Genomic DNA, 221,076 nt, shown 5'->3' with positions numbered 1-221,076 from the left:
CTTCTTCATACCTCTAGCACAGAAATGTGGTGGCTGCAAAACTGTGCTGACAGGGAGCAGTGGCCTTTCTGTACCCACACACAGAAATCCTGTGACTCCCAGAATAGATTGGAGAAGGGGTAAACACGCAGATCCCGTCTCACGTTAAAACCTAGGCACGCTTCCTAACACTTTCCATCTCCTTCTGCCCTCCCCATCTTTAATACTTTACAAAATGCTTAAGGAAAGCATCTGGAGATCAGCCAGCAATAAAGCGTTGTCATCCCAGGCTGGTTAATCACCATTATCTCCAGTATCAGCTAAGAGCCTGTAATAAGCTCTGAACTTCTATTTCACTGAGGTGTCCGTTCTCATCCAGACTAATGCAGATTATAGGGGTGGGATGAGCTCTCCCTCATGCTGGAAGTGGCACAGTGAGTCACGGAGGGAGGAGAGTTCCATCTCTCTGCATGGGAAGAGTCACCCGCCAGTGAGAGCTGTCAGTTTTCTAGCACAGGAGTCTTCACACCTCCGGAGAAGTGGAACTACGCTCTTTCAGATGAGTAGCCAGACTAGCTCCTAGCTAAGGGAAGGACAGGGTGTATTTTGGGGAGAAAGATTAACTCTTTGGGTCCTGGGTGACTTCAGCAGGAGGTCAAGCACGGGAATCCTGTGTTCTCCATCAGGGGTGTCAGGTCTCTGTTTCAGGGGTGAGACGCTGACTGTAACTGGATATGGGAGATGGAGACCTGTTTTTCAGTCTGAAGGTAAGTAATTTAGGTGATGTCTTCCATCTGCTTCTTCACATGCATCTTGTTAAGTGTCTGTTACTCACTTTCACATCCTTCCCCTGCTCGCAGACCAGTATGAGGTCTGTTTCTCTGACTCACTGAGGGAACAGATAGGAGCAACCTGCTCTGACACCTCCATAGGAGAAACCATCCCCTGTTTCTTTCAGGAGTAAATGAGGAGAACATGTTGGGAGTGGAGCCTCCAGAGAGCCTGGAACTGCAGAGCTAACCAGAGCGTGAGCTAAATTCACCACTGAGAGAGCTGTGGCATTGCCCTTGGCTTCACTGGAGATGGGTGATATCCTCAGCCTGATGCTTTTCACGCCGTTAAGGAGAAGTCACAGCCCTTTATTTCCCAAACTCACCTCTACCACTGTTTCAGGACTTTGTCTCCAGCTATACCTAGAAACTCAGGTAGGAAGATGCAAATGTTCTGGGTTAAAAGTGAGGCAAGATGTGCAGGCAGAAATAACACCTTTACTAGGTCACCAAACAACATTGCAGGTGAGCTTTGCAGAGAGCACACAAGCATTTGGGCACAGCTGTACAGCCAGAGCAACATCGCTGCTGCTGGAAGGAAGAGAAGGACGTTTGCTGTTTGAAATAGAGACCCCGTGGCATGAACTAAAGAGAGCCAAGCTAAACAACATCTTCTCCTAAGCTGGTCAAGTAACACAGCACCTTTCCCACCACCTGTAACCCTCAGAGACCAGATGCTGCCCCAGATATTCTGACCTGCAAAGGGCTTTTGTGCCTGAAAGTGTGTTTGTTTTTTCCCAGCTATATATCCCTTGGGATAACCAAAGGTGCTCCCTTTCCTCTCAGCCACACCTTGTGTATCTCCTCATTTTTCCAACAGAAGGTTTGCAAGGTTTGCTGGCAGCTTAATACCCATCAGCAACCTCCCAGCACAGCACACTGATGTAACCAAGTGCTTGTGGGCAGCCCGATGCCAAGCCAGACAGTGAGATAATACGGGGGCACTGGGAGAGGAAACCAGCTGGAGCATCTGAGTTGTGGTGTGTTGGACACTTGGGCTTCTTTATGGCTCCACACATGAGCTCCAGATGCGAGCTAGATGGCTGCTGCATCCTTTTCCTAGAAATCATCATTAATGCTGCTTTTAAGCTTCTCTTTTGCATTTCTGTGCTGAAAAAAAGCCCCAAACCAACCCATTATCTACTCCCTGGAGACCACTGTACTAGCTGAGTGCCGCAGAGACATGAAGACTGCACAGGGACTCAGGGATGTCAGGGTAGTTCATCCTATGTGTAACGCTGGGTTCAGTGGAAAGCAAATTTAGCCAGTTTTGTCTTTGGTTATAAGCTTTTTGAACGCCAGCATTTGGAATCATGGATACACAAAGAGCTTCAGCCATAGATATTCAATGCATGGATTGAAGCTGTGTTTCAGCAGCCAGTGCACATCTTGGCTCGCTCGCTCTGCTCAGGTGTGATGGATGCACTCCTGACCAGCATCAAGCTTGACTGGGGAGCCTGCAGGGCTGAAAATCAATGTTCCTTCATGGCGAGCCAAGCGGCAGCTCATGCTCGAGCAGAGCAGCAACATCTGCAGCATGTAAAACATCTGCGCCGGGTGGTGGGGTACACGTGTGGTAGCGCAACGGCTGGGCCTCTTCCCCGAGAGAGGAGCTCACATCTGAGACATGCACAGCACATGGGGCCTCCCTGAGCCTAAAACCTCCAGGAGAGCAAGAGTTGTTCCTACTGAAGACTGAGCGGAGGACCAGGTTTTAACTCCTTCATTCCATGCTCCTTCATAGGCCAGTTCCAAATCCTTTGCAGATTCTGGTGCAAAGATCCTATTAAGCTCTTCCTGCTTCCACTTGCAACACAGAAACTTCCCCTACAAGAAACTCACAGCTTTATCCTGCCCTTTATCTGCATGACAGCCTCAATGGGAGGTGTCACATCAGTCTGAAGCTCCTGTACTAACACAAGTCCTGAATGAAGAGCAGAAGGGGTTTGAAATCACTGCTCCTCCATAAAGCTACCTGTGGATGAGTTCACTCTCTGTGGACTTCTCCATTCCCAGGACTTTCCACCACAGCCATGCTCCTCGGCATGGTGCAGCTTTGCAAACTGCTGTTTAGGACACTTATGCACAAACTTAAGCTTTAAAACAGAGGGTTTGGTTCCAGAGGTTTATTAGATGATGGCTATAGCCAGTGCAGAAACCACTTTGGAAACTGGTATTAAAGAAGTGACTGAGCTGAATGTAGTTTACACACCTCTTGCTCATCTGTTACCATTCAAATACACTAAAAGCCACTGGAGCTAAGTAATAAGATATATTATGCACAGAATGTCCCTCTGGAGTTAGTAAAGGCTCAGGGCAAAACCATAGTACAGGAAGAGTACTTTGTGGTGAGTCTGGCCAAACCAAGCAAACACCACTTGCGGTCATGGGGATGATCCCTTCTCACATCCGAACACGAGGCTTTTCCTGCTGGAGAGCAAGGATGAAGAGTCCCAAACCCCATGCAGCAGAACCACCAATGGCCAGCTGCAGGTTCAACCCCAAATAAGCCCTCCGGTGAGCATTGCATCACTTGAAGATGTAGGACAAATGTTTCCAAAGCCTGGATTTACTGCCTGGATTAGGCAGGAGTGCCTGAGCCAGTATGTCAACTAACACAACTAATTAAGCATTTTAAGGAGATGCAAATGAAGGCACAGATAAACAGCAGGTTTTCCCCTTGCTTTGCACTGCCGGGTGCAGGAACTCCTTCCCATCTGCACATCCCAGATGTGCTGCAGCCCCTTAGCAGGCTGCACACACTTCTGCTCTGCCCAATGGCCTGTGTTAAGGGGAAATCCAAACTGTGCTGGCCCCTTGGGAATGGGTTCTCTATGGATCTAGACAACGTGGGCACCTTCTGCCTGCAGAGATGTGTCCCCTAAAGCCTCATCAGTGGCTCTTAGTGGCTCCATCGTGGTGGCAGCACCCTGCTGAGCGCTTGCTGGCGGCAGTGGGGCATGGGAGGGTGGCCTGGATACCAACATCACCGATGGAGACCTGTGAGCTGTCCCAGTGTGCCGGCACTCCCATCACAGGTATGAGAGCCCTGGGAGGGAGCCTGCCCTCCTCACGGTGCCCTGGTGCACCCAGAGTCACTCTTGGTGCTCTGCTATAAACCACCTCGTTGTGATGGGGCAGAAAGCACATGCACAGACACACACACACACAGAGGTATGGAGAAAGCTGACTTATTCAGCCTGATTATACAGTGAAATACACTATTTAGATGTGATTTGCTGCAGCCGCAAAATGGGGTGAACAGTGAATCAAAAAGCAACTCTTCTCCGTGCCAGCAGCGTTGATCAGGCAGCATCCTTACCTGGGGGAGGCAATTACTGGAACAATCTCTTTGCACGTTCCTCCTTTGTTCCTGTTCTTGCAGGGGCTGTAACTGTCTTTTATATCTTCTGGTTTTCCTTGCTGCAGTTTCACTGTGCATGGGATGTTTCACATGCACTGCACAGATGTTCTGACTTCATTTCCCTGTGCCCTGTGGTTTGTTGCTCCTTGTGCACCAGCAGGAAAGTCCCCAGAGGGGGATAATGCTCTTTGGCCAAGGTGCTGCTAAGCAGAGGTGCTGGCACCACTCAGCATTTACAGCCTTTGGCTTGATGTGAGATATCTGCCATGGGTTTGTGACCACCTGAAGGCCACTGCTCTGGGGAGGACAGAAGGTTGCACATAGTTATGGGTCTGGAGGATCCAATGCGTTGGCATGGAGCCACCTCACTCTCTGCAGCCCTGTGCTAGGATGAGCACACACAGGCTAACACCACCTATAAGTGCTTCAGGAGCCATTTGACAAGCAAATTTCAGTCAAGTATAATATCAGAACAGGTAATGAGCAGAAGAAGATGTCTCATTGTCCCTTAATAGGGGAACTGGTGATTCACATCACTGCCTGCATCACTCGTGGATGGTAATGTGAGTGCCCTGCAATGACGTATCTGGAACAGAGGAATGCAGATGTTCACCCCTGGGATCTCTGGGGACAAATTCCATCCTGCCAAGGAGTAAGGATCATAGTGTTTGGATATATTGTTAGGGATTGCTGCATGCCAGCCCAGTGGGGTGAAGCAATGCTGGGGCTGAGTGGGGTGAGGGTAGCCCTGGTGACCCCTACCCCATGTTGTCTGTGACGGAGGCTCAAACCTGCTGCATGCGAACCAGCCCTCCTCATGCCTCAGTTTACCACTTGTAAACCCACACAGTGTCTGCAGGTAGAAGGGGCTGCCCCTCAGCTGTGCTGGGTGGCTGCTGAGCACACATGAAGCATGAATTCCATGATGAAGCTTTGCATGAGTCCCCGCAAGCCCGTGTAGGTAAACCCTGAGCTGTTTTGGAGCCAGCAAGGTGAGTAGCTGCAAGCAGTGCAGGAGGAGCAGCAGCCCAGCATTCAGCTGCTTTGTCTGTGATGCTCAGCTGTAGCTTAAGAGCATTGCAACAGAGCAGTGAGGGTGCACAGCAGTAGCACAGCGTGGCATGACTGTTGATCAAACAGGTCTGTGATGAGGAAGTGTGCCTGAATCCAGATGCCGGTCACACGAACCACCCTGAACCGCAGATCAGAGCGTTCTCAGGTTGTTTGATATCCAGGTAGTCTCATGAACGCCGCAGGGTGAAAAGATCCAGCTGGAACAGGGAAAGGAGCAATATTGGTGTTTGACAGAGAGGTGAGGAGAACTGAAGTGGTCACAAAACAAGTGTGTGGTAGAGATCATAGAACCACAGAATGGTTTGTGTTGGAAGGGACCTTAAAGCTCATCCAGTTCCAGCCCCTGCCTTGGGCAGGGGCACCTTCCACTAGAGCAGCTTGCTCCAAGCCCCTGTGTCCAACCTGGCCTTGAACACTGCCAAGGATGGGGCAGCCACAGCTTCTCTGGGCACCCTGTGCCAGCGCCTCAGCACCCTCACAGGGAAGAACTTCACAATAAAGAATTCCTTCCCAGTGTGCTGCAGCATGGGCATGAGCAGCGGTGTCCCACCCATGGGGTAGTGATGGCAGTGGTGGTGGCATCCACAGGGTACAAGTGTGCCATGCATGGGGTACCTCTCATGGGCTCTGAGCCTGGTATCAGTCTCTCCAGGTCCCTTGTCCCCTGGGCCCCGAGTGACCTGGCTCTGCGCTGCCCGACCCTGTGGAGCCCCGACCTGAGTCCACCCAGCCGTGCTCACAGACCCGCTCCCGGCACTCGCACCGGGAAGCCGCCTCCTGCACAAGCCGCCGGCAGCCGCACGCTGCCTGCGGGGCGGGGAAGGGGGGGAGCTGCTTTTGACTTCTTCTTCCTCTCTATTCACTGCCTTTGTGTTCCCCCAGGACCGGGACCGGGACCGGGACCGCGCTCCGAGGAGCCGGGAGCAACGCGGGGCCGCCGCCCCGACGGGACCGATGGGCGCATCCCCCCTCCCGCCCCGCACCGCCCCCGGCCCCGCCCGCCCCGCGGGCCGGGCTCCGCGGGAGCCGCCGCTCGGCCGGAGCGGGGCTGGAGGCGGCGGGTGAGTACGGCGGCGACGGGTCCGCGGGTGGCGGGACACGGACACGGGCACCCCGCGATGGCCTTGCCCGACGGGAGGAAGGCGGCGGGGGCAGCGCAGCCCCCGGCCCGGGGGTGCCACCGGGTGATGGGCACGGCTCGAGAGGGGACGCGGGGTTCGCATCGCCGCCGTCGGGGCGGGAGAGGCGGGGACTGGTCCTCATGGAGCACGGCGGGGGTACATGCGCTTTGTCCTGCGAGGGGTCCCCTCCATCAGAGCCTGCCTTTGGGAGGTGGTGGCACAGCGCGTCTCGGATGCTCCTCTGGAAGCATCGTTATTACTGTGGTCTGGATGGGTACCAATCCCCTAATTGATAATAGTAATATAGGAGTAGTAGTAATAATAATAGTAATAATAATAATACCACCAAATTCAGGTAGAGGCAGGGAGGAATCTCCCTAATGACACCCTCATGCTTCGCTGTGTCTCTCCCTGGTGTTCCTTTTGGCACATTTAATGTCTTCATCCGCATGGCGTGCGGCAGGACAGGCTGTCAGCGCCGTGGAGGGACATGGGCTATGGAGGTGGGTTTTGTCCTGGTGGCACTGGGGGAGATTCAAAACTCTTTTCGTTTTCTCTTGTAGCTGGAGAAGAGTGTTTTTCTGAGTAATGCTTAGTAGACCCTATGAATCACCATCTGCATAACTTTATATGGGGGATGCTATTCTCAGCATCTTAGTAGAACTATGTAAACTATTAACATTCGTAGTTGTTTGTACATGCAACATACAAGTCTATTTCCTTGGAAAGGCTATTCCAAAGCAGGTCAAAGGAGGAGACAGGAGAGAACAAAACGTTGGAGTGGCTCAGCAGGTAGAGACGGGCGTTTGGGAGCTGTCTTTGGAGGAGCAGCCGCTCCTTGGAAGCCTCACTGGGATGCTGAGTGTCCCGCAGTGGAGCCAGGGGCAGGCTCAGGGAGCAGGAACTCGGGTCCTGTCCTGGTCTCACGTCTCGCTTCCTGCTCTTTTGCCCCGTTCTCCCGAAGGTTGCTGTGCTAAGGAAAACGTGGTGGCTCTTGGAAAGAGGCTCAGGAGAGCTGTGCCAGCCCTGGCAAGGGGCAATATCACCCTGCACGGAGGAGCCACCTCTGCACACGCATGGTGGGAACACGAGTAGGCTGGGGGAGCGTTCAGCGCTGCTCCCCGCGGCGCTGGGTTTGTCAAGAGAGAGGAGTTTATTCTCTGGAGCTGTCAATCCGTCACTCCCAGAGCTCCCCGCCTTCCCTCCACATCCGCCTCCCCCTCACTGCCACCGCTCCCAGATGTGCGCAGCGCCGGGGATGCAGAATTCCCTGTGCTCAGGCAGCAGCTTCCAAAGCTCACACAGAGAATCGCAGAATCTCCCAAAGCTCGCCAAGCTGACCCCAAAACATTCCAGCTCTCGGTGCTGCTCCAATCCTGGCTTTCAGTTTGGGTTGACTTGTTGTTCCCATGCAGCTGGAGCGAGAGATGTGCCATAGGGGTATTTTGGATTGTGGCTTACAGGGCCTTGAGCAACCTGCTCTAGTGGAAGGTGCCCCTGCCCGTGGCAGGGGGTTGGAACTGGGTGGGCTTTAAGGTCCCTTCCAACCCAAGCCAGTCTGGGATTATATGAACACTGGCTGAAAACCTGCCAGGAAGATGTGATGCTCTCAAAAGGAGTGGGATTCATGGGTCAGGTGAGTCCTTGCGCTCTCCTCAGCATCTACAGCTGCAAGGCGGTGTAAGCCCAGCTTGTCTGCTGTGTGCTGCTCACATCAGGAGGTGAGTTGGAGCATGCTGATCCCTGACAGCACCTAACAGCATCTCTGACAGTCTCTTCTCTGTCTCAGCTCAGCCAAGCCCCAGCCATTCAGGAGGGAGCATCTAAACATGCCCCCTCCTCATGGGGGGAAGCTCTGCCTCCTCCCAGCCCAGGAACACCACCTCCTTCCCTGTGGGTCCCTGTGGATGTTGCTGGGGACCACTGGCTGGGCATCAATTTGGGATCATGACCACAGGACGAGCATTCCAGAGGACTGGGAGGACACAGGGCTCCCAGTCCTGCAGCCTTCCTGCAGGTGTCCTAAATCCCACTTCTCATGGGATTCCTTCATTAAAGGTAGATTAGATCAACTGGTGTGTCTTTCACTACAAAGTAATTTGTCCTTTCCATTTCGTGGGCCCATCTGATAAATAATGGTTTGAAATAATGTAATTCCACATGTCCTTGATCACAGCAAGTGTGTGCTGGGCTCTGCTCCCTGCCCGCTCCAGATGGGTGCTTCCAGATCTCAGGGTGCAGTTTAAGTCCCTGCTGCAGGAGGAGAGCCCTGCCTGGAGGAATGGAAACCGAAGCCACCAGGTTATCCTCATTTCACTGACATGCAGGCAAAGTGATGAAGGCAGAGGAGGGGATGGAGCATGGATCCTTCAGCTTTCCATTCACCTTTGTGCTTGAGCCCCATCTCCATCCTGGCTGTGCCCTGGTGTGCATCCTCTCCACTGGCACTCCCACAGCTCTAAACCCTCGCAGAGGAGTCACCCAGGACTGGATCTCTAAGGGGATGCTGGTGCTTGATTCCCACATGATCCAAAGCTTTTTGTCCATCAAGAAGTGGGAACTGAACCTGCACCTTGTTGCTGGGCGGTGAGCAGGGCCAGAGGGGACGTGGTGGGTCCTCTTTTCCATCTGGTTAGCTGGGAGCTGAGGATCCCCAAGCCGGGATGCTTGTTGTTTGCTGCTGAAGGCAAAGGGGAGTAAGAGCCCCACAGAGATCAGAGCTGAGCAGTGCCAACCAGCAGGAACACGTGGCATGGCCTCATCTCTTTGCTTGTCAAACCAACCCCAAACCACCCTGCTAGGGTAATGAAGGCGGTGATGACACCTATGGGATCGATAGTGCTGGGGAGCTGAGAAGGTGTGTGTTGGAGCTGACCCACAGGAGCGAGACTTTGTGTACAAAGGCAAACTTAGATGAAGATTGAGCAGCCTTGACAGCATCAGGGTGTTTATCCCACCTTCAGAATAAGCCTCCCTGCTTCTGGGGTGTCCCAAAGTGGGTTACTAAGAGCCTCATAGATCTCAGTGCTCTGCTGCCTCAGCCACCCCAATCAGCAGAGCACAAACACCTACTTCAGTGGTAAGTCATACCCTCTCCAAGGGTTTAGCTTGCATCCAGCACATTCCTGACTTTTAACGGAGGTATGGATGGATTCCTGCTCCCATCCTCGCCCTGAGCTTGGCTGTGGCAGGGAGTGCAGCTATAGCAGGCCACATCAGTGATGGGAATGCTCACTGGGGTCCCTGCTCACTGGGTGTCTCAGGAGCCATCCCTAAGTGAGGTCCCTCTGCCTTGTCAGCACGTGAGGGGGTTTTTCCCTCCTGAAATAGCAGCCCTGTGGCTTTCAGAGATGTGCTTGGCTCTTTTCCCTGAGAAAGCCCCAAGTCCCCTTGGGGCTGTGGGCTTTGGAGCAGGGATGCCAGACACCTCCTGTCACCGCAGCGCTGATTTACCCCCGGTTTCAGAGGAGAAGCCATGTGCACGGATAATGCGGGAGCCATCACATCTTAAATTTATGTCCCTCTCCTTAACCTCTTCCATAAGCCTTGCTTTGATCAGAAACCCTGCTGGCGTTCCTCCAAGCTCCGGAGGAAGTCTGGAATAGAACCTAAAGGCAAGAGCTATGCAAGTCCCTGGAGCTGCCTCCATAGCTCCCCTGGCTGGGGCTTCCATCCTGCCTCTGTGGAGCGTTGCCTTGTAATTGAAAATGAGGATGTTGGGAGGTTTATGCATCCAGACTGGCATCCGACTTCTCTCCGCACAAGGGCTTCCCATTGAGATGGGGAAATGCCTTTTCTGATGGCCAATACGTGCTGGCCAAGTGTCTGCAACCCACAGAGAGGTCCTAACTCCGTCTTTTTCTCCTCTAGCAGCTCTTCCTTGACCTTATCCCTCTCAACTCCTTTCTTGTCTCGCAGGACTCGGGCTCTCTCATGCCTTGCCTCCCTCTTCCCCCCTGCTAAACCCTCCTTCCCAAGGATGGCAGCCGCCTCATTCCGCTACGGCATGACCATCACCGGGGCCGTGCTGCTGGTGACGGGGACGCTGTGCTTCGCCTGGTGGAGCGATGGGGAAGTGGGATCATCAGCCAGCACCGGCGCTCACCTCCTGCCTCCCCGGGAGGCCGAGGCCGTGCCCAGCTCCTCCTCCTCCAGCGCCTTGCTCCGCTCCATCAGCTTCTTCTGCTGCGGCATCGGCGGCATCCTGCTCCTCTTCGGGCTGCTCTGGTCCGTGAAAGCCAACGCCAGGGTGGTGTCCCGGCGCTACCAGTACCATTTCCCCAGGGACCTGCAGTACTTCACCGCGGAGCCCCCGGAGAAGTGGAACTGCAGGTGGGTCCCTGCATAGTGGTGGTGGGGGGAAGAAGGTGAGGGTGGGTTTGACCCAGCACTGCCATGTACCAAAGCCTGCTCATGAGCTCAGATGAGCCGTAATGCCACTGTGCTGCCCCATTCTGGGCTCTGCTCCTGCTCCATGAGCAGATGCTCTTGGGGTGATGGTTTTAAACTGAAAGAGGGGAGATTTAGGCTGGACGTTCTTTACAATGAGGGTGGTGAAGCACTGGCACTGGTTGCCCAGAGAGGCGGTGAATGCACCATCCCTGGCAGTGTTCAAGGCCAGGCTGGATGCAGTTCTTCATCCAGTTGAAGATATCCCTGCTCACTGCAGGGGATTGGAACAGGTGAGCTTTGAAGGTCCCTTCCAACCCCAACTATTCGATGATTCTATGGTCCTCTCCTCCTTGCAGGCACTCTCCATGCCCACACTGGCTGCTCCCGCATCCAGCTCAGCTGCAGATGGCTCTCTTTGCCCTGCAGGGCCATCACCAGCCGAGGCAGCATCTCCTTAGCAGAGCCACCAAGCAGAAAACTACATTGCTTTTCTGGAGGAAGGTCCGGATTTGGGGGGAGGGATTTGTGTTATCCAGACCTCCGGCTTTGAAACCTTCCCCAGCACCACAGTTCTGCAGTGCTCTGTGAGGACGAGGGGGTTTATGGCACCCTTAATGGAAGCAAAGTCTATGTTAAAAGGGAGTTAAAAGGCAAAAGGAGCAGGACAATAATCCTTGGATTGGCATTAAACTGGGAGCACAGGCAAAGAGTCCTTCTACAAAGCCTCTTTTGGGCTGTGGAAAGACCCCTCACTGCTTGTTGTGTCCCCAGACTCCCCCTCCGTGAGCCTGAGCTTTATTCCCACTTCTCCATGTAAAAGCTTTCTGATCAGAAGGGTTTCTTTTCCAGAGGCTGCTGTGGAAGCGGAGCCAGCCGGCCCTTCCCAGTGCTGCCCTATGGGGTCACAGCAGAGATCTTGGCTCCGGCATGAATCGGGCTCTGGGGAAAAGCAGCACAAAAAGAAACTCTCAAGAACATGAATCCATAAAAATTCAATGGGAGTGGGAAGCACGTTCCTGGTTCTCCAGGGGTTTCAATGCCCATCGGAGCATCCGGGGGTGAGAGCCTGAGCCGGGCTGGGGAGGTTTCCTCCTCCCATGGTGGGCTCTGCTGGGCCTCCCATGAGGAATGTCCGCTTCCCAGAGCTCCCAGCTCCCATCCCAATGGGAAGGCAGCTTCCTGGCACTGCTGGAGCTGTGGCAGCTCCTCCAGCCCCAGCTGTGCTGGCACTCACTCAGCAAAGCATCCTGTGCTGGGAGAAACCCTCCTCTCTGCATTGCCAAGGCAGCATTCCTCTGTGAGCTGAGGCCATGGTGCGGATGCTTGGAGCGGTAGGTGTGGGGTATGGGACTGCCAGTTTGGGATGGAGGCATCCCAGTGGAGCATCACAGCTTTCCCTTTGGACCAGCTGTGCCTCTCCAATACCCACAGCCTCCCTGAGCGCACAGCACTGGGTTTCTATGTGTGAAAGCAAGAGGATGCTGGGTCGCTTTCAGAGCCTCCTCGCCTTTGGGGCTGCACCCAGGGTGCTGAGCAGGACCTGGCACAGGGCAAAGGTTGGTGGAGGCTTTCCCTGTACACAAGCTGTGTTTGCTCAGCAAAGTGCTGCTGAAGTGGCTCCAGGCCGTGCATGGAGGGCTCTGGTGAGTGGGATCACATTGAATCGGGATGCCTGGTGCCAAAGTGCTCCTTTGGCAGCCTCTGTGCTTTGGGGGTGGCTTTGGGGTTGGGCAGGTGATGAGGATGCTCTCCTGCCCAGTGCAGTGCACAACTGGGGGGGGGGGGGGGGGCAGATGTCCCCAGAGCCTTCACCTCTGCTGTTTTGTGGCCATCACACCTGCAGCTGTAGCCCTTAATGCTGGTGGAGGCAGCTCTTCAAGGCTGCCTTGCCAGGCTGCCCTTCCTCTTGTTGGGTCAGGGGTTATAAACACAGTGGGAACGGGGTGATGTGACCTTGTCACAAGGTCTGATGAATGGTCCCTTCCTCCTGCATGGTTCCCTTCCCTTCTGGTGCTGGGAATTGGCTGACATGGGCTTGCCTTGACCCTGGGCATGCAAAACCTGCCCAGGTGCCATCCCCAAAACACATGTGCCTAGCATGCTCAGGGATGCTCCAGCAGATGGGGGAGGATGATGGCTGAGAGGCTCCAGTTGATGGGACACAGGGATGATCTGATTGATAGTGCTACGGGATACTCTGGTTAATGAGCACCAGGATGCTCCAGTTGATGGGACATGGGGATGTTCTTGTTGACAGGGCTCTGAATTACTCCAGTTTATGGGTGCTGGGATGCTCCAGTTGATGGGTGCCAAGGTACTCCGGCTGATGAGGCTGTCCCTGCTTGATGGAGCACAAGGATGCTCTGGTTGACAAGCACTGGGATGCTCCAACTGACCTGGTGCACTGCTGTGTTTCTTCCCTTGCAGCTCCTGGGACGCCAGCGCCATCCCCACCTATGAGGAGGCTCTGACCTGCAGACCTGCCCACGACACCGCAGCCTACATCCACCCTCCGGGGAGGAAGGAGGAGGAGGAGCTCACTCCGCCCCTGTACCGCTACCTGGAGGAGGACGAGGGCTGGCAGTGCGGCCGCCGGCGCAGCTCCTCCGACAGCGCCTTGTTCCGCCCCAGCCCGTCCTGGCTGGAGACCCAGGACCCGGGGGAGCCGCAGGCAACGCCTCCCCCCAGCTATGAAAACATCAGCGTGCGGGGGGTCTGAGCTGGGGGCTTCAAACCCAGCCCCTTCCTTTGCTTGTGGGTGAGGAGGGGAAAGGGTCTGCGGCTTCGCGGGCCGTCGGGATTGCGGGTCCCTTGGGAATGCGTTCGGAGCGGGAGGGGGGGAGTGTCACGGGCATGTTTGAAAGCCTTGGTGTTTGTAATAAAACCACTGCTGGTTGCACATGCTTTGCACCCCCTGCTCTGAGCCTCCCTGGGGCTGCCCGCCCAGCGCAAGAGCAAGACCCGCAGCAAGACACAAGGAGTCTGGCAGAGAAAAAGCAGCCCCGTGCTGCCCCGTTTGCTCCTGCGCCTTTGCAATGCCCCTTCCAGCCGGATCCATCCCTTCCACCTTGCTTTCCCTGCACGCTGACTTCCCATGCATCGCTTCATTTGGTTTGGAGATGTTCAGTGGCTCGTGTGCGTTTTCAGAGCATCCAAGCGCGCTTGGTATTCCAGGCAGCATCCCATGCAGACACCCTGAGCACAGGGCACAGCTCCCTCCCTGCTTGCCACGGCCGGGTGGGCAACATTGCCCAGAGGAAACGTTATTTCTCCTTATTTTGGTGATTAAAATACAGATAAGAGGGATAGGACAAGGGCAATGGCTACAAGTGAAACGGGAGACTGAGATGAGCTCTTAAGGCAGAAGTTCTTCCCTGTGAGGGTGCTGAGGTGCTGGCACAGGGTGCCCAGAGAAGCTGTGGCTGCCCCATCCCTGCAGTGTTCAAGGCCAGGTTGGACACAGGGGCTTGGAGCAAGCTGCTCTAGTGGAAGGTGTCCCTGCCTGTGGCAGGGGGTTGGAACTGGATGAGCTTTAAGGCCCCTTCCAACCCAAACCAGTCTGGGATTCTGTGGATGGACAACTGTCCCGGGGGCTGCTGCTGCTGGTTGCTCCATCCCACCACAGTAATGAGCTGCTACAGCCAACACAAAACATTCTTTAGGATACAATAGATTGCTTTTCAGAAGCCGGGTACATGTGCTCCCGTGTGGGCAGCAAGCAAGGGATCAAACTGAAGGGGGATTAAATCCACCACCGCTGTCGGCTGTTGGATGTGTGGTGTGAAGGGGACACCTTCCAACGCTCCAGCTCCATCTTAAGCAAACGCAGGGCACGTGGACCAACCCCATTCCATCCTTCCCTGGCTTTAGCCTCTCCTTCACAGCCCCACTGCTGGCTCCCCAGCACCCTGTCCCAACCCACCAGCCTCCGTCCAGACCCCGGCGCGCTCCCTCCTTCCCTGCCGCAGCCCCGCAGCCCTGGAATACGCGCTGCATCCCTTTATTTGGGGCCCTGCCAGCTCCCATTACCTGGGGCTCTGCCAGCTCTGATTTATGCCCGAGCCCAGCTCCAGCCCCCAGAGCTGGGAAAGTCCCATTGGGCCCAGCCACCCTCCATGCCCCGCTCTCCCTCCCCATCCCTTCCCGAGGCGCGGGGTCCATCCGCGTTGTGCCCGCAGGGAAGGTTACCCGGACACGTGCCGGGCGGCTCCACTGGAGTGTGAACGGCGGCTCCGTGTTTGCATTCATTACAAACCCGTTAAGAACCGGCTGGCTCAGCCCTGGGCAGGACCGGGCTCAGCCCGCAGCCGAGCCGCAGCCTCCGGAGCAGGAAACCTCTCCTTGCCTTCCCCCCCGCCCTGCCCCCGGAGGGGTGCTCAGCACCCGCAGCCAAACGGGCTTCCCGGCATCTCTCCTCGCCTGCTTCTCCCACCCGGAGCCCATGGCCGAGGAGAAGACCTTTCGCTACGGGTTCATCGTCCTGGGATTCTTCCTGGTCATGACGGGGATGTTCATCATGAGCGTGGAGAAGCCCCAGATCTACATCACCTTCTGCGCCCTGGGCGTGCTGCTCGTGGCTGTGGGCATCACCTGGAGCATGTGCCAGTGCTACCCGAAGGTAGGGTCCGTCCTGTCTCTGTGCCATCGCGGGGGGGGGCTCGAGGGCTCACCCGGGTTTGGGTTTGCAGCCTTGGGTTGCGCTTTGGTTTTTCCATCCGTTGGCTGGGATAGAGGCAGATCCCAGGGGAAATCTGAGTGATCCAGAAGGGAAAGGGTTGGTGTTGGAGGCTTGTGCCCTGCTACGCCTCCCTGCTGATGCCTGCAGGATGCGGCCCCCCTCCCTCACCCCCTGTACCCCTGCACCTCCCCAAGCCTGGGGGCTTCAGTGCCAAGCAGTCAGTGAGGAACAAGCCCAAGGAAATCATCTCGTATTCATCTCTCCCATGCAACCCCCAAAATGCTGCTCCCCCCATGGGGTTCAGGGTCTTGGTGGGCTCCCAAAGAAGGGGCTGTGGTGGTCATGGGTGCCAGAGGGTCCTGGCCCCCGAGCACACCCTCACCTCTGTGTCTCCTTGGCAGAGGGCACAGCAGAGCAGCCAAGCATCCCTGCCCTGGGACACAGGGCTGGCAGGAAAGGCTTTTCCCAAGGAGAGGCTGTGGCACTCACCTGGGAGCTGCCGGGTGGCCCATGGCCGTACCCCAAAGTGTGGGGTGGCACAGGGGAACCCAGCACCAAATGTAACCCCTGGGACCGTCTGGGTCCCCATGGACCAGGGTGAAGCTGACCCCAGCTCCCCCCAAAGCCGAGCTCAGCTCCAGTGAGGAGGCAGATGTGGCTTTGTCACCGTGCTCAGGGCTCAAGGACAGGGCACCCTTGGTGCTGTCCCCTATGGGCCCCGGGACCCCCCATGGCTCAGGGACACGCATGACCCCCTGGGGACAAGGTGCTGAGAGCGGGGCCGCGCTGGGTTCATTCAATCCTCATTGATTTCCTGCAAAAAAAAAATCCATTTCCAAGCAAGCGTGCTGGGAAAAGAGCAAATTCCAGGTGAAGGGACACTGTCCTGAAGGGACACGGTCCCTTTCAGTGCTAACAAGGGCCGAGGGCCCCCTCGATACCCATCGTAGGGCAATGCATTTCTTTCCCCCCCCCAGATAACATTCATCCCTGTGGACCTCGAGGCTGAGCGGTTCCTGGAGCACAAACCCATCGTGCTGCTGGACAAGGACACCCGGTAGGTCCCAGCACCCTGCCCCGGGTTTCCCGTTGGCGGCGGTTTACCATCGGTACACACCGCTATCTGTGTGCCTTCGGGGACAAGGGCAGTGTCCGAGCTCACTGGCACTGGGGACAGCTACACCTATTGCAGCAAAGGATGACAAGCAGGGGCCTGGGTGCGGGAGGCAAGGGATGAATGAACCCCCACCCCAGGGCTGGAGCCTGAGTGATGCTGAGGGCTTCAAAGCATCCGGATGTGCTCTTGTGGGTACCACCTGCAAGGACTCACAGGCTCTGCTGCTGTGATGTGGCCTCGGTGGCCCCTGAAGCACTTGATGGTGTCTTGAGTTCGTGTCCCTGAGCATCTCCATAGGGGTCCATGTCCTGCTCATCACCCCCCGTCCCTCCTTCACCCCACAGCTTGCTCGCACCCGCCACCAAGCAAGAGGTCGGTGACGCCTATGAGAAAAGCCTGCCCTCCTATGAGCAGGTCCAGAGGCAGGGGGTGGGCTCGGCCCTGCTCCCCCCTGCCCAGCACAGAGCCCACGCCTGCTCCCAGCCAGCCCTGCAGGCCAGAGCAGAGGTGCACCAGGAGCTGGGGGGGGCTGGGGACCCCCCCAAAGAGCTGTCCCCTCAGCTGGAAGCAGCGCCCAGCAGCTGGTATGTGATGCTCGTGGGATGGGGATGTGGGGTGAAACTGGGGGGGGGGGGGGGGGTTGGACCTCTGGTATGGAGGGAGGGAGAGGAGGAAGAGGGGTCTTTGCTGCTTGCACAGCCCTGACCCCCTTGGAATTCCAGCCCTCAGCCCATGGGGAGCCTCAGCACCAGGTTGTTTACTGGGAGGAAATCTGAATTGCTTTTGGTTGTAGATTGCATTTTGCTTTTATTTCAGTTTATAAATACAAATACAAACAATGCCTCTCACTGGAATAAATCCCAAGTTCCTGGTCATAGACAGAAATGAGATGCTCAGTACATATCCTTCAGATCAGACGCCACATCTGATGCTCATGCATTGGGTTGGGAAGTCCCAAAAGTGCTTTGCAGGCAATGGGGGCCACCATTCAGCACTGGGATCTAAGACTTGGGCACCTCCTCTACCAAAGTGCAGCTACAGGTGGGATGGGAGGCTCTGCTTTCTCCCTGGCACAGCACGCAAGGGGAATCACTGCTTCATCCCATGGGGAGAAGGAGCAACCTGCAGGCAGGTTATCCCCATAAAGGCAGGCACTGGGGGCTGAGATAGGGCCCCAGCCACCCATTAAGGGGACTGGTGATGCTGGGACCGTGCTGCTGGTCCAGCAGCCCCCGTCTCCAGCTGTGTTTAGTGCAACCCCTCATCCCCATGCTCCCGCAGCCCATCCCAGCCGGCGCTGGGGCCCGCGCCGCTGGCATCCCTCCTGGAGGACATGGACACGCCGTCGCTGGAGGGCTCCGTGCCCAGCAGCCCCGTGCCACGGGGCCGGACCCTGCCATCCACCCGCTCCGGCTGCACCCCGGCGGGGGCACAGCACCCCCATAAAGGCACCACAGAGGAGGATGACCTCTATTACGGGCTGCCGGAGGGGCCGGATGCTCTGCTCAAGGATAACGACTGCCTTTTTGAGCCTGAAAACTGATTTCCTGGAGGGAACGGATGCTTGGCATGGACTCAGCCCATGGAGGGGACACAAATGTCACAGCCTGGAAGAAAGGGGCTTGGGTTGTCCCCCAAAAGAACAGTAACTGCAGCGTGGAGGAGCCCACGGACCCCTGTGCCGTGCTGCACCCCTTGTGCCCACCCAGGTGCTTGGGAGGATGCCATCCATCAGAACCCAAGGGGAGCATGGCCACATCCTTCTGGAACCCATTGGGTGGACACGTGAACGCTGGGCTGGGCAGGATCTGGGCTAAATAATGTGCTTGGGAAGGGAAAGCATCAGCTTTGTGATCGGTGTGCAGGTGGGTAAAGGTGTCCTCACCCCAGGCAGGCTTTGTGAGGCAGAGATGTCCAAAAAGACTTCTCCCCACCCATTAAAGCCTCCTGGAACTAAAATCAGATCCTGAGACCCCTGCAGCAGCAGCCTTCATGCTGGGAAAGGGTGATGGGGGGGCAGCCTGCTGGCAGCACGCAGTCAGCAGTGAGAGCTGTGACCTCTGCCTGCCTTCTGCTGCTGGGGGCCGTGGGGATCTGCCTGGCTGAGCCTCTGCAGAGCATCTGAGCTCGGATCAAAGCACCAGCGGGTCCAACAGTGCGGGGATGCTGAGTCCCTCGCCCTGCTCTGGGAGAGCTGGGGTGGATGCTGCAGCCCCAGGAGGTTTGGGAGCACGCATGTGCTGGTAGAGCAGCGCTTCAGTGCCTTGAATCCTGTGTTCAGTTCTGGGCCTCTCACTATAAGAGAGACATTGAGCGGGCCAAGGAAGGGCCATGGAGCTGGTTCAGGGCTTGGAGCTCAAGTGTGATGGGGAAGGGCTGAGGAACCTGGGCGAGTTTAGTATGGAGAAGAGAAGGTTCAGGGGGGACATTATTGCTCCCTACAACTGCCTGACAGGAGGATGGAGCCAGGAGGGGCTGGGCTCTGCTCCCAAGAAACAAGGGATGGGACACGAGGAAACGGCCTCAAGCTGCACCAGGGGAGGTTTAGACTGGGTGTTAGGAACAATTTCTTCCCCAAAGGGTGCTCAGGCATTGGAACAGGCTGCCCAGGGCAGGGCTGCAGTCACCGTCCCTGCAAGTGTTCACCCACCACGGAGATGAGGCCTCAGTGCCATGGGTTAGTGGTGGCCTTGGTAGTCCTGAGGAGGGTTGGACTTGATGATCTTAAAGGTCTTTTCCAACCTAGCTGGTTCTATGATTCGGCAAATTTATGTGGGTTGATGAGCCCAAAGGCAGGGGCAAAGCTATCCCCCAGCACCTGAGGGGAATGGAGGATGGGAGCTGTGGAAACAACGCTCCCCATCCTTTCCTGCACTGGAGGGGGGGACAACCCAGGGCATTGCAAGACATGGCTCTGCCTGGAGCCTCGCTCCTTCCTGGTGCTCCTGCAGCTCCCCTCCACGTCACCGCAGTGCCAAGGGGAAAAGGGCAGGCAGCACCCCACGCTCTCGGGTGTTTATGGGCAACAGGAGGGTGGGGAGCGAAGGTGTTTGCTAAACACTGCCGGCTGGACTGGGAGCAGCTGCCCGAGAGGAAGCGTTACCCAATTGTTTACACTTGCTCGACTCCTGCTTGTCCTTCCCGGCATGGGGTTGGGGGGGGGAGCATGACGGCTGCAGGGATGCTCATGGAGGTCTGGAGGGTGCCTGGGACAGGATGCTGCTCTGGCTCATGTTGAGGGTGGGAGCTGTGTATAGAGCTTCTGCCCATCTCTTGTCCTGGGACTCTACCGTTTATGGCCAAAGAAACTTCATTTTTCCAAAGCTTTTAATTGGGAAGGAGCAGGGGAGAGGGCTGGGATGGGGACCAGAGCATCTCCACCCCCCCAGAGCCCCCTGGATTTGGGTCCCCGCATCCCCCGTGAAGCATCCCTGCCATGCCTAAGGGTGGGATGACCGCCGTGCAGAGGTTGCCGGAGCCGCAGTGCTCAGCTCGGATGGAGGTTAAACATTGTGAGAAGCGGGACATTCCTGCATGGCATTAGAGCTCCGAGAAGCGCAGGGCCCCGCCGCCCGCCCGCTGCAGCCCTATGAGGGTCACGGTCACGACACGGGCAGGGACGGGCCATGCATCCCCCAGGACCGCTGCTGTCGCGGAGACCTCACTGGGGGACTGGAGGGGAACGGGATGTGGAAGGGATGGGAACGGGATGGGGACGGGACGGGAACAGGATGGGAACGGGATGGGGACGGGACGGGGACAGGATGGGGACGGGACGGGAAAGGGAAGGGGTCCCGCTGCCGCTGCTTGCTGCTATCGCCATTGATGCTGCTCAGCCGAGACCAGGGCACCAGCATCGCACCGCACCAGTGGTGTAGTGGTATCATGCAAGATTCCCATTCTTGCGACCCGGGTTCGATTCCCGGCTGGTGCAAAACTATTCGAGTTTTGGGCTATTGAACGTTATCTGGAAGAACGAAATTGCACTGAATTCCCCTGAGCTTCAGGGATGCAAGTGCTGCACGTTTTGCCTCGGGGGCTTCACATCCCAGCATCACCCTGCCTTCTGTGAAGGACCCCTCCAAGCCCCCCTGGTGTTGGAGGGCAGCAGGGGATTTAGGGGCCTCTTTGCCGTTGTTGGGGTCTCCTCTGTTATCTTTTCTGCTCTCTTCTTCCTTCCCCTTCAACAGGACACAGGCACAGCCGGAGGGTACCGCTGCTCTGCAGCAGCAGGAATTGCCTCGAGTAGTGACCCTGTGTGCCAGCATGGCAATCAATCAGATCTCTTCTCTACAAGGGGCAAGTTTGGCGCTATTTCTGAATATATCTTCATTAAAAATACAGTATTTGTTCAGATATCCCCTCCTTCCAGAGGGCTGCGGGGCTGGACATCCCTCACACCCCCTGCACAGGCACTGGGGCTGAGTATTCATGGCAAGACCTCCCCAGGTTGCTCAGCATGTGAGGGTATGTGCAGGGCTCGGGGGGGCTTTGCCACCTTCACCCACCTCCTGGGCTCTCTCCATCCAGCCCTTGGAAATGGCTTGTTCCCCGTGCAAAAAGAAAGTGAGCGACTTTGGAGGGAGCAGAGGACTGTCCCCTTCGAAATGGGGCTCTCCAGTGTGCAGCTGCCCTGAAGGCGTCATAGAACCATTGAATTAGTTTGTGCTGGAAGGGACCTTAAAGCTCATCCACTTCCAACCCTTGCCACAGGCAGGGACCCCTTCCACTAGAGCAGCTTGCTCCAAGCCCCTGTGTCCAACCTGGCCTTGAACACTGCCAGGGATGGGGCAGCCACAGCTTCTCTGGGCACCCTGTGCCAGTGCCTCAGCACCCTCACAGGGAAGAGCTTCTGCCTTATATCTAACCTAAATCTGTCCTCCATCATCAGTTTAAAGCCATACAGATCCATATAAAAAATATAAACGCATATAAACCATGCACATCGTTGTAAAACATATATATCCATGTAAAGCATATACATCCATATAAACCATTTACATTTATATGCATCCATATAAAACACGTACATCCATATAGAGCATATACATCCATATAAAACACATAACCTCCGAGGAGCTTACAGACGGCTAATAAACCCCACTAAACCCCCATTTCCCTCGAAAGCAGGGAAGGGGAAGGGCTTTGCTGAAGGTCACCAGGGATAGCGGGGCCCCATGGGAGCCCGGCGCTGCGGGAGGGGAGGGTTGGAAAGCAGTGGTGAAGAGCCATGGGGAAGCACCAACCTCACCCCCAGTGCTTGCTCTGCGTGACGAGTGTGTAAAAAATGCCCAAACGGGATTAGAGGCTTCCATGGAAATTTACCTCTGAAGTAACCCAGCGAGAGGCACATGAAAGCCTTCTCAAAATAGCCCCTGGGTGCCTGCGCTGAGCTCCCTTCGGGGCGCTGCGGCCCCGGGGGACCCCTTACCCCCGGGTAAAGAGCCCTCGCCCCGTTCCCGTTAATGGTTAACCCGCACGGGTGGGCCGATGGGGCCGGCGGTGGTGGCGTGATCCCCGCCCCGCCGCGCAGAGCCGAGCCGAGCCGCGCCGGGTAAAGCGGCGGCCGCGCTGGGACCGCGGGGTTCCGCGGCTCTGCGGGCGTCGGGCCGGGCTGCGGGCATGGCCCCGCGGGCGCTGGCGCTGCTGCTGGCGCTGCTGCTGGCGCTGCTGCTGGCGCGGACGGCGGCGGAGCTGGCGGAGGAGCTGGTGCGGGAGCTGGGGGACGCCGAGGAGGAGGCAGCGGCCGTCGGGGCCGCCCCGCCGGGACCCGCCGCTTTCCACCGCGCCGCTAAGGTGACACCGCGACAGCGGCGGAAAGGAGGGGGGGAAGCGGGTACGGGGGTGTGTGTGTGTGTGTGTGGGAGCCCAGACCGAAGCGCTGCGTCCCCGCAGGCGGCTTGGCGGCTGCCCGGGCGGTACGTGGTGGTGCTGCGGACCGGCAGCGGAGGGGCCGATGTGCGGGGCACGGCGAGGAGGCTGCAGGCGCGGGCGGCTCGGCGAGGGTACCTGAGCGAGCTGCTGCACGTCTTCCACCTCCTGCCCGCCTTCCTGGTGAAGATGAGCAGCGATGTGCTGGACATGGTGCGTGGGGCGGCGGGGCGGGTGGAAGGAAGCTGCAATGTAGGGGGGTATAGGAGTGTGGTCACACCGCGCCGGGCGCTGGGTCTCCTCCCGCAGGCGCTGAAGCTGCCGCATGTGGAGTACGTCGAGGAGGATGCGTACGTCTTTGCACAGAGCATCCCCTGGAACCTGGGCAGGATCGTGCCGCCGCAGCCCGGCTCGAGTGCCTACAGCCCTCCCAGTAAGCGCTGGGGCATGGGGAGGAGAACCATGGGGATACAGGAGCATCCCAACTGGGACTGGGCTGACCATGGTGGTGGTTTCCTTCCTCTCCCCATCCTGGGCTGTGTCCCTGGTAGATAAAGGTGACCTGGTGGAGATTTACCTGCTGGACACCAGTGTGCAGAGCAGCCACCGGGAGATCGAGGGCAGGGTGCTGGTGACTGACTTTGAGAACGTCCCCGAGGAGGATGGCACCCGATTCCATCGGCAGGTGAGCACCGACGTGCAACAGCCCGGCAAAGAGCATTCCCCTGCACCCACTAAATCCTGGTCGGGCTTGTGGGGCTTCCCAGGACAAGAGGGACACTTGGCTTGTGGCAAAATGCCGGGCAGGACATGCGGGAGCGGGAGCTGTGGTCCTGGGGGATGTTGGGACCTCAGTTTGGAGTGTGGCTGAGCCTGGGGAAAGCAGTTTTGGAGTGCATGGGTGCATGTCAGGGTGTCTTTGTAAGAGGGAACTGAGGTCCACTCCACACCCGGGGCCAGGGCCTGTGCCCTGCAGTGGATGCTAGTGCTGCGTTGCGTGGCTTTATCACTGCTTGCATTAAGGAGCCCAGTGGGAGCACACTGGGAGGAAGGCTCCCTGCATCCCTGTCCGTAAGGATTTATTCTTCAGCGGGGTTTAGCTGGCGCAAAGCACAAGGGGTGGGATGGGGCTGGGGAGGACGCTGTGGGGTTGCAAACCTGCTTTGATGCGATGAGCAGAGGTGTTAAAGCCGTGTTGCCTGCCCCAGGCCAGCAAGTGTGACAGCCACGGGACACACATGGCCGGGGTACTGGGCGGGCGCGACGCCGGCGTGGCCACGGGTGCCAACATCCGCAGCCTCCGTGTGCTGAACTGCCAGGGGAAGGGCACGGTCAGCGGGAGCCTCATCGGTGAGTCACGGGCGCACTCCCTCCGCCTCATCCCCATCCTGTGATGGTTCCCATCCCTCCTGTTGTCCCTTCCAGGCCTGGAGTTCATCAAGGCAACGATGGATGCTCAGCCCTATGCACCGCTGGTGGTGGTGCTGCCCTTCGCCGGTGCCTACAGCCGAGTGCTCAATGCCGGCTGCCGGCGGATGGCGCGGATCGGGGTGGTGCTGATTGCAGCTGCCGGTAACTACAAGGATGATGCCTGCCTGTACTCACCAGCATCCGAGCCAGAGGTAAGGGCTGTGGAGGTCCCTGGGCTTGTCCAAGTTGGCTGGGGTTGGAAGGGACCTTAAAGCTCATCCAACTCCAACCCCCTGCCACAGGCAAGAACACCTTCCACTAGAGCAGGTTGCTCCAAGCCCCATCCTGTCCACATCTCCCTCTGTCACTGCCCTCGCAGGTCATCACGGTTGGTGCTACCAACAGCGAGGACCAACCCGCCTCCATCGGCACCCTGGGCACCAACTTTGGCCGCTGCGTGGACCTCTTTGCACCGGGGGACGACATCATCGGTGCCTCCAGCGACTGCAGCACGTGCTTCACGGCGCAGAGTGGGACGTCACAGGCGGCTGCGCACGTGGCGGGTGAGCTGGGCTGCAGGGTGGCAGCAGGGCTGGCCCTCCACTTGCTGGTCCTGGGCGCGTGCCCCTGCCTGTGCTGGGGACACCTTTGAGTGTTATAGTGCCTTGGGGTTGGCAGGATGGGTGCTACAGCCTGCTCAGAGCTCCCGCATCCCACGAGTGCGGGTAATGGGTTGCAGCGATTCCTTCTCCTGTCCCTTTTGAGTTGTGCTGCTCAGAGGTATTGTGGCCCCTTGTGCTCACTGTGACCCCCGGGCTCTCTGCAGGCATTGCTGCCATGCTGCTCAGCGCCGAGCCCCAGCTGAGCCTCGCCGAGCTCCGGCAGCGCCTCCTGCACTTCGCCACCAAGAACGTCATGGATGTGGCCTGGTTCCCTGAGGAGCAGCAGCTCCAGACACCCAACAGCGTGGCTGGGCTGCCCACCCGTCTGGGGGCAGGTAAAGACCTCACGGGCTGCTGGGTGCTCGGCAGGAAAAGAAGCACCTGGGTGAAAGCAATATGGTTTAATACAAGGTGTCCCTGCCCATGGCAGGGGGCTGGAACTGGATGATCTTAAGGTCCTTTCCAACCCAAACCATTCTGTGGTTCTATGGCAAGGCACATTCCTCACTGAGCTGTGCCAGGGATGGCTGAGCCCAAGCGCAGCTCCATGCAGAGGGCAGGGGTAGACCTGGCAGCGTGGCTGGGTGCTGGGTGCTGCTGTGGGTGCACTGCCCCCCATGTTCCCATTGCAGGGGAGCAGCTGTACTGCCGCTCGGTGTGGTCAGCGCGCTCGGGGCTCACCCGACACGCCACGGCCGTGGCTCGCTGCACCGGCACCGAGGAGATGCTCAGCTGCTCCAGCTTCTCCCGCAGCGGCAGGAGGCTGGGCGAGCACATGGAGGTGAGCAGAGCGTGTGGGGACTCGGCATGGCCCTGGGGTGCCTGCTGGCCTCCGAGGGGTGTCCTCAGGCCAGGAGCACCCCGGTGATGCCGTGCTGCCCCTGCCATAGGAGAAGGACGGGCAGAAGCAGTGCGTGGCACACAATGCTTTCCGGGGCCAGGGTGTCTATGCCATCGCCCGGTGCTGCACATGGCCTAGGGACAAGTGCCAAATCAACGCCAGCTCCAGGGTGGCTGAAGGGGCCAGCTGCTCCCCGAGGGACCACGTGCTGACTGGTAACACAGTGGGTTACAGACCCTCGAGCCTACAGCCTGATGGCCAAGGGGGTTCTTCCTGAAGAGCGTTGGGACCTGGGTGGCTCTGAGTGCTTGGGATGATGGGGAAGGGGGATGTGTGCTGCACGGAGGTGGGGAAGGCTCAGGGAACATCCTTTGGTGATGCAGCACTGGGATGCTGGCACGGGCACCCTGTGCCAACTGCCCCTCTCGTCTCACAGGGTGCAGTTTCCACTCACCCATCGCAGCACTGGGTGACAGTGGCAGACCCGTTGCAGGGCTGGAGAGGGAGCCCAGGCACTGCACCAGCAGGACGGAGGTGATGGCGCATGCCTTGTGCTGCCCTGCTGCCAGCCTTGAGTGCCGGGTGAAGGAGCACACATCCCTGGATGCTGTGGAGAAGGTAGGGATAGAATCATGGAACCTTGGAATGGTTTGGGTTGGAAGGGACCTTAAAGCTCATCCAGTTCCAACCCCTGCCACGGGCAGGGACACCTTCCACTAGAGCAGCTTGCTCCAAGCCCCTGTGTCCAACCTGGCCTTGAACACTGCCAGGGATGGGGCAGCCACAGCTTCTCTGGGCACCCTGTGCCAGCGCCTCAGCACTCTTACAGGGAAGAACTTCCTTATACCTACCCTGTGTCTCCCCTGTTGAAGGATGGTGCATGCTCCTCTCTAATGGTGTCCTCATCTCTGCTTGTCCTTTTGCTGCCCTAATGGGGTTTGGGTTGGCTTTGGCACCCCAATCGGTGTGCCCAGTTGCTGACCTGTACTGGGACAACCCCAGCTGGGATTGCTCCGTGTGACACTGGATACATCACCCCGAGGACCATGAGGGACGGGCAGACCCTGTCCCTTTGCTGACCATGGAGATGACCTTTTCTCCCCCATTAGGTGACTGTGTCCTGCGATGCCGGCTGGACGCTGACGGGCTGCAATGCCCATTCCCAGAGCCCGGGCACCATGGGAGCCTACGGCGTGGATGATGCCTGCGTGGCAGCCGGTGTCCCTGGCAGCAGCACCGCTGTGGTCATTGCCATTTGCTGCCGCAGCCGGCAGTAGGGATGGGCTGAGCTGGAGACACGTGCCCAGCAGGGCAGGGCTGGACCATCAGTGCCCACCTCAGAGCCTCCCCAAGGCTGAGCTGCTGGCAACCTCCGGGCTTGGGCTGCTGTGATGGTGGGGTACAAGCTCATCACCCTCTTGCATAGCAGGGCTGAGGCCCAGGCTGGCTTTGTAAGAGGTCTCCAAGCAGCCCCTTCGCAGGCCTGCTGCATCCCAGGAGTGATCCCAGCATCCTTCCCAGGTCTATGAACACCCCAACTGTATGAGCCATCTCAAAGCTGTTTGCATTATCACCCAGCATGACAAACCCCTCTAGCTTTAAAACAGCAATCCCGTGGTGAGGATTGCTCCTTTCTTTCCTCCTTAGTTGCTCATTACATGTCAGTCAACGCCGCTTTGCACCTGGACAATCATAGTTTAGCTATTTTGGGACAGTTTTGTAATTGCTCACCCATCTACCTAGGAGAATCGATTGCTTTTTAGTCAAGTGTAAGGGCTCTAGTTCAACCAGCCTGCTTGTTTGATTAGATTTTAATCTGCATCGCTACAGTCAGCTACTGCTTTGGTAGTGGGGTTTTTTGTTCTTAAGGCAATGATCTGTTGGTGTTCTGCTTTGCTTCCACGGTTTCCCTTTCAGGTCTTCCCGAGACACCCAGAAGCGGCTGTAATTCCTTTAAAAGACAAGCAAGAACAAAAAGCTCCCGTTGTAGCGTGGTTTTTACGTTTGTACCTTCAATATTTATTTGGAATTTTATAAATAAACATTTTATAAACGTCTTTTTAAAATAAAACTCACAGACCAGTGCTCAGTAGATCCCATCCGTTGTGTGGCTTCATGTACACCCCATGGGGAAGCAGTGTGCAAGGGGGAGATGACACCCACCACCAGGCAGGGATGCTGCTCCCCCAAAACGAGCCCTGATCCTTGCCTGGGGTATAAAGTGCCCCTGGGTGACCAATGGCCCCCTCAGAGGTCAGTGCAGACAGCATGGGCAACCTCCTGCTGGCTCTAGGACTGGTGCAGAGCCCAGGGGCTGAGCCGTGTTGCCCCATGCACATGCAAGAAGAGAACAGTGGGAAGAGCTTCCAGTTATGGAAACAAACCATGACCCAGCTTTCGGGAACGTGCCCTTGTGCTTCTTGTTGCTGTTGCTTAACACTGGGCTTCACTCGACAAGCATCAAAGCCCCATGAAGAAGATAACGCAGAGAAGCTCCGAGAGATGCACAGCAGCAGACACAGGCTCAGAAGTAGCAGAAGCTGGGCTCACTTTGTTTTCAGTGACTAGCAGCCTCCTGGTACTGCAATATGTAATTAGTGTGGTGTTACCTAAGGAGAGATGTAAAACTAAAGCACCAGGTTAACCTGTCAAACTATGGCTATTCGGGGGTGGGCATTTGTCCCCTATCAAAAACACCCTTACAGATCATTACTCCAGCTTCGTCTGGCAGGAGGAGACAGAGACCCAGTAGGAAGCACCGCTCTTTGAAAGGTTGCAATGATTTCTAGCTTGTTACCTCACGATGGCATGAGCCCAGCCCTAATCTAATCATGTAATTATATAATATGCATATAATTACAGCCCATAATTTCATCAGCTATAATCTGAGCTCCGCACGAAGAGGTGGAAAAGAATAAGGGATGTTACAAGAGCTCCTGAGGAGCACTGACACAGCTGGTAATTTCTCAGCAGACTTACTAGTGCTTAAACCTCTCAAAACACACATCAGGTATTTCACCTCTGCTGACGTCCCTGCGAGAGGGGAGGATGCTGCTGCCTGCTCCCAGCGCAAGCTGTGAGCACATTCCACATACAGTAAGCCAGGCAGAGCTTTTGCAGCTTAGCTCAAGCATTCATAAGCCTGATGGAAGAAAACAGAAGATCAGTCCTTGCTTAGTACTGGGTATGGGGGTAGGCAGAAAAGCCTTTCCAGTCAGAAGGCAGCCCTAAGCCCAGGGATGCTGCAGATAGTCCTGTCAGCACAGCATGCAATACCCAGTCTATGCTCCCATGACTGGAGAGCACAGGCTGGGTTGTGCTTGAAACACAGAAGTCCTTGTCCTTAGGGTGGAAGTCAAAGGCAGAGCCTTGATGTCAGCTCTGTCTGAGCTCCTAGTTCTGCTTATGAAGGCAGCATAGGTGAGCAGGACACTGTAGCACAGCTGCGTGTCCAGCATTCGGCACCTCACAAGAGGCAGCATTAATTCAAGCCCAGCTCACCTGCAAATCTTAGTATCTGACACATAAAAGCCAGTCTAGTCCATGACAGCAAGTGTGGGTAAATCACTCTGCTAAGAAGGTCAGGAGAAGAAACTGCACAGAGATACAAATCCGACAGGGCACCTGAACATGCTATGGCATAACGATACAGGCTCCAGGGGCCACTCAGCTGCTTTGATTTACTCTGGACAGGAACCAAAATGGGAATCACAGCAACCTCTCAGAGCTTATCACCTGCAGGACTGGCTTAAGATAAGAGGATCACCAAGACAACAGCGTAGCAGTGTGTGCGCAGTCTAAAGATTACACTAGTTTTCTGTGAAAGGAATAACTTTATTCCATTGACCAGGAATCCCAAGACTGTTCATCAAGACTGCCTATTTTTTCCAGTGCCAAATGTCTGCATGTATGAATTGGAGAGTATCTCCCAATGCTCACAGGCGGGCTGTGGCTGCTCTTCACTGAACATTGTGTAAGCTGTATAAAAACATTTTCATCCAAAAAGATTGGCAGTAAAAATTACAACATAGAAATGCATCACAATTTACACAAAAACTAGTTTTGTTGAACTCTATTTTCCAAAAAATAATCTTCAGCAGGTTCAAATGACAGCAGCTGGAAACAAAAAATAATGGACCAAGTATCATCTTATTGCAAATTATAACCATTGACTTTGTACAAGCGTGAGCAGAGCCATGAAAAAGTTTGTATTGGTTTCAAGTATACAGTGGTGATGAGCCATCCCGATGCAATTCTCTTAGCAATGCTTCCCTGGGGCCCGTGGTGAATCGAGGACGTTGTTTCCATAGGAAATAACAGGAACCTGAAGTGCCAAGTGGTGCCAACCCTTAGGAACGTGACCAGCTTCTTCCATCACCGCTGCGTACTCACTTCTTGTGATGACCCATTAACACAGTATTAGGGGTAGGGAGGGAAGGAAGAAGGGGTTATCTGTTGAGAAATGAGTTACCCAAAATTAAGCGGAAACATCACATTTAAAATGTCCCAGCACATGATCAGAAACATTTATAAAACGCTAACTCTGCCACGTGTCTATGAAGACGTGGCTTGGAAAAAGAAAGTGAGAGGTTCACTACAATGCCACCCTTCCTTCTTTTGCACGTGCAGTTGATGACAACGGCTCCCTTGACCCGCAATAAGTTATAAAGCTGTACAGCTGGAATCAGATCCAATGGTTACTTCCAACAGTGAAATGACTGGTTAATTTCAATATTAGTGCACAGGAGTGAAAAGCTGTCTGCTGCTGCTGGTTTCAGCAGCGGTATGTAAAAAGGAAAAGAAAAAGGCACTTTTTGGCTGGTTGTGCCTTTAACTTGGCAAATTTCTCTCTTCTGGAGGTACCCAGGCACTCCTTAAGATGTCCCCCATTTCTGTGCATGTTTGTTCCTAGAATTTTTCTTTTAAAGTAAGGCAGAATCCATAAATAAAGGCAAAAAGCAGTGCAGAAAATGCAACAAACGCAAAATGTACAACAGATGAAGAGCTATATGGCACAGAAAGAAGCTTACATCCAGAGCCAGAAATCACTGAACTGCACTTGACATGGAAAACAAAACTGTGCTCAAATCATCCCAACTGGTTTCCAGTTGTTTCTGAGCAAACAAAAAGAGCTGTGGTGTTTTAAACGTTGCCTGGTCAAGTGAAAAATATACAAAGAAAGCCAAATCATTCTTTCCCCGTGTTAAAATTGCTATAAAACCTGCACAACAGTGTCTCCAACTCACTCCAGGAATTATTCATCATATACAACCAATACCAACTTCCTCAGTAATTTCAAAGCACAAGCAAGTGATTGCAGATCCATGACCCAGACTGTGTTTTATTCAATATGTCTCCATAGCGTAAAAAAAATTTAATGAGTAAAACTGCAACAGAATTCCATCTTAAAGTGCTTTTTTTTTTCTTTTGAAGTACTCATTAACTTTTTTCTTCTTCTTTAAATTGACCTTTAATAATAAAGACTTGTATGCCTACAGCACAAAGCTTTGCTTTTATGGCCCTTCCCAATCGCCTGTGGTTTTGGAAGGGCACCAGAAAACATGACCCATTCCAGAGCTCCTTGACCAAGCCATTCTGTTCGGATCACTCTCCTTACAGAGCAATCTTGCTGAGCCTTCTCATCATGAGCTTTACAAATTAGCAGGGAGACATATTAAATAGAGAAGTCCTTATGTAAACCCATTCTTCAACTAATATTTTACAATGAAATGTAAGTCATCACACATCTTCACAGAAATTGGAATATTCCTATTCAGTATCATCAGAAAGATTAAAAATCTGCCCTCCATACGTAAGGGCAACCTGTTTGTTTTTGTTCTTTTTCTTGTTTTCCTGTATAAAAACCAAAAGAAGGATTTTGTTTTGCAGCATTACAGAAAAGCAACAGTTTTACATTCACTCATTTAATGTTCACATAAAAATTCAACCACTAGCGTTTGTGTATTTGAGAAAATCTTCTTGACCAACTGTTTTCGGTGTCTGGACTGTCATAAAGCTACTGCAGGCGAAGATGCAGTTTTCTAGAGCATTTATTGATCTGAAGCCTTCGTGGCTAAAGAATGCTTTTAGCTTTCAGGGAAACCACCTCCTCCAGCATTGCCTCCGATCCTACAAAGCCACATCTCTTCCAGACTGTTCTAATGGCATAAGCAACGGGACTCCAGTTTCAGTAGGTACCAGGCATTAAATGTTTTGAGTGGAGCTGTTCTTGTGTTCATAGGTATCCTCTATGGGTCAACATCGTCAAGGTCACTTTTAGGCTCACCAATCATCATAGGAGACTCTGAGCCCTTTCAATACACACAAGGGATGGGGAGAGAAAGATATGGTACGTTACTTTCTAAGGTACATAGTTACTGTGTCTGCATTCAGTGATGGTTCTGACCCAATCCCCAGGATCAAGCTGTCTAACAAAGCAATGCAACAGAAGATAAACATGCCCTCATTTGATTGTTACCTGCTGCAGATGCCTCTCCCCGTTCTCGTTGGCTGGACTACTTTCTGACCCATTACTGCTTCCAGACTGATCTTTCTCGTTTAGCAAGGCTGTGGCATAGGCCAGGGTGTCCTGGGTTGGAAAAAGTCCAAAAGAGTGTAATCAGCCATGGTCACACCTTCATTTCATAATATATTTTGTTCTTAAAGTTGATTCTGAAACAATACAGCTGCTGTATGAGATGGCTGAGTCACCACAGGTTATTGGGAGGTATTGACTAACATCATTCAGCAGTTAAGTTTTTCCAGCAATAAGCCCAGGGTCTGGCCTTCCAAAGGAAAAATGGTCGTAAGTGCACTGGAATACGCTAAAGTTGCCAAAACCAAAGATACTGACTGAAAAGCAAAAAAGGAAATAAACCAAGTTTAACATCATCTCCTCAGAGTGACACATACCTGTGCTGAAATAGTGCGCTGGAAGGTTTTTGCTGTTGATGTTTCATTGGATACGTTACTCTGTGGAGCCCAATAATGTTCAGACATCTGCATAAAAAGGCAAGAAAACCACAAAATTGCTGTACGAGTTCTACATGTATAAAGTCTCATCCACTTGTGATGGTAGGAGAGCTAACAAGTCTGGAGCAAGCTTCCTGAACCCATTAGCAATGAGATGGAGATCTGGGGCAAGAACAAGCATGCACTTTTAACGCAACCAGAATGGTCAGAGAGGCTATTGCCCCTCAGCTGAAAACTAGCAACCATCTCTTTTATTTGGTGACTGTACACGTGTGCAAGTTACTGGGTGTCAGCTGAGCACTGGTGCATTCAGGGTTTATATGAGCCAGTACAAAGTAAAAATGGGTACATTGGGAATATCCAGCCACTGTGTTTCAAGAGTGACAACAGGTTGTGCCAGCTGCACTGCAAGCATGCCACTAATTCTGCTTCCCGTGTTCAGTGCAGTAGGTGTTCATGTATCCAACATCTGCCTGCTGGCAGCTGTCAGGACAGAAATCAGCCTGGAGCTGGGATGTTATCGTGTTGTACGTGCAGCGCTGCGAGACCAAGCATGGCCCTGCCTGACTGCAGGCACATCTGAGTTTTATGTTTCCAAAGCGTCCTTGGGTACTTATTAGAGACATGTTGGCCAAGAACAAAAACTACACGTGTGGGAGGAAAACGCTGTATGTGTCAACAGCTGTTTTGTGCAAAGCTGTGATGATTCCGTAAGGAATCCACCCATTTACGCATTCTCTTGCATCAACACAGGCAAAGGAAAACTGCTTTTTGAAGTGAAACCTTCCAGCATGAATACAGCGGCATTGAAAGCTTCCCCACATGGTAAGGAATAATCATTACAACCATTCATACTCGGTTTTGTTCACTATACATGCATTTATGCCTGAAACACGTGGGGGCTTACTGATGTTCTTACTTGCCATCAGATTTAATTGCATCCAGACTGTCCTTATAAATAATGAAGGGGCTTGTACATCGTCTTTAGAGTCATCTCAGAATCATATAGAGGATGGAGATTTCCTAATTCTCATTGCAAACAAGTGACAGTTTCTCTGTAAAGTTACAGCCAAATTACCTTCTTCTGTAGCCACTGCACAGCCCAACTCCAATGGTGGGAATTCTCCTTGAAGTAATCTTTTGCTGTAGGGCACCTTGGAAATGGAAATGGTATTCATTAGTCATGAACAAGGCATTCTGGCAAACCTAAAAAGAAATGCAAAGACTTCTTTGTCTTTGTGCTGCTGCCCTCTGGATGCACTGTTATCACTGCAAATTCTGTCTTGAACTGCACAGCCCTGTTACTGAGTTAGCAAGAGCAATAATGCCCAGTAAAGTTTACACTAAGTAGTATGCTACAAAGATTCACATATTTCAGAACTATGCATTCCTGGGGCATAAGCCAAGTTCTAAACAGAGAATTTAGGAATCTTGATATTTCAAAGTATGGGACAGTTACCTTACATTTATCTTGGCCTTAATGCTAGGCTCCTACTCTACAGGGTGTACCTGACCTTTGCCTTTATGAACAGCAATTATCACTTGTTACAGAGAAATCCATCTCAGGTACTAATCAGTACAGATTCCACTTCATACTGACACACGTACTATCAAGACCTTTGAGCATCACTTATATCACAGTAACACAAGATAAAGCTGATAAAAAGCTGAAAGAGTAGCAGCCTGAATAGTCACAGAGGGGGCTAAGGTAGGGATGAGGTTAAACTGCAAAACTCATATTACTCACTTCTGAGCCAAAGTAACAAGGAACTTGACACACTGGTAACAACGGCTGCTGTCTATGTGGTTGCTGTGGTGCATCAAGGCTGTGGGAAGAGAAGAAACACACAGATTAGAAACCACAATTCAGATTCCTGTGTACCAGCCAGGCTGAAAACATAACAAAGATGAAGCCAGAATTTTAACTTGGGTGGCAGAAGTTACTTTACAGATGTTAGCATGAGTATCTGTGTTAAACACTGCTGTATTGCTGCCAGTTTTGAGTACTTCCACAACTCTATTGGATTAAAAATAGATCAAAGTGAGAATGCAGTAATTCTTTCAAATGCAGTACCTGAATTTTAAACAGTTCTCTCCTGATGCAGTTCTTTCCCTATAATCCATTCTATATTAGATAATCACTATGGTTACATCTATCTGAAGGGAAAAAAATACTGTCTGAAACCCACATAAATGGACCAGATCACCAGCTTCCACCTGGATCAGAATTTGCATAGCTAGAAGAATGTTTACAGCTTCCTCACACAAACAAGGATAGCAGCATTCAAAAGCCATGAAACTCTTCCATCGAGACTCCAGCAAAACCCCAGGCCATTCCTTCCAGGAAGTTTTCTATACCATGAATTCCCACATCTTTCAACAGAATTGAGTGAGGAAAAGCACAAAGGTTTGCACCAAGTTGTCACAATCACATTTGCCACGCAAAAGTTGCTCTGTCCATAGCACTCGGGGAAGAACATTGTAGTGAAACCTCCAAAGTGGGCAAATAATTGCTAGGGAACTGCCAATTGCCAGTTCAATTACTGCTGAAGCACAGCAGGCAGTTAAGATGACAGCACTGCTATACTGCAAATTATGCACAGATACCCTGGTGAGGACCACAGGAGACTATTATTTGCTGATTTCCTTTCTGGAAGTAAAAGTAGCCAATGTGATGGATAGGTTACAGTCCACTGTGAGTGCAGGGAGACTGGATGCTGTTCATTGCTGTTGCAAGGAAGCTGCTAGGTACAAGTGCAACTTCCACACCCAAAACTCATGCCAGTTCTTGAAGCCTTCACCATAAAACCCAATTGAATAACGACACCTTTCCTCTGCAGAGGAAAAAATGGTCATGCATTGCCCAAGTTACAGAACAGAATTGGTCCAAGTGGGACCAGTTTATCTAGAAACAAAATAACCACTTAGCTATAGTCTTACATTGCTGCATATTCTATCAGTCATACATAGAAACTATTAAACAGAAGATATAGCAGTATAAGAAAGAAATAAAGAACAAAGCTAAATATTCCTTCTCAGTGAAACAGAATCCAAAATCAGGTGAAAGCCACAATCTGAAGCAGCTCCTCATCCAAACAGCTCTGAGAAAGGTGTTCATGCTGCACTACTTCATCAGAGGTGCTCTTTGAGCACCATGTGGCCACCCCACTTTTCTCTTGCACACAAAAGCCTTCTCTCCAGATTCACATGAAATAAGATCTCATCACTTCTGGGACTTTTCTGCTGCTTTTGAATGCTTTAGTAACTTCAGTAATTCGCTGCATCAAACAGACAGACAATACTTTGTATGAGCAGCAAAAATTGGAGCCACTTGTTAGATTATGAGTCTGTCCTGCATTTAGTAGTATTATCATCCTTCCATGCTGAACTAGTTTCTTTTTATAGTAATGAGGATGCTGACAAAACAAAAAAGACTGGTAATTTCTTGAGATATGTAGAAAATAAAAACTAAATTTTAAGGGTTACAGGATTCAAAAAGCTACTCTGGTATGTTAATCCAAGGTACTTCCCCCTACCCCTTATGTATATACCTTGACCTGCTTCTTACTCAGAAGACTTAGTTCTGTTGCTGACCTCTTTTAAGTACATAAGTATAATTTCTCTCTGGGTTCACTGACTGCTGTTGCTGGAGAGAATTCATTTTTCCTAGTTAAATTCCTTTCCACTTTGCCATTATTACACTATTCTAATGCTTATTTTGGATTTTCTTAGAGTGGTGGTGGCTAACTCAAACGTGTGGAGCTGTTTTCTCTGAGAAGTAAAACAGTTCAGAAGGATTAGAAACTAGGAGATGGTATGAACCGTCATCACCACAAGGTCAGTAGGAGACAGGAGTGTTCACCCACTGGCTTACTTGCCTATTAATCCATTTTCAGTTTCAAAGGCAAATTTGATGCGCTCTACTTGCAATGGGTCTTCAATAACCTGTTAGAAAAGAAAAGATCAAAGTAAGTTGTGTGCGATCCCTGTATTTATTCTATGGAATGGTTTTAACAACCTCAATATGAAAAAAATCAAGAAAGACTTGTGAAGTTTCATTTATCACTGAATTATCAAGATATTAATTTAAAAGTACTAAAAACTCCAAGTGGAAGGATTAAGAGATATGTGGATGCTGAAATGACCAAGGCAGTCCTGCCTCTTTGCATTATGCACTGATACAATACCTATTCTGTACAAGTCTTTCCCCTTCACCTACCAGTATCTCATGGAGTAACTGGAATATGTTTTTCAGTTCATGAGGTGGAGCAGTTTCTAGCTGAGTCTGTATGTAAAATATATAAAGTTACTTATATTGCAAAGTATGTTGATGACACAAAGAATTAAAAGACAGCTTTACAGATTTTAAAGAAATTTGTTGTTTTAAGCAACAAAAACCTAAGAACCCCCAAATCCACCAACACTCTCCCCAGTCCAACAAACTGTACTGATTCCAGTGTCATTATAACCCATAAGACACAGTATGATGAAAGCCTAGAAGAAATACTTGGAATGTGCCGAGCAAAAATGGATAAGCAAAAAGCTTATCTTGATTATTTCCCTACCTTGATGAAGTGTAGCACAGTAAAGGAAAAGTGCTCATTACAGAAGCAGCAATATACCACCATCTCAATGAGAACTGACAGAGATCCAGTTAGCTCTCGTAACGCATACATCACCTAAGGGAAAAGTGCAAACAATTTCAGACACAGCCATATAATTATTTTTAAGTAAGTTTGTAATAGGATGTTAGTCTTTTTCAGGAAGGATGCAGCTTCTTCTCCTAGCACCACATAGTGCAGTGAGCTGAAGCTCTGAACACTCTATTCAGCTCCTGCTGCTCACCTCCAAGGGCCTGGGTCAAGCATGATCCAGTAGGTCAGAGCAATTCCAGTTAGTTCCTCAGGCTGAGATGGTAACTGAGGGCATGGGCACTTGCAAAATGTGTTCAGCTGCCTTTGCTGTCTTTGTAAACTCTCAAACCAGACCCTTAAGCTTAGGGATGTATTAGAATAAGAAGGTGTCAAGAAGAAACCAGAAGTGCCTTCTTGTTTAGGCTCAAAATAATAACCACACTCTCCCACTGGCTGCTTTTTAATACTCAGTGTTTTCATGTAAGGATACTTCAAAGAAATCACATCAGACCAACTTTTAGGTTCAAGCTGGGCAGAATTTAGAACAGATACCTCCATTAAGTAGGGTTTTCCCTCAGACAGGAATAACAAGGCTTCCACTTCTTCATGGAGAGTCAAAAGCGGACCTGAAGTGGTGATGCTTAGAGGTGGACGCTGCTTAAAGAGACCAGGAGCTATAATAGCAAATACAAAAACAATCCACTAATAAATCAGTTTGTTCTACACACCTTAAAAAGACACTGCTGCTCATCTGCCATCATTATGGTCTCTAATAACATTCACCTCAACCACCTTACAGCTCGTATGATACTGTTCCAAGTAATCTCTAACACACCTGAAGTGTCATTTACTTCAGTGACATTACCAAATGAACTGCAAGAAGGTCAAAGCAAAACGTTCCTATTTACTATCAGTACTTTGAGCTTTAGTTTTACTCCCTATCACTGTTGCACATTCAGATTCAGAATGTTTTATCATTCTTCTTTTACTTTATGATATTTGACTTTCCATCAACTATAGAAACTTTTAACCCTAGAGAGAAATTAACTTATTCTTTCAAAAAGTCAACTTGAAATTCCTCCTTCAGGAAACTGAAGATCTCAACTTATTCCTTTATTATCTTTATCTGGAAATTTCTGCCTCTGGAGAGACACCTAGGAGAGTATTTCATGTTTTGCTATTCATCAGCTCAGACTGAGGAAAGAGCTTTTAGGCATAAAGGGGAGGGGAGATGGCACAATAATGTCATTATCAGGATTTCCACAAGCCTCCCTCCCCGAGTGCCTGTAATACTATCTGTTTGCCACAGCCTCTTGGTACATTTACAGCAAAATGAATAGTAATTAAACACATGCTAACCATTACTGCCTTACGTTCAAGGTTATTCTATTTTCCTCACTAAGTTATTCCCAGTCAAAGGAACTGAAATGCAAAGCCACCAGAAGGCAAAATCATAGTTCTTACCAACATTTCTTTGTGAGGAGACGTCAGAGTGCAAAACAAGAAGTGCTACAGTATTGTGAAGATATCCAAACTCACGTGCTTGTGCTGAACTCCACCTGCGATTCTGGTTAAGACAAAAGAGACGTTTCATTAACTGTTTATCAGCTGGTTTAGTTCTGCTAAGCTAAAGCAAAGCAACATCCTTAACGGTCCATCACCACGTTCTAATACTTGGAAGCTGGTGAAAACTTTGTTATTATCAGAAACATGATGCTCACTTCTGCCAAAATGGCTATTTCCATGCTAACTACGCATAGGCAGACTAACACTTGCATGAGGTTTGCAGAATAATCCAAGGATTAGCCTATCCTACCACCTGGAAAGCATTTATTCCTAATTTAAGCATCATAAACCCATGGAAATGACAAACCACAGCACAACACATGCTACATAAACTTTACCTGATTACTCTGCCGGTTGGGGCCAAGGAGGAAGTTGATCATGTGCCTCAAAGCAGAGTGTCTGAGAAGAAGACTGCTAGCCCTTATACCCTGCTGTATGGACAATAAGAAGCAGTTACATTCCTGTGTAGCTCGAGAATTAGGGCTCTGGGGAACAAGAGTAAATTGCATGGGCTAAACACTGCATTTTCCACTCTAAGAAATGAAATAGATTATCATACAGATCAGCAAGTCACATCTTTGAAAAGCTGTCTCATTATATAGAGCACATTGCATAAAGTGCATAAGAATCAGTATATGCAAAATAAACGTTACATTAAAAAGGAAAAAGAACAGGGGAATAGAGAGAAGCCATACTGGGGTAAACAGTCCTGTCTACTTGGTTGTTCTGCCTCCTATAGGACAAAACCCATTAACACTAGATTTCAATGCCTATGCAGATCCTGGAAAGGACATCTTGAATTAGTACACTGCTGGTATATTTTTGTGTGATTTTATTCTAATCTAGTGTTTAAAGCCATTTCCTTTTCAAAAAAGAATAAAAAGAGAATACTAAAATTCTGGAAGAGTTTCACTGGGCTGCTTAAACCTTCTACGAATATGGATGACTAACTGCTTTGCTCTTGCCCTTTAAAATTAAAATAGCATGAAAATGAATGGTTTCTTACCTTCTGTACAAAGTTATTGAATAGCAAAAAGTACTGAGCACAGTTTTTACAGTTTTCAGGTACATCTTTATCCAGCAGAGCAAGTAGCACCTCCAGTAATTGATGCAGAGTTTTTAACTGTGGAAAAGAAATGATTAATTTGAATGTAAAGAGTTGTCCAAGCCCTCACTGACAACCCATAGGCACGCACCAGAACACAGGTAACACTTGAGCTCTCATCATACAAATTATTTGGTTCAGGAATCCCAAGGGAAATAGGTAAATCTCTAACACTCTACAAATGACATCTACAAATGATGGCTTCCCTAGAATATTAAGATCAGCAAAATGGAACAAAACTGCACTTCCCAAACTTACTTGCCAAGATTTTCTAATAGAAAATTAAACCTTTAAAAACAATCCTACTTATGAGATAACTCAGTTTTTCTGCTGCTATAGGCTTCTAAGGGAGGAAGGAGAACTGGTTAAAAATCAAGCTGATTTCTGGAATCAGAAAGATAATAAATCTTGAGAAAACACCTTTTCCAAACTATCACAAGAATGTGTGATATCAGTTTATAAGACAAGCTGAAATCAGGCAGAACTGCTTAAGTAATACTTTGAACTTAAATTCTGAGAATGACAGCAGCATGTTACCACCTAGGACAGGAATAGACAAGCATTAACATATTCAAGAAATGAAGATCAAGAAAGCATGGTCAAGACAAGAGCCTTTCACCATGGCATTTACGAATCATGCAGCACTGTCTGCAAACACAGTAAGAGCCATGAGGTAGAGACAACCAGCAGGATCACTGGTGATGAGGTGACACTGACCTTCTCCTGATAAAGCAAGGCACTGTCGAGGGTTTTTTCAAGGATAGTGGCTACAGCAACTCGCACCTCCCTCACACTGCATTCCAGGAGGAAAGTTCTGGAAGATAAAAGGCGAAGCTGCAAAGAGAACTGGAATCAACGTGTACACACGGTTACTACGATTAAATGCCCTGATTGTCATTTTAAAAAGGATAACAGCCCACATATGTCTTGTACTGTACTTCTGTGGATAAGCCTCAAGTTATTTTCCTGCCCTTCTGCTTGTCACTAGTGAGTTCTATAATATTCCTTCATATTTATTTATCCAAGTAACAAAAAGGCTATCACAGGACCCTGTCTTTCAGTGCAACTTCTATGATAGAATTTTCTTTACATTGGCACACCTCTAAGTATATCAGATCTTCAACAATTTGTCTTCAGTGTTTTCAAGACACCTATTAGCTGATCTTGGGCTTGGTGAGACAAAACTACTTCCAGTTTATCTGAGCTTTGTCAGTTAAGTATTTAACTTACCCCGAACACTTTCACCATGTTCTTTCCTATCACTTCCAGGAGTGACTAGACATAAACTATACTAGACATAAACACACTCCACTGAATAAAACATCTGCATCCTCCTCCACATAATGCTGCACTATTTTATTAGGTTTTCAGTTACTCAGAAAGCTGCACAACCAGAGAAAACAGTAGAAATAAACCCCTAAGTAATTATTTAGAGTGACATTTAAAGAATGCACACAGACAACTCTGTGGGAATACGTCAGTATAGGCCAGATCATGTTATAAGGAAGCTTTATCCATACATGAGACAAACCACAGAAGACAGAACTAACAGTACTTACTTTACAAGCTCCCGGCCCTCTGGCCCAACGAAATATTCAACTAACCACTGACAAGCATCAATGCTTTTGGAGAGCAGTGCATCTATGGTGGCAATCCATTCTTCTGTATCAGCCCTTGAACAAAAGAGGGATAACTGTCAGAAACGAAAGGAAAAAAGCCCTCCAAAACTGAAGCCATGTTTCTTGATTGCCAGATAGAAAGAATTTTTACGTTACTTGAACGTGCATTTGATGGCTTAAGACAAAAACATTTAGGGAAGTATTTGGGAACAGCTTGCTGCCTTTAAATCCATTAAAGCCTTTCCATGCCCAATCCACTACCACCAAAAGAACAGACAGCTGGGAGAGTGAGCAAACTGTCAGGTTATACATGACCCTCTTTCCTCTCTCGGACCTCTTTGTGATGGGATTCCAATGCAATGCAGAAATCACAGAATCATAGAATCCTAGAATGGTTTGGGTTGGAGAGGACCTTAAAATCACCCAGTTCCAACCCCCTCCCATGGGCAGGGACACCTCCCACTAGACCAGGCTGCTCAAGGCTCTGTCCAACCTGACCTTGAACACTGCCAGGGATGGAGCGTTCACAACTTACCTGAGCAAATGCATTGTGACTTCTGTAAATGCTTATGCTACCCTCAGTATTTCAAGATGCTGCAGGTACAAGAAGCATAAAAACCTCATAGTCTGTTATTACAGTACAAGAACAAGAGCTTACCTGAGTTTCTTCTTGGTTCGGAGATAGGTTTGGAAGAGGAACTGGACTGCCAGCTGTAAGCTCACCTTTGCCATGCACGGATAATAAGGATGCTTTACCTTAGTCTGAAAGAAATGTCAAGTTTACTTTAGCAGAAGTATGCCTGCAGCACAAACACTGTCTCTCACACACATCAACGTGTTCTACTGAAGTAATTGACTTCATTTGGAGAAACAAACCAAAGCATTTTTCTGTGCTAAAAACAGTCTCCAGTGCTGACTGTGCTAGTTAACAAATACGCTAAAACAGGAACAAGCTAGATCTGTGGATTTAATAAAGTTAATAAATGCAGGTTTATTTATTACTCCACCTAGAAGAACTTAATTAGCAAATGGTATTTCCTATGTAAGTCTATCAACTTTGAGGTGACTAACACCAACTTTTGGATTTTCCATACAGTGAGGAATTTCTGTCTCTAGAGCTCAGCCTGCATCATCAAAAAAGGTGCATGCTATTTGGTAATTTTTACTATGTCACAATGTTTCTCCCACTACTAGAACAGGAGGCTGGAGTCTGCTTTGAGACAGATGCTGCTAGCAGCATGAAGAATTACTGGAGATAATGAATTGTTCAGCTGGAAAAGCAAAACCACGTCAATCTTTCTCTTCCAGTTTTTCTGGTTGTGACCCAGATAGCTGCTGTGGCCCTTTTACCCAACATATTCTGAATACTCTTAAGATGAAAATCTAGGTACTTACAGCATTCAGTGAAGCTAATGACAGCACAAAACTGAAGTAGTCACTACTGTATACATCTCTATTTTTCATAAATTTCAAGTTTTCATCTCTCACCATCTGTAAAAGAAGACAAAAAAGCCTAAAATGCTGCCAAAGTACATTTCTCTAACTAAAATTGCATATTTTATGTAAATACGTGTGGTGTTTAAAAACCAGTGTCAGACCTATCCTGTTCATGTTCTGAATCACTGCTTCGGTGGAGGGGAAAATACATATAGGAGACTTACAAGATTTGTATATCCAAGGATACTACAAAACATAAGAGAACAGATGAGTGCCTTAATAAGCATTTGGCCATTAAGGGAAAAGAAAAAGCAAGAAGTTGCTGATAAGTTCCATTTTTTGCTGGCTTTTAATGAAAGAGCCGAGAACATCCTTCAAACCTGAAAGGCTTACTTAGCAAATTTACATGTGCAGAGCAAGGAGCCACGGTGTAATTATAAGCTGCATCCACAATAATATATTCAAATGATATTAATATTTGTCATTTTTCAAAAGAGACTTTGCTGAAGGACTCTCAATAAATCTGAGCCAAGTTCTGTTTACTGTAATAACACAATGCTAGATACAAGAATACCTAAAGTAGTTATTAATGCCTGATACAGCCCTACTGGAGTGCTATACATAGCCAGCAGTTTATTGTGACAGTGTATGAGATGTAGGCTCTCTTGTGTATGTGCAGATCAGCAGGATTGTGTGTGGTTCTGAAAGCCAAGTATATGCAAGACTGTCCCCTCTCCTGTATGGACCAGAGCTTCAGGCCTGCTGACCGAGATGCTCCTCTTATGACAGAGAATACTCAGGCCCTACCGTTCTCTCACTGCTTTGCCGATGCCATCACACCTCTGTTTTCAGTCCTGACTTGCAAGGTTGCCTTCAATATCTGTGTTTTCCCCTTTGAGATCATATTCAGTATTACACAAACTAACAGACATGAACAGAATTGAAGCTGGTTTTTGTTTCTCTTCCTTCTCCTCCACTTTCTACATTCTCGTTAACTCAAGAACCTGAGGATGACTGTAATTTGCCATCAACTCCATTACTGCTCAAGTGTACTTCAAATGAAGCATCTTCTCTGCTCTTATCTCTCCCTGCTTGCATGCTGACTGCTGCTATATCTCATGTTTGAATAATTTGCCTGCAGTTTCTTCAAAGCAAAGAATGATGGCTCAGTTTTATAAGAAGGGACTGCAAAACTTAACAATAACCTACCACTGAGCAGCTTATTAATAACTATGTGAAAACCTGAATTCTTTCCTAGCTTTGCTTGCAATGGAATTACTTCAAGGCCACCTTCTAAGTTCCTGTGCTCCTCTTACTACTGTGCTTAAATTTCCTAGCAGCAGGATTCAGTTGCCACTTGCAACTGATATATCTACCTGATATATCCGCACAGGCATTTTCTCTACAAAAAGCCCTTTTTTCTCTCCTTTTCGAACCAGCTTGGTCAAGATGGAGAGGCGGTCACTGTTGGGCCTATGGGGTCGAGGTGATGACTGGGGTGAGATTTCTGGTGAAGATGGAGCAGATCTGAAATATAGACAAGCTCAGAGTGAATAATAAAATCCTATGGCAAACCTACAGTTCAAGTTTAAAGTGCCAGTACAGCCAGTGTAACCTTAAGGCAAATATAGATGAGTCTAAACACTTCTTGAGGCTGTCAGCTTGAATGTCTTCACTGCAATAGTGACAGCAGCATGGAAAAGGAAATTATAAAGGCAAAAAAATGCTATTCATTAAGCAGCTTAAAAACCAAAACAACAGAAGGGTCAGTATACTCCTTTGTTGAACAGGAACTCTCAATTTCTTAGGCTAAATATAAGAGAAACCTTCACAGACACAAGAAGAACTTACAATGAGAGGTCCTCAGCTTCCTGACGCACAACACTCACTCGGCTTTTCTTTGGTAAGACTGGAGAGTTCTGGTCAGACACTCTCTGGTAAAAGAGCATATAGGCATTCCAGTAGCGCCGACGCACATCGGGGTATGGGTTAGCTGGTGGGAGAAAAGGCATTCAATGAAGGCCTTTGAAGGCTTAGTACCTTTTTCATTCCTATGGGGAAGTGAAACTGGGTGTGCAAGTAGTGTATATTGTGGCACTACAAGGCTGTTTGTCAGATCAAAACACCAGTCTATGTTAACAAATAACAGAAACCTGAATTAAAAAGTATTTTTTGCAAAAAGCAGACGTATTTTTTGAAGATAATTGTCAGAATTATGAAACAAATTAATACTGGTGGAGAAGTATTTGGAATTAATTCCTTAAAGCGCTGAGAAGTTTAGCTATATGATGCCACACCATGTTCTATGCACCATCATTTTCACTAATCTAAAAGAAAGCCTTTTTGGGTTTTTTTAGACACAAAGTACCATTTTACTTCTGAATCTCCTCTGCCACCAAGTCTACAAAGTGCTGAACAACAGTGAACATGGTTCAATCAATATTAAGCTGTATACAAGCTGTTATGGCCTTCAGTAAAGAGAAGACTTGGGGAAAAAAAACTACTTCATAAAGACTATTAGACAAAGCAACTCAAACTAGATACAATGAACTGAGCTCTACCTCTATTGAGAACCTGTATGAAACATAAAGCTACTGTAAAACAATCTGTAGTACTGCTTACATTGATCATAGACTTTAGGTCTATACTCTCCACCAAAACATTCATACTCCAGGGTTTCATCAGTTAAATCAAATTCTTCAACAACGGTGTCATTAAATTTATACCACTTTCCTTTTCCACAGCCCCTGTGATTCAAACAGAACAGAAACACAGAAACAAAGTCACTTGATTGTCTAGTAAAAAAACAAACCACCTTGGATACCCCAGAACTGACAAACCTGAACCCACATTTACTTTAACAGTTAATAGAAAGCTTAGTTCAATCAATATCAAAGTTGCATTAAACAAATAAGTGTGATTAAAAATAGAAGCGCATCACCTGCAACTATGTGTCACAGGAAGCCCTCAAACTGCAATACAAGGTACATGAGAATTGCTGAGACTTTTAGAATATGGTGTCCCATATCATTGTGCTAGCAACACTCACGATACTCGGTATTAAGAAAGGGAAGAGGGATTCCCATACAGCTCTGAATGGCTCACTATACCTTCCCAAAACAAGTAGTCTTTAGACCACTTTCAACACCCCCAAGCAAATCTTCTTGTTCATTACCTCCTGTCCTTTATAAAGGAGTAGTAGTGCCCTGCATGTGCCTGGCCACTGTGAACAATCACACCAACAAGCTCATAGTTTTCTGTAGGGGCAACTTTCTTCCTTGGGGAGCCTCCGCCTCCTTGATCTGTGTTTCTACCATTGTCTCCCACTTCCGAGGACGAGTCCTGGCGAGCCATCCCTGACACAGTGTAAGGTTCCATGTTCAGCATCCAGGGAAACTGTTGAAAGAGATTATTTCAGATTAACTCAGAGATCACATCAGGTACATGCTTAGTGGAACCTCAAGAGAATTGTATTACTACTTCCCAAACTGGGAACTTCAAATAAAAACAGGGTGCTTCAACTTTTCATTGTTATGACACAGAAAGTAAATGTATTTATGGTTTATGGAGGTTTTTGATCTTGCTTTCTGAAAGGACCCCAAGGATGCTGCAGAGAAGGAAATATCTAAGGAAAACTACTTGTTTTCTGCAGCATGATCATGTTTTAAGTGTACTCAAAATCCCTGTATCAAAAATGTGGGCAAAAGAAAAGAATGAACAGGAAGAGTGAGAGTCCACTCCACAAAGCAGCAGGGGTGTGCCATAAGAAATGTTTTCTTACCCTTATTTGCTCATCATATTTAATAGAACGTCCACTCTCCCAGTCAAAGCCAAATCTCATCAGATGAATCACCAACAGGCTAGGTAAGACCTTAATGCACGTGCGCTTCACTGTAGTTCTCTTAAAAAGAAAAGAAGATATCATCTCTATCTATATAGACAGCTCAAACATTCTGAAGTGCTCTTTTACAGATGCACCATTCCAGCCATCTGGAATGAATGTTCAACACAGCCATCAGAGGCAGGGTGACCATAGGATGACTGTAATACCTACAGGCAAAATATGAGTCCAGGTATTACAGTTGGTGCAGTGGGCTGGTATGTTACAGAACATTTTACCACCATGCAATCCCCCTCAATGTTCAGTCCACAACATGAGTTACAGGGAAGAAAGAAAGCTGTCTGCATGCAGTTAACGTTCTCATTATGTCTTCAACATGAAAGAGTAAGCAGGGCCTAAGCATGGGTTCTGTGCTGAAGAAAATACCATGCTACAGCTGAATCTTCTTTCACATACACAAAGAACTAATACCTTTTCTTTGCACTTTTCACAGTAGTATGCATTGCTTCCTTCCAGAACCTCTCCTCTAACAAACTGATCCAATGATATTTCCAGACTTTGACATGAAGTCACACCTAGGTTGAGAGCCATGAAGGCTTCCTCGCGCTCATACCTAAATTCAAGCAGAAAAACAGTCAAGGCATTGACAGAGCAGAACTCAAATTAACAAGACTTATGCTTAGGAAAGAATACTGCATTTGCCCCATAGCTATCAACAAGATGCTATTTTGGCCTACTTATTTTAATAGTTATAGGAACACATTACTTTGTAACTAACGCACTGAATTTAACGTTACCTGTGAGGACAGTCCTTGCAGATCTTCTGATCAGAAAAGATCCCTTGAAAAGTATTCTTAAATATTTGGTCTCTTCCTATTTTCTGTCGGAGATGTAAAGTTAGATGTCAGTTGGATGTATTGCAGGGAAAGACCAAGAAAGCAATAGGAATTTTAAACTTGTGAATACTATGGGTACTAGTTAAATGGCTCTCTGCCTTCTTTTCTGAAGGACAACGGAGAAAGAGAGGAAAAGTACTAAGGAGATGCATATAAACAAGGAAAGAAATCCCTGAGGATTTTACCTTGAGGTACTCATCCATTTGATCTATAAGACTGGTGAAGAACTCATAAGCATCCTGTTGCTCTCTCACGTATAGTTCCTTATTCCACATCTTGAAAATCTATATGAAGTATAAGTATATATATGAAAAGGTGGTTCCTCCATATACATATCACTGAAAAAAGTGATTTTTTTTAAGAAAGTTATTATTAAATGTTTTGACTTTTTGAAGTAGAACTTATACCTAGATATCCTACAATGAGAAAAGGATGAATAAATAACTCATGTGGAATGCTACATAACCTAAAGAAGAAGACATCATACCTTCCAGAAGTTCTCAGGTACATAATACTGTAGCTTGCTTTCCATCAAATGACCAAAAAGAGATTGAACTTGATAGAACACATTGTCATCTGGATTGTCTGTATCATCATCTATGGAAAGGAAAGCCTGGGAGGAAATAAATAACCTTATGAAGTTGGTTCTTGGCAAAATTGTTGTTCTGTGTCATAACTTAAAGTAACAACTTGTAATTTATGTCTTTATCATGTGTATATATTTATGCACACATACATACACAGTTTTGGGTTTATTTAAACAAATCATTTATAAATGGTGCTAAATTGAACTTGCAGTTCAGGCGACATTCACTCCAAAACAAGGACTTTAATGGCTGTTGAACCAGTTACCTCTGGAAGACCTGGCTGCATATATAGCTGCTGGAAAACGGCATTCATGTAACAAGTAGCACCACCATTCTTCAGGCCCACAAATCCTGAAATGGAACGACTATCCACTGGTGGAAGATACTAGAATGACAAACAGTTTTTGTTCCAGTAAGTTATAAAAAGCAAGAGACTCCAACAACATACTATAGCTTTTATAATCACCATCATATAAGCTGTTAAGAGCAGTTTAATGGAAAACCAGGAATATAAATTCTGAAAGACTGCACACTATATTTGGTGTTTTAATTATTTAACATTTGCACAAAACTCTTAAAAATAGCTTAAAACAGGCTCACTGTTTCAGAGGAAGATCGCATGGGTCTGCATTTAATCTAATCTGTGTTTTGTCATCTTAAACTGAAGACCATGGAAATGTCATGAATGCACTAGTTAAGTGGATCATACACAGTACTCCAACCCATGCTAACACACATCAAAAAAGGCTTCTTGCTTACATCAAACTCCTTGGTAAGTGCAGGGTCACACTGGTGATGCATAGAAAGCAGCTCTTTTGTAATAAGCTGGAGATTGGAAGGTGAGCTATCAGCCAGCATTACTAACACTTCATAAGCAGCTAATCGACTATCTGCTGTGCTGCACCTAAAAAGAAAACCACATTTGAGATCTATTTTGTAGATGACTCAATTATTTCTAATTCCAGAAAGCCACATTACTCAGAACAAGTGACAATTAATGTTCAAAAGGAACACTTCAAATGATAGAACACTCCTGAGAGACTGCAGAGTGCTATTTTTTCTTTCTTGGGGAAGGGGAATGGGGAAGAATCAAATCACAAGAGCAGCACTAGGAACATTCCTTTAAATAAGCCTCCCTTACTGACATGGAGACACTTGTTTACATTCAGTAGCAAGGAAGAGTAGATGCCCTAAAGACACAGAACTGGTTGTACATTGAAGGAGACAGACAGATACTCTCTATCACTGTAACACTGATACAGACATAATGACTTATTTACAGGGATACAAGCTTTGAAAGAGCTAGACCAGACAACTTGCTAAAAGAGATGACCTCAGACCTAACCTGCACTTCAAGCAGCATGAAACAGGTCTACTTAGCTCTTTTTTGTGCATCAAACATTCTAGCCCTTTCTTCTTAGAGCCAAAGAAAAGGCTTTATTTACTCTAAGCAAACAAAAGAGCATGCTTGAGATTAACTGCAATGGAGCAAAGCTGGAGCAAAACACTAAGGTGTAGCAAGTCCCATTCAGTTCAGGGGTTGCTAAATGCTCCACTGGAATCTTCTTTAGGGTACGTGGAAAGGCAGTGTGAATATGCCTGATCCAACTTGAACACCAACTAGTCAGTGTAATGCAAGCAACCCAGCTGCAGCTGCACAAAACTGCACATGAGCTAATTTACCCACCCCTTCAGATACTGTATGGCAATAACAGAAGGCAAGTGTGACAGGAAAGAGAAAGCCCACTCTTCTTCCCACCCTCATTTGATTTATTCTGGACTATTATCAGCTATGTCAGGTGCAAGGAGACTTGCTTGGCATTAGCTTTTTGCAGAACACATTTCTTTTGAAGGGAAAAAGAAAACAGTGGAACTTCTGAGATTCTCATTTACAAGGGGCTTGGACAGTTAATTTCCTGCTCATGCTCCAATTTAGGCAACTTCCCAAGTGAGGATGAGCTAAAGGAGTACTCTTTGAAGCTAGTGCTCAGTTGTGCTTGCAGTTCATCACTGATGTCTTAACAGTACACAGACTCTGGTAGTACAGAAAAGCAAAGATTTTGGGTCACACAAAACTTATTAAAATGCTATTTGTACACTTATGTAGGAAATGTAGAGAACTAGAGAAACACTCCAACACTGGTATTAAATCCTAGCATCTGTAGCCCCAGTGCAATATTTGCATTCGTGAGAACAAAACCCAACATGAAGAAAAACCAAACAGTTTTTACTTTGGATGGAAGTCTTGCTGGCTGATTGCAGCACTGCCTGCTGGAGAATGGCTATTGAGAATGATCCTGGATGCTCGGAAGAGGAAATCATCCAACAATGGCTTAATCAAAGATGAACCTGTAACACAGTAACCCACACATACTGTTAAATACTTGTATTATCACTGCAAATGTCAAAAGGTGTTCTGTAACAGCAAAATCACTTAATAGCACCGTATCAACAACAGAAAGATCCAAATATTTCATCAGATGTCAAAGGTACAAAAAAGGTACTGCCAAAACTACTCCTTAAAGCTCTGCATCATTTCTACTGACGTGTTACGTCTTCACACAACACTGTCTACTATAGTCATCAGTCAGTGCTGATGCAGAATTCACACTAGTCACTTTAGATTAAAAAGGAACACTTACCAACCATTTCCTTTTCTGCCCCACAGAGTGAAAGAAGAGTCTTGATGAGCCTCAAGTGTCCTGCTAACAGGATGTTATCAGCTTCACTGGTCTCACACTCAGCTGTACGGTTGGGTTCGAAGTTGTCTAGCCAGGTGATCTCATCTTCTAACATGGCAGCTGGGCTTATCTTTAGCTGTTCCATTTCTGATGCTGCAAGAGGAAGAGAAAAGAAAAAATCAACAGCTCTTTAAATGCAGAATACAAAGTATTTCAAGCAGTTTGGTAATGGTCTCGTTCGCCCCACAATGTGTACAAAGTGTAACTTCCACAAAGGAACTCAGTTCACTTTCCAAAAGGACTGAGCTGCCTTACTGTATCACAATGCAAGAACAGTCCATGACAGGCATTAACACAGGGCAGCCAGCACACTGGCAGGTCACACTGAGTTCGGGGTGTCGTTATCCCTCTGCAAAGGCAATTCTATATCTTGTCTACAGAAAGAAGACAAGTTTGGAAGCTGCCATTAGAATGACACGTGTGCCTGTACATACTTACATGTGAGGTCATCCAGTAACTGACATCTCAGGTCAAAATATTCTGTACACTGGGACAGAAGTCTGAAACAGGTACAAACAGAAGAAAGGCTTAATTTAAAAGAAGAAACTTCTTTCTAAGCAGTTGCCTTTAAGGCCTGTGTGCTCTGTCCATCTAATCCAGACTATCATAGCTATCTAGGTATGCTTCTGCATATGCTTTATGCTGCAGCTTTAAAACGGTTCCTTCCCAACAGCTACTTCTGAATGTGAAGAATAACATTTAATCCTGATTTCTTCCTTTACCTCTTAACAATTTTAGTTAATTATCTTATGATGATAAAACAGGTTTTAACTTCTCAGTTACTCCTCCATTCAGATTCCTTCGGAAACTGCTGTTTAAAATTACTGCTAAATTCCGCAACCTTTGGCTGATCAGGGACAAGTTAACAGGACTGACACCTACAGGCTTTAAAGGTGCAATGGGTAACATAAAGAAGAAGAAAACAGGTGAAGTCATGAGTCCAGACACCACTGAAAAGACCAGATCCTTTAGGACTGGTTTCTGATCTGGACCTATGAATACTATCAAATAAATTCAGTGTTACTGTCATACATCCCATTGCCACTATGTCTCAGGAAGGATGTAAGGGTGCTAGGGAGGGACTCTTCATTAGGGACTGTAGTGATAGGACAAGGGGTAATGGTTTAAAACTTAAACAGGGGAAGTTTAGATTGGATATAAGGAGGAAATTCTTTCCTCTTAGGGTGGTGAGGCACTGGAATGGGTTGCCCAGGGAGGTTGTGAATGCTCCATCCCTGGCAGTGTTCAAGACCAGGCTGGACAGAGTCTTTGGTGACATGGTTTAGTGCGAGGTGTCCCTGCCCATGGCAGAGGGATTGGAACTGGATGATCTTAAGGTCCTTTCCAATCCTAACTATTCTATGATGCTATGATTCTACTCCAGCCAGGTTCTGACTGCCATGACCACACCTGAGAAAGAGCAGGCCAGTTTAATTTGGTAAGTCAAATAAGCTGAACTGTAAGAATTCATCAAGGAAGAGTTGTACCTTGAGAATTCATCTTTACTTCCCTTCAATTTACATTCTTCCAAAACTATGTGGGCTGTGAAGGGATGTCTACTTTCAGCAGACTTGCAAAACCTTAATCCCTTGTACCTCAGAGTTCCCAAAGCATTCCTTACTTAAAAAGTTGACTGATTTGCTTCCTCAATAAATAAGCATTTGTCTTACCTCTGATTGATTCCTCTCATGATGCTGGTTGGTGACCAAAGAGGCAGCTGGGCACCAAGAACAACACTCAGGAGAAACTGGTTTGGCTTTTGTACATCTGGGTGAGCTGATGTATCTGTCTGACTAAGGGTGTACAATTGGTCACAGGCAACACGACGAATCTGAAACAGTGTCAAACATCAGCAGCTGCTCAAAGGTTGCAAAAAATACACTTATGTTTTGGTAGAGACATTGAAAAGCTTGTGTAAACCAGACTATGAGCTTTGCAGCCAGGGCTTCTCTATAGGGATTTAGGAATCTCCTTTCATCCCTGAGCTAAAAGCTCTGATGCTTTATTAAACACAGATTATAAATTCGGATAAGGACAAAAAGATGCAAAGACTTCATGTAAAATAGATGAGATCCAATGAAATAAAGTAAGCATGACTTGAAATCTCTAGATTTTAAAATATTCAGAATAATCTTACATCAGAAAGAATGAATTTTAAGAGGGTTCCAGCATTTGGAAGAACTTTTCAGAAGTTTAGAGAAGTCCATTAAAACTTACCCAAATCTTTTGGGATGAAAAGTTACTTGAACTTTTCCTAAAGTTTTACAGAATTTGCCTTACTAAATCGAGAGTATTTTTAAGACTGCACAGTCCTGGGTACCCCATAGATTAAACAAGCCTAAGGAATGTAGTACTTCAGCATTTGCTATCAACACATCACTAGATACTGAAAATACTAACAGTAATACAAAGCTTATTCATTCAAATACAGAAACCTTTGCCAGTGCCTGTTATGAACAATTTCATCTTCAGGCCACACTAAATGATCAAAGTTTAAACATTTCAGAAGCGTAACAAGAAGCTTTCAGACCCTCACCTCAGCACTTGGTGATCCCAGCAGTATGTCAATGATGAAATCAGCAACACAAGGCAAATTGTAAAAAGATCCTGGAACAGAAATAATTTAAATAACTTAAAATATTTAAATAATTAAAAATAAGCCAGATACAATCTTACATTAATACACTACGGCACCCAGAGGACATCACCCCCATTGACACTGAAAAGCAGTAATGGCTATTTGGGTATTTCCCCATCTCTTCCCTCTGGCACCATATTAGAACAGCACTTTCCTTCACCTTTCACCACCACCAGTATCTACAATTCCTGTCCACAAAGGTTCAAGTACTAAGCATTAGCTATGCAAACAGCAGCAATTACATACTTCAAAGCCAGTGCAAATATTTACATACTGGCAGTTAAGTCAGCTTTCCCAAAACATGCTTTGCTCCATGCCACTTATCCTTCAGTCCTGTAAAGAAATTCCTGTGTTTTTTAATGAGGTTTTGTGTTTTTAACCTGTCTCAGCTTACAAAGCCAGAAGTTTCTCATGATTTTTTTGTACTTGTCTGTCTTCAAAAGCCTCCCCCCTTTACTTATATTCCAAATAGTGAGTAATCCAATTCTATTTCATACCTAGCTGCTGACTGCGTAGCTGAAGGCAGGTTACTAAGAGGGACAAGGCTTCTCCAGCAATCAGTGCATCTTTGGTGGATACGGACTGCTGTCGCACACAGATACCAGCATGCAGTGCAGTTGGCTCTCCTTCACTTCCTGAACTGCAATTACTTCCTGCATTAAGAGATGAATAAGTGCTGTATTCCATTACATTCTTCAGATGTTCTCAGCTTCTGGTCAGTTCTCTGCAATTTCAAAAACTCCTCCAAATGCAGTATGAATGTACAGCATTTTGTTCAGATTTGTGTTATTCAACCATATAATACCCTGAATCGGAAGGGACCCAAGAGAATCACCAAGTCCAACTCCAACAAATTCAGCTTCAATTAAACATAAGCCAAACGCTCTCTTTAGGTTGGTTTAGAGACACAGTTAACTTACCTGAGCTGCTAAGTCTATTTCGAATCCCAGCCGGAAACAAACTGTTGCTCTCTTTTATTGGCTGACTACTACCCACAAGATCCAGTCGCCCTGCAGCTGCAGCCCAAGAGAGCCTCATGAAGCAAGCCACTGTGGAAGTGAAATCGTTCACCTCCATAGTCTGAAGGAACAAGAAACAGCAGTTATTTCTACAATCAATATTCAATAGCCTTTATTAATCACAAGGATAAGAGGAATGTATCTTCTGAATCACGTCAAATTTGGATTTGTTTTCCCCCCTCTTTTCTAAGCAGGCTCAAGGACACAAGAGTCTTTTTGTTTGCAAGGAGAGATTAGTATTGCTGCCTTAATAGGAAGTTGTTAAAGTTCTTCACTAGGGTAGGTATCCTTTTCACCTATCTGGAGTTAGGCATGCTGATTTCAATCACATAGATCCATCTGGGAACAATCACATAGATTCATCTGGGAAGCGCTGCCCAAGAACCTAACATAGCATGTTCTTTACATGAACTATGAAGTTTCTATACATGCCTATAAAGGAGAAAATAGCATTTTCCTAAGGTATTGAAAGTAAGAATTTCATTTCTCCCCCAGGGTACCATCAAGCTCATTAAAAATTAACTTTGTTATTCAAAACAAAAAACTTGCCCGAAATTTGGAATTCAAAGAAACATGGACTATAAACCACAAATTCAAACAGGAACTTTCTTCCTATTCACAGAAAATTACTAAGACCTTAGAGTTAAGCATGACTAAAAATAAATCACAAGTAAGATTTATGTGTAGATCCACTTCTGGGGTACTGCTTCCCTTTGTACTGCCAAAATGATTCCTGATTCCTATGTTAAATTCTGGATCCAGGACTGGGGTAAGAGACTGATAGTCAGGATTTTCAGAAGGTTTTAAATGGAGCCTGGGAAAGAACCTGTGTAAAAGGTGGAGTTTTGATGAAAAATCCAAGAGTTATAGAGCTGTCACTGGAGACGACACTGCTACATGACCACAAATCATCAAACACTTCCTTACTTGTATGGCAACTCTTGCTGCTGGTATGATTTCTTCTACCCTAATGGAGGATCTATCAGACACAGAGAGCTGTCGGTAGGATGACTTCTCGGGTGTTCCACAAATGGACATCTGCCTACTTGCTTGTCGGCTGACATTACGGAAGGGGCGTGAGGACAATGCTTCTACCCCATCTTTAATGAAATCCTCATCCAGTAAGGTAGGCATTGTCTGGCCAACAAGCAAGAACCTACATTCACAGAGCAAAAACATCAGGCTTGTTTTGGAATGTCCACAGCAAGTGAATGAAACAGAACTCAAAGTACCAATTAATCTTAAATATTACAAGCTGCACTTTAAAAGCCAAGAAAGCAGCACTTTCGCTAATGAAAAGCAATTACATACCTTGCAAGTTGCAGGCAGATGGAATAGACTCCCTGTCTTGTTTCATAGTCTACTTCTGATGGGATGGAATCTCTCTGCATCACATTCACCACCAAACTTAAAAACAAATCAATAAAACAGACTCCATTTAGAAGTATTTTACATTAGGAGAGAGCTGCAATTAATTTCTCCCTGCCCTCCCCTCCTCCTATTCAGTCAGCTGGGTGCCAGTCAGAACTTCCAATTCGGCATCTTTGGAGGCTAACATCCCCATTTTCCCCTCTTACATAGAATCATAGAATAGTTAGGGTTGGAAAGGACCTTAAGATCATCCAGTTCCAACCCCCCTTGCCATGGGCAGGGACACCTCACACTAAACCATGTCACCCAAGGCTCTGTCCAACCTGGCCTTGAACACTGCCAGGGATGGAGCATTCATGGCTTCCTTGGGCAACCCATTCCAGTGCCTCACCAACCTCACAGTAAAGAACTTCTTCCTTATATCCAATCTAAACTTCCCCCGTTTAAATTTTAACCCATTACCCCTTGTCCTGTCACTACAGTCGCTAAAGAAGAGTCCCTCCCCAGCATCCTTACAGGCCCCCTTCAGATACTGGAAGGCTGCTCTGAGGTCTCCACGCAGCCTTCTCTTCTCCAGGCTGAACAGCCCCAACTTTCTCAGCCCGTCTCCATACAGGAGGTGCTCCAGTCCCCTGATCATCCTCGTGGCCTCCTCTGGACTTGTTCCAACAGTTCCATGTCCTTTTTATGTTGAGGACACCAGAACTGCACACAATGCTCCAGGTGAGGTCTCACAAGAGCAGAGTAAAGGGGCAGGATCACCTCCTTTGACCTGTTGGTCACACTCCTTTTGATGCAGCCCAGGATACGGTTGGCTTTCTGGGCTGCAAGCTTCTATCTACAGATAGAAGCTTTCTGTTCCTGCTGGAAAAAGCTTCAGGATCTATGGGATGCCAGGAAGGGGGGATGGATGGAATTACTAAAAGCAACAAACACCTGATAAATCTGACACAAGCGCAAGCAGTACTGTAGGTATTCCAAACCACTCACAGTGTGCCTCAACTGTTATCTGAAGGGTCTGAATTTTGAAGACTGTAAAATTTAATCTGGTTCCTACTGCAGTGTCTATGCTTTGACCGCTTAAAATGTCCACTAGGATCTCTGCAGGTCATAGTACAATGTACACACTTGCAAAGTTGAACCGAAGCACTTAAATGCTAACTGTCCAAACATCAACTACTTTATTAAAAGCTACACTTCACAAGCTTATCTGTGAAGCCTAACTTTATTCTGGGGTTTAACAACATGTACTATGCAGTAGCTTTACAGACACTGAATAATGAAAACTATCAGCTTTGGGTGAATTTCTTTTTCTCTGAAGAAGCCTACAGGCATACTCGTGTGCTACAGTGTGGAAAGCAGAAACCACATGGAACTGGTAACTAAATGAAGTGTCAGAAATTGAGTCAAGATTTTGCCATCTAACCTCAACCCTCCTGCTCTGAGGAAGTTTTCACAGAAAGACTTGGCACAGTTTCTTGCCATTTCATCATCTGCAGTTGGCATCAGCTTGGAGCTCAGTACCTAGAATAAATGAATAAATAAGCATACATACACTCCCCCCCTTCAGCATTCTTAATCTGCTGAAGGTTAAAAGCGTAACAGGAAAAAATCCACTACAAATGAAGCGATTAACAATGCACTTATGTGAAGCTGCAGTCAGTAAAGAGAAATCACATTGAAATATTCAGGAGAACTATGACTATTACAGATATTTACTCTGTATTAAATGGCACTGTTTTTCTCATTGCAGTTTACTCATTAAGGGAAAGCATGAAGTGCATAATCTAGTACATGAAACACCTTCAGTCTCAGTCCGGCCTGAATCTCCTTAGGAGCCCAAATGCTTCCTAGGCTTTCACTTGACAGTACCCCACAGAACACCCTACAGATGGCTTACTCAGTGCTCTGAAAACTGCTCTTACTGTTTGTTTTTTCTTTGGTAAAACATGGTTCAGGTATTCTATGGACCTTATCACCACTGTATCATCCCTCCTGGTTTAAGTTAGCACTAAACTTCACACAATGCAATTACATGCAGAAACATGGCCATAAGGAAGTCTGTGGTCTCTGTGGGCCACATTTCATGCACAATTATTATCAGTTTCACTTCATTTTACATCAAAACCCCTTAAAACATTACCCAAACAACTCCCCAGTCCCTCCCAAACCCCCAGAAGATCCCCAGAACTTAGTTACTTTCTTGAGAACTCTTTGGCATGTACAGCCAACAGTGCTGCATGTAGGAAAACAAAACACATCTTTTCCAGGTTCACAGGTCAGAAGAATGGCTTACAGAGTTCCACACACGAAATCTTATCACAGCACTGTATGCTGCAACCCTGAACATCTGCACCATTTAATTTTCATCTCTTTCATGTGCTCTGCAAATTTCCTGTGCACACTTTTTCAGACAGCAGTTCAAACTGGTTCCCATATTTCCAATAGATCACCAGCAGAGGGGATAAGAAAAGCACAACCTCCTTTTCCTCACAGGAATCATCTTCCAATTGGCTTAAATGGACTTGATGGATGAATAAGTCCACTCCTATGATCTACACACCTAATCCAATTTTCTACTTCTCATCCTTTGCCAGAAAAGCAATTTATTACTTGCTCTTATTATTTGCTCTGGCATAGCAGCAGCAGATAACCGCCTTGTCACACTATAATATAACCTGCCAGTTCAACAAGATACCCTTGCTGTGACATGCTAAACCATTTGCTTTCAGTTGCAGGACGTGCCAATATATTTCAAAGGCATCATCAAGTATCTTTCTTTCCAGCTGCACAGCAAAAGGGGAATCCTAATGCTGCAGTGTGATGACAGAGTAGGAAGATGAAGAGCTAACATTAGCTTGCAGAGAACCAAAGGAAAGCAACTACGAGAGAATCCCTACAACAACCTTGGCACACACCAGGAATGAAAGAGAATAACTTTGTCCATCGTTTTTGAAGCTGCTGGCAACTGGCCCTCCAACTTTAAGTTGTTCAAACCCTGTTTGTTATGGGTCCTTATAAACAGTGGGACCTTTGAGTAGAGCTACAAACTGTCCAGCTTCCTAGAGCGTGCAGACTACACTGCTATAACACCACCAGCTGAACTCTCATACACTTTAAAAACCATGCACTGAACAGCTGGAAAGAGCCTTTTAACAGGGTCCAATCCAGTGTTTTGGCTGAAGAACTTACTCAGGAGAATACTTAATGTTAAAAAATAGCATGTATTCCACTCACTTTACATGCACAGCTAGAACAGGCCAGAAGTTTCTGGGTAAAAGCCCTACACATCTGGATACTGAAAATACAGAGTTAAATGCTTATCAAAAATATTCCTCCCGAGTCTCTACGGATTATGATAGACTTGTATGGAAAGCAAGTTAGAGTTCTTTTTCTTTCAAATTAAATCAAGCAAAAACAATTAAATTAAGCAGCTCCCATTAATTTTTAAAACACACAGCTTTTTTTTTAATATATACTAAAAATCCCATATCCATAGTTTCTGGAGATTCAAGCAGGGATTTTACCTAAACTGTAAAGACTTTGATGCTTCTTTGCTCCTCTCCACTTATTTTAGAACACTCCTTCCACAAGAAGAGGGGCCTGGCTTCACAGTAAAGTCTCCAAAGGGAAATTCCTTACCTCTTTCTTCTGTGCAGAACTTGTCACATACATAGAAGCAGACTATGACATGACATTTGCACATTCTGCACAATGACCTTGGTTGGCGGACTCCTGCCCAAGAAACTTAGAACTGCTTCAATTTTAGTGCTCAGAAACACAAGGAGAAAGAAATAGATTTGTTTTCTTACCTCTAAATTATAGAGCACTCTGAAGGTGGACATGCCTGGAGCAAAGGATCTGAAAAGACTTTCTAGTATTGAACTAGCACTGGGCTGATGTTGGTGTTTTGAAGACAAGGATGGTGATTTTGAAGACTGAGAACTTGATTCTGATAGGAGTGTTTTCTAGGAGGAAAGAGCCACAGAAGAGGTATTTTGAGATACTACGTTTTGTTGTAACTGGCAATACATTTCCTATGATCTCTGTAATAACACTGTTGCCTCCAGCTGCTTGGAAATAAGTCAATAATCCTTAACATGAGCATTATTTTACAGCAGAGTTTCAAACCCTTCACAGATTATAATCTGACAGGGAATTTAAGAGACCTGGTGGCAAATTCCTTTTTAAATCACCAAGATCAATTATTGTTTAATCCATACCTTCCTTCCCAGGGAATCAAGCTGATCAAGAGCCTCCTGAATAGCTGGGTCAGTGGGAATCAAGAGCAGGAGTTTCCTCACTCGTAATGTTATCCTGAAAAGTTATCAGAAGTTACTTGTGCAAAACAGGGCTCAACCACACTGTGGCCTGGTGGATGCCTACACACTGCAAAGTAAGTAGCTATTACAACTCTGCAGCGTGAGCATTGCTTCAATATTTAATAAGCATTTAGTTTGCTTACCTTGGCTCTTCTAAATTGGCAAGCTGGTAAAGCATGTCAAACACATTACACACGAGAGCCATGACTACTCCAGGGAGGGATTTCTCCTGAGAATTAAGAAGAAATACAAAGGTTTTTTTCTCTCCACTCTCTTGCAAGTAATTTTAAGAGAGCTCTTCACTCAAGCACTTAACCCAGAGGCCAACCTGGCCTTTAGAAATCCCAGCTGCTTTCTAGACTGAGAAACATTTCATTTTTACATTACCCCATTTCCCTTTTAACAACCAATTCCTAAGTCAGCTATTAGGGTTGACATACAAAGCAGACCAGGAATGGTTCAAACATACTAGTTGATCCTTCTTAGTTTAATTTCATACTGCAGCTTTATTAATAGCGGAAATCTCTCCCCTAGACAAATATACAATCTCAAAGTTCAATCATACGGGTCTTGACTGTTTAAAAGACCCTGCAGAAATTAATAACACCAAACAGGCTACAAAAGGTGAGAAAATACGTTACAAAACCCAATCTGCATGCACAAGGCAAATGTGTATTTCAGTGCTTTGTTTCAATTGCAGTTTGAAGGCAAAACCAGACTACTGAGGACTGGATACTGAAGCTGATACGAACAGCTAAGTCTCTAAGTCTTCCACCCTAGCTGTGTCTTCCCCAGCTACCCTCCCTCCGGGAAAAATGTGAGGGAAGGTTTCAGGCTATTACACTGTACCTGTTCCATTGCATAGGATGAACTAAACACACTGCTGGTATTGCTGGAACTGGCTGAGGAATCTGCAGAGCTCCCTGATGGAGTCCCGCTTCCTGACGTTTTTACTGTAAGGACTTGCTCATCAGAGAAGCCCAGTTGGTGGAGTAGTTTCTGATCTTTGTTTACAGTTAGCTGCAAGAAAACATTTATCATTTAGTTCTGGAAAAGAAACTCAATTTCATAAAGAATGAGAATTGTTTGTAGTTAACATACCAGGCTGTCATTGGCAAATATCTGTATATTATCCACAGGCGAATTCAACATCTTTGCTATCTTCCACCTGACGCTCCCTACAGTTTCATTGCTATGTGCCTGGAAAATGAAACAGCACTAGCTCAGGAAGTCTGCTCAAGCACTAAATTCCAAGAGAAAAAAAAATCTTCCACTAAAGTCTTCCTGCTCCTCTGCATAGGGTGGTAAAGGTACTGTCCACAACAGAGGCTGACAGGGTAGGACGGCAGTAGAAGTGCCCATCACTGACAGCAAGCAAACAAACTCTTTTTCCCAACCCAACGTGATGATTAAAATACATACAGTCTACAGACACTTCTGTTACAGTAGCATTATACAGACTTTTAACATTTTCAAAGAGTTTTCAAGATGTCCAAGTCCCTCAAACCAGCTTACTCTGCTTAATCCAGGCACTCAAAACCCCAAGAGTAGCTACATGATTCACACTGCACACGTAACACACATGTAACCTGTGCACACATACCTCTATGGTGAAGGTATCTTTGGTAGACTCATACGTAACATTAAGTGTTAAAAGATGTCCATGGAAAGAAGCACCATGAGGTAGAATAGTTCGGGGAACAGAGTAAAGGTCCTACAGGAAGAAAAGGTTGACAATAAATATCACCCTTGAAAACAAAGACATTTCTGTGATGGTATGTAGCAAAGTTACCAGAGATGCATAGGCTTAAGTAACTTTTATTGTTTTTAATACTAGAAATTATGTTTTTAGCCTTGCCTAGTAAAAAATGCTGTATCTTACCTCTATTGTTATCACATAACGCTCTGCCAGCAGCAGCAGCCTCTCAATTATTACAAGTTTAGTTGACCTAGAGACAAACATTGAAAACAAGCATAACCTGTCTCAGAAATTCATTTTCAGCACCCACAGATAACTACCACGAACTAGCTCTTTCCAAATATAACTCCTTAAAATTGGAGTTAATTCAGTTGAAACTAACTAAGAAAACAGGCCAAGAAGCTGGTGTTATCCTGGCTTGAAATGTAGCCAGCTTCAGAAGAAGCTTTGTATTTCTTAAGGTCCCACCCTGTGCTCATCTACTTAAGCTACACACATTTAGGTATTCATTAGAGCTAGAGGAGGAAAACCCATCCTTTTATTTCCCACTTAAAACAACCCAAATAAAACCAAACCCTTCTGCCCCAGAAATACTATATGACTAATAGGCTGGTTGGTAATAGTTTATGAGGGGTTTTGTGGTTTGGGTTTTGGCAGATTGAAGGGGGAAGTGTTGGGTTTTTTTTTATTATTTCTGTTAAAAACCATTTTTTCAAAGTCTCTTTGGAACTTAAACTGCACTATAAATGGAATATTCAGCTGAGAAACCACCAGAATATACAACCACCAATACTGAGACTTTTAATTAGCGCTCAAAATCATGTGGGAAGCAGCTGGAAGCAAATGTCTACTGCTGTATTTATTCTTTTAAAGGCACACCTACCTGTAAGGAGACTGAACTGATGTTGCTACCGTAGGCATAGCAGTTGCTGTAAGCATTTTTGTAGCTCTTGTAACAGCATGTGTTAACGTTGGACCTCCAAGTGCAGAGCTGGCTGCCTAGAATACAAAGCAGAGTGTAAATGCTGGTTTACATGGACGATAAGCATGTCCTGCAGAGCTAAGAGAACAAGAAGTATCTGCAGAAATAATGTTTTTGTTTAAGTAGTTATCATAGTCAATTACTCTAAAACACAAAATTGAAAAAGGATGCAGGTACAAGAGCAATTAAAATGTGTCCTTTACCTCTAATCGTGTGTAGCAATCAGCAATGAATTTCTTGTGCAGTGATACTGAATCCTAAAGAGAAAACATACAAATGAATTAGATGTTAAAACCAAGATCATGGGAATTAAACAGACAGAATCCAACAAATCACACACTTTAGCATGCAGAGTATCAAGACTCTATGAACATCAAAGCACTTTCTGTACAAATACATGCCTACCTTTTTCAATCTAGGAGTTAGATTGATATAGCTGTAATTTATTATCAATTGAATAGCTTCATTGGCAATTTCTTCATCAGGTGACTCCATTGCAATTTTCCAAATGAAATCCATTCCTATTAATTCCAGTTTTTCCACACTCTATGCAAAGAAGAACAACAATAGAACACAAGTGGATTTCTCACACAATGGTGAGTTGAACCACAGGAACAAAACAAGTCTTCCATCTGTCAGAAAAGCATCTTTTGACTGAATCTTTAGAATCTTCTTTTCCAACATGCTGCCAAGCTCTGGCACAGTGTGAAGGGAAATCAATAGCTGCATATTTGTATACTTACACTAGAAAAAAAATCGTTTGATTGCAGGTGGATAAACAAGTTCCAAAGACTACTCTGTCAAGCCAACTAAAAAATAAAAGACCTCAAACGCATGCAGAAATTTAATTGGGAATGGAATTTGTTTCACAAAGGTCAACATGGTAACTAACCACATAATAAACCATCACAAAACCTACTGTGATACTTGGCAAAAAATTATGCATTTCAGGTTAGGTTTCTGTGATAAAGATCTAAAATGCTATGGAAAACTACTTAACATCCAACCATTAATTTAATGGAAACATTTAAAGATTGTAGAGTTAAAAATTACTGTAGGTTAGAATTTGAATATGATAGATAGTTGGATATAAGGTTGCCCAGAAAAGTGGTATATATTCCATCCCTGGCAGTGTTCAAGGCCAGGCTGGACAGAGCCTTGGGCAACATGGTCTAGGGTGAGATGTCCCTGCCCATGGCAGGGGGTTGGAACTAGATAAAGTCCTTTCCAACCCAAACCATTCCGTGATTCTAAGCCTAAATCTCTTGTAAAGAAGAAAAATAAAAATGAAAAAGACTAAATAAAGGAGAGAAAGGAATATTTCCTTACTAGGGACAAGTAAAAAAATGTGTATTAGAATTCCTGATTATTAATATAAAGGTATTAATATCCACCCATTCCTCCTGCAAAGTTTTAGAAGCTACACACCAGCTTCCAGCTATCAATTGCTGAATTTTAACTGTCATCATTGTGGAGTTTAAAGCTTCAGAATTTCACAGTGTTAATACTAGAATGATGACCTGGATACTAATACAAACATGACCATGTCAAACAGCTGCTAAAGAATCCTTGTCTCACTTCCTCCCATCCCCAAGATGCCCCAGGTAGTATACAAGAACGAACTTGCCAGAACACTCACCAACTGAGTTCCTTGCCTCTTCAGTCGATGGTCACACAGGTTCACATTTTCAAAGAAAGTCTTAAATAAACTAAAACCTGAAAGTGAAAAAAGGTGCAAGGTTTTTATTCAGGTCAGGCTCAGCTCCTATGCTTTTCTGAAAAAAACAAAGCTATCAAATACAGGAGATGACCTTTTCTCCTGCAGCCATTAGAACTCAAAATGAGAGAAAAAGGCCCCTTTTTTATTCTGAATTACAGAACTGGTTATGTATTTAACGTAAAGGATCAGAAAGCAAATTTGTGATATGTATTTCAAAACCGAACCTGTTGACAGAAGCCATTTTCTTACCATTCATAGTAATTTCATAGGACTCCAGTTTAAGAATTTTCTCTTTGAAGAGCTGTTGCTGTACATCACTCTCTAGATCATGCTGTCCTTTTGTAAACCACTCAAAGCACATCTGTGAAAGAAAGGCGGATGTATTTTTACCCCATTGTCATGGCAAGTACTTTAGTTCTGTACAGCATTGGCAAACTGTATCAGCTATTACAGTAACTTATCTTACAGAAATTTTATCCAGAGCAAGAAGTTCAAAATCTAATCTCTCAGTAACCTCACGTTACACAGGCTGTATTGAAGTGTTAGGGTACATCATAGAATGGTTTGGGTCGGAAAGGACCTTAAGATCGTCCAGTTCCAACCCCCCTGCCATGGGCAGGCACACCTCACACTAAACCATGTCACCCAAGGCTCTGTCCAACCTGGCCTCAAACACTGCCAGGGATGGAGCATTCACAGCTTCCTTGGGCAACCCATTCCAGTGCCTCACCACCGTTACAGACTTCTTCCTTATACCTAACCTGAACTTCCCCTGTTAAAGTTTGAACCCATTACCTCTTGTCCTATCACTACAGTCATAGTCATCTTTCACCCAAACAATGCTGAATATCTCTTAGGATTGCAAAATTACACATACCCCTTTTCAAATCAGTATCCATAAACCTGCAACTAGTCTCCTGGCCAACGCTCCTCCCTCAGTCAAACTGAATGTTAAAAAAGCATTCTAGTCATAGGTGAACATGTAACAGTGGCTCCATTAGCTTTCATAAAGAATATAAAATGCATTATTAGTGCTTACTGCTTATGTCTGGCATGTCTCAACAAACACACATGTTACTCCTGACCCATTAAGATCCAGTCTGCAACCACAGATACCAACTTCTCAAGTATTTCTTACCTCTCGATCTAACTCACAAACATCCTGGCCAGTTACAAGGCACTCCCAGATCTCCCTGGCACGATTCCAGCCCAAGTAAAGGGTGGCTTCTTGCAGAAAAAATGCCAAAAATTTTAGATGTGCTTCCAAATACTGAGGAAGAAGAAACAAAAACTCAAGCTTAAGACTTCTTTTTTTGCCCCTGAAACAAGAACTCTGAGCATTCTCTTTAGCAAACTTAGCTGTCAAACAACAGTACGCTTTGCAAAGCCTGGAAAACAGAAATTGCTGCTGCAGTTTTATTTCTGTTTTATACAATTTTAAGCATTACTTCTTTTTTATTACCTTTCTAAAAAGGGGCATAAATCCCCTTGGATTTGCTATTAATTTCCTGATATTGACGTTATTTGATACTAGTTACTAAATCACAGCTAACAACAAGCTAGTATCATGTGGCTTCCATTTCCTAACTAACAAATCTGTTTCAAGAGCTTCACACCAAATTCAAGGGTATAGTCTCTAGAAGGGTAGTTGAACTAGAAGGTGGAAGCTGCACAAGCTTGGAGACAGAAAGTCCTGGGGTGAGGAGATCCAGCTCTTGACCAGTTAAAGACTTTGCTAAGAAATTTGGACTGTCATGTTTGCCCACCCTTGTTCTATAATATAACAAGGCTACATCAAGCCCCAATAATAAGTATCAGAACTGTAACTAAAAACCAGTGTAATTACTCAGAGATAACATCTATACCAGTGAATTCCAAAATGAAACATCACCTAATCTTACACAACTTGGTCAGTGACAGACTGCATTATGGTTTCAAAATATAAGGAATAAGAAACCCAGGGTTCAGTACCTCCCGGTAAGTGTATCGACCATCCACTAACGTTGCTCCAACAAGCCCTCCCGGACCTGCCACAGATGCAGCCAAACGGTGGCATGATATTAAGCTTCCTGTCACCAGCTTCACTATTTCAAAGTTTTTCTTTAAATCTTGAATAATACTCTTGGCAAAAAAAGAAAAAAACCCACAAATCAAAACATAACATTGAGAGGTTTTAAAGAAAATAGGTAAACAGGCACGTCTTATTGGAAGGAATAATGTTCCCCCCCTCACCAGTCAGCTGTATCCCATCCAAGCATTCAAAGCCCCCTTACATTAGTGTTTTCAGGATGTGCTGAAACACACGTGCTGCAGACGGCAAACAAAGTCCCACCCCTCTGCTCAGCCACTGTGTAGCACATGTGGCTTGCTGGTACTTCAGTCCCTTTTCTAATAGTCAATGTCAATTCAATTACAAAGCAGCTGGTCTAAACATTAGCCACTGTTCATTTCTTAAGGGCATGTTAATTATTCTACAGGAAGCTGAGAATACAATGAATTAGTCCTGACGCAGCAAACAGATTTATACATATGCATACATTCACAAACAAATGGATGGCACACCATACGGCATCTCTACTTGAACAGTTTATGCTACGTCACTAAACTCTACTTATCAAAGTATGTTTAACCTGTTGATTTTTCTCCCCCTTCCCTCATTTCTAAATTCCACTTCCACATTCTACAGAAGCAAAGCCACACAGACATAACAAGGGCTTCAAAAATCATCTCAGCATCATATTCTTACCTTGTCTTGCTTTTGGTAAGTTTGCTTAATAAATGAACGTGTGATTTCATGGAGCTGACGTAATGCTGGCACCACCCACACAAACTGAGGATTATTGTGCTGGGATGACTAATAGTAGGAAAGGTAAAAACAATTACACATGTGTACATGCTCAACAACAGTAACTTTCCTCTTAAGACTCCTAGAAGCCTAATGATGTCTATTAATACTACTGTTTCAAAACAACATCTACTAGCTCTGAAAGCTTCAGTTACTTTTTCCTGGTCCCTTTCTGAACACACTCAAGGTGCCCTTCTTCACTTTCTACAAGAAATCCTTTGACACATATATGCCATTTTGCTGTCCTTATTATTAAGCCCAAAGTACCACCTCCTTGCTAGGGAACATGCAAATTAAGCAGACAAAAAATTGCACCAGGGAGAGATAACCACCACCTTCCTTAATTACAGGAGATGAAGCAGGCCTGTTAGGGCATAGAAGGGTAAATCCAGTCAAATGATGTTACTTATTGCTAAAACAAGGACAACAGAAAAAACAATCTGAAATACTATTGAGGGTTGAGAGACAAGAAGAAACTTCTGATTGGTGCTGCAAGGAGCCTCTGATAGGAAGCAAAGGATACTTAAGCTGCATTTTGAAAGAGATCCTGCAAAGAATTACCCTCCTACCTCATTGTTAGAACTGCTCATCACTTTTCTGGGAGGCTTCATTTTCTGTAAAGTTTGACCACACAAACCAGTACTGAGGTTGCTTATTCAGAGAAGTGATGTCTGGTTTAAATACTGACAACAACCACTACCACCTACACACTCGGGGAGATTAAAGTAACCTGCCCATAGCAGAGAGGTCTCTACTGAAGACTCCCTCATGTATTTGAGAATGCTGACTTAATATTACATTCCCTCCCAGTTTATGCCTTCATTTCCCCTAATAAAGGGCAATAAAAAAAAAAGGCTGTAGTTTTAGAAGTCTTCCGTATGGTTACCCCAATCCCTTCTAGCTTACAATTACAGCTTTCCCTTAGTGTTTCCCACCGCAGCACCTCTATAAAGGCCCTTGCCAGAATGTAATTAAAAAGAATGCAAGAATAGGAAAGCACAAGAGAAGATCCAAAACAAAAAACTGCAAGTTTCACAGACATTGAGAACCCAAAGTTCAAAATCCATATTCATAAACACAAACACACAAAAAACTGTGATCAATATCAAGAAGCAACAAACTTTGCTTCCGGAACAACCAAAATCCTCTACATATGCTGCAACACAGACAAAACCTGATTTATCATGGTAAAAAAAAGGATGAAAAAAGAACAAGCCTTTTTCTTTATTTACAGTAGTCTTCAGACTAAAAAAAGACAGGAGTGCATTCCTGCAGACCTCAAGAAAAACTGCCTGCAGTGCAGGAGAGAATATATGCAGCCTTTTAAGCCATGCACATCTCTGCTGCTGCTGCCAGGAAACATCTTAGCACAGGTAGCTGCGGGAATGGCTTCTTTATGTTTGCTGAAAAGAGTTTAAGTATTTTATTAAACTATTTATTAAAATACAAAACTCTTAGGATTTAAGTATCAATTTGTATTTTGAGACTTAATGGTCATGCCAGAACACATGCTCAAAGAGAACTAATCTAGGTTTTCACATGAAAGGGACAGTTAAAATACTGACATACCTTTAGAGTGGTTCCATTTGCAAATTCTAACCTTGGGCCCATCCTGGTAGTTTCCCATAAACTGATCACTCCTTGTGCTGAAAATTTGCTTAAAACAAAGGCAAGAGACTTACTTTGAGTCTCATGGTCAACAAACGGGCTCACACAAAGCCTACCCCTCTTGTGGACTCCCCAAGGTAAGAACTTACAGATGGGACACGCAATTTGAGCATCTTGAAAGGAAGGGCAACATCAAGACTAGGTAACATTTCAGTTTGGAAAAGATAAATAATAAACCAACCCTCTTAATATCCTCTATGCATTTGATGATGTAGCTTCTTTTGATTGCCTCTTTCACTGCGTAAGCATCACTGAGGATTGTCAGATGTTCCTCCAAAGCTTGCTGAATAAGACTACATGGTAATGTTGGAAGATGAGCCAGCTCCCAAAGCACCTCCAGCACCTAGAGGAAGAAGTGCAAGCCTAGTCAGGACCTAGGAAGTACAGAGTCCACCAACCTGATGTTTAATAAAGAAAAATCCCAAACAAAGAACATTCACATGCCTTTCCAGTGGTCGTCTCCACCCGTGCTTCTCGACCGATGCGTCCTATCAGGCTCAACAGCTTCTGCCGCACTCTATCACTCTCTGTTTCCCAGCTCTGTATAGCAAAGAAATAATATCCACTATTAAAGCAGCAAGCACTGTTTGTCTGCTGCCTCACAAAAAGGATAATTTGCAGGAAAACCAAAAGACAACCAAGAATGTTTCCACCAGGCATATTTCCTTAGTTTTGTTACTGGGAGCTACAGTATTTATTTGCCCAATGATTTCTTTTTTCAAATATAAACTATATGAGATCAAATATAATAATAAAACCTCACTTTAAATACCTTAGCACTGCCTATATGTGTCCTGGTTTTGGCTGGGACAGAGTTAATTTTCTTCCTAGTAGCTGTGTTTTGGCTTCAGTTTGAGAACAAAGCTGATAACAAACCAATGTTTTAGTTGTTGCTCAGTAGTGCTTACTGTAAGTCAAGACCTTTTCAGTCTCTCATGTTCTGCCAGTGAGGAGGAGCACAAAAGGCCAGGAGGGAGCACAGCCAGGACAGCTGACCTGAATGAGCCAAAGGGATATTCTATCCCATAGAACATTATGCTCAATATATAAACCAGGGGGAGTTGGCTGGGAGGAGCTGATCGCTGCTCAGGGACTGGCTGGGCATTGGTCAATGGGAGGTGAGTAATTGTGTTGTGCATCACTTGTCTGCCTTGGGTTTTATTTCCTCTCTGTTGTCTCCCTTTTCATTACTATTATTAAATGGTTATATTTTACCTATTAAACTGTTCTCATCTCATCCCATGGGTTTTACCTTTTTCCAGTTCTCTTTCCCATCTCTCCACAGGGTGGTGAGCAAGCAGCTGCATGGTATTTAGTTGCCAGCTAGGATTAAACCCTGACAACAACGTACTTAAAATCTAAGTCAATCAGCAATACAGTAGCAGATCAGACTTCAGGTTAACACACAAAAAACCTCAGTATTAAAAGTGTTATTTTTTTTACAGCCAATTTTATATTTATATAGAAAATATACATGTATTGAAGGAATTTGCATATATTGAAGGTATTTGGTAGGCTGGACGCAAAAGTACATCTTATCAATTCCTTTCCTAAGGGAACTGAATTCTCTAAGGAGGGAACTGAAAAAATTCATGTGAAAACTTACCTTTTGGATTAGAACAAATAAATGGTTGAGCTGATCAGAGCTAAACTTCACAGCAGCTGCAGCAATAATGGTATGTATGTTTTCTATCACAGTGGAGGATTGTCCTGACTGAAAAGATGGAAAACACAAGAAAGGGAGTCTTTATCCCAAATGAGATCAAGAAAAATCTTCATATAAGCATCACCCTGCTATTCACTAATGACAAAGAGTAACGGGTTATGACATGTCAGAAACACAAGGTAAGAGTAACTGTGTCTGCTCCCCATTTCACTGACATAGAGGCCTTTGGAAGTAATTCTAAATCCTTTGGAAGTAATTCTAAAGCAGAAAAGACCAAGTTAATCTGCCATTATTATACCAGCTTCAAGATGCTGCAGTGGCACATACCACTGTAAGGTATGGTGCCAGGAACACAGATATGACCATTTTTATTTCTTGGTTAAGTTCATGTGTGGGGTGCTCCATCTCTGACACTCTTTAAGGCTTTACTCAAAAGCAAGCAATACAAAATCTCCTCCCACACTGATGGGAGCACCATGGTAACAACAGCCAGAAGAACAAAAGTGAGCTAGAATTATACTTCAGCTCTACCAAGCTTGCAAAACTTGCTGCCATGCCTGCATATACCACAGACCTGACAGAGTCAAGTGAGTTTAGTTTAAAACTTCAACATTTGCACAGAGAAGAAACCCATTTCCTGCAGCACATTATGGCTCTGGTCAAAATTTCCATGTGGTGTTTGCATTAAGCAGTCAAACCACCTTTCCTATACAGCAGTAAGTTGAATACACATAAAGTGAATATGAAAAGATGACTTGTCAGTCAATTCTATGTACGTACAGGGAGTTAAACAGGAATTCGTGAGCCTACTCTTTAAAGGCACACTGTGAGTTGCATTCAAATGCATACCTCCAGTCATAAAAATTAACATCCTTAGGCACGGTCTTTGGTCTAGACAAACACTCTAGCACCTGTTTCAGGCTTAAAACATCTTATTCCAAGTCAAGTGTTTTCACAGCCCTTTAACACTTGTTGCAAAGAACTGAAGTTCATTGTAAGATTTAACAGCTGTATTACAAGAAATTGTCAGAACACTTGATTTTAAATGGTAAAGGAAGAAGCAGAAGAAAGCCTTTGCATTAATTGTACTGTTAACATCTCAACACCTCCACTTCGCAGTAGATGCATATATTATCAGCTAAAAAAATCCCACCATTAGAATGTTTGCTTTTGTAAGACAGTCTAAAAACACCTGCCTAGTCTTGGTTGCTCACCTGAATTCTCCAGATTTTTGTGAGCTCATCTAGAGATAATTTACTGCCCAGCAGTTCAATAATTCCCTTTATACGATCACAGTATTGTGCTTGGTCTATATTACCTATGAAACAAAGAAAGGTAAATAAGTTAATAGATTTAAAACAGTATTAGAGTCATTAAAAGCCTAAAAATAAATAAGTTATTTTAAAAGGGAGAAGAACAAAGCTCTACCTTCACTGGAAAATTCTCTCTCTACTGTTACAAAGAAATTTATCAGTCCAAAGAAAAAGAACAAGGCTCCTTCTATTTTTATTTTGCCTCACTTCATATATCTATAGCAGTTCACACCTACAGGACATTACTACTTGGAAAAAAAATGCCCTCTTTTTCTATTTCCTAGAGCCTAACAATATATAAAGATAAACTGAGAACAAAAAACCCAGGTACAGCACAAGACATCTGCAGATGTCAAATAGAGAACTAGACAATGGTAGCAGAATTTGCAGGGTTTTCCTTACTCCAATTTGAAGATGACAAAAACCTTCAACTCCTTTGTTAATTAAGATGCACTGAAAGGGACAAATGAAATTGTTAAATACACTCAAAGCTCAGGCTGAAAGTCTTCATGAAAGTGCTTACCTTCTAGAGCAATGGACAGGACAGAGTTTTCTACCAGCCAGTTTAGTAACCGGTCTGTATCTATTGCATTCTTCACCGACTTGGATACAGTGCTGTCTTCTATTAATTTTGTTACCTAAAAATTGCAAAATGGGAGATTCTAACAATGATTCCCATAGGTGTTCCATATGCACACAAGGAAATCTATTCAAAAGGCTCACTGTGAAGCTTAAGTGTGAATCCTGACATATTTTGAGCACAGGTGTTTGAGCTTTTTTGGTTGGTTGGTGTCTTATTGTGTGGTTTGGATTTTTTACCTTGTGTGTGTGTGTGTTTGGTTTTGTTTTCTAATAAGCTGTTTAAAGACAATCTGCTCTCCAGAAACACCTCCTTGTCATCAGCCCCTGATGCAGCAGATCCTTATTCACATTCTGACACAGAAAAGGTGTATTTCTGCAAGGTATAATTCTACAGATATACCAGAAGTAGGTTATTTCAGGCTTCTGCATCTTACACTCAAATCAGTGTCCTATTTTTTTATACAATGCAGGGTCCTCACTCCAGGGAGAAAGAGTACCTTTCTGCTAAAGCCTTCAAAAGCTGCACTTTTAGAACTTCACCAAGGATACACAGCATTTATGACTAAGAATCAAACAGCAATGAGGTTCAACGTCTCAATTTTCCCATAAATGAAAGCACAAAAGAGGGACTCTAAAACACCTTACAATGGCTGCACACTAAACCAATGCATTTTTTGGGGGACAATTAAATCATACAAATTCTTGAAGGAAGAGATGAATGAACAACACTACACTTAAACCACAACTGCCATCCAAAAGAAACTGTTTTCTTCTACTTTGATATAAGATTTTAGCACAAAGAGCTCTGGTCCATAAACCCCAGCTCCTAGGTGCTCCCACAGTGTTCATGTACCATTTCATTTTTTAGGGTTGTGGTTTCAATGGCTTCTTAACCCACCCCACCTCACACATGCACAGACAACCCCCCCCCAAAAAAAAAAAGCAAACCTACTTCTTTGAGGGAATTCATTTTTGCACTGAAGTGAGGAGATTTTAGCATGCGCAACAGAATGTCCAGCCGTAAGTCATCCACCGCCGTTACCAAATCGGGTTGGAAGCGCATACACAGCAGTTTGATACCAGACAAGAGCTCAGGGATACTGACTAGTCTCTATTTAAAACAAAACACAAAAAGGACAAATAGAGGCAGGGCTATTTTTGCTATTCTGTTCCAGACTTCAATGATTGACAAAGAGGAGGTTTAATGACCCCATGCAGACCATTAAATCAATGAAATGCAGTACCATGTACATCTGAAAGTATAACTTGTACGCTAGAAACCTAAAGACAACAAAAGCTTTGGTTGAATTGGACTTTCTTGCTGCAGATCTGGTATGCTAGATTGCTCCTATGTAGTTACACCACTATGCAGACTTTACAATTTACAATTAACAATTTAAGTCTAAGTAAAAAGTCAGCACTTGAAAACTTAATAGACCTGAATGCCAAATTCAGGGTAACACAGGAAGTAGTCACAAGTTACATGGACATAAAATATCAGCAGTTGCTGAATTCTCAGAAGCAAACAGCTAATGTAACACTCAAAGTCTTATAACTTGTGTGCATACAACAGACTGCAAGATAATAAGCACTTTCAATCCGTTACAGAACTGAGCTGGATAGCTTGCTGCAGAAGTGGACCAACAAAACATACTTGATAGTAACAGAGGTAAAATACTTTAAGGGTTGTAACATGAGGTATTTATGGAAAAGGGAACTGAATGGAATTGGGTAGATGTCTTTTGTTCTGTGCCATTCAGAATTCAGAATTCAGAACAGGCAGTATTTCTGCTTACGAAAATAAAGCTATTGTTCTAGTCTACATTGCCAAGACACACAGTAAGTTCTTCTTAAATATTAAATGTATAAAACATTACCTTGTCTTTCAAGTCCTTCTCTTCTACATTCTGCACATACTTAATCATTTTATGAATGACGGGATCCAGCATGGGCTAAAGAATGTGAGAAAAGGCATGACAATCATTTTGTGTTTCCTGCAATCAATCACAATACTCAAAAGATCTGGCTTCAGCAAAATGAAATACTTAGCTGAAAGCTGACAATTATCTTAGACAGAAAGCAACACCTACAACATACATAAAACCTGGCTATGTCCAGAAAAAGAAGCAATTAAGAAGCCATTTCAGACCACTGTAATATGGGTTTGCAAAAAAAGGTGGACACATCAACCTTTCTAAAGGTATATTAGAGGCACATGCCTCTCTGACTCCCAGTGGCTTCTAAACTACCTCCCCTTCAAATAAAGCCTTTCAGTCACTTATTAAATCAGTACTTTTTGTTAGTGAGCACAGGTGTGAAGCCTGGAGTACATCTGCACGTTCAAATACATCATGGTGACTTTTTCATAGAATCATAGGATAGTTAGGGTTGGAAAGGACCTTAAGATCACCCAGTTCCACCCCCCTGCTGTGGGCAGGGACACCTCACACTAAACCATGTCACCCAAGGCCTCGTCCAACCTGGCCTTGAACACTGCCAGGGACGGAGCATTCACAACCTCCCTGGGCAACCCATTCCAGTGCCTCACCATCCTAAGAGGAAAGAATTTCCTCCTTATATCCAATCTAAACTTCCCCTGTTTAAGTTTCAACCCATTACCCCTTGTCCTATCACTACAGTCCCTAATGAAGAGTCCCTCTCCAGCATCCCTATAGGCCCCCTTCAGATACTGGAAGGCTGCTAGGAGGTCTCCACACAGCCTTCTCTTCTCCAGGTTGAACAGCCCCAACTTCCTCAGCCTGTCTTCATATGGGAGGTGCTCCAGTCCCCTGATCATCCTCGTGGCCTCCTCTGGACTTGTTCCAACAGTTCCATGTCCTTTTTATGTTGAGGACACCAGAACTGCACACAATACTCCAGGTGAGGCCTCACAAGAGCAGAGTAGAGGGGCAGGATCACCTCCTTCGACCTGCTGGTCAGGCTCCTTTCGATGTAGCCCAGGATACGGTTGGTTTCTGGGCTGCGAGCGCACACTGAAGCCGGCTCATGTTCATTTTCTCATTGACCAACACCCCCAAGTCCTTCTCTGCAGGGCTGCTCTGAATCTCTTCTCTGCCCAACCTGTAGCTGTGCCTGGGATTGCTCCAATCCCCTGTATTACCAGTTTCCCAGTGTAAACTCTCATATCCATGTGCTTGATCTCAGCCATAAAATTAAAACTAAACCCAAAATTCATCCATCAGGCTAAATTCCTTTCCATGTGCTTTACACTGATGAAGTTTTACTAATGGCAGAGGCAAAGCTTCTCACTGTTGCAGATGTAGATACATGACTACAGATCACTGTGCTTAGAAAATGAATCTGAACACTATAGGCATCCTCTATCTGTCATCCTCAGGATGCTCAAACTGGTTCTTGCACTTCATGCAATGCGACTTGAAGGCTTTTTGAACTAGTCATCAGTTTCACACCAAAACAGTTGTAAACTGATTTTCAGTCCTCTGATAACTCATAACAAAGATATTTTACCTGTACTACAGAAGAGTTGAGGTATTCTGCACAAACTCCAAATGGCTGAACTAATGCAGAGATTGCCTGAAAAAAAATTACAAGTATTTAGGTGCACATATAGGAGACCTTTTCAGAGACAGTGATCCAGAACAAAAGGCAAATTAAGGTCAATAAGTATCATTTATCTCAGACAACAGTTTCCAGTCATTTGCTACAAATTCATTTTGGTGGGCAAATCCTTTACAACAACACATGGCTCAGGAAACAGATTTACTCTATAGCATGCAGTATGTATTGTATATCTGTGCCTGAAATAAAAAATGCCTTCCCAGTTTTCACTAATCTTGGTCCTCTCACCATTCTGTTCAGTCTGCTCTGTCTGATCCTGTTTCAGTCACAGAAATAAACAGATTGAAAAGGACACATCACATTTTGGTTGCTCTCTACAGCAATAAGAAGTGTGAATCCAAGCCTTAAGGTTAAAGCCATACAGCAGATTTCTTTCCCAAAAACATTAAGTGGGAGAAAGCTTTGTAAATGTGTCAGATACATGTCAAGATCTCTTCCATGCATGATTTTCAAGTGATATTTATCACCAAGAAATTAAACATATAAAGGCATTTGTTTGTCAATAAATAACACCAAAATTTGCTTCTTCTCACACTGGATCAAGAGTTGTGAAATGGAGTGTGCACCACTGCAATCAAAGGCCTGAATTGAGTGATGCTGACCCAAGACTTCCTCCCTAAGCAAGCAGTTATTAATGGGTCAACAAAGTCAAAGTTCCTATTGCAGGATTGGGACTTAAATAGAGTTGCCTTATTCTGCTGTCAGGCTCACGTATAAATATATATTTATATATATCTCTTTATAAAGCAGCAAATATCAGTATCCCAAGAAAAGAAGTTGAATTATCACCAAATGGTACTTGACTGAAAGCAGACTGATTTTATACTGTGGGACAAAATTCTAAATGACATCTTTTCCCTTAAGCTCCTTGCTCTTCAAAGCTTGAAAGATTCTGAAGTCTCTTGAATATAGGTTAGAAAGCTAAAAAATGAACCAGTTAGGCTTTGTCACCAAAAATAGTTTAGCTCTGCTGAGCCAGTCAGTTTTTAGACACAGCTCTTGAACAGTTGCTCAGGATTAGACAGTGTCTGTCTTCCTAAGGATTTTTTTTTCCTTTAACAATGATTTCTATAATAAATGACAGAAGTCAATTCACTTGAAGCTAAATGCAGCTACAGCTGAATTAAACAGAAAACCAGGGACAAGCTGGTGAATGTACAACGAAACTAGATTGACTGATGTCCAACTAGAAGGCTGACTGTTAGCCAGAGGTACACTAACCCCTCCTCTTTTCTGTGGTATCTCAAAAGCTCTTGTGTCAGGATTCTTATGCACCACCTCATTTAACTTCCAGTCTGACAGCAGTTCTCCAGGGCTCTGTGGGAGTGTTGCTCTGGTACCAAACCAAAGGTAAGAGCACTGCCAAAAGGCACATTTCTAATTCTACATGAATGTGTAATGGAAAGGAAGACGTCTTGTGACAGCAGATTAACTTACCCCAAGTTCAATATCTTCTGAATTCAGTTTGGACTGAATTGCTGAAAATCCACCCAACTCTGCAAACTGAAATAAAATCACCAGTATTATGTCAGTGAACTACAGTATCTTATCTTTAAAATCAGCTATTACAGGAAATATGGGATTGACAGTTCCTGGGATGCCAGCAAGTATTCTTTACTGTGAAGCATTACATTCAACATAAGCTTTATGTTCCCATGGGAATTAGAAGCACACTAGGGAATGCAATGCAGTTATACCCAGTACCAGTTCAAACAACAAGCTAGAAACTCTGTTTTGGTTAAAAATGGACATAGGGAAGAAAGCCAGACAACATACAGCAACTGGCCTGGCATGTTTGACTTGGAAACAGCACTGCAGCCTAAGCTGAGCTCTCAACTTCCTCTAGTCACAGCTATTGTGTTAGGTGAGGTGCTCAAGGGAGAAAGCAGCAACTCAACAAGATGTATTTAGCAAGGCTCCTTCTCTATATGTAGAAAGGATAAAAAAAACTTCTTTTTTCGTGGTTGTCAGAAAAGTGAAGAGTGAAAAAACAAACTGGGGGGAGAAGAAATTACCTCTGAAAGAGCACTGAATTCATGTGACAAATTACAGGTCTCAGTTTACATTTACCTACCCTGTTTACCAGATCCACCAGCCAGCCATGAGGTTCCTTGAACAATTAAAACATTAACAAATTAGTAGCTGAAACATCAACGCTACACATTTGTCTTCCGAAACAGAGATTTGGACAGATGTATTCAGCCCACTAACACCTCAAATACATGCACTATGATTTCAAAGAAACCAGCAATGTGTTTGAAACAGCTCCTTTACCAAGCGTGTAGCTGCAGCTCTGGCTAGTTCTCATTAGCATTATCCTTTTTTGGACTCTGCTTGACATCACTGACCACATGCTGTGGCAACAGTACACACTGTGGCTGCTGACTCACATCAACTATATTTATAGCACATTAGCAGCGTGGAGCATTACTAAAGAACCTTTCCCAGAGCAGCAGTGGTAGAATTTTCTTTCTATGGACACAAACTTGTTTCCTGAAGGAGAGTTCAACTCCACTGATGCTTTTTTAGCACCCACCCATCTGGAACAACTGCGACAAGACAGTGCAAACCTCAAGAACTGCCACCTCGATAGTGTGTCTGACTTGAGGATATCCTATCCTTGCTTGTCAGAAAAGCACAAATTCTCTGCTAGAACTGTACACTTTGGAGTTACCCTGGTCATTTCACACTCAACAGCCAAACAGATGTCAGTTCTTTGATACAACGGATCTACCCATCTGATTGTTGTGCTACTTTAGACATGAAAGTACACCAATTTCTAAATCCAGCCTCTAAGAGAGAACTGGGACAATTTAAGAGGACAAATACATTGCTACAGACCAACATAATCTGAAGATCTACTTGCTATAATTCTTGGTGACACATTTAAGCTTTCTTATGTTATAAATACCAACTAATCAAACAACCTTTCCTGAAACAAACACATCTAACTTAAAAACAGGTCGTGGCCATACTTACCTTCTGAAAAGTGGATATGGGTGAGACAGCATGCATGTTCCCCTCCCCAAAGACTTCCGCCCAGTTTCTCTGGCACACCTTCATACGGTTCTTGAAATGATATTCATTGTCGGGGTTAAATGCCTTGAAAGAAAAGCCCATGGCAATGAACAGCATGGCTTATGCCAGTCTCAAAGAATATCTTGATACTATCTGACTTCTGCAGTTGTGTATTCTCCTGACTGACAGTTAAAGATCTAGCAAAACAATCAAGTTTAACAGGAGACCCCTGATCCTGCCTCTTGGTTCTGACTGTGTAAAGCATCCTGAAGCTTCCACTCTATGGAAAATATTCAATACACATGAGCCAGGGATCTGTAAAAGGGGGAGATGAACTCAAAGTACCAGTTTTAAAAACAAACAGTGAAGTGACAGAGTGACAGCACTTCCAGTGTCTGAAGGGGGCCTACAAGGATGCTGGGGAGTCACTCTTCATTAGGGACTCTAGTGACAAGTGGGAATGGGTTTACACTTAAAACAGGGGAAGTTTAGGTTGGATATAAGGAAGAAGTTCTTTACTGTGAGTGTGGTGAGGCACTGGAATGAGTTGCCCAAAGAACATGTAAATGCCCCATCCCTGGTGGTGTTCAAGGCCAGGCTGGACAGAGCCTTGGGTGACATGGTTTAGTGTGAGGTGTCCCTGCCCATGGCAGGGAGGGATGGAACTGGATGATCTTAAGGTCCTTTCCAACTCAAACCATTCTATGATTCTACGACAGTAGATGTTATTTTTCTTTTCAAGAGCGTTGGTTTAAGGAGTTTTGAACAGCACTCACCCCTTTATAAATTGCATACTGGATGTTAAAAATCTGCAGCAAGCAATGGCTGCAGGTTTTAAGACAATACACTAAAAGTTAAATAGTTAGAAAAAGCATCAGCAGCATAAATATGAAATGATAAATATCCAAATAGTGGAAATGGCATCAGAGAGCCAAATACCATTGTAAGTACACCGAGAAGGCCCACAGGAATAGGATCTTGTTTTACTCTTTCTGCAACCAGGTCCACTAGCAGCATAAGCATGTTGTATATTCCTTCATGGATTTCTGTTCCCCATTTGTGAACAGCACTGGATGTCAACAACTAAGAAGAAGATAAAAAAGAAGTCATTTTTTGAAGTTTGAGCACAATCACAAAACAGAAGAAATTTATCAGCCCCCAACCCCAGAGACTGTTTTCAGAGCAAATGTTTCCTTAGCGTGTACTACTCACAGTCTGGTGTGGTTTTCAGATGCTCTAATGGCTTAAGAGTTAATAAAATCTGTAATTTCCTTGAAGAACACCTTAAATCACAGTTTATGACAGAAAATAAAATGTGTCAAACTGTTTTCCATTTCCACGCGCTAGTAAAGACTGTAACCTTTGCAAAGAACAACTAATATGGAAGTAATTTGTTTGCAGATTGAACATGCAACTATTAAATCTTCAAGGAGACGTGCCACAAAGCTGCACTGATTCAGCTATAATAACCATTTACCAAGTCACACTTTCTGAGCAGTTTCTATTGGAAAACAAAGAACATGTACCATGAAGAGAGAGGTATTTAATGCTGCCTTCACACTTACTGCAACATGCTCTTTATGGCTGGTCTAATGTGGCTGTTTATAAAGGACATTAAGCTTCCAGCTGCAAAGTTAATTTAATTCCTGCTAGCTGTGTCAGAATATAAGCAGTTAAAAAGCTTAATACTTCAGATACAATTACTCTTTGTACCATTAGTAGAGTTTCTTGCAAGTTTTTCAGCAAACTGTAATTCAGCACATTCTGAACTTGGATTTCTACAATCCTTCTGGAGGAACAATCTATATTTCAGTGTAGTTTAGTTAATATGCAAAAAAGTGAGTTAAAAGCATTGTATGTAAGGTTATTATTCTAACAGGCAAATAGGAAAAGAATTTTTCCCTTAAATGCCTATCTTCCTTAAACATATTTTCAGCATTTTAAGATTATGACTGAGTAAGTTTATAAAGGTGTACATATGTTTCTATATATATGGTCTAAAAATTGGGCAAGAAATTATGGCAGTATCCAAAGTGAATGGAATAGTGGGAAGTAAATTAGTTAGGGGGGCTCTGCAGAGAAAATTCACAGCAAGGCAGAGAAGAAAAGCCACAGGGGCACATCAGGCATTAAGCACTGAGGGGAAAGACAAATTCTAAACAGAAGGTGAAAGGAGGTAAGAAAGAATCTGGCAACTCTCCAAAGAAGGAGCAGAAAGAACAAAGTTAAAGGAAATCTGATTCCGACTTGCCTCTAATGTATCCAAGGGTATTTAAATCTGTCTTTAGGCTCTGCAAATTACTGTAGAGCTCCTAATTTTAAAAAGGACAAAACAAACGAAAAGCCAACACAAGCTATGTGCAGAACTGGAACTCTCTGTGACTGCTGTCTAGGAAAGTAATTTGAGCGTGATTTTAATCTAAGAACATACTCACTACTTACCATAGTTTCTGATATCTTGATTACAAGCCACTATTTCAGCCATGAACAATGCAAAGAAACACTGAATTGGTCTACAGTATCTATTTACCTTTTTAAATGCTTCAGGCATGCATCTGTCCATAAATCTCTTGCAATTCTCATCAGAATCAGAAAGACCTTTACAGAAAGGAGAATGCTTTTTAAAAGTATAATATATATATACATACACACACACATATATTAAAGATTACCTTAAGGAGTTCATTGCAAGTTCTTAGGAACACCAATCAAACCCAGCAGTAATAAATATGCTGTTGTTCATTCATAACTGACTTTATCAGCCACAAAAAAGTGGGACTTAAAAGAACTTGGCTTTAGAAACAAGTTTTATAATGTTATACCTTTTACAATGTCAAGCATCAGTACCAGATGTACTTCTCCCAAGTTTACAATTTGTACTAATTTCAGATCATTGCTGATGCTTCACAGTCTCCAGGCAAACCAAAATCTAAGCACAGCCTTTTGACACATATGAGAACCAAAGAAGCAAACCAGAACTACCTAGCAACTTCCATTCTTCCAACAGATTATAACATCCCTTTAGTCTGCTATCAGGCATGATGGAAAAACTGTCTTGCAGTCATTATATGCCAGTTGTTGGGCATGATGCCTCCATAACTAACACTTGTAACTCCAGCCAAAGTACTGAATACAGAGAAGCCACATTCAGGTCTAATGCAGTATAAGCATTTCACTAGGGAAAAACAACCAGTTACACAAGCGTGGTACAGCACGGATTTAGATGACAGCTTGTTTTTACGACTGGAAAATAACCAGCACAAAGGGAAAAAGAGACAGTAATTCAGCTCTGGAAAACAGTAATTCCTACAATCATTAGAACATAAAGAAACATGTGCTCCACTTCTTTCAAAAGCCTAAGCAAACAAATCACTTTGGAGAAAAAGAAACCAATGTTCATTGGGTAGAACAGTTCACTGTTAACCACAGAGATGTGATCATTCTGCAGGGTGCCAAGTAAACAACTGTGGGATTAATATGAAAGACATAACTGCTCCCTATGCTGACTGTGAAATCCTTTGAACAGATAGTCTACACGTGTAGGAAGAGGACTTACCTAGTCTTGCCAGGTAGGTGGATGCAATCAGGCACTTGCCTAGAGACTCCTCCCGCTTATAGGGTATGGACCAGTGATCTGTTAGAACTCTGCTCTCCAGTTCATACAAGTTTGTTGTTGGAAACTCAATACCTTCACCAGAGCAATTCCCATTTTCATCATTTTTCTGTGAATAAAAAGGAAGTTCACGTGAAACAATTTAATCGCTCTCCCTATCCTAGATGCTTTAAAGGATGTAGTTGCTTCAGCAAAAGCAACTGTGCTTTTAACAAGCATGCCAAATTTGCAACAGCCCTGAGGCTGCTTGTGTTTTTCAAGTAGAACTAAAGATTTCAATGTTAATTAAAGGGATTTCATACCTTTATGTATTTAATGTAGGTGATAGCTACTGTGTTTACATAACTAATTGCTAACCAGTTTCTATTTAGGTGGCAAATCTTGATCCTCAGCATATCAGATCCTAGAGCCCAGTGATAAGTACTTCCAGTCCCTGTGAGACTCTAGAGTACAAGCCTTGATCTTCGGAGATCTGCATATTAATCCTCTGTTCAACAACTGCTGTAGAATATGGAATAGCTTGTTCTAAAGGAAGACAATTTCATCACCCTCTCACCCCATCGCATTAAGAAACATAAGTCAGAATCCAGTACATCAAGATTCTTTTTACTACCCGATTACTGAAAGAATAATTTACATCTCAAATACAGTTTTCTAACAAGGAAACTCCAATTGTCCTTCTCCTAAGTCAAACTACGTTACTGGAAAACGCTTTGGAAGGCAGAGGGGAAAAAGCAAGCAGATGCCTGCAGCTAAGCTTTACTGGTTTCTTTGCTAGCGCCACTGAACAGCAGCTATTTCTGCGTACAGGCAGAACCCAGAATTAGCCCCATGTTCTTTGCTCAGTGCCACATGAGGTAACTGCCTCAGCTGAAAAGAGCAGACAAGTTATCCATTTATTTCCTTTTGTTTATTTTTTAACCTCACGCAGACGCTTGCTACCCAAGGTGTCAAATGGTTCACATGGCCTCGTTTTGCCTGCCTTCAGAAGAGCTGACAACTCAAGCAGGAGAAAGGACAGAACGGCTGGATCAGGCCTGGCAGCAACCAGGAACAACTGTCAGAGACACAGTTAAAAAACAGAAGCACAGTGATGGTAGCAAGATTGCCCTGAGAGAGAAGCCAGGGACGTGCTGGAGCAAGTCCAGAGGAGGCCACGAGGGTGATCAAGGGCTGGAGCACCTCCTGTATGAGGACAGGCTGAGAAAGTTGGGGCTGTTCAGCCTGGAGAAGTGAAGCTGTGCGGAGACCTCATAGCAGCCTTCCAGTATCTGAAGGGGGCCTATAGGGATGCTGCAGAAGAACTCTTCATTAGGGACTGTAGTGACAGGACAAGGGGTAACGGGTTAAAACTTAAACAGGGGAAGTTTAGATTGGATGTAAGGAAGAAGTTCTTTATTGTAAGGGTGGTGAGGCACTGGAATGGGTTGCTCAGAGAAGTAGTAAATGCTCCATCCCCGGCAGTGTTCAAGGCCACGTTGGACAGAACCTTGGGTGACATGGTTTAGTGTGAGGCATCTCTGCCCATGGCAGTGGGGGTGGAACTGGATGTTCTTATGGTCCTTTCTAACCCAAACCATTCTTTGATTCTATGTAGGGAGGAAGGACAAGCAGGAAATAATGCTCAAGAGTGAAAAAAAAACCCAAACAGGCAGTGTCAAGAAAGTGAATAGAACAAACAGAAAGGAGTAAAGCAAAAAGAAAGGACTGAACTCAGGAGAACATGATATACAAAGAATGAAATTGGTGAATGCAGACAAGTGTGCTTCCAGCTCTCTCACTGCACTTGCTCTTTGTAGGATCAGACCCGCTTATTGAAAAGTAAATGTGTCACATTCACTTTCATAATGGTTCAAAGATATTAAACCAAGGAAGCAGCAATTGCATAGAGCTTACCCTTTAAAGTTCAGTGGTGCGGGTGACGATAGCACACAGTGGCTGGACTTACTAACAGGTTCTGGAGAGCAGCAGTAAAATTTATAGCAATGGAACACAAAATAGTGGTCAGGAAAATAAACAACAGGTCAGTGCTTGGGAAGTAACGTGCCACCTTTCCCAATCCTCTGCTAAACATTCTGTCCTAAGTCTGTCATTACGGGAAGTTGTACTTTAACAGACCTGAGTATCAGCTTCTGAAACCGCAGTCAGCTGATCCAGTACTGTGCATAGAAGCCTAATGTCATTCAGGCTTAGCAAATCGTGCCCTGTTTAAACACTTTGAAGTTCTGGAGAAGAAATATTTGATGGTTTAAATGAAAAAGCACTGGAAGTGCTTAAAAGCAAAAGTTTTTGAGGAACTACCCTGTTGTTTTGATTAACTAAACAATAGTTATGTTTACAGCTTTTGTAAAGAGCACCCATCCGGAACACAAAACCATTTCCTGCAGAAATTAGATATGCAGTTATAAAGAAAGCCCTTACAGTGACAGTGTAGGATACAATGATGACACTTACGAAGGTAGACTGAATATAATATAAACCCCAATTACAAGATGTTCAGCAATTTTGGTTCTCCTTAGACCTGCAGTAAAGGACAGCAACATTTCAACAAATGATTACTGGAGGAAAGCGTCCCCGTTAAGTAATAACATTACTAACCAGTAATAGCAATGGATATATTTTAAGAGGTGCAATCTAATATCAGTGCAGACCTTCAACTGTTGCTGAAAAACTTAACCTGTTGCTCTGCTTCCCCAGCTGCATCTAAGCACTGTTGCTCTTTATCTCTTTCCACACAAGTGATTGCCAGTGGCTGTAGTACGGAAACTCATGAGGAAAGAGTGAAATGAGGCATGCTCTTCACTGTATATTCAGGTTCCAGAAATAGGGGCATCATCATGAACTGTGCTAAGGACACATCTGGCCTACTGCTGCACTGAGTCTACAAACAATGTAATGAAAAGATGTTTTATTACACAAGAAATAACGTGTGAGATAACTGAATACTGCTCTAACAACAATAGGAGCTATTTGCATTGAAGGAGCACATCTTTGGCACATTCTGCTACTAATAGGCGACAAGTCTTCTTGCTTCTCTGTGTTCAGCTACTAAAAACCCTCCCCAGCAACTATGAAGTTTAATTATTTCTTAATTTTAGAAGGTATCACATACAAGTAGCTTCACAGCTACTGTGAAGCCTAATGCAGTCTCAAATAAATAGCCAAACAGTTTAAAACTCAACTTCCCCTACAAACCATTAATACATTTAATACCCTGATTTTCTTAAAGACTACTGCAATGCTCAGATTACATTACTGCAGACTGAGTTTTGTTTCTTACAACATATCTAGCATGAGCCTCTCTGAAGAGCTGCTCTTTCATCCTTCTGTATAAGATAAACCCCAAACTGTTCACCATCCAACTCTGAAATCGATCTGTGTAGTGCTCTTTCAAGCACTTGCTGTAGCAAGGTGCAATATCAGCTCAGCTCTTGCATAATTTCATGTTGGTTCACTAACCAACACAGGCTGATGATCCTGCTTGCTCTGTTGACATTCACAAATGCAACACAGCTCTGAATACATAGCCACAATTCACACTTTGCAACTGAGGAGCCAGGAATTGTCACTACAGACTCTACTGACACAGGTGAAATAAAAGCTTTCAATGAAGAGTATGCTGTGCATGAAAATAAATCTCAACAGCCTCCCAAAAAGTGGTTTTCTATCTCTTATTTGGGGAATTACAGGTCTGGTTTGGTTGTTTTTTTATATATATTTAGAAATTACCTCCCTCTCCTCAAATAGATGACCTCAGAATGGTGTCTGCCAGCAGATGATGACCTAAATCATTGACTATGCAATTCTGGCTGAACACACTCGATACTGGACTGACATGTTAAGGATCTGTAGGGATACTCTTCAACAAGAGAACAGTGAAAAGCAAAAAAAAACAACCTATTCCTGGCAGTCAATGGGTCATCTAAAGATCAACTGCCTAGAAGTCTGTAAGAATCCACTGTGCTCTGAAACAGGGAATCATGGTGCACATCACGCATCCTGTGACTATTCTCCCTTCTGCAGCTGAAGTCTTGAGATCAAAAAACATTTGCTGGCAAACCTTTAACATCATTTCCCATGCCTTCTGATGTATTTCTTATAGCACAAAAGCCCTGAAGATCCTGCCACTTGACTTTTTTGGCTTATTTTCAAGGTGTGAAAACGCTTATGTCTAAACACACACACAGGCACCCACGAGTCCTGTCCTCCCATGAAGTCTCAAGCACTGAGTCAAGATTCTCACGCTGGGGACCTGGCACCTCCCACAGTTTTGTGCAAGGCCGAAGAAACAAAAATGGTTAGATATCTGACCAATAAAGCATTGCTTAAATCTGTAGTACAAAACCTTCCACGGAGGACTAACACAGAACAAAGATTAGCCCTTACACAAAAAGAGAAATATAAATTAACTTTAATTGCCAAAAAGGTCACAATTCAAAGCTTCCAAATGCATTCCTGCAGTATTCACTAACGAACCTGTCAGACTGTTTAACTAAAGCCACTGACTTTTACCATAGCAGGCACTTGACACTAAATAACAAGCAATTTAAGAGAGTGTTTTGATGCTAACTGGCAGTCTTAGCAATGAAATTACAGTCAAATTATCATTTAAATTTGTGAATTTGATTTTGATAGAAGGCTACCAGCAGGCTTTATTATCACCAGAGCTAAGTCCCATTGTCTGCTCTTGAATGCAGTATAACTTGCAAAACAGAAACCCCAATGTCATGTTTCCTTCAACAAGCAATGGAATCAGACTTTCTAAGAGACAGACCCAAGCAGTTCCCTTCTCCCTCATGCCTCTCATAAGTGATTTTCACAAACTGACTACCATTTTTTAGGCAAGAAAACAGATTTTTGACGCTTCACTGTATTGTTAGGAAAAAACCCCCAAAACTGTATTTTGTTACTCCATACCTGTACCAGGACCAAATTTAAGTGCTCTGAAAAGCAGTAATTAAAAAAACCAAAAAGCTGAAAGACAGAAATAGAAGCCAAAAATTCTAGGGGCACCTTTCAGTTTTTAGCCCAGACATACTGAGCAATAAGGAGAAAATGAACTTCTTAATGCTTCAGCTTCCCCAGCTGTGAAATGTTAGTAGAGATGCTTCCCTCTGCCACAGCATGCTGATGAACCATTCACTGGTGTCTGCAAAGGACCGCAAGATGCTCAGGTGGAGGCAAGGTAAGAGAAATACATCAAATACCCATAAAAACTGGCAGAGCATTTCTCTGCTCTCTGATCTATTATGTCCATCAATTTGTGGGAGAATCCTGAAGTCATGACTTGACAGACCCTCCATCTGCACACTGCTGATTAAAGCAGCTTCTACTTTCACGCCTTGCTACCAAGTCTTTTAACTCCTAGGAGGATACTCTCTTACCTACAACTACATCACAGGGTAAGAATTAAAAGGCTTTCAAATAAATCAAAGCTACCACCTTGCACTTATACTTTAAGACATTAAGAACGGTGAGGAAAAACTGGTACATTTTCATACCTGTAACCTATGTGCTTTGTTTAAACTGGTCCTCCAGGAGCTTAAAGAACTCTAAACTCATGTTAAGTGGCATTGCGGGAACAAAATTGAAGAGTATTTCCCAGTTGCCTGTTCTTGCCATCAGATCGAACTCACTCAACCCACACTGCAAAGAGCAAGCTTGGTATTCTGTTACAAGCATGACAGCATCAGTAAGCCTCAGAAAAAGGTGTCATACATGGAATTTCTGTATTATGTTTGTTATTTGGCAATCAGAAACCCACTGTGATTTCCTAAACACTTTACAGTCAAAGAGACATTTATTTGTAAAGTACAGTAACAGTTTAAGTGTTTTAAGTGCTAAAGAGATACAGCATCTTGCCCTTGCATTCTCACCTACAGGAAAAGATCTGTATGCAGCATTTCCAAGTACAGTGATAGATAGCAATGCTTTTTGTTATTTCTGGTCTGCTAAGAAAAAGTAAGCTTGTTGGGGAAATATATGGATGGTTTATTCTTTTTGCACAGAAACTAAACTATTCAGCTCAAAATTTTACAATGCACTACTTCACACAAGCAAATGCAGTCTTGTCATAAGAAAAATACCAGTATTTCATCATATTAATATAAAGGGATGGTACCAGTCTATCACTAAGGGAAAATAAATCCTATGGTACAAATTCCACCTAACTGAAGCTGATTTTGACACTCACCTGACCATAAAGATGTCCTAAAAAAAAATGATTTATTCAGCAAATGGTCTCAATGGAGAGTTCTGGACACAGACCTTAACTGAGAGTAGTGTAAGTGCACTATGGAGAATGCATGGCTGTGAGAGGTCTCAGTAGCTGTGAGAGATTATATTATCAACCACAAAAACCTCATGGCTCCCTTTTCCTGCCCCCCCTTCCCTCATCTCTCACAGCTGAGAACTGTGTGAGACTGGGAATAAGAACACAGTATGAATTTGAGAATCTAAAACTAACTTAGCAAAGCTAGAAATTAACTAGGGATTTTCTACAGCCATTGTGTGCACTGGTGTCCCAGGCTTCCAGGGTGATGGTGTGATGTTACTAAGCAATATTCCCCTGTGCACTTGCCTAGTTGCTCTGAGACAAATACAGTACTAAGCATTATAGCAGCACAAAGTAACTGAGGCTTTGCAAAAATCAGATTTGAATTAAAAGATCCATTTAACTTAAAAAAGGAATATCTTCCCTTGTTTATAGTACTATTACCATTGCAGCCAGTAAAATCGGAGACAGATTTGTTACAACCACTTCTGGCAACGTATTTTAAAAGTTGATAATGAGCTGTAGGTGAGGGAGAGGTCATGGAAAGCACTGTTAAGAATGCCATTCATAAGGAACCAACGAAAACATACTTATCTCCATGTGTTTTCAGTATTGTCTATGGATATATTTAAAAAACCTAATCCATCAGCATTAACTACAAACAGCCAGACTCTGATACTACAACTCCTTCCAACCCTTGAGTTTTTCTAAGCACAAATCCCTGTGCTTATTTCCAAGTAACTCAAAATAATCTTGTGTGGTATCAGATAAACATTGTGCTTTAATACAATAAAACGATGAATCACAAATGCTTAGCATTTAGTACTTCAAATTAAGTCAATACTTCCAGCTCCCTCTGCCAAAGTACAGGCATTAATAGAGAAGCGCTGCAGAAACAATAAAGTAGTTATTATAACATTTTAGTGACCAAAGGTCAGGCTCTGGAAGGGATGATTAATTCAATAACACCGCTGAGCACTCATCTATACATCTGTTCTATAGATACTGATTTACAGAGAGCCAGAAACCAGAACTGACAAAGCAGCTGACAATGAGTTTGAAATCAACTTTTACAACGTGTAATTACAAAATTGTGATTAATTAAGATGAAAAACCTTTACATGCTTCTCCAGACTGCTCTGCTGGGCATCAGAAGCCAGAGCTGCTGTGAAGCGGTGAGCAGGAAGATCAAGTGGCAAGAAACACTGAGCACATTGGCTTTATTTTAATTAATATTAAATTGGCCCATGAAGCATAACTGAAACATACACACCAAAGAGCATTCCTATGGCTGAACAAATACATGGGGTTTTTTAAATAAGAGCTTACAAAAGAATCAGGCACTTCCTTTGCATCTTTGCCTTCCTCATACAAAGAGCTACTGTTCCTTAATCCAAAAGCAATCCAAATGATTTGCTGGAATTAACTTCTAACACTGGCTAATTTGTTTTTATTCTCATTCTTCCTCAGTATTTCACTTCCTTATTAAACAGCTGCCACAGAATAGCACTGTAAACTGGGAAGATGACCAGAAAATGCCTCCAGAGAACATTGTACCAAAGACACTTCCTGCCCAGCTGAATGCTGCCTATACAGAGTTGTCTCCTACCTCCACTGACCCCAAAGGCATCACCTTCACTGATGAACCTGTAATTACAGAGTAAAGGCAGAGTACTTGTCTCAACCTGAAGAACACTCTATCACATTATCTGATAAGTTATTTGAAACAAAGCTTACAGTTAAACTTAACCCACTGCACCTCTCAGTATTACCCCTATTTTCCCTAACTTCCTGTAGCATCTTTATTAGCCTGCCTTACACCAATAATGAAACCCAGGGTATTTTCTTTCAAAATCCAAGAAAGCATTGAGATAACCAGACTCTAAAAAGAGGTTCCACACCAGGACCACTGATTTTTGAAAACAGTGATGCTTGAAAACCAGCAGTGTTAAAATACTCATTCCACTTGACGTTCTGATGGCATCCAGCCAGGGATTCAATGCCAGAATCCACCACAGAGCTTTATTTGATTGCTTAATTGTTTCACAAGGCCAATTCCTAGACAAGCCACACTGTAAAACTTCCACATGAGAATGCCAGGAATAGTCACTTTTGCAAAGCTCAACACTACTTACAAAACAGGAGGCTGGCTTTCAATTTATAACATTGTACTGTGAAACCCACCTCATTTGCTTTAAGGCTAAATACATTTTTGTCTTTAAATTAATACCACTCCTTTCATTCAAGGATCAAAGAACTTCACAAGTCCGTGGTATTTGTAATACGGCACACACCATTATCCCTGTTTTACACACTAAAAGGTAAACCAGAGGTTGTTGCACACCCACCATGATGCAGCACATCTGTGGCAGAACCAGCTCTAATAATGAGGAGAGGAAGGGTTTTGAGCACAGTAGTTCTGCAGCATGACTAGTGAGAATGTTCCTGGCACTGTTACTTACTACAGTTGCTGGACTGTTTCTTTTACAAAACCCCCTTCTCTTCAAATCAAAACAGCACCTCAAAAGCAATCTTGAACAAGTTTTATTATAAGCTTTATCTTGTAAAATCCGGTGTATAAGAGCCTTTTGAGCTAGTTTATCTTAAAAAAAACAAATCAAAACAGCATATGCTAAAGGAGACAGGAATAGCTGGAAGGTAATACAATCCATACATCACAATTTACTCAAAAGGTCACAGTAATGACTCTCAGAAGCTGTTTAAAAACCAATCAAGATTATTTCAGTAAAGGGTATATAAACCACTGTTATATGTTCAACATTTTAGCATAAATGGGTTCCTACCCCTTACTCCAATTCTAAGTTCTCTGGTCACAATCCCCACATTCATTTAGCCTGCTCTTCTCCATCCCATTCCTCCCCAACTGGTGAAAGCCAGCACTTGTGGCACTCATGGCAATTCACGGACACACTGACAGACACTGTCATCACATTCATTTATAGTCTTAAATTATAAGGAACTAGCAGCAGTTCATAAAGCAGCTTATCTGTCAGTCACAGGAAAAGATGAGCGCACACCACCCTTCCACAGCCCCCACTCGTCAAAGAATCACACCGTAAAAGTCTCTATGTTGCCCAAGGAAAACACAAAAACCCCAGATTCTTGCCAAAATGCATGTACCGGATTCACCTCGGCTGACAGACATAAACACCGAAGTTATGTCAACCAAGCAAAGGTGCCTTTTGTCAGAGCAGGTGATCTCAGCCTGTCAAAGCGGTTCGGCACTATGGAGGGTAAAACTTCAAACCTACTGTAAACCTAAAGCTGAACTTGCTGGTATTTCACACAAAATGTGAAGCCCCCTTTGTGTTTCCAAGTTTGCCTGGCCATTTCCTTTGAGCGAGTTAAGCATGGTCATGCCAGCACCAAGACCAGAGGCATACCACAGCTATTAACTTACAACTGCATCAATTACATGCTCTTTTGAAGACATCAGCTTGCTGAAACTGAAGTTTTAGCCCTCATGAAAAGCAATTTCTGGATGTGCTCATCTCAAGTCTCACAGAGAAAGCACACTGTGTGTCAGGCCAGGTCATAGAAGCTCTCTTGCTTCTGGGCCAGTTACTCCAAATTCAGGCTTCTGCAACACTCCCAAACACCCCTGAAGACCAGTAGTCTGGATCACTGAAAAGAGAATTCACACTGATCTTACTGCACTATCTAAAGAAAACATGGGTTTACTAGTATGATATGCATCTAGTCGCTGTGCTGTTCTCAAAGGAAACCAACAGACAAGCCTTTCTTTGATCAACACGCTTACTGAACAGAACAGATTCTAACATTATATAATAGAAACCAAATAAACATAAGCAGACATAATGGATTCATTACTGATTAGAGAAAATGTGAAGTGTTTAATCATTCATCAATCTATTCTTACATGCATGGTAAACTGTACTCAGCCAAAAAAAGAATGTAAACACAAAGTTCAGACCTGTTACACATGTCTTGAGAACGACTAAAGCTTTCTTGTTATTTTTAACTTAAATGTGATCCTAACTTCGGTTCATGAAGAAAATTAACAGACTGGCTAAATTATTTTGGGGAAAATAGTCTAATAATTTCTAATAGTTATGTTATTTTGATTAATATCATAGAATCCCAGACTGGTTTGGGTTGGAAGGGACCATACAGCTCATCCAGTTCCAACCCCCTGCCACAGGCAGGGCTCACATTCATGTGGGTTGCTCATATATAAAATCCAAACCCCAAACCAAAAATCTAACACATCTCCCCACAGGCTAGAAGTTAAAACTGGTACTATGTTGAGAAGGAGGAATACACACTCTAAGAGCTGTTAGAAAAAAAAAGAGAGATGATACTGAGAGGGAGAAAACCAGAAATAACATCTCAATTCTCACAGGCTAGTACGGGGTACAATATGTTTCAACATAATGTGTGTGACTACAATGAATAATACAGCTATTTGTGCTTTCCGTACCACTTCATCTGCCATAAGCTTCTGTGGAATGGAAAACTACTTGCTGTTTAACCACCTCAGTAATAGCTGTAGTTTATTAAATTAGTTCTAGATTTATTTGCAGAATAAAACCCCCAAGAATATATAATTTTTCTCCCTTTTAGACTTCAAAAGCTGCTGTCTTGTACTGCAATATTAAGCCAAAAAAAGCCCAGGAAGCAACCCCAGGTCTTAAGATTTTTACAGGTGTAACTCCTACAAAAATAGTGTTCTGCATACATGTGCAGGAGTTGACAGATGCTCATATGCACTGAATCCAATCACTAAATCGAGGCCTGAATTTATATAGCTTCATGTAGCAAGACAGAATCATAGAATCCCAGAACAGTTTGGGTTGGAAGGGGCCTTAAAGCTCATCCAGTTCCAACCTCCTGCCATGGGCAGGGACACCTTCCACTAGACCAGGCTGCTTAAAGCCCCATCCAACCTGGTGTTCAACACTCAATCCTTCTGAAATGCCAACTTTGTGCAGTCATTTGCCTCTACTGAGATGTTTTGGTTTCCCTCCCATGGGTTAACGAGAACATGAGTCAAAGCAGAAAAGAACATGAGTGGCAAAGGAAACTATAAAGCCTAAATTTTATCAGACATACAAGCTGAAATAATAGGGGGAAAAAACATTCCTCTTAGTCAGAGCTGTCAAAGTGTCATTTGCAATAGGAAGAAGAGGGGAGAAGAAAGCGCTTCTCTGAAGTTTACACTGACAGCTTCTCTTGAAATATCACACTGACAAGCCAGATAGTCCCAATCATAAGATCTGATAGGAAAATCCACCCTCTTGGTGGGTACAGAGATCTGAAAGCAAACAAGCAGAACTCTCACTCACTCCCAACCCTTCCCTGGAAAGGTCAGAAACCAGCTCCCCATTGCTTCTATCACTGAAGTTAAAGAGCGATTCCTCTTCTGCACAGCACACATGCCATCCCGCAGATCACCTCACTCCACAAGCACACACCATCAGCTTCTATGAGCTAAGAGACTAACCCAGTTAATTCAGTAAACAGGATCATGGATCTTTATTCTGCAAGACCGGATTTCAATACAATGAGGCTAGGGATGATCTGTGCACGTGTAGCTATGCAGAAGATACGTGCTTGTATTCTTCATATCCATGTTTGCAGATACATGCACAGATGTACACAGAAAGATGACATTTCTGGCACAGGAAATCATCAGGATACTGTTCACTGAAGCCTGGAAGGGTACATGAGTCTCCCTGGTTATAAGACACGTGCTTAGGTATTTGCTATTACTGACCGCTTCTTGAGACAGAGCCTATGCAAGGTGGTCCTTTGGTACAGCACGGCAGGCCACTCCTGTGTTCTCATCCCCATGAGCTCCATAGACTGCACACTATTAATTAACTCTTTCCATATGAGCACTCTGGGAAGTTTTGGAAAGGGCCTGGAGGAGGAAAAGGCTTTACAGCTAAGCGCTCCAACACTGTTCCAGGCAGCAGGGAAAGCACCGAGAGTCTGTCTGCTGGCTGAGCAGGTCAGAGTTCTGCGAGAGGATGGAAGAGAGACTAGAGAAAGGCAGACAAGGAGAAAGGAGAAAAACTAGGAAACGCTAGTGTTCTGCAGCATTTCTGTCTACTTCACATCTTTCTACTGTGCTTAGAACAGAACTACGATTTATGAGTTAAAGACCTCATTTTGGCAATATTTGAACTGGCTTCACCCCTACTGCAGAATTTATACTCAGCTTACCCAAATAAAGCGGTACATAAAGTAACACCCAGACTGTGCAAACAGTCCCAAAAAATTAGACAGTCATTAGTCACTCGGATTATGCAAGACGGCACAAGAGAAGGGGGGGGGGGGGGAACCGTGATCCTGACGGTAGCCACACATTCCTGGGATGCCAAAGAAAAGCCCGGGTGCTCTTCACCTTGCAGCGGTCGCAAGGAGCGCTCGGAGGGGACACCCCAGGGACCCACAAGTGCCCGCAGCCCCCCCCCTAAGGCAGGCAGGCTCCCGGGGGGGCTCCCCCAGGGCTGACAGGAGGCCGGCCCCGGGGCAGGCCGCAGCTCACCTCGGTCTCCACCACTTCGTGGTAAGCGGGCGGCGGGTCGAAGCCGCCTCCACCGCCGCCGCCGCTGTCGCCGTCGCCGCCGCGGGGACCCTGCCCGCCGGCGGGGGAGCCGTGCCCGCCCGGCGGGCCCTGCCCGCTCTCCATGGGCTCATAGCCGCCGTAGTGGAGGCCGGGCCGCTCGTTGGTGAGCAGAGCCACGGCCTCGTTGATGTCGTTCTTGGCCAAGCGCAGGGCCTTGCGGATGGCGGCCGCGTCCGAGAAGCCCATGCAGAGCAGCGTGGTCATGTGCTGCTCCTCCTCGCTCTCCATGGCCGCGCCGGGCCGGGGGAGCGGGCCGGGGCCGCGAACCGAGGGTAGCCGGGCTCAGGCGCTGCCCGCCCCGCGCGCCGCCATGTTGACGGGAGCGCCGCGCCTCTCCCCTCAGCCGCCGCCGCCGCGGCCGGGCCCCCCCCCCGGAGCGCGCCCCCTCCGCCCCGCCCTCAGCCCCGGAAGCGGCGGCGAAGCCCGGCTGGGGGAGCGCACGCCGGGCCCGCGTCACGTGACAGGGGCGGGGCGGGAGGCGCAGCGAGGGCATGAATGGACTGGCAAAGGGAGCGGGGGGGGGGGGGGTGTAGCGGCCGTCGCCATAGCAACCAGGGTCACGTGAAGGGGGGCGGTGTTGCCAGGGGAACCGAACCCTCGCTGCGGTTCTGTGGTGGTGCCTCAGTGGTCGGCCCGGGCCTGTGCGGCGGAGCCCGGCCAGAGGGAACGGCGGCCGGCCTCCTGCCCGCTGCCGGTAGTTCCTCCTTTCATTGCGGTCTTTACTAGGGAATGATCCCCGCAGGGGCACGGCCGGCGGGGCGGTGACTGGTTTTCACGGCGAATCACGACAGGCCCTTGAAGGGCGGGAGGAGGAGTTGGTGAGGGGAGGCCGGGCAAGGCGGGAAGGCGGGAAGGCGGGAAGGCAGGGGCTGGTGTAGCCGGAGGTGTCTGTGGGCAGGCGGTGAGCAGGTGTCGTCTGAGGTGATGAGGGTGGGTTTTAACGAGAAACGAAGGGCTGGCTGCTGCTTAAGGCTCCAGCTGCCTGGGCTGGGGATGGAGGAGGTGAGTGGTAGCTTGTGGGGCTGGTCTGAATGGAGCTCACAGGGGTGTAATAAGAAGCTGGGGTCTGGCTGCAGTCCGAAGGGCTGTTGTCACTGCCTGCTTCCAGGTTGTTTATTTGTAGAAATGTGACTTTTAAATGTACAATACAGTCGAGATGCAGATCTCCAGAGGAAGCCATGAAGATGCTGCAAGGGCTGGAGTAGCTCTGCTCTGAATCTAGCCTGAGAGAGCTGGGCTGGTTCAGCCTGGAAAAGAGAAGGTTCCTTAAGGAGAAGCCTTAGAGCAGCTCCAGTGCCTAAAGGGGTTACAAGAAACCTGGAGAAGGGCTTTTGGCAAGGGCCTGTAGGGACAGGACAAGGGGAATGACTTTAACCTGCCAGAGGTAAGATTGAGATGAGATATTGGAAAGAAAGTTTTCATTATGAGGTTGCTGAGGTGCTGGCACAGGGTGCCCAGAGAAGATGTGGCTGCCCCATCCCTGGCAGTGTTCCAAGGCCAGGTTGGACACAGGGGCTTGGAGCAAGCTGCTCTAGTGGAAGGTGTCCCTGCCTGTGGCAGGGGTTGGAACTGGATGAGCTTTAAGGTCACTTCCAACCCAAACCACTCTGGGATTCTATGATTGTAAATCCATACAAAATGGACTGCAACCAGATATAAAAATAAAAAAACTTATTGGTAGTGCCCAATGCAGAATATAAGTTGTGTATTTCTTAAATACACTTAGTGAATTCTGGTACTGCGCGAGATTTGGTATATCTGGATCTCTGTCAGACTCCCTGGCAAAATTTAGCACCTCATTTTAACAATATGTTTTCTATGTCCAGAGAAGAGGAGGAAGGAGGAGACGTGTCAAGATTTGTCAAGGTCAGGACTGGTATTTGCATGGATGCATTTGTCTTCAGAGGTTCATGTTTTCTGATAAATTATTTTGTGTTAACAGTGGCTGACAACACTAAAAGCACTGGGGTTAGGAGTCTAGAAAGAGCTGTCTGAAGTCTTAGATACAAATCACATTCAGCATAAAGGAAACACTCAAGCGTAGGCGACCCCAATAGTATTTAGGTGTCTAACCTACATTAACTATCAGAGCTCAGTGTCTCTCTGTTTCTGCTCCTGAATTTTTCTGTGGAAAGAGAGAAAACTAATGGATCACTTTGGACTGGCAGGGTTTTGGGTTAACTTTCAGATTGTAGTATACCACCGGTGGTCTCATATTCCTTATATAATAACCCCCAAAGTAATCACAGTTCCTTCATCTTGCTCATTCATCTCTCTTTTTCTGTTTTTTTTTTGGTAGGCTGGCATTCAGTGGAATGGATGTAATGCACATCTGGCTCTGAACTTCAGCTTCTAGATCTACGGAAGGCCTTTCATTCATGCTGATCTCCAGTTATAAAAGAAACAAGAATTTGTTATGGCTCAAGCTTGGCTTCAGCAAAATTCCAGCCCTTCAAATGCATTCAGTTAACGTGCTGAATATTGACTCACTGCTTACTCACGTGACCCACATTTAAATTACACTTTCTCATTTTTGTAGCATATCATAAATAATGGTTTAATCCTCACAGCCTGATGAAGTCAGTTGGCATCGTTTTTCCTTGCTAATGGAAGAAAAGTTTGTAGGATAAAGTAAGATATTTTATTAGATGTCATTATTGCTTTCAGCTTTATTTCAAGGAAGTGCTCCTGTAAATTTGAGCTGAGCTAAGTAATGAAAACATACCAAAAGTAATGGAGGAACTGATTGCAATCCCAGGTGGCTAAGAAAGAAGAGAGTGCTATAACATTGAGTCACCTGTGCTTTATAGTCCAGCTGTTCTGAAGGAAGTTTGAAGGGAATTTGACTTTGCCAATATTTAAGGGTGACACTTGGACACAACAGCTCAGCATAACTGACAGGGGTACTGGTCCTAAAATTAGTCTGTGCTGACTTCACTTACAGCATCTCTCTTGAGACTGCTTAAAGGACAAGATTGTATGTTCCAGCTTAGTGGAGGAATGGAGGTGCACCTTTTCCACAAGCTATTCAGCCTGGAAGTCCCAGTTTCCAAATGTTTTTCCTGCATTGTCACTTCAAGAAAAGTTGCAGGGAGGAGCATAGCAAACTTGGCTAACAGAGAACAAGAAAAGCAGTGAGAGAGTCTTTCCTTATGGGGCACCAGGAGGCATAAGGGAAGGACAGAAAGTAGAGAACAATGATCCTCAAGATCTGCTGTTGGAGTTTGTGCTGTGTGATTGCCAGTTTGATATGACACATAGTCCTGGGTTCACTAGTTACTTGATGGTGTCACTTCATGGAAAGTAGTGACTTTGTACAGAACCCATCATATGTGTATCCTGACACACATCTGGACACGAGAAACCCTCGTGTTACAGAAAAGACATTTTGGAACAGAAACAACTGTTTTGGTAAGTGGCCATGCTGGGACATCAAACCTGGCTCTTTGGGTTGACCGTGGTGGTGTCAGCCTAAAAATAGGGCTTGATGGAGGATTGCAGTGATGCTTTTGCAGGGATGTTACAGTAGGACTGTTCAGTTAATTTGTCTTTTTAGCTGAAAATGCTTTCATGCTTCTCTTCGTAAGCCTGTTTTAAAGCCAGACCTGTGCTTATAGTGCTCTCACTATTTAAACAGCAAATAACAGCATTTTCTCTCAAAGAGAAACAGCTGTATTATTCTAGTGGAACATACAGATGCAGCCAAACTAAGAGCTGACTCTGTGTCTTGTTGAACTTGAAGGTTTCCCTTGTTGTTTACAGCTGTTGGGGAATTCCAACCATAATCTCAGACGTAATTGGAAAACATCCTTTGCCACCCTGATTTTGTTTCCTCCTTGGCTGTAACTTTGCAGCCGTAATTGTTACATATATACCCTGAGACTTTGATTGAAGAGAATGTAATTTATTATGTTGCCACCAAATCTTTAATTTATGTCTTTTACTCAAGGAGTATCTTTATCATATCTTTCCCTTTTTTTGTTAGAAGTGCCGTAGGTATATACTGTCAAGGAAAGGTTAGTAGAGATAAAAGTTACTGTTCATAAATCTTTTATAAATAATAACTAAATAAGGGAAATCAGGACAAAATTTAGCGACAGGGCTCCACCACTATATGGTACATAAACACAGAAGGAGTTGTGTGAAAACTGGTGTTGCAGTAGCTAGAATAAACTCCTTCGCAGTTGCTGAATGAAAGAGGAGTGGGTGTGAGCCTATGTGAAACCCTGCTCCTTCATTTGGAAGCAAGAGCACTCTCACTGATGTCAATGGTTTGGGATTAGGCACCTGATATAGTTGGATCTCAGGTCCCTGCCCACCTAAACATGCCAAGCACAGAGGAACAAGTTTATGAAAGTTTCCCTAATCTTACGGTTTGGATGGGCAAGGCACTTCTTTTGGTATAGCAGGCTGTTGGGACAAAGGAATTCTTTGCTACCTGAAGAAAGAGTATCTGAGATGTCACAGAATCCAGCTTTTGTACAGTATTGGGAAGAATTAGTTTAGGTTTTCTGGAATGACTTTATCTTTCCTTCCTTCCTTTTATTCCTTGTCCCACCCAGTCTCTTCCAGTTTCCTGCTTCTGATTTATTGATAGCTAAATGTAATAGGTGGGTTTTAAGAAAGTGCATATCCCCCTGAATTACTGAAAATTATGTTTCTTACCTGTGCATATTGATGGATGGTGTCTGGTTGCCTTTAGCAGAGGGGTTGAAAGTATTTGTGTGTGAAGAACTATGTAACCCACCTGAAAAGCACAGCTGCAATGGCCTGATAACTAAGTAGATGTACTGATGCATTCAACTCCTCAGGTAGCTGTGCAGCTTCACACCAAAGATTTTAGCAGGCACAAGAAGTGTGTGAGTCTGTTCAGAAGCACCAACTAAACAGATTTATGCAATAGACCTTTAGACTTTGTCTATGCTAGGAGTTTTTTGCTGCCTTCACAGCTTTTGGCTTGCTAGAAAGGAGATTTGTGCTGGGGTAACTGCCAAGGCAAAGCCTGCTGTCAGCGGTGATTTGCAAAGAGGCAGTTTACCTTAGTTTCAAGCTGGGATTCATGTACACTAGTAGTCATAATTATAATATTTAGCTCTAATTCAGTGCTTATGAGATGAGTATCTAACTAGCCTTCTAGGAGGATGGAGGAGTATCATTAGCTCCTCAACGTTGATTTTTACAACTGCTTCAAACTGTAGTGGGGCTGAAAGGGAAAGAAGAAAGGTGAACAGATCTCGTGGCGTTGATGTGCCTCCTCCAGAAAGTCTGTCCCTGTTGTTATTCTTGTGCCCAAAAGGAACAGGAGCTGAACCATGACTGTTTTTTTCTGTGGCAGGAGCTGAGTACCCCCTAGTCTCCTGAATACAAAAATGAAGTTTCATGCTGTTTCCCTTGAATGGAACAGCATGATGTGAGTGTGAAAAGAGTGGAACAGTATGTTAAGGGAAACAGGACTGAAAGGAGAGAGCAGCTGACTCCAGGGGCTGAGCAGATCTGCCCCCTCTGCTTCACTGTATGGGCTTGTTTTCAGCTCTTCAACTCGGACCGTTTCGTGGGTCTCACAACACATCTCCTCAGCTCTGGCCTGGGAAATGAAACAATTGTAAGGAAGTTGTTCATTCTTCCTGAAACAAGCTGTGGCAAATGAAAGCTAGGGCTGAACTTCAGAACAAGCTGAAAGCACTAAGATGCAGAAATGCAGGGTGAAGCCATTCAATTGAATCAGTTTTGGAACAGAGCCCTGAAAAAACCTGCAGTTATGACTAATCCATTTTAAATGTGTGTGGTTGTAGGTAAAATCACTTCTCTTAAAGATCATTTCTCTTCCTATGTTGATTACAGTTCTTCACTGTCATTTTGGATGACTGATGTGTTGACATGTGAGTTCACTATCAGATGAACTGCACTGACAGAATTATTTCTGGAGCTGGAGTGGCTGAACTGCTGGTGAAGGGGAGAAACAACACAAACAGGATATTCAGCACCCTGAGACCCACCCAGGGGCAAGCACGTGAATGCTTCCTTGAGCCAAGTTAGCTTAGGAAACTTGACTGCAAAGATCAGTTTGTGCAGGGACATGCTCTTGCAGTGACATTTTTAGGAGTGAAACAATCTGAAATAGAAACTTCTGGTGTTCTTGTTGCACTTTAACAAGTCTGTCAGGCACCACACAGTTTTACAGGGTAGTCTTTAGATGCTTTTATTTTGTCCTGAACTTGTCCCAGCCTCGCTTGCTGATCCCTTCTCAGAGAACCCTCTGATGCTGTGATACAGAGCCGCTGATGTTAACACACTGCATTAAGGAGGGGAGATGTTGTGTGTGACATGGTGTTGGAGTGTCACGGCTGTGGGGATACCAATCCAACATTTATAGACTGCAGTCTTATCAGTAGAGCTGTCAATAGGTGCATGAGTTCAGTTCAAACAAGCAAGAGACCATGGGGGGGAACAACATGGAGACTGTTTTGGCAGGTGGGAAACAGTACAGTGAATCCAGTGCTCTTGGGATATGCCCAATTTACAGACTACATCAGTCTAACTAAGGGCAGTGCAGTGTGGTGGCAGTGCTTTTAGTAACACGCAGTACTCTGAGGGTGAAGGCTGTTTTCTGTAGAGTGTGTGTGTATGTATCTGATATCCAGGAACAAAAGCAGTTGGCGTTTCCCTGGTGTGGGATGAAATGTGGTGCAGTGTGATAGAGCAACAGGGAACTCCTGGCTGGCTTTTTTTGCACTGCGCAGATTCCTTTTGAATTGGGTTTTGACCTCTAAAGCAAGACCTGCTTCTTCAGTTTCTCATTGTCTAAATTATGTGTTAAAGCTTGAGAAACAAGTCTGTGAAGCTGGGGGATTTTTAAGCTCTAATTAGAGAAAAAAATAAAAGAACAGATAAGAAAGAGACTGCTGAGGGAGAGAACCAAATGGAAAACATTTTACAGATCTGGTGCCTTTTATTTCACTGTTCCACAGCAATGCAGTGGGAGCCCAGCCTGTGTGGTGCTGGGCTGAGATCAGCACGAACCCCTGGTTTTTATTAAAGACTAGTCTATAACTGTCCTGGTCTTAAGAGGCACCTCTACCTCCTGATCAAAGCACCACCTTGTTTGCCCTCAGTGCTGTGGAAACCCAAGGTCATGTTCTTGCTGCCAGGGTTTTGTACTGGGTAGGGCACAGTAGCTGGTTCGTACCAGCAGCCCTATGCAGAAGTTTGGAGGTGGGAGAGGTGAAAACCACTATCCTGACTAAAAAAGTGGGTTTTTTTTTTTTACTACTACTATTGCTTCAGGTGTATTTGCACAGGATTTCTTGATTTCTCAGTCAGTCAGATTCTTTTGTTTCATGTAGATTGTTAAGTGCAGGCTGAAACTGAAAGCCAGTGCTGGATGGGAGGGAGACAGCAGCTTTGGTGCGCCTGAGGAAGGTCTTAGTACTGTGCCTAGGGATCTGCAGGTGGGACTACAGGGGAGGAGGAAGCACAGGATTATATTTGGTTCAAACACAAGGCTCAGCTTTCCAGAAATATCAAGAGGTCCTTCAAGGCTGTGAAAGCCTAAAGCCTCAGATTTCTCCTGCCTCATCTGCCTGCTGGCACACAGAGCCTTGTTGTCCCTTTGTTGCATTTGATCTGTCAGTGACTCATTTGAAGGCTCTCTATCTTCACCAGCAAGGTGCTTCAGGGCTGAGTCGCACCCATGTAGCAGCTCTGTTACACTGTTATCAGCTACTCCTTTCACTCCTCTGGTGCTCCCAGCCTTTGATCTGTTACCATACTGCAGCAGCAACTTCCCTTGTTTCTTAATGCTGCATTACATTGTGCAAGGCCATCACCACTCCACAAATGCGGCAGTCTGCTGCCTCTGCACCGCTCTCACAAGTGCATCCATGCTTTTTCTAGAAAGCATGAAATAAACTCTTGTTCCCCTCAATCCTCAAATAATCATAGTGGAAATTACTATGAGATGGCAATTTTCATCAGGCACTACCTGGAGGTATAATGATATAGTTAATTCTCCCCTTCCTTCTCCCAGTTGCATTTGTCTGGCTGCTGCAGGGGCTATACTGCCATCCATCCAGCACCTGGTGCTGTGGGCTCAGACTGGTCTGTAAATCCTAGTGCTACTGAGCAGTGATGAATCTTGACCTCCAGCAGGAAGTCCCCTTTTGCTGGCCAGGCTGGATTTTGTTTAATTTCAGGTTGATTCTGTCAAAGCCAGAAAGACCCCAGTGGAAAGAAAGGTGCTCTGTGTGTAGCAGGAATGAAAACCGTGTTTTACAGGTTTTTTTTTTTACAGTGACATGGTCAAAAGCAGAGACAACATAGTAATTTAAAACCTATTTGCTTAAAATTGGCTAAATAGCAGTGTAAGTGGCAGTCTTCCTATATCTAAAGGGGACCTTATCTGAAGAGGGACTTTCTGCAAGGGCATGTAGTGGTGGGACAAGCGGGAATGGTTTTAAACTGAAAGAGGGTAGATTGAGATGAGATTTTAGGAAGAAATTCTTCCCTGTGAGGGTGCTAAGGTGCTGGCACAGGGTGCCCAGAGAAGCTGTGGCTGCACCATTCCTGGGCAGTGTTCAAGGCCAGGTTGGACACAGGGGCTTGGAGCAAGCTGCTCTAGTGGAAGGTGTCCCTGCCCGTGGCAGGGGCTGGAACTGGGCAAGCTTTAAGGTCCCTTCAACCCAAAACATTCTGGGATTCTGTGATAAATTCCTAGTAGTGGTGGAGGCAAGACCAGTATCAGTACCTGAGCAGGTTCTGCTGGAAATGGTGCTTATCAGATGACCCAGCAAAACCTTCCTGACTTGTAGGATCGGGACAGAAACTCCAGTGTAACAAACACATACCATCTTGGAGCCTGCAGAGCAGTCAGCTCCTGCTGTGGTGCTGTAGGTCAGTGATCCAACTTGTTTCCTCTGTAGACTCCAGGGTGGGCCTTGGCTGGTGTGGAGGGGTGGAGGACACGTTTGCTGCACTAGGTCATGCAGTACAGGGAAGGCTGTGCCTGTCTGGGTGTTGGTCTCCTAATGGTATCCAGCCCATATCTCCCTAACACTGGGAGTCTTTGACCACAGGATGCTGATCCTAACGTGGTTTAATAGTGAGGAATCGCATTCCTTCCAGTGGCTGGGTTGGGCTTGTTTTATTTATGCCTTAAAACCTCTCTCACACTGTGATCTGTGTGAAACTGGTGAGTTAAAAGCTCAGGCTGTTGTGTGGGCAGGAGAAGGCCACAGCCTGGTGTGGAAAACCTTTGAGATGTGGTCCAGGCTTGTGGGAAGAATGAGGAACCAAGGGTGCCAGTTGTGTGCTCAGTTCTTGCGACTTGCTCAGCCTGTTTCACAGACTTGTAACTACTGAGCCTTGATTCTATTTCAGGCCTGGCCTATGGTCACTAATTGTCAGTGTCCTGGGGCTTCTTCCATGTTTTAATTATCCCTATTAGTATGATGAATGCTGGAAATAGAGAGACACTGGAGAAAATTGTAATGTTTTTGCTGCTGCCATTGTCATGGCAGGGGCTGCCATGAAAGCTGCTTTCTGGCATTTGCCATCCTGTGAAATGTGTTGATGAGCTGTTCTCAGCTCAGGAGCTGAGAAACGTCAGTTTCCCCATTAGCTCTGCCTCTTACAGTGTGATCTCCCATCTTCAGGATGCAGAGAGACACTTTTCCTGCTGCACAGCCCCCTCTTCTGTCTTTACCTCCCGGTACACAGCACATACACTGGGCTGCATTCAGACTCAGTGTTCACTTGCTTCTACTCTTCCTGTCTGGAGCGGATTCAGCCTGATGTGCAGGGAAGGAATGGCTCTTTTCCTGGAGCAGTTCAGTCCCAGGCACACGGGAGTTAGTCTCCGTGCTTCTCAAATATTCTTCTAAAGTAGCTACAGCAACTTGCTTTCATTATTCCTCTCCTGTAAAGTACAAATTACCTCACTTTTTAAAGCATGCAGTTTCTTGAACAGCAAGATTAATACAGCTGGATTTCTAGTGTATCTAATTGTCTTTTACCTTTCCACATGCGGATTTGCTGATGAACAGGTAACCTTCTCAGTCTGTTCTCAGTGAGAACGTGATTCTTCTGCCAGACTCCCAGTTTTTGTGAGCTGAGAGAAATTACTTGCCCTTGAGGCCTGTACCTCAGTTTCCAGCTTCGTTAAGGCTGATCAAAGGACTCAAGTAACTGCTGTAAGTAATGAAGCTACTGCAGTGCGGTTGCAATTAGACTTGCTTTTTTCCCTCTGCTCCTAGAGTGCTGGCTGTTACCTGCAGGACACACTGCCCTCTCATGGTCCTGCAAGTGGATTCGTCGTCTGGGCTGAGGAAATCTGCCCTTCCTGGGGGTCTGGGTGGCCGAGGGGCGACTGCTGGTGCCTTGAGGGAGAATCTGATGTGTGCTGTGGACCTCATGAGAGGGTTTAGGTGGGGCTTCAGCGCTGCATGAAATCACCTGTGGGGAAAAAGAACTTCTGAGTGGTTTTATCATTGCATGGAAGACAGTGATGTGCAAACTGCAGAAATCTGCTTGAGTGATTCTTGAACACATGGTGGAAAATGTTAATCTGCTTTTTCTTATAAATGAGAGTTTTATGTAAATGCTGGATAATCATAATTATGACAGAAACATTTTAGAGAATTTATACTTTCAGATATAACAGAGTTGTGGGAACAGTCTGGAAACAGACTTGTTTGAAAGAGGCATCTCTGACTTGATCCCAACAGTGTTACTGAGGCTCAGAGCGTGTCCCTGGCTGCTGCTGGAGTGATTTAGTGTGGAGCTGAGTACTGGACTGCTCAACACAGGAATTTTAACAAGTGGATTATGATTGTTTTACATGGGCACATTTCTACTACATGTTGTGCTTGTCCCCCAGCCCTTGTGTGGGCTATTTTGTTCTGGTAGTGTCTGATATTGTGTTCAACCTTTTATATGGCCTGGAGAATCTCATTAATTTGCTCTATTTCCTTTTTGGATTGCTGAAATTTTGTGTTACAGCAAGATGTGGGAGGAGGGGAGTTAGGAAAAGTTAACTGGTTTTCAGAGTGGTTTTCACAGGATCATAGAATAGTTAGGGCTGGAAAGGACCTTAAGAACATCCAATTCCAACCCCCTGCCATGGGCAGGGACACTTCACACTAAACCATGTCACCCAAGGCTCTGTCCAACCTGGCATTGAACACCGCCAGGGATGGAGCATTCACAGCTTCCTTGGGCAACCCATTCCAGTGCCTCACCACCCTCACAGTAAAGCAGTTCTTCCTTATATCCAGTTTAAATTTCCCTTGTTTAAGTTTTAACCCATTACCCCTTGTCCTGTCACTGCAATCCCTAATGAAGAGTCCCTCTTTAGCATCCTTATAGGCCCCCTTCAGATACTGGAAGGCTGCTCTGAGGTCTCCACGCAGCCTTCTCTTCTCCAGGCTGAACAGCCCCAACTTCCTCAGCCTGTCTTCATACGGGAGGTGCTCCAGTCCCCTGATCATCCTCGTGGCCCTCCTCTGGACTTGTTCCAACAGTTCCATGTCCTTTTTATGTTGAGGACACCAGAACTGCACGCAGTATTCCAAGTGATTTTGTTCTTTTGTTTTGTCTTTTATCAAGATACTTCTTGTCAGCAAGAAAACCTGATGTGTGACTTGCAAGTGTGTGTACTCACTGCACCTACTCTTGGTAGTACATGGAAATAGGCAGCGCTTGTGTCAAAGCGTCCCAGAACAGTGAGTGTTCCAGGGCTGCACGAGTTGATGGGTATTTCCCCTTTCATCTAATTACACATGTAGCCAAAGAGCTAGTTCTAAAAAAATCCCAACGAATGAAAAGATACTGTGGTCCCAAATGTCTCACCTGTCTTACCTATGGAGACAGGCTGAGAGCTGGGCTTGTTCAGACTGGAGAAAGAGAAGGCTCTGGGAGACCTTACAGCAGCTCCCAGTGCCTAAAGAGGCTGGCAAGAAATCTGGAGAGGGACTTGAGACAAGGGCCTATAGGGACAGGACAAGGGATAATGGCTTTAAACTGAAAGGAGATTTGGATTGCTTATAAGGAAGAAGTTCTTCCCTGTGAGGGTGCTGAGGCGCTGGCACAGGGTGCCCAGAGAAGCTGTGGCTGCCCGATCCCTGGCAGTGTTCAACAGGGGCTTGGAGCAACCTGCTCTAGTGGAAGGTGTCCCTGGCCATTGGCAGGGGGCTGGAACTGGATGAGCTTTAAGGTCCCTTCCAACCTAAACCAGTTTGGGATTCTATGATTCTTACTCAAGGAGTCACCTCCTTTCACTGTGTACCTGCCGTGTGGGTTGCAAATTGCCCTGTGTGCGTATAGCTTTGGTCCTACACCAGTAATGTCTGCTCTGCACAGTCACTCTCTGGCTTCCCACAGCTGGGAAGACCCTGGAGGCTGTGCCCACATTGTGAGTCAAGCCCAAGGCAAAGTCAAAGTTTAAACACCGACCCAGGGAGTGGGAGAGTTTGGTTTCTGCACTGAAGGAGAGTTGGTACACATCTCCCAGGGACTGCCTGAAACCACAAGCTGCCAGGGAAGGCCTGGGCAGGCTGATGGAGGGCTTGGAGCACTCTCGCTAGGAAGCAGGTGGGGAGAGTGTGGTAGTGTTATAGGAGAAAGCCTCAGGCTCTGGGCTCTGCTCTCAGGTTGCTTTTGCTAAGATCCTGAGGAGACATTTCTGTTTTAGAAACCCACTGTCCTGGAGCACAGGGTGCCTGCTCTTTTAAAAGGGAAACCTGTGCTTTTAAAAGGGAAAAAGTCCCTTCTGATCCACAGTACCCCATAGCGGGGGATGCTTGCCCTTGAAGAGCATTCATAGCTCCAGATGTAAAGCCTGATAGCACTTAGTGTTCAGAGGAAGTGGCATCCAAATCACGTCTCTGCTCTGTCTTGCCTTTGTCAGTTTTCACACCAAGAAATATATCTTTTTATTCCTAGTGCTTACCAGGCAGGGCTGAGGTGCCTGAATTGGGTTTCTGAATCCTGGGGGCCAGTAAGTACAGAAGACATTGGGTTGACATGGAGCTGGTTACCTGACCAGTTTTTCTTCTCCTGTGATAGCTAAACTACAGCACTAGGTGGGAAAGCATGTGTTGGCTGTCTGAGCTTGGCTGACATTTGCCCCCATAATGCTGGTGAGATGATCAGGCACATGCCAAAGACGATTTCTCTATGCTGCTCAGGCATGGGTTTGCTGAGTAGGAGGGAACCCCATGCCCATTCTTGAGCTTGCCCTTTCCTTTGGCAGCCCATGGGTTTCCTCAAGCCTGTGAACCACCAGAAGTCAGATGACGGTGGGAGGAGCTGGGGTGCCAGGAAGGGGAACCTTGCCATGAAATAAATTCCCATGGATTTGCCCTCATGGGAAGAAATGGCTTCTCTCTCACTACATCTTCCCTGCCTCTCCTCCTGCATCGCTGCTTTCAGGGAGGTGTATGTGATGCTTCTGTGACTTCTGAGTTTTGTGACATCTTGTTTTGGGAGGCTGCCCTCAGTGAATGCTCACATGTATTAGTGGTCTTGCTGGCTGTGTTGTGATTTCCTTACTCCTGGTGAGAAACCAGCCATCTGAAAGTAGAAAGTTCCTGCCTCAGTTCCCACACCCCCATCTTCTTTCTGTGGCTCACTGCTCCTGGAACCTGCTCAGTGATGGCACTGTCTGGCTGGGCTAGCTCAGGGAAAGGCGTTCTCCAACCCCAAGTTCATCCAAATCTCCACTTGGTGTTGTTATAGTGATTTACACCTTTCTGAGGTCGGGCCTTTGAATCAGAATTTCCTTTCAAACCAAAACGCAAAGGGAAAGCTGGAAAAACAGCCAAAGGATTTTTTCCAATGCAGGAAGCCAGGTTTTGAAGACAGCCCCGGATTCCTGCCGGCCAGTTGCACATGTGCATGTGGCAGCCTCCTTGCTCAGTGATCAATCAGCGTGTGCAGGTCGAGGTGTTGGTGACCAGCCTGGGCAAGCCCTTAGGTAGCCAGGGGCAAGTCCAGAGCTGGAGCGTGTGCCTTCATGTACACAATTTGTTCTGCAGTTCTCACGCTTCAGCTTGACCAAAACCATGCCCTGACCGTATAGCTACAGGCAAGATCAAAATGATTTAGCAACTGTTATTTATCCTCTTAGTCATGTAATTAGAGGATAGACGTGGCTGTTACTCGGCTGGCGGGCCTTTAGCTGCTGCCACCAGGGGACACTGTTGGATAGCCTATAGACCCTCTCCCGGCCTGGTGTGCCTGAGCTTGACCATCCCGCCTTCCCAGGCTCAGCCTCCCTCTGCTGAGCTCGTTGTCCTTGGCACTCCTTGCTCTGTCACTGTTTTTCTTTAGAGCTGCTCCCTACAATCCCGGCTCCTCATTTTCCTCGGGCAGTTTTATCACCCAAGGTCACCATGTTGCAGAATCTTGGGTTTTGTGCTGTGTCTCCTCCCCAGAGGCAGGTAGCCAATACACCAGTTTGCTGGGAGCGTGTCAAGGACCTCCATGGAGCTGCAGGGCTTGGCATACTTGCGACCAAGAGACATAAGCCAGACACAACCTGCCCTGAAGTTTGGAAGCACTTGGAATAGAGATTTGGGTTTGGGCCTGTTTAGAAGATGAAGTTCAGTCTGAGTTCAGACCACTCCAGTTCCCTGTGTTAAAAAAGGTCCTATAATTTGATTCCATTCCTTGTAGTAAGCATGAAGTGTAAGGTTCATTGCTTTTGAAGCTGGTGCCTTGATGGTTTGTGCAATAAGAAAGACATGTCATTACTTGCTTGAAATAAATAAAGAGAAGTTGTCAGATTGCTTTTTCAGATGGGAAGAGGCATTACGTAAGGAGCCTGAGCAGGTGGGCATGTGAGTGATGTGGGTTCCTGCAGGTTTGCTCCTGAGGACAGCAAGCTGAGCAACCTGTGTGTGGAAAGGGCCTCTCCTCAGGGCTGATCACTGTGCCTGGGCTCGAGGTAAGGCAGAGCCACAGTGCCCACCACTGTGGGGAGAAGTTCCTTCTGGCACCTCACCCCAGGGAGAGCAGCTTGGCTGTGCTGGCTCTCCTATAGGCAGCCATGGGATGCGGGAATAGAGGAGCAGCTCTGAGCTTTGTCTGGAACTGTTCACTCATGGTTGCAAGAATGAATTTTGCTCACTGGGATTTAAACTTTCCTGCAGAGCCCCAGGTTTTGTGTGCATGTGGCAGCCTGGAATTGGCAGAAAGAAAAGGAAGGTGCTGAAACCTCAGAGAAAACTCCCTGCTCCCCTCCATCCCACATTGCTTCCTGAAGTGGCTGAGGAGTTTGCCAGGGCCTCCTTGTTCTCATAGAGACACTGAAGGGTCTTTATGTCACCGCGGTTTAGGCAATGTGTTGGCAAGGTAGTTTCCTCAAGTAGCTGAAGAAGAAAGAGATACCCTGACGTGAAGATGGGGGTTGACATTTCATTGCCATGTCATACCCAAGAGCAAATGGGATTTGTGGCAGAAGTGGATGTGCTTGCACTTGTGATGAGTTATCCAGAGCAGATGAGATGGCTTTATCCTGTGACTTTTGCTTCAGGGAAACAGCAAAGTCCTGATCTAATATAGAGCCTGCAGCAGCAAAGGGTAAACAAGTGAATTTGTGTTGGGTCATCACTTTTGCATCACATATAGCTCTGACGTTTTTGACCCAGTATTAGGAATTCTCGAGTTGGGTTTAATGTTTCAGGGTACAATAGCTTGGACTGCCCCAATTTTTAGGAAGATTCTTGTTTCCTGTTGGCAATTTGGCTGCATTACTGAGTATGAAAATTGGGGGTCAGAATTGGTCTGAATACACTTCCCTATCCTCTCCCTGCAACCTGTCTGGTATAGCAGGGTAAACCAGGAGCAAGGATGGGCTTTTGCCACTGGAAGGCTGGGTTATGATTCTAGTTTTCAAATCCACTGATTTCATCAAATTTCCTTATGGTTTGAAGCACTCCTTTATCCTGGTTGAATCATATAGCTGCTAATAGGTCTGGTCTGGTGATAAACTTCTCTGGAGGCTCTGCTTGGAGTTAGCAGCTATACTGTGGAGGACAGGCAGCCCTCACCCCTTTTATAAGTAATGCTTTTTGTCTGAATTTACATCTTGGAAATCTCTTTGTCAACATGCACTATATGTTTGCATGTGCAGAAGGAGAGACCAGGGCCTCACAGCTAGGATCTGGTGCAGAGGCACAGGAGGACACCAGTGACCTGCTTTCATGGAGCAAGCACATGGCAGTCACTGTCTCTTGTGCCTCAGTTTCTCCCTTTGCAAACAAGGGGACTCAGTGACAACTGCTTTGCGAGATGACTCCCACAGTGTGGCATTGGTGCCTCTCTGTAACGTGGGGAAAAAGAGCTCTTGCAGTATATGACTTAAATTATTTAGGGTGTTGTCATGTGATCACAACTGATTGAGTTCCTGTGGCTTAACAAGTTGCCATCTGTTATCATCCCCATTATGAATTATGTATTAGCTTAAATCAAGGCTTAAACTAAAGGAGTTCAAGCAAAGTCCTCACCCTGATGATGCCATAAAACTGTCTTGAGGGCTGTTAGTAATGGATCCAAAACCCTGCAGCCATACAAGAGAGCATGCTGGTCCAGTACAAGCTCTCTCTGCTGATTCAAACCATGCTGGCAGCTCTCCTTGGTAGTGGCAGGCTTTATGCTTGTCCATGCCCTCTGGATGTAGGCTCATGAAACCAGAGAAAACTGTGTCCTGGCCGAGTGGACAGAAATGAGACCATGGTCCCACAGCAGAGTCCCAAAGGTCTCAGGATGGTGTGGTCAGGGAGCTGCTGCTGCAGGAGGCACAGTGACCACATGCTGAATTGCTGGCTATCTTCACGTGAGGCTTTGTGAATCTGTCAGCTCTGGAAGTGCCATCAGCACTGCTGTAAAACCTGACCACGTACATGTGTGTGGTTGTCATTGACAGTAAACCACTTCAAGTCCAACTGAGACGTTCATCTGAGTCCTCTGGCCAGAAAGCAGGCTCTGCCAGAACATTCCAATTTCTCAACTTGATCTATGCAGTATGTCAGCTTGTCAGTGCACTTTCCCTGTGAAGAAGTGCCTTGAGCAGCTCCAGCTATGTGTATAGGCTACTTCCCTCTTAGGCCAAAGAGCTGCTGCTCCTTCATAGCTCAGGAACATCCCACTGTGAAATGTCTCCCATTTGGTTGTGTAGCTTATATTGGATCTGCAGTGAAAGCACTTAGGGCCTGCTGTCCTTCCAAGGGTGCAATTACCTGATCATCATCACATTGACAGGCCAGGCTTTCTCTGTCTGTGATACACCAGCCCAAGGCAGCCAGCTTGGCAGCCTGGGGTGACCTGGGCAGGCTTGGCTCTTGCTGCAGTTATGGAGTTGGCTGAGTTTATACACGTTTGCTGGGCAGCAGATCGGTCAGTGCCCATGTTCTGACGCAGTTTATTACCACCCATTTGAGATCATAGTCTATAAAATAAACAGTTCTGTCTGTGGGAACGGGCAGCAGAGATTACTGTAGCTAAATCAAGACTTACTTGGCCAGTGTGTCTAGTAGGGAACGCAGAAAATTCATGGCATCCACAGAAGCCAAGTGCTTTCACATAGATGTGTGGTTGTCCTGAGGAGGGCCGCTGGGATCTGGAAGCCAAACAGGATGGATAGGCAGGGAATGAATGTCTCTGGCATCAGCAGTGGTTGCAATGATAATTCCTGGTTGAATTTCGGGTCATAAGTCTATTTGTGGCTGCAAGGGCACTTCCAGTGGCTCCAGCTTTATTCCAGTGTTCAGAGCTATTTTCTTACAGCTGGAGGGTGCTTGTTCCATCAGCTGGCATAGAGGCTCCCAGTTTCTGCCCTTGCATATCTGAGGGCAAAATCCTTTGGCTTCGGGAGTTACTCACACAATGTCCCTGCTCGAAATAGAACTATGTCCCTCCTCTTTAAAGCAGGGCCAGATTCTTTGTCTTCAGCTTGATGTGCAAAGCCTTTTCCCCTGGGAGAAAGCCAGCCTGATTTTTCTCCCAAGCTCACAAGTGCCCATACCTCTTGCAGTTTCCCAGAGGGCTGAGCAGTCTTTTCAACTGAGACAGGAATTCAGTCTTTCTTAACCTCCTTTGGGAAGAGGGAGGTGGGTAGGAAAGGAAGAGTGTCACCATTAAGATTTGTGTAAACAGTTTGTCATACTGGAGATCTTCTTTCACATTTTGGCTTTGCAATTTGAAGGTGAACCAAAAGAATGGTGAAACTGTGGATGCAGGATGCCAGGAAGGAAGGAATAAGAAAGCAAAGGAGAAAGAGTTGGAATTTAGTGCAGACCACCAAGATGGGAGAAAAGTGAGACAAATTCTTGAGCTGAGTTTTAAATTGCTCCAAACCACAGGGTATTGTGCTTGAGGGAAAGGCAGGGAGGGTAGAGTTGGGCAATTTCATCCTCAATCATGCACAGGCAAATTATTGGACAAAGGGATTGTGTTAGATATATTGCAGTTGGAGCCTGGTAGAGCATTTGATACAGGGTCTTACAAGATCCTGCCCTCTCTCCAAAGTTGTTTGGCTTGTTTTGGGTAGGAACTCAGTCATGTGGATTAGTAGAAATGACAAATGAGCCATGGCTCTGACCATGCAAATTTTCAGCTGATGGGACTGATGAAAGCTTTGGATTCATCCTTTTTACAGAGGGCTCCTCCTGTGCATCTGCAGAGCAGTAAAGAACGTTTTCATGATGGTTTTTTAGGTGTGATGTTTTGCAGATATTGCTGAGTACTTTCTCCATGAAGCAGAAACCAGGAATTTTGTTCATTTTGGTGAAGCAAAATTCTTTAGGAAGGAGGAACCCTGAAAGCCTTTATGTGAGAGACAGCAAAGTGAGCAGTATGCTTGTGTGATAGACCAACAAGGTAACTGATGTCAGGTTACTGGGCCAGACTGCAAGCTGGGGAGAGCAGCATAGCTCCATGGTAAGGGGGATAAGTTAAAAGAATCTACTTCCCCCAACATATTAAAGAAGAGAGTCTGCTTACCCCAGGTCAGAGGAGAAGGAGAAAGGTTGTACAGGAGCCTGCCAAGATTACAGAGGTGTGGGAGTTTTACTGAGCAGTATGGGAGGACTTGACACACTGGAAAGGAAATGGAATATGGCATTTACTGTGGAATTTTAGCTACAGCCAGTTGTCTTCTGGCCTATCTTGTGTTAACTGCAGGAGCTGAGTTCACATGGTGGAAAGCAGAGTTCTGTTCTTCCTCTCTTCAGTCTTTCTGCAGCTTCGTTACATGTGGTGGCATTATTCCTGGGTTACACCAAATCTGTGCTTGCTCTCTTTTGATCTGATAAATCAGGGTGAAGAAGAGTGCCTAATCACTCCCCCATCCATTTCGGGAGAGAACTGGGTGGTCAAAAGCTTCCTTTAAGACAAATTGCTTAGTTTTATATCTCCATTTCCTCCTGTCTTTGTTGTTTCATTTCTTAAAAATAGCTCTGGGATTGTTAAAGGTTGTTCTTTTTAGACAGGGGCATACAGCAGAAAGGGCAGCATGTGGTAAGCACGGGGTAAGCAGTGAGTAAACACTCACTGAGCTTGGTCCTTCAGGCGATTCTTGAAGAGTTTTGCACCAGCAGAAAAGGAGAGAAAAAGGAGAAGGTGGAAGGGAGTGTTTATACTGAAATCTTTATTTAGTTCTAAAAGCCCAGAGCGAAGCATCAAACCCCAGAGTGCCTCATCCAAGCCAAGACAGGGAATAGAGTTTCCATTCTGTTCCAGATGAGAAGTAGGTCTCATTAGAAAGGCTTTGGGTGACAAAGCTAAATGTACTTTAAATTTCTCTTCCAATACATCTCTAATTATTCATGTGTAGATTCTTTTGTAGGGTTAACAAGGAATTTGCCAGAAGCCAGCCCACAAAGGCTTGAGCTGCAGTTTGCCAGCAGACCTCCTGAACCCCCCCTGTCACAGGCAATCATCCTCCTTGGGGAGGTGGCCTCTTAGCAGCGTGTTCACTAATTGGGATCATTCTGCAGTGGGTAATTGTTTGTGACACCCACACTGATTGGACCCACCAGATCTTCCCATCCTGCAAATGGTCCATGACACTTCTGCTAAATTTGAAGTTTGGAATCTGAATAAATCTACAGAAAGACAAAAAAACCCCACTTCTATTAGAAATTATATGCAGAAGAGCAGAGCTGTGCCCTGGGTCAGCCTCCAAGAATGGAGCCACATGGGCATGCAGAAAGAGAGGCCACACGATGGGGCTTGTCAGTCTTCCTAGTTTTTCCTCTTATGTTTAATTAGGAGACCAGCCATGCCAAATTAAAAATGGGAGAGTTGGTTCAGCTTGCAGAGGACGGTGATGGCCTAACCAAGGACTCGGGCTCACTGGGAAACTGCAGATGTACTGAAACATCCCTGGAATGAGTTCAGATGCAGGTCAGGCCTTCTTGCTGACAGACAACAGCCAAAGTGATCCAGAGGTCTCCATCAAACTGTGCTCAGGAGCAGTATGTAAGGGTTGCAAGCATCATTTTGCAGAGGAGCTGGAGAGATTTTTTGGCTTCTGGGGCTGAACCAAACTGTATCTTACAGTTTTGTACATTGATACGTGCTTGATGGACAGAGTGAGGATCACACATCTCGGAGAGCATTTTTGTTCAGTTCCTTGCCCAAAGCTTGTCCTTCTGGACCAAGCATAAATTGTATAGTAGGATAAGCACCATGTTTAACCCACTTGACAGAAATTGTCATGCTTTGTCTGGTTTGCATCCCCTGGGTGAGCTGGAGATACAGCAGGTTTAGACATTGCGGTTAAGAGATTGGAGCTTCAGTTGGATTCTGTAAGCTCCATGCAAGTGCTCAGCACCTGCCAGATTTCAGGCTGAGGAGGAAGCTGCAGGGCTGATCTTAGGCCATGGATCAATGAGATGATAATCTGGGTTTCCCTGCTCCTAAAAGGTCCTAAGTGGTCATATATTTCAGGAAGACTCCAGCAAAATTAGTACTGGACATATATATCAGGTCTAAGAGTCACTGCTACAATTCCCATATCCACTGTCTGGACCTTTTGATTGGAAGTACAGATTTAAAGAAGCATTACTCTGTAGTAAGCTTGGCAAGACAGGGAAGTTATTAGTGCTTTTAGGATAAACCTATATTCATATCCTTATTCATAGCGCTAGTAATGACTAAAGCATAGGAGACAAGGATTCAAAGGTGTCCAAAAACAACAGAGTTCATCTTCCTGTCCGGACCAAAGGTCAGTCATCCTTCTGAGCCATAAACTATTTCTGGAGACAGAGCTCTCTTTCTGTGATAGCCATGCTCCATTCCACAAGCAAATGAAGTTCCAGATGCAAATTAACATGGAAAATTATGAGCAGTCATCTAGATTTGAGTTTTGGAAAAGGGGAACTCTTTATATCATCTCTCATTTCTTCTAGTTTATGCCTGCCCAGCCACAAGAGGCTAGCTCAGTGGACTTTCAGTAGTGGTCCTTGTAGAATTCACTGTAGCATGCTAAGTGCTGGTGTATGATATAAATGCAGATCTTTCCTCCCAGTGGACTTATGAAAATGCAAACAGCTCTCTGCAGGTCTGGCTGGATATTGAAGGATATTCTCAATAAACTCATCACCCTGGGGCCTGTGATTACACTGCATGTATTCAGTGCTAACTGACAGAGTTAGATAGTGGGAGGGAAATCAGCATCTTGTCTTGGAGGCAAAGCTGAAGGTGCTTCTCGGGAGATCAATATTGTGACATAGAGTTCAGTGTCAGGGCACTGAGCTGTGTAGTTTCATCATTTATGCAGACATGTTCAGTTTATACAGAATCACTAGCGGAATGAGAACTCCACCTTGCACAGCAGAAGGCTGATGGATGAGTGAAAATGCATAGGACTTGCAGGAGGAGATCCATTGCTACAGAAAAGCAGGTAGCGCGTATCAGTTACCAGCCATTCCATAGAGTCATAGAACCATAGAATGGCTTGGGTTGGAAGGGACCTTAAAGCTTATCCAGTTTCAACCCCCTGCCTTGGGCAGGGATACCTTCCACTAGAGCAAGTTACTCCAAGCCCCTGTGTCCAACCTGGCCTTAAACACTGCCAGGGATGGAGCAGCCACAGCTTCTCTGGGCACCCTGTGCCAGCGCCTCAGCACCCTAACAGAGGTTCTTCCTTCTTTGTTACGTACACATGTTATATAATATATATATTTTGCACTCTTAAGATTTCTCCAGGGGAACCCTCTAATTAAGCCCCACTATATTCCCTAAAATAAATTTCTCGAGTATTTCTCATCACCTTTGTTAGTCTTGTGTATGTGGAGGTAAAGTCAGAAGATGTGCCCAAAGCCATACAGAGAATGAAGAAGTCCTGACTGGAGGTGTGCAGGTGCACTTTACAGTTGCCTCTTGTATGTAATGAATGGGGTTAATTAACTGTTGAAGGTTTCTTCAGTAGTAAAAGCCAGGATACTCGTCTGGTCATGCAGAATTCGCTGAAGCCAGCAGGATCCTACAGGAGTGGTGTGGTCCAGCTTTCTGGCTCCTATCAGAGGATTAGGACTTAAATGGTATCAAGGACTCAGTCTTTTGAGTCAGAGCGCTGGTTACAAGAGATGATAATTTTTATGACTCTTACCAGGAGCAACCCATCTCCTCAAACCCAGCATCCTGCACATTAGCTGAACTCTGATAATCTTCTGGAGCTTTAGCAGATTCACAGGAAAGGGTGGATCTGGAAGGATTCCTGGAGGCTGTCAAATAAGGATCCAGCATTTCAACTGCAATGAGCTCCAGTGCATCTTCCCTAAATCTGTTTCAAGTTGGTCTTTTCAGGGTCAGTGGAATACTGTATAAATCCCGGCTTGCTCAAGTCCTTCAGGCAGAGAATTTGGGGAATACATATGGAAATACTTTTGCCTGGTGTTCTCTACTCTGCACCCCTCCCAAACAGAACATACATTTGTGTTGCTGTATAAAAGGGGAAAAACCTCCGAGCCTGGAGTAATGTATACAGTTCAATAATACATGAAATTCAAAGCCACACATTAATCACATTCATGTTTAACTTTCAGATTTAAACCCCTGCAGGTTGGCTGCTCTTTGTTCTGTTAAGTGGAAGGGGGCATTCCAGCCTCTCAGGAAGAGTTCAAATGCTGCCTCAGGTAACAAGTGCAATTGACTTTGTAGGCCTCATTGTGTTCTCCCTTCTGGGCAGAGTGAGAAGCTACTGCACAGATTGGCCCCTTATCAGGCTGTTCAAAGGAAGAAAAGTTTGGATAGCAAAGGTTTGGCAGGTCACTGCAAGGGGCTGCTGGCAGGTTGAGGCCCAGACTGAAAAAGTGATGATGCTGCGAGTCAGAATCCAGCTGCATCTGCAGGTCTGGGCAGGAAGAACAAGATATACTACCTCTCCTTCCCTGCCGCCACCATCAGGTTTCAAACCCCTTGCTTTCATTAGTCAGCTCGTTTGCATATTTTTGTGAGCAGCATTTCATGTTGGAATGCTTGTCTCTGATGTGTGTTGGAGTATTAGCAACTGTTCTGGGTGGTTACTTTTGTCCAGGTTTCATTCACTCATCTGAGTGCTGCAGCTTCCTTGCCTCTGGCTGTTCAGACCCCCTTTCCCCCCTCCTCTTTCAAAATGCCCTGACAGTATGCCTTTATCCTAGCTTTTCCCAGCCAGCCTGGCTTTCCAGGGCTCCACACAGGCAAATTAAGCCACAGGGAGCAAAGACTCTTCTGCTGCCCTTCATCAGCCGGCTGCCATAGGAACCTGCCTACTTGCTAGTATCTGCAGTGGCCTTAGTTATAAATGCCAGTGGGGTGCTGTGGCTAACCACAGAATGAATTTTATGTGCAGTAGCTGATTTGCATCAGGGTTATAGTTTTGGGTAATCCAATCATAGCAAGATGTGGCAGCAGTGATTGTTGTGCTGTGGCTGCAGATAGATAGGAAGTGACTTCAGGTGGATCAACTTGGTTATTCTGTTATGTATTATATGTAGAAAGAGGAAAGTTTCCAGTTGTGGTATGGTGGAGGTTAAGAAGGTAGCAAAATCCTTACCAGAACTGGGTAAATGGCAATTAGTCTGCAATATTTTGGACATCAGGTAGTTTAAAGTGCATCTGCAGATCTGTTATGACGTGGCTTCCAGCTCCCAAATCCCAGTGTGTCACCCCAGGTAAGACTTCAACTTAAGATGTTTTGTCTTAGTCGTGGAGATGCGGTGAGCATCCCAAGAGTGTTTATAAACATCCCATAAAACAGGATATGGGACATAAGTTCTATAAGTAAACACATGGGTGACTCAGTGAGACTTACGTCAGCAGCAAGTGAGCCTGAACTCTGAAGTTAAATGGTCAGTTCCAGAGAATCCAAAGGTTTGTACGCAATGGAGTGAAATGCCAAATTCTACGTAGCAGAGATATAGTGTTGGGTTAAGAGCTGTATATATAGTGATGAGCTCTTCCCAGTGGGTCATCCAAGGACACTTTGTGTGTTAAACTCAGCTTTTGATGGTGCAAATCAGTAATAGCCATCAAAGGTGTGGAAGAATTTGATCAGGTCAGGTTGGACAGAGCCTTGGGTGACATGGTCTAGTGTGGGGCATTTCTGCCCATGACAGCGGGGTTGGAACTGGATGATCTTGAGGTCCTTTCCAACCCAAACCATTCCATGATGCTATGATCTTGTGAGGTGCTCTCCAAAATCTAAGCAGGAGAATAAAGAGGTCTTTTTAAGAAGGGGTGGAATTCAAACACCTGTTGAGATCAAGTGGTAAATTCATCACTTCCACTTGCTGACAAACAGCCCACCACCCAGCCAGAAAGGCAGCATGGCCTGAAGGACTTCCATATAGAATACAAATAGAGAGGTGCAGCAGAGGGCATGATTTGCCTGTGCTGACAGTTGGAGAGAGAATCTTGTATGCAACAACACTGAATTTAACTTGCAGTTATAAAGTGTATTCTGTTCTCGTAAGGCCACACTGGGGTTTTACTGTAACAAATGGCAAAGCTCCCACTGACAGGGTTTGGCTTTCAGCAACTTCAGCTCCGGAAGTTGTTCTGTTATGTATTATGTGTAGAAAGAGGAAAGTTTCCAACCTATCCAGCTTTGATGCAAACAACTTTTCCTATTTATAGCAAAAGGATAAAGTGTGTCCTGTAGGCAGCATGCAAACATTTCCAAAAGCTGGATTATTGAATAGTGCCTCGGAATCTTCATGGGAGATCACACAAGTGACTTTCCAAACTTACTCCCTATACTTCTACACTATCCAAGTGTATGGCAAAGTGTGGAACAGGCCTGTGTTATCTTGAAATCAGTATAAAGCCAGGAGTCTAACTTAGGCAAGTGCTGGTGTTTCATAGTTAAAGGTTGTCATAAGGAGCAGTGTTAGCTGGGACATAGTGAAAGATCTCAGAGAAGTTCTGTTGACTTAAAAAGGAGCAGGCCTCAGCTCAGCTTCTGATCTAAAGGGTTTGACACACAAGCAAGCATCTGTCAGCTGCCCAGTAATAACTTGCTGTTGGTGTATCCTGACCCTGTCACAATCCACAATAAATAAATTAGATTTAGTGTTGTGATCTGTGAGGAAGCTTCCCCATATTAGATAAAAGAAAAAGCCCCAGGGATCCGAGTGTGCATGTGGACTGAGAGAAGCTGGTGTGTGGTAGTTTGTTACACTGCAATCACACATTTCTGTGTCAGAGCTTTGTGATACAGCAATTCCCATTTTTCCTAACATCTCTTTGCTGCTTCTTTTCAATTGCCATTTTCCCTAACAGAGAAGAGAGATCCCTGTCATGGCATTCATAGGCCAATACTGAATTCCTAAATTGGATGCCCATATACCATTTCTTCTTTCTGTTTTCCTGACTGATGGAGATAAGCTATATCCCATTGTCCTAAGGGAGCAAGACTCATGGTCGTTCGCTGCTGGTTCTTTCAGGTTAGAGTAACCAAATGCAAGCTTCAGCTTTTCTTTATGTCGGTGAGGGCCAGGTGGATGCTTACTCAACCACTGGTGGCTCCGGTCCTTTAAGGTGGGTTGTAGTTGGAAGATGTCTTTACGACCAGCCAAACTGTTCCAACTTCTGAAAACCTGGCAGGCACCCTCTGCCTGTGGAAAACATTCATACATGCATGATGGAAACATCCATTTCTTTCCTAGAATCACAGAATGGTTTGTGTTGGAATGGACCTTAAAGCTCATCTAGTTCCAGCCCTGCTTTGATCAGACCAGGTTGTTCCAAGGCCTATCCAACCTGGCCTTTCATATCTGTTTGTATCATTTATTCATATAAGGAAGGTACTAAGTCTGAAGTGACACCTGAGCAAATAAAATCACATTTATGATGTTGCAGAAGCTGTGGTGGCTTCTGAGCAATCCCCAGTGTTTCCAGAAGCCTGAGCTCAGAGGTGTCTGGAATTCCTATGCGGAGAAAGGACTGGGTCTCCCTGCCTCCAGTGCTGGACATTGGAGTGCCTACTAAATCTTCCAGTAGGTGGAACACGTCTTTATCTCACACAAAGCGTAGTTAGGTGAGATCCTGGTAAAATCCATGGCAAGCTCACCCAGCAGAGTGTCCTGAATGGAGGTTTATTCAGGGTGGCCGAAGGCACCGACCCATGTGAGCATTAGCTCTCTGTGCTAGCAGTAACTAGCTCTGGGATGAAAAGGCAGCAGGGGCTGGCAGGTTCAGTTCAAAGTTTATAAGTAATGGGCTATGAAGAGGTGCACAGTTCCCATCACACAAGTGGAAAACTCAGAAAAGAACATTTTATGGGTCCGAGGTGTGGGATAAAGAAACTGCTATGACATTCTAGAGAGGAGAAACCAGTGGCTCTTTGCTTTACAGCATGACAGAGGTGATTAAACCTTCTAGCTCCCTGAGCTTAATGAAGGTGCTCTGGCAGAGTAGATTAGTTCCACTATCCCAAATTGTTAAAAATATAGTTAGGAATACTCTTTGGGAGAGGCTGAAGTTAATGTGAGGTACCAGGTCATATCTAAAAGGACTGTTTCTTAGAAAGCAGTGTCTGATGAAAGACTTACAGTCTCTCTTCAGTTCACATGGTGGTAAAAGAATACTTCAGCCACACTGCAGGCAGCCAGATCGTTCATAAATAGAGTCAGTAACTGAACGTGATCTTACGTGTATAGAACTTGCTGTTCTTTGACCCAACTAACTCGTTCCAGCAGGGCTTGAAAAGGAGAGAAATAAAAGTGTTTCTAATTAAAACTGAAAAAAAGGTTTCAAGAACATCAGTTGTAGAATTACTTAATTCACAGAGTTTCCTAATTCTCCCCATGATTTGACATGAAAGGTGGGTCTGTGGCCAGCTTGTCAAGTGGAATCACTTGGCTACTGGCCCGCACACATGGATTGCAAGCCAGTATCTGCCCTACCTCCTCACCGTGCCGCTGATGTGCTGCAGCGTGGCAGGAGGAGGCAGATGGATGTGAGCAGGAGCACTGCAAAACTGGCAGAGTCAGCACTTGATTTGGATGCCATTTTTACAGCTGTTGGATGTTTGAATCTGGGAAAAGAAAGCCAACTCCTGATTTTAAGACAAGAATAATTCCAGTCCTTTAGTGCCTCGATGAGGGGAGTAACCAGGAGTGACAAAGTCTTTGAGATTTGGCAACTTCTGCACACGCTTCTCCTTATCAGCTTCTTAAGGTGACAGAATAGAAAGGCTTTGTTGTTGTTGTTGCTAAATCTCTGGGGGGAAAAACATGCATGAGATTTCTTAAGTTGGTTTAGGTCAGGGCAAAACTTATCTGATCTCGAGTTTCACTGCAATTTCGATCATTCTCTCTGGCATCTGGTGCCTATTTATAAGGTATAAAATAAGGAATCACTTAAAAGCATGCTCAAGCAAATGTGAAATTTGTGCTAAAACAATGCACTTGGGGATTTTAATACAGTAATTGACCCCTTCCTTGTTTGTCTGTCTAATACTCACTTTGTTCTCTCTCAATCTCACAAGATATTGAATTCACTGGCTAGAGAAGGGCTGCAGACTAGAGAAAACAGAAAAATTTGCTGAGAAAGCAGAAGAAGAGGTTAGTGGAAAAATCTTATTTTCTCTGGGCAAACAGTACTTATTCTCCTTGTGATCAACACCAGATACTCTCCAGCAATGGTTTCTTGTTGTTCACTCCACCCTGAAAGAGTTTTTCTAACCAGAACTGTTGTGTGTTACTGGTTTTAACAGATTTGATAAAAACCCTCAGAGCACCATCCGATCCATTTCAGATAACAGCAGCTCAGGGCTGAAAACCTTCCACCTCACAGATTCCCAGCTCCCAAAGAGGTTTATACAGACAGTGGTGACAGCCCTAAGCTCTCTTGCTCTTGTTCTGCATGTTTGTCATGGAAAAGAAAGCTGAGGAGTGTTTGTGGCTGGCAGGCTGGGAGGGAGAAGCCATGTGCATCTGAGTGAATCACGCTCAGTACAAAGCCAATGGTCAGCACTGCACACCCCACTGTGCTTCTGTGTGACATGGACACTGTGAACCTGCATACTGTCACCACGGTTTGAAGTGCTTGTTCTGCAGCAAGAATATGCAACTTTTTCTGGTAACTAAGAATTTAGAGTGCTGCCTGTCTGGTCCCATGCCTCAGTGCTGGGAGAGAGCTGCTGGTGGACTGTTCTGCAAGTGAAAATAGGGACAAGAGCCACAGTTGCAGTGGTATCTCCTCATCTGCATCCTTTGCTTGTGTCCAGTCATCCCAAACTCTTCTGTTCCAGCTATATCTCTGTTTTGGGTGAGACTACTTCAGTCAATGAGTGCAATGATTTCAGTATTTCCTATTCTTAACTCTTGGGCTAGTGCTTAGGTGTCCAGCCTCTGACTTAGTTTCTTGCTTCTCAGATGCCAAGGAGCTATTTTTATCCTTTAACCAGGCTTTTCTTACGCTGGCAGAACAAGTTACCAGCATGGCCCCATTCCTATCAGTAGGCATGCTTTATGAAGCCTCCTTGTTTCTCAGCCTGTTAGCTCTACTTGTCCCCAGGAGCAAGAGTTTGGCAGAGGAAGGATTACACAGCCAAGCCCTGATGCAGGACATCCATTTGTCTTGCTTGGAAATCCTGAGGTTTGAGGTCTGATAATTGAGTGTTTCATTAAGCCTGATGCTGCGGTGGAGCCTGGAAAAGTGTGTGCTGTGTGTTAGAGCACAGGCCTCTCTGCTCAAAATGGCCACTGGGGGAGAGCTGAGGCTGCTGTGTTGGATAAATCCTTGTCTTAAAGGACCCAGTGGGTCTCTGAGGCAGGCAGAGGCGCAGCTGACAGCAGCATGTCCTGCTGACAGGCTGAGCCACGTACCACCTCCAGTGGCTTCTACCAGGAGCCTCCCAGCGGAAGCAGGATGGGATGAGTGTCCTTGGAGGAGGAGGAGACAGAGGAAGATCCTGACAAGGGCCAGAAAGTCCCAGGGAGCTGGAAGACTGTCAGAAGGGAAAGACATGACTGGAAGGGTCCCAAAGACATTAAATGTGGGGAGGAGATTTAGGTGAACTGGAGATATTTGAGCATGGCTGGTTCCCTGGTCACCTCCTTATCACCATGTTCAGGAATCTCTCCAGGGCCTATTGGGAAAAAGCGGTTTCTTGATGAATTATTTGCGCTGAGTAGTTGTGCTGCAGACACAGAGATGCAAGGCACCCTTTGGTCCTGTGCTTAGATGCAGCTACATCACATCTCCACTCAAAATCTTCTTTGTCCTGAGGCACTGCTCATCATGATCAGAACAGTCTTAGTTTTGAGAGCACAGAATGAGAATTAAATGGCAAATACTTCCAGGAAAGGGAAATAAATCCCAGAAAATACTTAAGCTCCCAGAGTATCTCACTGCTGTCAGGTTGTGCTGTGTGTCAGCCATGTCAGCATTGCACTGACCAATCTGATTTTCCCAAGTGCCAGCTGGGTTATACCTGGACAAGAAAGAAAAACCTTGTATGGTGCTGTTTAGGTGCCTGTGCACGGACAGATGATGTACGCAGTCAGCTAAAGGGTATTCTGTGGTTGGAAGAAAACACTCTATAGCATTTCTTCTCCACCTGGGAATGACCCGTGGTCTCTGCTTTTCTCTTCAGCCCACTGTTTAGTGCTCCCAAACAATGGAAAGAGCTCACATTTAAAGCGTTTGCTTATCTTAAACTGAAGACCCAATCAAAAAGGAACTCTTTGAAAGAAGTTTTCAGCAATAATTTACTTCACTCTAATACGAACAAGTTTGAACTGAAACTTTTGTGACCTCTGACTCGTCAGATTTTTCTTCCCAGACCTTCCCCTTTAGCACATTTTTCAGGATAATACAAACCAATCTGTTTATTGTTTCCAATTTTAAAAAGTAAGGAAAAAAAGGATCGCATCCTCGTGAAAATTGCTTCATTGTTGGGCTGTTTGAGTGGTCAGTGTAATATATCATTGTTTGATCTGGCAGAACCATCTATTTATAAGCTAGTATGTGTCAAGCTCTCTTTTTGGCAAAAGGGGGAAGACACCTGGTTTAGTTTAGATTCCTCACTATGTAATTCCAAACATCGTTCTGTCCTCTTGGATTGAAAACGCAGGCTGGGATCCAGGCTTAAGAGTGCTGCTGTCATTCACAGGATGCTCAAGGGCCTCTGCTCTCAAGGTTCATGAGATCATAAATTCTTTGTTAATTTTCCTTTTTTCACAGTTCAAGTCTAGGCACAAGCCCAAAGCAGGGTACATATTATATGGAAGTGAGGTGCAGTCTGTCCCTGTTCAGAGAGAGTTGCCTGTATTGACCAACAGAGGCAGCAGCAATAAATGTTTGCTGGTGAGTTCAAGAGGAGTGGATCACTTCTGCAGAGCTGTCATAAAACTGGGCCATGTTTGGGCATAGGAATTAGGAACATTGTGTTTCTGCATTTAAGTAAGTGGAAGGGAACTGATGATGGACTTGCTGTTGAAAGGCACTATTCAATAACAGTGCAATGATGCCTCTACAGAGGTGTCTTTATAGTTTACTAGTTCCCTCTTTTCAGGGCTTACATACAACATAATGTAGCAGCAGTCTTTTAATATGAGTCAGCTTAGATCATGCTATTAGATAAGATTCAGGGTGTGCATGTCACTGTTGCTTGGTTGTAAAGTTCAAGAGCTTATATGGATGGATTCATATTGATTTCAACTATAATGGTTTACAGATCTCATAAAGGGCACTGGGATTATCACTGGCAAGTGATTGGTATGGCAGGAGTTGTAGTAGGCAATGCTGTGTGCATGTTCAGCACTTCATAGAATCCTGGAATGGTTTGTGCTGGAAGGACCTTAAAGCTCACCCAGTTCCAACCCCTGCCATAGGCAGAGACACCTTCCATTAGAGCAGGTTGCTCCAAGCCCCATCCAACGTGGCCCTGAACACTGCCAGGGATGGGGCAGCCACAGCTTCTCTGGGCACCCTGTGCCAGCGCCTCAGCACCCTCACAGGGAAGAAATTACAGAAGTTATACTTAGATAAATGTAGTAATGATGAAAAAGAAGGCAAGGTGAGAGAAAAAGAGGATGAGATAGGAAAATGACGGGTGTTGATCCTGACCACACGCTGTGTCCCTGCTTAAACCAGTGAACCCAGTCCTTTGTGTCCGTAACATCATAGCATTGCATCATTGCCACGTTCAGCCTTCAGCAGGCTTTGTTTTGTCTCTGTGGTGGATCTTCTCTATTCTAACTGAGAAAGAGCCCTTTGCAAGGAGCTGGCCAGTTGTCTAAATAGGCTCAAGACCCCATGATTATTTTCTCTTCATCCTCCTGGTGAGGGAGATAGGTGGTCTGGAAAACAGAGTGCAAGTGAAATGGTTCATGCCCGGAGCAGCACAACTATGCTTTGAGGCTGACTTACTTTTCATAATTTATCTTGTAATGTAAGCCAATGCAGTAGTTTAAGACAAATTTATTTTAAGCCTTAAAGGGCAAAGGACTTGTATATTTAACCACAGGTTAAGTTTGACTTAAGTACACTGAAGTCAGCAATGGCTATTACCTCAGTGACCTCCCATCTCCTACTAGGCAAAGTCCTTCTGTTCCTGCAGCCCATGTTTAGACACTCTGTAGTAATACAGCTGTGACAGTGCTCTGGGAAGTAGAAATGGAGCTTGGCTGTGAGTGGACGAGTGGTTATTGGTGGCAACTGAACACTTACCAATGTAGTGAGCAACACTGTCACCGCTTCTGAGGTGTGTTAGGTCCTGAGTTGTGCAGTGAAAGGAGTTAGGCACCCAAACCCAGCACTGCCATGAGATATGTTGCTGAGAGGGCTGTGAGGGGCTACAAGGGAAGTATGTTTGTGTTTCCATCCAGGTGTGGTCACAGCAGTGACAGCCTTCTTGATAACGGACCTTAAGTTACAACACTTGGTGAAGTGGGAAAGCTAAGGAGCCCTTTAGAGCTTATTTAGCCCAGAGAGCTTCCGATCCACCTCTTTCCATTTCATACTGGAAGATAATTTGCAACGAGAGAAGGGGATTCTCCAGCATTTCCACTGAAGCTGCTGGAGCCAGAGGACAGATACTAGAGGACATACTCTAGCCACAGAATATGTTTTCTTGTTTTCCAGTGGTTCCAGTTCTTAAATCTCTGCGCATATTTCACTGCGTGGCACTTTAATGCAAAATTCAGAAGCTGTCTTCTTGCACATGGGGTTTGTGTCTTCTTTGATTCTGAAACCTGAAATCCCTCCAGCTTGCACTGGAGGTACCTAAGTGGTTTGCTGGATCTGGCCCTAAATATTTCTTCTACTCAAAATATAAAGTGTCATCTTCCTATTAATGGAGCATCTTCTCTGATAAGGCCATTCATTTCCGTAGTTGTCTGTGACCAATTCCAGGCTACTTAAATGAGTGGAAGTTACATGGATATGCATGACAAATACCTTCATTTAGCTCAGTCTCTGATGGCTTCTGGGTCTGAGAAGGTAGGTAAGCTAAGAACCTGGAGAAGGTAAAAGAAAACATTGTTAGGAGTCAGTTAAGGGGCCACATTCTCTGCTTTTGCATTCAGAGGCTCTTTCCTGTAACTCCTGCAGAAGCAGTGGGACAGACTACCCCCCACTATATCATTTCTTTGAGCATATATTGGGTTTGGGTTATTATCCAGTGACAGAAAGACAGGATGTTGTGGATTGGAAGCATTTCATACTGTGTGGACTGAGGATTTAGACCTGGCCATAGTGAGACGTTCCATGTTTTTCCTGTGCTAGTAGATCACAGCAGAAGCAGCACTTGCCAGCTTCTTAAACGTAGCAAAAAATGTGAATGTGGAAAAAGGATAAACATGTCTTTCAGTTTCCTGTAAGGGATGTAACTTTATTTCTTGTTTTGCCAGTGTTCAGGCTCTTTTATTATCTGAACCTTGGGGCTGTGAAACAGTGTGTCACCTTTACACTGTTGGGCTTTGTTGAAAACAGTGTTTTCTTGGACACAATGTGACCACACTTACCAAACAGAGAGCAGGGGAATGTGATGGCACCAGAAAGCAGAGGTAGTAATAGGAATATGACTCAAAGAACTTGCCTCAGGCTTAAGAAAATATTTTTACCCTGCAGTCAATTATACATCTTTGTTCTGCTCCCTTCATACTTCAGAGTTTTTTGCTTCCTATGGTACCTATTTATTACATCTGATGGACTCAGTCTTTTACAATCATACACTCACAAAATACTTTGGGTTGGAAGGGACTTAAAAGCTCATCCAATTCCAGCCCCCTGCCACTGGCAGGGACACCTTCCACTAGATCAGGTTGCTCCAAGCCCTGTCCAGCCTGGGCTTGAACACTGCCAGCAATGGGATCGTCCTTAAATCATAAGTGGGAAGAGCATGCAGGGCATTAGAACAACTGTATTATTTTTTTGTCTTCCTTATGCAGTATGGAGTCCAAATGCAGGATCCTTGCTGCTCTTGGGTGCTGAGCCCCGGCAATGAACACTACTTCCAGTTCTGCCCATATCATAGCAAAAAGTATGACCTGTTCCAGTGGTGGAGGCACAGATTTGTTTTACGAGTGTGTTACACCAAACACCACAAGCTAGTAGATTCTGAATTTTATTTGGTGGTAATCTTGACCAATAGCAGCTAAATCATCTACAGAACTAAAGTAAATGGGAAGAAAATTTCTCATTTATATTCCAGCTGTGCAAAGGGATCTTGAGTTTTCCCCATCCTCTCCTCCCCAAGCTTGTCAGCAGTAGGAATTCCTAGTAATAGAAGCCAGACAATGCAGGTGTTTCTAGAGTGATTGTGATCTTTCTGATGAACTGCATCTGCAAGAGATCTCATCATCACAAGCAAAGCAGGAGTTATGAAGGAAGGTGCCCCTCAAGCAGTGAACTGGCAATTAAAATAGTATTAGAGGCTCTGAGACATGGAATTGCATTGGAAATTTGGAAATACAGTAAAGATAGATCTGAAGATGTCATTATACCACCAAAATCTTGGAAGCATAAGGGACTGGCAAAGGAGACCAGTGTGATTAGATAGTGCTGAAATCCAGCTTTTGGAGCTTTAGCTGTATTACTAAGATCAGGGACCCTTATCAAACTCAGTCCCAACAGGCTGTCCTAAGTCATCTGCCCTAAGTCATCACGGAAACGGCTGCAAAAAAGTGCTGATCTTGGGAAAATAGCATTTTGCTGCTGTGAAAGGCCTTAGGATGACAGCCTTGGAGCCCGGGGTCTGGTTTCCTCACGCAGAGCAGCAACATAAGGTTTGGTACATTACAAACTGAGCGGTCTCACACTGTATTTGGAACAAGAAGATTTAATTGAGAGGGAAATGGATTAACAGTGGCTAATCAAGGCCACATTTTCTTCTAGCCTCTCAGCTGGGGCATGTGAAACATTTGCAAATGGTTGTCATTCCAAGCTGAAGCTTTAGTGAGAGCAGGATACATTTACACATGGAAAATGCATATGCTGTAACCTGCCGAGAGCGTTTCATAGTGCTTGTGGCCACAGTCTGGTTTCCACTGGGAAAAGCAGAGTGGACCTCAGCTTCCTGATGGCAGCTCTGTTCCCTTCTGCTCACCCCTGCTGCTGCTGGAAGATCTTATTATGCTTGGTTGCCTGGGATTGAGGTTTCTTTCCCCCAGTACTCATCCCTACTCTGAGCTCTACAGTCCTAACAGGATATAGTATTGAGGTGAGAAGTTACTTCCATACAATAAGATGCAGAAATAGGTGATTATCCAGGACATGTGTTAGGACTTTAACCCTTGAGTGCCAGTCCAAAACCCTGTTCTTGAGATAATCCACCCTGATTTGTGGGGTAAAACCAGCTGACACATGGATGTGTGACACAAACAATTAAACTGCCCCTTCTTGAACCAGAGGCATGGTAGTCCTTTGGTATTGCCATCATTACTTGGAAAGAGACAAATGAAAGGCATTCTTCAGTGTCATACAGCCATGACCTAAAGTCAAAAGGATGTCTAAGTTGTTACTGGAGGAGATCCAGTTGTAGAGAGAAAAATTCATGCCAAATCAGCTAGAGAAAGTTGACTGAAATATGTTTGAACAGACAGATTGTTCAGCCATCTACACAGCTGGCTCAATAGAGGAAACAGCTATTCCTGGTAATTGGAAGCAACTATGTGTATATATACATAAAAAAAAACATTGAACAATCTTTCTAGTTGTCACTGTTTCTCTCAGTGAGAAGTCTGAAACCCCATGGTAGCAGGGGGAGAACTCAAACCAAGACATTCAGTGTCAGTACCCTCCCATCGCATGGCCCCCAGTAATTCTGTTTTGTTATAGGAATATATGGCTCTGAATATTGCTGAGCACTTGTGTGCAGCAGGAGATGCTGTTTCACATCCACTACCCAGCTGTCCCCATTCATTCCTGCCTTCACAAACCATCCCAGATTTCCTTTGCTTCATCATATGTCCTGAAACAGGGAAAGCCATTTGGTTTAGTCACTAAATCCAGAGATGGGGTTTCGTAATATCAATGCAGAACCGTGGCATATACTTGTTAGCAAAACATTTAAAATGCCTCAATCTGCGTTAATTTGCATTCTGGGACTTGGCAGCAGTACCAAAATTTGTATTTGTTTTGGGATACCACTGGAAGAAAATCTGTTCCCTTCAAAGCATGTGGCTGCCCCATCCCTGGCAGTGTTCAAGGCCAGGTTGGACAGGGCTTGGAGCAAGCTGCTCTAGTGGAAGGTGTCCCTGCCTGTGGCAGGGGGTTGGAACTGGATGAGCTTCAAGGTCCCTTCCAACCCAAACCAGCCTGGGATTCTATGATTCTATGATTCATTTACCCTTCCTTGCCAACCTGTCTCTGTTGGGCTAACAGCAGGACACGGCTGCTCAGGACCTGGCCTTTCTAGTGGTAACTGAAGGGTTAAATTGAGCCCCAAGCACTTGTTCTTCCAACATACCCTGCACTGCTCACTGTCTCCAGGATTTATGGTCACCTAGTCACATGTTAAAAAGATTATTGGAAAAATATGTAAATGAAAGTTAGTAAGTGTAGCAGAGTGGTGTAAAAGCAGACTTATTAGCAACAGGATGCAAGGTCCCACACATGCTACATTGCTGTTGCTGGAAACATCATCAAAGAGCTTTCCAAGGCTGCAAGGCCCAGATGGATTTTCCATCTTTATGCACCAGCCCTGAGCCAAAGCTGAATTCACAGGTGAAGTTGACACCCCAGGACATGGGGAGGTGCCTGGGCTGGGTATCTGTCCCCCACACAGGCCGCTTTGGTCTTTAGGCTGAAAATACCCATCACAACTATTCCCTTTCCAGGCTCATTGGGGCTTTTCCCCCTCTAGAGACTACACATCCATTTGCCAGCAGCCCACAGGGCAGTGCTTTAACCCTGTGCTTTCCTCCCATTGCTGGCAGGGAGGTTTTAGACTAAAACAGCAAAACACCAGTGCCACAGAACACGTCTGCTTTCAGCACTCACATGGCTCCTGGCTAGGATTTCTGTGGCAGCTTGTGGCAACCAGCCAGGATGCTGAGTAGGAAGAGCAGAACCCCATTTTCCCCAGGGTATCTGCCTTCCCTGACGCAGGCTCTGGTTTTCAGAGTGAGAAATTCTCCTTCTGTGTAATTGATGGAGAGATTTCACACAGCCAGTATTCCAAGGGGAGAACCAGATAAGGTCTGTGGTATCCTCAAGTTGTCAGGAAAAGGTCTAGATTGCAAAACTTGGGAATTAACATTACTTAAGTATCAAACAGGTATACTTGAACTATACTCTGCAGAGCCCCTCTTGAATTCCATAACAGAGCTGCCAGCATACCAGGCTGGATCCCGTTCTGTAGCCGGAATTCCCAGTAAATTCCCTGTCTGAAGTGGTGTTTGCTCTCTGATTGCCCAAACACCACAGATCCCTTTTGCATCAAGAGCAGAGCATTTGTGGCTGCAGCAGCTGTCAGCTCTGCCCTGCTCCGGGTGCTGGGAAGGTGATGCAGCAGCCAGCAGGCCCCATGCCCGGACCCATGCTCTGCATGAGCAGACCAGGGGTTCCGCTGTGCACATTCATCCACTAGATCAGGAACCAGATGGGTGTATTCAAGTCACCTTCAATCTGGTCTTTGGAAACCTCAAACTGAGACAAAAATATAAGCCCTCAAACAATAACAACAAAACCAGCATGTGACTAAAAGCTGGAATGAGGCACTGCCAGGATTTCTCTTGGCAACCCATCATCCTAAGAATCTGCTTCTTGCCACACTTGTGCAAGGCACATTATTGAACATTTCCTGACTATTTGCCCGGGATGCTATAAATGCTGTCCAAATAGCAGGGTCTCGCCTGCCTCTTTGATACATCTGGCTAAATTGCATTAAGCAGCACGCCAGAGGCTGATGGAGTCCCCACAGGACGTGCTCCGGCTGTCAGGCTCTCCAAAGAGCCCGGGTGATGAATGACAGTGCTAACATTAAACAGCCTGCCTGTGATGTTGTTCAAGTGTCCCTCCCCAACAGCTCGCCTGCTGCCCCGTCTTCTAGGAGATAACCCAGCACAACAGAACATTACCTCATTAAGAAAGCTAGCTCTAATTAAAACCAGACGGGGCATCACCTCCCTTACATTAGCTTGAAGGGTCCACCCTGCCATTTAAATTCCATTTGGGGAGATTAATATCCATACACACATTGTGAAGAGTGACGTTCTTAGGAGTAGACAGTTTGGAGCAAATTTAAACGTGGTGAAAGTGAGCATCAACAATCACAATTGGAATCACAGGGCTTTCAGATGTTCGTGCAATGCTCTGGAGGGGTTATGTGTATGTGGGGGGTGTGCATGCGAGAGATCTCTCCATCCCTGGCTTAGAAGAAACGGAGAGACATGATTTTGTCCAAACCTCCTGTTAATACCATCCAGACATATTGTTTAGGCCCAGGTCCTGTATCAGTACGATATACCTGTCTGTACCCAAAGAAACAGCATACCAGCTGAGGAATGTCAGGAACAATTCACAGGATACCCACAGCAGAGCCTTCTACAAACATCCCATCACATCATCAACTCTGTTCCTCCCATTACTCTGAGTTTCAGGGTAAAGAAAGGCCAGGTAAGAGATGGATTTGGCTGGCCCCCTGAACGGATGGAAAGAAAAGGGGAAAATGAATCATATCCATGAACTCACAGCTCAGTTTTCATGGCACTCAGGTTTTTCTTCCCTGATGACTCTCTGGTTTATTTTAAACCAAAGGTTTTAAGTTCAAAAATGACTTAATTTGGAATAATTTGAAGCAAGCCAGTAGCATCACTTAAGTCACTTATTTTGCCTTTTATTCCTACAGAACGTTTGGCACAGAGCACTGCCATGGTTTGTGCAGGATTCCCACTGCAGGAGCAGGCTGACACAATGGAAGCACTTTTTATCTCAGGATTTTACTGCCACCCACTGACTGATGACTCTAAGGCCCCTAGGCAAAGAGCACTGTCCATGGCAGCAGCACAGGCTGCCCCTCAGGTGTGCCAATACAAACAGGTGTGTTATCTGCTGGGAAAACAGAATGTTTCTCATGTGGAGCAGGTTCCTGGGATGGTTTGTCCTCCCATCATCCCCACCAGCAGTTCTGGCCTAAATCTGGGAGGTGGGAAAGTGAGAAACTCCAGCCCAGCCACCCCAGAAGCAGCAGTAAATGTCGCCTGCATCCAATCTGTGAGGCACTGTTTTCAGCAGGGCAGTAGAATCATGGAATAGAATGGTTTGGGTTGGAAGGGACCTTAAAGATCATCTAGTTCCAACCTCCTGCCATGGGTCTTGGCTGTTTACCTCAGGGCTTGCTGCTTTCCCTTCCAGAGGCCCCAAGTTCAACCTCTATTATTGGTGGCCAGCCTAGGAGCCCATATTCAGTTCATATCAGTAGCCAAGATACAAGAGTTCTTTCAGGGAGTCCAGAATATGGTTATGTCTAATACACATACAGCTGATAGTAGTCTATTTTAACAATATGTACTAACCTTATCAGGTGCTGTCTGTTTGACTGAATGAGAGCTTCCCAGTCACTCAAGTGACAATTGTCTCAACTTATGATGATTTGTGTACAAAACACCCTTTTTTATTGGTGAAATGATTCTTGAAGCCATTAAAAGCTTGCACAGCAGCCTGCTATACTGGAAAACCTTTACAACACAAAAGATGCACTTTAAGTTGTAAAGCATCCTGTAAGCAGTCAAATGTAGTTGTCTCTGGGTGGAAAAGCTGAAGAGGTTTGTTTAGAGAAGGAAGGCATGACAGGAAAAAGAGTGTGTTTAGATCCCTATAGATACAGCCTAGACTTACAGCCTGAAGTGCATCATTTCAGTACAGACTTCTCCTGAGCTGTCTTCGGTATCCCTCTCACATTTCAGACATCCTTTGAAGGAACTCCTCCAAAACACTTAACTAGACCTAGTTTGTGTGCTGAAAAAAAATAGTATCTGAAATGCAGGTGGCATGGGCGATGATTTCAGGTTAAGAGTGCTAAACAAAAACCATCTACTTGGTCAAATTGGGGCTGCATTGTTTCTTAGTTAGCTGGTGTCTTGGACAAACCATCTAGACCCACTCAGTATAATATCTAATTTCACCACAGATTCAGTAGAAACAGGTATCCTGGAAGAAGGCAACTCAGCAGCTCTTCATATCTCTCCCCTAGCAAACGTTTGGCTTGGAAACCCAAGCAAGGGAATTGAGATTTAAGACTGAAACACTAGACTTAGTGCTCACCTTAATGTGCATATAGGGACAGGAGAATGGATTTCATGGGGAAGAGCCAATCTGGATCCTTGCCCGAATCTTAGTCCCCAGTATCAAGGCTCAATAATGATCAGGTGCAATAATAATAGGGAAAAAAAAGCGTTTCTTATTTCTGTGTTCTCCAGTTTCTGGTTCCTGTCAGTGTTCAAAGTGAGATTATGAAGTGCTCCAGGAACATCTGTTTTCTAGTAAGACCCAAAGTATCAGGAAGATGTGGAAGTTCACCAAGAAAACCTGCTATCAGGAGATCATCAGTCTAGTTGGTCATCTGGAGAGGGCAGGAAGCCTTAGCAAAGCTGGCAGACCTTTGAGGTGTGTGTCAGTAGTTACAGCACAATTTCACTGGGTTCTCAGAACCGTAACTGACCTTACAGCTCCACATGGACTCCTACCCCTCCATTTATGGCTGTGTTCAGCCTTGCAGGCTAGTTCTTCTAACTCATTAATCATTCTCCTCAGTTTGAGTGTGATCCAGAACTCCTCATGATGCTTTAAAGTGTTACAGGTTTAAAAACCAAAACAAACCCAGGCAATAAATGACTTTCTCAGTTTGCTTTCGAATAATCTGCAATAGTCATAAAATCAGAGGAAATAATAAAATCCAATATTCACACATGTTAATAACAAAGTGGAAATGGCTTTTAAAAACTCTCAACCTCAAGTCTATGCTGCATCCTTGGTAGTTCCTTAAGGGATCCCTTAGGGATATAAGTAGCACAAGTTCTGGTAGAGCAGACTAGACTTCTCTACCTCAGTGGAAAGACCCACACCTTTGTGCTAAAACTGGCTAGTTCTGTATTCTCCCTTGCACACAGGGAGATAACTAAAAATGAAACTACTTGCAGCTGTGGAAGTTGCTAAATTAGAGGGTAAAACTTGCTGATCTCAGGGTGTTCAAGCACATCAGCTTATTTGGCATTACAAATACTACAGCATCACGTTACATGTCTGTTCCTCAGAAATATGCACGTTTACTTTCCAAATTCACCTTGGGTTACTTCTAAGCTGTTGCTCTTCTCTTCCTTTCTGCTCATCATAACCTTTGTAGCCATAATATGGCAATTCTTAAGATCCTGCTTTCTTCCTTCATGGAACCAGATCACCTTCCACCATTCTGCTGTTTTACATGCCCAAAGTTGGATGAAAGCTTTACATCAAGACATTGTTTCTTTGCTTCATCAGTTCCTCTAGTAGATAAATTCTCTCTTTTCCCTCAGTAATTTAATACTGTACCGCAGGACATTCCTTCAATGTACCATTTTCCAAGCTGATTGCTTGCAACTGGGTTTACTTACTGCTGTACTTGCCCCAGAGCACTTGTAGCATAAGAAGTCTATAACCCCTGAATTCTGCCTCTGTTTAGATCTAGTGTAATGTATTGGATCATTCAACTGTTCTCCCGTCAAGGAAGGCTGGCATGTGGTTCTGCACATGCAGCATGCTAAAAGGTTGTGGAGTCTTTTGCAGTTAACCCAGACCCTGCTTTTATTTGCAGATAACTGCAGTAGTAGACCCCATAAAATCTCCCAAGAGCATATGGTGGATTTGTAGTTTCAAAACAGCTTTCAGAAGGGCCAGGGCAGTCACAGCTCAGGGGTATATTACATGCAGATTACCTTCCTGCTGAAGATCACTTTACAGCATCATCTTATCCCAGCGGTCTTCAAGAAGCTATCACAGTATCTCAGCACATCCTTGCTGTGCACAAGGGGGTGTGATGAGAATAGAAGAATGAAGTAAAGCAAATGTTTCCTGACAGCAGGATGAGGAGGATACGCTATTCCTCAAAGAAGACTCTACCACATCAGAGCAGCTGGTAGGTCATCTCCTTAGATCTGTCCTGACAAATACAGATGTTGGGCATATCTAACTTTCCAGTGGACCAGGAGACAGTGTTTTTAAAGCTCTGGTTACTTCACTCATCAAGGTAATTACTTCCAGCTGAAAACAGCTCCCCTCCCTCATGCCTGCCTCTTGGCAGACCAAGCAGACACCTGCACTAACTAACCAGGGCTTCTGTTAATACATTGTGCTGCTAAGCAAGATCCGAAGTTTTAGGAATTCCATATTACCAAGACCTCCAGAAGTTCTGTTTTCCTGTAGATGTGTAAGTTCCCACCTGAGCCTCTGGCACGTCGTGGCAGTGTGGGGTTCCATTGATGGGAGCATACAAACACCCATGCCTTGGCGTGCAGTGCTGCGTGGAGATGTGTCAGTAACAGCAGGCCTGCATATGACAGGAAAACTCCTGTACTTCCACATTACATTAACGCAGAAACTGCTCCACCCTGCTTGTTGAATGCAGTCAGAGACTTGTGTTCACTTCTTTTACTGCACGCTGAGGCCTTTAAATAACATAAGACTTGCAAACAGAGCTGAGCAGAGAACGTTTCTCTTAGTCTTAAAAAACACTGAATCTCAAGCTTTTCCCCTGCTGAGAGTCATTACAAAGCCAGAAGCAGCTCACAATAGACTAAACTTACTCCCCTGGGCAGTGGTAAAGTCCATCTTCCATCCCGGCCAGATTGGGACTTTCTGAGGTGTCTTGGCATTAAGTAACAGAAGCATTTCTGAAAGTGTTTTAACTAAGACATTTTCCAGCAGAAGATGTCAAAATGGTCCTAACCAGACCTTATAATAGAGTCAATCAGTCATATGCTTTGGGAGGCTCAATGGTTAATTCCAGCTTCTAGTTCTGTTGCAGGCAGGATTTGACACAGCTGGGACTGGTTAAATAAGAAACTTGAGATGACACTATTGCAGGCTTAAACATTAGCCTGGGCTAATGACAACAGATCTCTCTCCTCTCAACACCAAAGATAACAACCAAAATAGTCTTAGATATGTCTGGCTTATTTGCAGATCCAAGTTGTTTAGGGCTGTACTGCACAAATTCCCCAGTACAGACTTGGTTGTGATCTTTACTTGCAGCAAGTAAACAGGGCACCTCTTGACCTGTGTCTCACTGATGCTTAGACTCCTTATTTTAACACTAACTCTTCAATTACTACAGTCCCCATCCAGAGAGGAAAGGACTCTAATTCCTCACAAGCCCTCCAGAACATAAACACAACACTGAACTTCAGATAGAAGAATTTATTTGCCTACGAATGTTTTTCCAGAGAATGAACTAGTTCCCGACTGTAGAATTAGAGTTTAGCCATATAAACTCGCTTTGGGGTCTGTAGTACAGGATATGAACATGAATGAAACATTAAAAATACGAGTTGAGAATAAAAGCTCTCCCTAAATCTCCGTTATTGTATAAGCTGCTATGAATTAAAGCCCTTTCAGGCTGATTTTTAGTCATCAACATAATTATTTAGGGACATTTTCCAGACCAATGTTTTTTACAAGTATTTTAACAACCTGCAAATCAGGAAACTGTAAATCAGAGAAATGGACTGAAATCAGCAATCACAAGGCAGGAGGCCCCTGGCTTAGACTGTGACAGCATGTGGCGAATAGCAGCAGCTCTGTTCCCTTGCTTGCAAACACTGGGAATGGTTGCTAGAGATAGGCCTGAGCTAAAAGCTGCTGCAGCCCTGGGACTTGACAAGGAGAGTGTTTGACTCCAGTGCTCCAAAAGACATTCAGATTCTGTTCACACTGTGAAAGATGAGGTAGAGCAACACCCTGGGTTTGGATTCTCTCTTCCTCTTCTCCAAGCAGGACAAACCTAGAACCAAAACCCCATCTTCTTCCTTTCCCCAGAATCAATCAGTTCTGTTTCACTTTTTTACACTTGAGGTAATAGGTTTATAAGGAGGAGCAAACCTTAAGTGTGGTGCCAAAAAGTATATCGTTGCCTGCTTTCTAGAGGTGCACTCCATTATCAGCCTGGGTCAGCCTTATCTCAGAGCAGAATACAGAGCCCTATTCCATGGTATAAATATGGCCTTAGTTTTTCTGGAAAGGATTTTTGTAGCCAAGAAAGTATGGAATCCTGCCAGACTCCAGTTCAGCCTTTGTCAATATGGCTGTGCAACAGCCCTGAGATTCAGTGGTCAGCAACCTGTAAGGCAAATATCTAGTCTTTGATAAAGGGTTCATGTGCCAGAAACCAAAATCATGCCTATCCCATGCGTGTGGCATCACAGAGAAGTGAACCAGTGGAGTCCCTGCTCTGTTCTGGCTGGGAGTCAAGTGTCAGGACTAATGGCTTTCCTAGCAGCAAGTGACAGCACGTGGAAGTTTAAAGGTGAAACGTCACATCTTGCTACAAGAGGCTGAGAGACCACATTCCGGACCTCTAAGATCTTCTACCATTGAGAACATGACAATCACTGATGACTAAAAGATGTCACAGCTCTGAGATCTCTCCTTCAAGGCATTCAGTATTTCTTCCAACAAAAGCATGGATTTTCGGAGCCGTTTGTGCAGCTACCTGGAAGTTTGGGCCTTGTACTTTAAAGCTGACTGTTACCTCCTGAGATCCTGTCTCCAGCTTCCTGGGTTTAGTTGCATCATCTGCAGAGAAGCTAGAGACTGCTTTGGTCAAGCCTGAGATGTGGCTAAAGAGCCACCTTAGAGCTTCTCTAAGTTAGTGGAGCTTCTTCAGGGTAAGGCAACAATCACCATATTAGCTATGCCTGCAGGAACACATTGAGGTTTAGTACAGGTGTTTAACTAATGAAGAAAGAAGCAGGCTGCCTCCATACATTCAAGGAGTTTGATGAAGTGAGACAAGCGAGGAACCCACACACCTCTCCAATGGTACAACATACAGAGAACTAGCAGTCCTCTAGGAAGAAAAAGCTCTCTGCAGTTACAGTACCTTCCCTGGGCTAACCTCTTTCCTATGAGACAGAAACTTGTTTGTTCACAGGGTGGCTCATCTGAATGTAGACATCTAGTAGCTCTTCAGGTAGCATTCAGGACACTCTTCCCAGAACAATCTACAGCAAAGCTTCAGTTTGAAAAGTCCTTATGAAGATGTGGTACAACTGAAAAACTTCATCAGAAATGAACAGCAGCAAAACAAAATCACTGTATTTTACTTCTTTTCTTGCTACTACTTACCAAAAACATCAAAAGAGGACAAAAGAACGTAAATTAAGCCCTGCAGAGCCACTTCTATAGCCAGATACCTGAGGCTGAATTAGTGATTACTTGTGCTTGGCTGTAACCACACCCAGGGAATGTATAAAAGGTGGATTTCAGGAGCTTCTCTCTTACAAAAGGACTGAGGAAGGGGAAAAGATGAGAGGAAGAGAAATAGGTTGTATGAGTTTCATTCTTTTCTGAGTACCAATGTTTCTTATATGAGTCTGAGAAGAGTCTTTCTATTGTTTCTGAGAGGCTTTGTGTCGGGTTTTTCTTTTCCTTATTCTATCTCCAGAGTTTTCCTTACGCTTTCCAAGCTTCTGCTTAAGCAGAATAGGTTTTCTAAAGCCAAGTGGTGGCTCTGCTTTCTGAACTTCCTTCCATAAGGAAAAATGCATTGGGGTTACCAGGAGGGCTGGCAGCAATTCCTGAAACAGTCTTTTGACAGTTTTGCTTTACAAATAAACCCCATAGCAGATAACATGAGGAGGATGTTCAGTCCTCCCATCCATGCACAGGCTGTCAGAAACACTGGCAGCTGCTGCGAGGAGCTGAAAAACTCAGCCTTGTACTCCGTGCAGCTCGAAATCCAATCATATGTGCACACAAAAGGTTTTCATTTTGGAGCTATTGTGCCTGGCCTGTTTTGGAGGGGGAGGGGGAGAAAGAGACCTATTGTCTCTTAGAAAGTAAAATAGTGGCCTGGTTTTAGTTGTGCGGCAATGGAGTGATCTGTGTGCTATTAGCTGACAGTAAAGACATCCTCTTTGCAGAGCTTGCTTGCTGCTCCACTTAGTTTGCAACTGGTAACTGCCAAATCCCCATAGGGTAAGAGGCCTTGCACTCCAGCTGTTGGAGAAGTAATATCCCCCACTACTCAGCATGATAGGAGAGTAATAAAAACATCATTTCTAATAGGAAAATGATGCTTGCAGAAGCAAATGGAGACTGGCTGGCTTAACAGAGAGGGGGCTTTGGGAAGGACAAAGCCATCCTCAGCAAGTTTGTGGATGAAACCTTGAAGAGAGCAAGAAGTGTGCTGGGATCCCTCAAATCTAGGCAGACAGTGAAACTTTATAGGCATTTGTAATTGCTGTCTGAAGTCCTGTTAAACCTTTAACAGACCCTGCAGTTCTTATGAAAAAGTTGTTTAGGAGCTTTCTAGAAGAAGATGACTCCTATTTTCAAGGAATTACTGCAACGTTTCTGAGAGCCTCTTTTGTTCCTCATTCTTCTCTCCTAAATAAAAACCATTACTAGAGTACTGGCTGTGTGCACAAAGTATGATAGCACTTGCGTTCTGTCTTTGTCAAGGACTCGACACTGATCACAACTGCAGATACAGAGCAGCTGAATGACGCTTTTATAAGGCGATGTTTCATTATACAGTCCTGCTCAGGCACTCTTAAAAATATATAGGAAAGACTGTACCAACACTGTAAACTTAATCATTAGTTCATCATGGCCTGTCTTGCTCAAGCCTCTTCATAAAAGCTCTCCTCAGATTCCAGAGAAATGGATTTTAAAGGAAAAAGAGCCTGAATTTCTTGCCTACAAAGCTCAAGGTGCTGATTCTGAAGCAATGTGCTCATGCACGGAGCTGGTCTTCAGGAGTTGCTCAACATCCATGTGTTTCACCCGTTAGGCTTTGGAATAACAACATACGCAGTAGGCTTCTTTACCCTTATCTATCCAGGAAGTCCCTTTGCAGAGAATTGCTTTTGGCAGGGAAAGTGTCAGCAGAGTTCATGCCGATGAGATCACTTGCGAAGTAACCCTTGGCTTTGGTGGTATCCCATGCTGCCTTTTGGGGAGAGGGATTGCACCCGCTGCCATTCCTGGTGTTCTTATATGAGGAGGTGGGATAATACTCTACTGGTATCTTGAGGAAATGAAAGTAAGTATTCAAGGGGCTTTGCCAAATCTCTTTTAGGTAGAATGCATAACTGAAAATCCTTCGTCTTGGGCTTTTCCACAACAACTCGACAAATCTCAGAGAACTTCAGGTTTAAAGGAGCCTGGAGATTCTGAATGCCTTTCCCTCTTGCAGTGAGTACTGCCTTAAACCTCGTGAACTAGGAGGTGCCACCAGCTCTAAACAGAAGGGATTCAAACCAGTTTGGGAGTGTCTCTCTGTGTAGATGCATTTAGTGCTAAAAGCATTTTGAACATCTTAGATACTGCCTTTTCCCTACTTAAATAATCGCACCTGTACATAGCTGTTGATCTAATCATAGAATCATAGAATGGTTAGGGTTGGAAAGGACCTTCAGATCTTCTAGTTACAAGCCTAGGGAGCAAAGATATTAATACCTTCTATTTGTGTTTTTATTGAAGAATCTTAAGCACAGTATCAGTATCTGGACTCCCTAAATGTGTAAGCACACGGGGTCTCTTTCCAAACAAGGTTCACAGAAGCTGTCTCATTTGAAGCACCAGAACAGCAAAAAGCCCAATAACCCTATAAAGAAAAGGAATTCAACTGTAGGATTTTATATGGTTTTCATTGGTCAAAACATCATCATACTAAGAAACTCAACAGGTTGAAAACTGATGTTTTGAACTTCTCAATGCCAAGATAGAACTTTTTTCTCTGATTTTGTAGGAATTTATGCTTTGAAACAGAAACAACTACTTCAGCAATGAGCATTAAAGGATCTATTATGATACTGAAATGAACTGGTCTGCTTCCATTCAGCTGAGCACAATGGTATAGGCAAGCACCAGTTGTTCATTGTAATGTTGTTTCTAAACCCGGATTCATGTGTAAAGTGGTCTGAAACATCACCCCTCCTTTCCTTCTGGGATACTGACACAGAGCTGTGCCTTTTTCACTTGGGCAGAACAAAGGAATCTTAGTGTATTTCTGACATCTAAGGAGAATGATGTGCAAATACCATCGTATCAAGCTTGTCACTTACTTGCTTCAGACTGTTTTGTATTCCAAAGTGTTGTGAATGTTGGATCAAACATGTTGCATTTCAGACTGTATCTATGTTGGCTTTCATAAACACTTAGCATCAAAATCCTTCAAGGTACATTAGAGATCTCATATCCAGGTACTTTCCTGATGCTCCTATGACTGCAAGAACAAGTGTGGTAGGAGAGATGGGGCAGGAGTGTTTCATAAGTCATATATTCTGAAGGATAAAGGACAAATAAAGCTTAGTTAAATACTGAACCCCCCCCTCAAACAAACCACCCCCCAAACAGTCAGTTCTATGGAGAGAGGACTGGAATTCAGAAGTGTGGAACTTCTGAGTTGATGTGTCCAGAAAGTCTCCAAATGATATGAAATGAGTAAGTTTCATACATAGCCTTGATTGTCTGAAAAATAAGTATCTCCAATTTATTTGTCTAATAGAGGAAAGGAACATTAAGTCAAAGGACTGGACCCCCATAGTATCATAGAATCATAGTATCCTAGCATTGCACAAACCCAGAGTGCAGAGTTTTCTCCAGAAACATACTCAGTTGTGAATACTAAAGAGCATGAAGTAGGTGAAGTCTTTGTAGTGAGTGACAGTGTTCAGAAGTTCTCTTTTTGGAGCTGTCAGTGAACAGCTCCTTTTTTTCAGAATAGAAGGATAACACAGAGGCTGTTTTGATCACAGTGATGAGCTTGGGAGGATGTAGATGGTGCTCCTTCCGTAACCTGTAGCAAGGAAATGGCTGGGCTGAGCTCTCTGAGCTCTAAACTGAGAGTTACAATAAAGCTGCAGGATGAATTAAGTGATGCACCAGATAGTAAAACATGGTAGAGATGACAAAAGAAAAGTATTAATAATGTGAATCCATTTACATGTGTGGAGGAATGAGTGAGCATGATTAAGGACAAAAGTGAAAATTATAATGTAACTATAAAAAGACAGAGAAAAATACTGTGATCTCTTTAATAGCTGATGTGGAGAAAAAAGAGATCCTGGCTATAATCCAGACAGCTCAGCTGTTTTGGAGAAATACCACATTTTGAGGAGCTTTGAGAGACAATTACAATGCTCAGGAGCAATAAAGCACCAGGGGCTGATAGTGTTCCTGCAGCATTATTGAAAACAGGAGGGCCTACACGAAGTCAAACACTTTATAAACTGATGGGGTTTTGAAGCTGGAATGAATTCCAAGTGAATATGCCCAGTTCTGAAGAAGGGAGAAACCAGAATGGAAGAAATGTTGCAGCATTTTCTCTTCTCTGTACAGCCTATGTCCAATCTCCTTTATAAAGAAAGGAATATTTTTCACAGAGGGGAGAGACTTGATTCATTGGGTGCTCAAGGGAGGGCAGGAATCAGTGAATCACAGGATGGTTTGGGTTTGAAGGGACCTTAAAGCTCACCCAGTTCCAATCCCCTGCCACAGGCAGGGACACCTTCCACTAGAGCAGCTTGCTCCAAGCCCCTGTGTCCAACCTGGCCTTGAACACTGCCAGGGATGGGGCAGCCACAGCTTCTCTGGGCACCCTGTGCCAGCGCCTCAGCACCCTCACAGGGAAGAGCTTCTGCCTAATGTATGACCTGTGACCAGGAGGTATGTATCTGTGTGTGTAGGTCTGTCTGTTTGCTCTGTAGCTTCTAGGGAGGTTTAAGAAAGCTTCTGTATTTGTCACAAATTAACTTGCAGCAGAAAAAGCATCTGGATAGCTTGAAAAAATGTATTAGAAAGGTGTAAATGTAACTGGTTGAAATGGCAAAGGTTACACATTCTGCTCAGCTTGACCTCAGTGAAGGATTGAGCTAGAGAGATGCTTAAGTACCATTCCTGATGCTTTTAATGCGACTATGTAGAGATTAATACACTGACTGTGAAATTCTCAGAATGGTGTGAATTTAAGTGGTTTACATTTCCTTTCTGACCATGCCGGCGAGTTAACTATGATGAGAGAGAAGAAATATGGCTCAAAAGAGAGTTGGAGAGCAGAAGGTGTTGCAAATAAAGAAACAAACTCCAAACAGTGCTTAAATTTGAAGGAAATAAACCCCAGTTGTTAGCTTAAGATCATCTGGGGAAAGCTTTTGTGGGAGTTAATAAATACACTGTATTCTGTTGATGTTAAATGCTTTGAACACCTCAGAGGAAACTAAGGCTTGTTAAAAGCAAGAATGACGTTACTTTCTCTTGCAGGTAACTCTTAAGTCTAAATTAGTGAGAGAAACCAAGCTGCAGAGATCCAAGCTGTTGGACCTCTCCTTAGCTGGAAAAATGATCACTAAATAACTTGAACAAAGCCCTGAAATAGATATTTTTTTTGAGAATGTAAGGGAAAATGTGTGGAGAAGAGTTAATAAAGATGAGCTTGAAGTCTATAAAGAACCTCATATAGTAAAGGTAATGAAATCCCTAGCCATTTTGTTGGCAGAGCCTACCTTTAGCATGATGAAAGACAGAACAGCCAAGCATTTCTTGGAAGGCTGTTCTCATGGTATTTGACCTGGGTGCTGATCAAAGACACAGCTATTATGAGCATGACCAAGGGCCCTTCATGTGAATTAGTAGCAATGGAGAAAAAATGCCCTTGACACTTCTTAGCAAATGATGAAAAGAGCCAGGGTTTTTTTTGGTCTGTAGAGCTAGTAAATAAGGAGCTAGCACTGCATTAGAAGCTGGATGTCATAGCAGTGTTTCTGTACTAGCAGATACGATGCAGTAAAAGTGCACTGAGGATTTTGCATGGAGTAAGTTGGAGGGAAGATCTGACCCAATTATTATGCATCAGTGGAGATTTGCAAACCGGGGCCAATATACTTGGATACTTGGGAGGATTTTAAAGAGTTAGAGCTGTTGGACTCACAGCTGTGGGAGAAAGCAGTTTGGCTGGAGGTCTGAACAGTGATTACTGGAAGGGTTCTGATGGCTGCAGTTTTGGTTTTCATGTGAATTCTTAGATAAAATGTCCCTGCACATACATGAGACTTGGATAATTCTGATCTGTTTGGCCTTAATCTGTTTCTTTGCTTACTTTTGTATTCTGCCCTTCTCAACTGCTAGCACAATATTTTTATGACTTGGACTTACTCTTTATGCTGTTCACTTGTAGGAGTACTCCTGTCCTTAGCTAGCCTGCATAGCTGTTCTGGGATAGGGGCCAAAGTCCTTTGAAGCTTGTGGAAAGACTTGTGGATGGGGCTCTGTCACACAGCCGGTTCTCAGGACCAAAGGTTTTCATGATTCTCTGCCAGGCTCCGACTCTAGATGTTGACCTAGTTCAATAGTGCCAACCCCTTTACATTTTCAATGTCCTAAAACTCTTTATTCCACACTGACACGTAGCTAAGTCAATGTTAAGTGATGAGTTGATGTTCTGAAAACATGTGTGATGACATCTTCTGGGAGCTGCTATGTAGACATTTCCCAACTCCAGAAATACTTTGGTTTCAGTTCCTTGATGTTTTGTGTTTATAGATCACTCTTCCTTCCTAGTATCCTTGCTTGGCAGAAAAAGTTATTATCATTTGTATGTATGTATGTATATAATCATAGAATAGTTAGGGTTGGAAAGGACCTTAAGATCATCCAATTCCAACCCCCCTAGATGTATATGCACATATGTGTACATGCGCATACATATAGGCACATAAGGGTCAGTCCATTACCTTGCTCTCTTGCTCTGAGCTCACCCTGTCCCTTTATTCTCTGTCACAGTCCCTCTTGCAATGGCTTTTCAGCTCAGAGCTTTTCTCTGCATCCCGCTTCCTCTTTACACATTTAAAGGACAAGCTGTTCTTCCTCCAATGCCTTTTGTTCCCATGACTCTTTCTCAGACTTTTGCATTAGCCATTAGTATCCTGTTGGCCCTGATAGCTCATTGAACTTGGTCTTGAGTCAATGGGCTTGTTTTGAACCGATTAGAAAAGATTTCCTTTCCTTTATCAAAGCTAAACAAAACCAAGGAAATTAAATTAAATACAAAACTGTGTTTAAATAACAGTAGGGTTGTGACATAAGGCAGGAAGCTCAAAGATAAGGCTGATGATCTGTCCAGAACCTCAGCTTGGAGGGGCACTGTTGCGGGACTGCAGCCCAGAATGTTAGCTATGATATAGCATTTTTGTGGGGTTTAATCACTTGTCTATCAGAATAGTAATTGTCTGGAGTAAGTCAGAAAATAGCATCAATCAACTGGGAAGGGAGAAAGGGCACAAGTAGTCTTCAATTGTGCTTAACACCATCACTCTCTGCAGGCTGAGACCTGAATACCTTAATGTGGTGAGGACAGCAAAGGTACAGGAACCACAGTAATGAGGCTTAAAAGGGCCTCTAAAGGACTGTCCTCACAGTGTTTCTCATTCATGAATGGATGAGATAATGTCTGTTGTGCATTTCAGACTGTTTCTAGGGTAAGAAACGTTGCTAACCCAGGCATCTTTTGCTGACCTTGCTCCACAGTTTTATTGCTAATCCTTTTCACATACTTTTAAAGCCTTGCACAGGGAGAGAGGGAGAGCATCAAAAATCAGTTTATTCTATCCTTCTCTTAGGTTCCTTGATGAAAACTAAAGATTATGTCTGCACTTCATGGTAAAGGACTTGGAGTATCTGAAGGGGGCCTGTAAGGATGCTGGGAGAAGGACTATTCATTAGGGACTGTAGTGATAGGGACAAGGGGTAATGGGTTAAAACTTAAACAGGGGAAGTTTAGATCGAGGAAGAAATTCTTTACTGTGAGGGTGGTGAGGCACTGGAATGGGTTGCCCAGGGAAGTTGTGAATGCTTCATCCCTGGCAGTGTTCAAGGCCAGGTTGGACAGAGCCTTGGGTGACATGGCTTAGTATGAAGTGTCCCTGCCCATGGCAGGGGGGTTGGAACTTGATGATCTTAAGGTCCTTTCCAACCCTAACTATTCTATGATTCTATGATTAATGCTATGGCTGAAAACATCTTAAGTTACTAACTCCAGTATATCGATTGTACATGAGATTAGAAATGAGAGTTATGAAGTGCCCATTCACCCCGAACCTCATGGACATTGCTCACACTTCCCCTCCATGCTGGTGTCTGCTAATTTGTGTCTGACCTCTTGCTAGAGAAGTAGTTGAATGTGATGACTTCAGGTGTACTGAACTGTCCTGTGGTTTCACTTGGCTACAGCCTCTGGCCTAAGCAGAAGTTGTGATGCTCACATATTCACCAGTAGACTGAGAGCCAAGTTCAGGGTTGGAGAAGGCCAAAGGAAAACTATTCTCTCTGCTAGCAAATCCTTGGGCATGGAAACACAGGGATGCATTGCAGGAAGTGAGTAGTGCACAGTAAGAACTGCAGGTCTTTTGCCTTCCATCCACTTTTCTAAGGCGTATGGTAAATCTTCCTTTTTAAAACCTGACTCCATTATCCTTACTTTATGTGAGTGCATTTGAATTGCACTGACTCTAAATATTTCCTTATTTTTAAGTAATATGTTTAAAGTTCTCTCAAGAAGCATTAGTATTCATGGGGTGGCCCTCAGTGCTGCTGACAGACAGCTGTAAGGGCAAAAAAGCCATAGCTCTGGTATTAAAGATAGAAGGAACTCAAAACATGGACTAACTTCCTCACTTGCTATAAATTCAGTGGGGTTATTTCTCTCAAGATTAGTTGGGCATTGGCAGCTTCTAATTGGAGGTATTGCAGATATTGTGCCATCTAAAAGATATGGACCTGAGGGAACTATGGAGAAATTCAAACCTCATATAGAAGGTATATAATGGTTTAAATATGTGAAATGTTGCTGGAATGCTGGCCAGTCAGGATGCTCTGGGGCAGGTTTGGTGAAGAGATGTGCCTGGCACAGTGCAGTGGCCTCTGATGTTCCCATCCAGCATAGCTCAAGACAGTGGGAGTGGGCATAGGAAGAAAACCTCCTGACAATGCCCAAAGGCAACCCCACTTGGAGCTCTAACTCCATCCTGTGCAAAGCAGGTGTTGTCAGTATCTAAAGGTTCTTTGCCCTTGTTATCTGTAGCTGTTATCAGGTGAGGCCACAGCCAGAGGGATGGGTAGTATAAAAGAATACATACCAGTGACCCTTAAATTATAAAATGCCTAAAGCTTGGGACCACCTGGAAGATGCTGTTAGGAGAGGAACAGAGATGACGGATGACTTTCTCCTTTTTGTTCTCGCTGCTGTTGTCATTCCAAATGCCAATCCTTCTCAGCCTTATCCTGCTCCATCTTAGCATTAGTTTAACTGCATGGATGGTTTCCTTTGCCTGTGGCAATTTAGGGCTCATCCATCTGGAAAGGCCTGCCACAGTGCGTGTGAGAATTCATCTCGGCAGGAAGGAATGCCAGTTACTTTGCCTTAATGATTGACAGAGTCGCTGTAATTATAGTTACACAAGCTGATATCCAGTGTGCTTCTCTCTCCTACCCCCAACTGGGATACATCCTGTGTGTTTGTATTTGCAGGTTTCCCCCTCACTGGAACAGAGAAGAGAGTTGTTAAAACCCTGTTTTGATTCACCCTTCTTCCTAGGCAAACAAGTATCTTCTCCTTTATGGTATTTGTTCACAGAAGATCTTTTGAAGCTGAAGGATGGATGTGTTTTGTAGAAGATAAGGACACCTTGTTTTTCTTTGCTTAGCTGTTTCCCTCAACTCCAGTGCCGGAAGAGGCATCCCTGATCTCTCTCCCTGATCCTTCTTCTGCTGGTATCAGGTTTTCTTTACCTGACTCGAAGTTCCCTCCTGCTATGCTTCTTTGAGTTTTTATTTCACTTAGGGCATACAACGCAAAGAAGGGCCCAACCATACAAAGAGAGGACTGACAGCAGAACTAGCCAATGGAGGAGTGAAGGTGACCCAAGCAGCAAGCCTGCTCCTTCCTCTGTCACAGGCCAAGCCAAAAAAAGGGATGAATGTGGGAAGTATCCCAAAGCAGAAAGCAGTGAATATTTATGAATTAGGTTCTCAGAACACTCTTGCTGTAGGGTGATGACCAAAAAAGCTCTTTAAACAGCAGTGTCATGTGACTGTTCCCCATTTGGTTTTGGTTATTTAATGGAAGTTAGATTGACAGCAAGCTCTTTAATGAAAGGCCTTAAGAAAGAACATATTGTTGATCTGGAAAAGCTGATAAACAACTGGCAACCATGCATGGTATTTCATGCTAAACCAAGATAAAAAGATTCCCTCCCCTTTCTCCCCCATTCCCCCTTGTTTCTTTTTGGGATGAAGTGAACATATGTTTTGTCCCCATGAACGGGACGTGATTTTGATCAAGGCTTTGGCTTGTCCAGCGAGCCTAAAGCAATTTTTGTGTTTGCAAATAACAAAAATGATCTTTTTAAGATTGGCAGCCTCCCACCCTCACATGGAACAAACCACCTCACAGCTTCGACTGTGACACAGGGGCTGGCAGCCGGCTTCTCAGTGAGCTGGAGGGAGTCTGCATAGCACTGCTGAAACATGAGTGTCTCCTCAGAGTGGGGTTTGTAACCAAAGCATGGCTTGTTTCCTCAGCCAGTATCTACACTCAGACCCACGGAGCTCTAATAGCATCATAGAATCATGGAATGGTTTGAGTTGGAAGGGACCTTAAAGCTCATCCAGTTCCAACCCCCTGCCACGGGCAGGGACACCTTCCACTAGAGCAGCTTGCTCCAAGCCCCTGTGTCCAACCTGGCCTTGAACACTGCCAGGGATGGGGCAGCCACAGCTTCTCTGGGCACCCTGTGCCAGCGCCTCAGCACCCTCACAGGGAAGAGCTTCTTCCTTGTATGCAACCTAAATCTTCCCTCTTTTAAGTTGAACCCAAACTTGGTGTAATGCTTTACACCAAGTAATAATTAGCCTGCCATGTCTCGTGACACTTAAAAATGTCTGTACCAGCTCCTAAAGACTCATCACTGAGTTTCTTTATTTCCAATTAAAATAAATATACAGTAAGCAAATATTCCTCAAGTTCCATCAAGCTCTAAATGCCTATTTTCATTGCACCATGCTGTTTGTCAGGCCTTGTTCTGGTGCATGTTGCTTATGATCTTCCCATGATTACACTTCCCTCTGTAAGAGTGTTTAGGATATTTCATCAATCATGCGTGAAGTTCCTTTGTCATGAAAGAGTGATGTGGTTTAATTTATAAGAACCATGTTGAGAACATGTTTCCTTCTAAAAAGTGAAACCTCTTCTTACCAGTACTTCATTTGGAACTGACAGGGCCAGAAAACAACTTCAGCTGGTCTTAAGGACTTTGCTGTGCTCCAGAAGGCTCAGTTCCTCTTGTAGCCTGCAAAGGCAGCCTTCATGAAGGGCTCAGTATAGTAATCCACTGTATGTGGATGCCACAGATTGTAACTCTGATAAAGTCCAGGTCTAAACATATGGTTGGAAGTTTTCCACCACGCAGAGGTGGAAAGATGCATTTTGGTGACCTAAAGCATGCCCAAAGATACTCAAGATGATTTAAAGGGAGATGTGAAGGGATTCCAGCATTAATGGATCATCCCCACACAGTCTCAGGGTGCCTGCTTCTATTGTGAGTGCATTTTGTTCTGCTTTAAGCCTCAGACAACTTATGCTAGTCTGTTATTTGCAATACTGGGGGGTCAAACCCCAGAATCTTCTCAATCAAAGCTGTGCCATCATCTCACTGCATGTGCTACACTCTCACAAGGAAGCTGGTTAACCGGCTGGTCATATTCCCTCATGCCCTTTTCCATGCCCAGCATCAAGGGCCGTGAACTGCTCGTAAGACTGGGAATCTCCACACCTCAGTTGTAAGTCTATATCACTAACACAATGGCAAACAGTTGGTCTGTGGAACCTCAAGCAAATCTTCCTGACGTCGTAGTTTTCCAGTTCCAGATCTGCATGTATGTTACCTGTTTGCTGAGTGGATTGTAAAGAATGGCTTATAGGGAAATCATTGATTCAGAAATGAACTAAGCAGATGCCTTCCCAAGCAATGACTGTGAAGCTTCTGCAATTGTCCCTCTACCTTGACTGATTATTTTCATCCAGAATTGATGGAAATCTGGGCAGAACAGAGATAGAAAAGAAAAGGTCCTGTGAGCTGCCACGTTTGTTGGCACGTGGCTTTTGATGTTGGCATCAAAACTGAGAGGCTGTGGCTCACATCAGTGAAGCTACATGAGCTCATGTCTGTGTTGCTCACATGCTCCCACTTCCCAGTAAAACAGGAGAGGGTGCATTGGCATCACATGAAGAAGCTTTTTTGTCTCTTTCAAATGTCAGCTTTTCCCTCTGGAGACTTGTAAGCACAAAATGACAGTGTCCCCAGGTCATGCATTACTCAGCAGCAACATGAGGCCCCCAGATGTGCTGTGGTTCCAGTTCACAGGATGTTCTTTGTCCGGGGGACATTGTTCCCCTTTTTTTTGTTCTATTACGTTTGGTTTGTTTTAATCCATCTGGCTAGGAAAGGCAGGAGCCAATGTACTGATTTGACTTGAACTTGAGGCATCATTCTCAAAGATCCTCCCATTTCCCGTTGTGTCTTCAGCTCCTGAGAAGAACAGGGATTTTCCCTTCGAATGGGCATTATAGACATGGTCCTGCACTGCTGTCCTTCATGTTTGGAGTGTGCATAGAAGTCAGGATGTATTCCATATCCGAAGTAGTCACCGGGGTCTTCTCAGGCTATAGCTGATCCTTTGAGCTATAACAGACATGATATGTAAAAGCTAAAGTGACTCTCCATTCTGACAATGCCATAGCAGTGTCCCGTGTTGAGATGGCTTTAAGTTGTCCCGGTTTGGAAACAGAGTAAGTGAGGCTGAGATGTGGCAGTTGCACAAAGATCTTCTTTCACTTCAGTTTGAAATGGGTGTAGCATATGGACATGCTTGGGGATTGCGAGAAGGATCACCGTGTTTTGTAACAACTGTAGATTTAAAAACTGAGTTTTCTTTCAGTTGTACATGTGTGAAAGACTGCCTCACTCCCTAAAGATTTATCAGGCCTGAGAGCACACAAAGGGAGGTTTGTACTCCATCCAAACTCCTCATAAAGCAGTTTGGTTGCCCAGTTCTGACTCTTCACTGTGAGTCCGTATGCCCAGGGTGCTCTGCAGCTTCATTCACAGTCATGTATGCCAGTTGAACTCCACTGGTTTCAACAGAGCTTGGTTGCTGTTCCCCAAACCAGCACAGCCATATGGCATACACATTTTTTTTGCTGTTACATAAATATAAAATAGAGAAGTTAAAACTTAGGTGTATGGCAGAGGAAGCACAGTGCGCCTCATATGAACTCAAGACGTCAGCTGCCTTTATGGAAAAAAGGAAGATGGAGTTTGGCCCAGTTAAAGGTACTTTGCTAAGAGACAAATGAGGGATGTTGCAGAATGACTCTGGGATACCATTGGCAGTAAGAAGAGGAATGGTTGTCTTTACTAATGGAACTTTCCTATGAGAGAATGAGTTCTGAATTCCTAAAGACCTATGAATTGCTCGAGGCTCATAGAGAAGTGTTCCCATCAGCTAGTGGGAGTCACTGGCTTCATGTGTGTCAGTTTGCAGCATGGTCCATATGTCTGGTGACACATGAATACTCTAGAAGGTGAGTAGTTGTTACTGTGTGAGCACCCTTGCAGAGCACATCTGTCTGCAGAGGTCCTCAGCTGTAGGTAGATTTTTACAGACCCTTCTTCCAAGGTAGGTGCTATTGAATTGCCTGATTTGGGGCTCTCTATAGTCAGCTCCCATCACTTGTTTGAGAACCTTAAGCATTTGTATGTGCTGCTGGTGCCACAGAGTCTCGTGCATGGCCAAGAAGAGGGGTGAAGGTTCCTGGTTTGTGGAAAAGACCGGGAAGGAGATCTAAAAGGAAGAGGAAAGGACTCAAAAATAGAGTTAAGTTTTCCAAGAATTTGGATAGCTTTGAAAAATTTTTATTTTTAAAGATACAATAATAGAGTATTTTTAGGAAACACTTTTAGGAGTTCAGTTTAGGACAGTGCAGCACTAATTTGAGCCCCCAAAACATTAAAATGGAGTGTGTTTCTATAGCAGCTAATAGAGGCAACAGGATTTGTATTAAATTCATGATGAAATATGTCCCCAGTTCAGGTGAGCATTTTTCATCCTTTGGTAGAGAGAGATGTGGTGAGATCATAGTTAATAAAGATCCCCGATTTGGATGAAATGAACCCTTAGGAGGGCTGCAGGCAGTAGAACCACTCTGCTTATGAAACCTCATTGCAGTGTTGCCCCAGTGAACCCTGCAACAGATGCAGTTTTCAGGTACCCCATCATCAACAGGCTTCAATGAGCCAGGGTTTGAAAATGTCCAGCTACCTCTTGACTGGGTGCCAGGCTTGACTCATGTAAGTAGAAATCTGGAACACTTTTGAGAATCCTATAAGAAAATCCATAGTTTTTTCTAGACATGGGTTTATAAGTAATGTGGGCCAGGGATCACGTCTTTGTCTTCTGTATAATTGTTTTTATCTCTGCAGAATGGTATTGTGAGACAGCTTTTCCTTCTCTTTGCACATCCCAAATTTGGGGCTTAATGCCCAGATCACAGAATCATAGAATGATATGATAAATACAGCCTTCCAAATATCTGAAGGGGGCCTGCAAGGATGCTGGGGATGGACTCTACATTAGGGACTGTAGTGATAGGACAAGGGGTAATGGGTTAAAACTTAAATAGGGGAAGTTTAGCTTGGATATAAGGAAGAAGTTCTTCACTGTAAGGGTGGTGAGGCACTGGAATGGGTTGCCCAGGGAAGTTGTGAATGCTCCATCCCTGGCAGTGTTCAAGTCCAGGTTGGACAGAGCCTGGGGTGATGTGGTTTAGTGTGAGGTGTCCCTGCCCATGGCAGGGGTTTGGAACTAGGTGATCTTAAGGTCCTTTCCAACCCAAACCATTCTGTGAGTCTATGATTTTCTCTTGGAGAAACTGGCAGCAAGAACTCAGCACAAACTGATCATATAGATCCCAGGAGCTCGTGGTGCAGCCTCTAGGAACATTAAAATAGATGTCCTCCATGTGAAAGATGGGTAAAAGAGAAGGGGTTGGCTCCCTTTCTTTATAATGGGTGTAATTCTGTATTAAGCCTCACTTTGAATTTAACTACTGTTAGGATATGTTTGTTTTTAAGGAAGTCCCACCCCCTTTCTAGATTTTGTTTCAAACTTTCTCATTGAATTCTATTTTCATCCTGGTAGGAGTTAGATTGGTATCATGGGAGCCTGCTGTAGATCCACGATTTCAGTGCTCCTAGAGAACGGTATTAGGGCTGGAAATTGAGGGTCAAGGATGAAAAGCAGTGGAATTCAGTATCTTTCTGATGCTGAGCTCTGGTCCTGGTGAAGTCATACACAGCAACTGCTGTGAAGTAACTCCCCTCTGAGTGCTGCATGTGCAAGGAAACTGGCAGTATGTGCAGTGAGAAGCAGACTTGAGCCTCCTCAGGCCTGCGTAGACGCTGAAGTTTAGTCTGAAATCTCGACTGGTATTTTTTTAAACCCTCTCCAAAACCTACAGGAAAGTTATGTATTTTAACAAATATTTTAAAGCATTTTAAAGGGAAGGAAAGAGCTTATAATTAACATCTCTCTCAATCTCCTGTTTTTTCTCTTAATTTAAAAACATCTGGCCTCTGGCGTTGACAGATAAACTCCTTAATCTCTTTACTTATGTTAAATGTGCTCTCCAAGTTGTATTTTTCACTTCTAATTTAGTGACATCTGAGGGGTGTGCATGTGGGAAGTGAGCCAGAGGCTGAAGTATTTGCAAGAGAATTGGTGCAGTGACTTTATTGTTGGAAACACACCTGAACAACGGATGCCCACAGACTCTTTTGGCTACCTACATCTGTCTTGGCAGCTGGTGGAGGATGAAGCCTTCTCCACTCATAGAAGTCAGGCTGAGCGTGCAAGGACCTGCTGGGGCTGACATTGTTAAAGGCACTGAATCCCTGACTGATGTGGTTTGCTGATTATTTCCTCCTGTGCCTATCCAGGGCTGGGTTAGGTTGTAACTGTTGTTGTATGTTCAATTCATGGTCATAGAATCATAGAATCCCAGACTGGTTTGGGTTGGAGGGGACCTTAAAGCTCATCCAGTTCCAGCTCCTGCCATAGGCAGGGACACCTTTCACTAGGGCAGGTTGCTCCAAGCCCCTGTGTCCAACCTGGCCTTGAACACTGCCAGGGATGGGGCAGCCACAGCTTCTCTGGGCACCCTGTGCCAGGGACTCAGCACCTTCATAGTGAAGAGTTTCCTCCTATTCCAGGTCCTTCTGTAGACTCCTGTGCAAAACTAGTACTGTATGGACAATTCCTCAGTGGCCTTCAGTGAACTTGAGCTGCAGTAGATGAACCCAAAGCAGCTCCGTTCTAATGGGAGTCACTTGTAATGTTGCCAGGAAAGGCAAACTGTTTAGTGGCACTTGCTTCCCAAGGGTGTGTGAAGGGCTATTTGGCATATGATGCTGTTAGTATCTGGGGTTTAATAGGAGTTTGGCTGACAAAAGTCTGGCATATAATTGTATTTAGAGCTGTGAAATCAAAGATTACTTGCTAAATATAAGCCTGTTCTCTGAAATGTTTCTCCCATGACAAGTGTGCCCTGTTAGGAACCTCCTGTATCTCTTCAGATGGATTGTGTTTAATCGTGTTTACCCTGTGGCTACCTGCTGTCAGAGGTGACTTTGTCCATATAAATCTGCTTCCTCACTTCAATGGAGAAAGGCACACAAAGTCCTGATGATGCTATGAAATGTGATGGATGCACCTCAGTAAGGGTTGGGTCTCCTTACTGCTTCTGGAGTTTTTTTTTGTCCTGGAATCTAGTACTTCTGTGGTGCTTTTGGAATTAAAAGTTTGTTGTTCTCAAAGCTGCAGGAAAATGCTTAAAAATAGAAGCCCTCTGAGCCATATAAAATAAAAGGCAAGAATTAAGAGTATGGTGATTACTGGGTTTGGTTGGTCTGTAAACTGAATGATTTCCTTGGGACTTGTGGAAGTATAAAGTGTCCTGACTCTTGAGTGCTTGGAGTTTCCAAGGCTGAGGAAGCAATTCTTCATGGAGTGGGGGTTAGCAAAAGCCTGTGCCTGGAATACGTGGTAGAGAATGAAGATTGTCAACACACCTGCACTGACATTTTTAAGGCAATCATCTCAGTTTTCCCTGTTCTGTCCCACACTTCATAAATGAGTAATTGCAAGGCGTTTTAAAGAGTCCTCGTGTGTACTTGCAGTCAGATGGTATGTCAGTGAGAACTGAGCAAATGGGAAAAAATCCTCATGGATATTATTTCAAATTCCAAAATGAATTTAGCTGGCCTGTGTTCAAGCGCCTCGCATGTTAGCTTTGTGGAAACGTGGGTGCCAGTGTTTTACTAGCAAATAAAGGTTTTAAAGCTCAAAGGTTTCAGTGAGTTATTGGAAGTGAATTTGGGAATCTGGACTATCTAATTCAAGGTTTGCACCGTGCTAAGCACCACATTCATTCAGTGGCAGCATCATGAACCTGAGTTCTTTGTGTTTCCCTCAGAGGATGGTTTAATGTTAGTAAACAGTCTCAGAGGAAACAGACTCAGAACTCTACATTGAAACGGTGGAAGTTTCCAATAGTGAAGCTATTTTAGGTAGCAGTGAGCTACTGTGTTTGTAATATTTGAGTTTAAAAGGATTAACAAATGTCCTCTGATGTATCTGAAGCTGTTACCAAGGAGCTGACAGTGACAGTGTTGGAGAAGCTGCAGGCAGTTCTCATTTTTCATAGCAATTTTATGTGTGCAGACATATATCCCTTGCTGGTATCCGCACAGCTAAGATGTGAAGAGCAAAGCCCTGCACAGCCAAAGGCACCCTTCTCTAGTATTTAGCTCTGGATAGCCTGAGATGCAATAAGGAAGTTGAGAGTTCTGACAACTCCAGGTTGATCAAGCAGCTAACACTTAATCCATGCCAGCTGCCTGTGGTTTCCTTCCTACCACTGCCAAAACAGTACTAAATGTGGGTTTCATATTAGAAATAAATCTCTTAGTTTATTACACCATGGTTGTGTTTCTTGAAGTATGCAAACGGATGAGGGATCAGACTAAACTTTGAGCATTGCGGGCACTTTGCTTTCAGAGTAAAATACTTGTTTTCCTGAATTTGGGCCTTTCTTATAGTTATTTGTCACCACTCACTACTTTATGGGATATAAACTGGGGGCGAAGAAGACTGGAGTAGGATCTGGTATAGTGATAAGGACGTGTAGAAGGGAGGGAAGAAACATAAGTAGCAGGTATGTAATGATTAGATAGCTAGAAGTTTGCCGATAGAGTGGATGAACAAAGGTGGTTGTTGAGAGCTGAGAACACTCAAGAAGTATCCTCATTCTCATTGCATTCACTTCCTGCCAGCCTGTGTGCTGGGTGGCCTAAGGAGTCCTTTTGTCTCTGCTTTACATGTAAAGTTTTCTCCCTTGCTGACATGGGCTGAGTAGAGGTAACTCTAGAGAGTCTGAAGCCAAGCACTCTTCTCAAAAGCTGCTACTCCATGCTGACCAGGAGGGCCAAGTAGACGTAAAATGAAGAGTTGGTAAAGGACGAGAACTGAGAGTGTGTGATCAGGAGAGCTGCTTCACTCTGGACTTGTTGGTTGGCTGAACTTTTTCACTGCCCTTTGTGCAAGGACTCAGTTTTCCTTTGTAATTTCAGGAACAACACCCTCTGCCTTTAGGAGGGATGGACCTCTGTGATGGCACATGTGTGGAGTGGGAGAGCCATGGAGACCATCGCCTTTTGTAAGTGTTTCTATGAAGCAGCATTAAGTGCAGGTTACATAATTGTTGTGAGCAATCCTGGTGTTTACACTATCCATTACAAAGTTGTTTGGCAAGTGCCCGCAGCTCAGCCAATGTAACCAGCCAAATCCTGACTTCACATCCTCACAGCCCCACCGAAACGGCTGTGGATTTATATAGATCTGGATGAGGTCAGGACCTGGCTCAGGATCCACAGGAATGGTCAAAGTTGGTGTGTGGAGCTGCACACAAATCCCTGCCTCTGTGCTGGTCATTGCAGGCCGTGAATCTTTTTAAGGCTGAATTGCTGTAATTTTTTAGGTTGATTTAGCAATTGAGAAATATTATTTCTAGTTGTCAAAACAGCAAAAAGGACGAGAAATATGGATTTCACATCCTTGTACAGAGCTTCTGGCAGCTAGTATTCTTTCTGCACTTGTAATGACAAATAGTATTAACCTTAGCCATTTTGCTTGGCACTTGGGGTTGTGTTTTCTTTTGCAGTCGTTATTGCTCCAAGAACAGGGAACAGTTTGTAATCACTGCTTCAGTTTTTCACCAGCCTCATGTCCAAAAACAAGGCTAAAGCCAAGGATTAAAGTGCTTTTTTGTGTGGGAACAAAAGCAGCATGAGTCACAGGACTGATCATGACACCTTGCTTTGGAAGACAGTAGGAAATAGCTCTGCCGTCTCACCAAGATGCCCTGTACTGTGAGCCCAGGGGTTTTGGTCAGCCAAGCACAACCTTTGGTTTTCTTCAAAACTGACTTCTCTTATATTGCTTCTTTCCTTCACGTTTGATGCCCCAAATTTTGCCCCCTAGAATTTGTTTAGCTAAGGTCTTGCAGCCTAATGAGAAGAGGGAATCAAGACAGAAAAGAGAAGTTCCTGAGTTCAGGATCTGCCTTGGTGTGATATCAGTGAGCCTACAAAGGTTTTAAACATAGGCCAGGGGGATGGTCATATTATGACAGTGGTATAAGAGACTGTGTTGTCTGCTGCTGTGTCATTTGTCACCTTCCCAAGGTGCCTGAAGTGGCCCTTCTACTTCAAAGCTGTTTTAGTGTGTCCTTTTCCACAGATGCACACCAAGCACAACAGTATTGGTTCCTGTTTTAGATGTGATCCTGTAGGAACTCAGCAGCCAGGTAGCCACACAGCACTCAGGGGAACCTCCTTGGTCATTGTGTCCCTTCTCGGCATACTGCAGGATGAACGGTCGTGTTCTACAGTTCCATTCATAAACTCATCAAGCCAAAGTCAGTGTGCACAGTATGATATCCTGTGTCTGCAGCACAGGGTGGTCTTTTTGGAAGGCTGTTCCAGAGAGCTTTTTACCAAAATGGATGTGATATAAGCAATATTTCATTGCTAGACTTGTAAATATGGAAACCCATCTGGTTGGATCATATTTTAAGAGGATATGGATGCTGGTGTATGTTATTACAAGGAATGAGAACATTTATGATATGCTGTAAATTAAAGAGTGAGATCCTGCACAAAGAACTACTCTTCCCCACCATGTTGTAGGTGATCTTTAGGAATAATTCTTCATACACCAAGGAGAAAATAATACCTAAACCTAGAAAGCCTTCACTTAAACTGACCTAGCTATCATCCCCAGCTCTCCCATTTTGCAATAAAGCAGAAGCTAATCTAATGCCATGGAGTTGTTCAGGGCGCGGGGAAGTCTCCCACGTACCCCAGCTGTTTACTGAACAACCTTAGTATCTTGAACCAAAACAAATGGGGCAGCTTTATCAGTAGACCCTCTCTGCTTTTCTAATCCTGTTTCTCATGCAAGCTCATTGTAATAATCCAGGCTGGATGTTATCCAGACAGCTGGTGGATGTTGTCATTCTTCCATTGACTTGACAATGGAGGTGTGGGCCAAGAGTGAGAACCTGGAAGAATAATTGCCTTGACCACAGAGGGGTGGGAAAAGGCATCGCTGGCAGTTTTGGAAGCAATAATTACTGAGAGTCATGCAAAATCCTCTCCATCTCTTGCTGGATGATTGGAAGGATTCAGCTCTGCATGCCATCACTGGGGTTTTTTGGCTTGGAGAAGTATTTAGAGGTTCATTCATTACTTGTTATAATCCCTCCCAGTTCAGCTGTGCTGAAAGTGAAATATTTACATTAGAAATAACATCATTGCTGCCAATAACTGAACTGCCCATTGTAGAACCTGTGAGGGAAATGAAGCCTTTATAGTGCACTTTGCTATGGCATTCTCTTGATCATTCAGATTTTGCTCCCTGGGTACCATAATGGATGTGTGACCTTCAAAAGAAACTGTGAGTGCAGCCAGCTTTTTACTACATAGAATTAGCTTTTCAAATACTTCCCTTTTGAACTACCTACCACTTGAATCTGTGGCCAGTTTCTGGGCCTTCTTGGCTTAGGTCTGCTCTCTTTAGACTTTGTCTTACTCTCTGCAGATTTATATTGCCCTGTTAACACAATTTGAGTCCAAACACTACATCACAACTGTGGGCTTTTGGGCAGCTCTCCAGCAGTGTGCTGAATCTTTCTCTTTTTGCCTTGCTTTTAATAATTCTATTATATGTGGACAGAGCTGCTGCTGCTTTTAATGCATGTCTTGTTGAAGCTTTGCAGGCTCCTTTAGATTTACACAGGACTCTCTTATAAAACAAGAAACCAAATTTCTTATCCATTCCAATCCCAAATCTGTGTGTTTCTCTTATTTCCAAACACTTCATTTAGAGAGCTGGCCAGAGAAGCCTGAGCTAATGCCACGTGCCTTATGCAATTCAGTTGTTTAGTCCAGGCAAGCTTTGCTTTTGTAAACTTTTTGAGAGATCTAGAATTAAATGTGAAACATGAGTCAAACAGGTTTTGGACGTGTTTAACTTGGAACACTTTGTAGTTGTGATGTCCTGATTCAGTACAGGAGAAGGTACTGCTTTGCCCCCCAACAGCTTTGTAAGATGGCTGTTGACCGGATAGATATGTACTTACTCATCTTGCTCCTGATTCGTTTGCTGTGGTTACTCCATCTCCAGCAAGGCAAGCAGCGAAACTTTGCCAAAGAAACTCACGTTTCTGCTTCTGAGATTTCAAAATGAGAAGAAAGCCCAGACCTGCAGGAAATATTCCCATCCATCCTTGAAAGAATGTAGAACAGGCAGGCACGGAATCTGCTTTGGGCTACCACTGTAGCAGAAGTGCTTTATGCAGACCAGGTATGAGCGAATGGTTAGGTAATCCCTGAGCATATCCATGAAATGGATGTGCATGTGAAATGATGCATGTGAAATGGATGCATGTGAAACTCTTATCTAATCCATAAACCTGTAGGCAAATCCCATCCCTGTTTAGTATCTGAAGGGCCACCTGGGGATCTGAACAACCCTTTGGTCCAGGTTTGAGTCATTCTTTGCCTTGATTCTTTCACCTCAAGGATCTCTTTGTACCAGACTACTCACGGTGTCTGGAGTAACTTTTTGCAGCCCTGTTGATAAATGCTGCTGTTTTCTCCCTCTGGCTTCCTTCATCTGAATGACCTTAGATTTACTCTTTCACTGCCAGGCCTGGCTTGCAGACCTAAATACATGTGGCAGGTGAACACCGATAGAGTTCGCATATTGCTTCTGGTCAACCCTGCTTGGTATTTAGGGCAAGGGGACATCCTGACTGCTGGGGAGGCTGGTGTAGGCAAAACTGACTGGTACCCAGTTTGAGGAAAAGAGGCTGTCAATGAAGATCAGACCATGGTATGCAAAGCCATCCCTGGCTTCATTTGGTTTCCAAAGATACACCACATCTGTTTCCTGGGAGGGAAACAGACCTTCCCTTCTCGCCCTCTGTGTGTGCACCTCACTTGTTTGCAAGCTGAGCTCTCCACCTGCAGCTTCATCCCACAGCCTCTTCCACCTTCTGTCTGGTGGGTTGAGGGCCCTGTCTGTGGTTGATCACTTTGCCCCAGCTGGATGCTAGGGCAGGTATCCACAGGGAGCCTGCATTGCTGGGCTTTCTGCTGTGTCAAAGAGCACACTGCACCCTTCCTGCCAAATTATCTTGGAATGGTTTAGCCCAACATCTCTGGAGCTTGTCCCTGCTGGATCAGACAATGGTGCCAATCACTGTCTGTGCCCTCACACTGAAGGGCTTTGCACTGCATGTAAACATTGCTTATCAGTGACTTCCTCTCTTGAGAGCACGCATAAAGAAGGAGTTTTGGCATGGAAAAAAAATCATGGTAATCTACAGCTGCTGTATCTGTCCTATATCAAGGTCAGAGCATTCCCAACCCAAGTTCTGGCTTGGATGGCTTGGAGCAATGTGTGTGCTACAGGGTGTAAAGGTTTTCTGTAGCAAAAAGCTATTCAAAACTGAATGAAAACACAGAAAAAGCAGGGCATGGGCTGTTATCTTAAGTCAGCTCGTGGAAACTTATTGCCAATTGAGCCAATATTTTCCACTCATCTCAGATAGTAATGGAGGTCAGTGTGCAATTATTACCTCAGCTGGCCTAAAATGTCACCAGTGGTTGTTTATCTCAGCTATGTACCTCATCCAACTACAAGCTGTAGCCTTGGCTGCTTGACAGTGCAAAACCAAGAGGGACTCTGGCTGAAGTCATGTTTTATTCAGTTACCTCTGGCCAGATTCAGTACGGTTGTGTTCTTTATAACAGTTGGCCAAAGATGCACCCATGTACATCAGGAATGACTCAGAAAGCCACAGTGGAAGTGGGAGGATTAGCAGAGACCTGGTGTCTCTACCAGGAGAAGTTGTGTCCATAAGCATGGCTCTGTGTTAGTTAACTGCAGGTGCTGGGTCTCTTCACAAACATTTGAGGTCTTACCAGGGGTCTGCACTGTCTGTGTGATAGAACAGTGCTAATGTGATCATCTTTGGCAAGCTATTGTCAGACCTCTTGTCTTAATCCAGACTTCTGGTTCAATAGTCACTTGGCTCTCAATAAACCAGTCTCTTTTGGGGGAACAGAGTCTATGTGCCAAAGATCCAATGAAAGCCTTCTTCTAAAAAACTAACAAACAAAACTCTGTGATTTGTTGCTGCAGTAAATGATTAAAATGCAGGTTTCAGCCTAAAAGCAGCCTTAAAAACATCACCTTTTGGAATTTCGTATTTCTCCTACTGGCAAACATACAGATCCCATTCCTCCAGACATGTTTTCTGCTCATTTCTGGAGGTGTAGACACACTCCAGACTCGGAGCATCTCGTGTTTGTTCTACACTGGAAATCTTCAGACATGAAAGAAAGTGAAATCTATGGTTCCTCCAGACTTTGTCTGAGTTTGGATTTATGTACAGACAGGAGAGCTGGAATTTTTCTCTTGCAGATGGTGCTGGGCTGGGTTTGACGTGTCTATGGAAACAGATCTTAACTTGAGGCAAGCAGAAGCAGAGACTCCATAGGTTGGACTTCCCTGAGGATGTTGTTTGGAGTAGAGGGGTGCACTTGTTCTTGTGAAATGATTCAAGCATGCTTTCTGCTTATAAAGTTTTCACTCCTCAAGGAAGAGCCTGGCCTAGTTACTATATATTATATATACAGTATATGATATATAGTATATATTTAAAGAAATTTGAACATATGGGAGCAGAATTACCATTTCAGCTCAGAGAGCTCATGGTGTTCACTGCTATTCCTATTGTTACCTTACTGAGTTCTACCTCTTCATGATTCTTTCACATCATACTGCTGAGTTTTGACCCCCTGTGTTGGTCGATGAGAAAATGAACACGAGCCAGCAGTGTGTGCTTGCAGCCCAGAAAGCCAACCGTATCCTGGGCTGCATCAAAAGGAGCGTGACCAGCAGGTCGAAGGAGGTGATCCTGCCCCTCTACTCTGCTCTTGTGAGACCTCACCTGGAGCATTGTGTGCAGTTCTGGTGTCCTCAACATAAAAAGGACATGGAACTGTTGGAACAAGTCCAGAGAAGGGCCACAAGGATGATCAGGGGACTGGAGCACCTCCTGTATGAAGATAGGCTGAGAAAGTTGGGGCTGTTCAGCCTGGAGAAGAGAAGGCTGCGTGGAGACCTCCTAGCAGCCTTCCAGTATCTGAAGGGGGCCTATAGGGATGCTGGGGAGGGACTCTTCATTAGGGACTGTAGTGATAGGACAAGGGGTAATGGGTTAAACAGGGGAAGTTTAGATTTGACATAAGGAAGAAGTGCTTTACTGTGAGTGTGGTGAGGCACTGGAATGGGTTGCCCAAGGAAGCTGTGAATGCTCCATCCCTGGCACTGTTCAAGGCCAGGTTGGACAGAGCCTTGGGTGACATGGTTTAGTGTGAGGTGTCCCTGCCCATGGCAGGGGGCTGGAACTAGGTGATCTTAAGGTCCTTTCCAACCCAAACTATTCTATGATTCTATGATTCTATGGTAAGCAAGACCATTGCTTCGCAGTTGTGACTGTCGCTCCCCAAAATTCAGTTCTTTGTTGTAACAGCCCCTTACTCACCTGTAGTGTATTTCCATGTTCATTTTAATGTCTTTCTTGGTTGCTGTAGGTTTAATCCCTTCCAAGTTTGTTCTTCCTTCCTTCCTTTTTCTTGTTATCAGTGATAACGTGAGTTTGTGATCAGCAGTAGAGCAGATCAAGCCATCATCACACCAGCGCATGGTTCTAGACCTGTAATGTACCTTCACTACGGAAACTGATGAGCTGCTGTGCCAGCTGCTGCAGGGATTAGTGGTTGTTTATCAGCTCAGTCTCATCCAGTGATTGTGAAGGGATGTTTTTCTAACCTTCTGCTACCTGGGGTTGGAGTTCTGCAGGGGTCACTGATGGGCTGTTTGTCATCCAAGGTTTTCCAAAGCACTGTGAGAATCTCTGTCACCAGAGAGTTACAATGGTGTGTTTGTCACTCACATCTGCTGGCATCTGTGGTATGAACAAGACAGGGCACTGGGGAGAAGGGTTAGGAGGTTCCTTGTAATTTTTGCTGTCTTGGACTTGTGTGGTCTTTGCCAGTGTGTGTTTATTTCCCTTTTGATAGCTGATGTGGTTTTATTCTCCACTCAAGGGAATGTCTGCCAGTCTAAAAGCGTTACTTTTTCACCTGTATTAAGTCAAAGAAAGTCAAGAAAGAGCCCAAGTTTTGACTCCACTCCCTTTGCTTTCTTCCAGTGACCCTGAAAGTCTTTAATGAATTCTAACACAGTGGATAGAAGACACGAGGCTTGAATTCACACACACAGACAGGCATAGCTATGATACCTAAGTTACATAGTCTTTTATGGGCATCTCTTGTTTCTTGGCTAGGATCTTGGTTGCAGCCTTATTTTCCTAGAGACCCTGTTTCCTAGAGACCCCGTTTCCTAGAGACCCCATAGCACACAAACATGTGCTGTGGAGGGAAATGAAAGGCACTTTCCTATGCAGAGAGAGAAGGGTTCATCCAGTTTATACTGGGTATACATGCTAAGAGTCAGTGTCAGAGGGACAAATCAATCCTCCAGGATCTTCAGCCCATTCAAGACCATGGCATGCTGTGTTTGGAGTTTCCAGTGGGTGGGTAGACATGTTTTAAGTAGAAAGAGCATCTTTCTTTCATTAGAACTGTAATGAATATTAATTCCAAATCATGAGTGAGTGATTGGATATTTCTTTTTCTCAGTTTTTGGGGGTATAGAAGGGGAAAAATGGGGTAAAGAACCAGAACAGATCCCTCCCCCTGCATCGTGTGGTGACCTAGGACAAAGCTTGAGATGCTGTATGAACTCAGGAAGTTCCAGGTCGGGACTGTAGTGCTCCATCTTGTCTTTCCTCATCATTACACATGTGTCTGCCACCTTTAATTACAGTAACAGTCAGAATAGCATCTTCTTGGTGACAGAATATTTTCTTCCTTTTGGTTTTCACTTCTTCTTTCCCCTATGTATTTAGACAACCACAACTTGCAACCACATCCATAGGCAGCAAGCAAAGATGTAGAACACTGAGCTGTTTGAATGGTGGCTGTGCTTGGATAACCATGGATTTGTCTCAGAGCCCCATATCCACACTTGTCCTCTAAGCTCAGGCCAGGTAGAAATCTATTCTTCTTCTTAAACCTGTACCTGTCTGGCTAATGCTTGGGATGTGGGTGCACAATGAAAGCATGCGTGGCTTCTGAGAAGCAGGGCAGTATCTGGTGGTCTAGTGGTAAATAAATGTGGGTACACTGACCCAAAGTCAACGTGGAGTAAACCCCATGTTTTCCTTCAGCTACACTGCTGGTATTGACATGTGGTCTGTCGCTGCTGTGGTCTTCTTACTGGTGAGGAACTGGGGAAGTAGGGAACTGTAAACCCATTTGGTTCAGATAATCTGCTACATGAACTCTGTTGTTGAGAAGGGGGAAAAAAGACCATGAAGTATTTATTTAGAAAGTGCAGCTTGTTCCCATTTGTGACCAAGCAAATTAAGAAGATTGAGCTTTGTGGGGGTATTTTTGAATGGGGGAAGGGGAAACCCTATAATCATGAAGGCCTGTGAAATAAGATTATTTCTTCCAAAGGAACAGAGCCAGTTAAGAAATGTTAATGCATAAGCCACGTAGCACCATAAGACTGACCTTTCTTCTGTCAGCCTGTTCAACTCCCCTTCTGCAGAGCTTTTTAACTCCACGTCCATCTCTCTTCTCCCACAAAGCCTCCTCCCTTTACCTCTCCTCTCCTCTCCTCTCCTCTCCTCTCCTCTCCTCTCCTCTCCTCTCCTCTCCTCTCCTCTCCTCTCCTCTCCTCTTTCCATTTAGGGTACAAGGGAAATGGGTTGAGGGACCCTCCCAAAACTCCATCTCCCTGTGAGCTCCCACAAGACTGAGGTAGGATCTCACCTCAGGCTGGAAGATGAGTTGGGTGCAGGGCATGATGGGCTGGAGCTCGGCACCAACAAGAGAGGTCCAAATCAACCCCGATGTTGAAAACCTGTGAGAGACCAACCAAAACCCTTGAGTTTACCGCAGGAAATGCTCGTAAAGATTTATGGTCTGGATTGTACAGTAAAGTAGAGCTTGACAGACAAAGTGTTTCCTTTGGTCTTAAAAGCTCCAAAGCTCTTCACTTACTGGGGGAGAGTTAACTTGAAGCAATATAAAATGTTAACTGCAGAGGTTTTCAGAGGGGCTTAAAAGAATTAGGGTCTTAACTGTCCAATAACCCATCACATCCAGTGCAGGCAAATGCTGTTGAGCAATTTATTTCCTAGCTGCTGAGCTGCACTACTGGGAGGGGGTTAACATTGTTTTAGGTGTTGCATATGAGAGAAGAAATGTATGGGTCTCATTCCTGGGAAATGTATTCCTCTGTGCCCTAAAATGAGGCAATTCATTCAGGCTGGAAGTGCATAGGTGTCCTTTGGTGACATACAAGCACTGTGAAACTCAGCAGAGACTTGGGGTTGCAAGAAGTAAATGTCATCTTGAGTGATGACCACTGAAAGAGAAGGCTCTGTTTTTAACCTCGTCAGGGAAATTGATGGTCTGGTACAGAAGGGGGAAGAGGACATTTCATGAGATATATTCCCATCATAGTTTTGGGCTGGGATGGCCTTTCAAAGGAGCTGTTTTAACCGATTCCTTCATCCCCACAAACATTACATAAGAGCCATTGGCAAAACTAACAGACACACACACACACACACACGCTTCTTGTACAAAGGGCTGAAAACCAGCCCAGATGTTTACAAAGCAACCACAAAAGACTGGAAGAAAAACAAACATACAGAGATGTTTTAAATGCAGAGGAACCAGCAAACACAGGGAAAAAAAATACCCATGTTCCTGGCAGTAGCTTTGGAACATAATGAAACCATTTGGGGCAACCCTCCCTTTAAACTTGCCCCATGGCAGGTTTGAATTATCAGTTATGTTTTCGTTCATCACTCTAGGTCACAGACTTCATCTTTCAGTATAGGTCTGCCCTGCTCTGAAAAGGCAGATGGAAAAGGATGGCAGATCTTCATTTATTTATTCCTAATTGTTTTACTCTGCTTTCTCCTACTTCTGCTGACAGAAGCTCTGTAGCAAGAACATAAAAGAGAGTTCTCCTGCCTCCCTTGCCTTTGAACAAACAAGCACTGCTTGTGCTTCCCAGTTTTGGGCCTTTTTGCTTTGTAGTGTGAGATCAGGAGATCTGACTGGAAACACTTTCCTCCCAGGCTGAAATGCTTTTCTGTGACAGTGATGCAAGAAAGAGGACTGTTATCTCAACACCGTTTATCTTGCAGAGCTGGTCCTGAGAGTATGTACTGCATTGCAGTGAGGAGTATGGTTTTGGCACCAACTTCTTGGTCTTCTTTGACCAAACCCACTATCCCTGTGATTTTTAGGTCAGAAACAGCAGCTTATTTCTAGGCGGTATTTCTCTTGTATCCTTTGTTTGCTAAGCAAGAGTAGCTTGGAAACGTATTGTGTTGGGACAGATGCTTGAATTCGTGTAGTCACTCCTAAAAAGCAGCTTACATTTTCCAGATGGCTTAATAACAAAGCTGGTTTAATATTCTTTGCACATATATAAAAGTAGTAAAGGAACTCACAAATTCAGGTGCCGAGGTGAGGTGGTCCTGAGCCCAGGGCTACCAAATACAACACTAACATGGCTCCATACGTGAACTTCACAACTTTGACCTGTTGCTACATTAGCTTGTAGTAAAGGGACCAGCAACAGAGCTGCTTTTTGTTGAAGAAGGCTGTGTACTTTGCTCCTAAGCACTATAAACACTGTAAAAGCTGTTTACTTTGGCTTCTGGTGTCTTGAATTTGCTGAGGAAGGTCATGGCTTTTGTCCTCTTCTACCTAGAAGGCAAAATGTTTGAAGAGAAGAGGAAAAATGCTCCTTTCAGGCTGGAATGTTGAGGTTGCAATTTATCCTACAGGACTTGAAAGAGGAATTTTCAGTTCCAACTTGTTTGAAGAGGAATGGGCTGGTGAAAGAATTTAAGGGCACTTCTGAAACGCAAAATGTTGCCTGTCTATGGAATGGCCCAGAAAGGAAACATCCATGAGGATCCGTGGCTCAGATATTCCACACTGCCTGAACAGAATAATGAAACACTTCTCCCGAGATTTATGAGCCTGGAAAATAGACTGCAGACTGCCATCAAGGCCTGAAAATACTACAGACTGTAGTTTCAGTCTCTAGTACATCTCTTTTTATATGAGCAATACGGGGTGGGAGTATTGGGAAGGAATCGGGGATGAAGTGTAAATGCAAACGCAGAATATAAACATATTCTTTACTGTCATGAGGCTCCCAAGCTGTGGTTGTGGAAGAGGTTTTATCTTTCCAGTGCAAATTCCCTGGTCCTTTCGTTTTGTTTTTATAACTGAATACTACCTCCAACTTCCTACCATTACACTGCAAGGCGAGGTGTGATGTGGGAAGCATGAACTCTGTTGGAAGCTTCTCTCTCTTTAGCAAACTCAAAGGCAATGGAGTTGGTGAGTTCAGGCTGCTCTGTGAAGGCCAGGGGCTGTCAGGAGTGTACTGTGATCGCCTAATGCTGATCCATCCCTTCTGTTGAGTAAAGGATGAGCAGTGACTTGTGCACTTCAGGATCGTTTTGTGTTAGAGAGTGGAAATCACAGCATCCTAGCAAGCAGGATACTAGGGGTAGCCAGACCATCTCTGCCCCAAAGCCATGTCAGCTCTTAGAGGCCTGTGATGGTTGTTACTCTGTCCCATTCCTGAAAAATCACAGCACTTGAGATTCCCACCCCCAGTTTGCTGCACAGATGATTTTTTTTCCTTGGCTGTAATGCCAATCTCTCTTGCTTGCAAGTGTTTTCTATCAAATGTATGTCATAAACCGTGAAGTAGATAAATGTTGCTTGGCAGTCACATCTGCTGGCAGGATTGTTGGTATTATTATTTTATCACGGCTGTGTTATTTAAATGTTCAACCTATAGGTTTGAGAGTGATTCTGGATGCGAGAAAATCTTAGTTGCCTGATTAGATGTGTCAGCTCAAGGAGTGAAACCTCACCCACGAGTCCCAGTTCTAGGAGCAGGGACAAAACCCTCCTGCATACACACTTAAAGGAGTAGTTTGCTCTGTCACCTCTCAGCCCTCTTATTGCCAGACTCTGAGCTCTGCTGGAAGCCCAGTTAGAAACTTGGGTGTCTCAGTGTGGAGCTGAGCTCCTTCAAAAATCTGGTGCTGAGCTCCACTATGAAAAGGAACCCCTCTGCAAGGTTTCCTCAGATGCACCCCAAATGAGCTTGTAAGTAAATCTTTTTACAAGGGCACATAGCACCAGGACAAGGGGGAATGGCCTTAAACTGAAAGAAGGGAGATTTAGGTTAGATCTTAGGCAGAAGCTCTTCCCTGTGAGGGTGCTGAGGTGCTGGCACAGGGTACCAGGAGAAGCTGTGGCTGCCCCATCCCTGGCAGTGTTCAAGGCCAGGTTGGACACAGGGGCTTGGAGCAAGCTGCTCTAGTGGAAGGTGTCCCTGCGCATGGCAGGGTTTGGAGCTGGATGAGCTTTAAGGTCCCTTCCAACACAAACCATTCTGTGATTCTATGATATGGTCTAAGCAAAGACATCCTGATCTATACCTGTACAGCCAAACGGGACCTGGAATTAAACAGGAAAGAGCGTGCAAAAGTGTGAAGAGGAGTGCGCACTCAGCACCATGAGGTTATAAATAAGGCTTTTATTTTTCATTCCTTGTTTTCCCAAGACATCTACAGAGGAAAAGAAATAGGTTTCAGTGGCTGTTTGCAAGAACTTCATGTTAAGGGTGAGGATCGCTCCATGGTCATATCCATGAGTAATCCCTATCTCTTACTCATCAGTCAGTCCATTGTTGTCAGCCTAATGCAAGGTGTTTCGCTGTGGCTCTGCATTCCTGCTAGGAACCAAGTGTACAAACTCCCTGTGTGGTGGCTTGACCCCTGATTTCCTAGTAAGGTGCCATGTGCAAGGACAACCCCGACTGCATTCACAGGGAACGTTTTTTGTGGGTAAGGCATTAGAACAAGTGCCTTGTGTGTAATGATGGATACTGCCAGGCGGCCGATAATTCTGATTTACACTTGATTTCTTTCTTCTTGAGGGGAAATCCCAGTTGCCAACTATGTTAACGATGTATGTAATGGTGTGTTAACGGACACCATTAGTTTGCTGGACAAAACGGAGACCTCTGCCAAAACAAACCTTCTCCAGTGGTAACGTTTTATGGATCAGCAGATTCTGAAAATGCCTCAGAGTGGAACTGAATGGCGGGGCACATGCTGCAGGGACGGCGAACAGTTTCCTAACCACAAAGTTTCAAGGTATCTGTTAGTAATTAACTGCATTTTCTTAATTTCACCATTGCACAATTTCTCGATGAGGTGCAATAATTGCAGTCCGGAAACAGTTTGTTTTAACATTATGACTAGATTAGTATGGAAAAGTAGTCCCAGCTTGGAGCAGCTCACGTTAACTTCCATCAGCAGGACCAAGCCGCTTGGAATGTGCTCATAGCCTAAGGCGTGCAGGGAGCCATACCCCCCATCCCTAGCGCTGAGGTCAGGCAAGGTTTGTGGGAGACAACCCACAGTGAGGGGTCTGGCAGACCCTCTGGCTCAGGATGAGTTGGTTCAGCTGCTTTCGGAAGCACTGACAGCAAAGCCGGTCTGCAGGAGCAGCTGAAGAGCCGTGCATGGATGGAGCCAGGATGGATCAGCACTTTTGAAAGGTTTGCCAACATCTGGGCAGGCCTTGGGCTGTACCTGAGTGGAGTTAAAAGTGCTCGTGGATGCAGGTGCATGTTCTCAGTGGGAGCTGCCTGCTGTTGGCAAGAAGGATTTGTCCTGCGGATGCGTACGGTATCGCACGCTGCCGACCTGCAGTGCTCTTCTGAAAAGGCTGATCTCAGTTTCCAGGTTGAGGTCTGTATAATCCAGGGTTCACATAAAAGTCGTGGAGTGGGATTTGTCTATGTCTGACAAAACTGCTTTAATTCAGGTTGTGGAGACTTCTACAGTATGAGAAGTGCGGGACAGCAGAAGACAGGAACATCCTGGAAGTGTTGTACCGCAGTATTTACGCCAGGGTTTGAATCAATGGGCAGATGTGAACTCCCTGCAATCCCAAAACACGTTTTATAGAGCCCAAACCATGTGACCCTTTTACTCCAGAGCAGAGCTTTGGGGCTCTCCCTGTACTTCTTGCTGCTCAGGAGTTCAGTATAGATGTACTCTGTAAAGCCCATTACAGCAGTTTATTGCCTCAGTTATGAACCTTTGTGTATTAGTACAAGAACTTCAGAGTACAAATATGGATTAAATAAATGGCTGACAAGGCTGGAGTGATCCAGCAGTGGTGCTGGTTCTTCCTTCTTCCTTTGAAAGGCTTCCATTCATCTCAGACATGATAGTCTAATCTTTGACCGAGGCAAGAGTTTTACCTGGAGAGTTTCCAGTCATGTTAATGGGAGCTGTGAAAACCCTGTGCATATCAGCAGCAGAAGTGGCCCCTTTTTCAAAGGGAATGGTTTTGGTTGTTTCCTAGTGCATTACAATAACCAGCCACCAGACTTAATTGCTTTTTGTCCCACTTTCCCTCCCCTCCTCATATCTTTATCTCTTCATGCCATAAAAATACTGCATTTTAAAATGAAGTCAAGGAGACAGAAAACAGAAGAGACATGTTTTGCATAAAAGAAGAAACATGTGTTAGGAATAAAGGCTCAAAATGGGCAAACATATTGAAGACATACACATACTTGCTTTCTCTCTCCCCCTTTTGCACCCTCACAGGCAGGCAGGCAGGCAGGCGCGAAGCTGCTCTTGTAGTTACACCTGAACAAGCAACCAGGCGTCATCCCAAGAGAGGGGCTTGGAGCAAAGTGGGGATGTTCTTTCCACCTTGGGCTGTTTCATGTGGATGGAGCATGTTCTGGTACTTTCATTGGAGCCGAGCACAAGCTGGCACAAGCAGGTGAAATTCCTCTGGCAAAGCCAGAGATGACCCTGGATGGGTTTTAAAGGGAGTGGATGTTGCTTCTGGGAGCAAAGGAAGTTCTCATTGCTCCTGGAATGGACAGAGAGGCCTGGGTTAATGATGTTCATCCTCTGTGCTGATCCTCCTAAGGGCATTCAGTGTGTGCTTGTACTGTAATCAGATGTGGGTCTCTGTTAACAGTTGGCGTGGATTAGGCAACTCTCCCATGAAAATGCTCAGGTGGCTCACTCACAATGCTACTGACCTATTCCCATCACCTGAGCTTGGGTCTCATTCTGCTGTGGCTGTGTCTGTGCTGTCCTGCAGTGATGCCAGGGCTCAAGAATGAAGGGCTTTCAGGGAGCCTGGCTCCACCTGGGCCTGCTCCTTCTTTTCTTCGTTGCCAAGGAAAATAAAATACATTCCCCACACAAACTCCTTGAAAAGGGGGGAAACTCCAGAAATATTTTAAGTACTTGTTTTTCCTGGGGGGGTGGAATGCAATGTGGTTTCATTCTAGCCATGCAGATATTTATGTGAGCAAAAGAGAAGCAAGATCAGAGAGAAAAACTGGGTTTGGTTGTGACACAGCCTTTGGTGCCTGATATGTGGATTTACTCTTGGCTTTCCTAGAGATTGCCCTTGTCACCTTGGACCAGCCATTCACCTCTTCACCCACAGCTGCCCACATACTAGAGCTGATGAGAACCCTTTCTGTTTCTGTATTAGCTGCATGGGGCTGGAACATCTAACAGGAACATCTAAAGCCAAGTAGTCATACTAGAAGATGAAGGCAATTTTTTGCCTGGGAGGGTACCACCAAGGTTTGCACAGCACCATGCACACTGTGCTTGGGTTGCTGGAGTCTTCTAAGTGCTACTGTAATGCAAACAATGGGCTGCATTCAGTAAGCAGCTCCTCAAATTTCCTGTGGATATCCCCAGCAAATCTGTATTTAAATAAGCAATAGTTTCTTAATCCTGGGCTGCAAGTTGCTGGGGCAATTTGTACTCAAGGTGAATGCTGAGGTTAGGGAGATGTCGAGCTGTAGAAAAGAAGCTTGCCATCCAAATTGTTTCCATCTGGTTTCGTTATGCCCCACTCCTGCAGAACAAACCAAACATTTTAGCTTTCAGCTATTCCCTTCTGGACTCTGTAAAGCTACCTGTTCTCCAAAGCATGATGTGGTGTCTTTAAGTGCTTTAGTCTCATGTTTTTACAGTTGTATTCAGCCAGGCAAGAAAACTGCCCTTAAATAGATAGGGAAGGCAGTTGATAAGAATAGAAAAGCAGTTTGATTAAATGAAAGAATCCCTTCAGTTTGAATTGGTTTGGTGATACATTGTGGACATGCCAGGATTTTTGACACTTGCGTAGTTTTGCATTATCCTTTATTCCTCTTCCCCCCTGCCAAAGTTGCCAGGGCCATAGAATTTACTAACCCATATATGAGGTCGCACCCAGTTTCCTGCGTGGTTCTTGTCATATCTAACTGAACACTTCAGCCCAAAGGACCCAGAGTAAGGCTCAAACCTGTGTTTCTGGTGCTGTGGGTGATGTGTCCACCCTGAGTCCTAGCAGAAATGGGTGAAAACCTGAAATCTTTGGGTTTACTTCCTTTGCTAAGATAAATATCACTCTCAAAGGAACCAACACCTTCATAGTGAGGGCAAATGGTGTCAAAAGTGTTCTAAAGAAGTTTTTTTCTGCTCCAGAACCTAAAGCAATTAAATATCTGCTGCAACCATCCTGTACCTTCCTCACGTCTTCAAGTCCAGAAGGGTTCAGATCTTTCAACCAGAAAGACATCACTTTAGGAACTGAAAACACTTCTCATCAGTGAATATATTGCACCCTTTCTTTGTAGTTAATCTATTTGTGTTTAGCTCTGAAGAGTGTATTTTATGTGCTAGTTGCCTGGTTGCCCAGATATGTTACCTTAGAAGAAAAGTAGTTGATTTTTAGCCAGAAGGACAGGAGGAAGGTTAAGAATGTGCAACCCAATTTCTCATAGCTTTGGAGGAGGCAGATGTTTCTCTTCTGCTTCCAACCTTCATTTTCTTTGCATGAAGAATGAGTTCTTTAAAACCAAATAAATATCCCTTTGAGAAGAGCGTGGTTCCCACTGTTACTCTTTAACTGTTTTGTAGCTGAGGCAGAGCTTGGCTTGTTGATTTTTGATGCTAAAACAGAATGAAAAGACAGACTGCAGTGTATTTCTTTTCTATAAATTCAATTACTGTGCTCAAGAGCTGCTCAACAACAAACCCCCCTGATATCTGACACAATATGAATTCTCATTACTCAGTCTAGGTAGTGTAAATATGACTTACAAATACTTGTTTTCTTGCCATTAAGATTTCATTTAAACGGTCATAATTGCAAACATAGCAGCCCATATTTCACATTCGTGAAGACAGCAGAGAGGACAGTTGGTATCTGCTAGCAGTAACCAACAGCAGACTTCTACCAAGGCAAGCAGAAAGGAAAGACAAGCAAAAGGCTGTTCTTATTCAGGGTAAAAGTGCATAGGACGGATGCTGCCTGTCCCTGACTTGTCTGCACATAGGGCATAACATACTTGGTGATGGAGGCAGTAGGATGCCGTTCACCTCCTTGGGAATGGCAGGTAGGCTTAAGTAAAACCTACAGCATATAGAAAAAGTGAGAAATGTCTGATTTCAGGTTAATATCATCCCTCTGGGGATGCCCTTGAGACTAGTGCAGCTAATTCCATGCTCCGCAGCCCCCGTTTCCCAGGGAAAAGGACTGAAATGTTTACCACGGCAGAAAGCCTGGCAGGGGAGAGTATCTGTGTGTGGCTGGGAATGGACACTCCGAGATCTCTAGGGCCTACTGAAGCATGGCCAGAGGCTGGGGGTCACTGGTAAGGTAACCTTGTCCATAGCTGGGATTTAGTCATTTGTCTTCATAGAGTCTAAGTGATGGGAAATGCGGACAAAAGCCTTTGTGAAGCTCTGCTTGCCATATGTAGCTGTACAAGGCTACTGGGGGAGGCATGTTTACCCACCAGGTCTGCAAGAGGCATTTGGTTCCTAAGTTTATAAATCAACATGGTGACCTCTTTCCAGAGGATGAGGAATGGCTGAGGAATTACAGAAACCACTGAAGTGTATGTGTTTGGCCATGATGGAATCAATGGACTCCACTGTCTTCCTCTTGTCCCTGCTCTGTGCTGAGTGCTGGGCAGCAAGGACTTCCAGAATCCCCACGGGGAAATCTTGGGAGGAAAGAGTAATGTGGAAAGCAGAGACAAGCAGGTAAAAAGTGCCAAGGAGGGGTGAGACAGCAGTTGCCTCTAAGGAAGCCTATTGTAGTCAGTGAAGCAGAACTAATGTGCTGAAAGATGTGACATTCCTTGCCTGTAGTGAGTCGTGATGGGAATTTGGGCTAGCCAAAGCGAGAGCTAGTGGTGTAACAGACAAGAGACAAAGGGTACGCAGAGTCAGGACTAAAACCACATCCAAGCAAGACCAGACTTGAGTGGTTCAGCCAGTCATCTCACAGACCCACTGTGAGAGGGGGTATGCTGCCCTACCTCGGGAGAGGTTAATGGGTTGAGAGCCTTCCCAGGAAACCTGTGCTGGGTTGAGATTAAGATGGAGGTTAAAACTGGAGGGTTTTCCAGAGGTCTTTTTACATTACAAATACAGGTGTCTCTTCAGGGCTGCCCATGATTTATTGTTTCCACATTGTGTGAGTGGGGGGCTCACGGCCCACCCACAGGCAACCTTTCTTCCCTACAACAAACAGAACAACACCAAACGTGTGTTTGTATTCAGCTGGCTTCTCCCTCACCTCTGTGAGTACTGTCCATGTCCTGCTCAGCTCCATTTCCAGCTGAAGGAGTGTAGGGTGGGAAAATAGTCTACTGGGGACAGAGATGTGTGGCACAATGAGAAGAGGCTTGGAGCAACCTGGTCTAGCGGGAGACGTCCTTGCCTGTGGCAGGGGGAACTGGATGAGCTTTAAGGTCTTTTCCAACCCCAACCATTCTGTGATCCTGTGAAAGTGATTTAGTTCCCCATTCAAATATATTGTTTTCTTCTTACAGAATGCGTTTGCATGCTGGTCATAGTTCTGGAGGTTTTAGGGTGAACATTTACAGGATTTTCCCCTGCCCTCTCGCTTTTCCTTCTATACCCTCCAAAGGGCCAGTATTTCATCCCAGTGGCAAGATCCTAGAAGTCGGGTATCAGCCCTGCTGATCAAGGGGATCCTGAAGCTCAGTTGCCCCCATACTGCTCAGTGTCAGTATTCTGCATCGAGGGCTGTTGTGTGTTCTCACCTGAACTCCTGGCACACTGCAGCTGCAAAGAGAGGCATTACAGCCACTTCTGGATGATATTTTTCATTGAGCCACTTGAGAGTGAAGAACCTGTTTCCTGTTTAGAGCTCAGAGAGCTCAGCCCAGCCATTTCCTTGCTACAGGTTTTGGAAGGGAGCGCCGTGTACATCCTTCCAAGCACTCTGAAGGCATCTGAGTTCACATCTGACAAATTGATACAGATAGAACTGCCTGTTCCTGCCTGCTTTCTGCCTGAGAGGGCTGGGGATCCTGCCCAGATCTAGTGCTTTGTAAAAGGGTGGATTAGCGCACACATGATTTCACCCTACCAATGTGGCTTCTGGCCTGAAGCTGCTTCGCATCTGTAGACATCAGGCCTAAGTGTGTCCTAGGTAAAGCCAGTTTGGAGTCCTTATATGCCAGTACATCATAGAATCCCAGACCGGTTTGTGATGGAAAGGATCTTAAAGCTCATCCAGTTCCAACCCCCCTGCCATGAGCAGGGACACCTTCCACTAGAGCAGCTTGCTCCAAGCCCCTGTGTCCAACCTGGCCTTGAACACTGCCAGGGATGGGGCAGCCACAGCTTCTCTGGGCACCCTGTGCCAGCGCCTCAGCACCCTCACAGGGAAGAGCTTCTGCCTAAGAGCTCATCTCAGTCTCCCCTCAGGCAGGTTAAAGCCATTCCCCTTGGCCTGTCCCTACAGGCCCTTGTCCAAAGCCCCTCTCCAGGTTTCTTGTAGTCCTTTTATGCACTGGGAGCTGCATAAAAGCTGCTCCTTAAGGTCTCCCCTTAAGGAGCCTTCTCTTCCCCAGGCTGAACAAGCCCAGCTCTCTCAGCTTGTCTTCGTAGGATCATATGGGCATTATCAGCCCATTATTAGCCATAAGGCAGTCACAAAGTATGAGCTCCTGCTTCACTTGAAGGCAGTTTTCTATGCACAAAGTCACTCTGCTCTAGCAGAAGAGAGAGGATGCTGCATCTGAAACTTTTGCATATGGATGTGCCTGTGGCTTTTTAAACCTGGATAATTTCTGGCAGAAGGCAGTAATCCTGTACAACTTGTGTGAAGTGTCTGTGCATGTGTTAAACCAGAGGTTGCTTTCATTTACCTAGGGAGTCTTGTGAGTGCTGTGTAATGTAACTGGTGCAACAGAACTGTGCAGGAACACTGAAAAGGTCCTGGTTCTGGGTTTGTTTTACACACTTGAGTCTTTCCAGGTAGTATATTTCTAAGGCCCAATAAGGTGCAATGTGGTGCAGTGCCTTACATGACCTCTTGTGAACAAGGGGAGGTTGTCTGCTTTCTCAGAGGTGCTATCAAGAGGCAGTCCTCTATAATCCCGCCATCAAAAGCTCTCCGTCTGCTGTTACATTGCCATCATATATATTTGATGCTGCTGTGAGGCAGTGACAGCTTCCATTCTCCTTCAGGACTCAGGAAAATGTCTGTGGAATTTAGCAGAGCAGCTGACAAACCTTTGGGTGTTGCTACAGCCTAACTAAAAGTGAGCATCCTTCCTGCTGGGACAGCAAGGAGGGGCATTTCAAGTACTTCCTAGAAGTCACTTCTATACAGCAATTCAGTCTGGTTTCATCCTAAAGGGTACTTGTATTTGGTTTAGTATGAAGTGTCCCTGCCCATGGTGGGGAGGTTGGAACTGGATGATCTTCGGCTCCTTTCCAACCCTAACTATCCTATAAGTCTATGATTTAAGAGAGTACTGCTGATGCTGAATAGGTTTAGGGTGTCGGAGAACTGAAGGAAGTTCTTCAGCATACAAATATCTTATTAAACCTTAGCACACATCTCTTTGCAGGCAGCAAGTCCATACCCTTAGATCTGAAAAAGCGTTCTGTTGTAGGGGGAAGGATATTATATTCAATAAATCATATGGAACTATTTATCAGCAATCACTTCTTTAACTTTTCCACAGTCTTCAGTTTCAAAGCACATTTTGAAGTGAGTGAAGTTTGTACAGAGCAGTTTATTTAAAAAATTATTTTAGGAAAATGACCTCAGGGTTGATTGTGTATTTATGAAGGGTTTTCTCTTTTCTTCTTGTGTGTTAAATATTAACATAATGTAAGAAAATGGCTTTATTAAGAACAGTGGAAAAATGTGCAGAGAAACGAAAAGATTTTGTGGCAGACAGTCTGCTATGGGAAAAGCTTGCCTTGTCATGCAGTCACAAAGGGCAAAGTCAGTGGAAAGACCCTGATTCAATGGGCTTTGGATTAGGCTCTTTAGCACTGTGGGATTGCTTGCTTCAGAACCTCGAGGTCTTTCTGGTAATGCCTGTATCCTCCTCAGTGGGGGATTTAGATTTACCTCAACCTCCTCGCTTGCTGCCTTCTCCTTGCCTTGAACCCTGTCCTGATCCTCGGTGACAAAAAGAAGTGAAAATGCTCAGGATTCAACCAAGCAAATGGGTTTTACCCTGCAACAAGCTCTTGCAAATCCACATTGGCCACTTTGTGTTCCTGACATTGCTCATTCCTGGGACAATTATGGTCTGCTGCAGTTCAAGTATGGTGTGTTTCAGCACATGACACAGCATGACGCTTATAGTGGTGACTTGGTAGTTCTCTAAAGCTGATTGTGAGTATTTGGTATGTGGTTTACAAGTTGGACTTGAGGATCTTAAAGGTCTTTTCCAACTTAGTTGATTCTAGGATCCATCCTAGTGAGCCCACAGGTTGGGGTAGAATGAGCTTTTTGCTGTAGATTGTTGTGGGATCTATGGTTGTTCTTTATAAATGAAACTCAGTGACAGATACTTGCCATATATCTGAACCTGCTGGTACTCCAGGGCTTAACTTGGGTCCTCCAGAGATGAGCTCAAGCGTGAAGGCTGTAGGAGCTACACTGTCCATGCTTCTAGAAGGTAAGCTTCATGTCCTGGCCTCACCAAAGTCTTCTGTGATGCCTGCTGATTGCCTTTGGAGCTGGGAAGGGAACAGGGAAGAGGTGTATGCTCAGGTCAATGCACATGCCAAGCTGGAATTGCATGTAGAAGCCCTGAACATGCTGGAATATCAAGGTGCAGTTTGGATTCCATGTAGATAGGCAGGGCCTTTTCTGAAGCATCCACAACTGATGAAAGGGAATTTGTTTGCACTGGTTTGGAATGGATTAAGTAGACAAAATAGGAATGTTTGAATAAAGTAGTAGCCAAAGCTCTTGTGTAGACAGTAAACAACCATTTATTGACAATAAAGTTGTGCTCTTCTGGTAAAAAGTCTTAAATCCCTTATTTCCTGAAAGGCTCAGGCAGGGTGTCTTTGGTCACTCACACATGTTTTGTACTTTATCTCAAATCAAAACATCCTGATTTCCAGTCTCTGGAACATATTACTTGGCCATGCTTCCCCTGTTTGACTAGAAGGTGGCAATCCCTGGCTGTGCACTCATCAAGGCTGTTTTAGGTAGCATCTATGAGATAAGAAAACTATGGATATATAAGATCCTAGGAATTGTGCAGCAGAAAACATCCTTGGTCTGGCCTTGACAAAAGGGAGTTGTGCTGTTGGAAAGCTCTTCTTAGTCCCCTCCTTCTACTTAAACTTTAATGTGATTGCTGTGAAAGAAGAGAGTATTTTATCTCTCAAGCAGGAGCCTCCAGTCTCTTATATGGCCTGCCTAAGCTTCCATGGTTCCAGGAGTTTCTCTGAAGGTTTTCAGTGTGGCAAAATCCACTGAAAGGGGAACCAGCCTGAGACCCTTCACAGTAGGTCTGTCTGGGTGTGCTGTGGGTATTCACCTCTCTTGTCAGCTTGGTGAGTACAGAAGGGTTGGCTGGTGGCCCACAGTGTGCTACTGGCTGGTGCTGAACCATCAAAATAGAAGATTTGAGATTCAGTCTTTGCTTTGGTCTAGAAACCTGCTCAGGTTGAAGAAAGCCACTGTTGGCTCAAATGAGTCCTGACAAGGACTTCTTTGGTAGGATAATTTCCTGCCCCAGCATCAGTATCTGGAGAAAGGATAAAGGAGTTCAGGTTAAATCGGGGGCTAAGTGAGCAATGGCAACAACCAGGATTTCCTCGTATGTCAAATATTCTATATTCCCTTGTAGTACGTTGAACCAAATAACTTCTTTTCTAGATGGTCTGTTAGTAGATGTAAATCCATTCCCCACAATAAGGTGGGATGTCTGTAACTAGAGCATGTTTTTAGCGACATTTCATTCTCAGGCGTCTTGTTCTGGCTGAAGATGTGCTCACTTAAGAGGCTACTGGCTCCTGACCACTTCACTTCCATTATGATGTCTGCCTGATCTCTACCTGTCCCAGCCTCAATCATACACATGTATCTGCACAGGTGCTCACTTTCTACTCTTATACAGTCAAAATGAGTCAGAAAAAGTCTTTCTACTAGAAGTAGTTGAGGGCTCTCAACAGCATTGACCAGAGTGGAGGCTGCCTCTGTAGAAAGGAATCCCTTCATCGAAGTCTCACCTGTGGTCCTCAATAGCCCAAAGCCTGGATTAGTCACTTCAAAACTCGTTTTTGCATCCCTCAGCATTTAAAGGCCTCAGATCTGTGACATTTCCAGACTTGCTGTGACCCTCTGTCTCGGGCCCTGGCCTCAGGAGGTGAAGGTTGCTGAGCACTGTGTCAAGCTGCATCCGAACTGGGTTTTGTTTAATGGTCTCCGCTGCTGTTTATATTTTCTACTGCTCTGTGGCTGGTGTTTGTTGCCATTAAAACTTCATTTGTTTGGAGGATCTTTTCAACAAACTGAAATCCAATAAATCATGACTAAAATATTTATTATTTCAACTGGATCGGAAGGGGAAGGGGGGCAGTGGACAAATCTGTGTTCCTTCAGCAGCATGTTAAATGGGAGACCATGGGGGCATGTTAGCCGCAGGACTTTGTGCCCCAGAAGAACAATTACTTGGCTGGATAGGGGTGGTTGCGCGACAGCTTCACATTTGGAAGCAGAAGTGGAGCAGAAATGCTGTGAGTGCTCCAGCTTTATCCTGTCTACCCATGTAATCACATCCCCACTTGACAGTAGTGAGCTAAGGGCTTCTGGATTAAAACTGTCAAATATACAAGCCTCTAATGCCTGAGTTAGAAATCCTGCGCTAATAAACTGGTCCTGCTTATGCTGGGCAAAGCTGCTATTGTCTGAGGTCAGGATTTCACTCCAGGTCTGCTTCAGTTTGCAGACAGTAGCAGACTCTAAACTCTTCCTCTTGCTGTAGGCTATGTTGTACTAGCTTGTGGTGGGACAAGTGACATGAAGATCTGGAGCAGGATGTGGAAAATGTCATCACAAGCACCAGTACATTAGAGCTGTGTGGCTTGCTTTATTTGTTGAATAATGAACTCTACTAAAAATAGTGTGGGGTTTAAGGCTGCCCATGTACTTTTGTGTTCAGCCAGTGGCTTTGGCTGAAAATACAGAGGGGAACATGGGAAAGTCAGGCTGTGATTTCAACATCTCAAATACAGAATAGATGGAAGCGATGCTTAGCTTTTACTGTGACATCTTTTCCAATGCCAGAAACACACAAATATTTTGCTTTTTGACTGATCCGGTTGGAAAGAATTCTGAAATCTCTCCATGGGACTAAGGCAAAATCCCTGCATTGTCCAGTTAAGCTCAGAACAGGTATAGAGTGTGGATCCAAACGACAGGAGATGTAGCAGTAAGAAACTCGATGCATAGGTCTTCTATGAAGAACTGGTATATATGTCTAACTGTGACACAATCTGTCTTTTCAGTGAGGAAGATGCCCTTCTGCACCTGTAAACCAGACCCAAAATATTTATACAAAGATTTGGCCTTAAAGTTATCCATTAAATCCAATTCCCTCATCCTACATGGTAGTTTCTACCCCACAGAGTCCCAAAAGCCATCGCCTTTGCTATTAAGGCCTCTAGATGCTACTATAATACCATAAAACTGTAGGATCCTCTTACACTAACTTACACTACAGTAAGTTAGTGTCCCATCTGTCAAAAACAGGACGTGTGGCAAACCCTGCCCAGTGACTCATCTGTTCAGCATTCTCAAGTCTTTGAGACCTCTGCACTCACCAGGGAGCTCTGACATTTACCAATGTTATCTTTCTTATTTCAGTTTTGGCACCTTCTTCCTCTCCTCAGGGACCTTACTGGGCACAAAAAACACATGGAATGAGCAGCAGACATCATCTGTCATTCCTCTGAAAGGTTACTGGGTTTGAGTGTGTTGTTTGGCCACGGATGGTGGTCACTTCACCAGAAAAACAACAAAATCCCCCCCCCCCCATACAGTGAAGGAATTGGTCACTGAGCTGAGTTTTACATGAGGGGTCCATTTGTGGAATGGGTACAGTAATCCTTATTCATAGTGACTTTTGGGATGACTGAACTGTCAAGCAGCAGATTAAAACCAGTTATGAAATGCTTTTCTTGCTATCATTTACTGTGAATCAGCAATAAAGTAGTCACCCCGTTGGCAGCACTCCCATAGAGGTCAGTGGAGCCAGGGTTTCACCCCTGGAAGTCCTGCTCTGCAGGAGGGGCTCTCCATCAGGCTGTGTCCATCCGTTTTCACTTCTGTGAGCAGTTGTGGGTCGACTTACAGTGTTTCATAACACAGGAACAAAGGGGTTATTCAATGAAAACGAGGGAGGGAGAGATTTAAAGCAGATGAGAGTAAATACTTGCTGCACAATAATGTCAGCACCTGGCTTTTTATCACTGGTAGACGTCAAAGTACTTTACAAGAGTGGTCAGTACCAGTATCTCTGTTTAATAAGCAGACGAAGAAAGATAACACTACCTGCTCAAGGTCACCAAGCAGACAATGCCAAAGCCAGAGTGGAAAGTATTCTCCTACATTATGCTGTGGTTTCTGGTTAAAATCAACTTGCTTTTATGGTGCAGAGCTCCAGGTCAGCATGACATCAAGGATTCAGTGGCATGGACTGTTTATGCGGAGAACAAGCATATAGCATGGGGAAGATGTAAAAGAATTCAGGTCAGACAGCAGCTCCTGGTTTCGTAGTGATCTGTCTGAGGCCAGAGAACAGGAGACTCTATGCCTGGATGGCATGTTTCTTTTTAATGATAATACAGAGTACTCACTTCTGGAAGTGAGTTTCCTGCTTGAAAACCCTGCTGAGCATCCCAAGTATTTGGTGGTCCATGTAGAAAGGGAGCTGTCGTTTTGGAAATCTACCCTGTCCAACGTGATCTAAGGTGGTGTTGGCTGTCAGCAGAGATATTCCCACATAAGGGTGAAAAATAACCCAGTTTTCCTGGAGTGATTCGGGAATACACGAGACTGAAGCCTAAGCTAAGCATTCTTGTGAGGCTTCCAGGTTTACCCCCAAAACCAGGCAGGACTCATGGAACCTCTTCAGCGAGCACATCTTCAGCCAGAACAAGGTGCCTCAGCATCATCTCAGGATCAAACCCCCACAGTCAGGTTTGATTCTGTCCTTTCAAATGCATTCCAGGAGGCTTTTGCCAAACCCATAGTGAGTGCAGTTGGCTCAGTGGAGAAGAGAGGGCTGTCCATCCTCCGTACCCGTGGACAGTCACACAGTGTGTTCTCCACCTGAGCCGCTGTTCCTCCTCTAACCTCTCTTGGAGAAGCATAAGCCCTGGCAGCCCATTAACCCTTTCCAGACCCACATGGGTTTGCACATGTGCTTTTTAGTGGCACAATTCTTGGCAAGAGAGGCAACCTTAATATTGCTATTGGACCTGTGTGCGTGTCTGTTGTTCATCATGTGTAAATTAAATGGACTACCCTGAACCGGAGAGAGCGAAACTAATGATTGCCATATTGTTTCCAGCAGTCATCAAGCAGAAGAAGCTGTTTGAACTTTCCCCCACAGACGCTTCTGCCTCTTGCAGTGATTTCAAAATCTTGGGGTTCTACCCTTTTCAAGGTGATTAATTTTGTAATGATGCCTTTGCTACCTTCCCCTCCCCAAGGGAGAGGGTGAGCGGGACAAGGAGAAGGAGCTATCCAAAACTAACTCCATGTGCAGCAGTAAATGCCTGAGAGCTGCTTCTCTTCCTCTTGCCTTTGGTTTCCAGCAAATTCCCATGTCCTTTCAGATATTTCCTTATGTTTTATTTTTAATTCCTCTTCAATGCACGTATTGACATGTTTCTGTCTATTTGTGTTCTCCTTTACCCGGTGAAATGATTCCACTGGGAAGGCGAAGGTCCAAATGGAAGGTGGAAGGAAGGAAAGCATCTTTCCTCATTACTAGTAGTAGACTGATTGATAATGTGTGACTCTGAGGCAAAGTGTCTCTCTGGGGTGGAGATCGTGGCCTCATTCTTAGCATAAGGACAGGCAAGAGGCTGGAACTAAGAATGGGGACTACATTTGGAACGTGTGACTAATTGTGGTGCTTGCCTGGCCCTCTTCCTGAAAATCAGGGCAGAAATGCTGCAGCAGGCATTGTCTTCATCCCACAGGATATTCCAAGTGCTGTACTTCGTGACTAAGGAAAAGACTGCATCCAACTATGAACAGAGCTGACCTTCTTCATACTGTACTTGAAATCTCCTCCTGGGTGTATCTTGCTCCGCAACCATGAATAGACAGTAGGAGAAAGCAGCAGAAAAATGAGACAATCCCTCAAATTGTTCAGATTGTCAGTAATAAATCAGAGGGAGGGGGAAAAGCCTTCCTTCTTGGCAGGGTGATCTCATCATCTTCATAGAAGAAAGTAATTTTTTACAGTGAGAACTATCACTAGGATGATCAATCAAGCCTACCCAGGGATGTGGTAGAGTCCCATCATCGGAAGCTTTCAGGATGGGATTAGACAGGGTGCTAGATAATCTCATCTAGGCTCCCCTTCCCACCAAAGGTTGGACCAGATGATCTTCCAAGGTCCCTTCCAGCCTGGGCTCTTCTGTGTTTCTGTGACCATCAGCATGTTGGTTAGCTGGGTGTGTGGTGTTTTCTAATCAGAAGTGGTCAACCGCTGTCCTTCAGTTCTTGCCACAGGTGAATCCATGCTGTTTGCACCTCATTCCTTTATTATCTAGCTTCTTTACAATCTTACCTTGCAGTTTTGGGGATAGTTGGGAATCCCCTTAAGATTATCCTCCCAGCTGCTACCTGCTAGGCTTTTCTCTGATCAAAGATGAGGCTCTGGAACCTGCAGTGAGTGGTAAACCTGCATTCTTGCAGTGAACGTATGTGTAGACTCACTTTCTGAAGGACTTTCCTTTTGATCAATAGTCTGGCTCAACCTGGTGGCTCCCTGGAGTTGGGCAAAGGACATCAAGTATGAAGGTCTGAACTGTGCCTGCAGTGCTGCTGTATTCTATATCTCAGTTTAACCGCATGTAGAACGTGGGCCTGTTGATCATTCTGTTGTCTTCTGATAATCCAGAATACTTCTAGAAGTATTCTAGGAGTTCCTAGGCCAGTTTGGTTCAAAATAGAAAATTACAAACTAACACTCCCCCAACTTTGATTTGAATCAAATTACCAATGGGAGAGTCTTTTAGTTTGCTCAGTATGAAAAGCACACTCAGGAGAGAAATGTTGGAGGACATCATGAAAACTGAGACAAGATGTAAGGGTGCCATAAATATAGAGGAAGAAGTGGAAGGGGAGAGAAGAGAGAGCTGGCCAAGAAAACATCATCAGTGACCCTGGTGAACAATGTTCTGTTGGAATGGGGAGGGTGGAAATCAGCTTGGAGAGGATCCAGGATGCTGGAGACAGAGAATACACCTGCTGCGCTTATCTTGTCCTTACCCACAGATGAATCCAGTTCGACCACAAGCTTCTGAAATAAGGTAGGTCCCAGAAGACCCACCACTGTGAATATTTCAGCAAGGACCTTTGTTCTTTACATTGCAGAAGATTTTGAAATCCTAACACGAGTCAGCTGCCTTAGTCGTTCCAGATTTTTTTTGGTATCATTCGATTCTGCTAAATATGCATTGTAAAGGTAAAACATTGGATTCTACACTGGGAATCCAAGTGGAGGCAAGGACGGCAGGGAGAGCTGACAAGCATTGTGGGAAGAACCAGGTGAAGGGGAGAAGTGAACGTAACTATAATACGGTCTGATAGCGTAGGTGGGGCAAGTGTGGGCTTGAAAGGGGTCATGAATTTCCTGGCTTCACAGCAGCCTGTGAAGACAACATCACTCAAAGCCTTCTCTCCTCCAGGATGCAATTTCCTCCCCATTCTACTTGACGGATCCTTTTCTGCTTGTGTATATTTTTCTTTCAGGCAACTCAGCAGAAGTCCTGAAAACTGGCAAAGCAGCTCAGAGCTGTAAGAGATCTTGTACAAATTCCTCCTGCCTGCACAGGTTGTTGGGACGTGGTGGAACAGAAGATTACAGATAAAAATGCCATTTTCTGTCAAAGATAATAAAATGCTTCCAGAGCTGACCAACTGCAGTGCATTTGTCCTGGCAGGTCCTGAAACCAGCATGTTGTCTCCAGAGAAGCAATTAGCCTGAATTCTGGCATAGCTTGCCTGATAACACTGACGTGCTTGCTGTTAGTGAAAGAAGGGCTGGAATAAAAGCAATGGGTTGGATTGCTCATCTTGGTGGCTGTATGGTACAAACCTCCTGTTACTTAACAAAGTACCCAGACCTTCTGTGTGTGGGTTCTTATTTACTCCACAGACAACACAGACCCTCAAAAGCCACTCATAAACTTCAGTGGGAATTTGCTATAACAGGCTGAGTTCCTGAAATCCTCAAGGTAATTCTTCCCTGAATGCCTGCCCAGCAGGAATATCTGCTTTACCAACCATAATTAGTCTTGGGATCTTGTGGGCAGTGGAGTCATCGTTATTCCATACTCCTCTGTGGACGTGGGCGTTTGTTCTTCAGCCACATTCCACATGCAGAGCTTGAATTTATGTTTGTTTTTAGGGTATGTTTAGGTGAAACGTTCAAGGCCAGCTTGGATGGAGCTTGGAGCAAGCTGCTCTAGTGGAAGGTTTCCCTGCCAGTGGCAGGGGCTTGGAACTGGATGAGCTTTAAGGTCCCTTCCAACTCAAGCCATTCTGTGGCCTGGGGCTCATTCTTCAACTCAGATTTGCCCACTTTGCACATTGCTTGGTTTTATAGAGAAACTGCCAAGATGGGCATGAAACCCAGGCTCAAGTATGGTGCTTTTGGAAGGGGTGGGAGGGTGAGACCCAGAATGTCTTCAGGGGAGTACTAAATTCTTTCAAACTGGACAGATACAGCATAGGCAGGCAAGAATCATAGACTCATAGTAGTGCGCAGTTGTGGACAGGTGATTGCCTTGAGAACAAGTCTGCTGGCAGAAGAAGTACCACAATTTTAGCTCTTTGGAGGGAGAAACCATTTGAATTCCCTTCTGAGTACTGTACACATCTGTGGTTCGATGTAAGCTTGCTAAGTGAGTCAATCACATGTAACTACAGTGGATGCTGCACTCTGAAATCAATAAAGCTCCTTGTAGTGTGGGGTTTCTTTTAGCTCTTGACACTGTGGGCAGGTTGCTTGCTGGTGAATACCCCTGACCTCGTCTGAAAGCTTCGACCAGATACAGTTTTGCTGCTACCTCTTCTTTAGGCATCAGAGGGGCAATTTGCAGAGGGAGCCTGTGGCCATAAAGCAGTCATAGGTCTTTCTCCCGTCCTTGTGTAAGGCCTAACTGATGTTTGGAATAGTGTGTCATCATGAGCTTATCTGAGACAATGCCAGGTTGTCCCTGCTTCCAGGGATGGATTGGGTGAGATGACCTCCAGGGGTCTCTCCTGACCTACATTTTCCTGTGATTCCAGGAGTGAATGGTAGCCAGCTCAGGACCTCTGCAGCACAGGCTCCTTTTATTTCTACCTAACATGAATAGGCACATTGTGTGGGTACCCAAAGGCTCTGACAGACAAGCCTGGCAGTGATCTGAGCTTTTACTGTCCTCAGCTGTTGGCCTGTGTCTCTGACAGAGGATGTCACACTCGCAGCAGCAGGAGGGAAGGTGTAAGCTGGAGCAGCTGATGATGCTCAGATTGTTCTTACAAGCTGGGCCAGTCATGTTTCAGGCTATGGCAGCCAATTGCTCAGATAATGGGAGACAGAGCTCTTAACTTTATACAGCCAAGCTTGGAAAATGAAGCCAAATTGATCTGAGCTTGATTTGAATATGGAAAAGGGATGCTGCAGTCCTCCATACCGCCTGAATGCTAAACAAAGCACGACATGGCCCAGAACCCAAATGCTTACGCAGCCTCCCACCTCTGCATATTGCCTTTGAATTGGCTTTGATTTTTATTGCATATTTGTCCACAGCAGCTGTCAGAAAGTCTAAATGCTAGAGTTACTGCTGTAATAAATACATCCCTCCAAACCCTTGCTAGGGTTCTACCCATTGGGAGTTTATGTAACACACTGAGTGGTACAAAAAGTATGCAGAGAGAACATTGTGCTTCCTGGAGGTTTCAGCTTGGTTTGACAGCTCAGTGCTGACTCATTTGTCAGGACCTGGGTTTATGCCTTGGTGTTGCTCTGTAGTAAAGCATGAGGACTGCTCTCTGGGAACTACGGCCATCAGTGTTGCCACAAATGGATGTGAAACCAGACTGTTACCATCCTAGGTAACTCTTTTCTGTGGCAGTGTAAAAGCCATGGCATTCAGCCAGAGGTCAGTTCAGAGCAAAGGCTGCTTTCGTGTCCTAGTAGGTAAAGAAGCAGAAAAGACCCCAAAGTGGTCTCAGAGTGCTCTAGTAAGATGAACATTTCTTTTAGTGCTATTTTAATCCAGCCCTCTATTTTTATCTAATTTCCTTACATAACCTTCAGAGTTACAGCTGAATAAACTTCCAACAAAGAGGTATTTTTCCAATAGAGCTCCAGCTTTCTCCAGATTGATTCTGTGAAATCATCCACAAGAGGCTTCCAGAGCCTGTGTACAGCGCAAGTCCTTTGTCTACCAAGGAAAGGGTAGAAGGAGATCCAAGCCCTGTAACAACTGAGTTTGTCCCTCATTCTGGAGATCATAGAACCATAGAATGGTTAGGGTTGGAAAGGACCTTAAGATCATCAAGTTCCAACCCCCTGCCATGGGCAGGGACACCTCACACTAGACCATGTCGCCCAAGGCTCTGTCCAGCCTGGCCTTGAACACTGTCATCCTGCACCTATGGATGTGTGCCTTGGGTGAGATGTCTCCTTGAGCTCAGAGCTCATTGACGTTGCATGGAAGTGCATTGTGGCTCCATCTGCCCACCCTCCAGTCAGTTCAAGCCCTGGCAGAGGGATGATGGAGATCTGGTTCTATTGCCGGCCCTTGGCAGCTGCCTCCTCTGCCTGTGCAAACCTTTGGTACCGTGAGGCTTAGGGTGTAGCTCAAGTTAACTGTGTTCTGGCTCTTCTTTGTTGTCCAGAGGCTGTTTAAGGCAGATCACGAGTGAGCAAAATGCTGAGGATTTCCTAATGCTCTCCAGGGATCAGGTGGGTCCCTGGCTGTGCAGGACATGCCCTGAGGAAGGCTACCTTTTCTTTTCCCAATTCTCACTTTGTGTGTGCATCTGCAGGAGGAAAATCACCCCAATCTAGGCCAGATGTATTCTCCAGCCCCTCCTTGCCTCCGAATAAGAAGTGTTCACTGCAGCATCCTAGAAAAGCCAGTCTGCTGCCCAGCTGAGCATGAAGGATGGGGAAAACAAGGGTTTGAAGAAATGTGAACCAAACCAAAACAAAAGCAACTTTAAATAGGAATAATGGCTGTAAAGGCAATGCATCAGCACCCCTGCAGCTCTTCTTTTGCAGAATGAAAAGGAAGCAGGCCTACAAGGAAGCTGGAGTGGGACTTTTTACAAGGGCATGTAGTGATAGGGCAAGGGGGAACGGCTTTAAACTGACATGGGAAAGATTGAGATGAGCTCTTAGGCAGAAGCTCTTCCCTGTGAGGGTGCTGAGACGCTGGCACAGGGTGCCCAGAGAAGCTGTGGCTGCCCCATCCCTGGCAGTGTTCAAGGCCAGGTTGGACACAGGGGCTTGGAGCAAGCTGCTCTAGTGGAAGGTGTCCCTGCCTGTGGCAGGGGGCTGGAACTGGATGAGCTTTAAGGTCCCTTCCAACCCAAACCAACCTGTGATTTTATGGTTTAAGGCTGTCCTATGCTAAGGGCATACCTTTGGCTGACATTCTTGAATAGCTAATACAAAGCCCAGTGGAGCCAGCGGGAGGTTTTCCACTGGCTCCTTTAGACCTTGGATGACTCTTAGCTATGTAGGCAAGATAACACGCAGGAGTCATCAACATTTGCCCCTTCTTGGAAACGCAGCAGCCCAAAGGGGCTGTGGTCAGATACTTGTTATTGCGCCTGACACCCTGTATGGAAAGTCCAGATCATCAGAGAGACGAGCATTTGAGATCTTGGATGTGGAATTGTTTATTGAGCAGTGACAGACTGCAGCACATCAGTTTTAATAATGATAAGGAAAGGTTTATGCAAGCGCACATCTGCACTTGGCTGGGGACAAAGTGTGTTAATAATGTCATGTTCTTCATTAGCCATAAATTCTCAGGAGCACTTGCTCAAATAGCAGCGCCCATAGTGACTGAGCTGTGCACAGCTTGTATTGTTCCCACTGCCCAAACTTGGTGTGCAGCTAGGAAATATTGCCCTGTAGGACTGCTGGTGCTTTTTCATCTACTCTGTTTCTGTTACACAGTTTCACTGCTGGGGCTGCTTGGACTCCACCACAAATTAGGATGTTCTAGTCCTCATTGAAGAGAAGTGGTTGAGATAGGTGTTTCTGCAGTCTTCTGATCTGGTGATTAGTGAAGGGCACAAGTGTGATGGGGAACGGCTGAGGGACCTGGGTGGGTTTAGTCTGGAGAAGAGAAGGCTCAGGGGGGACCTTATCGCTCCCTACAACTGCCTGACAGGAGGATGGAGCCAGGAGGGGGCTGGGCTCTGCTCCCAAGAAACAAGGGATGGGACAAGAGGAAACGGCCTCAAGCTGCACCAGGGGAGGGTTAGATGGAGCTGAGGAACAATTCCTTCCCCAAAGGGTGCTCAGGCATTGGAACAGGCTGCCCAGGGTCACCATCCCTGCGAATGTTCATAAATCATATAGATGCGGCCCTCAGTGCCATGGGTTAGTGGTGGCCTTGGCAGTGCTGGGGTAAGGGTTGGACTTGATGAGCTTAAAGGCCTTTTCCAACCTTGCTGGTTCCATGATTCTATGGTCTCTGCAATACAGGTCATTTTCCAGAGGCCCCTTCAGTGATGGGTATTAGAGCTGAGGATGGTGGGTCCTGGCGTATGCAAACTTGTGCTAACGTTGGGCTGGAGGTGCTGGAGAGCATGTTGTGAAGACATCCCAGTTTATGGCATGTGAAGTAGCTCCACTGTGGGCAGTCAAACCACCTCTATCCTAGTGCTGTGCCTAGACAATCCCGTCCCCAAGCCGTGCTGCACAGAGTTAACGTGGTGAGGTTTTGCTCAGACACTCTGCTTCTGTTCACAAAGCCTTGGTTCTTCCTTATCCTGTCACGACCTGTGACATCTCTGGCTATTGAAGTAGACTAACAATATTTAGCAGCAAACAAAGACAGGTTTTTCTCACTGTCACTGGCCTAGGTCTCCCAGTGGTTGTAATGGAGATTTCGACAGCTCTAGTGACATATAATCCAAAGAGGGTTTTCTGTAATGTATCTCTCTGAAGACCAGGCCCAGAGGTAACAAAGGCTTCATGCACTGCGAAAGCTGCCTTCTAAAATTAGAAGCAGGGCACTGGTATTAGATCTTGCACTGAGAATGTAATTGCAAAATACATCGAGCTGTTCCCTGGTGTGTCTTTAGAGCCAGATTGTTTCATTATTCACCAGGTTTTTTTCATGGCCTTCAAGTCTCCTGTTACCTCCCAGGTTCTGCAGCATGCCTTAGAAATGGCCAGGTCTTAAGACAGAAGGAAATGGGGAGCAAACAGCAGTGAGGGGTGAGAGTACTGTTTCCTTCCATAAAGCATGTGTACTTGCCCTGAATCCAGGGATAAGAGCTGGTCTGACATAACAATGCTATGAACTGGCTTTCTGCCCTTTCCAGAGTTAGCTTTGGATCCCAAATATGAATCCTGCACAGTGAAAAGAGGAAATCATCATTTCTGTCCAAATGTGCTATATCATTTCTTGAAGCTCACCTGATACAGCTACAGCTTATTCCAGCTTTGCTATCTGCAGAGTCCCCCAGAGAGTCCTTCTGAGTGGGAAATGCAGCACGAGCAGAACCTGCTTCCATCCATGGAGGGGAAACTGAGGTACCAGGACGCCGATGACTTGGAAGCAAGGGGTGAACTCGCATGTTGTATGTCAGTATCTTTATTCTTGCAGACGGCTCAGGAAACAGGCAGTGGTATGTGCAGCCTTTGAAAGGAAAACTCTGAGCTCCTCAGGGTGAATTAGAGCAGTCAGAGAGAAACTATCAGCTGAATCTGAGAGCGAGCAGGGGATCAGAGGGAGTCCCCCCACGGCTCCCGTTCAGCAGCGCTGTATATTATTTTAAAGGACCCTTATGCAAGAATTATGTTGCATTCTGAAAGAGGAGATTGTTTTACTTACTTGATGTGGGAAGGGCCTCAAATTACAGCCCTTCCTGCTTATATTATTGCATTCTAGGGTTCATCCTGCTGCCGTTACCCTGTGCTGCATGGGAAGCAGGATCCATGGCAGATAAATCCACAGTGGAAGCCTGTTGTTACAACAGAAGTCTCGTGCCAGAGAGCCTGAACTATTTCAGACTTCTCATTACAGCTGAATGCAATTAATAGCTACTCACTTGTGCTCTGGAAAAAGTATGTGGGAGACAGGTCAGGGTGTCCTGGAGAACAAAGTGTTTGCATAGTTCCAGAGCAGGTACAGCATCCAGTGGAGGCTGTGCTGACAGGGGATGGCTCCAAACTAACATTGCACAAAGCACTCTTATCTGCATTAAACAGGGGAAGTTCAGGTTGGATACAAGAAAGAAGTTCTTTACTATGAGGGTGCTGAGGCACTGGAACGGGTTGCCCAAGGAAGCTGTGAATGCTCCACCCCTGGCACTGTTCAACTTCAGGTTGGACAGAGCCTTGGATGACATGGTTTAATGTGAGGTGTCCCTGCCCATGGCAGGGGGTTGGAACTGAATGATCTTAAGGTCCTTTTCAACCCTAACTATTCCATGATTCTGGTCAAAAGACTGAGTTTTGGCTTATTCCTCCATCACAAAGTGATTTACTTTCCAGGGAGATGAAGAGAAAGAAGTAAATTTTATGCAAAAAGTGGAATGACCCCAACAAAAACTATGACTGTCCTCTTGACCAAGGTGAAATTTTGTGTCCTGAAATTCCCATTCATGGGTCATCTAGTCCTGACTGCACATAGAATCATAGAACAGTTTGGGTTGGAAAGAACCTTAAGATCATCCAGTTCCAACCCCCTGCCATGGGCAGGGATACCTCACACTAAACCATGTTGCCCAAGGCTCTGTCCAACCTGGCCTTGAACACTGTCAGGGGTTGGAAGAGTGGCCACGCTCCCTGAGTGAACTCTCAGTCATTCATGTCACTGGTGCATCGCCTGTTTCACTGGCTGGGGAGACCACAGCATGTCATAGGAAATGTAGTCCACCACACTCCTCATCCGTTGGGAAAATGGGGGTGTGATGCAGTCATATCTCCTATGAGGCGTGAATAGCACTTGGGCTTTGAAATGTGTTAGTTCTGCCTCAAAAGCTTGTTATTTTGAGGAGCAAAGGGAGTTTCTCACCCACTTGATAACCTGCTGTAGTTGAATACTAAGGTTTATGAACTCAGCAAGGAATGGGGGGGATTCACACAGGGATAACATGTCAGCTCCAAGAAATAACATAAAACTTATACATAAGGAACCTAGTGAGAGCAGCCTTGAGGAAGCATTTCATGGAGAATAAGGTCTCCTGGGATTGTGTCCTGATTGTGAAGAGGTCAGAGAAAACCTGATGGCCTTTGGGTGAGGAGCAGACGGAGTGGGTGCTTCAAGTCCCAAGTCTGGTTTGGAGCTGGCTGGTGGCATCATTCAGTGGAGAAGGGCTTTTGCATTCCTCTTCTGACAAAGGCTGCAGGCTGCTTTGCTGCTCAAACAACAAGTAAGGCTGTGTGTGGAAATTAAACCATAGTAAAACAGAATCAAACCTTTTGAAGCAGGCAAATCAAGTCAAGGGTGCAGCTCTTAGGCCTGGTTGCAGATGCTGGTAAGGGGCATGTGTCTGAAGCCTGGCACCCTCTGTCTTTGGAGGCAGAGCTGCTTCTCTGCTGGGTGCATGGCATATCTCAGGCTGTGCTCTGGGCAGGCCATGCTATATTTAAGTACATTTTGCTGGTGGGGGACTAAAGGGCCTCCAGAGTTGTAACTTCCTAAGGGCTATTCTGCAGATTCCTTCCTCCTTGCTTTTTCTTTGTTTCCCTTTAAAGGAAACCCTCAATCTTCTTAGGAAATAATCCTTTGTTTATGCCTTGAAAAAAAACCTGTGCTCTCCTGGCCGGGAGCGTGGAAGAGCCCATAGGAAGAAGTGCCACTTGTGCACTTGGATACAACCAAGCATGTCTTAAATAAACACTTGTTTATTTTTCTACCTTTCTGTGGAACTGCATCGTTGCCAGCGTGCAAGGTAAAAGTATCCAGTTCAAAGACGACGACCGTAAGCGCAGGCTGACATCCTGTTGTAAATATAGAACTGGCCTCATGACAATGCCCTGCTCGGAAACAATGGGGAGCAGGGCTGGGGGAAAGAAACTCGTGAATTAACACAGTCAAGGCAAATGATTAACAGCTGATGGAGGAAAAGAGCTGTGGGCAATGCTGCCTGCTCTCAGCGGTGCTTCTGAGCTGGCCTTTGCCCTGTCACAGAGCTCTGCCATCAGTGATGCCACCCTGGGGTACCAAGGACATGGGGGACCCATCTGTGCCAAGCCACAGAATACATTTCTCTCTCCCCTTGCTCTGAGCAGTAGTTTTCATCTCCTTGTGCCCCCATCCTGACTTGCCAACAGGACAACATTGCGGGGTTGGTAGGTTTCTGTGCTGCCCAGTACTTAGATCAGGGCTGAATCCTTGCCCTCAGCGGACAAAATCCCTCTGGGCCAGTGATACCCACCCTCCATCGTGTTGCACTGGAATGGGCAGTGGAGACCCATTTCCACAAGCAGGATGAGAGCCACAGGCACTGCCAAGACAGAAACGAGAAGGTTCATCTCAAGCAGGCTTGGCCATGAGGAAACAGTCCCAGTCTGATTAGGAACCTTACTGATGCTTTTTGTGATACCTGAGAAAACCTCTTGTGACAATAAGAACCAGTCTGTGGCTGGGGACCTGGCAGAAGTCACTACCTCCAGTCCCCACTAAGGAGGAGCAGACTGGGAGAAGACAGGAGCCACAGGCACCTGTAAGCTGTCTTTGCATTTACAACACGTTTGAGGGGACTTCATGACTTTTTGTGAGCTGAGACCTCATAGCAGCCTCCCAGTATCTGAAGGGGGCCTGTAGGGATGCTGGGGAGGGACTTTTCATTAGGGACTGTAGTGATAGGACAAGGGGGAATGGGTTAAAACTTAAACAGGGGAAGTTTAGATTGGATATAAGGAGGAAATTCTTAGGGTGGAATAGGTTGCACTGGAATAGGTTGCCCAGGGAGGTTGTGAATGCTCCATCCCTGGCAGTGTTCAAGACCAGGTTGGATGAGGCCTTGGGTGATAGGGTTTAGTGTGAGGTGTCCCTACCCATGGCAGGGGGGTTGGAACTTGATGATCTTAAGGTCCTTTCCAACCCTAACTTTTCTATGATTCTATGATTCTGTGATGACTAAGTTGGGTGCAATTCCATGTGGCAAGGAAAGATCTGCAATTGGTGAATCCCTTGTAACTGGGTTGAGTCTTTAAAAACCAGCAGAGTTTGGGTGAGCTTCACACTTCTTTGATTACAGCTTTTGTGACTGTCATGTGGAAAATGATGGCTTGCACTGAGACTGCAGTACTCCCTTCGCTTGTGTCCCAAGCCACTTCAGCTCCAGGGCTGAGCCAGCAGAGCAGCGTCCACAGCGATACCAAGTGGCTGTCACTTGTTTATCTTATCTAGCACACAGAGTATGGCATCCAAGGGTTGAAGCACTGGGTTTTCTTCTTTTCCCTGTCTGTGCAGCACAGGGTGTGCCCCGTTTGACCTAAATATTTGTGAAGTTACATCCTTGGGACAGGCTGACAAAAGGTTATAAACTCATTTGTTTTCATCTTTTCCTAAGCCGGGCAGGCTGCAGTGAGGCATGACATCTGCCTCACACGGGTCCCTCACACCTTCCTCTGACGCAGCTGGGGCTGGCCACCGTCTCAGACAGGATATAGGGCTAGACAGGCCGTGGACATGATCCACACTAACAATTCCTGCTTCCTTACCTTGGGATGCTGCCACCTCGTCACTTTAGAATCATAGAATCCCAGACTGGTTTGAGTTGGAAGGGACCCTAAAGCTCATCCAGTTCCAAGCCCCTCTCACAGGCAGGGGCACCTTCCACTAGAGCAGCTTGCTCCAAGCCCCATCCAACCTGGCTTTGAACACTGCCAGGGATGGGGCAGCCACAACCTTCTGTATGTTGAGAGCTCTGGAGATACTCTTTGGGTTAAGAAGCAAATAGTATCATGGGATATTAGGAGCCAGTTCTGTGTTAAGAGGGGCTCTTGGGTTGAATCTTTAACTTAGTGAACCCCTGTGAAGCAGCACAGTGAGGTTGGAACCAGGATTTCCCCACTGATGTCAGTGCCATTAGGTTGCATTTTACCAGTAACTGTGCTCATCTTTGGATGAAGATGGGAAAAGTAAGTTTTGGATGTTAGTGGAAGGAAACCAGGCAGTTTAATCCCAGAGGTGAAGTGTGTGTACATAGGAGCGCCAGTTTTCACCATATTCCCAGCAGTGTTTAATGACTGCATTTAATCATGGTTGTGGCACTGTTGCTTCTTTTAGGAACAGAGAGGAGTGAGGTGCAGTGTCAGTATTTAAGCATAGGACAGAGTGGAAGACTGTGGTCAATTCCCCAGCCACTTCAAAAGACTTTCCTAATGTGGGTGCCAGCTGTGCCCACATCTGGGGTCCCCCAGGCCTGAGGCTGGTCCTGGCTGTGCAAGTAGAAGTCTTTGGTGTCACATGGGGAACGCTGCTGTGTCGCAAGCCACTGCTGCATCACAAACCCAGGGACTTGGGCAGAAAACAGCAAGTGCCTTGTCTTTCACAGTGTATTTCAGTATTCACGCTGCAGCATCTTTGTGCTTGGCTGTAATCATGCACCACTCCCCATGGAGCTCACTCACTGCCCTATCAAGCAATCTCTCATCTCAAAAGGCTGAACAAATCTGCAGCCAAGTGTTTCAGAGTCAGTGCAGAGCCTATTAAAGCCTGACACAGCATGTTCCCCATTGTATGGTATCAGTGGGCAGAGGGTTGGGGCACATTGGGGTGCATGTCTACAGACCTGTCGGCTGGTGGGTGGAAGAAAGAGATCCCAAAGCACTGTTGGGAGTGACAGGTGAGTTATTGCAGGAGTCAGTGCAGCCCAGAAGCAGAAACACTCTGCAGGGTATGAGGCTGGTACTGCCTGTGCTAAAGCTGGTGATTTGCAATGTGTAACCAGCCGTTGTGAGCCTGATCCCACTGTTTGCCTATGCTCTGTTATCAGAGCCTCTCAAATGTTTTCCATCAGCTAATCCTTAACCCTTTGCAGATACAGAGCAGCCCTGCGTTGGAACCAAGAGCTACATCACAAATAAATTCCTCCTATTCTTTGTATGGGAGCTTTTTGCAGTGAGTGCCCCCCACCCCACTAAAAACCATGTGGAAATCATTTAGAAAGAAGTAACACAACAATCCCTGTCTTTTCACCCAAAGGGTATTTAGCAAGATAAGGACAAAGTATCTGTAGAACAAAGTGATTTAAAAGAGCCTGTAGCAGAGGCTCAGAACCTAAAATTAAAGGCGACTTTCTTTGAAAGCGAAGTGGTTCAGTGGCATGAGTGCCGTTTGCAAACAGGAGCAGGTCTTCTGGAGCAGACCAGAGAAAGGCCTTCAGGTACCTGCATATTTTAGTCCCCAGGCAGGTCGAAGAGTTGAGTGCTTGCTGGGTATAGAGGCCTTTCCCTAACTAATTCATAAGGTCTCTGTGCGGAAGTAACATTTCTGAGTTATTGTTCAAGTGTTTCACCACTCTCAGGGCAAAATTCTTTTTCCTTGTCACTGATGTGAATCTCCCTCACTGCAACTTGTCCTTTTGCTATGCATCTTTGAGAGGCCAGGCTTCATCTCCTCTGTTACCACCCACCATGTACTGGTGTTCCCCATCACTGCCTGGACAAGCCCAGGTCCATCCTCTCACGCCATGTGCTTTGGCCCCCAGACCATCTCACTGGCTCGCTCTCTTTAGTCAGTGTTATGTCCTAAAGGAGCCCAAAGTTGGATGCAGCATCCAGACTTGGGCTCACAAATGCTGAATGTTTTAAACATGGTTTAAACCCAGTCAGGTAACTCGTTCACTCACTTCCCCCCCTTCTTTCCCTCCCCCTACTCCCGGAGGGACGGAGAGGAGAATCGAAAAGAATGCAACTCCCACGGGTTGAGATAAGAACAGTTTAGTAACTAAGGTATAACACAAATCACTACTGCTACCACCAATGATAATAATGATAAAGGAAATAACAAGGGAAGAGAATATATCATCTCACCACCAGCCGACCGATAACTCGCCCCCCCCCAGCCCAACCAAGCACCGACCGATACCTCCTCCAACCCTGCAGTCTCCCAGCCCTTCCGGCTAACTCCCAGTTACATCCTGGGCGTGACGTGCTGTGGTATGGAATACCTCTTTGGTCAGTTTGGGTCAGGTGTCCTGTCTCTGCTTCCTCCTGGCTTCCCCTCCCCCCTGGCAGAGCATGAGGCTCACAAAGTCCTTGGCCAAACCAAAACATCCTTGCTATCAGTTCTGTTCCCAGGCCGAAACTCAAAACACTGCACTGCACCAGCTACCAAGAAGGAGAAAAATGACTGCTACTGCTGAACCCAGGACAAAGGGGAAGAACCATTTCCCCAACCTGCTGGTTATGCCACTGCTGATGCAGCCAATACAGAGTTGGACTTTGTCCCTGGAAGGGCTCTTTGCTGACTGAGGCTCAGCTTATTGCAGTGTAATCAATATCCTTCTCTCCCCTGGGCAATCAGATCTACAAAATGACCCTGGCTGGCCTCTCATGAGTTTATATAGGCAGCAGGGCCAGATAAAGACTTGAGCAATCTTGTATAGCTTCTATTATCTGTACACTTCCACTTTGCATCTAGTTTATGATTGACCCTGTCTGCCAAAGCCTTGCTTTTAGTGTTTGTAAGTTCACAGCAAAAGCAGAAATGTGTCTGTTCCCTGAAGTTGCTTTCCCAGAATCTTCTGTTCCCTGAATGCTGGCTCATGTCTCTGAGCAACACAAAGATCTGGGGGAGGTTTCAAGGGAAATGGTGTTCTTCATGTGTAGTCTCATTTTGCTGATCTCAGAAGACGAACTGTTCTTGACTACTTTGATCCTACTGCTCATTCTAGGTATAAATGAGTGAACAGGAATGTAGCCAGAGCAAGAAGTGAATAGGTGAGAAAAACTCCTGTGTGAGAGCTTCCCACCCCGAAACCCTGCATATTGATAATTGTTGGAAAAATCCTGTTTTTTCTGGGGGCTGGAAAGCTGAATTGCTGGGCACCAAAGGGGAGTCAATGGGGACTGCCAAAGCATCATAGAACCATAGACTCTTGGGATGGTTTGGGATGGAAGGGACCTTAAAGCTCACCCAGTTCCAACTGCCACAGGCAGGGACACCTTCCACTAGAGCAGCTTGCTCCAAGCCCCTGTGTCCAACCTGGCCTTGAACACTGCCAGCGGTGGGGCAGCCACAGCTTCTCTGGGCACCCTGTGCCAGCACCTCAGCACCCTCATAGTAAAGAGCTTCTTCCTAACGTCTAATCTAAATCTTCCCTCTGTCAGTCTAAAGCCATTCCCCCTTGTCCTGTCACTACATTCCTTTGTAAAGAGTCCCAAATCCAGCAAGATCCCCAGCTGCTGAGCACCAGTGTGACTCCACTGACTTACTGGAGGGAATTTCTGGGGTCCAGCAACATATGAAGGGCAGAAGCACAGCTAGATATTTTCCTCTGTGTTTAGGAGGGTCTTTTTGGGGTTGTCTCAAAGCCATTCACATCATTCCTTCTGCTTCTGTCCTAATTCTAGGCCTCGGGCACGCAAGACTCTTCCTTTGCTATTTGTTCTCAGCCCTGTGCCTGCTTCCAGCTGTGCTTTACTACCACATCTGGTGGTACTGCAAATGGAAGTCCCACCACCCGTTCCTACCAACACCATGGAGCCCACGACCTATTCAGGGCCACGCTGTGAGCTCAGGTCACCCGTGCCAGTGGCAGGGTGATGTAGTGTATGAAACCAACCAAGGGGGGACTTGGCCTCAGCCCTGAACTTTTGCACCATGCAAAGGGGAAGGTGAATAATTTGGGGGTGGTGAGAAGCCTGAGAATGAAGCAGCATTCCTGTATCCAGACTAGGTGGGGCAGCAGCAAGGGGATATTAGCTCTCCCTAGCAGTCAGTGTCTGAAACTTCCTTGTATTGTTTGTCCAATGCTAAGAGTTTCCCCCCAATGCTAAAAATAGCTTTTTGTTTGGAAGTTCACTTTGCATTCAAGCTTCCTCTCTTGGTTTTCTCAAGAGGTTCCTTGGTATCTTTAAATTGGCTTCAACCACAAGAACAAAAGGCAGCAAAAGTCTCCCTGTGTAAAGATGGGGAGGTTTTCACCTCAGAAAGAGAGAGGGGGAGGCTGTTTTTAATATCCTTTTATATTCAGTGCAGGTTTGACTGGTGAGAGTGAGCGTTGCGTTCAGCCTTTATTCCCTTTACCCAGTAAGAGCAGAAAGGGAATGTGTTGTCCTGCTGGGATCCCAGGGAAGAGTTGGCAGTGGTACCACGCAGCTCAAATATGTTGTTCACAGAAATACTCAGAGCAAGCACCAAGCAACAGCAATCACTGTGCCTTTTAGCTCTAGCACTTGGCAGCTCTTATCTGGACCAGATGTTGTCTTAAGTAAAAGGGAGATGCTGTTTTCCGGGGCAGGGGATATCTATTATTTTTCTGACATTAATGCTTGATGGATTCCTTATAAAAATAATGCCTTGTAGAATGTTAATAAATAGCTGTTTATTTTGACAGCGGTGTCAAGAGCATGCTAATGTGTTATTGTTTGTACTGTGGACACTTAAGACATATAAAGGGAGTTTGTATTGCTGGTCCCAGGGAAGCAGGAGGGTTTTGCTAGTGGTGGACCCGGTCCAGAGAATGTGCTTTACATATGGGTGTTTATATCTTGCTCTGTCTGTAAGAGTTCATTTGGTTGATGAAAGCTTGTTTGCTAGCACCCTAGGAGCTGGCAGGATGGTATTTATACCATTGTCAATGCTGATAAAGGTTTCAGATGTTACAAAACTCTTAGATCAGAAGAAATGAAGAATTAATTACATCTAAATTTCTTCTAAATTCGTTTGTGCTCAAAAGGGATCTGCCCTGTGGGCATTTGAATCTGAACTGGTCTCCTTGGTTTCTATGGCAGTGAATTTGATTGGAAACCAGGCAGTTCAGTGGTAGATGCCAGTCTAACCACAGCAGTGCAGAGCTTAACACAGTTTGGAAAACTGGATGGTACCTTGGGTAAAGCAGCTCATGCAGTGGCTGCTGTTGGTATACAGCCATGTAGATGTGTCTGGTAACTCAAACTTCCTGCAGGTAGATCCCAAAACTCAAGTCCTGTGTGTAAAGTGTAAAATCACTGTGCTGGAAAATGCCTCCTAAGAAGTCACCTCTTCTTTCATAGAATCATATAATCCCAGACTGGTTTGGGTTGGAAGGGACCTTAAAGGTCATCCAGTTCCAGCCCCTGCCACGGGCAGGGACACCTTCCACTAGAGCAGCTTGCTCCAAGCCCTTGTGTCCAACCTGGCCTTGAACACTGCCAGGGATGGGGCAGCCACAGCTTCTCTGGGCACCCTGTGCCAGCGCCTCAGCACCCTCCTACTTCTCATCTGTGTAGGTGGAGCAGCTCTACCCACATCATTCCTGCCTCTCAGCTGGTGATGGAGACGCTGCAGCCTACCCAGGCTGTCGGATGCACTCCTGTACTGTCCTCACTGCCTGGAAAGCTTCCTCCAAGGTACATTCACAGTCTCTCCGGCTTCAGTTTACTTTGTATTGAAACTACAGTGGATTTGATGGTACCACAGCTTGAATACTCAGCTCTTCTGGAAATACACACCTTCTGACTGCCTTAACTAGCATATAATGCAGTGCAGCCACTTCTAGTGTACAGTGCTATTTCTGTATGTATAATATACATGGGAAGCGAAATCAGATCTATGAAACAGACCCCTTTATTCATACAAGAAAAAGCCCTGAAGACATGTGAATACCAGCTCCTTGATGAAGGAATATCTTCTCAAATCAACACTCCTGCCGCAGCAAGTGCGCAGTGTGTGGTGGAGCCATCAGAGCTGTAAGGATGCGCCCCAGAGATACCATGTGTTACATGGAAATGTTGCCTTTCTTTGCCTTTGTGGTGCATTGAAACAATACTTCCTCTGGCAAGGTCACAGCGCCCAGTCACGCAGCAAGCCTTATCAACAAGTAGGCATATTAAATATGAAATGTTAGCTCTCATACGTGTGAGAATGGTTCTTAAGACAGCATTGGAATTTATGTACTGTTAGTAATAGGTGGATACATTTTCCACTAGCAACAGCTACAATAAAATCAGTTTGCAGCTGAAACTAAATGCTAAATTGAATCATAAAAATTCAATCAAAATGAAGTGCTGATGGACTCCCATCTAAGTCAGATTCAATTAAAGAAACTGTTGAGGCCAAGGGCTTGAAGCAATAGTGAAGGACAGGCCCATAATGTCATCTCTGGAGTCAGCATTCAAATGAGTTACTAGCCCTCGGAGGGAATGAATTCCCCTTAAATTCACACAAAGGAACAGCCTTTTCAGGTGGTGTTTCTGCATTATTCTGCCTGTCTGCATGCACAGTCTCAGGTTATTTTCATAGAATCATAGAATAGTTAGGGTTGGAAAGGGCCTTAAGATCATCCAGTTCCAACCCCCCTGTTATTTTGCCTGTTTGGCACCGGTGCAAGGCTGTGGACAGGGAGAGTGTAAGCAATGAGTGCTTAGATCCCTCAGGTCCTTCCAGCACTGGGTGCTCTGCTCACTTCAGGACGAAGCTCAGCACAGCAGGTTGGGAACAGAGGTTTTCTGCCCCAGAAAAAAAGGATGCTGAGAAAATCCTAGAATCCCAGACTGGTTTGTGTTGGAAGGGACCTTAAAGCTGATCCAGTTCCAACCCCCTGCCACAGGCAGGGACACCTTCCACTAGAGCAGCTTGCTCCAAGCCCCTGTGTCCAACCTGGCCTTCAACAGTGCCAGGGATGGGGCAGCCACAGCTTCTCTGGGCACCCTGTGCCAGCGCCTCAGCACCCTCACAGGGAAGAGCTTCTGCCTAAGATCTAATCTAGATCTCCTCTCTGTCAGTAAATGATCTTAATTCCATCTGAAGATGACACATGAGCCTTAGGGATGGGGCATCTTTGCACAGGGTGCTGTTCCCACTGAACACTGTTTTGCCTTGGCTCCTACCAGTGCCTTGTAAGGAGTGATCTCTGGCTTCCACAGGAGCAGTGTCTTAATGAATTAATGATTTAAAACTGTCATTTTTATTCTGGTGGGAATCCAACGGGATTTTTTCTATATGCTCCAATTTGGCATTTTCTTACAGTTGTAAAATGTCTGGGCCAGGAACTTTCTGACTGGGTTTTTGCAATCAGAAACTGGTGACCTGCAGCGACCTGTCTGGGTTTGCATGTATGAGGGTCACTTCAGTAAATCTTCCAGTCCCGAAAACGTTTCCAAGTAGTTGCAGAAATGGAAAACAGAAGCTCTAAATGGGTTTTTTTTTACAGTGTTATCTCGCTTTGCTGTTGTCTGTAGCATTAAATCCAGAAGGAACATTTCAGTTGATCCGTGCCATTTCTCCTCCTGAGATGATCCCTTTGCAAGGATTCTGGAGCTCTGATTTTCCATTCCATGGCAGGGCAGTAAAGCACTCCCCTGGCTCTGCTCTTATGTGAGTACGAAGATTTACTGGAGCTTTCTGACAACTCAATCTCAGTCCTGGTTAGGTGGAGGAGGGCTTCACTGTAGGGAGGTCTCAGTTGGCTCCGCTGCCATATACCACTGTGTTTTTCCTGCTTTTTGGTTGTCAGTCAGTTCTACACACTTTCAGGCGGTTTTCACCCCTGGAATAGAGCTGTGGCCCCTCTTTCTGATAGAAAACCCTTTTCCTTTTAAGCAGGCTCTTTGACATGAAGCCTAAAGCTGGTTTTGATGGACCTGATCTGGTGGGAGGCCATGGGAGCAAAACCAGAAGAAATGAAAAAGCGCAAACGTGATGTACTGGAGTATCCTGGCTTTACCTGTCCATGGAATCAACTGCTCACAAACCAAAGAAGAGACACATGTATAGAAAATAGCAGAGCATTTACAAGTAACAGTAACAGAGGGCATGGGGGTAGAAAGAAGAGAAAAGAGGAGGGGGATGAAACCATCCACAAAAAGGACTTCATGTTTGAATTAAGCCAGATGTTTCCTTGGAGGCAGGTTTTTCCAGAGCCACAACTCCTCTGTGGAACACTAGTGACAGATGCCAGTTAACGTGACTGTTTCCTCTGGAGGAAATGTCTTACTTTCTTTAAAGGCCTGGCTATGTTCTTCCCTGCTCTATATGCCAGTCATAATGATTAACGCAGTGGATGATCACAGAATCCCAGGCTGGTTTAGGTTGGAAGGGACCTTGAAGCTCACCCAGTTCCAACCCCTGCCACAGGCAGGGACACCTTCCACTAGAGCAGCTTGCTCCAAGTCCCTGTGTCCAACCTGGCCTTGAACACTGCCAGGGATGGGGCAGCCACAGCTTCTCTGGGCACCCTGTGCCAGCGCCTCAGCACCCTCCCAGGGAAGAGCTTCTGCCTAAGAGCTCATCTCAGTCTCCCCTCTCTTAGGTTAAAGCCATTCCCCTTGGCCTGTCCCTACAGGCCCTTGTCCCAAGCCCCTCTCCAGGTTTCCTGCAGCCCCTTCAGGCACTGGAGCTGCTCTCAGGTCTCCCCTTCAGGAGCCTTCTCTTCTTCAGGCTGACCCAGCCCAGCTCTCTCAGCCTGGCTCCAGAGCAGAGCTGCTCCAGCCCTCGCAGCATCTTCGTGGCCCCAGAGCTGGACACAGGACTGCGGGCGGGGGGGGGGGGAGGAGGGGGGGGCAGTGTGTGTCTCTGCAGAGTAGAGGGGGAGAATCCCTTCCCTTGACCTGCTGGTCACACTGAAGCAAAGACTTCCTGGGCAGAAATCCTTCCCTGTCTCCGCAGACCCCATGCACTGTCCTGGGTGATGGTACAACTTGGCACAAGGCAGTCAGCACCTCTGCGTGCTCAATAAGGCTCAACGCGAGAAGAAAAACATCACTGTTGGACTTGTATCTGACACAGGGAATTCAGTGTTGGGAGCTTTCTGGGTTGCATCTGCAGCCTGTTGAAGTTGGTGGCCACGAGGTCAAACATGTCTGCGTGTGCTTGATGCCTGCACCATAGACCCAGAGCTCTGTGTGGAGCGGGAAGGACACCGCTGCGGTATCCAGCAGTGCTAATGATTCAGGTCATAGGGACTGTCCTGGGGAAGAAAGATGAAGTTGCATTTTTCTCCAGTGATGATGGTGATGTCATGATATGGTAAACAAAGTATTGCTTCTTTTCTTCTTGTCCTTGCTCCGTTCCAGGAGCTAGGCAGGGGTTTCTGCCAGAAAGCTGACTCTTCTGCTGGCTGAGGCTCGAGGGCCCATCAGTGCTGAAACATCACTGGAATGTTCTGTCCTGCAGACACAAGGGAACAAAAACCTCTCTGGAGGAGGAAATGCTAACCCAAGAACTTCAGGGTTGTTCTTTCTGTACCTGTCACTGTTATTTGTTATTTCAGGCAACTTCTGAATTTGTATAGTGCTTCTGAAAAGAGGTGCTGAGACCTGGGTGAGTGGACGAACAGACCCTCAGCACCTCACTGGAAAGCGCTGTGATGGAGTGGAAGGTATAGAATCATAGAATAGAATCATAGAATAGTTAGAGTTGGAAAGGACCTTAAGATCATCTAGTTCCACGCCCCTGCATGGGCAGGCACACCTCACACTAAACCATGTCACCCAAGGCCTCGTCCAACCTGGCCTTGAACACTGCCAGGGATGGAGCATTCACAGCCTCCCTGGGCAACCCATTCCAGTGCCTCACCACCCTAACAGTAAAAAACTTCCTCCTTATATCCAATCTAAACTTCCCATTTAAGTTTTAACCTGTTACCCCTTGTCCTGTCACTACAGTCCCTAATGAAGAGTCCCTCCCCAGCATCCCTATAGGCCCCCTTCAGATACTGGAAGGCTGCTATTAGGTATAGCACTGAAATTACCAGGTCATGTAGCACCAGGTAGTGATGCTTTGAGTTCCTCCTGATACCACTTGGAAAGCAGCTGTTTTGGGAAGTGAATATAAAGGCAGTTCCTTTACAATTAGTTTTTGTTGATTTTGCCAAAATGCCTTGTCCAAACAAAAGCATTTGCATGCACACACGATGCTCATCCACATGTGCACACACGAACACATGCATAGTCTGGCATAAGCCTGCTCCAAAACACTCTTCCTCTCAGTTTGGTACAACACTGCTGCCCCCCCAGCTATCCTGCTTGGGGTTAGGGTACCATGGTCCTTGTCTGTCCTGAGCCTGGCCCTCACAAATCTGTTTTCAGACTACTTTTCCCACCAGTAATACAAACGTCAGAAGAGCTGGGATGGAGTCCAGCCTGGTGCCCTCTGCTCCTGCCACACACCCTCTCCTGGCTGTGCTCCCTCACTCCTTCCTCCACCTCCTTGCTCTCCATTTGCAGCCCATGCTTCGGGATAAAGTGACTCAGCAGAGAATGGCAGAGAGTGAGGCTGATTCAGACACAGCCGTCAGTGTTCAGGAAAGGGCTCAGACTTTTTGGAAACTCTATTTAGTGTCCTCTAACTATGCCTAATACGGCCTTGAATCTACTTCTTGGTTTTATGGAAACTCTGTGTGGCATTAGGCTGGGTGAAGCAGGAGGCTCAGGACAACAGTGGAGTTCATTTTGGGACAGACTGTGAACTCATGGGACTTCTGCACTGCGGGGTTCCCGAGGCCTCAAGATCCATAAATCAGGGAATGTGGGTCACTATCCCATCTATAGAGCCAGCCTACCTTTGTCTTCCCAGCAGTTCCCAGTGAAAAGGGGCATTTGTAAGCAGGGGTTGAAGCACTGAAATGCCAGTGGTGTTTCTTGTGAGGCTGGGAGGTGCAGGAGGAATCCAGGAGTCGAACAGGGATGAATCCCAAATACGTGCACATTTCCTCACTGTGTTTGCTGGCAGCCGTGGATGTGCTGCTATCCACCAGGGAGGTGTGAGCATACCAGAAACCAACCCCGCTTCTGAGTCAGATGATTTTGGGATGGGGAATCTTGTTTTCATAGAATTCTCTGAAACTGGCCCCTGACAAGTGCAGTGCCAAGAAAACTCTGTTTACTCGCACATCTTCACGTCCTCAGCTTCTGAACGTGGAAGAGGCATGTTAAAGAGGAGGGTTTTGGTCAAAGCCTCTGTGTGTTTGTGCTCAGGGTGGAGAAGCTGAATCTGATTATGCCTCACGATGTTTTTTCATGTTATATAGCTGCAGAGTAGCAAAATGAAATACGTTTCTCTGTCAGTATACATGACAGCACTAATTCATCCCTGGGTACCTCCTCAGTCTTGTGCTGGGTCAGTGGTTGGATTTGTACTGCCGGATTCAGACATAGCTTAGATAGAAGAAGTTAATTCAACTTCCTGTCCTGCAGCTAGACAAGTGATGTGTCTGCATCCTAATTCCCCCAGGTAGGTCCTAACGCCCTCCAGGCCTTAGGCATTGCCCAACCTGGCCTGTGTGGGGTCCTGCCTGCTGCCTGCTCGGTCTGGCAGGGGTGGGGGGGCAGCAGATGGTGCTCTTGGACCATTACTGGGTTTCTTCTGACCATGTGAGCTATGGGCACTGCTGGGGAGAAATGAAGGCTTGGGCACACTGCGCTGTGGTTTATTGTGGAGGAGGCTGCTGCGAGCAGCAAAGTGGTATCTCCTCTGCCTAAACCTCAGTGGTTAATAATTGGGTCTGGAGCATGCTGTTCCCTGGGAAATATGGTTTCCCTGAATGTTAATGCCCTTCAAGTACAGTCTTCAAGTGCATAAAGGGGCCTGCAAGGAAGCTGGAGAGGACTTTTTACAAGGGCCTGTAGGGACAGGACAAAGGGAAATGGATTTAAACTGAAAGAGGGGAGATTGAGATGAGCTCTTAGGCAGAAGCTCTCCCCTGTGAGGGTGCTGAGGCACTGGCACAGGGTGCCCAGAGAAGCTGTGGCTGCCCCATCCCTGGCAGTGTTCAAGACCAGGTTGGACACAGGGGCTTGGAGCAAGCTGCTCTAGTGGAAGGTGTCCCTGCCTGTGGCAGGGGTTGGAACTGGATGAGCTTTAAGGTCCCTTCAACTTAAACCAGTCTGGGGTTCTGTGATTCCAGAGAGCCTTGATAGCCGGCACACAGACAGCGACCTTCTCCCTTTGAGGACTTGTGTCTGTGGCTTGAGATCAATGTCACCAGAGCTATAGGGCTCACTCTGCCGAAAAGCAGCAATTTATTGTATGATAGGGGAAACTGTGTGTTAAGAAAGGAGAGCTATTTCTTGGAATAATGTCGTATTAAAGTAAGCCCTTTCCCTTTCAAATATTTGAATTATAGACCAGAAAACTAAACTAGAAAAGTCAAGGAGAGTGTCAAAACCCTGTAGAAAATATCTTGGGTGGGTTGGGCCTTTCAAATTCAAGCTGAGACAGGGCCAGGGTGGGAAGTCTGAAAAACTCAGAATGAAAAATACCCCTGGAATTTATTAATCAAACCCATTTTCTTTTCTCCTAGGAAAAACACAGCTAAAACCATTAATCTGTATCAAATAAGAGCCTCTCAGTCAGCCAAAAGCATGAAATGAACCTGGGGATGCTCTTTGAAGTATGTAGGTGGCATGCTTAGGTACTTACATGTACCTTCCTACTCTAGTGAGTATATAAAACAATTTAGAGGTGTGTTAGAAACAGTAAGGTGGAGAATGGTCAACACATGAAAAAGCTGAAATTGGTTTAAAAGCAAGAAAAGGAAAGCTCTGTAAGGAAAGGAATGGCTCCCTGTTGAAAACTGATGGAAGCTCCATCATTTGGATCATTTGAAACCAGGCTACACACTTCACTAAAATATATGCTAAGGGAAACAGCTGTAGGTTTGTTCCCCCAAGGAGGGGCAAGACGACCTAATATATCTTCTTCATTTCATTTCTCATTTCTAGGCTTCAAATCATGTAGACAAACCCTGAAATATAACCTCCAGTCTGCTAATTCCTTCCTTGCTTCCTGTCTAGGGAGAGATGTTGAGTTGAAGGCAATTGCCCAACATTTTGGACTATTATTTTTAGCTTGGTTTCCTAAGGAAATGAAGCTTATGTGAACATAAGTGTCACCGTGTCTGCCTGCCAGGCCCTTCGCTTTCCTCTTCCCCCAGGAAGGTCTTGGCCAAATTTCAACAAAACTTCAGATAGGGCAGGGGACTGGGAAGATGTTAACAGTTCTTCAAGATGTAAAGGTAGAGGAAGCTGTAGGGAGAAGGAAGCGCATGTAGCATCATTAGATTAGGTTAACCTGGACTTGGCATCTGAGAGTTCACAGTGAGCTCAGCCCAGAGGCACGAGCTCCAAGAGGTTGGTGTCCTTCTTGGCAAGGCAGGCCCGCGGGTTAGCTCAGAGATGGGGCTGTGTTGGGACCATTTACTGGAGTAACTGGAAGGCAAAGCTGCCTTTGCGTGGCTGCCCCTGCTGCGCTAGCGCTTTCCTTCCCGTTTGCATTGTCTCCCTGGGGCGTGCTGGGGTGAGCCCTGACAAGGGGGCTCTGCCATACAGCCTGCAGAACCTTCTCCCTTCTCACAGGAGGGCTTTTTCCCCTCATCCTCCTTTGAAGTGCCCTCTCCCCCCACCCGAGGAAGCTGATGTCATCGGAGGATGGGAGGCCGAGGCTGCTCCCGGGCAGTTCCCACCTTCAGAGGAAGGAAATTCCTTGGGGCAGTGCTGTTTATCTGTTGGCCCCCGGGGAGCCGGAGCGAGAAATGATGTGGCTTTCTAAAAGCCGTGGGGTTTAGATTTCCCCCTCTCCTCCCTGTGCTCGCTGTGCTTTCATTGTGCAGGTGGCTGCCTGGGGACAGCCCATTGATTGCAGCATCAGAAAGCCGAAGCCTGGCGCCTTAATGACTTTTACACCTTGCTGGTGGAATTCGCTGGGCTGAAACACAAAGCCTCATGCAAGCTAGTTTCTGTGGCTTGATTAAGGAAGAAAAGCCCAACAAACAACACCCCCCCCCCTCCAGGATTAGTGAGGGCAATGAGCCAATGCAGCTCTGCAAGAAGGAAAAGGTGGGACTTGCTGCTCCAGAGGATGCGAAGGAAGGGGCCCTGGCCACAGCCTTGAAGCCCTGTTAAACAGAGCTCTGGAATCCCCCATTATAGTATCATAGAATCATGGAATAGTTAGGGTTGGAAAGGATCTTAAGATCATCCAGTTCTAACCCCCCTGCCATGCATGGGCAGGGACACCTCACACTAAACCATCTCACCCAAGGCTTCGTCCAACCTTGCCTTGAACACTGCCGGAGATGGAGCATTCACAACCTCCTTGGGCAGAGTTCATATGTTGGAGAGGAGCTAAATAGTCAGACCAGAAAGGATGGAAAGGGTCTCAAACTGTCCTAGCTGAGGGTACTTACAGGTTATTTACACAAGGCTGCAGAAGAGGGCAGGGGAGAGGAATTCATCTTGCCCCATCAGGTGCCCATTTGCAGTGAGTGGTGGTGTATAGCTGGCATGGGGTTCATTCAGAGCAGCCTTCTGTGTAAGGTGACTCTGGCTGTGTTGTATCAGCCACATGATTATTGTAGTGGAAGCCAGCCTGTGAACAGACATCAGACTCACATTAGGCAAACATTAATCTCAGTAGCAGCGGGAGGCAAAGATGAATTGCACGTACTCAGCATGTCCAGTGCACCTTGTCTGCAGTCTCCAAATAGAACCATAGAATCAACCAGGCTGGAAAAGACCTTTAAGATCATCAAGTCCAACCCTCACCTCAGGACTACCAAGGCCACCACTGACCCATGGCACTGAGGGCCTCATCTACACAGTGTGTGAACACTTGCAGGGACGGTGACTCCAGCACTGCCCTGGGCACCCTGTTCCAATGCCTGAGCACCCTTTGGGGAAGGAATTGTTCCTAACAGGCAGTCTAAACCTCCCCTGGCACAGCTTGAGGCCGTTTCCTCTTGTCCTATGACTTGTTCCTTGGGAGCACAGACCAGCCCCTCCTTGATCCATCCTCCTTTCATCCTCAACCCATATTTGAGTGTAGGTTAGAAGAAACACTTTCTGCCCTCACATTCCCAGAGCCTGGTGTAGCTATGACCTTTGGGAGCCATCTTACAGCCCGTTCTGCCCACAACAGGCAGGACCAAAGCCCTTGAAGTCCAATTCTAAGCCCCCGCACGAAGCAGAAGCTTGCCACCGATGTGCCCAGGAGCCCAGGAGTGACTGCATGTCATCACAGAGGATGGGGATCGTCTCCAGCAAGAAACTCACTTTGCAGCCGAGAGGACGCGTGTCAGTCAGGAATGCGCTGGGTGATGGGCCAGCCTCTGCCAATGCTTCCCCCCTCACCACACTGTGTCTCGGTGTCCTTTTAGATATTGAATGCTATGATCCTTCTTTAGCCTTCCTCTATCCCAGGTAAAGACTTCAGAGAATTCAGCACTAGTCTCTCCTCTCCAGCAGGAGGAATGTGCTGACACACAGATAGCACCGGACCGGCAACCTACGCTGGAAACACAGTTACTCGAGCCAAGAGGTTTCTTTTGCTGGTGCAGTTTATCAGAGCTACCCAAACGAAATTAGATATACTGCAGCATCCACACCAGGGCTTTCTGTTGGCGTAGCTCTCTCTCTTGTAGGGATCATGTGTTTGTCTTTTCACGCTCTGAGCTGACATAATGAGGCTTGCAAAACTTCCTTGGGTAGACTAGCCCTTGCAGAAAAGGGGTCGGCTTGCTTCAGGAGCACTTCCACGCACCAGTGAGAATTGCTGTTGTCTTGAGGTAGTACATTACACGTGTTTTCCACCCTTGTAAAAGGTTTCCCACAGTGCAGAGAAAAAAAATCAATCCTAAAAGCCCAGTTTTGTCCAGTCATTTGTGTTGATCTATTATACCCTGGGGGGTGCGTGTAGACCTTGGTCACAGATTGCCATAACACAAATCTGGGGGTTGGTGAAACAAGTACATGGGATTTATTTGCGGCTATTGAGGTGGATGAAGAAGTGTGGAAAGAGAGCATCATCATGATGATTGTGCTTGTGTCAATCTGTTAATTAGATATGCTGTGTAAAAAAATCAGGAGCAATTTGTTGTTTAAAGGAGCTCTGAATCAGTGTGTTTATATTATCCAGGGTGTTCATCCTGAGCAGGTTGTAAAAGAGGGACCTTTAGTCCTTTTGCTGAAGTGTGCAAGTACTGCTGAGGAGAAACACAGCAGTGGCTGGTGAAGACATGTAATGGTCCACATCAGCAAAGGAAGAACACATCCGGGACCAGTGTGATTGGGAAAGGGGTTGTCACTTTGTGTAAGGGGCAAAAAGTACTGCAGGAGGATGCCGCGGTGCCTGTCTTTACGGTGACAGGCAGACATCATGCCTCCTGGGTGAAAGCATATCAACTGCAGTGCTTCTGGTCTGTGGATAAAGAGAGCATCCTTGATGACAAAGGCGCTAAGAAGTCACTTGCCCCATAAGCTGGAGCCCTGGATGGATGTCCTTTACACAGTTGCACAAGGGGAGATGAGGTTTTCAGGCTCCAGTCAGAGCCCTCCTAACGTCTCACAGGATGGCCCAGGTCGCTATTCCCATCCCTTTAGTCCTTCTTTCTTTCCATGTGACCAAGCAGCTCCATGAAGGCCACCAGCAAGGGCTCTGAGGACCACAACTGGCATTCCATGGGGAGCAGCATCAAGCCTAGAAGCTATTGCCTAGCAGCCTTTGTATTCTGAGATAGAGCGGTTATTTAGATAACATGCTACTGGATGGAAAAAGTTTATCTCCCCCTCTGCAGACATAGTTTCAGGCTAACTAAATTATACTCAGCATGGGTATTTAGGCTCAGTTCTGCAATATAACATTGCACCCTGAGGAATGGTGCTGCCTCCCAGTTTGTTGTGATATTAATCTTGGAAGCAAAACAAAATCCTTTACAAAAGATCAATTTAGTGCATCTCCTTTGTCTTGGCAGAAGACAAATAGGAGCTGCAACATCTGGTTTTGTGAAGGGATAGTACTTTTCCACTCTTGGTTTTCTCTGGCAGCTGCGCACCGCCTGAAAGGCTGAAGTCAAGTACTCGTTGGTGGTACCTCTGACACTGAGCAGGGTAATTGGCCTTAGAGATGAGCTTAGTATTTCAAAGCACTGGGCAGATTTTAATCATCTTTGCCATTATTACCCTTAGCCCACCAACGAGTGTGGGTAAGCCGTGGGGAGAAATACAGAATCCTGCAAACACTTTCATTTGGCAGGAAAAAAAAAACCCTGTTAGAAGTAGTGGCTGAAAGAAGAATCCCCCCAAATTCGAATGGGAAATGAAACTTGAATGCTCAGTAGGGATGGGAATTAATCACAGGGGGGAAAATACCAAGGGAAGTGCTGGCTTTGCGCCATCTCTTGATGTCTTAGATGAAAAAAAGTTGTTCTTCTGTATGAGATGGAGAGATATGTATTGGTCAGACATAAGTAATTGGCCTCGATTCAGGCACAACTGAGTGAAATTAAAGCTTTTTTTGATATAGAGAAGCCAGACCAGAGTCTTCTTTGTAGAGCTTTAAGCTCTATAAATCTACAATGTTAACTATTTTCCCTACTTTATCTGAGGAAAATCCCAAACTGGCAGGTGATACAAGTTGCCCAAGGCCATAGAAGAAATTAATGGCAGCATCAAGAGCATAACTCAAGATTTCCTGGCTTTCTGCCTGGTTCTCTAGTGCAGCCCTGCGAGAGATGCTGATACTGCAGGGGAGAGCCTGAACCTCTCACCATCTGCTCCTCCTTGGTGCTGCCAACACGGCCCAGCACCTGAAGGGGAGTTTGCCACCAGCATTCAAGCACTGAGCATCCTTGTGCAGCTATCTTGGCTCTGAAGGTTGGAGCAGGGACCTCGGACTCTTCTATGTGCAGACCTCTGCTCCCCATGAGGTCACTGCCCAGCATCCTTAGGGCACTCCTGTGTTTGCCTACAGGAACTGCAGGAACAAGCAGAGGTCACAGCCAGGATGAGGGGTTGCTGCTGGGGAAAGTGTGAAGGGTGAAGGAAGGTCTCCCCATGCAGGTTCAGATACTGAAGTCATGATGCAAAAGAGGAAGAAGGGGCTGAGAGGGGCAGTGGTAAGAGCCCTGACCCTGTGTCAGCAAATGGGTTGACTATATCCTTAAAAATACATCCTGCTGAATCCCATTAAACACACTTTGTGCCACACAGGGGCTAAGGGCTGTGCTGAACCAAGGCTTGCGTAATTGTGCATCACTCAAGATGTCACCTAGAATAGAGTAGATAAGATCAGCTATTTCCTTGGTACATCTAGAAATAAAACGTTTCTCTTCCAAGAGAAATAATATTCCAAACATCAGAAGAACCCCACCAGGAAACAGCACATCAGGAAATTAGACAGACAGAGTATTTTTGTGCTTGTGAGCTGATGTGACCCATTCATAACAATTCACCAGCACCAAAGGCACCTTGGTTCTGTCAGGCCTGGTGACTCTCATGTAGTGATGCTACTGCCAGAAGTGTGCTTAGTGGGGATAAGTAAGGACTGGACCCACCAAAGAGATAAGCTGTGCCCAAGGTTTGGTCTTGTTTGGGCTTCAGTTCAGCATGGCCATCTGATTTAGCTGCTGTGCTGGCTGGGAAGTGACGACCATGGCTTAATCCTGGGGTGGATACGTTCCAGCAGTAAGAGATGTAAATGTTGACCATGGTTTTTCACTGGGATACCTGATATACAGCCCTGCAAACATTCAGCTCTCTTTAGACTACCTAAAAGCTTCAGGGAGCGAGTTCGTGTCTCTTTACAGAAGTTCATGCATATGTGAGAGTAGGTCTTACTTTAATATATTACCTTTGGATTTTTTAGGTTGAAAGTAATAGAAGATGTTATCAGGTGGATCTCATCTCCTGTGTTGTGCTGGGACTGTGTTCCTACAAAGAAAGCAGCTTTTCTGTCCTGCTGGGGTGAGAGCCAATCCCAAATCCAAACAGGAATTTATGTCTTTTTAAAATGGTTGTATCAAGTCAGGAACCTTTGAATAGGGTCCTTCAAAGGTTTCTTTCAAGGCACTTTCTTTGAAATGCAATTCCCCCTTTTTCCTTGAAGTTTCTGTTCCGAGGTCCCTCTAATCCTCAGCAGCTGATAAGAGCAGGAATTGCTGGAGGGGATGTCCCGGCACACAGGCACCTGTGAGAGCAGCAGGTGAGACAACCTGGAGTCACACTGGGGCTGTAAAGTCCTCATCCATCCCCCTTGTGCAAAGGGGTGAAACAGGCTTGCAGCTCATAGATGCATACAGCAGGCTCCTGGTGCTCTCTCCTGCTCACTCATCTCTATTGTCCATCCCAAAACATTCAAATTCCTGGTGGAGGCTCCGAGGTGATGGTATTTTAATAAAAGATATTGCTCTTTCCAGGATTCTTTAGATGCGAATGATGGGACAGATAAGGAGAGGTGCTGGGGACTATTGTGTGGTGGTGAAGGGGCTCAGCATTCCAAACTGGGCGGGAGAGAGGGCAGATGTGGGATGTGAGGTCAAGAGCCATATAATCCCAGACTGATTTGTATTCAAAGAGACCTTAAAGCTCATCCAGTCCCAACCCCTGCCACGGGCAGGGACACCTTCCACTAGAGCAGCTTGCTCCAAGCCCCTGTGTCCAGCCTGGCCTTGAACACTGTCAGGGATGGGGCAGCCACAGCTTCTCTGGGCACCCTGTGCCAGCGCCTCAGCACCCTCACAGGGAAGAACTTCTGCCTAAGAGCTCATCTCAGTCTCCCCTCTCTTAGGTTAAAGCCATTCCCCTTGGCCTGGCCCTACAGGCCCTTGTCCCAAGCCCCTCTCCAGGTTTCCTGCAGCCCCTTCAGGCACTGGAGCTGCTCTCAGGTCTCCCCTTCAGGAGCCTTCTCTTCTCCAGGCTGACCCAGCCCAGCTCTCTCAGCCTGGCTCCAGAGCAGAGCTGCTCCAGCCCTCGCAGCGTCTCTGTGGCCTTGTCTGGACTCACTTCAGCAGCCTCACATCCTTGTGTTGCCCCAGAGCTGGATGCAGGACTGCAGGAAGAGCCTGCTCGAACACAGTCCTAGTCCCTAATGCTTTTAATGGATTCTGTCTAACCTATTACCTAACCGCTAAGAGAAACTAAACCTGTGGAAGTGGAGGATTACTGATTCTTTCGGTTAATCCTGCAGATGTATGGAGATGTGTCTCAATGGCACTGCTGAGCTGCAGTGTCCAAGGCTGGAAGAGGGCAGCATATCCTCACAGGTCAGGAAATGCTATCTTGGGCTGGAAGCTGCAAAATCAAATTGCACAAAGAAGATATTGAAGGCCCCTCTTCCTCAGTCCTTTTGGAGAAAAAGCAGCAGCTTTCTGTAAGCCAGTTATTCAGTGAGAGGGTGCTCAGGCTCCTTTTTATGCATTTTAAACTCAAAGATCAGGCAGGAAAAGCCAGTGAGAGGCTGTCTGAAACTGCTGCAGTGAAAACGTGGAGCTGTTTGCTTGTGGTGCACTGTGTTCTCCCTGTAACCTCTGTCAAGTCACACAGAATCACCTTAAAGCTCATCCAGCTCCAACCCCTGCCACGGGCAGGGACACCTTCCACTAGAGCAGCTTGCTCCAAGCCCCTGTGTCCAACCTGGCCTTGAACACTGCCAGGGATGGGGCAGCCACAGCTTCTCTGGGCACCCTGTGCCAGCGCCTCAGCACCCTCCCAGGGAAGAGCTTCTGCCTAAGAGCTCAGCTCAGTCTCCCCTCTGGCAGGTTAAAGGCATTCCCCTTGTCCTGTCCCTACAGGCCCTTGTAAAAAGCCCCTCTCCCATTTCCCATTCTGGGGTGCCACTGGAGCTTGAAATGAATTGTTTTATTTTATGGCAAAATAGCTTATTATCCTTTACCCATCCCCAGCCCCACTTCCGCACTTCTTGGTGGAATAACCAGGCATGTCATGGGCCAAAGCAGGGTCAAAGCATTACCTTTCCTTTCAAACAATGTTGCCTCGACCCTGTTGTGTTCAGTGTTTGCATTTATTGCTCTTGAAGCCGAAACACATTCCAGATGTGATTTGCAAGGGCTCCCGCAAGGTCACAGCCAAGTGGAGGTGCTGTGGCTGGCCTGTGGTGACCCCGAGGTGTCCAAGATGGGGGGCCCCACTCCCTGCTGCTGCATGACCAGGGGGCTGTCACTGTAGATAAATCCTGACTTCTCCTGTGCTGAGAGACGGGCTTCTCCATCCTTTGGGAAGAGAGGAATGTGGGGATTGCAGGCGGCTCTGCCATCACCTGCTTCATGTTGTGATGAGGGTGCACAAAAGGTGCCTGTCCCCTTGAAGAGGGAAGTTTGTGCCTTGGGGAAGGGACAGCAGAGAAGATGAATGAGGTCTGCAGGGCTGAGGGGAAGCGTTCCCAACCCATAGCATGGGTCTTGTACTCCTGTGTGGGATCTTTTTCTCTTCTTAAATGAAGGAAAAGAAGAAGCAAAGAAAGAAATTACTTCCTTAATGATCTCATTCACCTCTCAATCCTTTAAGCTCACCAAACCTAAGTAACAGCACTGGTGTCTATTAGAAATAAATGGTTGTTTTTTCTGCTACTGTTCCCTCAGGACAAATTCAGGCTTAAAGCCTAA

General features: G+C 45.5%; 4 protein-coding genes, 1 long non-coding RNA gene and 1 other non-coding gene across 9 annotated transcripts; 5 read left to right on the top strand and 1 right to left on the bottom strand.

Annotated features, from left to right (window-relative positions):
• The first annotated feature begins 6,201 nt into the window (after positions 1–6,201).
• Positions 6,202–13,659, top strand: TMEM61 (transmembrane protein 61). Its single transcript, XM_061451048.1, has 3 exons — positions 6,202–6,308; positions 10,287–10,700; positions 13,188–13,659. Exons 1-3 carry the CDS (start codon positions 6,202–6,204, stop codon positions 13,477–13,479), a joined length of 813 nt encoding a protein of 270 aa, XP_061307032.1. The 3' UTR covers positions 13,480–13,659.
• Positions 13,660–14,907: 1,248 nt separating this feature from the next.
• On the top strand, positions 14,908–18,400 carry BSND (barttin CLCNK type accessory subunit beta). Its single transcript, XM_061451047.1, has 4 exons — positions 14,908–15,378; positions 16,416–16,495; positions 16,900–17,139; positions 17,837–18,400. Exons 1-4 carry the CDS (start codon positions 15,202–15,204, stop codon positions 18,096–18,098), a joined length of 759 nt encoding a protein of 252 aa, XP_061307031.1. The 5' UTR covers positions 14,908–15,201; the 3' UTR covers positions 18,099–18,400.
• A 2,018-nt stretch (positions 18,401–20,418) lies between these two features.
• On the top strand, positions 20,419–20,489 carry TRNAG-CCC (transfer RNA glycine (anticodon CCC)). The gene has a single exon. It is a non-coding gene; the product is annotated as a tRNA-Gly (tRNA).
• Positions 20,490–21,779: 1,290 nt separating this feature from the next.
• Positions 21,780–26,894, top strand: PCSK9 (proprotein convertase subtilisin/kexin type 9). Of its 2 annotated transcripts, none has more exons than XM_061451196.1 (12): positions 21,780–21,887; positions 22,451–22,639; positions 22,736–22,859; positions 22,978–23,111; positions 23,635–23,776; positions 23,852–24,048; positions 24,216–24,399; positions 24,663–24,833; positions 25,131–25,279; positions 25,389–25,554; positions 25,776–25,957; positions 26,449–26,894. In XM_061451196.1, the coding sequence occupies exons 2-12, from the start codon at positions 22,616–22,618 to the stop codon at positions 26,614–26,616; spliced, it is 1,641 nt and encodes a 546-aa protein (XP_061307180.1). In that variant the 5' UTR covers positions 21,780–21,887; positions 22,451–22,615; the 3' UTR covers positions 26,617–26,894. The 2 variants fall into 2 exon arrangements, with proteins under 2 accessions (XP_061307180.1, XP_061307178.1); XM_061451194.1 differs by lacking the exon at positions 21,780–21,887 and adding an exon at positions 22,182–22,351.
• A 2,258-nt stretch (positions 26,895–29,152) lies between these two features.
• Positions 29,153–96,081, bottom strand: USP24 (ubiquitin specific peptidase 24). Of its 2 annotated transcripts, XM_061451215.1 has the most exons (68): positions 95,603–96,081; positions 82,737–82,902; positions 81,711–81,778; positions 80,120–80,263; positions 79,142–79,264; positions 78,237–78,272; positions 77,600–77,665; positions 76,052–76,117; positions 74,440–74,514; positions 73,515–73,673; positions 72,504–72,618; positions 71,882–71,985; positions 70,608–70,715; positions 69,446–69,541; positions 69,183–69,344; positions 67,903–67,947; positions 67,235–67,342; positions 66,460–66,609; positions 65,627–65,758; positions 64,738–64,849; positions 64,408–64,484; positions 63,174–63,314; positions 62,972–63,025; positions 62,670–62,785; positions 61,970–62,036; positions 61,691–61,801; positions 61,189–61,287; positions 60,937–61,107; positions 60,231–60,316; positions 59,989–60,082; positions 59,578–59,733; positions 57,192–57,289; positions 55,706–55,801; positions 55,322–55,550; positions 54,296–54,455; positions 53,873–54,028; positions 53,274–53,344; positions 52,408–52,568; positions 51,176–51,237; positions 50,639–50,830; positions 50,228–50,345; positions 48,756–48,900; positions 48,262–48,381; positions 47,897–48,022; positions 47,595–47,693; positions 47,311–47,393; positions 46,985–47,126; positions 46,454–46,573; positions 45,848–46,068; positions 45,295–45,419; positions 44,524–44,665; positions 44,049–44,199; positions 42,631–42,726; positions 41,894–41,997; positions 41,176–41,289; positions 40,334–40,430; positions 39,518–39,634; positions 38,850–38,942; positions 38,410–38,512; positions 37,498–37,619; positions 36,877–36,990; positions 36,531–36,596; positions 36,190–36,256; positions 34,059–34,137; positions 33,390–33,465; positions 32,252–32,338; positions 31,818–31,928; positions 29,153–31,650 (listed from the first exon to the last, which is right to left on the bottom strand). In XM_061451215.1, the coding sequence occupies exons 1-68, from the start codon at positions 95,909–95,911 to the stop codon at positions 31,588–31,590; spliced, it is 7,842 nt and encodes a 2,613-aa protein (XP_061307199.1). In that variant the 5' UTR covers positions 95,912–96,081; the 3' UTR covers positions 29,153–31,587. The 2 variants fall into 2 exon arrangements, with proteins under 2 accessions (XP_061307199.1, XP_061307200.1); XM_061451216.1 differs by lacking the exon at positions 67,903–67,947.
• Positions 96,082–96,361: 280 nt separating this feature from the next.
• LOC133268300 (uncharacterized) lies at positions 96,362–159,683 on the top strand. Of its 2 annotated transcripts, XR_009743032.1 has the most exons (4): positions 96,362–96,497; positions 97,983–98,870; positions 134,469–134,641; positions 159,556–159,683. It is a non-coding gene; the product is annotated as an uncharacterized LOC133268300 (long non-coding RNA). The 2 variants fall into 2 exon arrangements; XR_009743031.1 differs by lacking the exon at positions 134,469–134,641 and having other exon boundaries at positions 159,556–159,676.
• Positions 159,684–221,076: the final 61,393 nt, after the last annotated feature.

The sequence above is a fragment of the Pezoporus flaviventris genome, unplaced genomic scaffold, assembly GCF_033815535.1.
Source record: "Pezoporus flaviventris isolate CSIRO_AGI_PZ_B2104156 unplaced genomic scaffold, CSIRO_AGI_Pfla_v1 ptg000013l, whole genome shotgun sequence".
NCBI classification, from domain to species: domain Eukaryota; kingdom Metazoa; phylum Chordata; class Aves; order Psittaciformes; family Psittacidae; genus Pezoporus; species Pezoporus flaviventris.
The sequence above is the reverse complement of the archived record's forward strand: the minus strand, read 5'-3'. Positions and strand labels throughout refer to the sequence as shown.

Excerpts from the sequence above, each read along its gene's own strand:
- USP24 (XM_061451215.1), bottom strand. The coding sequence starts at position 95,911 with ATGGAGAGCGAGGAGGAGCAGCACATGACCACGCTGCTCTGCATGGGC. Across the intron at positions 62,037-62,669 it reads TCAGTTCAGTCTCCTTACAG|GTCAACTAAACTTGTAATAA; the intron begins GTAGGTGTGCCT and ends GTTTGTCTCTAG. Across the intron at positions 55,802-57,191 it reads CTCAGAGCAGGAGGGTTGAG|TTTGGTGGTGAATGTGATGC; the intron begins GTTAGATGGCAA and ends TTTGTTTTTAAG.
- BSND (XM_061451047.1), top strand. The coding sequence starts at position 15,202 with ATGGCCGAGGAGAAGACCTTTCGCTACGGGTTCATCGTCCTGGGATTC. Across the intron at positions 15,379-16,415 it reads TGTGCCAGTGCTACCCGAAG|ATAACATTCATCCCTGTGGA; the intron begins GTAGGGTCCGTC and ends TCCCCCCCCCAG. Across the intron at positions 16,496-16,899 it reads CTGCTGGACAAGGACACCCG|CTTGCTCGCACCCGCCACCA; the intron begins GTAGGTCCCAGC and ends TTCACCCCACAG.
- TMEM61 (XM_061451048.1), top strand. The coding sequence starts at position 6,202 with ATGGGCGCATCCCCCCTCCCGCCCCGCACCGCCCCCGGCCCCGCCCGC. Across the intron at positions 6,309-10,286 it reads AGCGGGGCTGGAGGCGGCGG|GACTCGGGCTCTCTCATGCC; the intron begins GTGAGTACGGCG and ends CTTGTCTCGCAG. Across the intron at positions 10,701-13,187 it reads CCGGAGAAGTGGAACTGCAG|CTCCTGGGACGCCAGCGCCA; the intron begins GTGGGTCCCTGC and ends CTTCCCTTGCAG.
- PCSK9 (XM_061451196.1), top strand. The coding sequence starts at position 22,616 with ATGAGCAGCGATGTGCTGGACATG. Across the intron at positions 22,640-22,735 it reads GCAGCGATGTGCTGGACATG|GCGCTGAAGCTGCCGCATGT; the intron begins GTGCGTGGGGCG and ends CTCCTCCCGCAG. Across the intron at positions 24,049-24,215 it reads CACCAGCATCCGAGCCAGAG|GTCATCACGGTTGGTGCTAC; the intron begins GTAAGGGCTGTG and ends CTGCCCTCGCAG.